At 40.5% G+C, this 277,655-nt stretch overlaps 5 protein-coding genes and 2 pseudogenes across 7 annotated transcripts; 1 reads left to right on the forward strand and 6 right to left on the reverse strand.

Annotated features, from left to right (window-relative positions):
• The window catches only part of LOC127633415 (carbonic anhydrase 6-like), an 8,578-nt pseudogene extending 8,226 nt beyond the window's left edge, over nt 1-352 (reverse strand).
• Nucleotides 353-75,061: 74,709 nt separating this feature from the next.
• LOC127633334 (carbonic anhydrase 4-like) lies at nt 75,062-78,730 on the reverse strand. The gene is made up of 8 exons (XM_052112373.1): nt 78,700-78,730; nt 78,565-78,591; nt 78,238-78,408; nt 77,858-78,009; nt 77,703-77,783; nt 77,547-77,619; nt 76,872-77,035; nt 75,062-75,295 (listed from the first exon to the last, which is right to left on the reverse strand). The coding sequence occupies exons 1-8, from the start codon at nt 78,728-78,730 to the stop codon at nt 75,062-75,064; spliced, it is 933 nt and encodes a 310-aa protein (XP_051968333.1).
• Nucleotides 78,731-87,500: 8,770 nt separating this feature from the next.
• LOC127633335 (carbonic anhydrase 4-like) lies at nt 87,501-95,215 on the reverse strand (annotated as a pseudogene).
• Nucleotides 95,216-99,989: 4,774 nt separating this feature from the next.
• LOC127633337 (uncharacterized) lies at nt 99,990-171,569 on the reverse strand. The gene is made up of 20 exons (XM_052112374.1): nt 171,472-171,569; nt 168,483-168,633; nt 168,219-168,276; nt 167,900-167,920; nt 167,120-167,293; nt 166,871-167,028; nt 166,335-166,421; nt 159,536-159,614; nt 156,832-156,995; nt 155,080-155,191; nt 154,920-154,952; nt 117,372-117,451; nt 117,164-117,236; nt 114,825-114,851; nt 114,478-114,648; nt 112,610-112,761; nt 112,414-112,515; nt 112,250-112,322; nt 102,716-102,882; nt 99,990-102,607 (listed from the first exon to the last, which is right to left on the reverse strand). Exons 1-20 carry the CDS (start codon nt 171,567-171,569, stop codon nt 102,326-102,328), a joined length of 2,262 nt encoding a protein of 753 aa, XP_051968334.1. The 3' UTR covers nt 99,990-102,325.
• Nucleotides 171,570-178,354: 6,785 nt separating this feature from the next.
• Nucleotides 178,355-185,909, reverse strand: LOC127633414 (sarcoplasmic reticulum histidine-rich calcium-binding protein-like). 2 transcript variants are annotated; one of them, XM_052112490.1, is made up of 6 exons: nt 184,990-185,909; nt 182,326-182,423; nt 181,193-181,261; nt 180,613-180,687; nt 178,833-178,869; nt 178,355-178,673 (listed from the first exon to the last, which is right to left on the reverse strand). In XM_052112490.1, exons 1-5 carry the CDS (start codon nt 185,762-185,764, stop codon nt 178,852-178,854), a joined length of 1,035 nt encoding a protein of 344 aa, XP_051968450.1. In that variant the 5' UTR covers nt 185,765-185,909; the 3' UTR covers nt 178,355-178,673; nt 178,833-178,851. The 2 variants fall into 2 exon arrangements, with proteins under 2 accessions (XP_051968450.1, XP_051968448.1); XM_052112488.1 differs by having other exon boundaries at nt 182,326-182,426.
• A 2,994-nt stretch (nt 185,910-188,903) lies between these two features.
• LOC127633407 (transient receptor potential cation channel subfamily M member 4-like) lies at nt 188,904-231,460 on the reverse strand. Of its 2 annotated transcripts, none has more exons than XM_052112479.1 (28): nt 231,292-231,460; nt 227,392-227,453; nt 226,627-226,804; nt 223,845-224,025; nt 221,500-221,666; nt 221,237-221,405; nt 214,230-214,294; nt 213,914-214,147; nt 213,609-213,711; nt 213,300-213,421; nt 211,352-211,588; nt 209,923-210,024; nt 209,134-209,262; nt 208,888-209,017; nt 208,655-208,800; nt 207,462-207,574; nt 206,844-206,954; nt 206,672-206,718; nt 206,103-206,344; nt 202,556-202,671; nt 198,241-198,373; nt 197,177-197,351; nt 196,912-197,077; nt 196,416-196,597; nt 193,295-193,427; nt 192,248-192,320; nt 192,068-192,161; nt 188,904-190,313 (listed from the first exon to the last, which is right to left on the reverse strand). In XM_052112479.1, exons 1-28 carry the CDS (start codon nt 231,346-231,348, stop codon nt 190,285-190,287), a joined length of 3,696 nt encoding a protein of 1,231 aa, XP_051968439.1. In that variant the 5' UTR covers nt 231,349-231,460; the 3' UTR covers nt 188,904-190,284. The 2 variants fall into 2 exon arrangements, with proteins under 2 accessions (XP_051968439.1, XP_051968438.1); XM_052112478.1 differs by having other exon boundaries at nt 206,672-206,721.
• A 17,503-nt stretch (nt 231,461-248,963) lies between these two features.
• Nucleotides 248,964-266,441, forward strand: si:dkey-94f20.4 (synembryn-A). The gene is made up of 14 exons (XM_052112483.1): nt 248,964-249,111; nt 249,569-249,654; nt 249,809-249,856; nt 250,548-250,565; nt 255,583-255,672; nt 255,775-256,388; nt 257,504-257,639; nt 258,373-258,561; nt 258,859-258,953; nt 263,357-263,507; nt 263,684-263,779; nt 264,510-264,654; nt 265,164-265,443; nt 265,743-266,441. Exons 1-14 carry the CDS (start codon nt 249,081-249,083, stop codon nt 265,870-265,872), a joined length of 2,109 nt encoding a protein of 702 aa, XP_051968443.1. The 5' UTR covers nt 248,964-249,080; the 3' UTR covers nt 265,873-266,441.
• The last annotated feature ends 11,214 nt before the right edge of the window (nt 266,442-277,655 follow it).

Genomic DNA, 277,655 nt, shown 5'->3' on the forward strand with positions numbered 1-277,655 from the left:
TGTGACACCATTCCTTAAAAAGTTTTAGAGGCTTTAATATCTACTCGCTATTGCTAAAAAGAATAAATTAAAAGAAAAAGGAAAATAGGTCTATTGAGATTAAGTGATGCTGAGATTTATCTACTCACCCACTGTTGACTCTGCACTGTGAGCAGTGGGGCACAGAATGGCAGCAAGGCACGTTACCAGCAAGACAATCATCTAAATAATAATAATAATAATAAAAAAATCCTTACAATGAAGAACTATACATAATTGGGTACACATTTTGTACCCAAACTAAATTTTAATTTAATTTAATTTGAAATGGATAAATGTCTTACCTTAGTTTTTGAAGAGACTGACCTGTCTGTGTGCAGTAATATTATGATGTGGCACCATTCCCGAATATTAATACTCTTGGCTGCTCACCTGTATGTGGGTGTGTCAACTGCATTTTTGTATGCGTCTGAATCGTTATTAGAGCATTCACATGTCACCACCTCACTAGAAATCTTTTGTTTCAGATTCAGAAGATTACTTTAAAATGTACACTACCTGTCAAAAGTTTTGAAACACTTGCCTGAAAAGTTTCTCATGATCTTAAAAATCTTTTGATCTGAAAGTATGCTTAAATATTTGAAATTAGTTTGTAGACAAAAAATAAAATTGTGCCACCACATTAATTTATTTAATTACAAAACATTTTTATTAAAAAAACAAATTTTCTTTTTTTTTTTAAATGGATGACCATTGGACCGAATAATTAAGAAAAAGCAGCCACTAAGTGCCCAGCATATAGATGGGAACTCCTTCAATACTGTTTAAAAAGCATCCCATGGTGATCCCTCAAGAAATTGGTTGAGAAAATGAGAGAATATTTCTGCAAATTCTAGGCAAAGTGACAGACACACAAACACACAGTTTTTATTTATTTTGGATTTTTTTTTTTAGTCATCAACATAATTCCCTCTTCTTTTTCCTCATTAACTATTTTTCCATCCAAGGATTGTTTGCAAAAAAAGTTTTAGCACATCAAAATAAAGCTGATGGAAACGCAATATTTTTGTAAGCAATATTCAACATAATAATTTTCGTTTAACTCTAGTGCATAAACTCTATGTTGATACTTCAAATGTCACGAAAAAATGGTTTGGAAACACTTTTTGTCAAGAAAATTTGCATTAACACAAAAATGTAGGTGACACATGAAAGAATTTACCTGTAAAATGTAGATGTGTTTTTGTTCATGTTTTGTTTATGTCCTTTATTTTGAAATGTTTTTCATGTTCCATGCCATGTTTTATTCCTGTTTCCTGGTCATGTGATCATCCTGTTTCCCTCCATGTTAATGTATCGTAGTTGGTGTACTTCGTTCCATGTTCAAGTTTATAGCCAAGTCTAGTTCATGTTCTACTTCATGGTCAAGCCAAGTTAAGTTTATGTCTAGTCATAGTTTATAGTCATGTTCATGTTTATGTTTCACGTTTATAGTTAGGGTTGTGGACTTCACTTATATAAATAAACTGCACTTGGGTTCTCGTCAAATCATCATCATCGTCTCTTCGTCATTGTCATTGCCAGCTACAAGCGTTACAGAATACTCGACCACCCATTATGTACAGAACGGATCAGCTTTTGCATCTACGTCAGGGAAATCAACCCCTTCAGGATTACGTGGAGGATTTTTGTGCTCTGGCAGGCCTAGTGGACTTTAACGAAGTTGCCCTCAAATACATTTTTTGTTTTGGACTGATTGAGTCAGTCTGTTCCTTAATGCCTAGCGGGCACAGTCCCCTCGACCTGGCTCAATATATATATCGACCTCGCCCTACAGATCACTGGTTCCATGTTCACTGTGGGGAGGCGGACGTGAGCGCCAGAGTTCCACATCGTGGCGCCGCCCGCCACAGTTCCACGTCATGGCTGCCGCCACGCTATAGTTCCACGTCAAGGCCACCGCCACGCCAGAGTTCCACGTCATGGCGCCGCCAAGCCAGAGTTTCAAGCCAGCGTCCCACGTCATTACCAATGAGCCCATGCCTGCCATGGCCAACGAGCCAACGTTGCCAGCCTCGTCTGTCCCAGAGCCTGTACCACCAACGTCGTCCTCACGGAGGAGGAGAAGGAGGAGGAGGAGGAGAAGGGATTTCATCTCTGAGTCTCAGTCCATGTCTGCGACCACAGAGGTCGCTTCGAGTCTCAGCCCATGCCCACGACCACAAAGGTCACTCCCAAGACTCTGCCCAAGCCCACGACCACAGAGGTCGCTCCCGAGACTCTACCCATATTCACGACCACTGGGACCATCTCCGAGTCTCTGCCCATGTACATGACCATGGAGGTCGTTTCCCAGTTACCCACGGCTCCACCTTCCACGACTTTGCCCACGTCATGGCAGCCAAGCCAGAGTCAGCTCCAGGCCACGTTGCTGCCACGCCTCAGCCTGCTCCATGCCAAGTCACAGTCACGCCTCAGCCTGCGCCATGCCATGTCACAGCCAATCCACAGTCTGCTCCATGCCATGTCACAACTGATCCTCAGTATGTCCCATGCCATGTCTTAGCTGAACCCCGGAATTCTCCTCCCATTGTTTCAGCTGAAACCCGGACGCTCCATATCATGTCACAAGCAAGCCTCTGCTCCACGGTCCAGGCCCGCCTCTGGTCCACGGTCCAGTCCCGCCTCTGCTCCATGGTCCAGGCCTGTCTCTGCTCCACGGTCCAGCCACCCCCCCTCCCCGCAACTCCATCATAGTGAAGTTTGTTATGTTTTGGGGCGTCGTGAGCCGCCCCTAGAGGGGGGGATATGTAACATCTAGATGCGTTTTTGTTCATGTTTTATTTATGTCCTTTATTTTTAAATGTTTTTCATGATCTATGTCATGTTTTGTTCCTGTTTCCTTGTCATGTGATCATCCTGTTTCCTTCCATGTTAATGTATCGTAGTTGGTGTACTTCGTTCCATGTTCAAGTTTATAGCCAAGTCTAGTTCATGTTCTACTTCATGGTCAAGCCAAGTTAATTTTATGTCTAGTCATAGTTTATAGTCATGTTCATGTTTATGTTTCACGTTTATAGTTAGGGTTGTGGACTTCACTTATATAAATAAACTGCACTTGGGTTCTCGTCAAATCATCGTCATCGTCTCTTTGTCATTGCCATTGCCAGCTACAAGCGTTACATTACCCCAATCGTTAGCCTGTGTTTATCATGACGACAAGATATACATCCTTGAAAGCTAATTTATTGTACATGATTATGGATTGATCTTAATGGCATATTGATCAGATGTTGCAAACATGATCTCAAATCATGCACATTGACAAGTGCATGGAGAACAAATTAATGGCCACTGTTTGTGATTAATTTAATCATGGTAGAAATCCATTTATTTATTGAAGTTGCTTTTCCACACCATTCAACATAGACGGCAGTCACGGAATTAGCCCACAATACAAAAAACATGTAATTTCTATGCACAAAAGAAATACACAATACAAGGAGAAAAGCATCAGTGTGCTTTTTTGGAACACTAACATAGCCCAATTCTATAAAATTATTGTTAAAATTCCCTGTAATAAATTAAATAAATTACCAAACAAAAAAAATATATATAAATGCCTTTTCTTTACGGCTTCAGGGCAGATGCGACAAAGAGATTTTTTTAGGCATGATGTCATCACGCAAACAGTTTTTTTTATCGATAAAAGGCCATTTGAATGGAAACAGGCAAAAGACGGCAAATTTCGCAAAATTTGTTTTACGCATTTTCACTTGACGATGACAAAACAGTATGTGTGAACAAAAATGAGTGAATTGCATTTTCTTTCCTGTGTGCATTATTAACACAGCTGATTTCAATATGAAGGCATTTGACAACCTGAGGTCCATTTGAGAATATGACTTTAATTTATTTGTCTGTGTTAACTCTTTAAAAATCATGAATCTTGGATCAGAGAAATTTGAGTGAAGTTAGATTTCAATTTCTTAAGGACAATTATAAAATGTTCAGATGGCCGTGTTAACTGTTTTGAGAGCAGTGACCTGCGTTTGAAGAAATGTGTAAAATCGATTGAGGAAAAAATGTGATTTAAAAAGTATGCAACTACATGATTAGAGATACACATGAAACAAAAATACAAATTGGTACAAACATTTTTGTAGACTTACAAAAAGTAAGTCTTATTTGACACTTTTCATTCTTAACCCAGAAATGTTTTATCAACCTGTTAAGATGTAAAGTACATCCTCATTTCACAGAGTTAAAAATAAACTGTTTATATCAGTCATTGTTATTTTTCTTTAGAGGATGAGGAAAATCAACTTTTAACTGCCTCAGGGAAGACTCACAAATATTCAGATGATAAACCTGTTTGCTTTATTTTCAGATGCACTATTTTCATAGTCATCTTATGCTTCTTTCTTTTTTAACTAATCTAGACACTAAATAGTGGCTTCACATCCTCCGCTTGCTCAAAAACACACTGTAACTTGTGAGGTTAATAAACAAAATTCAGCACTGATTAATTAAATTATTCAAAAGTTTTAATTCCAGAAGGAAGTACTTACATTTGCCACTCATTAGTCATTACATGTACTGAATTATTTATGATCATTTACAGTCATGGGTCTTCTTTGGTATATGAGCTTAGCTCAAAGTCTAGATATTTAAGATAAAATATCTTTAAATAATATCCATAATGCAAATGTTTACCAACTCAACCAAATCAGATTGAGAGCATCAGAGGACAGCAATGTCCAACACAAATTTCAATTGGATTCACGTACGGGCTCTTGTCCGAGTGATCCATATAGACTGCACTAATCTTCAGGAAAATTAAAAATAATGTCATCAATGCATCGATTTCTGGTTGACCAAAACCAGCTCTCATCAAGGATATGATTGCATATGGCTCCATTTTGTCTTTAGTGTATTGTATATAGCCATTTCCAACAATTATTTTTGCATATTTGGTGGATCTCTCTCTCTCAAAAAAAAAAAAAAAAAAAGTCAAAAGAAAATAAAAAAGGAATGAATACTTATCAGTTACAGTAGCTATTATTAAGACATTTTTCTTTATCTAATTCTAAATAATGTTTACCTCTTTCATTTTACCAGCTTTACTCACAATAGTAGAGAGTTCAGGGAATGGCTGAAAGAAGAGAAGGGGACATGATTGAAAAATGATGAGCACCGCAGCTCAATGCGTCAGGTCATGTGCGCTAACTGCTGTGCCACACCTTCGACATTCCTTTCATTTTAAGAGATTGAATTTTTTTTTTTTATTTATACAGGAGTGAAGGTTTCTGAAGGCACATTGTCCTGCTCTATAGACAACAATAAACAATGACTAATAAAACATCAACAACCAAGATGTATTGTTAAGACTTTGCACATCACAAAGATCCTTTTAAAGAATTTCTTTCCTGCACTGTCACAACATGGGGCTTTTTGTTTTTCTTCTTTTTTTTTAAGGTGTAAATCATGATTTCAGATCAGCACCAAGTCATTCGTTTTCTGAGTTACAATATCTATATAGCTGCGATCTAGATCTGCTTCAGTCTCTTGGCCCATGGACAAATGCATTGATGCATTGTCTCATGCATCAGATGACTGACAACATTTCCTGTTAACATCCTTCAATCTTACATAAGATCTTGTAAACATATGTATAATTTTTTAATTATCTTTATTTGAAGGCCTTTCTCAGCAAATATCGATTATGTGCGATTGTGATTAATTTGATCAATTATTCGGCTTGTCATGTAATTAATTAGGCTAGATTAGACACAAAACAAAAACAAAAAGACACACAACACAAACACACACATGGCAGCTGCATGTGGCTCTCTCTCTCTCTCTCCCGAACTGCCATGTCCCGCCGTATTTATCCCTGTCCTCAGCTGATTAGATCAATTGCCGCGTGGGCATGCATTGTCACAGCCCTGCCCTCTTCCTCATAGTTGCACTCACAACCAAAATCGATAAACACAAAATCCCATGACAAAGTGAGTAATGACAACATTTTTACCACTTCTTTTGATGTGATACATTGACAAAATGATCACTCAAGAAGTCGTTATGTTGCTACCAAATGTTCCAGTACCCTGATATCAACCCCATTCTGCCAAGTTACTGACAAGTGCCATGCCCCATAACACATTTTTGTATTAGAATCCAGGGCGTGCTGAGTGACTCCAATCAGACTTCCTAAGCAACCAATTGGCCCGGTTGCTAGGGTAGATAGAGTCACGCTAGGTTAACCTTCTTGTGGTCGCTATACTGTGGTTCTCGCTTTCGGTGGGGCACGTGGTGAGTTGTGCGTGGATGCCACAGAGAATAGCATGACCTACATACGTGTTAGGTCTCCGCTGTAATGCACTCAACAAGCCACGTGATAAGATGCGCAGGCTGACTCTCTCAGACGTGGAGGCAACTGAGATTTTTCCTCCACCATCCAGATTGAAGCAAGTCACTTGTGTATTTGGGCATGCCAAATTGGGGAGAAAAAGGGGAGAGGGAAAAAAAAAGCATTTTAAAGTGCTAATTTAGTACTCAAGAAAATGTTCTTTATTAGAGTAATTGAAAATGGTTGCGTTACCATGCAGTTATCACAATACAGTTAGTTTTCCCCCCATTTGCTGAGGTATTGTGTTCTTAAAGTTGCATTACACTTGCAAGTCAAATTTTGGTTTTAAAAATAGACAAACAATTCTCCTGAAATTCTGTTTAATTCTATATTCTATTTTGTTTTAGAGTGATAAAGGCTATTCCATGCATTACTGTTTTGAAAAAAGTCTAACCATAATAAATTGAACAATGTGCATAGATATTTAGTGCAGTGTGCCTTTTTTTAAACACCTTTGACCACTTGACTTGGTTTACAAGCATTTTATATGAAAGTTATTCCTACATATAATGATGCCCATTTATGATGCCTAAGAAGCCATAACATGCAATTGCATATTTCTTCCCAACATTGTTATAATTAATGTTTTGCTAGTTTTGGTTTATACTAGCGCTGTCAATCGATTCAAATTTTTAATCGAATTAATTACATGGTGTCCCGATAAATTAATCGTGATTAATCGCATTTAATAACATATACAAATATTTGCTGAGAAAGCCCCTTATATAACAATAATTCAATATATAATCATTATACATATTTAGATAATTATATAATTATACATAGATATCTTTAAATATAAAAACATATATATATATATATATATATATATATATAAATAAAATAACAAATATTTAATATTAACATTTAATCATTAAAATGCATTACATTCTTGTGGCAGAAGAGTTAATCATTGATGAGACAATACAAAAAGTGGCTTTAGAATACAATGTATTGATTACTATCATATTATTGATCATAAGTCAATCATTGGAATGCAGTTCACAGCAAAACATTTCACAAGTGAATTTGTCAATCAGTTCGAGATTTATTATGAGGGCTTATTTAAGGACCCATCAGTGTACACCTGCATCAGACATGCTTGCGTAGTGTCTCAGGTGCGTCACATCATATGTTAAGGTCACTGCGTCAAGTTAAATATAGTTTAATACTCAATCTATAAACACATCTTGAGATCCTTTAGTTCGCATTTGCGCTCCTTCAAGTGTTTTGAATGCAATAACGTGACGCATTTTCGTGTTGTTCTGCCTAGTGAAGTGTTTTCTTCACTGTATAAACTGTGCGTTGCTCATAAAGGTGAAATTTCACTTACTGCCCTCTGGAGTAAACAGGTGGGTCTACAAGCTTGCATTTCTCAGGAATCTTCCTTATGGCAATGTGATTAATTGCATTAATTTTTTAACGTGTTATTTTTGGTAAAATTAATCGTACAACGCAGTAAATCGACAGCCCTAGTTTATAAACATTAGGATGTATTAGGTGTTATTTGTTTTTATTTAAAAAGTAATACATAGCTCTCTATTGGGGGTGGGGGGTGGTTTGTTACTGGAGAGTCTCGCCTAGGGTGCAACATGGGGTAGGACCAGCACTGCCCACTAGGACAGTTTATTTTGAACAAGAGGGGCAAACAGTTACAGAATTTAAGGCAGGAGTGCAATACCAAACTGATGTGGATTGATAGAAGCAGAGAGCCCGTCTGTGCACGCGATGGCAGGGGAAAATAATGTACAGTGAAAGGTCTAAAGAAGATCACAATGTATGTAATTTTAACTATATCAGATATTATTAATACAACACGGGAACTCTTTGCGTGGGCATTTTTTGTCCCATGTTTTGACACTATCATTATAAATATCACACAAATATATCACCTGACAAACGTCTGTACCCACATGTGCTCAGTCATGCTCGGTTTAAGCAGTATTTTTTTATTATTTGTCATCTGATAATCATAACATGAGCAGGATCAGTTTTAAGACTGTATGTTTAGTACCAAACACTGTGTATATATCTGAAAGAAACAGTAGTGAGCAAACACTGACAACATATTAGTGGCCAAACAGTTGAACTACATGAATGGAGTAGCAAAACGGTACTGTTATTGGCTCAGATGATAGTCAGTCAGGTAAGCCATTATATATATGCAATGGTAAACAAAACAAAAAAACAAAAAAAATGTAATCACTGTTGGGCCATAATCTTTTGGGCAAGACAAAAAGATACTACTTCCATTATACAACAGGGCAAACAGCTTTATCAAAACAGGAACCAATGGAATAAATAACAGGGCAAACTGCTTTATTACATTAACATTTATGTATTTGGTATGCGATTCTATCGAAAGCTACTTTCATTGCAGTCGAGGTATACATTTTAACAATCTCACGCTTTCCCCTCGCATGCAGACTGAGCTCACTCTACTGACTGAGCTAGAGCAACATAATTATTAAGAACAGGAGCATATGGAACATCAGAACAAACCGTTATATTACAAAAGGAACAATGAGAGAAATAACTGGGCAGGTAGAACAATAAAAAGAATAATAAAACTGGGGAACATTTGGAGCACCATGAGTTAAGAGTGGAGGACTGCAGTTTGGAGACTGCACACCAGCTTCACACACAGGGTTTCTAAAAGAGTGGGCAACAAAACCCCTCATTAAGAATAAATACCATTGATCTCCCAGGGAGGAATAAAAGTATATATTCAATATTTGCTGAAAACACCAAGACTACTTAAAACAGTAGTAGTCAGGGATGGAGTATGCCCATTTTAAGTTCCAAGAGCCTTGGTGAGCAACAGCAACCATGTTCCGCTCCTCCCAAATGGCCAGTCTGCACCTGATCGGCCCCAATGTGCGTCTGCCCACTGGGAAATTGCCCGGTATGCCAGATTACCAATCCAGCCCTGGTCATTGACCATTTCTTGTGGAAAAATTCAAGGCATGCATAAAAAGTAATCACCGAATCTACTTAATAAAATCTTGTAAACCCAACTAATTCTGGCAAATTTGTTGATTTTACTTGATTAAACTGTTAGGTCAACGATCAGCTGAATGCAACAGTTGAACTAAACAACTCAAGTAAACTGTACTGAAGAGCATCAAGTGAGTTGGACTAAAAACCGGTTCACACTGTAGGAAATATTTGGAGCAAAAACTTGCCACAAAGAACATAAGAGGTACACAAAAGGGGTGTCAATGATTAACATTTTTAATCATTATTGATTAAAGACACAGAATGTCAACGTTCATTTAATTCAGTTAGGGTGCACTTAACAAAAAATTATTCACATTAAGTTCATGGTAGCCAGACATGTAATGACATCCCATTGATATTTTACTGCCTTGGAGCCCTGCACAGGATCCATTTGCTTGTCTCATTTGCAGCAGCACCTCAAATTATGAAATGGTGCAATGCCCATACAAAGATTGCAATTTTGAGAGCAATGTCTACTAAACATTTAATGCCATAAATGTAGAGCATACGACACGTAATAAAAGGCAGTTAAAATATGACATTGCCCTGCATGTTTTAACTCCCGGTGTAGATAAAAATGTGCTACAAGAAGAGTGTTTGTGCCATCATCCTATAGATGTACACTTGGAGGAAAATGTTGAATGGAGAATGAAAACCTTGATTTTTTGCAGCATCAGCTAGAGCATAATTTAGCCTTTAACTTCCTCAAAATGCAGGCTATTTGACATTTCTGATTCAACTGCACAGGAAGTAATCTAAAATCAGATGTTACTTCTGTCAGAGCCCCTGATCCATCAAGCAATCCTGCAAATTCTCAATTAACATGGACTCAGTGACTGTTACTGCAGTAGCAATTTTTCTCACTAATGAATCAAAGACAACAACCCAATTTTGAAAACTACCAAAGCTGCCAAGCCTCTTTCCACTATTAGCAGAAGAGAATCATATTTTTAGGACTGAATTTCAGATTGTCATGCCAATTGAATACAAACTTTACAGGACTGAAATTCTAAGTAAATCCTTTTACATTTATTCATTTGGCAGACGCTTTTATCCAAAGTGACATACAAAAGAGGAAAACATAAGCGAATCATCTTAAGGAGACAGTGGTACGAAAAGTGCCATATTACAAAGTTTCACTATTATCAGAATAGTATACAAAACAGATTTAAGTGCAACAAGAAATGATAAAAAATAAATAAAAATGTGACCGGTTAAGTGCTTTTGGAAAAGATGTGTTTTTAGCCGTTTTCTGAAGATAGAGTGCGAGTTAGCTTCCTGGATTGAGTTGGGAAGGTCATTCCACCACCGTGGTATGGTGAAACTGAAAGTCTGGGAAAGTGTTTTGGTGCCTCTTTGTTTTGGTACAACAAGGCGACGTTCCTTAGCCGACCGCAGGCTTCTGGTGGGAACGTAGCTCTGCATAAATGTTTTTAGGTATGCTGGAGCAGACCCAGTGACTGTTTTGTATGCCAGCATCAGGGCCTTGAATTTAGTACGTGCATGAACCGGCAGCCAGTGGAGAGACAAAGAGTGGTGTAACATGTGCTCTCTTAGGTTCGTTAAAGGTCACTGTGGTGTCGTTGGGCTGGAAAGACAAGTAGAGTCATCAGCGTAGCAGTGGTAAGAGAAACCATGTGACTGGATGATGGGTCCCAGTATGGAGAAGAGAAGTGGCCCAAGCACTGATCCCTGAGGTACCCCAGTAAGTAACTGATGTGGCTTGGATACCTCACCTCTCCAGGCTACCTCAAAAAAGGACCTTTCTGAGAGATAAGAGTTAAACCAGTCAAGCACAGTTCCAGTGATGCCCAGTTTAGAGAGGGTGGAGCGTAGGATCGGATGGCTGACTGTGTCAAAGGCAGCAGAAAGGTCCAGCAGAATCAGAATTGATGATCTGGATTCAGCTTTCGCCTGTCTCAGCGACTCCACTTTTAAAGCCTGACTGATTGTCATCCAGCAGCTTATTCTGTGAGAGATAGGCGGAGATCTGATTGAAAACTGCCCTTGCAAGTGTTTTTGTCATGAATGGGATGAGAGAGACTGGTCTGTAGTGTTCTGTGTGGGGTTAAGTGCAGGTTTTTTCAGCAGTGGGGTTACTCAAGCCTGCTTAAATGTAGTGGGAAAAGTGCCTGCAAGAAGGGATGTGTTAATTATGTATAAGTGCGGTAGGATGGATGGAGAGATGGCGTGATGGAATGGGGTCAAGGGAACAGGTTGTGGGGTGGTTGGAGAGGAGGAGTTTAGAGACCTCAGTGTCAGTTAAAGGAGAGAACATAGTTAAAGGAGAGAACAGAGAAAGAGGAGTTGCATACAGGAGCCAGGTGTTTGACAGGGTGTGGTGCAGTGAATGTATTGCTGATGGCTGTAACCTTATTAGTAAAAAATGTGGCGAAGATATCTGCTGTCAGTGATGTGTCAGGTGGTGGAGGGGGAGAGCAGAGAAGTGTGTTGAATGTTCTAAACAAGCTACGAGTGTCTGTGGTGCTGTTGCTCTTGGTCTGGTAATATGAAGTTTTTGCAGTTTCAACGTTATTGGAAAAAGTTGCAAGCAAAAGCTGATATTTACCTAGATCGGCTGGATCTTTAGATTTCCGCTATCTCCCCTCAGCTGCCCTGAGATCAGTCTGATGTTCACGAAGGACGTCAGACAGCCAGAGGCTGGGTGGTGTAGTACGTGCTGGTCTAGAGGAGAGAGGACAGATATTGTCTAGACAGGTTGTTAAAGTAGAGCTAAGTGTCTGTGGCAATGTTTACATCAAGCATGGAAAATACATTTATTGTGGGAAGAGAGGCAGAGACATCAGTGGAAAGGCGAGAGGGTGAGAGGTAACTGAGGTTACGGCGAAAGGAAACCAAAGGTGGAGTCGGTTTTACAATGGATGGGAGAATAAAGTTGAATTGAACAAAGTAGTGATCAGAGACATGTAAAGGTGTAACAAGAATATTTGAGGTGGTACAGTTACGTGTAAAAATGAGGTCCAGCTGGTTGCCCGACCTGTGAGTTGCTGTGGTGTGTAGTCTTTCCAAGTCAAATGAGGCCAGAAAAGTATTCAATTCAATGGCCTGGGGCTTGTCTTGGTGTATGTTGAAATCGCCAAAACCACAAGTGGCCTGCCATCCTCTGGCAAGGAGGACAGCAGGACATCCAACTCCTCAAGAAAGCTTGTCAGCTGACCTGTAATGATCACTATGTTAAAGAATTCAACACTTACAGAGATGGCAGCAACTATCAAGAAAATTACTTTTAAGACGGAGACCTTCAGGATCGTACTTTGAACAAATTAATCAGCATAAAGACAGTCTCCATTGGGTTCTAGCCAATCTTCTCTCAAAAGATCGTTTGTCACTTCAGTCTATACAGCTGCAAAGCTAGAGCAGTCAAAGAACATGGTTACGCCGAAGTCCTACACAAACTTGTTACTCTTTGAAAAGCATGGTGAATACACTGAACAGTTAGGAGATTGTTTGAAAGGAACTGTACTTTGTGTAATCAGATAAACTAGGTGCTCATTATTTTGCTGGATTACAGGAAAATTGAAATGTCCTTGTGCATTAATGATTTGATCTCCAGGAAGTTAATCTCTCTTGAATCACTGAACCAAGCAGTTTCCTTACAAATTCTCAGACAAAACTGATCAGCCTCAGATCATCCCAGCCACCTTTGCCTCTCGAGGTACCATTGGTGATAATGCTCATGAAAACTGGGCACCAATTAGACTTCTGCCACTCACGATTGGTTTTGAAATCCCTGAAAATGATCAAACATGGAAAATGTTGTTGCTTTTGAAAGATATTTTAGAAATGGCAGTTGACTTCAGGTTCAATGAGGATCCTCTTGATTTTCCTGAATGCTAAAAATCTCAGAACACAGATTTAAATTTTAACAGTTTCTCCTCATTTCATATTGCGCACTAAACACCATTACATTCAGCACTATCCGCAGCTCATAAGATTGTATGGACCACTAAGATGTGGACAATGCTCTTTGAAGGAAAGCACAAATTCTTGACCCCAAAAACTTCAAAAATGTTCCACAAGCTCTGGCTGTTCGGCATCAAAGACTGACGGCTTACTAGGTTGCCTTTCAAGCCATCCATCCAGACAGACAAGTTGATTGGTACTTTGATTTTAACTTTACCTGAGATTATTCAGATCTTGCTGAAACAGAGATTCACAGTTCAGAACACTGTCCTCTCAGCATCATCTGTGAGCATTGATGGAATCAAGTATAATCCAGATATGGATTTATCTGTTGGTACTTGTTCAGGCATACCTGATTTTAGACAGATTTTCATAATTCTTCTCATGAACAGTTGTTACATCCAACAGGAGTCTTGGGGTATAAGCAGATGCAACAAAAGGTAAAAGGTTTAAAGAGAATTTGTCCAGAGTCCATGAGCCCTACCATAGCACCACAAGGGGAAGCAATGGCTTCTGGAGAGGACAAGGCAAAAATAAAAGAGCAATCTAACTGAAGTAGTAAACGTCTTATTAAACTACAAAAGAAAAATAACACAACTAAACCATAGTTCCCTTCCTGGCCCAAAAACAGGAGAAAACAAGGGTTAAACAAAAATTGCACCCACCTCCCTACAGCTTCCAAATCAAACAAATAAGCAACCTGTAAGGTAACTAATGAACTTAATTTAACAAAAGCAGTAACTCAAAGAAAAGACTAACTTAATAAAGATGTATAATAACGGTAACCTCCACACTTAAACTTCAAGGATAAATGTTGGAGATACTCACAACAATCAAATAGGGATAGTAATACAATACCACACAGTAGAAAGTTAAGCAGTTATCACATTCAACAACATGATTGTAAGCTGCTGCTGCTGCTGCTGCTGCTGCTGCTGCTGCTGCTGCTGCTGCTGCTGCTGCTGCTGCTGCTGCTGCTGCTGCTGCTGCTGCTGCTGCTGCTGCTGCTGCTAGACAATGCTCTAGAGAAAGCTCTTGTGGGAATGTTTTTCTTTTACTGGCAGTTTATTCTCTGCTTTTATGCTACCTCTATCTGGACTGGTAAGCAGGCACAGCTGAATTCAATCAGCACAGCTGAATTCAATCAGATAGATTGATTAGGAGGAGACAAAGGGAAAACAGAAGAAGAAAAAAGCTAAAAAAAACGAAGATGTCCGACATGTCCGTAATTCTCTCTCTCTCAAACCATCGTCACCGGCCGCCTTTATCCTTCGCTAGCCTCATCAAGCCGATTGGGGACCGGGCGCGTGATATTCCGACCCAGCCCCGCCCCCCTCCGCTCCACACAGTTGCTATGCATTGTTTGAATGGATCATTTTCATAGTAGTGAACAGCCTATGAAACCATTTCTAGGATTGATGTTAAATTCTCGTTCGTACATCTCATTGCAAATTTTTTTGATATTCTCAACTCTCTTGGAGTCAGACAAAATGTAACAGGACCAACTCATCACCATAATCATATGCTAGATTTAATTCTGTCATATGGAGTTGATGTTGTTAATATAGAAATTCTGCAGCAGAGCGAAGACATCTCGGATCATTACCTCATCTCTTGTATGCTGCAATCAGCTAATGTTACTCATTCTACACCACACTATCGTTCAGATAGAACTATTCTTTCGACCACTAAAGATAGCTTCACTAATAATCTTCCAGATCTATCTCATACACTCAATAAACCCTAAAGCCCAGAAGAACTTGATGAAATAACAAAAAATATTAATGCAGTCTTCTCTAGCACTCTTGATATTGCCGTCCCACTTCGATTAAAGAAAATTAAAGAAATAAGCCCTGCGCCATGGTATAATGATCACACTCATGCTCTCAACAGAAAATGGAACGCATGTGGAAAAATATAAAATTAGAAGTATTTCGTGGTGCATGGAAGGATAGTGTCTGTAGCTAATAAAAGCTGCCAGGTCAGCATATTTTAGTAAACTCATAGAAAATAAACACAACAATCCTAGATGTTTGTTCAGTACTGTGGCAAAATTGGTTAGGAATAAAGCCTCAACAGAACCAGATATTACGTTGCAGCACAAGAGTAATGACTTCATGCATTTCTTTACAGATAAAATTGAAACAATCAGAAATAAAATTGGAATTATGCAATCATAGCACCTCAGAAAACAGTGTCTAATAATTTTCCTTACATGCAACTTCAATCCTTCTCTGTCATAGGTCAGTGTAAGGGGGTTAAGATGGGCAAGGAGGAGGCGAGAACCGGCTTGTCAATATAAATCATAATTTAATGAAAACTTAAACGAAAACACACAAACATCAACACACACACACACGACGGACATGTCCGTAATTCTCTCTCTCTCGAACCATCGTCACCGGCCGCCTTTATCCCTCGCGCGCCTCATCAGGCAGATTGGGGACCGGGCACGCGATATTCCAACCCGGCCCCGCCCCCCTCCGCTCCACAGTCAGGAAGAGCTAACAAAACTTATCGAAACATCAAAAGCCACAACATGGAGGAAAAGCAGGGTTTAAATACACAGACACGATAATGACAAAATGACATGCAGGTGAGAACAATAACAAAGTGCTGGCAGTGATGAGGGCCGGGAATTATGGGAATTATAGTTTGTGAAGGTGACACGTTAAATGCAGGGCAGAAAACCGGAGATCGTGACATAACCCCCCCCCCTAAGGAGTGGATTCTAGACGCTTCTAAAAAAGAGAAGAAGAAAAAAAATACCCAAAAAACAAAAAACAAATCGTCCAAGGAGTGTGGGGGGGCAGGCAGTCCAAGGAGAGCACAAGGGGCAACCAGACAGTCCAAGGGGGCACAAGGGGTAGACAGGCAGTCCAAGGAGAGCACAGGGGGCAGGCAGGCAGTCCACGGGGGCACAAGGGGCAGACAGGCAGTCCAAGGAGGCACAGAGGGCAGGCAGGCAGTCCACAGGGGCACAAGGGGCAGACAGGCAGTCCAAGTCGTAGAAGGCTCAGGAGGCAGAGCTGAGGGAGGCTCAGGAGGCAGAGCCATGGGAGGCTCAGGAGTTGGAGCTGAGGGAGGCTCTCGAGGCGGAGCCCTGGGAGGCTCTCGAGGTGGAGCCGTGGGAGGCTCAGGAGTTGGAGCTGAGGGAGGCTCTGGAGGTGGAGCCGAGGGAGGCTCAAGAGGCAGAGCCCTGGAAGGCTTGAGAGGTGGAGCCCTGGGAGGCTAGAGAGGCGGAGCCCTGGGAGGCTAGAGAGGCGGAGCCGTGGGAGGCTCAGGAGTTGGAGCTGAGGGAGGCTCTGGAGGCGGAGCCGAGGGAGGTTCAGGAGGCAGAGCCGTGGAAAGCTCTGGGATTGAAGCCGTGGAAGGCTCGAGGGGTGGAGTCGAGGAAGGCTCGAGAGGCGGAGCTCTGGAAGGCTCGAGAGGCGGAGCCCTGGGAGGCTCGAGAGGCGGAGCCCTGGAGCCGTGGATGGCTCGAGATGCGCTGGCTCTGGGATGGTCGCAGCTACAGGCGCTGGTTCTGGGACGGTCGAGGCTACAGACACTGGCTCACTGACGGTATGGGGCTGCAGGCATTGGCTCACTGACGGTCGGGGCTGCAGGCACTGGCTCACTGACAGTCGGGGCTGCAGGCACTGGCTCTCTGATGGTCGGGGCTACAGGCGCTGATTTGTTGGCCATGGTATGTGTGAGCTCTGGTTCGCTGAACATAGAAGGCAGAGCCATGGGAGGTTCTGGGGATGGAGCCGTGGAAGGCGGAGGCTGGAGAGCAGAAGCCTTTCCTCTTCTCCTTCTCCTACGGGTGGACGAGGCTGACACAGTCAGGAAGAGCTAACAAAACTTATCGAAACATCAAAAGCCACAACATGGAGGAACAGCAGGGTTTAAATACACAGACACGATAATGACAAAATGACATGCAGGTGAGAACAATAACAAAGTGCTGGCAGTGATGAGGGCCGGGAATCATGGGAATTATAGTTTGTGAAGGTGACATGTGAAACGCAGGGCAGACAACCGGGGATCGTGACATAACCCCCCCTCTAAGGAGCGGATTCTAGACGCTCCTAAAAAAGAGAAGAAAAAAAAGGTTGAGGCTACAGGCACTGGTTCTGGGATGGTCGAGGCTACAGTCACTGCCTCACTGACGGTATGGGGGCTGCAGGCACTGGCTCACTGACGGAAGGGCTGCAGGAACTGGCTCACTGACGGTCAGGGCTGCAGGCACTGGGTCTCTGACGGTCGGGGCTACAGGCGCTGATTTGTTGGCTGTGGTATGCGTGAGCTCTGGTTCGCTGAACATAGAAGGCAGAGCCATGGGAGGTTTTGGGGACGGAGCCGTGGAAGGCGGAGGCTGGAGAGCAGAAGCCTTTCCTCTTCTCCTTCTCCTACGGGCGGACGAGGCTGACAACGCTGGGTCGCTGACCGTGGCAGGCGTGGGCTCAGGCTCGCTGAGCGTGGCTGGCGTGGGCTCTGGCTCACTGACTGTGGCTGGCGTTGGGTCTGGCTCGCTGACCGTGGCTGGCGTGGGCTCTGGCTCACTGACCATGGCAGGCGTGAACTGGGGAGCGGAAGCCTTTCCTCTCCTCCTCTGGGCGGACGAAGCTGGCAGTGATGGCTCGTTGGCCAAGGCAGGCGTGGGGGTTGGCTCGCTGGCAGGCGGGGCAGGCGTGAAGGGACGAGCCATGGACGACTGGGGGGTCACCACTGTGGGAGGAGAGGCAGGATCCTCCTCTACTACGCCCACAGTGAACGGCGAGCCGCAGGCCAGCAGAGTCTCCTCCACGAATTCGAGGAGCGTCCAGCCACGCGTCACCGGTGGCAACCGCTCATTGTGTGACCTGTTCAGATTAGCCCTGAAGAAGACCACCAGGGAGTAGCCCAGAAAGTCTGCTACATTCGCCAGCTCGAGAAAATCGAGAGTGTGGTCCTCCACAGGACGGTCCTCTTGCATGAGGCTGAGCAGTCGACAATTTGCTAGAAGCACCGCTAGATCCATATTTGGTCGATCGTTCTGTTATGTTAGCAGGAGGAGGCAGACGAGGAGTGAGGATCTAAACGCAGGTCTTTATTGATCAAAGTGAAAACAAACAAGACAGGAACAAAGGAAATGTCAACAATGGGAAAATGAAACTAAAACATGAAAACATCAAGGGTACACAAACTGGGTAGACAAGGCAAAACATCAACTTCCAACATCCACATACAACGATCGACTAGGAATGGAGGAACAGCAGGGTTTAAATACACAGACACAATAATGACAAAATGACATGCAGGTGAGAACAATAACAAAGTGCTGGCAGTGATGAGGGCCGGGAATCATGGGAATTGTAGTTTGTGACGGTGACACGTGAAACGCGGGGCAGACAACCGGGGATCGTGACAGGTATATACGAAGAATTTCAGTCTTGATTTAGGCCTCATCACAGTACAGAGACTACATTTATCAGAGTTACAAATGACTTGTGTAGCGGCTGACATAAATTATACGGACCAATTGCACATCAGAAAATCACAGGAACGGCTACTGGAGGTAGTGTATATTCACTGAAGAACACAGGAGCCAATAATAGAGTAAGTACTTTACTTTGAATAATATTCCCCAATGAAAAGTAGGCCTTCTTGAAAGAAAAAAAACAATTAAATCAACAATAGGAAAATAAAAAAACAAACAAATCACATTTATCCAATGTAAAATAAATTTACAGTCACCTGTTACCGTCACAGTGTATTAACCCTAGTAACACCAGATTCACTGTTTAAAAGATAACCCTCTTCTCTCAAAGAAGACACTTTGAAAGCTAATCACAGTTCAGTTCAATCAGTCACTGATATCAGATTTCGTTCAGTCACTTATCTCAAATCCAACGATGCATCTGTCAATTCACAGTTCCATTCAAAAAGGGGAAAAACATCCTTCCCGAAGAAATGAATGTAAACAACCCGATTTCAGTCTCTGCTGTCCTCTTGATAACTTCCTTCTCCTCTTCTTCTAGCGTTCGATTGGGTAGCTCGCCATCAACGGAACTTTCCGATGAATTCAAAAAACCTGACCTATTAAAAAGCCAGAGATCGCAACACAATATATATTTATCTGTGTTCAATATCTCTCAGGTAAGTTATTTCCTTATATTACAATAAACATTCACAAAATAAAAGGTTTTTCAATAATTTTACATTAAACTCTCTCTCTTTTTCAGGCTCACGTGTATCACGTCAAAGCCACGTGAACTACAGCTCCGTGTGAGACTAATTAACTCAACGATTTAACTTATATTACAAAATCACATAGCCTACAAATAACACATACATCTTACAGTTTCAATAAACATGTGTATTCACAATTGTCTTGTGCTTATTTCAAAATAAACAGCGATTGAACAATAACTCACCACATCCAGTATTTCCACACGGTAATACCTCAAGATTAACATCCACACGAACATAAAATTAACTGGATTCTTTCAACCTAACTGTCTCTTCATGAAATCCAAAACATTTTAAACAAAATCAACAATTTACACTTATATTTCCTCCCTTTAGAAAATACTTGCTCTAGCTTATTGCTCTCCTGTCGGTAGCTTTGTTAGATCCCGCTGCTTCCTAATGACTCAGCAGGGCGGAGTTTCTCAGTCTTCTCTCATTGGTCAATTCTATTGTACATCTTATTCAAATTATTCCTTTTCCACATTTTATTTATTCCTCCTACATTATATTTCAGTTTAACCATCATATAAGTTATAATTGATTTAAACTATATACAATTATTTTTATAAATCCTGAAATTAAGTCAGGGTTACATCCTCCCCTAACTGTGTACGTCCTCGGAACACAAGCTAAGGTAACATAACCCTCACACAATCTGTGTTTGAGATATTTCAGTCAACTCCCTAGGATTTGCAATATCACTCAAGGCAGTTACAAAGCAGTATTCAATCCTTGGAACAAAGATTGGGCTATTTGGATCAAGGGATTTCCCAGACTTGGATAGGTAAGTATCCTAGGTTTTGTCCTTTCCCTAGTAGAACGTCTGCACTCAATTTCCTCAACAGTGTTTCCTTCATTCAAAGGGCTGTTATCCTCACCGCTCTCTCCTCCAACGTTGTCTCCTCCATTAACATTTTCTGTTTCAGGCGTATGGTTTGACTCAACGGATGCTGCAACATCAGGTGAGTTTTCAGCGGAATCTTTCACAGGTGAGTGTTCTACCATTTCAGGTGATTGAATTTCTTCTGTGTTACCCACAGGTAAAGAACTTCCGGAGTTACAACAGGTAAGACATCCCTTTGTCTAGGAAAGTCATGGTAAGTTATGAACTTTATTCCCTCAACTGGATAATTACGAGATGTAAAATCAGAGATTTCATCGTCCATTTCTGAATTAACAGTCAGCTCCCCTTGTTCTTGCACACCAAGACTCGACCTAGTCCTAGGCTTCGAGACAGGCTGCCGTACAATAGGATCCACAGTTTCAGGAACAGGCAAAAATCCGCAAGGAAGTAGTAAGTCTCTATGCAGAGTACGAACTGGACCATCCTTCAACTCCGGACGAATTGTATAGACAGGTAAATTGTCCGCTCGCTTCATCACTACATAGACTTCAGACTCCCACTTATCAGCAAGTTTATGTTTCCCACGAATCCTAACATTTCTCACCAACACACGGTCTCCCACCTCTAAGGTAGACTCAGTCACACGCTTGTCAAAGCGAACTTTGTTCCTTTCCTCAAGCTTTAGCGCATTGCGTGCAGCAACCTCATAGCTCTCTTTTAAGTGTGATTTCAAGTGTTGCACATACTGGGAATGTGATGTCTGTGAATTTCCTTCTCTAGGCAACCCAAATGCCAAATCAAGTGGCAACCGAGGTTGTCGGCCAAACATTAATTCATACGGAGAAAATCCTGTACTCTCATGCTTAGTACAGTTATACGCATGAACTAAGGGTTTGACAAATTCCTTCCAACGACTCTTATCTTTCTCCTCCAGAGTTCCCAGCATACCCAAGAGTGTGCGATTGAATCGCTCCACGGGATTTCCTCGAGGGTGATAAGGTGTAGTGCGAATTTTCTGAATTCCAGCTATTGCACAAAGCTCTTTGATCGTATGTGACTCGAAGTCTGGTCCTTGATCACTGTGCAAGCGTTCTGGGAAACCATAATGCACGATAAACTGATCCCATAAGCTTTTTGCAACAGTCCTGGCTTTTTGGTTGGGTGTTGGTATAGCAACAGCATATTTAGTGAAAAAATCGGTAATTACAAGGATATCCCGAGTGTTGCTTTTATCAGGCTCGAGGGAAAGAAAATCCATACAGACAAGTTCAAGTGGTCGTGATGCTCGAATATTCACCAAAGTTGCGGCTCTCTGGGGTAAGGCTTTCCTCCGCACACAACGATTACAGGTCTTTATTCTGTGTTCTACCTCAGAACCCATTCTCGGCCAATAAAACCGCGCTCGGACCAAATCCAGGGTCCTTTCTATGCCCATATGACCCATCTGATCATGTAATTGGTTTACGGCATAGGATCTGAGTTCCTCGGGCAACACCAACTGGTACTTGATAGAATCTCCATCCTGTCGCCTTCTGTACAAAACTCCCTCTTTCATCTCTAGACGATCCCACTCTCGCAGGTAAAAAGGAAAATCTGGAATTTCCTTCCTAACAACAGGAGGAGGTTTTTCATCAGATTTCAGATACATTAGCACTTCCCTAATTACTGGATCAGATCTCTGCTTTTCAGCTAGCTCTTCTTTTGTCAAGTGCGGCATAGCTGATGACCCATTTAGAACATTCTCTTGCACATAACAGTCTGGTACTGCATCGGGATGAATAGCAAGAGACATGACCAAGGAATAAGCAGGATTGTTGTTCTGCTGTACAAGGTGTTTTTCACAAATGGCCTTAATCACATCAGAATCAGTGATACAGGAGGCGTTGGCATCAGCCGTATGATACTGAACAAACTTTTCAATCCTTTCAATTTCCTTTGTTGACAGTTGATCATCTGACAACTCCCCGTCGTGGTCGTCTGGACAAGCTGTCTGCATCAACATTTTGCTTACCAGCTCGGTACTGGAGTGTGAATGAGAACGTGGATAAAGCAGCAAGCCATCGGTAGCTGACAGCATCTAACTTGGCAGTCGTCAACAAGTAAGTCAACGGATTGCTGTCAGTAACAACCGTGAATGAACTACCGTAAAGGTAGTCATGGAATTTGTCCGTTACCGCCCACTTGAGCGCTAAGAATTCAAGTTTGTGCGCTGGGTAACGAGATTCACTCCGGGATAGCCCCCTGCTGGCAAAGGCAATGACTCGTTGCTGCCCGTCCTGCTCCTGATACAGCGCAGCCCCCAATCCTGAGGTACTAGCATCTGTATGAAGAATATAAGGAAGCTTAGGATTAGCGAAACCCAAGACAGGAGCAGTAGAGAGCTTGATAATCAAGGTTTCAAACGCTGTTTGACAAGAAGGGGTCCAACGACCACCAAACGGCTCTTTCGGATTGTGATATTGATCTTCTTTACCAAGCTTTTTGACACCTTTTCTCAACGGAGGATATCCAGAGGTCAGTTCATTCAAGGGCTTCACAATCTGGGAATAGTCCTTTATAAATCTCCGGTAGTAACCAGAAAACCCTAAAATGACCTTAACTCTTTAAGGGTTTTAGGACGTGGCCAGGTTTTTATGGCCTCTATCTTCTCCGGATCAGTTTCTACTCCACGCTCGGACACAATGTGACCCAAGTACTTCACAGAAGTTTGGAAAACCGACACTTCTCTGGTGACAGCTTCAATCCGTATTCCCTCAAACGAGTAAGCACTTGTAATAAACGCCTTTCGTGTTCCTCCAGGGTCTTGGAAAATACAATCAAGTCGTCTAGAAACACGAGTACTTCCTTCAAGTTGATATCTCCCATACACTTCTCCATTAACCGTTGGAAGGTACTCTGTGCGTTGGTCACTCCTTGAGGCATCCTGTTGAATTCCCAAAATCCTAAGGGACACACGAAAGCAGTTTTGGGTTTATCGGCTTCCTCTACCTCAATTTGATAGTATCCCGACTTTAAGTCAAGCACGGTGAACCATTTGGAACCATTCAGAGCTGCAAATGTCTCTTCCAAGTTCGGCAAGGCATATGCGTCCTTTATCGTTTGCAGATTTAATTTCCTGTAATCTATACAAAGTCGGACATCACCATTCTTCTTCCTAACCACCACTATGGGTGAAGAAAAAGAAGACTCTGATTCACGAATAATACCGCTCGACAGAAGCTCTTGAAGATGTTTACGCACAGCTTCAAAATCTTGCGGTGAATGGGTCGTGCTCTTTGCTTAAACGGGGTCTCGTTATTCAGCTTGATATGGTGCTTTACTTTCTGAGTCCATCCAAAGTCTAGTTCATGGTGGGCAAAGACCTCAGGCATTTCGTTAAGCTGCTTAGTAATTCGATCTTTCCACTCTTGTGACAATGGTGAATTACCAAAGTCCAAAGTCACCTTTGACTCTTTACTCATCTCAGGTTCAATGTTCTGCGAGTCAGACTCGGTTGGTGCTCTGTTAGATGAAAGCACGGACTCCATCGCATGAATTTCAGCGATGACGCACCGCTGTGGGATAATCACATCATGATCAGCCTCATTAGTGAGGACCACAGGAAGACATCCTGACTTCTCAGGAGGAAGGGTAAGTAAAGCACACTTTACTACAACTCCCCTGGTAAGGACGATACAGTCGGGTGCTCCACCACAACCCATCTGTCAACTGGAGTTTCCAATACATGAACAGCACCCTCCAGGACAACTGTTTGACCAGCGGTCAAGACTTCAGGTGTCCGACTCTTCAGTCTGACATGACCAAGAATACCAGTTTCACAGTGTTTGTGCCGCAGTTCAAGAGTGTATAGGACAGCCCTATAGCCATACAAATCTGGAAGGAAAGGGAAGGATCTTAGTTTCAGATGTTCTTCATACAGAATATCCAGGGTGTTTGTTCCGATTAGAACCAAAGGTTGGGTATGTGACTTAATGTCCGGCACCACCAAAGCAACGGTGGGAACCTCAGTTCTGACGCCGACAAATTCTGCTGGAAAGGTTATGTTCAGGTGCACATACCCAAGGTACGGCACAGAAAGACCATTTGCTCCTTCTACCTCTAGTAGGTCGGAGAGAGGATGAATGGGATGATCCGAAAGATACTGTGCATGAAAGGAAAAGGAACAGTGGTTACTTGCGAACCAGTATCAATCAAGCAGCTGACATTCTTGCCCTGAAATATCAACTAGCGCAATGCACTTAGCACCAACTAAACCTTTGGGGAGTTTAGCTTTCAAGTTTGGATTCTTAGGGCATTGGCTGCAAGTAGAAGCTTTAATCTTGGTGGGACTAGTAAGTATTCCAGTTCCGATTCGCCCCTCAATAGGAACCGGTTCTAGTTTAAAGCTTCTTCCAGGACAGCATTGTGGGACTCCCATTTGGACTGTCTTTCTTTCAGCAACTTGCGTTTCTCTGCCACAAGTTTTGGATTTGGTTCGAGTTGCAAGAGATTGCTATGTGGCCGTCTTCTCCACACTTGAAGCAATACCATGGCCTGGGCTTTTCAACTTGATTCCTCATTTCAATCGGGTAGCTTCAAAATTTGATTTCTGGGGTTTCTTTGCCACTACAGGGGTTTTCCGAGCTTTGACTGGCAGAGTATTTTTCTTGACAGCTCCAGCATTAGTAGTCAGTCTTGCCAGCTGACTTTGAAGACTGGCTATTTGCCTCCTTAGCTCTTTAGTCTCAGATGCGACTGACAGCACATCAGGATTTCCTGATTGATCGGTCTCATCAACCACCCATGTTCTTTGAGTGTGAACTTGAACACGCTGCTTCGGCTCCAGCCAAATGTTGTCTCATGCGCTTTGCTTTGGTCGCATATTTGTCTTCTTCAATTCACAGCATCAGTAACAACTGTGCAAAAGAAGGAGGATTCTCACGTTTTTGTTCCAGACCCAGGTCTGCTATTAGGTTGTTATCCCAGCAGCCCCGACAGAACTGTTTCAACAGATGCTGGTCTGCTTCACTGGGCAAGACACCACCCCTCTTAACAGCTATATTCAACACAGCTTGAAGTCTAGACAAATAAGCTGAAGGTTTTTCACCTGCATTCTGTAAAGTATTCATGAACTTAGCCAAAAGCTCGTCACCGTCCTCTACAGTGCCAAAAGCTGAATCAAGTAATTGCAGATAATCAGATGGAGAGGCTTCAGGGCCCAAATGCTTCACGCATGTCAGCAGCCGGGGTAGAAGGCTGTCTAAAATCTTCCGTGACCCATGAAGGTTAGATATGGCAGGGTCTTGCAGGATGAAATCAACACTTGTGCGCCACGTGTCATATTCTACCTCATTCACAGGCCTGGGAATCCTCCCAGAGAAAGCTCTGAGCCTTGTGGTTGTGAGCGCTTGAGAATTTGCTTCCTCAGTCCGCACCACATGCTCAACAACTAATCTTTGTACATCAGGTGGGTTCAGTACAGTAGGTGAAGTAAGAATTGAGTTACTCACACAAGTAGCAGCAGATGTTGCTTGCTGGCCTCCAGCTGAAAGTGGGTCACCCAATGCTGACATGGTTTTCTCCTGTTGGTCCTGATTAACATTAGTTTCAGGATGTTTGTCAGCAGTGCCTGTCTCAGCACACAAGGGAAAAACTTCAGAGCTGATCTCAGTTAGCATTTCACTTAGCATGGTCTCAAAGTTAACTCCGCTAAGCGTTGCTATTTCTCTCAACCCTTTTAGATAAGACCTGGTGGCATCCCCCCCAAACTGTTTGGTATACACACTGGATAGAGACCTCACTACGTAGCTGATTTCGGGCTTATCAATCAACTTGTGGGTGAAAGGTAATACAGGCTCTAAAGTTTGCATAGCATTCCCACTGCTAAACTCAACAATCAAATTTTGGTGAAATTCAGATTCAGGATCTTCAACCTGAATCATTTTAGCTATAGACCCATATTTCTGCAAGACTTCAAGTAACTCCTCATCATCTTCAGTTCCAGATACTCCACTAACTATCACTGCATTAGGGACCTTGATACCTTCACTTACAATTACTTCCATTTTGTCAACGGCCTTTTTGAATGACTCACACTGTGTCTCTTCAGTAATAGAACACCAACTCCTGGTGTGCTCGCCAAAGTCTATGTAGAGGCTGACATAAATTATACGGACCAATTGCACATCAGAAAATCACAGGAACGGCTACTGGAGGTAGTGTATATTCACTGAAGAACACAGGAGCCAATAATAGAGTAAGTACTTTACTTTGAATAATATTCCCCAATGAAAAGTAGGCCTTCTTGAAAGAAAAAAAAACAATTAAATCAACAATAGGAAAATAAAAAACAAACAAATCACATTTATCCAATGTAAAATAAATTTACAGTCACCTGTTACCGTCACAGTGTATTAACCCTAGTAACACCAGATTCACTGTTTAAAAGATAACCCTCTTCTCTCAAAGAAGACACTTTGAAAGCTAATCACAGTTCAGTTCAATCAGTCACTGATATCAGATTTCGTTCAGTCACTTATCTCAAATCCAACGATGCATCTGTCAATTCACAGTTCCATTCAAAAAGGGGAAAAAACATCCTTCCCGAAGAAATGAATGTAAACAACCCGATTTCAGTCTCTGCTGTCCTCTTGATAACTTCCTTCTCCTCTTCTTCTAGCGTTCGATTGGGTAGCTCGCCATCAACGGAACTTTCCGATGAATTCAAAAACCTGACCTATTAAAAAGCCAGAGATCGCAACACAATATATATTTATCTGTGTTCAATATCTCTCAGGTAAGTTATTTCCTTATATTACAATAAACATTCACAAAATAAAAGGTTTTTCAATAATTTTACATTAAACTCTCTCTCTTTTTTCAGGCTCACGTGTATCACGTCAAAGCCACGTGAACTACAGCTCCGTGTGAGACTAATTAACTCAACGATTTAACTTATATTACAAAATCACATAGCCTACAAATAACACATACATCTTACAGTTTCAATAAACATGTGTATTCACAATTGTCTTGTGCTTATTTCAAAATAAACAGCGATTGAACAATAACTCACCACATTCAGTATTTCCACACGGTAATACCTCAAGATTAACATCCACACGAACATAAAATTAACTGGATTCTTTCAACCTAACTGTCTCTTCATGAAATCCAAAACATTTTAAACAAAATCAACAATTTACACTTATATTTCCTCCCTTTAGAAAATACTTGCTCTAGCTTATTGCTCTCCTGTCGGTAGCTTTGTTAGATCCCGCTGCTTCCTAATGACTCAGCAGGGCGGAGTTTCTCAGTCTTCTCTCATTGGTCAATTCTATTGTACATCTTATTCAAATTATTCCTTTTCCACATTTTATTTATTCCTCCTACATTATATTTCAGTTTAACCATCATATAAGTTATAATTGATTTAAACTATATGCAATTATTTTTATAAATCCTGAAATTAAGTCAGGGTTACACTTGCTCTTATCATCTGATCACGGCTGCATTTCTCTTCTAGTGCTTTTAGATCTTAGTGCTGCATTCGACACGATAGATCACGACATTCTCTTGAATAGGCTATAGAATTATGTTGGCATTTGTGGAGTTGCATTAGCATGGTTCAGGTCATATTTAGCAGACCGCTACCACTTTGTCTATGTAAATGAGGAATTGTCAAACCAAACAAAAGTAAAATATGGAGTGCCACAGGGATCAATTTTATGGCCTCTGCTTTTCTCCTTGTATATGCTTCCCCTGGGAGATACTATCAGGAATCGTGGAATACGTTTCCACTGCTATGCCGACGATACACAACTTTATATTTCTTCAAAACCTGATGAGATTTCACAATTCTCAAAATTAGCAGAGTGCATCAATGAAACAAAAGATTGGATGGCCAGAAATTTCCTTCAACCCAGTTCAGACAAAACAGAGGTACTAATTATTGGACCAAAAAATAAATAAGCCACTACAATATAATTTGACTCTCGATGGATGTACTGTTACATCATCTTCAACAGCGAAGAACTTAGATGTTATATTTGATACCAATCTGTCCTTTGAAAATCAAATTACCAATGTTTGTAGAACAGCATTCTTCCACCTAAGAAATATTGCTAAATTAAGGCACATGCTCTCTGTTACTGATGCTGAAAAAAATTAATGCGTTCATGACCTCATGTAATGCATTACTGAGAGGATGTCCAGCAAGATCAATAAATAAACTTCAATTGGTTCAAAATGCAGCAGCCAGAGTGCTAACGAGAACCAAGAAATCATATTAGCCCCATTTTATCATCATTACATTGGCTACCTGTTAAATTCTGTATTAATTTTAAAATTCTGTTAACTACATACAAAGCTTTGAATGGTCCAGCTCCGCAGTACTCAAGTGACCTTCTACCACGCTATATTCCATCATGTTCATTACGATCGCAAAATTCTGGCCTGTTAATACTTCCTAGAATATCAAAATCCACAAAAGAGCTCAGGACTACCCAAGTGCAGATCTTTAAGAGCCTTGGCCTGGTGGACTTGCAGGAAGCCCATGGCATGCAGGGCGGAAGCGGCCTGTCTGGTGGCGCTGTAGGCTTTGTAAGTCAGTGAAGACGTCATCCTACAGGCCTTGGAGGGGAGCACAGGGCGACCCCACCAGGTGGCAGTGTTCTCGGTGCACAGGTGGATCGCAACCGCTCTGTCCACCTGGGGGACCACCGTGTACCTGTGGGCTGCTCCGCCATCGAGGGTAGTGAGAATGGATGAGCGAGAGGCACAGTGACGTGTGGAGAAGGGTGTCCTACACGAACTCATCAGCTCATCATGCACTTCCGGGAAGAAAGGAACCGGTTGGGCGGCAGTGAGCGGCGCGCAGACCCGAGGAACCAATCATCCAGCCGCAAAGGCAGTGTCTTTTAGAGAAAAATAACACTTTTAGAGAAATAGAAGTTTTTACTGCACTGTCGAAGCACCCAGGGGCAAAGCTGCACTGCCGTGCAGAGAAGCATATACAACCAGTCGGCTCCAAAGAAAATTTCTGAATGAAACAGATGCATTTCCCTCCCTTTATACCCGTATGTCTGGGGTAGGGACATGCAAATTCTGTCTGCCAATATTTCTCATAGATCAAAGATGCGAAAGGCTCTCAAGAGAGAACCCTAGTGTCGCTTCTTCAACACAACTTCTTGTTCCCTCCATCAGGGAACGGAGGTTACATCCGTAACCCAGACGTTTCTCCCAAGGTTATTTTTCTCCATTAATCAACATCTTATGGAGTTTTGTGTTCCTTGCCACAGTCGCCTTCAGCTTTCTCACTGGGGTTATTAATACAATTCTTTTTTAATTATTTGTTTTTAAACACGTTTACAATCGTATTTTATCTAATTACACAATGATGATTCATCGACATTATAGATATTACAGTTTTACAGCCTGATCTTCTGAAAAACTGCTTTGAAATGATGTGTGTTGTGAAAGGCGCAATACAATAAAATTGACTTGGATTGACTTTTTGTATCTATTTTTTTTTTTTATTCTGGCAGAGTTTGGCCGTATATCTGGCAAAAACCTGCAACAGATTCACTCATTGATATTTTCAAGGCCAAAGGGGAAATTGGCAGTAAAGTTAGAAAATGACGTAAGCTTCTCAGACACACGACAATTCATTTTTGTTTTTGTGTGTTTGTGATTTTATTTTGGTAAAGAACCATTCTTTTGCTGTTGTTTGCACTCTGTTGTGTTTGCTACAAGTGCTATTAATATATAGTTTCATGAGTTTACAGAAATTAAATGGAAGAGCAGTGGAAGAAGAACAGCTGTTCTCCATGGCCTTCCTCTTCTTCTTGGAGAGGACCACACAGACTTTTACAAACATGTTTTGTAAGTAGTTTTCCCTGTGATGTTCTGATTTGTCAATGTAATGCAAACAGGTCTTAAACCAACTGTGAGATCTGGCTAGTGAAGTTATGAAGGAAGGAAAAACAGGCATGACACTGAAACAATGTAAGAAAAAAAAGGAATAGAGGAAAGAAAGTAGAAGAGAGAAAATAATTAAGAGAGAAAAAGAGAAAGGACGTGTAAGAATAGAAATGAACAGAGTTAGAAAAAATAAATTAGATAAGACATTGTAACAGACTCAAACATACAGCACACTGAGTTGCTTTTTGGGCTCTCTCTCTCTGTCGACTGGAGGCTCGGAGTCCGCTTTAATGCCGCTCTCCTCGTGCTCACTGGAATTAGAGACAGGTGTCTCTAGGCATAATTTAGCTCAGGTGTAAGCGCCCTTACCGCTTTCCTCTCCCGGACGGCTTGACCACGCCCCCGCTGCCACAGACATCTAGTGAGAAATAATGATGGAAAGACAACAGAAGGGAGTTAGAAAAAAGAAGGTTAGAAAATTAGAGAGGAAGAAAGAACAAGGGAAAGTACGGAGCCCCTAAGGGGACATGGTGGTGCAAAAATTACGAGATGGGAGGACAAATATTTTTCAAATCTTTTGCGTTCTCTCGCAAAACTTTTGAGTTCCCCCGAGAAACATTGCGTTCGCTCACAAAACTTTTGCTTTCTTTTGCAAAGATATTTGTGTTCTCTCGCAAAACGTTTGCATTCTCTCGCAAAGATATTTGCGGTCTCTCGCAAAACCTGTCATGTTCTCTCGTGAAACATCTGTCATCGCGAGAGACTTTTGCGCAGTACTTTACTCCTCTATTTGCACAGCATCACCTGAATGATCATTCCTGTCTGGTGGTTCCCGCACTGGTGAAAGACGTTATCCATCTTTCACGGTAACTCATCTTTGTTTTTAAATCAGAATAGATTTTTCATACTTTAAATACTTTGCTAGTTCTCTAATAATGTTGTCATAATGCAAAATCTAATAAGAGGGGTCATTAAAATTGCATTGGTTTTATTTAGTACAGTCCTGATGAAGCTGTTTTACATTAGATATTACATTTAATTCACAATAACCTAAATGAGACAATGAGCCTGTTTAAAATATTGCATCCTCCTGATTATCGTTATGTTTGGCTTCTTAGATAATCACTATTTTTTGTGATTTTATTCATTTTTTTGTCCTGAGAAGTAAAAATGCTTACTGTTCCTAAGAAAAATCCTCCAGCTTCTTCACTTTGTTTGTTTGGATTTCCAGCATATTCTGCACAGTTTATCTGTTCCCTACACTGTCTATATGATGTTGATAGCCAGCTTTTCACTTGTGCATTACAAACATTAATTGATGCTCAAGAAGGCAGCACAGTATTTTAACAGCCAGGGATACATTTTATATCAGGATATGATCTGTGTAAACCTATTATTTTCTGGGAAATATGAAGGACAGTACTAAATATAATAATTTATCTTTAAAAATATAATGATTTTTGCTTCTCACTTATCACTAGGCAATTGTTATAATCAGTGACACTACTTTTTTACTTTATTTTGACAATGTGTCTCACTTTGATTTTATGCATGTTTATTGATCCTCTAGAATGCAGAGCTGAACCTGAGGCACCATCACCACCCTCAAGTAATAGCAATGCTGTACTGCAGGTAAGAGACAAAAACATGTTTTGCATGTTGAAGCCCTTTAGAAAACGGCTGTTCTTATTGGATAATCAGTCCTAATAGACAATTCAATACACAATTGTATATTTTTGTGTAAGATTCAGCTTTTGTTTGTTTAGAGAAATAAAATGTGTATTTAAAAGAATGCACAGAAAGGAATAAAGGTGGGACAAAGATTGTATAGGTCATATATACAATACATAATACATTTATTATGCTGGGCACTAGGTGGGAATAATTGTTCTAAATTGTTTTTAACCTTACTTTTTCTAGATGGATAGTGGAATGCCTTCACCATCAGAACATTTGCCATCACATTCAGGAAACCACCTGTCTCCTACAATTTCATCTGAAAATTCTGCAAATCCAAAAGATTTGCACACTTTAATACACAGGGTAAAGGTTGTAGAAGATCTTGTGGCTGTGTTCATGGATAGCAGCATAATTCAATCTACATTGACAATGGAATTTGTAAACGAGAGTGCTGTAGATGATACTGGAGTGTCCAGAGAAGTTTACACTGCATTCTGGGATCAGTTCCTTGAACAGTGCGAAGGGGAAGATGAGCGGGCTCCTAGACCAAGACCAGACTTTTCTGAAGCTGAATGGGAAGCAGTAGGTAGGATCTGGGTAAAAGGATTACTTGATCTCGGTTTGCTGCCAGTGAGGCTTTCCAGTGCATTCATTTTAGCGTGCATCCATGGAATTGACTCATGAAATGTTGATGTCCTGATGTCGTCCTTCCAAAACTATCTCTCTTCAACTGAACGATCTGCCGTTGAAAAGGCTCTTCAAGGCACACTGGAGGAATGTGATGAAGAGGACTTGCTTGACCTCTTTACAAGAATGGACTCTCATTGTATCCCTCCAAAAAACACCATGGAGGCTGCCATACAAACAATGGCTCATAAAGCCATTCTTCAAGAGCCCAAGTATATAATAGATTGCTTCTCCAAAACCATGCAATTTGCACTGATGAAAATACCAGACAAAGAAAATCTAGTGGCTCTGTATGACACAAAGAAGGCCACTGGCAAAAAAAGTGGCACTGCTACTTCAAACATCACAGGTGATTCGCTCTCAGAAAGAACAGATGGTATTCAATCATCTGCAACGTTATGTCAGAAATGCTGACCAAAGCAAAGCAGAAAAAATGTTACGCTTCTGCACTGGTTCTTCTGTTATATGTGTTGATCAAATCAAGGTAAGCTTCAATTCAGAATCTGGCCTCAGCAGAAGGCCAGTTGCTCATACTTGTGGAGCTATTCTTGATTTACCATATACTTACAGTTCTTACCCAGACCTCCGCACAGAGTTTGATAACATTCTGTCCAGTGATTATATTGAAATGGACACCCTATAAATTTGATGCTGCTCAGGAATAGGTCATAGTCACTTTTTGGAACTTGACAGTCTGTAGTCATTATGAACTTGTTGGTTAAAATCCACGAGAAGATTTGTATTGAGCGTTCAATGGGGAAAATAACAGCATGCTTCGGATAGCTCTTCCTTTAATGTATTAATTAGTTTACAATTGATTGTTGTAACATTCCATTTACTTTATTCCAAAAGGTTTGGAATTTTCTAATAAGTGGTTCTCTTATATGGTATCATGTGGTTTGTTCTCCTCAAAGCATAGCACTATAACTGTTCTCAAAGTTGAGTATAAAACTTAGTTTTATTGTCACATGTGTTTTGTTTGCACAGAAAAGAAGACATTTTAGTATAATGTTTTGAAATATACTGTGTACCGGTATATTTAATTTAGGCTGCAAATGCAAAGTATTGAAACAGATGGCTATTCTGTTTTTAATCTTATGCAATATCACTTTTGTTGTTAGTAAGGAAAGTACTTTGTAACACAGTTAACGATGGGCAAGGAGGAGGCGAGAACCGGCTTGTCAACATAAATCATAATTTAATGAGAACTTAAACCAAAAGCACAAAAATAAACACACACATGACGGACATGCCCGTAATTCCCTCTCTCTCGAACCATCGTCACCGGCCGCCTTTATCCCTCGCGCGCCTCATCAGGTCGATTGGGGACCGGGCGCGCGATATTCCGACCCGCCCCGCCCCCCCTCCGCTCCACACTCCTCCCGCCATTATCTCAGGCCGGGGTGCCACCGGCATGACGTACACCCCCCCCATCCCTGGGGCGGGGTGTATCTTGCGTCCGGCGTGGTCATCCCCGCCTTCCTCGCCCTGGGAGGAGACAGGAGGGGAAGAAAACAACAACAAAAAAAAAATAGGTGAGGGAAAAGGCCAACACGGTGCGAAAGAGAGAGAGAGAGGACAGAGAGAAAAAGCTCACTCACCGGTTCTCTGATGTACCGTCGCGTGGTCCTCGAACACTCCTCCACACTCAGGCGGACGACAACCGCTCCAACCCCGGGCGAACCGGAGTGAAACCTTCGACCCCCAGCGGGCGGAACGCCCCTCCGCTTTTCTGGCAGCAAATGGGGACACTCCTCCGCCCCTGGCAGCGGCTCTAATGCTCCGGGCAGTCGGAGAGTTTCTTCCCTCCTCCCCTCGCGGACGGCGGTCTCCCTCGACCCCTCCGCGTCTCTGGGGATGGCAGGGCACTCCTCCGCCCCCGGCAGCGGCTCCCTCGCTCGAGGCGGTCGGGGTATCCAGTCCCCACTTGCCCTGCGGGCGGCGGCCGTTTCCCGGATCCGGGCGGTCAGGCTACTCAGTCACCCTGCAGATGGCATCGGCGCTCCCCTGGGTGGACGGCAGTGTCGAGGACTCTGCAACGGGCATCCCTCCTCCTTCCCGGGTTTTGGCACCAATGTAACACAGTTAACGATGGGCAAGGAGGAGGCGAGAACCGGCTTGTCAACATAAATCATAATTTAATGAGAACTTAAACCAAAATCACAAACATAAACACATGGCGGACATAACTGTAATTCTCTCTCTCTCTTGAACCATCATCACCGGCCGCCTTTATCCCCCGATATTTCGACCCGGCCCCGACCCCTCCGCTCCACATACTCCTCTTTAACCTGTTTGTTAAAGGGATAGTTCACCCAAAAATGAAAATTTTGTCATCATTTACTCACTCTCAAAATGTTTCAAACCAGTATGAGTTTCATTCTTCTGTGGAACATGAAGATATTTTGAAGATATTTTGAAGAATGTTGGTGACCAAACAGTTGTTGGTCCCCATTGACTTCCATAGTATGGAAAAAAAATACTATGGAAGTAAATAGGGACCAGCAACTTTTTGATTACCAACATTCTTCAAAATACCTTCTGTGGCAGGGCGGAGGGCGGGGCCGGGTCGTGATCATACACACCCGGTCCCTTATCAGGTTAACCAAGCCTCCGAGAGGGATAAAGGCCGACTGCGGTGGATTGTGCGGGAGAGAGAGAGTTTACGGACATGTCCGTCATGTGTGTGTTTGTGTTTTCTGTTTCAGTTTATTATTAAACTATTATTATTCTCGCCACTACCTTCCACCCCAACGGAGCAGCCGCGGCCATCTGCCGGGGGACGAGGAGCCCGGCTGCCTGGAAGCGGACGATGGCTGCCGACTGTGAGGGGAGAAGGGGCTCGCTGCTGACCGCCTGGAGCGGGAGAACCGCTGTCAGGGGCGGGGGAGACCCCTTCTGTTCCCAAAGAACGTGGCGGGGCGTTCCGTCCGCCAGGGGCTGGAGGTTTGCCTCTGATCCGCCCAGAGAGGCACGGCTGTTGTCCGTTAGAGGGTGGAGGTGTGGCCGAGGAACAAGCTATGGCGTATCGGAGTACTGGCGATTGTGTTTTTTTTTATCTCTCTCTCTCCTCTCTCTCTCTCTCACTGCCACTCCGTGTTGGCCTTTTCCCTCTTGTTTAAATTTTACAGTGTTTTTTGGAGGGGTACTACACTGTTACAGGAAGTACCCCCCTATTTAATTATTTCTGTTACCCTCCCCTTGTCCCCTCCCTCGTCCAGGTAGACTGGGATGACCTGCCAGCAGACAGGGCAAAAAGGCACGCCCCTTCCCAGGGAAGGTTGCTAAGTTCTCAGGATACAGAGTCAATTGGTCTATATACAAAGCTTTGGCTTTGGCAGTATACTGTTCAGAAACTGATTTTCAGCCAGGCTCCTTCCAGTGGCCCAAAAAGGGGATTAAGTATTTGGGCATTTTATTCCAAGCAAATTTGTGTGATTTAGTTCAATTTGACACCTTAATAAAATGTTTTTGAGTGATGTGGGCAGGTGGGCTTCATTACATTTATCTATGATTGGGAAGGTTAATGTTATTAAAATGTATTGTATTCCACAATTCAACTACCTGCTACAATTTCTGCCTGTAGATGTCCCCCTCTCTTATTTCAAACAATTTGGTATCATAGCAAAGTCCTTAATTTGGAATGGTAAGCATCCCAGATTACATTTAAATAAATTGCATAGGCTGATTGGCAAAGGTGGGCTTGGCCTATCCAAGATTTTGTTTTATTATTAGGCATTTGGTGTCAGACATTTTACTCATTGGTCGCTTCCACCTGAGAGAGCCCCTCCCTGGTTTTGTATTAAACAGGAAGTTCTTGCCTCTATTTTGCCGTTGCAAAGCCTTTCTATTAAACCAAGTTAAGTTACACCCCCTTATCTCTCATTTGCATGCGGTATGGACAAAAGTGTCCAGAGTGTTTAATTCAGACATTTATATAAATGTTGCCTCAAGCATAAGGCTGAACCCCAAATTATGTATTAATAAGTCCCCTTTCTGCTGGTATTGTGAGGGAGGTTAATACGCTCGGTTACCTATATGAAAGTGGAGTGTTGAGATCTTTTGAAAATATGGTTCAACATATTAGGATTCTCAGATCTCAGTTCTTTAGGTATTTACAGCTGCACCACCTGCTCTGTACTATTTTTGTGAATAGCATACACCCTAAGGATAGACTTTTATAAATTGTGGGTATTTTATATTCTAAACATACTCCACATATAAGTGTGGGGAGAGTTGTCAGTAAAGCTGGAGAACAGGCAGGAAATATATATATATATATATTAGGGCTGTCAATCGATAAAACATTTTATTCAAATTAATTACATGGTGTCCCGATATATTTATCGCGATTAATCATATTTGCAGAGAAACATATAACAATAATTCAATATATAATGATGAAATAATTATACATAGTTATCTTTAAATATTAAATATATATATATATATATATATATATATATATATATATATATATATATATATATATATATATTTATTTATTGTTTGTGTGTGTGTGTATAATCATGTATGACTCTGGGATGTTGTTGAGGGCCAGGGTTGGGGATTGGGAGGGGTAATAGTGAGGGTTAAATATTGATTCTGTATGTATATGTTTTGTTTTTCTGTGTTTAATATATGAATCAATAAAACATTTTAATAATAAAAAAATAATAAATTGTTCTTTTTTTAAAGACACAATACAAGTCCTGACATTTGTTTATCGTTATCTGCCACTATAGATTATAGACATGATAGTGCTTGTCTTGGCCAGCACCTATTTTATTTTTTTTTTTTTTTGATGGGGCACAAAGGTCAGACATCACAACCCCAATCCAACAGTAGCCACCCCCACCCCTCCCTCCAGTATAGATCACAGGAAACATTATCACTTTTTTTAAAAGAACAATTACATTTGCACTTGTTTGTCGCTAAATGTTTATCAGTAATGGTTGCATTTTATGACGTGGTGCTCATGTCATGTCATCATTTTACATCACTTTTTTGCCATCTTCCTTTTGTGCAGGCATTTTAAATAAACGGCTCGAAAGGTAATGCAAAAGGCACCAGCACAAATGCAAAGATGCCCAGAAAAGCTTCAGCTCAATATGGAGTGAAAAGTTGCAGCCAGGGGTGGACGGCCATAGGGAGAACTGGGAATTTTTCTTGTGGGCTGGCCACATAAAGGGGCAGAATAGCCAAACTTTTGGACAACTATCAGCTAACACCCTACCAACTAAACAAAATGTAAGTACATTCACACAGCAGCAGAATATGGTTGTCAGTCTTCTTTGTGCCAAGTTTTATACAAAGTTTAGTTAGAAAGGAGACTGACTGCATTCAGGGACTACCCTGAATTATCAGGATTCACAACAACATTTTCAGAGGTATTTCTGTTGACGTGTGGTTTCAGTAAAATAGTTGTCAAAAACTAGTTGTATGTCATGTCACAACAAATAGCATGAGGCACATCCTTTACACAGTGTTCTTAGCTGTCAATCACTAATATCAGTGCTGCCGACATATCTCGAAAACAAATGGCAGAAAACAGTGATATTTTCAGAGACAAAGAGCTGCTCAGAGTGTCTAAAGCAATGTGTGTGATCCAAATAGATGCGCAAAGTATGCACCGGACACAGCAACGCTAAGGCTGGGTCTGCCTCCTCCCGGGGCAGCGCTTGCAGGTTCACTACCTGATCCCTGAAAGGGGTTTTAGGAACCTTAGGCACGTAGCCCAGTCGGGGTCTCAGGATGAGAATGTGCCCGACTGAACTCCAGGCAAGTGTCGCTGACAGAGAGGACCATGGAGAGATCTCATGAGGATAACAGGCATGGCCTTGGAGGGTTCAGCCTCTGGGCACCTCTAAGGTACCTCATGATCAGGTTGTGGTGAGCCGCTATGGCAGCTACATAAACCTTCAAGGTGGAGGGGGACAGCCACCCTCCAGCCTCTCCTACAGGAATGAGAGCACTGACCTGACTGCACACCTCTGTGGGTCTTCAGATCGGGACGAACACCAATTTGCGAATAAGCGCCACTTTAGGGCATAAAGCTGCCTGGTAGAGGGAGGTCTGGCTTGAGTGATTGTGTCTACGACTGTTGGTGGTAGACCACTTAGATCTTCTGCATCCCATCCAAGGGCCAGATGGGGAGGATGCAGATGTCTGGGCGCGGAAGCCAGAGGGTGCCCCGTCCCTGAGAAAGAAGGTCCTTCCTCAGGGGAATTTGCCAGGGAGGTGGTGTCGTGAAGAGCGTGAGATCCGAGAACTAAGTCCGAGTGGGCCAGTATGGGGCCACAAGAGTGACTTGTTCCTCGTCCTCCCTGACCTTGCACAGGACTTGTGCAAGTAGGGTCACTGGGGGAAGGAGATTTTTCCCAGTTGACCCGAAGTCCTAAACGGCTGAGGTCCCTGAGCACCAGGTACCTGTGTGCATAGAACAATTAGGATTAGGATTAGCCAATTGTTGAGGTAGTTGAGTATGCGAATGCCTACTTCCCTTAAAGGGGCAAGAGCTGCCTCTGCAACTTTCGTGAAGATGCAAGGGAACAGGGACAGACCGAAGGTGAGGACCTTGTACTGATATGCCTTGCCGTCAAAGGTGAACCGTAGAAAGGGTCTGTGATGGGTTAATATTGAGATGTGAAATTATGCGTCCTTCAGGTCTACTGCCGTGAACCAATCTTGATGCCGGACGCATGTCAGAATATGTTTCTGCGTCAGCATCTTGAACAGGAGTCTGTGTAAGGCCCGGTTCAGAACTCACAGGTCCAAGATTGGCCGCAACCCATCACCTTTCTTGGGTATGATGAAGTAGGGCCTGTAGAACCCCTTCTCCATCTTGGCTGGAGGGACAGGTTCTATCGCGTCCTTGCGCAGAAGGGTTGCGATCGTTTACGACCTGCATGTAGGTGAAGCAGACACTGCTGAAGCGGGGTGGGCACCTGGCGAACTGAATCGCATAGCCGAGTCGGATGGTCCTACCCAACCACCGTGACAGGTTGGAAAGTGTAAGCCATGCATCCAAGCTCTGGGCGAGGAGCACTAAGGGGATGATCATGTGTGACGTAACTGGAGGCAAGGCCTCATGGCGGGGGGGAGGGGGAGCAGACGACGTCACGTCGGGAAGCGTTGCTTCGTCCCTAGGTGGTTGGGCTGAGGAGAGGCTTGAAGCCCTTACATTGCTCCATGTACCCGGCCTGGGGCGGTTAGGTGGCTGAGGAGGAGGTTCTGTAGCGATGACATCTAGACTTGTCACCACCCGCCGGCCTGAGTTGCGAGTGTGGTTCAGTTAGGCACGTGAAAGCGGGAGGTCCGTGGGATCTTGAGTGAAAGGTGCCCTCCATGACTTCATCAGCTCGTCATGCACCTCTGGGAAGAAAGGAACCAGGCGGTGTGGCTGTGAGCGGCACAACAAACCCAGGAACCAATCATCTAGCCATGAGGGCTGAGGGGAAGACGGAGAGTTCCAATCCAACCCCACACTCGTGGCGGACCATGCAAACATAGCGGACAGCTCGCCGTTGGCCTCAGACTGGGCCGGCACACCCAAAGGACACCCAAGAAGCGCTCCGATGCAGGGGCGAAACTCTCATCCAGCTCGGGGGCTCTGAAAGAGACATCAGACTGGCCGTAATACCAGCCGGTCTCATCTCGGGACCTGGCGGGGGCAGACGAGCGTGCTGGGGAACAGGTGGTCCGCAGGTATTTGCCCGGCGAAACCGCGCCCTTTAAATTCCCAAAATCGCCTCCAGTACTAGCCGCACCGGCCCTATACCCATGAGTAGAAGGAACGATGTGGGGGACGGCTAGAGTGGTTTTCCCCCGGAAGAAGGAAAGCAGTGACCTCAACGTTGCCATGGTCATGTTCTTGCAGTGAGTGGCTGTGTCTCAGTTGGTAGAGCAGGTCGCCACTAATCGCAGGGTTGGTGGTTCCCAGCCCACATGACTCCACATGCCGAAGTGTCCTTGGGCAAGACACTGAAACCCAACTTGTTCCAAATTGCAGGCTAGCACCTTGCATGGCAGCTCTGCCATCATTGGTGTGTGAATGGGTGAATGAGTCAGAGTGTAAAGCGCTTTGAATACCGTTAAGGTTAAAAAGGCGCTAAATAAGTACAGACCGTTTACCATGAACCATTCACAAACGCTGCCTTGGTGTGATCTCTGCCCAGACACGTGAAGCAGCGCCCGTCAGAAGCGGAGAAGGACTGCATCCAGGAATGACACAAAGATGGAAGGGGATCTTGAAAAAGATCTTGAAATGTGCTTAGTCTTTTAGAGAAATACATAATCTTTTTTTAGAGGGCTGTCGAAGTGCCCAGAAGTGTAGTCTGCACTGGCGTGCAGAAGAAGAGAAAAGCCGCTGAAATTCGCTGTATCTCCAACAGCGTATGCTCTTTAGAGGTGAGTGGAACAGCAGTGGGTTTTACTCAGCTCGCTAAAACACAACCACTTCCGAAGAAAAAATCTGTCAGATGCATGCTTCCCTCCTTTTATACCCGTATGTCCAGGGGAGGGGCATGCAAATTCTGTTTGCCAATTCTCATTGGCCTTTTCTCAAAGGTACGAGGTAACCGAGGCTCTAAAGAGAGACCCCTAGTGACACTACAACGACACATCGTCGAGTGAGTGACAGAAGGAGAACAACCAATTCCCTTGGAACTTTCAAGAAATGTTTAAATATGCATTTCTTCCATTAGCATGTGACTCAATCCTGATAATTCTTATCACTTTTAAACTATTCTTGAAGTCAGTCACTTTGGATAAAAGCATCTGCTTAATGAATTAATGTAAATGATCTTTATCAAACAATTAGGTAAGAAGAAAAGAGACACTATTGCAAGATGATTGTAAACCAGAAGATGGTCAAACTAAGATTTACTTTTGTGGTGAACGACCAACCCCTCTCTCTTCTTCGTTGCCCTGCCTTATAGGGCCTTCCTTTAGCAAGGCTCAATAGAGGAGTGGACTGGAGAGAGGAGAAATAGAACTTAAAGGTGCTGCAAGTGATTTTAGCATTCTAAAGCTTTCACGTTACTGAGCCGATAAATTAGCCACACCCCCTAATTCCAAAACTCCGACCTCCAAAGATAATTTTGAGCCAAGCAAAAGAGCAGCATTGTTTCTTCCTGAGGCCATCAAATTCAACAGTGACACAATAGTGCCCTCAACAGACAAACATTATGAATAATATCCTCAATGATCCATTTCAAATGAGAAGGAGCTAAATGATTGACATGTGAAAAGCATTTTGTAGACACATTTTTGTTTGCTGTTTACAAAGTCAGCTGTCACAGCTGTCACAGAGACCAGTGAGATATCTCAGGCCATTTATTTCATTAATATCTTTATGGGACTTGGATTTTTTCTTTTTTACTTTTCCATGAAAAAAATAGCTTACAGCACCTTAAATGAGCCTTGTTTGGTCAGTGGATGAGGAGGCACACCTGATGTGAGTGGAGCACACTCTGCAGCCATTGGGAAGACTGCCCCTCACATCCCAGAAGGAGGGGAGCACATGCTGCCATCGGATTTGTTTTGCCAGATCCCCCTTTAGTTTGAACACTTTTTGGACATTATATTCTCTGTGTTTTGACATTATATTCTCTGTGTTTTGACAATGGTTTAAGAATGCAGGCACTTTTTGGGGTAGAGATGGGACACAAGGTCACAAAAAGTGATGTCACTTGACCTCTTGTTCACCGGTTATATTGAAAGCCAGGAGCTGGATGGAGAATCCACAGGAAAGGCCTCTCAACCGCCAAAAGGGTGTGTTGCATTTAATAAGCATTTACCCTGCAGTTGGTTGAGACCATCAGGTCCAATCCTTGTTTTCTCTGTTCCTGCCCGGGAGCAAATGAGGGGGAGTGCTGGCCTGGAGAGGTTTCCCCTATTTGCCCACTTCGACCATTGGGCCTGGTTGAGGATGTAGCATTCCCATGTGGCAAGCTAAAGAGTGGGCACCTCTGACTACGTGTTCGGATAGGGGCATGAGAGGCTGCCTGCACCTCCTCTTCGAGGCACCGCACTGTAATAAAAAATTTTACCAGAATTATAATTAACTAACCACAAATGAGTACAAATGCAACATGTTTAAAAAAACACAGGACCTTTCAGCGATTTAGAATGACTTTGTGTTTTGGTGTTAAGGTATATAATGAAAAGGTCTAAACAGACTTTGTGTAGTCATTATCAACTGTTAAATAAGTGTGTGACGATTTTACTTTGTGTTCCACATAGAAAATATCTGCATGAAGTTTTCATCTTTGGGTGAACTGTTCCCTTAATTAGATATTAATTGAGATTTCAGGTTATAGTTAAGCAAACATTTCATGTTTTTTTTTCCACTTTGTTGTACAACTGATTTATGTTCAACAAATATCACTTATGCCAAGATGCTGGGCAAATATTACATTCGGAAAAATGTCTGTTAATATCAGTTTTGTGGAATAAGCCCATTTAATTTGACATTTTTACATGATTCTGCTTGGCCTTAATGAGATAATTTTGGATGATATGGTGTAGTAGCTAAAGTTCAGGGCCAATAACTGGAGGGCTGTGACTTTGTGCCCACAAAGTGTGAGCAATAAGATATTACTAATGTGCACCTCAGCAAGACCAGGTTGCACAGTAGGATTGTCTCTGTAGTTAGTAAGAATTATTTATTAACTAAAATGTTAACACTGTCCTCTAGTGGTTGTACAATGTGACTTACCATGAAAAAGGCAAACACAGCAAAGCCATCCTGAAATACATTTGCTGTGCTGTCATTGAGATCACTTCTCCTGCTGACAATGTGCATCTGAGTAAAATGTGACAGCACACATAAAGTGACATGGTTTTTAATGTCTGTCACACCTCACTTCTGTCTCTTACACCCTCTCTATCAGGCCTTCTCATACAGTAAAATAAATATATAATTTAAATTATTGTTTTAATGCATTTAAAAATTAATAACCAGGATTATATATTGCTAATATATATTTTACAATATACAGAATTATTGTATTTACTGTATGTCTTTTAAAAATATTTTTGTGATGTTTTCATATAAAAAAATGCTCAACACCAATATATATAATATTGCACTGTATAAAAAGAAACGTTCCTTTTTCAGGATACTGTATTTTAAAGATACGTTTTTATAATCCAAATAAACTCTAGAGATATTTTTTGGAAAGTGTTTAAACAATGTTTTCCATGCTTGTTCAATGAACCATAAAAAATAAATGCACATGCACCAGTGGAGCGGTCATTAAGACACTAACAGTTTACAGATGGTAGGGATTTAAGCTCACAGTTAAATCATTTAAGATACTAAAGAGACCTTTCAACTGACTCTGAAAAATACCAGAAGAAAGATGCCTAGGGTGTCTGCTTACCTGCAGGGAGGCATGAGGACTGCAGATGTGGCCAGGACAATAAACCGCAATGTCCGTAATGTGAGACGGCGCAACAGGGAGACAGGAAGGACAGCTGATTGGGACATTCCCCCCAGACATGTCAGGGAGCTTGGAAATGCCTTGGTGGAAGAGTGGGGTAATATCTCACAGCAAGAACAGGCAAATCTGGTGCAGTCCATGAGGAGGAGATGCACTGCAGTATTTAATGCAACAACAAATTGTTTGTTTGACACATGGTTTACCTCTCACCTCTACAGGAGATGTATTTAAAATATGGCAGTCAAAAACATCTTTAAAATACCTATATTCTTATTCTTTCTGGCAAACAGCCATAAATTATTGTATGTGTGCTACATTTTGAATTTGCAGCATACAGTGTTTATTATAATGGGGCATAGATTTTGCAAATCAGTACTCAATACTCACAACTCATGAGTACTTTTAAATGAGCTACTATTTTACTCTTACTTGAGTAGTATTTATGACAGGTAATGTTACTCTACTCACACTAAATTTTTTGGGAAGTAACAGTACTTTAGCTTGAGTATGATTTTTCTGCACTCTTTCCATCCCTGACAGTAAGATGCGTGAGAAGTGCCCGACAAGACAGCCACATCTATGGCAAGTGCTACAGGAAATGTGGGGTGAAATGTCACCTGAGTATCTGGACAAACAAAAAACTAGAATGCCAAGGGTCTGCAAAGCTGTCATTGCTGCACATGGAGGAATTTTGGATGAGAACTCGTTGAATTTTTCACGTTATTAATGTCCTGACTATACATTGTGATTAGTTGAAAGCCCCTTTGGTGAATAAAAGTACCAATTTATTTCCATAAGAGGAAAATCAGAACATTATTCAAAAATATTGGCACCCTTGGTAAATATGAGCAAAGAAGGCTGTAAAAATATGTCTTTATTGTTTATCCTTTTGATCTTTCATTCAAAATATTCACAAAAATATATCCTCTAATGGATATCAAACTATTGCAAAAACTACAGAATTCTTATAAATATATGTAGGTCACAATTATTGGTACCCTTTAATTCAAATCTATGTGCAACCTCCCTTTGCCGAGATAACAGCTCTGTTTCTTCTCCTATTATGCATAATGAGGTTGGAGAATACATGGCATGGTATCTGTGAAAATTCTTCCATCTCTCTAGATCCTTCAAATTCCACATGGTGGACACTCCTCTTTAATTTACACCACCGGTTTCTAGGCACTGTAAAACATTTTAAGTTAGTTAAACTTAGAAACAAAAGTGTGACATGGAGGAGGACACCCCCGGCCCCAGTCGGTCTAATCAGCCAAGGAGAGGTATAAGTGCAGGATGTGGTAGTTCGAGAGAGAGAGAGAGCCACACGCAGCTGCTTTTGTGTATTTGTGTTTGTCTTTTTGTTTAAATTAAAAATTACTTTGACTGTACAGCCAGTTCCCGCCTCCTACTTTCCTAATTTAACCATGTTACAAAAAGTTCACCTGCTGTCTTAAAAACGTGAGTAATCTCAACTTGAAGATAACCTTTGTTTCATCTCAAATAGTTTTGTTTTAAAAGTTGTTTAACTACTTACTATGTTACTTTATCGATTCAAGAAGTCACTTTATCTTGTCAAACAAACACACAATTCCTCACAATTTCAACTAAATTAAAGTTAAGATAACAAACTATATTCATATCAATTGCCATTTTAAGTTAAGAGCACTAATGTTTTTAAATAGTTTCTTAAATTTATTTCTCATCTTGTCTAATAATGGCAAGTTTGGCAGTTTCCTTATTTACACTGAATGAACTTACAACTTATCTGCTCAAAAATATCAAATTTATTTGAACAAGAACAATGTTACTGTTAGGAATTCCTTGTCTTGTTTCACTGTTGCCCTTTGTCTGCCACCTTTGCATTCCTTAGTTTTCACTTTTGTCTTTTGGTTAGCCTTCGTGTTCACTTGTCCTTGTTTAGAACTACACTTCCCAGAATCCACCTGCCATCTTCACTGCCATTTTGTTCATTGTTTTCACCTGTATCTCATTCAGTCATCACTCACTGTGTATTTAAGCCCTGCTTTTTGTTCACCCCTTGTCGTTCGTTGAATGTTGTTGTTAGCCTGGTATGTGTTCCCTGCCCGTGTTTTCTAGTTTTATGTTTTATTTCCCCATTGAGGGTTTTTCCTTTGTTCCCGTATTTTGTGTTTTGCCTGTTTCTTTACTTAATAAAGTTGAACTGCGATTGGATCCGCATCTCCTCATCTGCTTCGCTGCCTCCATTCATAACAGAACGAACGACCAAACATGGATCCAGCGGTTTGAAAAGCGAGCTGTCAGCTGCTCAGCCTTAGTCAGGGAAATCGTCCGGTGGAGGACCACATCCGCGATTTCCTCGCGATTGCGAGTGCCACCGAATTCCCTGACTCCGACCTGGTGGGGTTTTTCCGGGCGAGCCTGAACAGTGCGCTCAAGGAGTGGTTGCCACAGGCAACGCGCGGCTGGACGCTCCACGCGTTCATGGAGGAGACTCTGCTGGCCTGCGGTTCACCGTTTACTGTGGGCGTCATCGAGGAGAACCCTGCCACTCCTCCCACAGTAGTAACTCTCCCTTCGCCCGTGGTTCGTCCCTTCACGCCTACCACGGCCAACAAGCCAGCGTTGCCAGCTTCGTCTGCCCGGCGGAGGAGGAGAAGAGGAAAGGCTTCTGCTCCCCAGTCTCCGCCTGCCACGGTCAGCGAGCCAGAGCCCTCGCCTGCCCCGGTCTGCGAGCCAGAGCCCTCGTCAGCTACGGTCAGCGAGCCAGAGCCCTCGCCTGCCCCGGTCTGCGAGCCAGAGCCCTCGTCAGCTACGGTCAGCGAGCCAGAACCCTCGCCTGCCCCGGTCTGCGAGCCAGAGCCCTCGTCAGCCATGGTCAGCGAACTCAAGCCAGCGCATACCACAGTCACCCAGCCAGTGCCTGTCGCCTCAGAGGTCAGTGAGCCAGTACCTGTCGCCTCAGAGGTCAGTGAGCCAGTACCTGTCGCCTCAGAGGTCAGTGAGCCAGTACCTGTCGCCTCAGAAGTCAGTGAGCCAGCGCATACCACAGTCAGTGAGCCAGTGCCTGTCACCTCAGAGGTCAGTGAGCCAGTGCCTGTCGCCTCAGAGGTCAGTGAGCCAGTACCTGTCGCCTCAGAGGTCAGTGAGCCAGTACCTGTCGCCTCAGAGGTCAGTGAGCCAGTACCTGTCGCCTCAGAGGTCAGTGAGCCAGCGCATACCACAGTCAGTGAGCCAGTGCCTGTCACCTCAGAGGTCAGTGAGCCAGCGCCTGTCGCCTTGGTCGTCCCTGAGCCAGCGCCTGTAGCCTCGACCGTCCCTGAGCCAGCGCCTGTAGCCTCGACCGTCCCTGAGCCAGCGCCTGTAGCCTCGACCGTCCCTGAGCCAGCGCCTGTAGCCTCGACCGTTCCCGGGCTAATGCCAATAGCCTGGACTGACAAAAAGCCAGCGCCAATGGTCATGCCCGTCCTAGAGCCTGCGCCTCGAGCCTCCGAGCTTCCAGAGCTCCGTCCCGAGCTTTCCAGAGCTCCGCCTCCCGAGCTTTCCAGAGCTCCGCCTCCCGAGCCTCCCGAGCTTTCCAGAGCTCCGCCTTCCGAGCCTCCCGAGCTTTCCAGAGCTCCGCCTCCCGAGCTTTCCAGAGCTCCGCCTCCCGAGCTTCCTAGAGCTCTGCCTTCCGAGCCTCCCGAGCTTCCCAGAGCTCCACCTTCCGAGCCTCCCGAGCTTTCCAGAGCTCCGCCTCCCGAGCTTTCCAGAGCTCCGCCTCCCGAGCTTTCCAGAGCTCCGCCTCTCGAGCGTTCCAGAGCTCCGCCTTCCGAGCCTCCCGAGCTTTCCAGAGCTCCGGCTTCCGAGCCTCCTGAGCTTTCCAGAGCTCCGCCTCCCGAGCTTTCCAGAGCTCCGCCTCCCGAGCTTTCCAGAGCTCCGCCTCTCGAGCCTCCCAGGGCTCCGCCTCTCGAGCCTCCGAGGGCTCCACCTCTCAAGCCTCTCGAGCCTCCCAGGGCTCCGCCTCTCGAGTCTTCCAGGGCTCCTCTTGAGCCTCCCAGGGCTCCGCCTCTCAAGTCTCCCGAGCCTCCCAGGGCTCCTCTCGAACCTCCCAGGGCTCCACCCCTCAAGTCTCTTGAGCCTCCCAGGGCTCCGCCTCTCAAGCCTCTCGAGCCTTCCAGGGCTCCGCCTCTCAAGTCTCCCGAGCCACCCAGGGCTCCTCCTCCCAAGCCTCCTAGGGCTCCGCCTCCCAGGGCTCCATCTCTCAAGTCTCTCGAGTGTGCCAGGGCTCCTCCTCCCGCAATTCCCAGGGCTCCGCCTCTCGATCCTCCCTCTGCTCTGCCTCCTGAGCCTCCCACGGCTCTGCCCCCTGAGCCTCCCGAGCTTTCCATGGTTCCTCCTCCCTCGGCTCTGCCTCCTGAGCCTCCCACGGCTCCGCCCCCTGAGGTCTCTGAGCCTCCCTCAGCTCCGCCTCCAGAGCCTCCCTCAGCTCCGCCTCCAGAGCCTCCCTCAGCTGAGCCTCCCGAGCCTCCTACGGCTCCGCCTCCCGAGCCTCCTACGGCTCCGCCTCCCGAGCCTCCTGCGGCTCCGCCCCCTGAGCCTCCCAAGCTTTCCATGGTTCCTCCTCCCTCGGCTCTGCCTCCTGAGCCTCCCACCCAGACCACCTGAACCTGTCCTTGCCCTTTGTGCCCCCTTGAACTTCCTGCCTGCCCTTTGTGCCCCCTTGGACTTCCTGCCTGCCCTTTGTGCCCCCTTGGACTTCCTGTCTACCCTTCGTTGTCCCCTGGACTGCCTGTCTGCCCGTCGTTGCCCCCCTTGGTCTGTCTGCCCACCACAAGCCCCCCCCCCCAGTCAATGGACATTTTTTGTTTTATGTTGATCGTCTGGAATCCGATCCTTGAGGGGGGGCTATGTTAGGAATTCCTTGTCTTGTTTCACTGTTGCCCTTTGTCTGCCACCTTTGCATTCCTTAGTTTTCACTTTTGTCTTTTGGTTAGCCTTCGTGTTCACTTGTCCTTGTTTAGAACTACACTTCCCAGAATCCACCTGCCATCTTCACTGCCATTTTGTTCATTGTTTTCACCTGTATCTCATTCAGTCATCACTCACTGTGTATTTAAGCCCTGCTTTTTGTTCACCCCTTGTCGTTCATTGAATGTTGTTGTTAGCCTGGTATGTGTTCCCTGCCAGTGTTTTCTAGTTTTATGTTTTATTTCCCCATTGAGGGTTTTTCCTTTGTTCCCGTATTTTGTGTTTTGCCTGTTTCTTTACTTAATAAAGTTGAACTGCGATTGGATCCGCATCTCCTCGTCTGCTTCGCTGCCTCCATTCGTAACAGTTACACAAGATTTAACATTGGCTTGGGGATTTATTCCTACTAGGACAACAGGTTCTAAAAAAGACTGGATGTAAAAGCATCAATTTCATCAAAATAATATCCAGATATCTCCAGTGTTTTGCAGAACTAGTGCAGTCACTTTCGCAGAGCACGGTCAATGTGCTGAACTTTTCACCATGCTTGAAAGTGGCAACGTTATTCAATTTTACCAACACAAGTTAAAAAATACAAGCTCACCTCCTCGCCACCTAAATATTACTCACCAGAAAATCAGTTACTCCATCTTACTCAAAAAGGCGGCAACTTCTCTGTATTTCCTGTCCAGTATCACCCCTCTTCCTCCTCCTCCCCCTTCCCCTTTTTCAACGTATAACTTACAGACATGAGTTAAATGAACATTGAAAACCCAGAAAAAACTCACAAGTAGTCAAGAAAATGGATTACTTTAAGGTACATTTTTTGAAAACTTATAAACTTGAGTTCTATATCCAAAACTTGTCATAATAATTGGAGTTAAAGATAAGAAATAAGTTAACAACTTAATGGGGCTATTATGCTTTACAGTGTAGGGTTCAGGTCAGGAGATTGGGATGCCCATGGCAGAACCTTGATTTTATGGTCAGTGAACCATTTTTGTGTTCATTTTAATGTGTGTTTTGGGTAATTTTCTTGCTAAAAGATCCAACAAGGGCCCATTTTAAGATTTCTGGAAGAGGCGGTCAGGTTTTCATTTTTTATCTGTTGGTATTTGATAGAGTCTATGATGCCATGTATCCAAACAAGATGTCCAGGCCTTTGGCATAAATACAGCCCCACAATATTAAAGATCCACCACCATATTTAACTGTGGTCATGAGGTACTTATCCATATAGTTACGTACCTCTCTGTGTGGCCAAACCCATCTTTGGTGTTCGCTGTCAAAAAGCTATTTTTTTGTTTTATCATAGACCATAGAACCCAGTCCCATTTGAAGTTCCAGTTGTGTCTGGCAAACTGAAGATGCTAGAATTTGTTGTTGGATGAGAGCAGAGGCTTTTTTCTTGAAACCCTCCCAAACAACTTGTTTGACATAGGTGTTGTCTGATTGTAGTTTTGGAGACTTTCTGACACCAAGGCCCAACCAATTTTTGCAATTTTCCAGCTGTGATCCTTGGAGAATTTTTGGCCACTCAAACCGTCCTCCTCACCATGCTTTGAGTCAGCGTTTTTTTTGGGCTGATTACACAAGATTTTATCCACGCTTCTGTAAGTATCCTCTCTGCCATTATGAAGCTGTCTGAGTTTTGCTTTAAACAATGATTTGTCATTTTTGAATGGTAAAAAAGTCCTAGTAGGAATGCATATATCCTCACAGAAACTGGTATATAATGTTAAAATATCTGTGACCTCATCCAGATTGGTGTCTGCAGCTTATAAAAAACAATCCAATCAGTGCAGTCAAAGCAGGCTTGTAGTTCCAGCTCTGCTTCATTGGTCATCTTTTTACAGTATTTAGTACAGGATTAGCTGATTTTAGTTCCCCTTCTGTCACTTACTCTAAGTTGTGTCGATGTAGTGACACTAGAGGTCTCTTTTGAGAGCCTCTGTATCCTCTTTTTTTATTTAGAAAAGTCCAATGAGAATTGGCAAATAGGACATACGGGTATAAAAGGAGGGATGCGTCCGTCTGTTCAGACAGATTTTTGTTCAGACAGAGTGGTTGTGTTTCAGCGAGCTGAGTAAAACCCACTGCTGTTTCACTCACCTCTCCAAGAGCTTACGCTGTTGGAGATACAGTGAATTTTCAGTGGCTTTTCTCTTCTTCAGCTTGCCAGTGCAGACTACGCCCCTAGGCGATTCGACAGTACTTCTAAAAGAGTATATTTCTCTAAAAGATTACACATTGATGTTGAACATCTTTTTAAAGACGCATCTTTCTCAAGAAGCCCTTCCGTCTTCGTGTTATTCGTGGATGCGGCCGTTATTTCTCCGCTTCTGACGGCCATGGGTGCTGCCTCACATGTCTGGCAAGCGATCACGTTGAGGCAGCATTTGTGGATGGTTCATGTTCTCACTGCAAGAACATGACCATGGCAACGTTGCAGTCACGGCTTTCCTTCTTCCGGGGTAAAGCCACTCTACCTGCCCCCCACTTCGTGCATTCTACCCACGGATAAAGGGCTGGCACGTCTGGCACTGGAGGGAATTTCGGGAGATTAACGTGTGCGGTTTCGCCAGGTAAATCCCAACGGACCACCCGTTCCTCAGCACGCTCGTCCGGTTCCGAGAGGAGACCGGCTCGCCTTAGGGCTAGTCTAGTGTCTGTTTCCGAGCCCCCACCACGAGGCCTCACCTCAAGGTATGTCACACGTGATCGTCCCCTTAGTGCCCCTCATCTGGAGCTTGGACATGTGGCTTACGCTTTCCAACCCGTCGCAGTGTCTGGCCAGGACCAACCGACTAGGCTACGTGATTCAGTTCACCAGGTGCACACTCTTGACACTTGCACTGTACACACTGGGACCAGGTACTCAGGCATCTCAGCCATTTAGGGCTTCGGGTCAACTGGGAAAAGAGCAAGCTCTACTTAGTTCAGAGTATCTCTTTTCTCAGCATAGAGTTAAACTCGGTCTCAATGACAGCGCACCTCACAAGCGAGTGCGAGCAGTCAGTGCTGAACTGCCTGAGTATGTTCAGACCAGGCACAGCGGTTTCACTGAAACAATTTCAGAGGCTCCTGGGGCATATGGCATCCTCAGCTGTTGTTGTGCCACTCGGGTTGATGCATATGAAACTGCCATGTGCAACAGGCATGCAGCCGCTGGCTCCTGCATAGGGCTGTGACTGGGTTGGTACATCAATTGCCTAGAGTTGCTTGATGTATTACTTGCCCTGCGCAGATTTACTGCCCTTTTTGCACTCAGACTTGGTTACCGGATCTCACGCTCCTCGCGACAGCACCTCCCTGGCGGATTCCCCTGAGGAAGGACCTTCTTTCTCAGGGACGGGGCACCCTCTGGCATCTGCGTCTGTAACCTCAACGTCTGGCTCTTGGATGGGATGCAGAAGATCTAAGCGGCCTACCACCAGCCGTCGTAGACACGATCACTCAAGCCAGACCTCCCTCTACCAGGTAGCTTTATGCCCTAAAGTGGCACTTATTCGCAAATTGGTGTTCTTCCCAGTCTAAAAACCCACTGAGGTGCTCAGTCAGGTCAGTGCTCTCATTCCTGCAGGAGAGGCTGGAGGGGTAGCTGTCCCCTCCACCTTGAAGGTTTACGTAGCCACCATAGCAGCTCACCACGAAGCAGTGGACGGTAAGTCATTAGGGTAGCACAACCTGATCATCAGGTTCCTTAGAGGCACCCAGAGGCTGAACCCTCCTAGGCCATGCCTGTTCCCCTCATGGGATCTCTCCATACTAGCCGCTGAAATGGCCAGGAACTTACTCTCAGCTCCTCAGCTCAAAATCTGTCTGAACAGCAGCACACTTCCCTCCTTTTATACCCTTTTGTCCTGGGGAGTGGCATGCAAATTCTCATTGGCCTTTTCTCAAAGATAAGAGGTAACCAAGGCTCTCAAGAGAGACCCCCAGTGTCACTACTTCGATACAACATCTCATTCCCTCCATCAGGGAATGGAGGTTACGACAGTAACCAAACCATACATGAATAATACTGGAATTATTAGTTACTTATGCATGAATTCATGATGAGTTAAGGAATGATCTAATCAGGAACTAACGAAGAGCTAACATTAACTACAATGTGAGTCAAATTAATTCATGCATAAATAATGTTCACCTTAATTACATGATAGTACATATTTGTTAGTTAATGCATTAGTTAATGTTAGGAAATAAACTAATCCACAGGCTTTAGAAGAAAGAATATGAAGTACTTCAACCTTGAATTAAACATTCATATTTAATATTGTCATCATTTAAATATTTTATACATTTGGCTGTCTGCAGTTTCTTCACAAACGTAACTGAATGACACAGCATAATTCCACAATTTTTTAAATGGACATAAACAAACGTAGAAAACATACAATTAAAAATGATCACCAATAATTTGATCTGCACCCATTTTACATTATTCACCGACCCTTTAATTTCATACTCACCCCAACACTCAATTCACTCATCATCCAAATGATAGAAATGGGAAAGTTTGTCTTTATGTTGCTGGATCAATGTTTGTTTTTGTTATATATCCTTCTCAATATTTTCATTGCTAATTTGTGAGTTTCATCAGAACTCAAAATTATGATAATGATTGGATCATCATCATCAACATCATTGTTATGATTAAAATCACCAGTCTAGGTTGGGGTAAACCATAACAAAAGTAAAGGAGTCCCTTTATGAATCCTGGAGTCCAGTATCCTGCTCTCAAACACACACTGAAACTGATATCAAAATAATGATATGTTTATTTACAAAACAATGGAAAGGGGAGCAGCAGAAACTTCAGGAGGGAAAAAGGCCAAAACAATAAACAAAACAGATCTAGAAGGAAAAGTCTTACCTGACGTTTAATAAGAAAAAATAAATAAAAAAAGCTTCCCTCGCTGGCCACACACAGGAGAAAAAGTCATTAAAAATGAAATGCATGTACATGGACATTTGTGCATGTAAACATTCAATCGTTTGTTGTGTGAACTAATCTATATGGTATGCTACATTGCTGCCCGGAACTACAGTATGTGGAGAGTTTGTTTCTGGTAGAGCACATATAAGCGGTGCTCTCTAGGTGTTGGCTGGCTACTTGATACTATGGCCCTGTCCCAAATGGCGCACTTCATGCGGACTTTCGGTCTCGTGGACTTAAATTGTGCGTGCTCGCTGAGTCTACGAGTCCGTAGGCCGACCCATTTAGCATTTTAACGCTCTGAAGTGTGCTCAGCAGCGCCCCCTTTGTACCCTTGAAGCGGTCTTCCACGAAGCCCGCATAGATCCAGATCCAGGCTTCACGCACTTCAAGTACCCAGGAATCCTTGCGAAAGGCCAATCAGACAACTGGTGTGAAGAGCACTTTCGCTCACGGACACAGACAATTGATAACATGGCTGTGAAGAAAATATTTAAGTGTAAGTATCATTATGGTTTTTATGACTGTGTACATTTTACCAGTTGTTACCTACAGTTTATACAAACATTATGGTCATCGACCAGTGGTTGATGTCTCAAACATAGTAATAGCGCGCTGAATAATAGGCTGATCGCATAACGATTCATTATATAGAACCGAATGGCAGGGCTTTACTGAGTCATATGTAAGTGAAGTATGGATATTTAAACCTGTAAATTAAAAACGACATAAAAAAAACAAGGTACACATAAAAATATAAAATACATATATATATGTATATATATATATATATGTATATAAAGAAAAAGAAAATTAAACAGTAAATCAAATAATAATGACTTAATGCATTAACGACTTTTGACAAGTTATATGTTTATCTACAAAGTCAATAACATTTACTTGCTTACCCTTTCCTCCGTGCATAACATCAGCATTTGTATGCATGAAAAATAATCTTGTCTTCTACGACGTCGGAGCATATAAATGTGATTTCTCTGCATGGCAAGCCATCTCGCAAACACAATAGTAAAAACAACAACAATAGGCAGCATATTTCCCGAACCGAACCTGCAGCTCCTGTCCAACAATAACCACGCTTCACGATCGAGTCCTATAATTTTGCGCGAGGGGCCCTATAAGTCTGCACTACATGACGTCACCGAAGTGTGGACTCTGAGGAAGTCCACAAGTCCTCTGAGGAAGTCCACATAGGCCCTGTGCCATTTGGGACAGGGCCTATGACTGTGTCTCATTTTGAAGGCTGTGTGCTAGGTAGGGCACGTCCTTTGTAGGCTGTAGTATGCCGAGCATCCTTCTTTTATACAAGTCTCATATAAACGAGACAGCCTTTGTAGGACAAATGAAAATGGAACGTAACATGGTTGCTATGACAGCACGCAACTCTTTAACAAGCGAGAGCACTTCCAGTGGGAAGGTAACAAAGTCCCTTTAGAAGGGAATGTTTGAGGAAAATTTTAGGAGAGTTATAAAGATGTAAAGTGAAAAGAAAATAGATTTAGTAGAACAGGTGTACTTTTAGTCTAATACTTTATTTTAATTATATATTAATATAATAATACATATTATATACTCTGCACCCATCAGCTGAGGTACTTAAACTTGGGAAGTAACATTACTTGAGTTTGAACATCATATTTATGGGCAAATTGGCGTTATTTTTTAGACATTACAGGCTGCATTCAAAGTGTCCTACTCACTTTTCTGAGATGAGACAGCCTCGATGACGTAAGCGGCTGACATATGCAACCTCCGGATGATGCATCCTTTGTTTATAATATCCATTTTGATATGCAGTAATGAGCAGTATTTGAATTAATTTAGTTTTTGAATGTATTAAGTGCTAACATTTGTAGAATTTCCATTATGCAGCACATTGCTTGTTTTTTCTTTTGAGTCTGTATGTTTCAAAAGATATTTAATTAATTTAAAGCATCTTGGTGGAAGATTGACACTTGTCTTTCAGTGTTGTTTTTTTCACATTAAAACATTTATTAAATAAAAACTTTTTCTTTAAATTGTTTTTTTTATGTAATGTATGATGGTGGGTTTGTATATATAAGCAGATCTTTAAAAAAGATTGGTCTTTATTTCACTGATGCCAAAGGTGAAGGATCACCTTAGTGCATGTGTATTAAATTATACGTTAATTCAGTATAATGTTGTGACTTCTTGGTGTGGCAAATCATTATTAACTCATTAACTACTCATGAACTATCATCAAATGATAACTTGTTAATGCAGCATCATGTCATAACTGTACTTGGTGGGCACATCATTATTAACTCATTGTTAACTACTCATGAATTATCATCAACTGATGACTTGTTAATGCAGCATCATTTCATGACTGTCCTTTGGTGGGGCACATTAACTCATTGTTAACTACTCATGTTACACTTTTATTCATTTCAGTTAAATTACGTATTGTCTAGCATCATTTGGTTCGTCATGAGGTAAAAGCTGAGATTGTGGGCATGGTTTGTGCATGGCTGACGAGTGAACTGAGTGGTAGGACACACAGCGGTAGGGTGAGTATGAAGGGAAAGGAATGGAGAAACAACCTCATCCTCATGCTATTCCTGATGTGTTAGACTATTTTTCTCCTGCAGAACTCAAACAAAGATTTTTAGAAGAAGAGCAGAGCATGCGTCAAGCACAATAAAGTGTAATCGATCTTGAAATTATGATTGTGTCTTGAGACTGCAATGGCAAGATTTACAGTTAAAAATTAGTTACAAAAATAGTTACATTTTGGTTTATTTTCACCCAGAACTGACTGGAATACTTCAGAAGACATGGATTAAACCACTTGAGTCATTCAGATTACTTCAGCAATTCAGGTCCTCATTCACTTGCATCATGCTTTCTATGGGCCTACAGATAATCTTTGTTTGTGTTCTGCAGACGAATCAAAGTCATCCATCTGGAATGGCATACGAATGAGTAAATGATGGGAGAACTATTCCTTTAATGTATTCAAATTGATAAGGATGATCCATGTAAATTATCCAGAATAATCTAGCATCATCCAGTGATGTTTGTGGCAAAACTGAAGACATAAGACAAAAGTTATAAACAAATAGTAATTATGACATATTTAATTATTCACATTTTATTCAAGGTTTATGTACTTCATATTCTTCTAAAGCCTGTTTTATTTAGTTTATTTCCTAACGTTTATTAATGCATTAACTAACAAACAGGGTCAGGAGGATTACTTTTAAATGAAATCCGTTACACATACCCATTACCTAGTAAAATGTAATCAGACACACAGCTCATTTACCTTGATAAGAATGTAATGTAATCAGATTTCTTTTTATTACATCAAGATCACATTTGTGAATAAAGTTAAGAGAAAAGCAATATGTTCTAAATGACATTAAATCATACATTCTGAGTGCAAACAAACCATGTTTGAATAATGGTATGACCGATGTAGCTATTTTTATATACAATATAAGAAAAAAACATGAAAAAAGGAACACTGCCTCCTCAATATGAAAAAAAAGAATATGTCCAGATATAGAAGAACAGATAGAGGTGAGTCCTCTATCTGTAACAGAAAATACTTTATTTTCTCATCAAGCAAATACAGTTAGAACAGATGCACTGCATTATGTCTTGGTTAACATTAAACAAAATCTGACAGGATATACCTCAGATTCAAAACACTACCAAGTTGAATTCAGGCATGTATTGCAGTTAGCATGTAAACTAATTGACACTGACCATGTATTAACTTCCAACTGCAATCAGTAGATCACAGGCTATCTTCATCATCGTCATTATTATTATTATTATTATTATTATTATTATTGCCTCCAGTGTCATCTTTTAAAGAAGTTTTAAAAAATATATCAAAATAGATTTAAAGCATTTTAGTGTGTCTTGATTTACTTATTCTTACTTTCTATGAGATTTCAAATGTTACATTTGCTAGTATTTCTCCCTAACTCTTTGTTAATGATACATTTATAATAAGTATCAAAATTAGATAAATTATCCATTGCACTTTTCCCCTAAGAACTTAATAATATTTTCAATTCATTTGGTATTAATGTCTACAATCTTAGCAAAGAAAGAGATATGCTGTCCCAATTACAGTTGTCATAACAACATGAAAGCATTTCAGAGAATAATTGTAGAGTTTCAACTGAAGTTAAGATGGAAATGAGAAGTCAAACTAAAGTTTTGACAGGATCACAAGGGAGGTCGGCATGTTGTTTCGGCGACATTAGTCCAACTGACAGGGACCGCCGTCATCTCCTATCAGATATGTTTGCCTATCTAATAGCCTACAAAAAAAATGTAATAACTTCAACACTGGTAAATTGTAACTATAAATTTATATATGAACCTTTTTTTTTTTTTTTTAAGTAAAGTGCATGAGATGTGTTAGATTAATGACATTAACTGTCAAGGAGAATTTACTTGCAGCTAACCATTTGATAACTTTTAATTTGACATGAAAGAAAACAAAAACTTCAGTAGACAAGAGCTGAGGAAATTACTACAAGTAAAAAGTTCTCCTTGGGAAGCTTGATAAATATCACTTTGGAAAGTATGAGGTGGGTAAATGGGAAAGGGTCTCCATTGTGCCCAACTCCGATAGAGATGTGGATGGGGGTGAAAAAGAAAGTCTCAGCTTTCTAATGTTATAATTATGATTATATGAACTCTAAATATTGCGGAGAGAGCGCTATATCCAGCGCATCCATTAGCATGATTGGTCACCACATTAAGAAGCTTCAAAACAACATTTATTGTTTGAAATTGGTGATAACATTTACATGATTTACAAGCTGAAAATAAAAATATAATTAAACACAAAACATTTCTACCTAACAGCTCACTTCGACTTCAGGATCAACATGAAAAACCCAGTAAATTCATTAAACATCTTAACTTTTAGGATTTAAGAAAACTATGAGTTTATCCTAACTTTAAAATGTTATTTACAACAATATTTAAGAACAAAAATTTAGAGAATTTGAATGCTTCTTAAGGTTTTTCTTAAGAACAATCTTAAGAAAAAGATAAGAGCTTTCTTAAGAAGTTTATTCAGGAATACAAAATATTTTTAACTTTTTTTTAAGTTACAAATTTTGAAGAAAATGGAAGATGAAATTTCTTCTTAAGAGCATTTCAGTGAATCCGGCCGAGTACCTCAGAGTAAACGCGATCAGTGATGAGCATGATTCAGACATTGTATTTTCACATCTACCATTACATTTTTACTCCACAAATGGTTAGGGTTAGGCATAGGTTTGGGTGGTAGACTTTATAAAACAAGCAGCTGAAAACAACTTGCTTCACATCTTGCATTTGGCGCTCCTGTATGGACATTACACCCAGGAAATGGAGCTCACACGTGCCCATACACCCAACAACATTTACTGCTTTGGCCACAGGGGGCAGTGTTGTGAATTTTGGTACATATTCACCATTTTTAGCTAAAGAAATGTTGATCTACTCTTTCCCATCTCATTGTGAGATTAGTCTATTTTAAGAACAAAGACAGGATTTACTATAAGCATGTAATGGATATGTAATCAATTCATCAAACTGTTAATCAGGAAACAAGCAGACTGGTATTTATGAGAGTAAATTGTATTGTTATACATTTCTTTATCTGAAGGCCATCTGAAATACAATCCAGTGGGTTTGTATTTCAGGACTGCTCTTTGTTGAAAGCTTCCACACTGATGCCAAAGGATCAAATTCTATGGCAATATAGGGAAACGGACAAACTGTTCCATAGATGTGGGTGTAAGCTACGATCAGCCTTTTTTTTGCAAGCTATTCATTGTTCAATGGGCTGTATTCATTGTTCAAAAAATGCCTTCATATGTACTTAATCAAATGGTTCTTTCATTGTGTTGTGGGGAGGGTGCAGATTCAGTAATGCGATATTACAACTGGTGCAATTCCATCAATCCTCCAATGAAAAAAGTACTCTCATCACAGAACTTTTATAACTAAACAATGTACAAAAACACAACCAAACAAGACAAAAGATCCTGATATAAAATTAATAGAGCATAATTTGTATTATTATTAATATACATTTTTTAATGATTATTATATTATTTATGATAGTAATTGTGATAATTACAATTATAATGACCATTTGATTTTTATAAAAACACAAACAATTATTTTGCAATAATTTTAAAACATATTTTGTTTTGTTTGTTAAGAAAAACAGATGCCAGCACTTTTAAAGGGGAACTGGTGCAGCCAAGTTCTTTGTTTTAAAATTTAAGCTTGCTGCTGAGATGTGGCACACCAGTAAATAACGCGCTTGAAGCAAATCTGAGTGGCATACTCGTGGGGATGCAGGTTTGAATCTGGTCTATGTCCTGACTCCTGATCTGTCATGTCTACTCTCTTCTGTCCTATACAGTATTAAATGATTAAGATTTTAGCTGGAAAAAAAGCAGCCCTCCTTCTTCAAAGGGCCAAGGAACCTGAATTAATCTTATTGAAATTTAAAATCTTGTGCATAACAAAAAGATTAAATGATACACAGATTAAATGATACACAGTTTATTGTGAAAGATAAAGTCAGATGTTGAGCCATTCATTATGCCATTCTTGGTAAGATCTGTAATGTTGTATTACTGAGTAATCTGGTATACCTTATAATAGAAAATAGAATAGAACATTAGGCCTACTCTGGTTTGAGCTTTTTATTTCAGCATCTTTCTTTTTTCATAGCTCTTTCCACAATACAAGTCCACTGTTGCAACACTATTAACAAAAAGTAGCTAATTACATTGAAGATATTTAAATATTTTTTTTATTAATATTTAGTATTTTTAGATATTTATCTCAGCAATCAGAAGTTCTGAATTCAATATCACCTGATTTATACTGTATATTTAATTAGGGTGAAATTAAACAAATATGGTGGCAATATACATTTATAGTTAATATACACTAATGAAACTATATAGTTTACATAACTTAAAGGGATAGGTCACCCAAAAATAAAAATGATCTCCTCTTTTACTCACCCTCATGCCATCCCAGATGTGTATGTCTTTCTTTCTTCAGCAGAACATAAATGAAGTCCATACAATGCAAGTGGATGGTGATCAGCACTTTGAAGCTCCAAAAAGACACAGACAGTGTTAGTAAATATAATCCATTCAACTCCAGTGGTTATATGAATGTCTTCAAAAGCAATATGATGCTTTGGGTGAGAAACAATATTTAAGTACTATTCACTATAATTGTTTACTTCCAGTTGCTCTCCAATGTGTGTCCATGAGGGTATCCCATTCACACTGCCTCTCACATGACATAAGCACACTGGCATATTCAAATTAAAGCAAAACAAATGAAGCTTGTGAACAGTTTTGTTTTGTAAACAAATTGAGGTGCACTTGGTTACATTGCATCAGTTCTCACATGAACATAACAACAACATGCCTTGCATCATGTGAGAGGCAGCATGAACCGATTCCCCTCATGGTGTCAGGATCCCTAGTTTTTGTTGTCTCGGGAATCCTGTTACCTGACTTTCTGTGTATGTTCCTGTCTTGTGTATCTAGTGTCAGGGTCCTGCCACTTCGGTCAGTCTTGTTTATAGTTTTGTGGATGGATCCTGCCAATAGTGTTGTGTGAATGCACTTGGCTTTGTGTTTTCTCAAGTGAAACCCCACCCCCTCGTTTGCCTGGTTATTAGTTTATCAGTTGCACATGCCTCACCTCATTACCCTCCTCAGTTCCTTCCCTATTTAATCTCCCTGTGTTCTCTGTCTTTTGCCAATTTGTTGTGGATATTTCCCCCTTCAAGGTGTCTAGTCTGTCGGTTCCGGTTTCCTGGATTTTGAGACTCCGCTTGACAGCCCAGCCAAGCTACTTGAATCCCTGCCCTGGTACTGTTTTTGCCCCTCGGAGTACTTTGTGTTTGTTTTATTTTTCAAATAAACTGTATTTAACTCTGCATTTGAGTCCTCGCTCTTTATCCAATCCGGACACATGGAGAGCAACTGGAATTAGGCAATTCTTGATCGTTTCTCACCCAAAGTGATCTTGTCTCTTTAGAAGACATTAAATTAACCACTGTAGTCAAATTGATTGCTTTTACTATGGCTTTCTGTGCTTTTTGGAGCTTTAAAGTGCTGATCACCTTCAACTTGCATTGTATGGACCTACAGAGATGAGATCTTCTTCTGGAATTCTTCATTTGTGTTCTGCTGAAGAAAAAATGTCATACACATCTGGGATGGCATGAGAGTTAGTAAATGATGAGAAAATAAACATTTTTGGGTGAACTAACCCTTTAATTAAAACACAGTAATAGATAACAGGACCTACACTAAATATTTTGCTTTAAAAAGAAGGCAAAGTCCCTTTAAAGCTGTGTGGGGCTCAAATGAATCAGTGAATAATTTAGGTGAATTAGTTGATTTACATGAAGCATCCAAAAGAACAGACAATCAAAGAACAAAAAACCAAAAATATGTGTTCCCAAAGCTAAATATGAAGGAACTGTTCATTTTAACCAGTTAATTTACATCAGGGGTGTGGAACGTCAGGCCTCGGGGGCGTATAAGGCCTTCAAGACCATTTTTTCCTGCCCGCAAGAACATTTAAAGACTAAATTGAAAATCAAAAAAATGGCCTTGATTCACTTAACTGTAATTTTAAATATAATTTTAAACAATAACACAAAATATTGTACAATCGACAGACCTTTTAGTGTTTTTTCTAGGTGTGTGAGCATGCAACGGAATGTGTTCATTATTTCAACCCACAATCAGAAATTGCAAGCAATTGTATGGCAAGCAAATTATTTTGTAAATACTCAAATGGCCCTTAATGGGAAAAAGGTTCCCCACCCCTGAATTACACTAACTGTCCAAAAGAACTGAAAACGATTTAGATTTCTATAGCTACATAAAAGAGAGAGTGGACTGTTTAGTTGAGAAGTTTGATAACTCCTTTGGCTCCTTTGCTATGTGATGCTACAACACTACTCATGGAAAATGTAGATCATTACTGGAAAAGCTACATTGTGAAAATAGCTGAGCTACTGCCACACTACTGAAAAATTAGTAAAAGACACAGATATGTACAGTATAGATGTGCACATGTCATGAAGGAATTGCCAGGTGAAGATTAAAATGTACTGCTTTATCATACTAGCCAGATTACAACTGACAGCATGCTTTTTGTTCTATAACTATTCCATCTCTTTTATCTCCTCCCCCCTACAAACATTTTCCAAACATCCGGCCCCAGGCTGTGTGTGTGTGTGTGAGTCATACACATATTCTACATCTTTCTTTTTTTTTTTTTTTTTTTTTAAAACACATTTATAACATTGCATGTAAACAAGGAAGAGGTATAACATAGTAACCAACAGTTGGAACATATATTGCTGGCCCCCCTCTTTTTAACATACTATGAGAATTTGTGGAATGTCAGTGTGTGGTAAAGTCTTTAAACTTTGGATTAGGTTTGCACACTCTTCCCAATCAAGTGACAACAAGCCTGGTTTGTGCGTCTGAAGCCTCCTGCCTGGAATTGTCAGTGTCTCGTAGTAGTGGTGTGCTACACACATTTGTGGAAATGCCATCTGTTACCATTGTACATGGTCTTGCTTGGGGTTCTGAGAAGATCAAGGGCAACGAGGCAGTGGTAGTACAGTTTGACTCTGCCTGGGATTTTCAGTGTCTCATAGTAGTGGTGTGCTACACACATTTGTGGAAGTGCCATCTGTTACCATTGTACATGGTCTTGCTTGGAGTTCTGAGAAGATCATGGGCAACATTGAGGCAGTGGTAGTACAGTTTGACTCTGCTACCTTTAGGATGTGACAGCAGTTCCTTGCATAGGTCTTTCCATCAGACAGGATGACATAACGGTTGGGTTAGCGGGCCTTTCCACAAACTGTGGCAAGTTTGTCAAACCCACGAGTGGTTTCCATCCTTACCACCAGCCCAGGCTCCAAAGGAAAGAGGCATCTGGCAGATTTGTCATGACTTATTTTTCCTTTTAGTCTGACCTGAAAGAGAGCAGCCTGAATATTAGTTTCAACCCTTGGCATGAGCTAGGATGGTACAAAGGGGATCAGAGTCCTGGTGCGTAATGAAAGCAAACGTCTCTAGGTATGTTGTTTCAAGAGCAGAGCCACATATGTGACAGAACCATCACGTGCACACTTCTCTAGGAGATGCTTGGCCAATCTGACAGCACACTCTGCTAGACTGTTGGATCTAATCAGTGGTTCTCAACCCTGTTCCTGTACACCCTGTTTGAGTGTATCCATGGCAGCAGCGTGTTACTCAGTCCAACACCACTCAGCATCTTGGTGCAGGAGATGACAGAGGGGAGAAGTGGTCTCACAATAGCGATGAATGAACTTTGAGAGATAATTGGTCATACCAAGAAACCTCTGCAATCTGTGTTTGTTCTCTGAGGCAGGCATTTGGTGAATAGCCTTGGTTTTATCTGGATCAGGCTTGACACCTTTGTCTGTGAGGTGGTGACCTACATATGGCACCTCAGAGACCCTGAAGGGACATTTTGTCAGGTTGAGCTGCAGATTGATGTCTCTGATGCCGTCAAGTACACATTTGAGCTATTTGTCATGTTCCTCAACAGAAGAGCCTTTCAGATTTTGCATGGCTGTCCAGCAAAGAGCTGTTCCATCTCTGAAAGACTCCACTGCCTTCATAATGACTTCATGATGATTCCTCATCAAGGGGGATTTGCCAGAATCCAAAATTTTCATCTAAAATGCTGAAGATCTTTGCCTGTGGCATGACAGCAATAATTTGCTCTAATGTCTTTAATGGGTGATGAGGCCTCAGGAGTGCATGTTAAGGTGCACGTGGTCAACGCATATGTGTACCGTGACATCCTTCTTGACTGCAGCAGCCATAGCAGACACCCAAGGGGTTGCCTCCTCCATGGGTGAGATGATGCCCAGTCTAGTCATTCTTTCCAACTCTTGGGCTACTTTGTCTTTCATAGCTGGCGGGATCCTTCTAGGGCACACACAGTGAGATGCACAGATTCATCCAGCCGCATGTGATACACGACTGGAAGCTGACCAACAATGTCAGTATGAAACAGGTCCTCATAATCAGTTATCTCATGAGGCTATTGTTGTACAGTATGTACCTCTTGGCCGAGTTGGATGAGATTTAACCTCATACTCTCTGGTAGGCTAAACAGGCTTTTGACATTTCTGTCCACTATGTGGAATAGCAACATACCACCTGAAAAAGCCAGGGTGACCTCAGGTTTGCTTATTTTTGACTGATCAATCTGGGCATTGGGGTCAATGCATTGCAATGTGGAGGTGGACATGACGTTGCATTTAGCACCAGTGCCTATTTTCAGTTTGACCTGCTTATGACAGATTGTTGAGTGTGTGGTGAATATTTTTCCTTAATTTACAACAATGTAAAGTTTCACAATGAAACAATCTTTGTGGTCCTCTCTTTCCACTTAATTTATCCTGTGCATGTATTTTTCTACAAGTTCCACTAGGTAGCGCTATTGTTACACTCCGCATGCTCACCACCACAGTTGCTGCGTTGACATTTGTTGTGCTGTACCACAAACACTTCTGCCTCTCTTCTGAGTTCCTTAGTGCCCCTTTCAGACTGCTCAAAAAACATACATGTTCTAATGGCTGATTCCAGTGTCATGTCGCTTTCCCTTAATAACAGAGCATGAATGCAAAAGACAATTCTGTCACATATTAGTTCATCTGTTAGCGCACCAAAATTTTATCCAGCAGTCTCCATGTGGCCACATATAATTGAATGCCCTCATCAGGTTTTTGAACCGTCGTGTTAAATGCATGTCTGTCCATTATTACGTTCCATACTGGCAAGCAGATCTCATAAAATTTCTCACCGGATCAACACAACATGATCTTCTTTGTCCTCACCCTCATGAAAGTCAAATGAGTCATACATAGAGTTATCAAAGGCATCCGAATCAGCCAAATTGGGGAGTGGAAGCTTGCACATTTTTGGATTTGTCCAAATGTCCTGCTTTGCTGTACACTTCCCATTCCCGCTTGAATTTCAGCCAGTTGTCAGCGCTGTTGTCATCAAAGAGTGTGTCATAGATTTTGAGCTATAGTCCATTAACGTCTGACACCATGTAGATGTGCACAAGTAATGAAGGAATCAGCAGGTGAAGATTATTATGAACTGCTTTATTATATTGCTAGCCAGATTACAACTGACATCATTTGATATCTACTGCCGACTCTTTTATCTCCTCCCCCCACATACATTTTCCAAACATCCGGCCCCAGGGGTTGTGGGGGTGTCATACACATTCTATAACAGATTAGACATAATTGAAAACAAAAATAGCAGTCGTTGTTTATCGTTAAGGGTAAAGTGGTTATTTTTTTCTCTTTTTTGCCATTTCATTGGTAACACTTTAAAATAACAGTACACGAATAATTAATCATGAATGAATATTAATTCATGTGGAAATAACTATTAATTGAGTTAAGGAATGGATTAGTCAGGAACCAATGAAGATCTAACATGAACTACAAAATGAGTCACATGAATCAATGCATTAAAAATGGTCACCTTAATTACATGTTATTACATGTTTGTTAGCAGGCTCGGGGCGTAACGGAATACTTGTAACTGTTTTACGTAATCGGAGTACAATTTTTTTTTAAATCTGTAATCCGTTTAATTTACATAACTCAACGTATTCAGATTACAGTTAAATTTGAAGAAAAATTGTATTACTAGCAGGAATATAATTTTCAATATATATAAAAAATAAACAAAAGATCCCCCTGACATAAAATGATAAAGACCGCTGCTTGCTTTATAGTGGTACAGATATGATCAGATCACGCTGGAGATCTCTTCTGGTTCTCTCTCGTGACTCACGTTAATCTGGCACCATTTACTGTTGCATGTGTAAATTACACCTGTCTCACATCAACACTGTGCTCTTGAGGCAAATGTGGTCAAACCATTAAAAGTGCTGTTTCATACCAATGTCCTCTCGATGTCTATTATAATTTCTGTAGAAGTTCTGACATTCTTGTCTCTTCACTGGAGAAAAGGGAAACAACATTACAGTTCAGTGCAATATACATTCCAGCTGTGAAGATGCAGTGATTTTCCAAGGACCCGCCAAATAATTTAAAAGAATCATTTAAAGGTAAGACCCATGCAAAAATCACATTAGCAAGGATAGCTAAAATTAGTCAGAATTAGTAGAGTTGAGGTACTCGAGTTATGTGTCCAATTTTAATGGACTTGTCACTGATTCGGATGCATTTTTGACTCATACTCGAGCCTTTAGGACTCTGGATTTTTATCCATCCAGCCGAGTCCATGGTATTTGTGATACAGTGACAAACACGCAAAAAATAACGTAACTAAGGGTGACCATACATCCTCTTTTTCCAGGACATGTCCTCTTTTTGAGACCTGAAAAAAAGCATCTGGCCATTTTAAAATTGCCTATAAATTTCCAGGATTTGGCTTTGTCTTCATAATGATGTGCTCTCTACCATTAGTACTATCATACATTTTGTGTATTTGATATTGCGCAACACTTTCACAGGTATATGTCCTTACAGGTGATTATTCTGGCTGAGAGCAGCAATGCGCACTTTTTCAAAGCATTTTCTCTCTCTCGCCCACGTGCCCTTTTCTGTTTTTATTTTCAGTTTAATTTTATGGGCATTATTAAATGTTTTAATATTACCATTTATATTATGTTATTTATATTATGTATTTAATAAATGCATTACATGTATTTCACCCATAATTTTAGATAAAATTAAATCAAATTGAATAGTTCATTTTCAAAGTCCAAAGTAAAATTAAAAAATATAATAACTCTGGTTGTAATGACTAATGTAGCTTTCGATTTCTTTAGTCCAAGTTTGAGTATATGGGAAATAATCAATAAATAATTGAAAAATTCAACAGAACACAATAAGAAGTGTGTTAATAGGACAGTTTTGTCTTCATACACCTACAGCCCTAAAGCATATGCTTTCATTCTGAAACCAATTTGAAGTTTGTTCAGCAGGACCAATCATAAAATGTGAAAATGAAATGCAACAGAGGTGTGTTGCATTTATATTGACAAATCGGTTTTTTTTTTAGTTTTTAGAAGGTTAAAATATTGATGTTGAGTTCACGGTTACAATTTTAATTCAGAATCATTCGGACAGACTCAGCCTGTTATGGACTCTGTCTTGGACTCGATTAAGGTCGACTCAAACCCAACACTAATAATTAGTAATGTTCCCTATTTTTGTCTGTCTATCATTTTGGCAGGAGCAGGAATAGAAGCTGAGAAACGGCCACTCCACCAGGCGAACAACCAGTATTCCGGTACAGACCGATCACGCAGTGAGATCGGAAACAGTAGATAAAATTTTCTTGAGCAAAAATCTGTGTATACTTACCAAAATTCATAACACTGCCCCACGTGGCCAAAGCGGTAAGTGTTGTTGGGTGTATGGGCACATGCAAACTCCATATTCTGGGTATAATGTCCACGTAGTGGTGTCAAAAGTGAGATGTAAAGCTGTAGTTGTTTTCAGCTGTACAGGCATTAATACAGTGTAGAAAAATGCCTGTTTACCACCCAACCCAAACCTATGACTAACCCTAACCATCAGTGCAGTAAAAATGTAATGTAAAATGTGAAAACCCAAGTCACGCTCATTATGCAATCGCAGTTACTCCATGGTCTTGATGGGAACCGAACCCTGTCTCACCGCTGCTGACGCGACACGCTTCCAGATGTAAAGTGCTTCCGAGTAAGCAATCAGGGGTAAGCAATCAAATTGGAGCCGATGCAAACATATCAGATAGGAGATGATGGTGGTCCTCGAGTCAGCATAATAGCGCTGTTCCTAGTGTATCGAAACTATCAGAAGCGTTTTGTTCCTGATGGAGGGAACGAGACATTGTGTCGATGTAGTGACAATAGGGGGTCGCACTTGAGAGCCCCAAACACCTCTATTCTTTTGAGAAAAGGCCAATGAGAATTGGCAAGTGGAATTTGCATGCCACTCCCCCGGACATACGGGTATAAAGGAGAAGGAATTCCCACTTTGTCTCCCGGCTTCTTCAGTGGCTAGAACAACCTTGTGGCAAGAGGGACAAGAGTAGCAAAGAAGTTCCCCTTCTTTCACTCACTCGACGTTGTGTCAAAGTAGTGACACTAGGGGTCCCTATAGAAAAACTCCACAACAGCTGAACTGTGTTACGTGAACTGCTGATGCAAGTGCAAGCAAGCTGTTACATGCGTAATAGCAGGTGCATCAGTCTGCACGTAACTTCCCCAAATGCCACAAAAAACGTCATGTTGTTCCCAACATCCCTGAGGGGGGGAAACAACGTAACTAGCATGGGAGCAGGCCACGCAAGCCGCTGCCTTTTCTCTCCATGTTTTCTCTCCACAGAGTATTAGATCCGGCTGGGCCATCTAACACCGTTATATGCATCCTATTCTTTCAGGGAGAAAAGACCCCGCGTAGACCACATCCTGCCCAAAGAGGAGGTCAACCTGTGGCAATACTAAATACAAAATGTGTGCTCACCAGTCGCACATGGAAGGGGTGTGGTGGTAGGTCCTGCCTCGAAGGGGAGGAGCTCTACAAACACGGCGGCTGGGGGCAGAGGGGGCTCTGCCCAAGGGAGACCCATGTCTGCCACAGGGAGACTGTACCGTGGATATTACATCACATGGAGTTACCTGAGTAATCGGCACCTGTGGAGCACCTATCCCAGTACAGGGCATAATAGTACCTGTAGTGGGTCCTCTGCAGAATTTGCGAGCCCCAGGGCTAGGGAGGAAGGACATCCAGGGTCCATGATATGGTGAACTCGATTGGGGAAAAGGCAATTTACGCAATCGATACACTCGTTCCAGTTGTTCCGTATTACCAAAAACTAACTGTTCGTACCTGACAAAACACGGGACGAAACCGGCTCAACCCAGAGAGATTGTAAAATCTATTAAAAAATTGGGTATAGCCCAGCCCGCTGCTCTGCAGATGTCTGCTCGAGTGGTGCAGTGGGCCAGTGCCCACGAGGATGCCACACTCCTAGTAGAGTGTGCTCGTACTCCCAAAGGGGCAGGCACGGTGTGAGTGATGGCATCCATGATCCAGTGGGAAAGCCTCTGTTTGGAGACAGCGTTCCCTTTCCTCTGTCCACCGAAGCAGACAAAGAGCCGCTTAGAGCATCTCAAGCTCTGCGTGCAATCCAAGTAGGTGCGCAAAGCATGCACCAGACACAGCAATGACAGGGTTGGGTCTGCCTCCTCCCGGGACAGCGCTTGCAGGCTCTCCACCTGATCCCTGAAGGGGGTCATATGAACCTTGGGCACATAACCCGGCCTTGGTTTAAGGATCACGTGTGAATCTGCTGGACCAAATTCCAGGCAAGTGTCTGACAGAAAACGCTTTGAGGTTCCCCCCTCTTGATGGAGGTGAGTGCAATCAGGAGGGCTGTCTTCAAGGAGAGGGCTTTCAGCTCTAGTGGCTCAAAGGAGGCTCCCGAAGGCCCAGGAGAACCGTGGAGAGATCCCATGAGGGAAAGAGGCGTGGCCTGGGAGGATTCAACATCTGGCCACATCTGAGGAGCCTGATGATCAGTTTGTGCTTCCCTAAGTACTTACCATCCACTGCATCATGGTGGGCTGCTATAGCAGCTACATATACCTTCAAGGTGGAGGGAGACAACTTCCTATCAAGCTTCTGCAGGAAGGAAAGCACTGATCCGACTGTGCATCTCTGGGGTCTTCGGCTCGGGAAGAACACCAATTCACGAACAAGCGCCACTTCAGGGCATAAAGCTGCCTCGTAGAGGGAGCTCTGGCCCAAGTGATCGTGTCTACCACTGCTGGTGGTAGGCCACTTAGGTCTCTTAGGAATGTGGAGGTTCCAGAGGTTTGGGCGCGGGTGCAAGATGTTGCCCCGTCCCTGAGAAAGAAGGTCCTTCCTCAGGTGAATCTGCCAGGTAGGTGCTGTCGGGAGGAGTGTGAGGTCTGAGAACAAAGTATGGGTGGGCCAATTTGGGGCCACGAATGTGACTTGTTCCTCATTATTATCTGACCCAAGGAGTGAGGAAACCGCTCTTTGTTGACAATTTGGGCACCGCAGTCCATTCGGTGAACAGAAAAGAGAAGGAAACAAAAGATTTACCTCCTGGCCCTCCACCGGGGATGGAGTGGTCTGGATACAAGCTCCGTAGTGGATGTCTTACTCCCTGGGTTGTCCATCTCAGGGGAGCTTATGAGCCTTCCGGGTCCTCGTGCTGGCCCGTGATACATGAGGATGAGTCAATGACAACAGAATTAAACTTTTGGGTGAACTATCCCTGTAATATTTCAGAAATATTTCCTGACAAATTCACACAAGTAGTCAAGAAGATCTGATGGAAATTGATGTACAGTAACACTATGTGAAGACATGTTCTTTTTCAGGTCTCAAAGAATGTGTATTAAGTTATATTCCAATGGGGGCTTTATCCTTAGAGTTATGTGCCACTGACTGACATGTGAATGGGTGGCCATTTGTACAGTACTTACCTAACAGTTTGATGTCATGTTCAGGTATTACATAATTTAACCGATGTTCATTCTATTAAAGTTTTGAGCACTGAATTAATCTCTTTTGGAATGTTCTGATATTTCACTGATTCTTGACATAAGTGACAAAACATGTCTTAAATACAAAAGTCATCTTTATGTTAAAGATCAAGAAATTCATAATAAAAATACCAGAAAAGTTAAATATAAAGGAAATATGTATAATCAGGGAATTTGTTACTTATATTTTAAATAATTTCATTAGAGTTTGTTAAAAAGCATGCTCTACTATACTTGAAAGCATTCGTAACAACCTGTCCTTAGCAAGAGGTCACAATGCTAAACTGCCAAAGAAAGCATTTAAAAATGCAACAAATTCATATAAATATTAGAGGAACGGTAGGGATCTGTAAGATATCAATAAATACATAAAGTAATCTTTAGATTGTATTTTCTATAAAAAAAAAAAAACTGTATCCTCACTTTGCAATAACTGTCGGATTTGCTTATAATCCTGAACAAATCACACAATGTCATGGTCAGCTGTAACTGAGGACATCTTTCCCACTTCCTACTCATGTTGAAATCAACAGGACACGTGGTCTTGTAAGATTTATATTTTTTCATATTTTAAAAAGTTTCTTTCCACTAAGTTTCTGCGGTTACAGCTTGAAAATGTCAACATCATCTTACCATTTTGATAATTTCTGTTAGAATTGTGGGATCAATTTGGGCATTTTAGTTTAGGTCATCGAAGCAGATTTAACTGAGGATAAAAACAAAATTGCTCCAGTGTACAACACATGCTTAAGATGGGAAAATATTAAATTTGTCAACTCTGTCAGAGTTTTCAGAATAGTGTGAAAACATGAAAAAAAAAAATTATAATTTGAATGTATTTTATCACTTAACTGTTTTATTGAACACCATTATTAGATATTTAAGACTTTACAGTCTTGTTGGATGGATACAATTATTATAGCATGCTGAAATTATTTATAAACATTAAAAAGGTATGTGAAAAGGTTTTGGATACTAAAAACAACTTTGTATGGCAGAAACTTTTGATGGTAATGAACTTGAAATGTCTATTTTTTTGCCGCAAATATTTTTTTTGACTTGTTGAATTTCTTTGAATGACAAATTCCATAAATTCATCTCCCTATCATTACAGTCAGATCGATTACAATGTGAATTCAGAAACAGCAGGTTGAAGATTTTGCTACAGAAATCGGTCTGTGCTCAAGGAAATTCAAATCACTGACCAAAGTGGCCGAAGCTGGAAGTGTTGTTATATTCTTAAGTTTACCCACCCCTCCTACATTTCCAAAAGGATTTTAATTTTTTTTTTTAAGGCTGATTATATAAATCTCTAAATAATTCAACCTCGCTGGTCCACTTCTTTCAGCATTCTTTATTGCAAACCAGAAATCAAATCGGTATTCTGTGTAACCACTATCACTGTTATAAAGCGTACAAAAGACTGATCACTGATGTTATTGTGTGGTTAAATCATGTGCCCGCATAGAACAATGCATTTACAATAATTTTCCTCTCGCAGGTATTTATTGTTGTGTTTAGACCTACAGGGATGGACTGGCTATAGGGATATTCCCATTGGGCTGTTTATCTTGTGGGCTGGTAAAGCTGTCATACAGGGCTGTATGTTTTAACAAGGAAAAAAAAAAAAGTCATCAAGCTGGCCCATTTGAGCCAAAGGGTGGCTAGTTTAATATTTCAACTGATCTACTCTTCTCATTTACATCCCTACACTTCCACATATCTCCTGGCACTGCTGTTCACCTCCTCACAGCCACATCTTAACAACTTGATATAGTCTGTCATGTTTTTTCCCCATTAGATTAGGCTCAACAATTTACACAAAAATCTCTGCCGCTTCGGTTTAATTTAGAAGCCTATTGTTGTTTCGCAATTTTAAGGAGGCCCCATCATCAACAACAGAACACAGCAGCTGCATCTACTACAACAACAACATTATACAGCAAGTCGTCATGTTGCTTTCGAATATTCCAGTACTCTGGCATCGGCCCCATCATGCAGAGTTACTGACAAGTGGCATCTTCCATCAGACAGATGGAACAGAGGTCTTACCCCACGCTGAAACCAGGAAGTGATTGCGTTCACATAAGTGACAACCATGAATTGGAGATTCCATTTTACCTCTATGATAACACTTTTACTCCAGTGATGGTTAGGTTTAAGGTTCAGGTGTAGAGTTAATAAATGATGCATTCCTCTTCACTGTACTGTCCCCTTTTAAAGCTAAAAACTCACTTTTTGCACACCTGTGTGTAATTCATCTTTAAACAGGAGCTCAAACAATATGTTCAAATCCCCTTCCAGCTTTGGCCACTGCTTCATATTTTAATAAGCACAGAGTGCTTATTGACTTTAAGAAAGTCAACCTTCGGTTTCCAAATTTCCTGTAAGATCAGTCTGACTGTGAATGATCTGCAAAATCATTTATTTTGTGAATACTGGCAGCTGTCAACCAGAGATCAGATTTTCTTTTTGTCTGACAGCAGTGACCATAAATAGATGGAGCTGACAATCAATTTGAAATCAAGTATGGCATGACAGAACACAATTTTGCTTCTGACAGTGTTGAGTGATTAACACAATGTGATAGTTGTGAAGTTGAATTTTATTTTATCTTTAGGGGGAAAAAAAAAAAAATTGGATCATTAAAAACTGAATTGTACAAAATTACATTAAAATGTTTGGTCACTGGTTAAACCCTTTGAAAGCTTGGCTGAAGCCACAAGTGTTTTGACAGAGACAAACTTGTTTCCCCATGTTGGTGCCACATACAAAATATAGATATCATTTTTCAAAGGCAAAACATTTCTCTTCAGATATTAATTCAGGACAAACTAATCTCAAACAGCTCCTATGACAGGAGCTGTTTTTTTTTTTTGCAATTTATTGTTTTGTTAAATCAGTGACTTCCATGACCCTCAGTCTAGTACCAGCATTTGGTCAAAGCCTAAAACAGCAATTTGGTCTATTCCAAATTCCAAAGCTGATAATGTATTAAGAACTTAAACAGTGCACCTTTGGTGAGGAGAGGAAAAAAAAAAAAAAAAAAAAAGCGCCTTAAAGTAATTTTCCATATAAAATACAACCTTAAAAATACAGCAAATGCACATTAACCCATGCACTTTTGCAAATATGGCACACAGCTGATCTGAAAGACATGCATCAATACAGATGCGTTAACAAGCGGAGGGCAAGGAAATTGAGTGTGAAACTTGACAAGTACTTGACAACATTTGAGAACACCCAGTAGAAAAAATTTAATTTGTAAATACTCATGAAATATTTATTTTACAAGACTGACATAAATCTGACTGAAAGGTTTAGATTTTCATAATATATTAATAACGTCTATTCTTCTCACAATCTATTATAATTAAAAAAGAAATTTTACATTAACAGTGAAAAAGCTATTCCACTCAGGGAAAATGTTCACCTTAATCCTAAATCAGATGGAGGATAAGGTACATGAGTATTGCACTTAGAGGAGAGGTCACGAGAGACTTGAATGGTTTTGTTGCGGTCGATGTTGGCGTTTTATGACCAGTAATTCTGGAACCTGCCACATGTGATGTTACAAACCTGCTATTGATTGGCTGAACACGTCTGAAGGTGTAGGTCATTAGGGGGGAGTTTGACGATGTGTTGATGTAGACAGTTGCACTGAAGAGGTCGATCTAGCATTTGGAGAAAAGTACATAATTTAATATAGTCCCACCTGAAGCCATGGGTGTAACACTGATCATAAAATGTACTAAATGTCTAAAAGTATGTGTACATGCCCTTGGCCTAGTCAGCTACACAAAAGCGAGGCCCATAATGGAATCATTTACAGAGTATGGTATGAAAAGACCTTCACATGCCGGCACAAAGCCCAGCAACCGGTTGCAAGAAGCCACTTAGGTTAAGAAAACCCTTAGCGACAATCAGTGTTGGGTCAATTTCTTCCATAAAAGTAATCCACAACTAATTAACGATTGCTTCTCTATAATTAAAATGCAACTGATTCACGTATAAAGTAACAGGTTACTAATTACTTTTAAGTTACTTTCTAAAGCCAATCATACAAACATGACACTAACAGCTCTATTAGTACTTTAATTGTATAGTTTTCAGTCAATGTTAAAGCGACAGACAGCAACTTGGCTCAACTTAACTTCTCAAATATGCAGTAGTAGTATCTTCAGGTGTGCGTGTCTGCGATCTACAACCTTCTTAGCTGTGTGTGGCATGTATGTGTACAATATGCTTGTTTACCTGTGTGTGTTGGTGTGGAAGACAAAAAGAATGCTAATGAACTGAAAACATATTTGCAAACAGCTTTGATAGTAAAACCATTGAGTGTTTGAAAGCTTGTTTCTTTTCGGTGTGCATTTATGCACAGCATGTTTGTTTGTGTACAACATATCCCTATGTCAGACATGAACGGTTTTCCATATACACCCGAAGCCGATACCCCTCTCCTCCCGTGGCAGCTGCAGAGGGACACACGACGGAGGCACAAGAGGATGGGACAGAGCTTTGAGAATTTTGTTGCTGGCCCGGCCTTGCATGCCTCTTCTCCCCCATTTTTGAAAAGAAAACACTCTGCTGCATCCATAGGAACGCCGCTCACTCATCTGCCGTGGTGGTTTCTTAGAACGCATGCTCATTAACTGACACAGCAATACACATAAAAGCACCAACATAGGAACATAATACATTAAAAAGGCATTCTATTTAATATTGTCTTAGCAATAAATATGTAATCCAAGTAATGTAATTTTATTCATGCCTTTAACTGTATAATCACATTACTTAAGTGACGTTATATTACGGCGTTAAAGCAGTAATTAGATTACAGTAACGCGTTAAACTCACCACTGGTGACAATACGCTTTATGATTTTCAGAACCTTTCCCCCCCCCCCCCCCCAATTTGGAATGCCTAATTACCAGTGCTCTCCAAGTCCTTGTGGTGGTGTATTGATTCACCTCAATCCCTGTGACGGAGGATGAATCACAGTTTCCGAGACATCAATCCACGCATCTCATCACATGGCTTGTTGAGCGAGTTACCGCGGAGACTTAGCGTGTGTGGAGGCTTCACGCTATTCTTATTATATCTTCGTTATATCTTCTATTAATGCTTAAAGTTTTGAAACACGATAATTAACATATTTAAGGATGTATGGATGTGGTGTTAAAGTGTCCAAATACTTGTTGCCATAGTGTACAATACTGTTAAAATTGGAGTAGTCTAGATTAGACTTACCAAATCCTGGCTGACTTTGATGGGGTTTTTGAAGACTGTCCACACTACCCCTTCCTTGCAGTTGGGTGTGGTCAAAGAACCAAGATAACGGTAATATTTTGACCGGTCCACTCCAGGAAGCAGATCATCCATGGAGATAGAATGGTTGATGTGCATTTTAGCACCTGAGAAGCAAAGAGTTTACAAATATTTTCCTCTCTTGGAAAATTGTGGACATTTGTATGCAAATGCTAATGTGTGCTGTTCTCATTTCTTATTGTACATTATGTGGCCCATTTTCAAAAAACAAGGTTGGAATGTAACTGCAACAGTTCTCATTGTGATTCACATGAAGAGTGTTTCTTTTGTGAAACTGCACTTCAATTTTGAAAATGCCATGAGTTCTGGGTTTCCATATTGATTATTTACTTTGATAACCCCCATATTATAAAATGGTTCTTGGGAGTGGGCAATTTAGAATTATAACAAACTTGATTTTCATTCAAACTAATTTATATGAAGGGGGATCACATTTACATCCAACTGATAATATGCACAAAATGAAACCCAAACTCTAAAGTATGTATTTTACACAATGCCACACAACTTAAAGAGCTCAGTTTATATGCTGTATCCTATTAATATGAGTGCCAAAATATGGTTGCATGAGCAATATGTGACTGATACCGTACTTACCTGCGTTGGCAATTTTTGCTAGATAGGATGTTAATGTCTTCCAGCTTTTTGGTTTCAGAGTTGCATTCGAGGCCTGTGGGTGAAATTATACTGCAACACCTGGAAATATTCACCTACCAATAAACAATGTGTGAGATGCAAGAGAAACTTTCCTACCTCAATGAAGAAACCAAAGGCAGCTAATACAGAATCACTCGACACATTGCCAGTCCGACCAGCCTTATTCACTATGTGCAACTGAGACAGAAAAGCCTTTATTAGACACGTAATAAGAGACCAATCAAAATCTTCACATCTTATTATATTCATACCTCCATAGGATATCGTTTGCCATCTACAGTGTGTTCAGATCCAGGCATGGCACTGCCATTACCCCAGTGAAGATGAAACTCCATACTGGTAAACAAGCCTGGCAGACCACCTCCTTCTACATACATTTTCTTATCATCAAGAGTAACCTTAACTTAATAGACCAAAACACAAGGCACAGAGAGGCTATTTTCTCAAAAATCGATGAGCACATCACAGCCAATTTACTAGAAGTATGTTTACTGTGTTTAGCATGAAGTAGTGAGAGAACATAATTTAGGTACTGCAACTCTCTAAAAGAAATCCAGAAATTGCATGTCATCATGCGTTGCACAAATGCAATCATGAAACTGTATGGCACAATAAAGAGAGCCTTACTCACTTGTCTTGCCAGTATTTTCAATCTCAGTTAAGGTAGTGTTGTCATCATAGCCAATGAAGTTGAAAGAGGTTAAACTGGCATCAGCTTGAACATTGGCAGTTACAATGTCTATTGGAGACTGTTGAGTGCCATTACACGAGTTTCTTGCAATTGTGTCCCAAGTGAAATCACCTGAGACACAGAGAGGGTTATTAAGGTCAAAACTTTTTTATTTTGACAATTTCTACCCTATCTGAAGAAAAGAGTGAATAGTAAAGTGGTTGTGTTCTGATTTAGCATATGAATGTATTGCTTAATTTAGATTGAAAGAATGACAGACAAGCTTACTACATGATGGCATGTGATAGCACCAAGCTGGGAAAAGACAAATTAAAGGCAGAGATTAAAATTGGACATCATAACATTAATGGCAATGGGCTTGATCCAAATTGTAGGTGATCAAATCACATGAACCTCACTTACACTCTGAAGTTGGCGGTGCATTGTACACCATGGACAACAGACCAGCTGCGAGGCAGGTCACGAACAATGTATTCTTTTACAAAGGAAAAAAAGGGAGGGGGACATGCTTTGTAAACTCTATTCCCACCCAGTACTGTTATACAGGTGCTGCCGTTTTCAGCCGAATCTTTCACAATATTTGGAAACTCTTCTTTTTTACACTTTCTTAACTTAAATCACAAATTAAAGATTTTAGATAAGGTACAATGATTTAAGTAAATCAGAAAATATCAGCACTCTTCATATACCTCCTATGAGACTGTGTCATTATGCACATGTATGACAAACTGTCTCAATTGGATCTGATTGGATCTTTTAAAAACCTAAACAAAACACTTTAGAAATGTGCTGACTTTGGTTTTCATAAAATACGGGTTATGCTTTACAATAATTGTCCATTTGTTAACATTAGTTAATGCATTAGGTATCATGAACTAACAAAGAGCAATACTTTTACAGCATTAATGTTAATTTAAAAATCTAACATTTTTTTAAATCAAAAGTTGTATTTGTTATAATTTGTTAATGCAATATGACCTAACATGAACTAATAGTAAAACAATTTTATATTAACTAACATTAATTTATTCTGAAAAAAAAAATACAAAAAAAAAAAATTATATTATATATATATATATGATAGAAAATAGAAAAACAAAACCCTTTTTTGGGGGGTAATCCAGACACATAAACCATCATGTTACATTGCTTTGTTAGTTTCAAGATCATTTTAGATATTGCACAGTGATTTAACAAACCTCAACATTGTTAAATGTTGTGAAAGGTTTTTTTTTTTTTTGCTTGCTAGTTTCAATCCTAACAAAAGATTTAACCAACTGCTTGAATCATCTTACCATTTTAGTCAAATTTATGAATTTGACAAGTCCTTAATTTTGGCACTTTTTCCAAGTTTTCTCTCTTCTTATAAACAGTAAAAACTCTACTTTGAAAACAATTATAAACTTGGAAGATTTACATTCAAAGGCTTTAACTCTTCAGAAATGTGCAACAACATATAGACCAACCTTCAAAATGTTCAATTTGAGACAGGTGTTGCCCTGAAGATCATCAGGTGATTAAAGTCAGTTTGGTTCAGGTGTGTTTGACACCAATGGGTCAAAGTTTGCCTGGTTCCAGTAATACCATTTAGAGAACTACACCATTATGCAGAGAAGCGTGTTTCTCCATTGACCAACATTCAAAAGAGTATTCTGACTAAACGTTTTTATTTTATTATTTTTATTTTATTTGCAAAGAACATATAAATCACCAAAACTTCATTATATTATAGTTAATCTTTCACTGATGCCTTTATATTGTATTACTCTTTGCAGCGGAGTTTTGGAGAGCTTCTGTTTTTCCTTCTCTGCTGGAAGGATTTGTAATAGAGAATGGTCTGTCATATGATATTTACAGTGATTGGCTCCAAAAAAAAAAAAAAAAAGCAGATGGAGCATGAGCGCTTATGAAGCAAAGGTGGTAGTGTTCTGGTCATTTATAGCAGCATGCTCTAGCTGATGAGTATGAATGCAAAAAAATAGCACTCCACAGGCATATTAGAATTCCTTGGATGGTATGTTGTCTTAAACACACTGTAAACCCCAATCCACAAGATAAGTAATTGTTTTGAGTAGGGAACATCATACAAATTATTTCAAATAAATTAACCTGAGTATTTAGAACTTCATGAAACTTACACCTTTTGAGTAACCTGAATAGTTTAATGTATATCATGTGTCTTTGTGTAAGATGAATGTAAAGGGATATACTTGTTAGTGTTTAACGTTTTGTGTTGTTTAGAAGAGTTTGTCATGTTAAAGTTTTATTTGGGGGAGGGGGGGGTGAATAGTGGAGCTTGACATTAAGTTGAGGACAGGTAAATTAATAGATTGTTCTTCAGTAGATTGATACTTGAGCTATTGAGTTAATCAAAGCATGAGTAATCCAATTAGCATGCATTCAGCATGCAAACATTCACTGTACTATCTTGTACTAGCTAAATCTAGATATGTGCCCTCTACTTAAAGGAGACCTATTATGCCCCTTTGTACAAGATGTAATATAATTCTTAGGTGTCCCCAGAATGTGTCTGAAGTTTCAGCTCAAAATACCCCACGGATCATTTATTATACCATGTTGTAAATGCCTCTTTGGGTGGAATCAAAAACACGCTGTTTCAGTGTGTGTCTCCGCCCCTGACATAGCTCTGGTCTCCGTGAAGACAATCAGAGACAATTGTAACTGTAGCTGCATTAGCTGTGGAATAAGCTAATAATCACGTTCAGAAAGGCAATTTGCAAACATTCACAAAATATAAAATGCGATACTTACATCTTCAGGATGTAAAGCTGGAACATGAACAGGTGGTACTGATCCATGCTTGAAAATAAAACAAATTGAAAATCTTGTTTTATATTGACACCCATTCGCAAAGCAGTCCAGTGTAAAATTATTTGCACAAACATACAGACATTTTTGTATGTTTTGGGGCACATTTCCTTCAAAAACTAAACTTGTCCTCTGCATCTTCAGTGGCTCTGACGCCGGGAGTACATGAAGACTCTAATGTTCACTTTTACAGCCAACAACAGAACACTTATGAAGCTTACGAAGCTGAGACATTATTCTTCTCACTGTATCTGGAAACAAATGGCGGACTGTGTGTAGATCACTCAGGGGAGGATCTATGATAATAAGGTAGAGTCCGTCAGAGTCGTGGGTGAGGCGTGCGCTAACGTGACGTCACTTTAGAGCAGAAACATGCTGTTTTTGAATAGAAATGTAAGAAAGAGTGGGTGGACTTTTAATATTGTAGGGTGGTTGTGTACACACACTGCTGACTCACATTTATATATAAACACCATGTAAAAGTGAATTTTGCATAATAGGTCCCCTATAACACATTTAAGTTGAGCCTACATGCTAATTTATGTCCGGCCAAAGAGTTAATTTAAAATCAAGTATCATAAAAATTTAGGGCTGTCAATTTAACACATTAATTGTGCAATTCATTATATAAAATAATGCGATTAATCATGCGCCCTGACCGTAATCAGGAATATTCCTTCCGTTTGAGCAATTAAAGCATGGAGTACCACCCGTTTTCTCCAGGTGGCAGTAAGCAAATGTTGCTGCTTATGTGATGCTTTTGTTCTACCCACTCCGTACGGGACTCGAACCTAGGACTCCGGCGTGGGAGGCGGGTGCTCTAACAAGGAGGCTAAAGGCTACAGCCTCTAGCGTCAGTCGCTAGAGCACCTCTTGAGGTCAGGAGAGTGAGGTTTACACACTGCACAGCTACCTACCAGCATGCTCCCATTACACTTATACAGACAGAGAACAAATCACACTTACCGAGAGCAGACAACACAAGATGAGAACATGTTCGTGTACAAACACAGCTTGGAGCACAAATCCAAAGGCGGGATCTTAAGACGTAAACTTCATTTAACTTGACACGGTGACCTAAAAATGGAATGTTTGAGGCGACGCAACCACTCCAAAATGTGTACACAGTTACGTCCATAGACAAGCTCTCACAATAAATCTGATTGATGAATAACTGTAGGCCAATATAATGGTTAGGCCTATGTTCAATAATAAGGAAATAAATATACTGCATTCTAAACCTACTTTGAATACTCACTAAAATCATTTGGGTTAAAAATGACCCAACACATGGGTTGATATTGCACTGACCCATTGTTGGGTTATTTTAACCCAATGCATTGGGTAGCAAGTTTTACCCAATAAATTGGGTTATAAAATAACTAATATGTTGGGTTTTATTTTTTGGGGGGTCCAAAATGTTGCTTTAACCATCCTAGTATTATTAGTACTATTATTATTGTTGACATTATTATTATTGTTGTGTAAATAAATGATAATGCACAAGTTACAAATATCTTGAAAATGCTTTATTTCCATTAAATTAAAAGTTGCAAACATTTTCATTAATTTAGTAAATGGTTACATAGCCTACTTATTACAAATAAATAAGTAGGCAATGGTGTAACGTTGCTGGCAAGGATGAAGACGATGACGATGGAGAGACGAACACAAGTGCAGTGTAGTAAACAAAAGTGAGATTCAAAAACCCAAACTAGAAACATGAACATGACTAAACTAGACTTGACACAAACAAAACATGACTTGACTAAATCTTGGCTTGGCTTGACTTGATTTAAGCAAAACAACAACAAAGTTACAAAGTTAACAATACTCCACAAAGGACAATGGCAAACATGAGGGCTAAAATACATTGACATGGGTAACAAGTTAACAAGACCACCAATGAAAATACAAGACTGAAAACAATATAACAAGACAATGAAACATGAACCAATAAATAACAAGACAAGACTAATAAACAAAGGAACCAATAAGAAAAAAAACACATGAAACATGGCGGGAACCGAATAATCACACGACTAGACAAGGAAGTGAACAAATTTCAAAATGAAGGACCTGAAGACATGAACAGGACTAACTTTTCAAAATAAACACCCCAACACATGAACAAATACAGAACAAACATGACATAAGTCCTGTGTTCTGTAGGGAGCTGGGGGGGGGGGTGTCTTGAGGGGGGCGTGGCGAGATAGGGCATGGGACATGGGATCAAGGCAGAGTCTGGGGGGGGGGGCAATGAGAGGCTCGAGAGGTGGAGAAAAGGTGGAGTCGTAGGGATGGAAGTGGACCTGGACCGTGGAGCAGAGGCGGGCCTGGACCATTGAGTAGTGGCGGGCTGTGACATGGCCTGGAGCTGACTCTGGTGTGGCTGTGACATGGCCTGGAGCTGACTCTGGCGTGGCTGTGACATTGCCTGGAGCTGACTCTGGCGTGGCTGTGACATGGCCTGTGGTCAGCAACCTATGGCACGGGTGCCAGCATTGACACGTGGAGGGGTAATCATTGGCAAGCCAGCAACGGTGAGAGAGGGGTAGACTATATTTATATAAATTCCGCACCTGCATTCCAATCTACATCTTGATGTTAATCCTTCCTCATGAATCACATTCAAATCCAGAACCATTTACTGAATGAGCACTGTGCCACTGTGTCTGACTGTTTGTACTGTATTTTATTTTATTTTTTATTCTAAACTGTTTCAATTATTCTTATTTTAATCTCTTCTATGTAAAGCACTTTGAATTACCATTGTGCATGAAATGTGCTATATAAATAAACTTGCCTTGCCTTGATGAAAACACGCTGCGTTGTAGGAGCACATCTGATCTCTTCTGGAAGCTGGTTCCAGCTGCGGCTGGCATAATAGCTAAAAGCAGACTCTCCCTGCTTAGAGTGAACCATTGGTATTTCTAGCTGATGTGATCCTAATGATCTGAGTGATCTGTTGGGTTTATATTCAGTGAGCATATCTGCAATATATTGAGGTCCTAGCCCATTGAGTGATTTATATACCAGTAATAATACTTGACATGTAACTGGGAGCCAGTGTAAAGACCTGAGGACTGGTGTGATATGTTCATATTTTCTGGTTCTGCTCAGAATCCTGGCAGCAGCGTTCTGTATGAGCTGCAACTGTTTTATGGTCTTTTTGGGAAGGCCAGTGAGGAGTCCATTACAATAATCCACCCTGCTGGTGATGAAAGCATGCACAAGTTTCTCTAATTCTTGCAATATTTTTCAGATGATAGTATGCTGATTTAGTTATTGCTTTGACATGACTACTGAAACTAAGATCTGACTCTAGAGACACACCAAGATTCCTAACTTGATTTTAGTTGTTTGACCCCTAGCGTCAAGGTATGCATTCACCTTGAGAACTTCATCTTTGTTTCCAAACGCAAAGACTTCAGTTTTGTCTTCGTTTAACTGAAGAAAGTTTTGGCACATCCAACTGTTTACTTCATCAATGCATTTGCACAGTCAATGGGGCTGTAATCGTTAGGTGATAAGGCTAAGTAGATCTGTGTGTCGTCTGCATAGCTGTGGTAAGCAATTTGGTTCTTTTTCATTATTTGGCTCATTGGGAGCATATACAGGTTGAACAGGAGTGGCGCAAGAATTGAGCCTTGAGGGACTCCGCATGTCATGGACGTCCACTCAGACTTATGGTCTCCTATACTCACATAATAACCTCTCCCTTCTAAGTATGACCTGAACCATTTTAGGACCATCCCAGAAAGCCCCACCCAGTTTTCCAGCCTGTCAAGAAGTATGTTGTGATCAACAGTGTCAAATGCAGCACTGAGGTCGAGTAGTACCAGTACTGCTAATTTACCTGTATCAGTATTTAAGCGAATATCATTTATTATCTTTATGAGCGCTGTCTCTGTGCTGTGATGCAATCGGAAACCAGATTGAAAATTGTCAAAGTATCCATTCGAGTTCAAGAATTTGTTCAGCTGATTGAAGACAACTTTTTCAATGATTTTGCCTATGAAAGGAAGATTTGAGATCGGTCTATAGTTGCTTAATATGGTCTTATCCAGATTGCTCTTTTTCAAGAGGGGCTTGACAACTGCAGTTTTCAGGGAGTTTGGAAAACTCCCAGAGAGAAGTGAGGATATTATCACCTCTAGGAGATCTGCTTCTAAACAGTTGAACACACTTTTGAAAAAAGATGTGGGAAGTGCATCAAGGGCGCAGTCGAATGGGAAGCTAAACACTATTGAAGTGTGATGAGACTTGCGCTGCATGCAAGCCATTCGCACATCACGAGCCAGCAGCACTTCTCTTTCGATTAATCGCAGGAGTAAATGCACCCACTTTGCTTCAGTCAGCCATAATTCAGTGTTTCATTTGTTTCTTTGTTTTCAGAACAACACATCGTGTAATAAGGAAAACACTATTAATCCTTCTTCGGCACAGCCATTAACTAGGAAAATAAAAACAAATTGCATTCCACGTCAATAAGGTTGCCGATCCCTGGTGTAATATCTTGAGTCCAATTGGTTTATTATATAAAGTAGTGCCTTACAGATATAACTTTCTAGATAAAATGTTTCAATCTTCCGCTTTGAAGTATTTTAATGTTACACTATAAAAGTGACAATATACTTTTCTTTCAGTTGATGAAAAACTGCCGTGTCTGCAACACTGGATAATGAGTCTTAAACCGAGGCTTCTTACGGTTTCTTCACTCGTAGGCCAAATATATGAAATATGTATGATTTCCCCAAAAAAAAGTGTCAGGACGAACAAAGTGAGGGGGAGCATCCCAATTAATAGTTTCTACGCCACGGTTTAAAATAGGCTGGCTTTATAACAAGTGTTATGTCGGTAGCCAAGTAAGCAGCAATACAGCAGACCCAAAATTAAGGGGAAATTATTTAATCTGCTATTATTGTATGTTGATAAAGAAAACTAAAAGCGTTCTTATAACGTGACATTAACTTAACCCTATCTTCTGTTGGTAGTGGCACTAGTCAACCGTTTAAATTTAAAATGTCCTCGTGAGACCAATTTTAATCCAACTGGTTGCGTTATTATATAAACAACCCAATAAACATTAGGAATAACCCAACATGTTTAACCCAGCTATTGGGTAAATTAAATAACCCAACATTTTGGAGTGTAGCCTTTAATGCTTCACTTGTGTGCCAGAAGAATGTAATGCATTTTAATTATCTGTACTATACATCATTATAGTGTATATATATTTAATCATATTGAATTAATGTTGAGAGTCTCTCAGCAAATATTAATTAATTGGATTTAAAGTTTAATCAATTGACAGCCCTAATTTAAATGCATGAGTTAATTTACCATTTCAGGTTAAGATGAACAATACAAAATCTGTCAATTCTGCTTGCTTGGGGTACATTTACACAACAACGATATACTAAAAACTGAGAAGTTTTTCCTTTGCGTTTCGCGTACAGACAACGTTGGTCAAAACTATCCCAGTTCACACAGATCCATGAAAACGACTAAGGCTGCATTATGCATGCCAGGCCAGTAGCTGGCCATGTCACTTCGTAAAGAAACACTACGCGCCTGCGCACATAAGCATTCTTCCACAGAGCGGTGAATACAAACAATTTAGATGGCAAAAGCATAGAGCAATTTTGTCTGTGGAGACGAGGAGGTTGCTTTATGATGACAATTAACTTTGCTGGAGAAGCTTCAATAAACTCCATTGTGAGCAGCGCGCACACACACACACACACACACACACACACACACACACACACACACACACACACACACACACAGTCAGCCATTGTAGTTTTGAATGGCTCACACATTGTTTTGAAGTAATCGTGCATGCCTATACATAGACTGAACACGTAATACGGGTGTATATGACAGTTTACAAATTCGCATCAAATCTTTGAAGACTTGGAAACCATTGTGTTTTTACAGATAATTTTTCCTTGTATCTGCATTAACAGTGCATTTATACATGGTAAATTATATTGGTCTAAAAAAGGTCTTCAGCATGACATGGAATGCTTCATCCACAATGTGCATTAAATGCATAAAGAAATGGCAGCAGTTTCCTTCAGAATTAAAATCACAGGCTTCTGTTCGAGTAACCTCATTTTTCAATAGAAAGGGGTGCAATTTCAAAAATGTACGATTACAAAACTCTTAGACTCTGGTGGTCTCTTATCAGAAAGTAAATTCACAATTTTAACAGATTAGTATGAATGACATAATTTGATTCAATAAAAGTGGTTTACACAAGTATAGTGGATGAGTAAAAAACTTGAGCTTTATTTTTTCCTTCAACTGTGTAATACATGCATTAAAAAAGGAGAAATAATGAAATTCTGTGATCGGTTCATACAGAACATCAACTAATGGCACAAGTGGCAAGCATTTCACATATTGGGGTAAAGACAAAATGAGGTAGAAGCAAGCAAATAGTTCATGCACATTAACGGCCAAACAAAAAGCAATTATCCAAAGTGGCAATTAATGTGAAACCTACAGACATAGTGACACATGGTCATTGAGAATAAACATTAATCATTAGGCTTTAAATTTCCCAAAAAAAAAAATACAAATATACATCATAACATTGAACCAGAGAAATTGATATGATCAAAACCTTCAGAATTGTAACAGCACAGGGCTGACCCGAAACGTCACAGGTTGTTTAAAACACAGTACTTGCAATCAATAAGTTAAAGGGGAGGAAAATGTTACTGAAGCCACACATTGCCCCTAAACTTTGCTTTCATTACTTGTCAGTTATACCATTCCAGGCACAAAACAAAACCACATCATCTAGTAGTCCCTCCAGTATACAACAGTTTCATAATCATATGTAATACAAGTTACAGGAGTATCAGGAGAGAGGTTTGAAATGCCAGCTGTTGGTGTTATAGGACTTGCAATTCTGGTACTTGCCATTTGTGAAGTCACAATCCTGCTGTTGATTGGCTGAATGCCCCTGAAATTGTTGGTGATTAGGGGAGAATTGTTTGCTTTTTTGATGTGGACAGTTGTACTGAAAAGGTCGATCTGATATAAGGAGAGAGAAGGAATCAAATGTATGCAGTCATACAATAGACATCAAATGGGTTCTTGTAGCTCAACTGGTAGAGAATGGCAATTATAAGGAGAAAGTATAGCTTTGATTCCCAGATCACGTAAAATGTCTTAGTGTTTAGGACATTGCCCCTATAAAAAGGAACACCAAAGCATAAACAGTTCAATGTATAAATATTCACCAGTTACTTTCACTTAAAAATCCTGTGCATGCCTGTTTATATTGACATCAAAAGCAGAGAATTGGATATACATTTAAAAAGAAAAAAAACCTCTGGTTGGATTTTCCCAAAAGACTGTTAAAGATCAGCTAAACAACAAGAACATTTGAACAAGCTTTTGCAAAAAATAGCAACCTTCAGGGCATGACCATACTGAGACTTACCAAATCCTGCCTGACTTTGATGGGGTCTTTAAAGATAGTCCACACTACACCTTCAATGCAGTTGGGTGTGGTCAAAGAACCAAGATAGCGGTAATATTTAGTCCGGTCCACCCCAGGAAGCAGATCATCCATGGAAATAAATTGGGTGATGCATGCACGTTCACCTAAGCGGAGAGGGCATTTACCTGGGTAAATAAAAGTGTTTTTAAAATTACATGTAGATTAGCAGATAATCTACTAAAGATTATATTAACTTCATTGGCAATTTTTGTCAAATAAGAGGTTAAGGTCTTCCAGCTTCCTGGTTTTCCAATGTCACTAGTGGCCTGCAAGTTGAACCATACTTGAAACACTAAAACTGAACTATGGTCTCAAACGTCATTGATAGGCAATAAAATGAAACCTACCTCAATAAAGAAACCAAAGGCAGCCAATACATTTGAATCAGCTACTGCTTCATTCACTATGTGCAGCTGAAACCAATGGGCAAGACAAGTAAGCAACAAAGCAATACTAGTGGTAAAGTTGTACTTTCAGTACATTTTTCATACCTCCACGGGGTATTGTTTGCCATCTACAGTGTGTTCAGATCCTGGCATGGCACTGCCAATACCCCAGTGAAAATGAAACTCTATGCTGGTAAACACACCTGGCAGATCACCTCCTTCCACATATTTTCTTGTGGTCAAGTTGAACCTTTACTAAAGTGTAAAGCAAAATACAAATAACATGAGCAAGTATATACATTCTGAAATTATAATCACACAAGATGACTCCTGATCAGCATACTGAAGATAATGGGGAAGAGGTAAATGTGGATTGTGGAAATGAGACATATGCTGCATTCATGTGCTATCGACATTCATATGCACTTCTGAAGTGGTAATTACAACTATGTTATGTTCACGTGCCTTGTCGAAAAAACGATTTCTTGAGGAATTTTGACACCATAATGCATAGCACTCAGTTAGCTTGATGACAATGGAATTTGCCAAAATAAAAGCTTTTCACGGTGTAAAACTGTACAACATGCATAGAAAGATTGCTGATATACATACATGGACGGGACCAAAACAGTAAGCACTAACATTTAGCTGCATTTAAAAAAAAAACAAAAATGTACCTGTCATTCACCATGTTAAAAGTTTAGGACTCTTCAGCTTCCTAGTGGGAAACTCGTATTTACAATAGCATGTGAAAGCAGCATTAAACTGGAGGGGAAGAGAAACGTACTTGTCTCGCCAGTATTTTCAATCTCAGTTAAAGTGGTGTCATCATCATAGCCAATGAAGTTGAAAGAGGTTAAACAGGCATCAGCTTGGACATCGGCGGTTACGATGTCTATAGGAGACTGTTGTTTGCCATTACACGAGTTTCTTGCAATTATGGGCCATGTGACATCACCGGAGACACAAAACGACTGCTAAAAACAACCTTCATAGAAAAACGAAGCATATGGCATACTTTGAGATTCATCTAGTGGGTTTTAAAATGAAGTCATTGAGTGATTAACTACTGCATTAAACTCCAAATTATTTTAAGGTTAACTTTTAGGCTATGATGGATATTATATGTGTATTCTACTAAAAGGAGAAATAAACTTACTACAAAATGGCATGTGATAGCACAAAGCTGGGAAAAAGCCAAAAAGTGAGATTACCAATTGAGATGTTTGAAACATTTAGCAAAAGTACTTTCTGATAAACACAAAGAGTGACACAATGTCTCAATGACAGTCAATTAATGTGATCATCTTCACTTACACACATGGATTGGTGCACTGTGGAACAGGGGTAGACAAACTGTAAGGCAGGCCATCACTAAAGCATTCATCTATCAAAAATAAGAACATAAATCTTACCATCAAATGAGCACCACATGGGTTAAATTACTTAAAAGCAAAGGGAAAACTTCAACCCTAACAAAAGACTCAATCGGCTGCAAGTCATTCCACTGCCACAGTGTCTCACCATTTTAATAAATTAAATTAATTTAACTGGTCCCTCTTTACCAGTCTGCTGGCTTCCTCTCTTCCTAACAATAATCCAAATCTGGTTACAGTACTAAATCTGTAAAACCCTACTGTATAACAACTACTTCCTTAGAAAACTTTTCAGTCAAAGGCTTTAAAAGTCCTTCAGAGGTACATGCAAAAGTAGAGTGAATTCAACATCTTCTTCTTCTTCTTCTTCTTCTTCTTCTTCTTCTTCTGTTTAAATGGCGGTTGGCAAACCAACTTAAAGGTGCATTGTCCGCCACCTACTGGATTGGAGTATGCAGCACTACTTGGTAGAATACACTTGTTTATATATTAAAAAAAAATAATAAATAAAAAATAAATAAATAATAATAGTAATAAGAATTATATCTTTTTAACCAGATCAGTATCTTTTAAAAATTGTAATACTTTCTCATGTATTATATAATCTGTTCCTTCTCCTAATATTTCCTTAAGTGAGTAATTGTTTACACCCCTGTCCTTTAGTGACTGGATTAATTCAAGTCTTTCTCTATTGTATGCTATACATTCTAGTAATATATGATTTACTGTTTCTGGATCTCCACATTTATCGCAATTACCACTTTCATGTTTACCTATTTTATGTAAACTTAGATTTAATGTTGTATGTCCAATACGTAATCTTGTCAATATCATATCCTTTTTCCTATTATTAACAGTTGTTCTTTCCACCCCCACATTTCTTTGAATACTATACAGATGTCTTCCTCTTGTTTCATTGTCCCATATCCTCTGCCACCTCTTTTTTACTTCAGTCCCAATCAGCCCCTTAATTTCCACTTTACTCATCTTTACTCTAATATTGATCTCAGGATCTTTCAATGACTTCTTTGCCAGTTTATCAACTTCCTCATTCCCCTTTACTCCGACATGGGCTGGCACCCACAAAAAACTCACCCTTACACCTAAGTGCTTTATGCTATATAATTTCTGTAATATTTCATTTAAAATATCTTGTCTTGCTAAAGATGTACCACTTTCTAAACTTTGCAAAGCTGATTGTGAGTCTGTACATATCACACTACTATTAGGCTGCTTTTCTTCTATCCATTGTAAGGCTAATGATATGGCTATCAGTTCTGTTGTAAAAACAAATATATGATCGGTTACTCTTTTTGATATTTTAATATTGTACTGAGGAATATATACTGCAGCAGCTGCTCTACCTGTTTTTGGATCTTTTGATCCATCTGTGAATATTTGAGTCATGTTGTTGTATGTTTGATTTATGTATTGTTGAACGATTACTTTTAATGGCAAATTATGTTCTTTCTTGTGTATGAATAAGTCTATTTCTGGCATTGGATATATCCAAGGGGGTATAGATGAAATTATAACAGAAGGAGAAACTTCTATCTCGGTTATACCCATTTCCTGTGCCTCCTTATTTGCTACCCAGCCAAAACTATTTATTCTCCCATACTCATACTCCCAACAGTTTCCCAGTACCTTTTTAACTGGGTGTCTTTCATCATGTCCTTTTAATCCAGTATCTCATTCTTAGCTTTCTCCTACGAACTTCTAGTGGCATTTCTCCCATCTCTACTTGGATTGATGGTACTGGAGATGTTCTAAATGCTCCACAGCTGATCCTTAAAGCTTGAGTCTGAATTACCTCGATCTTTTTGAGCCATGTTTCTGATGCAGAACAGTATATCAAACTACCATAATCTATTGCCGGTCTTATTAATGAGCTATATATTCTTCTTAAAGACTGTCTACTTGCTCCCCACTCAACCCCAACCAAGCACCTCATTACATTTATTCCTTTTTTACATTTGTCTACAAGCTTTTGAATGTGAATACCAAATGTTAATTTAGAGTCCATCCACATACCTAAAAATCTTAATATTTTAACTTGTTCTAATTCCTGACCATACATTTTTATACTTACTTTAATGTTTTTTCTCCTTTTTGTGAAACAAATTACCTGTGTTTTTGCAATTGAGAACCGGAAACCCCACTCATTTGCCCAGTTTTCTACTTTATTTACTGCCCCCTGCAGACTTTTAACTACAAATATTTCATTTCTTCCCCTTTTCCATATTGCGCCATCATCTGCATACAGTGATCTCCCTATTCCTGTGTCAATTTGTGTGTAAATATCATTAATCATTATGTTAAAAAGTATTGGACTACATACACTACCTTGGGGAGTTCCATTTTCCACACTCCATCCGAGTATGTTTGAGAATATGTTGTCCCAATTCTTACTTGTATTGTCCTATTAAATAAGAAATCCTTGATCCAATCATACATCTTTCCTGTAATTCCCATTTTATCAAGTTTCATTAATAAACCCTCTTTCCACAACATATCGTAAGCCTTCTCTATATCGAAGAACACTCCAACTACTACATCTTTATTTACTTGAGCCTTCCTTATTGCTGCTTCCAGACTTACTACTGAATCCATAGTACTGCGCCCCTTCCTAAAACCACTCTGGTATTGTGAAAATAAGACCTTTTTCTCAATAAAATATACTAACCTTGACATTACCATTCTCTCCATAAGCTTACATAAGTTTGATGTCAATGCTATTGGCCTATAGCTGCTTGGTTGAGCTTTGTCTTTCCCTGGCTTAGCAATTGGCACTATGACCCCATGTTTCCACTCAGAAGGAAGTTTCCCTGTTTCCCATACTTTAGTAAACAATCCTAGAATTATTTTTAATGATGTTTCTGATAAATTTTTTATCAACTCTACACAAATTTCATCCTTTCCTGGAGAAGTTTTTCTTACCCCTGAGAGTGCTCTCTTCATTTCATACATTGTAAACTCAGCCTCTATTACACTACCCGAATGCCCTCTTTTTTCTAACATTTTAGGGTTTTCTCTAATGCGTTGTCTCCTATATTTTCTCATTTCCTCAGGAATATTATCATTACTATGCACCTTCATAAATGTTTCTGCTAATACTTCTACTTTTTCTTCATCTGAAACTGCTGATTTCCCTTTATCTGTTAAAACTGGTATGCTACTATATCTCTGAATTCCACTCATCTTTCTAATCATCCCCCATATTTCGTTTATTTCAATATCTTCACCAATACTTTCACAAAATTCCCTCCAATATTTCCTCTTTGCTATTCTTATTACACGCCTCACTTTTGCTTGTGCCTTTTTATAGTTTATTAAATCATTAAAATTAATACTTCTTACTTTCCTGAGCGCTTTATTTCTTATATAAACTGCCTCACTACATTCCTCATTCCACCAAGGAACTACCTTTTTTCTATTCCCTGATATCTTTTTTCCTATTGCTTCTACTGCTGCTCTCCGTATTGCATTACAGATATTTTTATTCAACTCATCTACATCCTCTATTACACCCAAAAACCCCTCCAAATATTCATCACAAATCTCCTTAAATTGCTCCCAATTTGCCTTTTTAAATGCCCATCTTTGTATTCTCTCTACCTTTTCATTTTTGAATATCTATTCCTATTTTACATAATATTGGAAAATGGTCGCTTCCTATGTTATTGTGAGTTATTACTTTCCAAGTACTTTTCCTTGCTAAATTATCTGATACCAAAGTTAAATCGATAGCTGACATCTTTCCACTTCCTATATCAATTCTGGTGCCTGACCCATCATTTATACACACTAATCCTCTTAAATCTAACATGTCTTCCACTACCAATCCATTATGATCTGTATGTTCACTCCCCCACAATGTATTATGAGAATTAAAATCTCCACACCATACCATCTTTTGTTTACCATTCTCATCTATTTTTTCCAAATCTCCTATATTTAGTTTCTTACATGGATTATAAAGATTTACTATTTTTATACTTTCTGCTCCTTCCCATATTTCAATTACCATTACCTCATGTTCCTGATCAATCTCAACTATCCTGTACCCTATATCTTGTTTTATGAAAGTTACTATCCCCCCTCCATTTCCACCTGGTCTGTCTCTACGTATTGCAATATATCCTTGTAATGTAAAATTAAGACATGGTTTCAACCAAGACTCCTGAACACATATTATATCTGGGCATCTTTCTTGTTTTAATATAAAGTTCTTAAATTCCTGTCCATTTGCAATCAAACTTCTGGCGTTCCATTGCAATATTAATAACACCATTATGGACCACCACATGTTGTCTGGGTGTTTCCTACCTGTACTTTTAGTTTTTCATTTATCATCTCCACATTGATTCCCTCTATTTCCAAATACTTTTCTGCTGCTCTCACTATGATTTTAATTCTCTCTGTCTGACTTTCCGTTTGTGCTGAGCAATTTACCACTTCAACTATAAATGCTACAAAAGACACTTTATCAATCTCCAGTGTATCCTTCTCAGTCTCTTCTATGACTTTATTCATTCGCTGAGGTACAATTCTCTCAATTTCTTTTGTTTTTGTTTCCTGTTCCACTCTCTTCAGGGCCTCAGCATATGTTAACCCATCTTCCACTCTAACATTTTGTACTTTCAAGACTTTTTGTCTCGCTTGGCATCCTCCGTACCCTGCGCTGTGCTCTCCCCCACAGTTACAACATTTGGGATTTACTCCTTGTTCACATTTACCGTAATCATGCTCTCCTCCACATCTTGCACATCTTTGCTTCCCTCTACAAACTGCTGCAACATGTCCAAATCTTTGACATTTAAAACATCTTAACGGGGGAGGTACATAGGGTCTAACCATATAGCTCATGTATCCTAAATATACTCTTTCAGGTAATTTATCCTCATCAAAATGTATCATCACAGATAGACTATCCTTCCTTTCTTTGTCTTTGACATACTGAAGTCTTCTCACTTCCTTCACTTCTGCTCCCGAAATATTCTTTTTGATTCTTTCTGTTGTCATGTCAATCGGAATTCCTGTTATTACCCCTCTTACCCATTTCTTCTCTTCTGGAATTGAACTTACTTTTTTCCCCAGTAACATCTTCATTCCTAGTGCCTTTTTCTGAATTCAACATCTAGACTGGTGTTGCCTTTTAGGATTGAGGCCAATTTGTTTCAGGTGTTGCCTTTCAGTTGACAGTCACATGATCACATAATGGCTGTATACAGGTAGAAAGGCCTCACATCTGAATCCAGTTTTTGCATGCAATCCTGTCTACTGTGGTGCCATTTTTTGAAGGTGGCGTAAATGTATCCTTTACTTCCAATGATTTCCCATCGTCTTTGTGTATGGTTTCGCACTTGGTTGAACGAATCAAAAACATTTTCCCTTATGGTTCAATTCCTAGCATAAACAATTGCAACAATAAGCAATGCACATCAACGATAAGCTGATGATTGATAAATTATTACAATAAAGATTGGCTACTTTTACATGTACACCAATACTCTGATTATTGCAATAATTACAGTATAAGGAATAATTAGATTAAGGTGTTTACATGATTTGGATAAACTTCTTCAATCCTGTTTACATGCTACTTGCCAATATTCTGATTATTCGCTGACAAATGTGATGTTTTAATGCTTTTTTATGCATAAATATTTATTGCAAAAAAACATCTTGTTGGAAATATGTATATTTAAATACAGCTTGAGATAAGGAAATTGTGTCAGTCTGTTTGAGTCTTTTTGAATAATTTATTAAAAGAACCGGTTCATCAGAGTAATTTTCGACTGCACTGGATGATGCGCAGTCTGTTTTGTTTCACTGACAATAATCGGTTTATACGAGTCATTTTGTTTGTGAATCAGAATACATGTGCCGAATGTTATCGTGTTCTGCCCGTGAGGATGAACTCATTTGAAAGGCGTACTTGCCATTATTTTGCACATCTTTTTATCGCAACACCATTTAACCTTGTCTGAAACAATTCCTTTAGATGGTAACTTCTTGCTGAAATTCTGTGTGTTATATCAATGACATCTTTGCCAAGAAAGTTGCCTTCAGACAGCCTTCTCCATCGCTAAAAGACAGATAGCTTGATGGCCAAGATACCTCCCAAGTTCCAGATTTAGATTAATGATATCATATGCTTTTTCTCCCATTTGTGTATGTGTATGTTGTATATATAGTACTGTGCAAAAGGGTTAGGCACTTGGGAAAAATGTTTCATTGTGAGGATGTGATCGAAAATAATACCATAGTTTTCATTTATCAATTTACATCATATAATATTTGATGTGACAACCTTTGCCTTTAAAACAACACCAGTTCTCCTTGCAGGGTTCTACAAGTTGCTTGAAGTGCTTGAATTTGGCTTTTTCAAATTTAAGTCCTGGGAACCCCTTGAAAATAGCCATTTTGTGATTAAAAAGAGCTTAAATTATATGAAATCGTAAAATATGTTGCTTAAATTATTTAATAAATGAAATGTATTTATTTTCTGAAAAACACGTCGACAGACCACTAGACCAGTGCTGAAGCAGGCAGCGCATAGATGACACCTGTTACTTTTGGTAGCACTGTTCAGAATGAGCCAATCACAATCAATTGTTACTGGAGAATTATAAAATATATTTATATTTTATAGATACTGCTGTGGCAGATTTAACAAGTATGAATCCTTGCAGCTATCAGTTTTAATGAAAAATTACTCTTCAGAGTGAGAAAATGAGATGTAAAATATTCTGAGATTTGAATGCAGATCAATGGAGGATTCAGTTTTGTGACATTATTTCTGACAACATTTCAGTCAATATCAAAATATGTTGACAAACATGTCCCTTGACTTTTTAGTCATGAAAAAGCTATCAAATATGGGAAAATAAATAAATAAAACGTATCATTCTATAACCTCTGTTATGACAAGCAGGCGGAGGCAGAAGAGGGCAGACGGGGAGTGAGGATCTAAATGCGGGTTTATTATAAATCAGAGTGAATACAAACAAACTGGAACAAATGAAACATCCACAGGGGGGACAACAGAAACTAAAACATGGAAACATCGAAGGAACACGGACTGGATGAACACGGCAAGACAGGAAACAGAGCAAACATCAGAACCTTCCGAAACATCAAAACAACAATCGACAAGGGAATGGAGTAAATACACAGAGACATGATGATAACAAACGACAATCAGGTGAGAACAATGACACAGTGATGAAGGTCGGGATTCATGGTGACGGCGACATGGAAAACACGGGGCAGACAACCAGGGATCGTAAAAACCTCACCTTTAACTCTTTCCCCGCCAAACACGGAATTTTCCGTGTTTTATGAAAAAACGCTTCCCCGCCAAACACGGAATTTTCCGGGTTTCCGTGTTTTAGGTGTTATACGGTAAGGATGACCCCTCCGCATGTTTTGAAAGAGTATGCAACTCTTTGATCAAAGAAACAGACTGCGATCTTCTCAAACATGAAGAAGTGGAGTATGAGAAGCTCAAAATATCAGACATAAACATGCCTTTTTATCAGCTTTTTGTCTGAAATGTTGTTTTTGACAAAACCTACCTCTGTTCAAGTCGCAATAAAAAAAGAACAAATGAAGATAAAATAAAATAGTTTTTTTGCCTAAAAGCAGAGGCTCAGATCTTTATTGTGATATATAGCATCTTCATATATTCATGGAAGAAAATATTCTGCGGGCCATTAAAATTTAGCGAAAATCATCAAAAACCCTGGCGGTGGCTGGCAACTTTTTTTTAAAAACGCTGGCGGGGAAAGAGTTAATGATATGAAATGGTTGGACCCTGTTATTCAAATGTTTTAGAAAATATATTTGAAATTGTCTGAAAGAAATCCTTGTCCCCTTCATCTGGTACACCACTTCTATGACATGTAAAGTTATGTATGTATTTATTTTTTACTTGTTTTTAATAAAAGCATTAGAGCAAGGCCAAAAAAAAGTGTGCAAAAAAGATAAACAAAATGATTATTATAATTTAAAAAGAATGTTTGTCCCTTGATTTCATGGCATTGGTGTTATCAATTATGTTTTAAATGTTTTTTAATACAAAACGTTGTGGAAAATATTTTTTAAGGTCAAAGTTCAGAGGCTGCTTAAATATTCATATAGTGATTTTCCCAGCATGTTAAAAAGTTATTAATTAACATTTTAACTAATATTTTCACACATAAATATTTGTTGTTGTATCCCATTGAACACTCAAAATGTGTTGTAACCCATTTAACTCATTAGTGTTAACTTGCTTTGTTTGTGAAACAAAATTAAATAAAAAAAGAAAGAACAACCAAATTGTCCTTTATGAATAACAATTTATGTCAACATGTTACAAAATATTTACCCTCAGCGTTTATATGCAAAAACTGAACTGAACAAAAAATGTCAATATTTTGTAAGTTGGAAAGTCAAAATATTTTGAGAATAACTCATTTGCAATTTGGGTCAGTTCCCCTCATAAATCTGTTGTGTGACTTTAGAAAACACGAGTCACATGGACTACTGTTTGCAGACCCAGTTATTCACTTTTGTTGGAATATGAATTGTGTTTTAAGGGAGCTCAATACAATTGCACATTAATTTAATCATGAATGAACCAAGAATTGTTACTGAGAGAAAATTTAGTAAAAGAGATATGTTGCACTTGTAATAAGTGGTGTACTATACAAATAGGTTAACTGAATAAATAAAATATTTTTATTATATGAACAAATAATGAATTTGTTGTAATGGTATCTCGAGCATAGTCCTTGAAAACAAATGAAAATGTGCATGAAAAGTCCTTGAATTTAACTTTGAAGCATCTGTAGGAACCCTCTCCTAGGTTAACCTGGACACAGTTTTTCTTTGTTGTTGACAGATAGGATGATCCAAGACTCTTGGAGAACTTGCCACAATTCTTCAATTTATTTGGGCTGTCTCAATTGCTTCTGTCTCTTCATGTAATCCCAGACTGACTCGATGTTGAGATCTGGGCTCTGTGGGGGCCATACCATGCTCTAGCTCCTTGTTCTTCCATTCAATTCTGTTTGCAATGGGAATGTAGACATCTAAAATTTATATTTTTTACTGACACACTTCAAGCTGAATATATAAAATAACCATTTAAGACAAATGTTTTTTGAGGAAAATATAATGTGCCTAAGATTTTGCACTGTGTGTGTGAGAGTGAGAGAGAGAGGGAGAGAGAGAGAGATTTATTTTTGAAAAAACTTAATTTAATTTAACATAGAATAGAACGCTTTGAAATTACAAAGAAAAAACAAATCACCTTCACATACTGCACACAAAGCCCCATGACTGCACCATATCAAATCAAATCAAAAGTACAAAGATATCCCATAGTTTTATAAAACCGAAAATCAATCAACACTCTAGATTTGACGTTAACATCATCACTAGGCCTTTGTTCTATTTAGTTTTTTCTGCTGATATAAATATACATTTTTGCTTGGCTTAAAATAAAATTGAACGGTTGACAGATAAACCGTTTTTTTTTTCTGAAAATACTTAAAACCCAAAATGAAAGTCTCGATACAAAAAGTTTAATTAAACCTACAAAACAATTCTTTTAACTTCATAAATAAAGGTTCCAGTCTAAAACAATGCATGAAAAACAGTTTCTCTTTGAAGACAAACAGGCATGCAGAACTGACTTCTGGATTTAACACGGAAATAAAAGAATTGACAGCAATGGCACCATGAAGAATTCTCCATTGAATGTCACCTACCCTCTTAGATAATGGTGACTTATACAAGGATCTCCATTCAGGCTTTACATCATTACTCAGTTTCAGAACAGAACGCCATGGTGTATCAATTTTTTGATCAAACACCTTCTTATTAAAAACCAAAACAAAGGATCTATACACTTTTTTGCCTTCACTTGACAAAAAATCTAAAAACAAAAATTCACATGGTTTAAGCAAAAAACCTAAACACTCATCAAGATTGGGTTGAACAACTAAACATGGAAAGGGATCTTCAATATGAGGAGTACTATCCCCTGTAAAAAGGTATTTCAGTAAGTGGTCCTCTTCAATTGTAAAACATGATTTTAGTTTTGTCAAGAACTGAGTAAATACACGAGCAGATCTGATTCCCAGATGTTTAGATGCTGCCTCCACATTCTCAAAGTGAGGTCCAATTAAAGTCAATAAATGTCCCAAATTGAAGACCCTGGATTCTTGAAATAAGGTAATGAACCCTGATAAATTACAGTGCGTATTAATGTCCAGACGGGCCCCAAGTATCAAAGGTTCTTGTAATAGCCAGGGGAGAGAATATGAGTTCTTATGAACATGGAAAAAAACACACTTTGAAAAGATTCCGATAAAAAAGAGGCATTCCTGATAAATCCAATTTTGTTGGATCCGTTAAAAAGAGGGGTCTATCCAGTCCAAAACTTCCAAAAAAATCTTTGTTAAATCTTTAAACGACAAGCAGCAACCCTGCTTTGTAAATTAATCAAACCTTGCCCACCTTCTTCTTTGGGGAGGTATAAAACACTTTGTGGGACCCAGTGAAGTTTGTCCCAAAAAAAGGGCAGCTTGAACTTCAGCTAAAAACTGTGGTGAAGGGTCTACACATGCCAATCTATGCCAAAGTGAGGATGCCACTAAATTGTTAACAATGAGAGTTTGACCCCTATAGGACATATTTGGTTATAACCATTTCCATTTTTCCAAGTGTCCTTTAACTTTTTCCAAAACCCCCTCCCAATTTTTTTGTAACACACTGTCATCTCCTAAATAAACTCCTAAGTACCCCCTCTACCCCAACACAACCCATCAGGAAGGCAAGGTTTCCCATCAGTCCATTGTCCCAACATTAAAGCATCCCTTTTTTCCAGTTAAACTTTGCAGAAGACAACACTCTAAAATCTTCAATTAAATTAAGTAAAATCTGCACAGCGCTATGTCTGTTGATCATTACTGCAATATCATCAGCATAAGCTGACAAACAAAAACTATTATTACAATTTAGTAAAACCAAGCCACTTAAATTACTACTTATTTGTTGAAGCAAAGGTTCAATAGCTATGGAATACAACATTCCAGACAAGGAACAGCCTTGTCTGATACCTCTAAAAACCTGAAATGGAGCACATAAGCCAAAATTAATTTTCAGTGTACTCTCAACATCATAATAGAGTACTCTCTGACCATGTCAACAAACTTTTTGCAAAAGCCAAAAGCTTTTAAAATACTCCACAAATAAGAATGCTCAACACGGTCAGTTTTAATGACTTCAAACTAATTGTATGTAAACTTATGACATATGAGTTGGTAAGTCAATGCAACTCTATGATTAACATTAGAAAATAATAATTTATTATTTTTATTTGAGAGAGAGAGAGAGAGAGAGAGAGAGAGAGAGAGAGAGAGAGAGAGAGAGAGAGAGAGATATGAAAGGGACTCATGCCGTTATTACCCAGCAAACATTTATTATTCCAGTTGGAATAACTTCTGTATGCCATGTCTGCCATAGCTTGTGAGAGTATTCAGCAGTCATATTATGTCAAATTGAGAGAGAAAAAACTACAAAGGAATGTTCTCTGATATTCAATATTACACATATTATGTTTACAGTAACAACTTAAGCTTCATACACATAATCATACTGTCAAAACTACAGGGCTATGTTATGCTCACAGATAGATGTCTGTGCATTTGCAAAATGTAGAACAGTTAAGTATCATCAACTAATAACAGAACTTGTATAAAACCTTGCAAATTATTTACTAAATGAATAATGTGAATAATGAGATATCAATTAAATCAGATTATAATGCTGTTAAAAGAACTAATTCTTTTTAGTTTTGGGTGAACTATTCTTTAAAGAGTGGACTTTATTATTCTAATTTCAAACACTACTTTTTATATCCAGCACAAACTGGAAAAGAGAAATATTGTGGTAATACAGAAAGAAGTCGTAGTCGCTGATGAAGGTAATTTAGTCACAGTTCCTGCAGTCGCAGTTCCTGCAGTCGCAGTTCCAGCAGTCGCAGTTCCTGCAGTCGCAGTTCCTGCAGTCACAGTTCCTGCCACCTGTGATGTCACAACTCTGCTATTCAGAGACTGAACACCTCTGAAGTTGTTAGTAATCAGCATCTGTGGGCTTGTGTTACTTAAATAGACAGTTGAGCTAAAGAGGCTGATCTGTTTGGAGAGAAATTAAAATAATCTTAGAATGTGAAGAATGTACCATTCTCACCCTAATATAAATTATTATTTTCTAATGTTAATTATAGAGTTGCATTGACTTACCAACTCATGGCTGACTTTGATGGTGTCTTTAAACACAGTCCAGATCACAACTTCATTACAGCTGGGTGTGGTAAGGGAGCCTTGGTAACGGTAATATTTTGTTCTGTCCACATTTTCAAGCAGACTGTCCATTGTAATTTGGTACATGATGTCTGATGTTGCTTGACCTAAATATATACCAAAGGGTGTAAGGAAACAACCCATCTCTCTTAATTTAATTTGAGGATGTTTGCAAAATTATGCAGGTGAAGGGATTATACATTAGTATACAATGAGCCAAAAAGTAATTGGATACTTAAGCCACACTTATAAATCTATGAATGCCTTTGCATAATATTATAAAAGCTCTAGCATCATTTGTTTACAGATGCCAGTTAGAATAGTTTATCTAATGCAATAACATTCATACATTAAATGTGGCTTAAAGGTGCACTCAGAAATGTTTTGGCAGATGATAAAATTAGGTGCCATTTACACCCCAGTGCAAATAATGGTAAATACTACTTGCACCCCTATTTAATAATTAACATACAGTATAGGGGCATCACTGCAGCTGTAACGTTGGGTAGTTGGAGAGGAAGAGAGGACACAGTAGTAGATACTTTCAAACTTTTAATAAACGCTGGAGAGCAACAAGCTATAAAGCTAAACGGCACAAAATAACACTTCAAGGACTGACAAAGGAATGTACAAAACAGGAGGGTATTTATACAAAAGGAGCTAAATGAGGGAATGGAAGACAGGTGGGGATGATAAGAAACAGATGGAAGTGATGAGGGCAGTGAATTCTGGGAAATGTAGTCAGGAGGATAACTTCAAAATAAGAGTTCTTGAAAACATGAGGGAGACAGACTGTGACAGCAGCATGTTTATTGTGTTTAATTATACTGTTACAGACAGCATACACCAACCCCTTCACCTAGAAATAACCCTAACCCAGGTAGCATACGCACATGTCCAAGATGTATATTTTCATCTGGAGAGCATCACATTTTAAGTAACATCTGCTAAAAATCCTTAAAGATCAGATTATATAGGCCTGTATGTCTCAAAAGACAATTTTTTTTTGCACCTTACGAGGTCAACTGTAGGTTTTGCAGTGCCTAGAATGACTTAGTAGGCCAAATCTTGAGTGACAATCCTTGCCACAGTAATTGCAAGTGAATGCGGTTACAGCTCCAGTGCGTCGCTCCCTCTTGGTCTGCCAGACGGAGTGTCTTTTCTCCTCACCTCTCCTGAGACCTATTTTCACAGCCTGCTGCCAGTTGAGTCTGTCGTCGGCAGTTTGCTCCCAGTCACCAGGGTTGATATCACAGCTCTTCATGTCCCGTTTACAGACATCTTTAAAGCGCAGGACTGGGCGACCAGTGGCTCGTGTGCCTGATGCCAGCTCACCATACAAGACATCCTTGGGTATTCTGACATATTGCATGCGACGCACGTGTTCAAGCCATCTCAGGAGCCTTTGACTGAGTAGAGAGTACATGCTAGGAATGTTGGCCATGTTGAGGACTGAGGTGTTGTGAATACGATCTTGCCATCTGATATCGAGGATGCGCCTGAGACAGCGGAGGTGGAATGTGTTTAGATGGTGTTCTTGATGGGCGTATGTTGCCAAAGACCCATAGAGGAGGGTGCTAATGACACAAGCAAAGTATACCTGAACTTTTGTGTTGAGTGTTAATGGTTTGTTCTCCCATACTCTTTTGGTCAGCCTGAACATAGCTGTAGATGCCTTCCCAATGCACTTTTCAATCTCTGTGACAAGGAACAAATTGCAGGTGATGGTGGAACCCAAGTAGGTGAAGTCCTGAATGGCTTCCAGGGTGTAGCTGCCAATGTTTATGGAAGGGGTGTCTCTGACATCCTGGCACATAACACTGGTCTTTTTCAGATTGATTTTTAGGCCGAAGTTGTTGCAGGCATTGACCAAGTGGTCGATGAGTGTTTGCAGGCCATGTTCTGTATGAGCTGTCAGTGTGACATAATTTACAAATAGAAGTTCTCTGATGAGGACTTTGCAGACTTTTGTTTTGGATCTGAGCCGGCCAAGATTGAAGAGTTTGCATTAGATCTTGTAAAAAAAGACTAGTCTTGTGTGAAAGACCTCTTCTGCTGTCCCAAGGGCATGTGTGAGCACAAGTGAGAAATAAATGCCAAACAGTGTTGGGGCAAGCACACACCCCTGCTTTACACCACTGAGTATAGGAAATGCCTTTGAGGTGGTGCCGCTGTGCTGTATTGTTCCTTTCGTGTTGTCATGGAAAGAGGAGATGACTGCCAGCAGCTTTGGTGGGCAGCCGATCAATTTAAGCATTTTAAAAAGGCCTCCCCTACTGATGAGGTCAAAGGCCTTTGTAAGAGCAATGAATGCCAAGCACAGGGGCATTCTCTGTTCTCGACATTTCTCCTATAGCTGATGCAAGGAGAAGAGCATGTCAATTGTGGACCTTCCTGCTCTGAAGCCACACTGAGCCTCAGGATACATCCTCTCTGCTATTGACTGTAACCTGGTGAGGGCCACATGGGCAAAGGTTTTCCCCACGATGCTCGGCAGGGAGATGCCGCGGTAGTTATTGCAGTCCCCATGATCACCCATATTTTTGTATAGGGTGATGATGTTGGAGTCTCTCATGTCCTGAGGCACTGCTCCTTCTTCCCAGCACTGGCAGAGAAGTTCATGGAGTTTTGTGAGGATGGCAGGTTTCACACATTTCAGTACCTCAGGTGTAATGCCGTCCTGTCCCGGGGACTTGCCACTGGCTATTGAATATATGGCGTTGTCAAGTTCCTTCAAGGTTGGAACATTGTCCAGTTCGTATATCGTTGGCACGGGCTTTACTGCAGAAAGGGCAGCTTCTGACACACCGTTGTCTTGTGAGTAGAGCTCTGTGTAGTGTTCTACCCCCCTGGCCATTTGCTCTTGTTTATCAGTGATGATGGCCTCCGTGTCCTCCTGATGTTTGGACCAAAGGCTGTCTTAATGCCTTCATACATGGTATGGATATTACCAGTGTTAGAGCCGAGCTGTATCCTACTGCTGAGGTTTAGCCAGTAATTGTTTGCGCAACGTCTGCCGGTCATTTGAGCTGCACTGCGGGCAGCTTTCAGAACCCTTAATAATCCTATACTTGGGACTTGCTTTTACTTCAGGAGCGCCATGCGCTTGGCTTGGAGGATGGGTTCCAATATAGCCAGGTGTTCCTCAAACCAGCCTGTGTTCTGCCTTGTCTGGTTACCAAATTTATTGATGGCTGCATTGAAGATGGTGTCTCTGATGTACGCCCACTTTGTCTCCACACTTCCAGTCTGTTGTGTCGTGTAGAGACTGCTCAAGTCTGTGTTGGAATGATTTTGTTTGAGGCGGTGTATCTTTTTGGGGCGTAGTCTGACCTTGCTGGATACCAGTGAGTGATCGGTGTCACAGATTGCACTGTGATAGCTGGTGTGATAAGTACTGTGTTGAGGAGTGCTCGTCGTGTGATGACTAGGTCGAGTTGGTGCCAATTAAGAGACCTTGGATGTCTCCATGACACTTTATGGCAAGGTTTTGTGAGAAAGAATAAGTTTGTGATTCAGAGATTGTTGTATGAGCAGAGCTCCAGAAGTCTTTGGCCACTGTCATTCATCTTTCCGATGCCATGATAGCCAAGGCATACGACCCACATGTCGTGGTCAGCTCCAACCCTTGCATTGAAGTCTCCCAACAGAAACATGTGCTCAGAGCTAGGAATTTTGCCAATAATATTTTTAAGCTCTTCATTCTTTCCTTTTGTTTGTTGCAAATATTTCAGCCCACTTGTCTGGCGATGAGCCATAAGCTCCAAGCACCCATTGGAGCAGGTGAGCCGTGGTGGGAAAGCACCTTATTTGCCGGTGACTGCCCAGCTTGAGGCAGGCGGTAGCTATCCATTGGGGTGCGATGACCCCTCCCACCAACAATGGCAACCTGTTGCACCCATTTGTTATGCCAATCCAAAATGAGCTTATAACCCGTGACTGCTGCCATCCATGTTCCTTGTCCACAATTAGGTGACAGAGGAGTGTCCTCTCCCCATTTTTGCACCTCTTGTTGGCGCAAAGCTTGGGCAAGTAACTCTGGAAATCCTGGGTTTCCAGTGCATCAGGGTCCCACCCTCGGCCTTGCTGGTAGGGTCCAAAGGAGTGCATAGCATGACGTTTGGTACCAGTTTGGCTGCAGGAGCTGCCGGGAATGTGTCGCTCTGCTTCACAAAACCACCTAAGGGGCACACCTCCTGATTTTCTGTAGGGGTTTACTCAGCCACTTTACTTAGCCACTGACTCTCCCGAGACACTCACAAGGCAGTAAGAAAGCTGCGTAACCCTGGGAGGGTCCCCTACCAGGTACTGACAGCTGGGCCATCTGTGCCTGGGACTCGCGTAAGGCAGGGCCGTCACGCCCTGAGGTAGTTTATCGCAAACTACCCACTACCATGAAAGATCAGATTAACAAACATTCTAAATCATAAATATCTCAAAGACATCTGCTGAATGTCTTCTTGACATCCGAGAGGAAATGTATTGCAGATTAGCATACAACTTTAAAAAAAAAACGTCTTCCAGATGTAAAGCCAAATACTACTTATTTTATCTCAGTAGCCGATCTGTAATTGCACACTTTTACTCATGGATAAAATGAATCATGGTTTACTGAGAATTGTGAATTTCTACAATGATATAAGTAACTGAAAACTATTGTGTTTGAACAAGTGGCACTCTAAGTGGCAGTGGCAGTGCAAGTACAAGACGACATAATCAAAATATTACTGAGTGCACCTTTAACCCTCTGGAGTCTGAGGGTGTTTTGAGTTCTGGAGAAGTTTTGACATGCTTTGACATTTGTGCTTTTTTCAATTGCTTAAAAACATATTAATGGCTAAAGTCTGATTACACTGTATTCAGCACAAACTGGGCTATAATAATATGTGAGTATGTACAGGTTTGTATTTTTGAGAAAATAACATTTATGCATGGTTTTTGAAAAAACTAAATTTTTAAGTAATTGAAATAAGGCCATATAACACATCATAAAGTCCACAAGACTTTTGAGAACTGGATCTTGTAGCCTAGATTTTTTGCTACAAAATGACGTGAAAATCATCCTGATCACTCATTCATACAAAACAATGTAGTAATTGAACTTTTGTAAGACAATTTTAGTGTTGAAAGGTAATATGCGAGGAGGTGTGAACGATCATGAATATTAAGGTATTTACACCCTCCTGGGCCTATCAATGAGGGATAGAGAATGAATGTGAGGAGACTCAATGATCAAAATCAAGATTTAAGTTAAAAGAAGTAATCTGACTATACATTTTCTTTACATAAAGGCTTTACTTAATTTTAGACCTACACTACCGTTAAAATAAGTCTCTTCTGCTCACCAAGGCTGCATTTATTTGATACAGTAAAACAGTTTTTACAGGAAAAACATTGATATTCTGAACTCTTTTTACATTTTAAAAGAACAGTTTTCTATTTGAATATATTGTAAAATTCAATTAGTGATCAAAGCTGAATTTTCAGCACCATTACTGCAGTCTTCAGTGTCACATGATACTTCAGAAATCATTATAATATGCTGATTTTATAATATGGGTATATTTAAAGTGCATTTTACTAATTTACACCTGAACACATATTTGTAAGCACAAGCTTTGTTGATGATAATGAGGCTGTTACGATCCCTGGTTGTCTTCCCCGTGTTTCTTGTGTCGCCATCACAGATTCCAATTATCAAGATTCCCGGCCCTCTTCACTGTGTTATTGTGCTCACCTGATTGTCGTTTTGTCATCATAATGTCTGTGTACTTAAACCCCGCTGTTCCTCCATTCCCTTGTCGTTCGTTGGTCTGATGTTTTGCTGATGTTTGCTCTCGTGCCTGTCTTGCCGTGTTCATCCTGCCGTGTTAACCCAGTTCCTGTACCTCTGATGTTTTCATGTTTTAGTTTCAGTTTCCCCCCGTGGATGTTTCATTTGTTCCTGTTTGTCGTGTTTTCACTGTTGTTTAATAAACCCGTGTTTAGATCCTCACTCCTCGTCTGCCTCCTCCTGCTTAACGTTACAGAACGATCGACCAATAATGGATCTAGCGGTGTTACGAGCCAACTGTCAACTGCTCAGCTTGATGCAAGAAAACCGTCCAGTGGAGGACCACGTCCACGATTTTCTCGAGCTAGCGAGTGCCACGGACTTCCCAGACTCCTCCCTGGTGGTTTTCTTCCGGGCCAACCTGAAAAGTTCGCTCAAGGAGTGGTTGCCACCGGCGACACGTGGCTGGACGCTCCGCAAATTTATTGAGGAGACGCTGCTGGCCTGCGGCTCGCCGTTCACTGTGGGCGTCATCGAGGAGGACCCTGCCTCTCCTCCCACAGTGGTGACCCCCCAGTCATCCATGGCTCATCCCTTCACGCCTGCCCCGCCTGCCAGTGCCCCAACCCCCACACCTGCCTTGGTCAACGAGCCAGCGCTGCCAGTCTCGTCCGCCCGGAGGAGGAAGAGGAGAGGAAAGGCTTCCGCTCCCCAGTTCATGCCTGCCACAGTCAGCGAGCCAGAGCCAACGCCAGCCACAGTCAGCGAGCCTGAGCCCACGCCAGCCACGGTCAGCAAGCCTGAGCCCACGCCAGCCACAGTCAGCGAGCCTGAGCCCACGCCAGCCACGGTCAGTGAGCCTGAGCCCACGCCAGCCACGGTCAGCGAGCCTGAGCCCATGCCTGCCACGGTCAGCGACCCAGCATTGTCAGCCTCATCCGCCCGGAGGAGGAGGAGAAGAGGAAAGGCTTCTGCTCTCCAACCTCCGCCTTCCACGGCTCCGTCCCCAGAACCTCCCATGGCTCAGCCTTCTATGTTCAACAAACCTGAGCTCACGCACACCACGGCCAACAAGTCAATGCCTGCAGCCCTGACCGTCAGTGAGCCAGTGCCTGCAGCACCGACCGTCAGTGAGCCAGTGCCTGCAGCCTCGAACGTCAGTGAGCCAGTGCCTGTAGCCTCGAATGTCAGTGAGCCAGCGCCTGTAGCCTCGAACGTCAGTGAGCCAGCGCCTGAAGCCTCGAACGTCAGTGAGCCAGCGCCAGTAGCCTCCACCGTCCCAGAGCCAGCGCCAGTCGCCTCGACCGTCCCAGAGCCAGCGCCAGTAGCCTCGACCGTCCCAGAGCCAGCGCATCTTGATCCTCCCAGGGCTCCGCCCCTCGAGCCTTCCATGGCTACAATCCCAGAGCTTTCCTCGGCTCTGCCTCCAGAGCCTCCCTCAGCTCCGCCTCCTGAGCCTTCTACGAGGTCGCCTCCAGAGCTTCCCTCGGCTCTGCCTCCTGAGCCTCTCTCGGTTCTGCCTCCAGTGCCTCCCATTGCTCCACCTTCCACGGCTTCGCCTCCAGAGCCTCCCTTAGCTCCGCCTCCTGAGCCTTCTACGATGTCGCCTCCTGAGCCTCCCTCGGCTCCGCCTCCTGAGCGTCCCTCGGATCCGCCCCCTGGACCTTCCATGGCTCCGCCTCCCACGGCTCTGCCTACCATGGGTCCGTCTCCAGAGCCCTCTACGGTTCCGCCTCCTGAGCCACCCATGGCTCTGCCACCAGAAACTTCCACGGCTCCGCCTACCACGGCTCTGCCCTCGGAGTTCCCCATGGCTGTGGTCTTGAGGCCGACTCCCAGACCTCCCAAACCTGTCCTGTGGCCGACTCCCAGGTCTCCAGACCCTGTCCTTGCCCTGTGGCCAGCTCCCAGGCCTCCAGACCCTGTCCTTGCCCTGTGGCCAGCTCCCAGGCCTCCTGAACCTGTCCTTGCCCTGTGGCCAGCTCCCAGGCCTTCTGAACCTGTCCTTGCCCTGTGGCCAGCTCCCAGGCCACCTGACCCAGTCCCCGTCTTGTGCTCCCCGTGGACTGCCTGCTTGCCCTTGTGCTCCCGTGGACTGCCTGCCTGCCCCTTGTGCCCCCTTGGACTGTCTGGTTGCCCCTTGTGCCCCCTTGGACTGTCTGGTTTCCCGTGTGCTCTCCTTGGTCTGCCTGCCCCCCCCCCCACTCCTTGGACAATTTTGTTTTGTTTTTTGTGTATTGTTTTGTGTTCTCTTTCAGGAGCATCTGGAATCCGCTCCTCAGAGGGGGGGTTATGTTACGATCCCTGGTTGTCTGCCCCGTGTTTCTTGTGTCGCCGTCACGGATTCCAATTATCATGATTCCCGGCCCTCATCACTGTGTTATTGTGCACACCTGATTGTCGTTTTGTCATCATCATGTCTGTGTACTTAAACCCCGCTGTTCCTCCATTCCCTTGTCGTTCATTGTTCTGATGTTTTGCTGATGTTTGCTCTCGTGCCTATCTTGCCATGTTCATCCTGCCGTGTTAACCCAGTTCGTGTACCTCCGATGTTTTCATGTTTTAGTTTCAGTTTTCCCCCCGTGGATGTTTCATTTGTTCCTGTTTTTCGTGTTTTCACTGTTGTTTAATAAACCCGTGTTTAGATCCTCACTCCTCGTCTGCCTCCTCCTTCTTAACGTTACAGAGGCGGCATAAACGCTGGTTAAAATATAATCTAAAAATTCATATTATTTTTATATCATATTTATATCATACAGCCTACAATTTAAATATCTGCTTTAGCCGAAACAGCATTTAATGTAACTAAAACTTGCTTATTAGGAGTCATATTTAAAATGTCAATACTCTGAATCCTGTCTGGCAAGTCTGGAAACAGTCCCACTAGTAAAATATGAACATGTTTATATAAAATAACATGTCAGCTAAAGAAAACTAAAGGACTTACTCATCTGAAATTGTATCCTCGGCTGGATAAAGTCTCTCTTCAAAATACAAACGTTCATCGTAGTCCCGCTCTTCTTCTGAGGAAAATGTTAACTCTTTCTTAATATCTAGGAGTTTGATCGCATGTGTATCGGTACAAACACGCAGAAAAGTTGAGCTGTGTTGTGTTTACATTAAACCTCTGAACACCTTCGGGGCGTGCACCATTTGCATTGATCGTCTCAGCACATTAGCGTATGAATGGCGCGCTCTGCTGGTGGGTGTGATCACATTACAGATAATGAATTGAGCCAGAAGAAAATGTACATCGCTTTGTTTCATACAGATTACATTGCAGGAGAATATTTGTTTTACATTTGAATTGTTTTATTTAAAAGTAGAAATCTTAAGTTTTATTTAGACATATGCTTCATGTTTGTGTGATAAGTATTTGCGGAGTTTCAGTTCATTTTTGTGACGTGTTTCAGAAATATGCTCGTGAACACAGAGACTGCTGAAAGCTCACCCTTTTTATTTTCTTTATTTTACAAAAGCACAAGATTTTGTTGTTATTGTGAGTGTACACAAATAAAAGTAGACCCTTTATAGTTTCTAATGATGTCTTAAACTTATCTGTATACCCAAATATGATGGAGTATTTTAAGTTGTTCCACTGTAATGACGAAAATATCCAGCAGGACGCGCCGGCGCGTCCGTCGACCCCAGAGGGTTAAGCATTCAAACTGTATGGGCAGTTGACAAAACCATTTCCTTACCTGCATTGGTGATGTTTGACAAGTAAGATGTTAAGATTTTCCAGCTTTTTGTTTTGCTTGTGTCATTGGTTCCCTAATGGTTAAATAAAGATACATTTATAATATATATTTACTTAAGGGTTGCATTTCCCATCTCTGAATGTCATAAAGATGGCATTGCTTACCTCGATGAAGAAACCAAGAACAGCTAATCCTGTTGCGTCATTAGCATCTAAAGCCGCTTTAACACTCCCGTTGTACTTTGAATGAACGTTCACGATGTGCAGCTGAGAGACAGAATTAAAGTGACACAGTGAATGATTGATCACATACACATAAATTAATTATTAATTAATAAATTATTTCCTAACTTATTTATACCTCCATTGGGTATTGTTTGCCATCCACAGTGTGCTCAGAGCCAGGTCCGGAGCTGCCGTTACCCCAGTGGAGATGGAAACTTACAGAGTTATAAAGACCAGGAAGATCACCTCCCTCCACTGCCATTGTATCACCATCCAGGTTGACCACCACTAAGAAGACCAATAATATTTTACTTGCAAGTTCAACCACATACTATATCAACACTGAGGTTGGGCATCAGGCACTGTGTATTGCCAACATTTCTGAACTAGCGTCTACTTTTGTACTTTTCTGAGCATTTCTTTAAAGCTATATTTTGTGGCACTTCTTTTATTACTGTGTTCCAAGGATTAAATGCTTTTGTTCAGTATTCCTCACAGTTCTCTTTGAAAAATAAATAAATAAAGCATTAACTAAATAAATTTATGTAAATGTTGTGATAGCTTTATCACAGGCAGGGATGTAGTGGAGGCTAAACGCACGTAAACGCCATTTACGCACCTCCCAAAATTCGGAAATAGCGTTTACCCACCTCCAAAGTGGGTTTATCCACCTCTAAATTGTGTTTATCCACCTCTAAATAGATAGTTCCTAAGCCATTTTAAATTAAGCTTATGTCGTTTTAGTTTCATATTGTTCATTATTAGTTTCATAGGTTGTTAAACTTAAGACGAAGTCTTTCATAATGCGCTGCTGCCAGTGTTTCCCATGCTTGTGCATCGATATTGACTACTACCAGCTATATACAGCGTGCTGACCTCAAAAATACAGCTGTATTCTAACAATAACTTAGCTCTCCTTATTAGCTAGGCTCCTTGCATGCTGGCTAATAAGTAATAACTGACAGTGCTGTGTTGGACAGATTTATGCAGCGGTGTTCCATGACGGAGAGAGAGCGCGAGAGGTACGGGTGAGAGAGAGAGAGAGAGAGAGAGAGAGAGAGAGAGACGAGCGAGAGGTAGCCTAGTGCTGCGCTGAATGCGCTACTGCTCTCTGCAATCAAATACGATTTTAAATAGGCTTAGTAAAAAATAAAAAATAAATCGAAAATCAATGTGTGGCGGTCAGCGTTGATATTGTGGCGGCCAAAAATTCTTTGATTCATTCCAGCTTGTTAAATGTGAATATGTTCTAGTGTCTTCTCTCCTCTGTGACAGTAAACTGAATATCTTTGAATTGTGGACAAAACGAGACATTTGAGGACGTCATCCTCCTGGGCTTTTGGGAAACACTGATCCACATTGTTCTGACATATTATAGACCAAACAACTAATTGATTAATCAAGAAAATATTCAACAGATTAATCGACTATGAAAATAATCCCAAATCCCTAATCATTATGTACAAGTGCATTGTATTGGAAGCCCTGGATATAAGCCTCCCTCTCTATCTCTCTTAAATATTTTTGTTCTCTCTGTTTTGTCATTTAGTAAACTTTATAGATTTCAACCATATTATTCCTTCTTGGGTCTCTTTAACAAGAACTTAGATTAATGTATGAATTGAATAGTGATTGTGTGACCTATGTTGAGGGAACAACCAGTGATACCCTTGGTAGTACCATCAAATGATAGCCTATAGCGATGTCATCAGGATACACATACACTGGTAGGCAGTGGCCCACCTTACCGGGTGACCACGTCGTGGTCCACCAGAATTTATAGTTTACCCACCTCTTTTTTTACCACTACACCTCTGATCACAGGTATGATCAATTAATTAATCTTTAACAAGACATTAACAACACGATAAGACAAATATAGTCACTTGTAATTAACATTTTGTAAGAAATAGCAAACCCTAAAAAAACTGCATTTGATCAGTGTGTAAAATAACTGTAGAAAACATCAACAAATTAAATTTCCTGTTGGGCAGCACCCCTTACCAGAATTGGCACTGTTTGCAATTGTCAAAAAGGTTGAGTTGTCATCAAAACCAGTAAAGTTGAATGTGGTCAGTTTGGGATTTGCCTGAACATTTGCAGTCACAATATCAATGGGAGATTGCCTTGATCCATTGCAGAATTGTGAGACAATTTTGGGCCAATTGGTAAAATCTATTACAAATGAACATAAAACCAGAAAATGTACTTTTGCTCATGAAATTATACATAAGAGCATGCTGATACACTCAAACACCCATAATGTGGAATTCTAAAAGTAACTTGAGCAATAATTTGTTAAATTTGATTTCTATGTGTATTTTAGGGTGCAAAAAATAAATCATACTTACCGCAGGCTGGCTCGTGATAGCACCATTCTGTTTAGGATAAAACTACAGTATTAAATGAATAGCTCACACACACACACACACAAAAAGATTCTCAACAGTTACTCATATCTTTTTTTATTTAAAGATAAAATAGTGCCTAAATGATCTGCACACACAGCGTAAAATTTGTTAAAGCTTAAATCAAACTGCAAGCGTAAATTTTTGCACAGAACGTTTTGTACAGGGTGTAAATCAAATTGCAAGTGTCACCATTCCTACTCAACCTACCCAGAGTGGCATTCGAACCCCGGCATGGGGCCAGATGTGCTAGAAAGGAGGCTATAAAAGCCATGGACCAAGCCTCAGTTGCTAGTGCATCTCTTAAGGCCAGGAGAGTGAAGTTTACACACTGCACAGCTTATCGTGAACCAGCTGGCTACCATTACAAAAGCATAATTAAAAATATTATGTGCAATATTTCAATGAACAAATTGAAAATATTCATGTGTTGTGAATCTATAACTTCACATTAGCACAAAGAACATTTGGTCTGTATTCTTCAGACTTGCTTTTTTCAACATACAATTTTGACACTGTTCTTGTGCCTAAACATGGCCCAAAACATTGCAAAGCTGCAATCAAGTTTATGCAAGCAAAGAAAGGGTGAACAACAAATGGAAGTGACAGTGTAGAATCAGTCTGTGTGTGTAAAATAAACTACTGCAAACGTGTAAATGACTTGTGTTTGTGGCAAAAATATTTTCCAAAAATAATCCGATATGCACTGTTCTGTCTTCCCATTTTTTGTGCTCACACCTTTGGCACAACTTTCTCACTCAAAAGAGTTTTGCAAGCATGTGGGGAAGGCGGATCTACCTTCATCATGTAACCATTCAAACGAAGCTTTTGTTGACCAGTTAACCATGATCTGATTGGTTTAATATGGATGGATGGATGGATGGATGGATGGATGGATGGATAGATAGATAGTTTACCTATATGATTTCCGTTTGTCCATCCATCCATCCATCAATGCCATCCCAATGATGATCAAAAGTAACTAAAATATAATTAAAATAATGAACAGCTACAAAAAGAAACATATGAACACCAGATTGAGATTAATATTTATATCAATAAATGGTGTTGGCTCAACTTTACACACACAATAAAAGAACTGGGTGTGTATTAATATGTAAGTATAAGAAATAAGTATAAGTAGAGAGAGCCTACCATTCTGCCAGAGGAATTACACTGAGCCATATGAAGAAGAAGCGGTCAGTCAAGTTATTTCACTAATTAGATCAGAGTAAACTGGGCAACAAAAAATTGTAATGGGTATTTGAAGCAGGCACACCCGCCTTCCTCATTCGCTTGCAAAAGTCTTTTGAGTGAGAAAGTTGTGACAAAAATGTGAGTGCAACAAAATGGAAGACTTTTTTCATTTGCACTTTTGCAATAGTTTATTTTTATGCATATAGACTAATTCTGCGTGGTCATTCCATTTGGATGATTATGATACCCTTTCTTTGCTTGCATATTGCTGATTGCAGGTTGCATGTTTAGGCACAAAAACATTGCCAAAAGTGTAAGAATACAGATCATATTTACTTTGTGTTAATTTGAAGTTACAGATTCACAAAACATGAATTACACTTATGCAAAGCATTTAAGTATTGCTAAGATTTTTTCTTACACTTGCATCTTGATTTCCACATTCACAAAATGTTCTGTGCTTGCAATTTGAATTACGCTTTCACAAATCTTGCACAAAAGCTTGTAAGTTAATTTATGCTTTTACCAATCTTACTCTACACATGCAAATCTTTAAGGCACTATTTTAACTTAATTTTACATATTTTTACAATACATTCTCTTCCCTGCCTAGTAGCAGGTGATATGCACGAATAATGCAAATCGCCAACACATTCATAAACATTGATTAAACAGTTTAAACATTGATCTGTTTCTCAAACACACCTATCATATTTCTCCTGAACACATGTATTTAACCACTGGTGCTGAATGCATTACTTTTGTGCTGCATGTATGTGCTTTTTGCTGCTTCAAAGGTCTGGCAACTATTAAATTGCATAGAATTGACCTACAGAGCTGAGATATTCTTCTAAAACATTTTGTTTGTTTTTAGCAGAAGAAAGAAATAATTTTCCTTTTTTTTTTTTTTTTGTAGCCTGTCTCTTTAACAAATAATCAAAGAAAAGACCGCTAGAATGTGACACCATTCCTTAAAAAGTTTTAGAGGCTTTAATATCTACTCGCTATTGCTAAAAATAATAAATTAAAAGAAAAAGGAAAATAGGTCTATTGAGATTAAGTGATGCTGAGATTTATCTACTCACCCACTGTTGACTCTGCACTGTGAGCAGTGGGGCACAGAATGGCAGCAAGGAACGTTACCAGCAAGACAATCATCTAAATAATAATAATAATAATAATAATAATAATAATAAATAATAATAATACAAAAATAGTTAAGATTCATCATTTTGTACCCAAACAAAATTTTAATGTAGGCCTAATTGAATTTGAAACGGATAAATGTCTTACCTTAGTTTTTGAAGAGACTGACCTGTCTGTGTGTAGTAATATTATGACGTGGCACCATTCCCGAATATTAATACTCATAGCTGCTCACCTGTATGTGGGTGTGTCAACTGCATTTTTGTCTGCTGACAAAAAAACGTCCGATCGAATCATTATTAGAGTGTTGCAAGGTGCGCCTTCACATGCCACCACCTCGCTAGAAATATTTCGTTTCTGATTTAAAAGATAACTTTCAAATGTATATAATATATCGCATTTGAATCATCTTTGGTGTTCGGTGATCTGCGCTCGTGTACCTCAGCATCAGCTGGATTGCAATTTCTCATACATGTCTCTTTCATCAAATCCAGCACTAAAACCTGGTTTCTCATTTCCAACCATTAAAATGCATTTGTATGCAATGATATTCCGGACATTATTCAAATGGAATTGCAAATTGTATTTGCAATTGCGTTTTCAATTTGTGGACGCATAAAATGTGACATAATCCAAACGCAATTGCAAATCGCGCATTACCGTTTGCATTTTCGTTTAAGCGAACGCACAGTGACTGCCAGATTTCAAATGGAAAAGCAAAGTCCGTTTGCAACTGTGTTTCCCATATCTTACGAGTTTTGGCCCTGTCATATTTAAACAGCAATTTCAATTACCACGTCTGCTTTTTCACTTTCTCAGCGTCGCGTATGTAGCAAGCCAAAACTCAAATGGAATACTAATTATTTTTTTTTTTTTTTTTTTATTGCAATATTAACAAACAGAACAAGACCATACATACAAGAAATATAAACAATCTTTCAAAACAAAAGAGAAATTATGGTTCAGAATACATTAAGAGAGGAAATGTGAAAGAAATTTAAATATATTCAACAATAGTCTAAAAAGAAAAGAGAGTAAGAGAAGAAAGAAAAAAAAGAAGAAGAGGGCACAAAAGAAAAAAACATTAAGAGAGAATATTAAACATGGCACTAATTCTGGATGTTTTCATTGCTTTCTTGTTAACAGAAGTTGAAATTGTATTTAAATACATCTTCAATTCTTCTTTGAAAAAGCTAAAGTGGGGTTTACTTTTCATATATTTACATTTATGGATATGAAACTTTCCAATATATAAAAGAAGGTTTATACAAAAACATGCATTAATTAGATTCTTGTCTTTAACATAAAATCCAAAAAGAATGTGTCTATATGATAAAGAAAAGTTACATAAAACCTTTTGGACAATCAGAGCATCAATATTGTTCCAGAAAGACCGAGTAAAAAGACATTCCCAAAACAAATGATCAACAGTTTCAGAGGAGGCTTCACAAAAGAGCAGGAAGTATCAATATCATTTCTAAATTTCTTTAAAAAGTATTTAACTGGATAAAATCTATGAATAATTTTATAGGATATTTCTTTAACTTTATTAGTTAGAAAGAATTTCTGAGGAAGTGACCAAACATATGACCATTTAATATCATCAAAAGGTTATTCCAATAAGAAATGGAGGAAGGAATTGAAGTAACAGGGTCCAAAAATAATGACCTAATTTTATAATTGGATTTATGTATTGAAAAACAAATAGAACCAACCACAGTAGATTCAGGGCTAGGGGAGAAACAGAAGTCACTGTAGCACTATTATTGTTTCTAAACAGCATACAGATTTCCAAAGAGATGGCCTTGAAAACTATATTAAATTCTTTACTAGATACTGGGAATTGTTATCCTGAAACAAAATCAGAATAATTAAATAAATTACCTTCACTATCAAATAGCTGGTTTACTAATATCACCCCATTATTGAACCAGTTTTCAAGAAATAAAGATTTCCTCTTATGAAGAATATTACAGTTGTTACAAATTTAAAAAATGTGTGGCGAGAAATTATGCTTGTAAATAAGTTTCCAAGCCATAAGCATCTGCTGATGATAATTGGAAAGTTTGACAGGAAGTTTACTAATTGAATAATTGCACATTAAAAGAAAATGTATACCTCCTAATTGAGAAAAAAATATATCTTGGGATTATACTCCAAATAAAAGATTGATTGTGAAGGAAACGTTTAAGCCAATTAATTTTCAAGGTATTGTTAAGAGAATCAAAATCAATGAAATTTAAGCCACCTTTATTATAAGAATTCAAAATAACTGATTTTCTAATACTCAAATGGAATACTAATTCCCTTAGTATTTCCATTTCCGATGCCTTACACAGAAACCTGTCAATCAGGGTCAAGGGTGGGATTATGCTATGGGGCGTGTTTGTCTTGGGAAGTGATGTCACTTACAGTCGACGGTCAAGAGGTGATGCCCTGAACAGATGCCGGTTTATCAAATCAAATCACTTTATTGTCACACTACCATGTACACAAGTGCAACAGTAGGTGAAATTCTTGTGTGCAGTTCCGAGCAACATAGCAGTCATAATTACAGTAAACAACATACTTACACAACACAATTTACATATCAAATGTACACATACTTACACAACACAATAATTATATACAATATACAGTAAACAATACACACAATATACAATACAAACAAGTAGGAGTATATGAAATATATATATATCTATGAAGTAGTATATTGAGGAGAATATGTTGACAGTCCAGTGTGAGATTATAGATGAATAAAGTGCAGTGCTAATTATTGATCCTGATAGACTGTGAGTGATGTCACTTCCCAAGACAAACACGCCCCATAGCATAATCCCACCCTTGACCCTGATTGACAGGTTTCCGTGTAAGGCAGCGGAAATGGAAATACTAAGGGAATTAGTATTCCATTTGAGTTTTGGCTGGTACGCGATGCTGAGAAAGTGAAAAAGCAGACGTGGTAATTGAAATTGCTATTTAAATATGACAGGGCCAAAACTCGTAAGATATGGGAAACACAGTTGCAAACGGACTTTGCTTTTCCATTTGAAATTTGGCAGTCACTGTGCGTTCGCTTAAATGAAAATGCAAACCGTAATGCGCGATTTGCAATTGCGTTTGGATTATGTCACATTTTATGCGTCCACAAATTGAAAAACGCAATTGCAAATACAATTTGCTATTCCTTTTGAATAATGTCCGGAATATCATTCCATACATTTGCGTTTTTGTCGCCGAATAGCAAACACTTAATGTAGCATACATCATAGGAGATACTATGCATACTTTTACAGCACTTCTCAGTGTTGGTTTATTTGTCTTATAACAGTAGCAGGACCCTTTTGCGTGCTAAAGTCTTTTTTAGGGAAAACTGTAGGCCTACTTCGAAAGTGTTGGGGTATATAGAACCTTAAAAAGGTGTTGGGATCCGGGGGGAAACACATTTAAGAGGCTGGGGAGAGGAGAGTGAGTTGATAAAAAAACGTTTTTTTAAAAGGGGTCCTTTTCATCAAATGATGACATGATATTTAAAACGTCTGGCATCAACATGACATGGCAGCATTTCTGAGAAGGCAGCTGACCTCTAAGAAAATGTTCCAATCTTTTCAATGTTATTTTCATATGATTCAAATCTTTATACAACATTTAAGGGGCCCTGCTTTAAATTATTAATAATAACAACACTGCAGTGCATAATGAAGCACTGTATTCCTTTTTAATCATGCATTTGTTAAAACTAAATACTAGCATCAAAACTATTGATGTGTTCATAGAAATCATAATATATTCAGTTGTAGACACACAACTCTACTATTGAAATAACACATTTGTTGTAAAAATCCACAATAAAGACACTTTTCCGTGTGCTTCGTAAAATGTATCTCAATTCCTAGTTGTTCTTGCTTTTCCTCTTGAAAGAGGATGAGAAAGTTTACTGGAAAAAAAGAAGACATCTAGCTGTATTGATTGAACCTAAGGGGACTTTCACACTGGGATGTTTGCTGCGGTCCAATTCCGAGTGCGATTGTTCCCGGTGCCCCCCGCAGCATTGGTCTGGTTTCACATTCACTTGATTCTATCGAACCTCCGTTCATCTTACGTCATCACAAACATGCATGGTGAACACAAAGCGACTCATCATATTTGTATTTATTTTTTTATCCAGGGGAAGCAGTTTGGGAGAGAGAGAGCCACATGCAGCTGCAGTGTGTGCGTTTGTGTTTATGTTTTAATTTCTCATTAAACATTATTTTGATTATTTGTCCGGTTCCCGCCTCCTCCTTTACATTTTAACTTTGTAACATTGGTGCCGAAACCCGGGAAGGGGGAGGAATGTGCTGTAGAGTCCTCGCCACTGCCATCAAACCAATCCTCTTTTTTTGTTTTGTTTAGTTTTTTATTCCCCCTCCCCAGCCCTAGAGAGGTGGGGAATAACCTGCTGGCAGGCGCAGCCAGAAGGGCAACTTCTACGAAGGACTATGCACGCCTGGCCCCCAATTGGGCTAATCAGCTGAGGAGAGGGATAAATGTGGCGGAACGTGGTAGTTCGGGGGAGAGAGAGCCACATGCAGCTGCCATGTGTGTGTTTGTGTTTTTTGTTTAAGTAAATATTATCTTGACTGTTCAGCCGGTTCCCACCTTCTCCTTTCCCATCCTTACCCTTTGTTACATTGGTGCCGAAGCCAGAGAAGGGGGAGGGATACGCTGTCGAGTACTCGTCACTACAAACCAACCCAGGAGCAGTCGCGGCCATCCACCTGGGAACGGAGAGGTCACTGCCGGCCACCAAGGATCTGAGGCATGCTTCCATTTCCTCCCCATACAAAAAAGAATAGAGGTAAAAAAAAAAGAAAAGGGGGGAGGAGCGTGACCGTCTGCCCGGGGCTGGAGGACCCATTACAGTCCACCAGGAGAGGAGTGAGCTGTATTCCACCAGAGGTCGGGGAGTGTCCGGGCAACAGCGTATCTGGGTGCCGGTGAACCAGGTATTTCCTCTCTCTCCTCACTTTCTCTTGGTTTCGCTCCACTTAGCCCTTTCTCTCTCCTCTTTTTTTTTGTATTTCCCTCCCCTCATCCCCCACCCCAGCTCTAGAGGAGGGGCTTTAGGGGCCCACTCTAAATCTTCTCAGTTTGCACCTCTTCTTTGTCTTGTTCTTCCTCTTCTTCTTCCTCATTGTTTGTTTGCTTTGAATTTTCATATTTGACCCCTTTACTGTAATAGATAGCAAAGTCATGATAGATGTGTGAAAAATGTCTTTCCTGTGTGCATAACACAGCAGATTTCAATATAAAGGCATTTGACAACCTGATGTGATTTGAGAATATGACTTTAATTTAGTTGTGAAATTTCAATCTCTTAAGGACAATTAAAAAGTGTTCAGATGGCTGTGTTAACTGTTTTGAGAGCAGTAAATATGCAAAATCGATTGAGAATTTAATTTAAAAAGTATGAAACTACATGATTTAGAGATAAACATGAAACGAAAACACAAATTGTTACAACCATTTTTGTAGACTTATGGTATGTAAGGATCATTTACAGTCATGGATCTTCTTTGGTATATGAGCTTTGCTCAAAGTCTAGATATTTAAGATAAAATATCTTTAAATAATATCCATAATGCAAATGAGCACCAACTCAACCAAATCAGATTGAGAGCATCAGAGGAATGTCCAACACAAAGTGATCCATGTAAACTGCACTAATCTTTAGGAAAATTAAACATAATGTCATCAATGCCGATTTCTGGTTGACCAAAACCAGCTCTCATCAAGTATATGATTGCATATGGCTCCATTTTACCTTTAGTGTATTGTATATAGCCATTTTCCCCAATTATTTTAGCATATTTGGTGGATCTCTCTCTCTCTCAAAAAAAGAAAAAAGGAGCAAATACTTATCAGTTACAGTAGCTAGTGTTCAGACATTTTTCTTTATCTAATTCTGAATAAAGTTTACCTCTTTCATTTTACCAGATTTCCTCACAATAGTAGAGAGCACAGGGAAAGAAGAGAAGGGGACATGGTTGAAAAATGATGAGCACCGCAGCTCAATGCGTCAGGTCAGAACTTTGACATTCCTTTCATTTTAAGAGAAAGGAAACATTTATTTATACAGGAGTGAAGGTTTCTGAAGGCACATTGTCCTGCTATATAGACAACAATAAACAATGACTAATAAAATATCAACAACAAAGAAGTCTTGTTAAGACACACTAGTTCATGACACCTAATGCATATACTAATGTTAACAAAAATAAACTTTTTGTAAAATGTTATTGTTTGTTTTTACCAAATGCCAGTTCACAATATGAAATAATGAAAATTGAATTGAAAATTGAAATGAAACAACCAAAAATATTACCTCATTGTGTTTTTACACAATGAGGTAATATTTTTGGTTGTTTCATTTCCCACAAGAATCTTACAGTTCTAAACATGAATTTTGCTTTCACGGAAACACCCCAATTAATATAGTCATTGAGGTTTGTCTTAATTTGGGTGTTACGAATGAGCACATATGAAACATTCATTCACACTGCTTTCGTCAAAGCTCTCACTTCTGCCCTATGACATGTGTAGGGCACAGTGATGCTCACTTTTACATGGAATTCACCCTAGTTAAAGACACACCTGCGAGCAATTAACATGCTGAAAATGAAATTAAATAGAAGATAAGGATATAAGAAAAAAGATTACCAAATAATATAGGCAAAACCAAAGACAAAGCAGAAAATCCCCAAAACAGTTACAGAGCCCCACCCATCTGGATAGCTCTTGACACCCATAAAACAACAAAAACAAAACAAAAAAAAAGAATCAAAGGTTCTGAGTCATGTGAAGGCATGGACCTCTGGGGAAGTCAAAGGTGGGGATCATGAGTAAGCCTTTGACTCATGAGTTCATGATAGGAGTAGGAATAAGCGGAGGCAAAGACGTGAAGGTTAAGGAAGCAGAATTTTAAAATACAAGAAAAAGTTTACAAAAAGAAAGCATGGCATACTGCAGGCAAATCCAAAGACATGAAAAACAAAACAAAAAAACTATTAATTTTACTTTCACTGATTACTAGATCAAACTGTTACTAGTTCACTTGAAATTTTTACCACAGTTGCACTCACAACCTTAATCACCTGACACAGTGAGTAATTGCTAAATTTGTACTACTTTTTTGATGTAAGAAAGGTGTTCTTGACTGAGATTGTGACAGAACTACCAATGGTAAATTAAATGAAATCAATGCGTTACATTGACAACATGATCACTCAAGAAGTCGTCATGTTGCTACCGAATGTTCCAGCACCCTGACATCAAACCCATTCTGCCAAGTTACTGACAAATGCCGTGCCCTGTCACACATTTTTGCATTAGTTCGTGCCAAAGTGAGACGCAAAGATGGACCGTACTGCGGAAAATACATCACAGGGAGTTTGCCAGAAGCGGGAACTATGCCTGTGGAGCCCAAGCCCAACACGGAGCACTCAACTCGTGGTGGGTCTGGTGGGGAATTCCTCCGGTGAATCCGCGGCCAGAGGGCTAGGGAGGAAGAGCATCCAGGAAGCGAGAGCTTACTGGCTAACCTGGGAGAGAAGGCTCACTGGATCAGCTTGGTGAAGGGCGCAAAGCGCAAGTGGAACACCTGGCCGGCTATTCCGTATTACTGAGTTCTACCGGCTCGGACCTGACAAAACACGGGACGAGACCGACTCAACCCTGAGGTTGTAGAACCTAGCAAAGGTGTTGGGTGTTGTCCAGCAGATTTCTGCTAAGGAGATGCCATGGGCCAGTGCCCACGAGGATGCCACACTTCTTGTAGAGTGTGCTTGAACCCGCAAGGTGTAGAGTGTGCTTGAACCCGCAAGGTGGATGGTCCTGGCCACAAAACGCGATGGGCTGGGAAGCGCAAGCCATGCGTTTAAGCTCCGTATGAGGGGCACTAACGGGATGATCGTTTTGTATGTACCGGGTAGGGCCTCGCGGTGGGGGGGAGCAGGTAATAGTGTGTCGGGAGGCAAACACGTGTCCCGAGGCTTGGTGGTGAGAAAAAACTCAAAGCACTTACCTTGCTCTGCGCACCCTGCAGGGGGCGGATTGTAGACAAAGGAGGGGGTCCTGTAGGGACGTCCTCGAGACTCGTCAGCGCTGGCCTGCCTGGGCTGGTCAGTCGTGGGTCAAGGTGAGATGGCTGCGTCCGGGGAAACGGGACTGCAAGGTTTTGGTGCCGGGGTGCTGTAAGAACAGCGCCCGTCGGTCTGATGACCCAGGAAGTGAGGAAATTGCTCTTTTATTGAAAATTTGGGTACCTCAGCCAAAGGAGGTGCGGCGAAAGAAAAAGGGAGAACTGAGGATTCTCCTCCCGGCCCTCCACCGGGGGATGGAGTGGTCTTGCTACCATCTCCAGAGCAAAGGTCTGGCTTCCTGATTGCACTGTCTCAGAAGCATTTAGGGGTGTATGGGCCCTAGAAGAGGTCCTGGAGCCTGTGGGGCGCTCGACACTGGGGCTGAGAGCTGGGCCCAGGTTGAGACGGAGCTGCCAGTGGTTTATTGGCAGGGGGGGGCCACGCCGAGCAGACGAGGGGGCAGCCTGCGCAGCGACGGCACGGCATGATGTGTGAGATGGCCTCCGTCTGTTTCCTCACTGCCGAAATCTGCTGGGCTTTGTCAACATCACGCATCTCGACCAAGTTCGGCCACAGGTGCCGTTCCAGGACCATGAGGGTGGCCATCGCCCACCGGAGTGCCTGCGCTGTGACCTTCGTAGCCCTGAGAGCGAGGTTGGTGGCAGAGCGCAGTTTCTGCAGCACGTCGGGTTCGGGACTACACTGGTGCAGTACTTTGAGTGCCCTGGCTTGGTGTTCCTGCAGGAGGGCCATGGCATGCAAGGCGAAGGCGGTCTCAGTCAGCAACGACGTTGTGCTACAGGCCTGGGTAGTGAGAGCAGATGAGCGTGGAGGTCGGTTCCGGGCAGTTAAAGGTGCCCTCCAGGAACTCGTCAGCTCGTCATGCACTTAGGTACCGGGGGGGGGGGGGGACGGGACGTTTAACGCCCGCTTGTGTATGTTGCTTTTTTACCATAAAACAAACTCTTTTAGAGGAAAATAAAACTCTTTCAGGAGAGAAGCGCTGTCGAAGCACCAAGGGGCAGAGTCTGCACAGCGTGCAGAGAGGAGAAAGCCGCTGGAATGCACCGTCAGATCCAACAGAAGCTCTCTTGCAAAGGTGGGTGAAGCAGTCGTGACACACAGCTCGCTGATCACACAACCACTCGGCTCCGAAGAAAAAATCTGTCTGACATTCGCTCCCCCGCTCACCTTTATACCCGTATGTCCGGGGGGCGGGGCATGCAAATTCTGTCTGCCAACTTGACATTGGCCTTTTCTTAAGTTCAAGTTTAGAGGTATGCGAGGCTCTTAGAAGAGACCCCTTGTATCACTACAATCGACACAATGTCGAGTGAGTGACAGAAGGGGAACTATGGACATGTTCCACTAATGTAGTTTGAGAACCTGCAAGTATCTAAATGCTTTTTGTCTAAATTTTTAATAAAATATAATTTTCAAAAAGCTAGGTTGTAATTTGTAATTTGTAATTTTGTTCATGACAAACAATCTAAACAATATTTGTTCCTATCACAGCCATTAGGTTTTACAAAAAAACACACAAAAAAAACAACACTTTTGTAAACTAAAGGTATGCAAGATGTTATCAAACTAACAGGTTTTGCTGGTCTTTTTCATAATTATTTTAATCTTTTCTTTCTTTTCATCTCTCTCTCTCTCTCTGTGTGTGTGTGTGTGTGTGTGTGTGTGTGTGTGTACAAAGGAAAAAGAGGTCATGTGGTTTAACTAAGTTTTTTTTGTACAGTTGAGAGCAGGTTTAATGTGACCCATAAATGTGTTTGTGGGTGTGTGATTAAACCCTTGCTCATTCAACTTGTCTTGATTTTGCTTGCTTGCATGTACCTGGATTTCTGCATAAGTTGGTCATGAAATGTATCTGATCTCCAATTAAGTCACAGCAAAGACACAGTCAGCTTAAATAACACACAAACAAATATGCATTTTCATGTCTTTATTGAGCTGTGTAAACATTTACATTGCAGGGTAGAAAAATTATGTGAATTTCTTGGCCAATCACTTCTCCAAATGCTACCTGAAGTCAAAGGTCAGCCTACCTGAGCTTAGTCCAATCAATGAGATGAAATTGGACAAAAAGAAATTGGGTTTTCTATTCACAAGAGACATTACCTGATGTGCATACCTTTAGAAAAAAAAGCTCTTCCTTGGGGTGGTGACCATGAAACCCTAAACCATCAGGTCAATTTGATTGGCTGGTGACACTTGGTACTTGGCCCTATGCTTATGTCACCGCGGGCATATAATTGGGAGCCTAGCACCACACCATAAAAATGTTTCTTATTCAGGGTCACATCAACATCTCTCATGCTCTGGATCCCTAAATCAATACTTTGCTGTTCTAATCTGCACCCAGTCAGCAAATAGACTCCTTCTTCTCCCTGCATTCTATAGAAAAGTAGCATATACTTTAAACACTTTCTTGTAATGTTATAGTATCTTTCTTGTATTATTTGTTATTGTGTTGTTTGCATTGGGTGTTTTCTTTCAGTGAAACTGTTTTGGCCATTTTGGGTTAGGCCTGTATGTGTTTCATACATGTCTATGGTTTTTACTATGCATTGAAATACACATTGGTGATGTTTTTATAAGCTATTGTATCCTAAGATTTGTTTTTATTTTACAAAGAAAATAATAGAATATAAATAATCAAATTTGTATCTCTAATTAGCTACAATGGCAGGTTCTGTGGTTGTTGATGAACTAATACATTTTCACATTCATTAGAATTTTAATTTTGTGTCCTGGTGTTTATTATTAATATAACAGATTAAGTTATTCATGGATTTTGATTCCAGTGGTGGCTGCATAGGATTGTTTCCGATCCGTGTTGTCCAAACATTTCCAATAACTCCAGAGCGTTGTAAAGTCCAAAAGTCAACATGTTTTGAAAAAAGATAGATGTAATAATTTCCAAAATTCACAACATGTTTTTATCTAATTAAATATTCTGCCTCAATCTATGTTTGTTGGCGTTTAGACTTTCAAAAATATTTTCACTGTGGTGAAAAATCTTGCTGGACACAAAGCGAGGCACGCACCTTCCGGGGCAGTCTAGCAGCTTATATATATATATATATACACTCACCTAAAGGATTATTAGGAACACCTGTTCAATTTCTCATTAATGCAATTATCTAATCAACCAATCACATGGCAGTTGCTTCAATGCATTTAGGGGTGTGGTCCTGGTCAAGACAATCTCCTGAACTCCAAACTGAATGTCACAATGGGAAAGAAAGGTGATTTAAGCAATTTTGAGCGTGGCATGGTTGTTGGCGCCAGACGGGCCGGTCTGAGTATTTCACAATCTGCTCAGTTACTGGGATTTTCACGCACAACCATTTCTAGGGTTTACAAAGAGTGCTGTGAAAAGGGAAAAACATCCAGTATGCGGCAGTCCTGTGGGCGAAAATGCCTTGTTGATGCTAGAGGTCAGAGGAGAATGGGCCGACTGATTCAAGCTGATAGAAGAGCAACTTTGCCTGAAATAACCACTCGTTACAACCGAGGTATGCAGCAAAGCATTTGTGAAGCCACAACACGCACAACCTTGAGGCAGATGGGCTACAACAGCAGAAGACCCCACCGGGTACCCATCCTCTGATGGCTACTTCCAGCAGGATAATGCACCATGTCACAAAGCTCGAATCATTTCAAATTGGTTTCTTGAACATGACAATATATATATTTGTATAGTCTAGCACTATTATTATTCTATTTTATTCAAATTGAGGATTTTGTTCGATTTTTGAGGATTTTTACATTTTTTAGGGTGATGACGTAATAAAATATGACGACAGACATTGGAAGCATCATTCTAAAACGTCAATAGAAGCTTCGAATGTAAATATGACATGAAAAAAATGACATTTGGTACAGTCTAGTATGAACGGTCAGAATGACCGCTATGGCCATTCTAGTAGTTATAGAATTCCGGTAGTTCTAGTGTTAAGCATTTTCCACAAGCACATAAAAACTTACGGTATATTGTTCTTTCTGATGGGCACAAGTGCTATTTTCTACTTGAAACTTATTGTATTCAATTTGAGCACATGAAACTCATGAGGCGTGGCTCTCGACTCGGTTTTGTTCTGAAAGCCGAAGCCACTACCCACTCCTCTGTGGCTACAGGGGGACCATTTGAGTGAGATGAGAGAGAATGCAATATCGAGTGCAGAACTTTTGGGAGGATTGTTGCAGGCTTAAGCCTTCCATATCAAGCGGTTTGCCCGTTTAGTGCAAGTACTGTACATAGCCTGTACTCGCTGACAAAGAGCTTGCTGTAATTATGTTCATTGTGAATTAACTCTTTCCCCGCCAGCGTTTTTATATGAAGATGCTATATATCACAATAAAGATCTGAGCCTCTGCTTTTAGGCAAAAAAAACGATTTTATTTTATCTTCATTTGTTCTTTTTTTATTGCGACTTGAACAGAGGTAGGTTTTGTCAAAAAACAACATTTCAGACAAAAAGCTGAGAAAAAGGCATGTTTATGTCTGATATTTTGAGCTTCTCATACTCCACTTCTTCATGTTTGAGACGATCGCAGTCTGTTTCTTTGATCAAAGAGTTGCGTACTCTTTCAAAACATGCGGAGGGGTCTTCCTTACCGTATAACACCTAAAACACGGAAACCCGGAAAATTCCGTGTTTGGCGGGGAAGCGTTTTTTCATAAAACACGGAAAATTCCGTGTTTGGCGGGGAAAGAGTTAATGAAACGCCCCTCTCCTCCCACTAACACACCTCTGCGGCTCACGAGGGACTGCATGAGTGAGATGCGAGAAGACTTGAAATGTAGAGTGTAGAGATTTTTGCATGCCTCCTTTTTCCCATATCAAGCGGCTCTGTCAGGACATGACGATCTGCAGCCAACAATTTCACACATGATACAATCACATTTGGTGGAAATTATTGGGATGCTAAGCTTTCATTAGTCAGATGTGTATGCACTCAGGTGAGGCACTTACCAGTGGGAAATGGGACAAAGCGACCTCTAAGACTGAGTGGCTTGAGGGAAAAGTTGCTCACCGTGTGGCGTGCCTTCGAGCTTCGCCGCCAGTACAGTTCTATCCAGATCTGCACATTCTTCCTGATCAGTGAGAGTTCAGATCTCTGGTGCAACCATCTTTGTGGCGTTTGTTAAAAGCACCATGCCACAAATTGACACTCTGGACACCGAGATCTCTTTCCAGGAAATTGGCAGGTCTATGGGTGACCTGGTGTCTGTGGTGTGACACCCCTGGCTAAAAATTGTCAGGAATTCACTTTTCCCTTTCTCCACCATTGTGAGCCAGGAACAAGAATGTGACATCAGGATGGATTCGCCCCCAGCTTTTTCTGTTAATGATGCCATGCCAGAAGACAGTCATGTCGCAACATGGAGGTTTAAGGCAGCTCCTTGTGGCCTAGTTGGTGGTGTGACACAGGTCACTTTCATGCCTGTTTTTACTGTTGTTGGTTATGTGCCTCAACTCAATGGCATTCTGTCCACCACCGTATGTGGGGGACGTGCTGATTTTAAACACAGAAGTACAATGCATCTTCGTTAAAGAAGAGATTACAGGAATTACCGGCGTGCAAGGCATAAAACGGCTTCTACAGCTGCTATGTTCTGGTCACCATATAGGATGGAGGGCTGTAGCCCATACTGAACTTGCACTTGAATTGGATATTTATAAGGCTCAATTCAAGGTGGTTTATCAGAGACAGATTTTATATCATATTCATCTGCTGGACTGGTTTATGTCAATCAATTTGGAAGACGTACATGTGCAGATAACCCCTTGCTACAGGCCATTTTTAAGATTCTCCTTCAAGGGGACTGCATACCAGTTCCAACCCTTCGGGTTGTCTCTGGTCCCACACATATGTGTAGTTCCCATGGTCATTCTGCTGAGGCTGTGAGACAGGTGTTACCACTGCTTCCTGCAAAAGAATGTGGATGCAGGACTCACTTCATCTGTGCTTAAGGTTTACGTCGCTATCATAACTACCACTCGTAAACTCCGAGGGCTTGTCTGTAGGCAAACAGCAAATTTATTCATAGTGTGAGATTGCCAAGACACTTTCGCCCAGCTACTATTCCAGTACGGGACTTAGTGCTGGTGTTAAACGTGCTTAAGGGTTCACCATCTCAGCCACTAGATGTGGTAAGCTAATGCATTCTCTCTTTGAAGACTATGCTACTGCTTGCTACTAAGTGCTGGCAAAGTACTGAGCAAACGGTTCAGGTTGTAACCCTGCTGGCGTTATCTCCTCCCTTTGAGTGAGACAAGGCTAAAAGACTGCACATGCTCCAACCTGTAAAGGGCATTACGCATTTACATTCATTGAATTTGTCAATTCAGGGTGTGTGAGCAATTCTATGTTTTCTTTGGCGACTGTCCGTATAACACTTATATACTGAACCGTTCACAGGTTTAGTTTTTCACAGTTGAAAAAAAAACAGAGCACCAGTGGATACAGTTTAAAACTTAAGGTTTTAATTAAATCTTTAACGTTCAATACAACTGTATTATAAATGTTAATACTACATACTAAGTAATATGTAATCACAATCATGCATACAATCTTAACTGAATATATTGTGTGTTTTCTGTGTTTCTCTCTGTGTACATGGCTAAACTCACTCCCTGCACCAGTGGAGATTATAGTGGACTCGCACCCCCACCTTCGGTCGAGGAGGCTAGAGTCACAAGGGTGGGGGCGGCTAAACCCAAAGAGAAATAAATTATTACTGTTTGTCTGTCTGTTATCAGGAATGCTGAATGATGGAACCCAGCTGCCTCCTGAGAGTTTACGCTGGAGAGTTTTGGGGTTGCTTCGCTCATTACCTGAGAATGAATCCACTTGCAAGTGTGTTTATTAAATATTTATTAGAAAGGCACCTCAGTCTTTGAGTCTTTATTACACAATTTCCACCACAAAATGGTGTTCACGAAAGGATGGTCATCTGACTCAACAACAGACTCAGTGCTGAAGGATAAAGCTGTGCACAGTCAGGGTTAGTGTCCCTGAGAAACCTGAACCTCCCCTACAAATGATGGTGAGAAGCGGGAACCTGAAAGCAGAGTATGGGGTTGGATCAGCACGCCATCCGAAGAACAAAGGAAAACCCACAGACTCGGACAAAGGTAACTTTTCTGGTAATAAAATTATGTGATGTTAATTTAATTAAATGTTGTGATTCTCAATAGATGATCATTTTAATAATTGCTATTTAGTTGAGGAAAGATCAACGCTAGAATAGAATACGAGGGGGGTTAGAGTCTCAGCCTGACGAATACCAGGGGTTAGAGTCCCAGCCCGATTAAGCGATGTGAAGGTGTGTGAATGTGAGTGTGCTAAAGCTAAACTTGAAAAAAAGAAAATACATGATATATGTATATATATATATATATATATATATATATATATATATATATATATATATATATATATATATCATGATATATATATATATATATATATATATATATATATATATATATATATATATATATATATATATATATATATATATATATAAGGTAAGGCATGAAACAAAGGGATTCTAAATAATTGCTGAAATTATTTGAACTGACAGGTTATTAGGGCAGGTTTGGAACCACTAGAGAATCACCTAACTGCAGTAAAAAGGGAACAAGGAATCGAATTTGATTAAAAATAATGACATCAGTAGAGATTCAAACCTCTGTCCAGATATGGCTGCTCCAAATTGTACATGCATGTTAGCTAATTATGGACCAAGCAGATGTGATCAATTAGAGATCTGGGTAGCTGAATGTGGTTTTCCAAAGATTAGAAGTTTTAGCACAAGACAGATGAAACAGATAATGGAGAAACTGATAGAGAATCAAAAAGCAAGTAAAGAAAAATATGAGAAAATGGCTAAGAAAGAGCAGAAAAAACATGATTTGTTTAAGGTTGATTGGAAAGCATTTTTTGATTGGTTAACTGAAACAAACTTGAGGGACAGAAAAACGCACCAGGGAGGGACAGGGCCCACTAACAAAATCTCTCAGTGTCTGAAATATGTAGATGACCCAGACCTGGACCTGACTCCTCCTGGATAATGTCCAAATCAAGCAGAAAACGATGCAGGAGAGGAGAAGCTGCCGCAAGCCACCAGCCTGAAGTGCCACGACTGTCATGGAAGAGCACTCATAAAGCGAAGAAGATTTCAGCATATATGTGCGGATGGTAACAGGACTGTTGAACAGAATTGGAATGACAAAAATAATGGATTTACGAATGATCACCTCCTGCAAACAGGGTCTTACAGAACCAGAGACTGAGTATTTAGTGTGCCTGACTAAGGTGCACACTGTACACTGTTGTATCGATAAACCAGCAGACACCAATAGCAGATTGTCTTGGGAAGCGCATTTGCGCAACCGTTTCCTAGAAGGGCTGGGATCTGAGATAAGAGAACATGTGAAAAATCATTGCGTAAACTGTGAAATGGGAATGTTGCTGTTCAAGATTTACAAGCTGTGGATGCAACTGTACACGCGCGTGCCCAAATATGCCCAACCCACACACCATTCTGTTCCAGGCCCCATCAAACAGCAAGTGGTTCTCTATTGATACCGGTCGATAAAGAATCACAACATTGGTTTGCGTGTTCCTTCGAGGGGAAAATATATACCTGGACATGATTGGCACAGGGTTATTGTGAAAGCCCTGCAATTTACAATGCGGCCCTGAAAGATAACTTAGTAGGCCTTGAGCTCTCACAAATAGTCCACTGCTTCAGTATGTTGATGATTTACTTATCTGCTCTCTCACAGTGGAGGCATGTAAAGCTCTCACTCTGACCATTTTGAAACACTTGGCTGAGAATGGCCACAATATAAGCAAAACAAAATTGCAATGGGTAAGGCCTCAAGTTACATTCCTGGGCCAGGTGATCACAGCTGAGGGTAATTCCCTCTCACCCAAAAGAATTTCACTAAAAAACAGGTTATGAGTTTTTTAGGAATGACGTTATTTTGCAGGCAGTGGATCCCTAATTATGTAGAAATAGATGCTCCACTGTCTGCAATGATGCATGTTAAAGGACTGAAACCACATGACACAGTAGTTTGGACTGAATTCGGACATGATGCTTTTTCTTATCTGAAGGTGGCTTTACAATCTGCACCCATATTGGGACTACCTGACATGACTAAGCCTTTTGTACAGACTGTGGATGAAAAAGGAGAAACATGACTTCTGTTCTGTCACAAGACCTTGGGGGAAAATTAAGGCCAGTAGCTTATTTCTCTTCTAAATTAGACATAGTGGCAGCTGTGCCTCCAAAATGCCTTAGAGCTGTTGCTTCTGCAGAAAAAGCAGAGATTTAAGAGATCTGGTGGGTTATCGACATTTGAACTTATTGGTCCCATGTGCAGCATCAATCATACTGTTAGAACAAAAAACATCTCACCTGTCTGCAGCACAATGGTTAAGATATAATGCTGTATTATTGGAAATTCCAAACATTACTGTTAAAATATGTAGAATTCTTAACCCTGCTACTCTTTTACCCACAGCAGATGATGGAGATCCACACGACTGTGTGGCTTCAATAACAGCCATTTGCACCCCTAGGCCTGACCTCAAGGATACACCATTGTCCAATGCTGAGTTGGGACTGTTTGTTGATGGTTCTGCCTCAAGGGACCCTATCATGGAAAAAACTAGGGCTGGGTTCGCTGTAGTTACTGCATTTTATACTATCATTGCACACTCCTTACCCGGATCCACATCCGCACAAGCAGAGGAATTGATTGCCTTAACTGAAGCATGCAAACACTCGGCTGTTAAGTCTGTTAGCATTTACACTGACAGTAGATATGCATTCGGAGTGGTGCCTGATTTTGGGGCAGTTTGGACGCAAAGAGACTTCCTTACATCTACAGGCAAACCCATCTATAACAGACTCCTGGTGGTGGCCTTGTTGGAGGCCATACCTTGACCGTCCTCTGTCACTGTGTGTAAATGTGAGGCACACACAAACTCGCTTGGTCCATACTTTGTAGGAAATTCACTCGCAAATGCTGCAGCAAAGAAAGCTGCCCAACAAGAAGTTCAAAACAACAGTTTTGTTTCTGTTCCTCAACCTAACACACTAACACCAAATGCTGATTTAATTGATTTACACAGCAGAGCCACAGCAGAGGAGAAAGCAGCCTGGATTAATTTTTCTAAGCGAGATGGTATTTGGGTCGGTCCAAACGGTAAACCATGCTTGCCACGTCATTTATTTACACATTACGCAAAATTGACAGTGCTCACCCGTTTAGTCACAGCTGCGTTCAAAGAGCTGAGCAGTGTTTTTGGTGGTAATGACAGAAAAACAGCATCTGGAGTTATTCACACCAAGAAATGAAAAACCTAGAAATTACATGTATTATAATGGACTTGTGTGACCATTATTTAAATTTAGAGGAGCTAAAATATTGATCATTATCTTTAATCCTTGTTAATAATGTCATATATTCCCTGTTTTTGTCTAGACTTTTTTGTTGAAATTCTTGTTTAGTTCCTTGTTCCTGTTTCCTGTGTTAGTTTTGTAGTACTCTGTAGTTTTATTTCATATTGATTCTCCCTGATTGTTTCCCCAGGTGTTCCTCATTCCCTGATTGTTTCCCCAGGTGTTCCATGTTTTCCTTTGTGTATTTAGCCCTTGTTTCCCTTGGTTAGTTTGTCAGCCTTTGCATGTATTGTATTTTGCTCTGTGCTGGGGGTCACTGTGTTTTGGTTTGCATTTTATTCGGAGTTAGTTTGTTTATTCTTTTGTTAATAAAGCTGCATTTAGATCCTCATTCTTCACCTGCCTCATCACAGAAAGACTGAACACCGAAATGGATCTAGCAGAGGTCTTCATCCGATTGAGTCGAGCGAACCTCCCTATTATAGAATACTCTCGTCTGTTCAGCATTGCCAGATGCACAGGATTTGCTGATGCCCACTAGTCCTTGTACCAGATCGGCCTCCTTTTGAATTGCTGGAGACCGGTGAGGATCCAAGATGGCGGCACGGTAGCACGCATCGGCCACTCCGGATCCAAAATGGTGCTATTTTTGTTAAAAAAGCCCGACTTTTGCAGCACATGGACATCGGAGCAACCGGTGTTCATGTCTACCATCGCCAAACACTACTTAAATATAAGACTCATGCAAAAACCAAGCTGCATGATGACCTGCAGGAGGCGCTACGCGTACTCTGCTTGCTGCGGAGACCAGGCCTCCAGTCCTCGGCGTCGCCTGATGCCGGTGGCTGGGGGAGAGGACGTCGTAAGCGGTGTGCGAGAAAACGGAAGCGTGGCAAGAGGGCGGGGGTCCATGCTAGGCTAAAAACAAACCCTAGCCGGCCAGCTCTCCCGTCTATACTGCTCTCAAATGTTTGCTCCCTGGACAATAAACTGGACTATATCCGACTCCAGCAGGCTACGCAGCGTGAGTTTAGAGACTGCTGCGTCTTTGTTTTCATGGAGACGTGGCTCAGCGACAGAGTTCCCGATGCCGCCATTCAGCTAGACAGGCTCGCCTCGTTTCGTGCCGACAGAAATACAGCTCTCTGCGGTAAGACTCGCGGTGGTGGCTTCTGTGTTTACATCAACACGGAATGGTGCAAGAACTCTATGCTAGTCTCTAGTTAATGTTCATCGCTGTTGGAGCTTGTGACTGTTTGATGCAGACCTTTTTATGAGCGAACTGCAGAATGCTCACCCCGGCTGTTTATTGTCACCGGAGATTTCAACCATGCGAATCTCAAGACAGTGCTCCCTAAATTCCATTAGTATGTGGACTTTGCAACGAGAGGGGCGGACACACTTCATCTTGTTTACACAAACATCCCAGGCGCGTACCGGGCGGAGCCCCGCCCCCACCTCGGCTACTCAGACCACATCTCTGTTATGTTAATTCCAGCATACAGACCGTTTGTAAGACGCACAAAACGGCTTCAGAAGCAGGTGAAAACCTGGCCAGCAGGAGCCATCTCTGCTCTTCAGGACTGTTTTTAGTGTACTGACTGGCATATGTTCAGGGAGGCTGCAACATATGGTGATTCTACCAACTTGGGAGGAATACACAGCATCAGTGACCAGCTACATCAGCAAGTGCATTGATGATGTCACTTTCTCCAAGACTATCACCACACGCTCCAACCAGAAGCCGTGGATGACTGCGGAGGTGTGCACGCTGCTGAGGACCCGAGACTCCGCCTTCAGAGCAGGCGATAAGGCAGCCCTAAGAACAGCTAGGGCCAAACTGTCCCGGGCAATCAGAGAGGCAAAGCGCGCACACGCCAAGAGAATCCACAGTCACTTCCAGGACAGCGGTGAAAGGCAGTGCATGTGGCAGGGCATCCAGGCCATCACCAACTACAGGACAACATCAGTTGCCTGTGACAAAGATGCCTCCCTTCCAGATGTGCTGAACGACTTCTACACTCGGTTTGAAGTGCAGAACGACGTGGTGGCGAGGAAGACCACACTTCCTCCCAACGACAAGGTGCTCTGTCTTACCACGGCAGATGTGAGGAAAACTCTACGTAGAGTCAACCCACGGAAGGCTGCTGGACCAGACAACATTCCTGGCAGAGTGCTCAGAGGATGTGCAGACCAGCTAGCAGATGTTCTTACCGACATCTTCAACATCTCTCTGAGCAGCACCGTCGTTCCAACGTGCTTCAAGGCCACCACCATCATCCCCATGCCAAAGAAGTCTTCAGTGTCCTGCCTCAACGACTACCGTCCCGTCGCACTTACACTCATCATCATGAAGTGCTTCGAGAGGCTCGTCATGAGGCACATTAAGACCCAGCTGCCCCCCTCACTAGACCCACTGCAGTTTGCGTATTGTCCAAACCGTTCAACGGACGACGCCATTGCCACAACCCTCCATCTGGCCCTCACCCACCTAGACAATAAGGACTCATACGTTCGAATGCTGTTCATAGATTTCAGCTCAGCATTCAACACAATCATTCCCCAGCACCTGATTGGAAAGCTAAACCTGCTGGGCCTGGACACCTCCCTCTGCAACTGGATCCTGGACTTCCTGACTGGGAGACCTCAGTCAGTCCGGATCGGGAACAGCATCTCCACCACCACCACACTGAGCACTGGGGCCCCCCAGGGCTGTGTGCTCAGTCCACTGCTGTTCACTCTGCTGACTCATGACTGTGCAGCAATGTACAGCTCGAACCACATCGTCAAGTTCGCCAATGACACGATCATGGTGGGTCTCATCAGCAAGAACGACGAGTCAACATACAGAGAGTAGGTGCAGTGGCTAACGGACTGGTGTAGAGCCAACAACCTGTCCCTGAATGTCGACAAAACAAAAGAGATGGTTGTTGACTTTAGGAGAGCACAAGGTGAACACTCTCCACTGAACATCGACGGCTCCTCTGTGGAGATCGTCAAGAGCACCAAATTCCTTGGTGTTCATCTGGCAGAGAACCTCACCTGGTCCCTCAACACCAGCTCTATCACCAAGAAAGCAGAGCAGCGTCTCTACTTTCTTCGAAGGCTGGGGAAAGCACATCTCCCACCCCCCATCCTCACTACATTCTATAGAGGGACTATTGAGAGCATCCTGAGCAGCTGCATCACTGCCTGGTTTGGGACTTGCACCGTTTCGGACTGTAAAGCCCTGCAGAGGATAGTGAGGACAGCTGAGAAGATCGTCGGGGTCTCTCTTCCCTCCATCAAAGACATTTACAAAAAATACTGTATCCGCAAAGCAACCAGCATTGTGGACGACCCCACACACCCCTCACACAAACTCTTTACCCTCCTGCCGTCTGGCAAGAGGTACCGAAGCATTCGGGCCCTCACGGCCAGACTGTGTAACAGCTTCTTCCCCCAAACCATCAGACTCCTCAATACTCAGAGACTGGTTTGACACACACACACAAATGTCCTGAGTTGCACTTTAATTACTGTCACTTTATAACTGGCTGCTACCTCAATAACTGCTATGTGCATAGAACACTATCTCATAGTATGTTATGTTTACGTTTTTATAAACTGTCATCTTTTTGCACTACTGTGTACTGGTTGGCGCTGCATTGTCTCTCACTGTGCCTATTGTTCTGTTCATTGTCCGAAAGTTCTTGTACTGTCCCGTACTTTTTGCACATTGTTTGCACGTACACTTTATATAGGTATATATATAGGTATTTTATTTAGTTTTGTAGTCTCACGTGGTCCTGTGTTTGTCCTATTTTGTTTTTATGTAGCACCATGGTCCTGGAGGAACGTTGTCTCGTTTTGCTGTGTACTGTACAAACTGTATATGGTTGAAATGACAATAAAAACCACTTGACTTGACTACATGTGGGAAGAATATGTAGAGTTAGTTTTAGAGATTTTCGCTTCAGAGAAACTTCATAAAGAGCTGACGCCCACGCCTGCCACGGCCAACGAGCCAAGGCCCACGCCTGCCACAGCCAACGAGCCTAAGCCTCGTCCATCCCAGAGCCTGCCCACTTTTCATCCTGAAACTCCTCCTCTGACTACTCTGCCCACTCCATCTTTGGACCCATCTCCAGCTTTGCCATTGGGATCTCAAGTCCCTACCCCTGTTGCTATGCCTTTGGATCTGCCTATGGCTCTGCCTCCTAAGTTTCCACCTCCTGCGGCCAAACTGCTTGACCCCATTCCCTTCTACTTCCAGGACTCACTTCATCTGTGCTTAAGGTTTACGTCGCTATCATAACTACCACTCGTAAACTCTGAGGGCTTGTCTGTAGGCAAACAGCAAATTTATTCATAGTGTGAGATTGCCAAGAAACTTTCGCCCAGCTACTATTCCAGTACGGGACTTAGTGCTGGTGTTAAACGTGCTTAAGGGTTCACCATCTCAGCCACTAGATGTGGTAAGCTAATGCATTCTCTCTTTGAAGACTATGCTACTACTTGCTACTAAGTGCTGGCAAAGTACTGAGCAAACGGTTCAGGTTGTAACCCTGCTGGCGTTATCTCCTCCCTTTGAGTGAGACAAGGCTAAAAGACTGCACATGCTCCAACCTGTAAAGGGCATTACGCATTTACATTCATTGAATTTGTCAATTCAGGGTGTGTGAGCAATTCTATGTTTGCTTTGGCGACTGTCCGTATAACACTTATATACTGAACCATTCACAGGTTTAGTTTTTCACAGCTGAAAAAAAAACAGAGCACCAGTGGATACAGTTTAAAACTTAAGGTTTTAATTAAATCTTTAACGTTCAATACAACTGTATTATAAATGTTAATACTACATACTAAGTAATATGTAATCACAATCATGCATACAATCTTAACTGAATATATTGTGTGTTTTCTGTGTTTCTCTCTGTGTACATGGCTAAACTCACTCCCTGCACCAGTGGAGATTATAGTGGACTCGCACCCCCACCTTCGGTCGAGGAGGCTAGAGTCACAAGGGTGGGGGCGGCTAAACCCAAAGAGAAATAAATTATTACTGTTTGTCTGTCTGTTATCAGGAATGCTGAATGATGGAACCCAGCTGCCTCCTGAGAGTTTACGCTGGAGAGTTTTGGGGTTGCTTCGCTCATTACCTGAGAATGAATCAACTTGCAAGTGTGTTTATTAAATACTTATTAGAAAGGCACCTCAGTCTTTGAGTCTTTATTACACAATTTCCACCACAAAATGGTGTTCACGAAAGGATGGTCATCTGACTCAACAACAGACTCAGTGCTGAAGGATAAAGCTGTGCACAGTCAGGGTTAGTGTCCCTGAGAAACCTGAACCTCCCCTACAAATGATGGTGAGAAGCGGGAACCTGAAAGCTGAGTATGGGGTTGGATCAGCACGCCATACGAAGAACAAAGGAAAACCCACAGACTCGGACAAAGGTAACTTTTCTGATAATAAAATTATGTGATGTTAATTTAATTAAATGTTGTGATTCTCAATAGATGATCATTTTAATAATTGCTATTTAGTTGAGGAAAGATCAACGCTAGAATAGAATACGAGGGGGGTTAGAGTCTCAGCCTGACGAATACCAGGGGTTAGAGTCCCAGCCCGATTAAGCGATGTGAAGGTGTGTGAATGTGAGTGTGCTAAAGCTAAACTTGAAAAAAAAGAAAATACATGATATATGTATATATATATATATATATATATATATATATATATATATATATATATATATATATATATATATATATAAGGTAAGACATGAAACAAAGGGATTCTAAATAATTGCTTTGAAATTATTTGAACTGACAGGTTACTAGGGCAGGTTTGGAACCACTAGAGAATCACCTAACTGCAGTAAAAAGGGAACAAGGAATCGAATTTGATTAAAAATAAAGACATCAGTAGAGATTCAAACCTCTGTCCAGATATGGCTGCTCCAAATTGTACATGCATGTTAGCTAATTATGGACCAAGCAGATGTGATCAATTAGAGATCTGGGTAGCTGAATGTGGTTTTCCAAAGATTAGAAGTTTTAGCACAAGACAGATGAAACAGATAATGGAGAGACTGATACAGAAGCAAAAAGCAAGTAAAGAAAAATATGAGAAAATGGCTAAGAAAGAGCAGAAAAAACGTGATTTGTTTAAGGTTGATTGGAAAGCATTTTTTGATTGGTTAACTGAAACAAACTTGAGGGACAGAAAAACGCACCAGGGAGGGACAGGGCCCACTAACAAAATCTCTCAGTGTCTGAAATATGTAGATGACCCAGACCTGGACCTGACTCCTCCTGGATAATGTCCAAATCAAGCAGAAAATGATGCAGGAGAGGAGAAGCTGCCGCAAGCCACCAGCCTGAAGTGCCACGACTGTCATGGAAGAGCACTCATAAAGCGAAGAAGATTTCAGCATATATGTGCGGATGGTAACAGGACTGTTGAACAGAATTGGAATGACAAAAATAATGGATTTACGAATGATCACCTCCTGCAAACAGGGTCTTACAGAACCAGAGACTGAGTATTTAGTGTGCCTGACTAAGGTGCACACTGTACACTGTTGTATCGATAAACCAGCAGACACCAATAGCAGATTGTCTTGGGAAGCGCATTTGCGCAACCGTTTCCTAGAAGGGCTGGGATCTGAGATAAGAGAACATGTGAAAAATCATTGCGTAAACTGTGAAATGGGAATGTTGCTGTTCAAGATTTACAAGCTGTGGATGCAGCTGTACATGCGCGTGCCCAAATGTGCCCAACCCACACACCATTCTGTCCCAGGCCCCATCAAACAGCAAGTGGTTCTCTATCGATACCGGTCGATAAAGAATCACAGCATTGGTTTGCGTGTTCCTTCGAGGGGAAAATATATACCTGGACATGATTGGCACAGGGTTATTGTGAAAGCCCTGCAATTTACAATGCGGCCCTGAAAGATAACTTAGTAGGCCTTGAGCTCTCACAAATAGTCCACTGCTTCAGTATGTTGATGATTTACTTATCTGCTCTCTCACAGTGGAGGCATGCAAAGCTCTCACTCTGACCATTTTGAAACACTTGGCTGAGAATGGCCACAATATAAGCAAAACAAAATTGCAATGGGTAAGGCCTCAAGTTACATTCCTGGGCCAGGTGATCACAGCTGAGGGTAATTCCCTCTCACCCAAAAGAATTTCACTAAAAAACAGGTTATGAGTTTTTAGGAATGACGTTATTTTGCAGGCAGTGGATCCCTAATTATGTAGAAATAGATGCTCCACTGTCTGCAATGATGCATGGTAAAGGACTGAAACCACATGACACAGTAGTTTGGACTGAATTCGGACATGATGCTTTTTCTTATCTGAAGGTGGCTTTACAATCTGCACCCATATTGGGACTACCTGACATGACTAAGCCTTTTGTACAGACTGTGGATGAAAAAGGAGAAACATGACTTCTGTTCTGTCACAAGACCTTGGGGGAAAATTAAGGCCAGTAGCTTATTTCTCTTCTAAATTAGACACAGTGGCAGCTGTGCCTCCCAAATGCCTTAGAGCTGTTGCTTCTGCAGAAAAAGCAGAGATTTAAGAGATTTGGTGGGTTATCGACATTTGAACTTATTGGTCCCATGTGCAGCATCAATCATACTGTTAGAACAAAAAACATCTCACCTGTCTGCAGCACAATGGTTAAGATATAATGCTGTATTATTGGAAATTCCAAACATTACTGTTAAAATATGTAGAATTCTTAACCCTGCTACTCTTTTACCCACAGCAGATGATGGAGATCCACACGACTGTGTGGCTTCAATAACAGCCATTTGCACCCCTAGGCCTGACCTCAAGGATACACCATTGTCCAATGCTGAGTTGGGACTGTTTGTTGATGGTTCTGCCTCAAGGGACCCTATCATGGAAAAAACTAGGGCTGGGTTCGCTGTAGTTACTGCATTTTATACTATCATTGCACACTCCTTACCCGGATCCACATCCGCACAAGCAGAGGAATTGATTGCCTTAACTGAAGCATGCAAACACTCGGCTGTTAAGTCTGTTAGCATTTACACTGACAGTAGATATGCATTCGGAGTGGTGCATGATTTTGGGGCAGTTTGGAAGCAAAGAGACTTCCTTACATCTACAGGCAAACCCATCTATAACAGACTCCTGGTGGTGGCCTTGTTGGAGGCCATACCTTGACCGTCCTCTGTCACTGTGTGTAAATGTGAGGCACACACAAACTCGCTTGGTCCATACTCTGTAGGAAATTCACTCGCAAATGCTGCAGCAAAGAAAGCTGCCCAACAAGAAGTTCAAAACAACAGTTTTGTTTCTGTTCCTCAACCTAACACACTAACACCAAATGCTGATTTAATTGATTTACACAGCAGAGCCACAGCAGAGGAGAAAGCAGCCTGGATTAATTTTTCTAAGCGAGATGGTATTTGGGTCGGTCCAAACGGTAAACCATGCTTGCCACGTCATTTATTTACACATTACGCAAAATTGACAGTGCTCACCCGTTTAGTCACAGCGCTCGTTCAAAGAGCGAGCAGTGTTTTTTGGTGGTAATGACAGAAAAACAGCATCTGGAGTTATTCACACCAAGAAATGAAAAACCTAGAAATTACATGTATTATAATGGACTTGTGTGACCATTATTTAAATTTAGAGGTGCTAAAATATTGATCATTATCTTTAATCCTTGTTAATAATGTCATATATTCCCTGTTTTTGTCTAGACTTTTTTGTTGAACTTCTTGTTTAGTTCCTTGTTCCTGTTTCCTGTGTTAGTTTTGTAGTACTCTGTAGTTTTATTTCATATTGATTCTCCCTGATTGTTTCCCCAGGTGTTCCTCATTCCCTGATTGTTTCCCCAGGTGTTCCATGTTTTCCTTTGTGTATTTAGCCCTTGTTTCCCTTGGTTAGTTTGTCAGCCTTTGCATGTATTGTATTTTGCTCTGTGCTGGGGGTCACTGTGTTTTGGTTTGCATTTTATTCTGAGTTAGTTTGTTTAATCTTTTGTTAATAAAGCTGCATTTAGATCCTCATTCTTCACCTGCCTCATCACAGAAAGACTGAACACCGAAATGGATCTAGCAGAGGTCTTCATCCGATTGAGTCGAGCGAACCTCCCTATTATAGAATACTCTCGTCTGTTCAGCATTGCCAGATGCACAGGATTTGCTGATGCCCACTAGTCCTTGTACCAGATCGGCCTCCTTTTGAATTGCTGGAGACCGGTGAGGATCCAAGATGGCGGCGCGGTAGCACGCATCGGCCACTCCGGATCCAAAATGGTGCTATTTTTGTTAAAAAAGCCCGACGTTTGCAGCACGTGGACATCGGAGCAACCGGTGTTCATGTCTACCATCGCCAAACACTACTTAAATATAAGACTCATGCAAAAACCAAGCTGCATGATGATCTGCAGGAGGCGCTACGCGTACTCTGCTTGCTGCGGAGACCAGGCCTCCAGTCCTCGGCGTCGCCTGATGCCGGTGGCTGGGGGAGAGGACGTCGTAAGCGGTGTGCGAGAAAACGGAAGCGTGGCAAGAGGGCGGGGGTCCATGCTAGGCTAAAAACAAACCCTAGCCGGCCAGCTCTCCCGTCTATACTGCTCTCAAATGTTTGCTCCCTGGACAATAAACTGGACTATATCCGACTCCAGCAGGCTACGCAGCGTGAGTTTAGAGACTGCTGCGTCTTTGTTTTCATGGAGACGTGGCTCAGCGACAGAGTTCCCGATGCCGCCATTCAGCTAGACAGGCTCGCCTCGTTTCGTGCCGACAGAAATACAGCTCTCTGCGGTAAGACTCACGGTGGTGGCTTCTGTGTTTACATCAACACGGAATGGTGCAAGAACTCTATGCTAGTCTCTAGTTAATGTTCATCGCTGTTGGAGCTTGTGATTGTTTGATGCAGACCTTTTTATGAGCGAACTGCAGAATGCTCACCCCGACTGTTTATTGTCACCGGAGATTTCAACCATGCGAATCTCAAGACAGTGCTCCCTAAATTCCATTAGTATGTGGACTTTGCAACGAGAGGGGCGAACACACTTCATCTTGTTTACACAAACATCCCAGGCGCGTACCGGGCGGAGCCCCGCCCCCACCTCGGCTACTCAGACCACATCTCTGTTATGTTAATTCCAGCATACAGACCGTTCGTAAGACGCACAAAACGGCTTCAGAAGCAGGTGAAAACCTGGCCAGCAGGAGCCATCTCTGCTCTTCAGGACTGTTTTTAGTGTACTGACTGGCATATGTTCAGGGAGGCTGCAACATATGGTGATTCTACCAACTTGGGAGGAATACACAGCATCAGTGACCAGCTACATCAGCAAGTGCATTGATGATGTCACTTTCTCCAAGACTATCACCACACGCTGCAACCAGAAGCCGTGGATGACTGCGGAGGTGCGCACGCTGCTGAGGACCCGAGACTCCGCCTTCAGAGCAGGCGATAAGGCAGCCCTAAGAGCAGCTAGGGCCAAACTGTCCCGGGCAATCAGAGAGGCAAAGCGCGCACACGCCAAGAGAATCCACAGTCACTTCCAGGACAGCGGTGAAAGGCAGTGCATGTGGCAGGGCATCCAGGCCATCACCAACTACAGGACAACATCAGTTGCCTGTGACAAAGATGCCTCCCTTCCAGATGCGCTGAAAGACTTCTACACTCGGTTTGAAGTGCAGAACGACGTGGTGGCGAGGAAGACCACACTTCCTCCCAACGACAAGGTGCTCTGTCTTACCACGGCAGATGTGAGGAAAACTCTACGTAGAGTCAACCCACGGAAGGCTGCTGGACCAGACAACATTCCTGGCAGAGTGCTCAGAGGATGTGCAGACCAGCTAGCAGATGTTCTTACCGACATCTTCAACATCTCTCTGAGCAGCACCGTCGTTCCAACGTGCTTCAAGGCCACCACCATCATCCCCATGCCAAAGAAGTCTTCAGTGTCCTGCCTCAACGACTACCGTCCCGTCGCACTTACACCCATCATCATGAAGTGCTTCGATAGGCTCGTCATGAGGCACATTAAGACCCAGCTGCCCCCCTCACTAGACCCACTGCAGTTTGCATATTGTCCAAACCGTTCAACGGACGACGCCATTGCCACAACCCTCCATCTGGCCCTCACCCACCTAGACAATAAGGACTCATACGTTCGAATGCTGTTCATAGATTTCAGCTCAGCATTCAACACAATCATTCCCCAGCACCTGATTGGAAAGCTAAACCTGCTGGGCCTGGACACCTCCCTCTGCAACTGGATCCTGGACTTCCTGACTGGGAGACCTCAGTCAGTCCGGATCGGGAACAGCATCTCCACCACCACCACACTGAGCACTGGGGCCCCCCAGGGCTGTGTGCTCAGTCCACTGCTGTTCACTCTGCTGACTCATGACTGTGCAGCAATGTACAGCTCGAACCACATCGTCAAGTTCGCCAATGACACGATCATGGTGGGTCTCATCAGCAAGAATGACGAGTCAACATACAGAGAGTAGGTTCAGCGGCTAACGGACTGGTGTAGAGCCAACAACCTGTCCCTGAATGTCGACAAAACAAAAGAGATGGTTGTTGACTTTAGGAGAGCACAAGGTGAACACTCTCCACTGAACATCGACGGCTCCTCTGTGGAGATCGTCAAGAGCACCAAATTCCTTGGTGTTCATCTGGCAGAGAACCTCACCTGGTCCCTCAACACCAGCTCTATCACCAAGAAAGCAGAGCAGCGTCTCTACTTTCTTCAAAGGCTGGGGAAAGCACATCTCCCACCCCCCATCCTCACTACATTCTATAGAGGGACTATTGAGAGCATCCTGAGCAGCTGCATCACTGCCTGGTTTGGGACTTGCACCGTTTCGGACCGTAAAGCCCTGCAGAGGATAGTGAGGACAGCTGAGAAGATTGTCGGGGTTTTTATAAACTGTCATCTTTTTGCACTACTGTGTACTGGTTGGCGCTGCATTGTCTCTCACTGTGCCTATTGTTCTGTTCATTGTCCGAAAGTTCTTTTACTGTCCCGTACTTTTTGCACATTGTTTGCACGTGCACTTTATATAGGTATATATATAGGTATTTTATTTAGTTTTGTAGTCTCACGTGGTCCTGTGTTTGTCCTATTTTGTTTTTATGTAGCACCATGGTCCTGGAGGAACGTTGTCTCGTTTTGCTGTGTACTGTACAAACTGTATATGGTTGAAATGACAATAAAAACCACTTGACTTGACTACATGTGGGAAGAATATGTAGAGTTAGTTTTAGAGATTTTCGCTTCAGAGAAACTTCATAAAGAGCTGACGCCCACGCCTGCCACGGCCAACAAGCCAAGGCCCACGCCTGCCACAGCCAACGAGCCTAAGTCTCGTCCATCCCAGAGCCTGCCCACTTTTCATCCTGAAACTCCTCCTCTGACTACTCTGCCCACTCCATCTTTGGACCCATCTCCAGCTTTGCCATTGGGATCTCAAGTCCCTACCCCTGTTGCTATGCCTTTGGATCTGCCTATGGCTCTGCCTCCTAAGTTTCCACCTCCTGCGGCCAAACTGCTGGACCCCATTCCCTTCTTAGAACTACCTCCCAGGCCTCCTGACCTTGTTCATGCTCTGTGGCCGCCTCCTGACCCTGTCCCTTCTCTGTGGCTGCCTCCCAGGCCTCCTGACCCTGTCCATGCTCTGTGGTTGTCTCTCAGGCCTCCTGTCTCAGCTCTGTGGCCACCTTCCAGGCCTTCTGACCCTGTCTCTCCTCTGTGTCCACCACCCAGGCCTCCTGACCCTGCCTCGGCCCTGTGGCTGCCTCCCAGGCCTCCTGAACCTGCCTCGGCCCTGTGGCCACCACCCAGGCCTCCTGACCCTGTCCCTGCTCTGTGGCCGCCTCCCAGGCCTCCTGACCCTGTCCCTGCTCTGTGGCCACCTTCCAGACCTTCTGACCCTGTCCCTCCTCTGTGTCCACCACCCAGGCCTCCTGACCCTGCCTCGGCTCTGTGGCTGCCTCCCAGTCCTCCTGACCCTGTCCCTGCTCTGTGGCCACCTTCCAAGCCTTCTGACCCTGTCCCTGCTCTGCAGCCACCACCCAGGCCTCCCGACCCTGCCTTGGCCCTGTGGCCACCGCACGGGCCTCCTGACCCTGTCCATGCTCTGTGGCCACATCACAGGTCTCCTGACCCTGTCTTGGCCCTGCAGCTGCCTCTCAGACCTCCTGACCAGGTCCCCACCTTGAGGTTATCCCCTTGGTCTCCTGGCCACCCACCTGATCTACTCTGGTTTCCTTGGTCTCCTGGCTGTCCGCCTGTTCTGCTCTGGACCCCTTTGTCTCCTGGCAGTCCGCTTGATCTGCTCTGGTCCCCATGGTCTCCTGGCCCTCTGGCGGATCTGCTCTGGTCTCCTTGGTCCTCACTCCCTCTGTATCCACCTCGGTCTCAAACCTCCCTGTCCTTACTATATTCCTCTGCTCTCCATGCCCCCTTGATCTGCCTGTTTGCCCCTTGTGCCCCCTGAACCACCTGTTTTCCCCTACACTCCATGGACAATTAGCTTTTTTTTTCTTTTCTGGAGCATCAGGAATCTGCTCCTTAAATCTCTGTCATATATTTCCTGTCTTTGTCTAGACTTTTATGATGAAATACTTGTTTAGTTCCCTGTTCCTGTGTTAGTTTTGTAGTCCTCTGTATTTTTATTTCATGATTGATTCTCCCTGATTGTTTCCCCAGGTGTTCCTCATTCCCAGATTTTTTTTTCCCCCCCAGTTATTCCATGTTTTCCTTTGTGTATTTAGTCTTTGTTTCCCTTGGTTAGTTTGTCAGTCTTTGCATGTATTGTATTATGCTCTGTGCCTGGTTCCCCGTGTTTGGGTTTGCATAATTCTTTTGTTAATAAAGCTGCATTTAGATCCTCGTTCTTAACCTGCCTCATCATAAATAAATGATACCCTTATGAAAACTACCCATGGATTTTTTTTTGTCAGTAACCTAGGTTTTGATACAATTAACCATGGTTTTGCTACAGCATTACTGTAGTATCCATAATGTAACTTGGTTTTAGCAATAGTAGCCATTTAATAATATCTATGGTTAATTTTGAGGTTTTATATGTTGCTTATACTTACTAATTTTTAAAAGGTAAAAAAGCAGCCTAATAATTTTCTGCATCCTCATGGAATGCTGGTACCCAATCTGGAATTTGGTTCAAATCAGGCTGCTTTACAAGATCATATGGATCATAAGCAGGCATCTTTGTATATTGACCTTTAGTAGCATATAATTCTCACAGGAAGGATTGTAAATTATTTCTGTATGTCAGTCTGTTTTCAGGAATGCTGAATGATGGAATCTCTTTGCCTCCTAGGGCCTATATACGCTGGAGAGTTTAGGGGTTGCTTCGCTCATTACCTGAGAATGAGTCCACTTGCAAGTGTGTTTAAACACAATTCACAATTGTATTTTATCAAACTACACAATGATGACTAAGACATGAGACCGCTGCGTTGAAAGACTGAGGGCTCACAGAGTTTGTGCCCGTGCAAGATCCTGCTCAAATCCAATCGGCTCAACCTCGCGGCCCCGCTGTGCCACCTTCATGTGGTCCCTCTGGATCTAACACAGAGGAGGTGGGTGGGATGGTGCAATAGGTGAAATCATCCCTCAGAATTAGGGGGATCCTTGAGCAAAGCATCCTGACACTCACGCCCATCTGACATCGGGATGTACCACTCGCATACAGAATAGTCCCAGAACGTCATCTTTAAAAAGACGCATTGTTTTTTGTGAGAAAGCCTGTAAATATATATATATATATATATATATATATATATATATATATATATATATATATATATATATATGATTTAATTGTATCCTTTCATAAACAGTATATATGTATATATTGTGCACAGCAATGTTGAATGAACTAAATCCAAAGGGAACCAAAGATACTTTTAAACAAATTAACATCTATTGTTGAGGAATTTTCTATGGAAAAATTAAATTGTTGTTAAATTTGATTCTCACACATTTATAGAATACAGATAGATGCAATAAATATAGAGTTTCCAGAGACCCATAATTTGCCTTTACGCTGTTTTCTTTTTAATGCCGATTATATGAAGGCAAAATTGAGAATATAACAATTTTCTCTAAAAGACATGTAAGGTTTAAAACCTAGTTAAGGTGAAAATAGCAGACTGTAACATCAAACCTCACAGGCCAGTGATATTAGCTAAAAAACAACATGAAGCGCAAATGCACTGTAACAGAACTTTCACCAAAATATTTGCTTTTTTTCAGCTTTTAACATTAAGTGATATTATTCTTGGTTTGAAATGAGAGAAAATTAGACAACTCTTATATCACAGTTGCATTTTTCTGCTGATCTCATCCGCTTGTTTTGAAGTTAGTGGGCATCATGGTGCATGTTAACTGTGCATGGTCCTTGACCTTGCGAGTAAGCCACACCCCACATGCTGTCGTCAGACACGTAACTCTGCCTCATGTCAAAACAGTTCCACATAGTGAAGTGCAGTGAGAAATTAAGTGCAAAGGAAAAGAGGTACTGCAAACATTAAAAGAAAAAATACTTTCCGCAAAGTGAAACTCAGAGAAAAATTTATGACAAAAGTCTGTTGCAGATTTAAAAAAGTATATAAATTCTTGCGTTTTGTTTACAACATACATTGTCTTTTGCAATACTTTACTTTATTGTATTTTTATTTTTTTTTTATTTTTTTTTATAGGATAGCCTTCCTGCAACTCAGGGTTTTGTTTATTTTTTAAAAGAAAAGGAGGGATGAGTTTAAATTGATCTTTGTGTTACTGAGTGAGAAAATGATTCAGTCTGTGAGTTGGCTGTTAAGTTGAATCAGACTCATTTGCAAATTGATTCAGGTTTATTTTCACCCCCGTTTGGCCAATTAAGAAGAGAATTTAAATCTTCAAAAAGTGCAAATGTTTATCAGGTTGTGATGTACAGCAGCAGGTGCCACTGACAGTAAGAGAGGAGACTGGAAATTAAAAAAATAAGGGGATGGGATCAGGCAATGTCCCAAGTTTGTCTGCATAAGCACCACTAAACGATGTTTAATACCTGCTACAGGTCAATAGAGTTGACTAGTGATAAAAATTGATAAAACATTATCACTTTTTTTAAAAGGCTATCTTGCTTTTGTGCAGGCATTTTCCACAAACGCCTCGAAAGGTGTTGCAAAAAGCGGCAGCACAAATGCACCGACGGCCAGAACTGCTTCAGCTCAATATAGAGAGAAATTAATGCAGCCAGGGGCGGACTGACCATAGGGAGAACCGGGAATTTTCCCGGTGGGCTGGCCGCAAAAAGGGGCAGAACGGGCGAATTGCTCACTAATGCACTATCCTCTATAGTGTGTGCAACACGCACTACAAAATAGGAGTGATTAGATCAGGCTGTGCTTAAGGGAACTGAATAAGTAAAAGCTATATGCCGGCTGATTAAAGTTATATCTGTGAGATGGTCAAGGACATGCAGCAGCTGCAAAAAATATTTAATAATTATAAAATGTAAAAAATTGTGCAGTGTGTGCTGTAAAGCACAGTGGCTGATGTCTTCTGAATGCAAGCGCTGCTGCTTTGATCCGTTCAGGCAAACGCGTCACCTTTCTCCCATTGAAAATACGGAATATGCGGCTACCGAGGAACCATGTAAAACCACCTTTTCTATATTTAAAGTGTTTAAAATGATTGAAAAGGAGAGGATTCGCCCTGGAATAACATAATAAGCCACTGCTTTCTTTAAACATGAAGAATAGAGAGAAAAACCTGTTGATTTCATTTTAGCACGTAAATGAAATGAACAGAGACTGATCAAACAAAAACAAACATAATCGATTTTGGACTATAAAAAATAATTCACTGTCCGATACCGCACTCATGTACTGCTCCGATAACCAAAAACTGATACTATCTGATGTATGAATGTCAATATGTAAACATTCAACCCACAAATTAAAATGAATACTTGATGTCCTAGTGAGATTATTTAACCACAAAAGCTGTGATTTAATGAGATAAATATATAGTTTGTATGTAATACAAATGTGAGTGCTTGTGAATGTGTGGAGACAGTGTTGTGTCGACATCGGCTGCTCATACCTGTTAGAGCTCTTCATTGGCTCATACAGGGAAAACACCGTCATGAGCCTCAAGCGCTCTGTTTGTAGCAGATGGCAGTAAACAGAGTGCAAATTCACATTGTAGCACGAGACACATACACATACGGTACATAATTATATAATTAAATAGCAGTCTTTTGTAGTTTAATCGTCACAATGACCGGCTTTTCCAGAGTGGGAAGCTGCCGTCATAACGTCCATGCTCCATGGTCAAAACAACATAGAATCACTTCAAAATAAAAGTATACATTTATAGAAAAAAGTATGACAGAAATATATCACTATTGTGAAGTTATGTAATATTTACTGTAATACTACTACTTAATAATAATAATTATTATTATTATTATTAATCAGTAGTAATTTTATTTTACTTAAGTAGTATCTAACATATGTGATGTTCTTTTATATAGCAAAAATATGAATCTAATGTTGTATTTTGAATTGTGCTGTGAGGTTCTGTATAAAATCACTAATTTTAAGATATATTTTCATTTGATTCAAGTTTTAATTCATTTATTTATTTAAACATAATTTTGATGATAAAATTGAAGTAAACTGTTGATATGGAGTTCAGAAAAAAAAAATAGGTATCAGAGTCTGTATCGGCGAGTACCAAAAATAAAGTATCGTACTCATACTCGTTCTCAAAAAATGGTATCAGGACATCCCTAAATACTGCCATTTTATTTTTGATATAAATAAGGCTAAACATTTCACAACACAACTTTGTAAACTGTGATCAGCAGGGTAACTTAAAGGGGTTCACACCAGCTGCATCTGGCGGAGGACATCTGGCGCATTCTTAAATTAGAAACAATTATTTTATATGAAGTTCACTGTGGAGCGGAGGGGGGCGGGGCCGGGTCGGAATATCACGCGCCCCGTCCCCAATCGGCCTGATGAGGCGCGTGAGGAATAAAGGCAGCCGGTGACGATGGTTCGAGAGAGAGAGAATTAGTTTAATTAAATATCATTTATGTTGACAAGCCGGTTCTCGCCTCCTCCTTGCCCATCCTCAGTAGTTCCTTAAAACCCAAGTGGATGGTGATCAGACCTTTGAAGCTCCAAACTCATAGAAAGTCAGCATAAATGTCATCCATACTTCAGCAGTTAAATTGGTTTATACTTAAAAATTACTTAAATATTTATCAATGATGCTTATGCTGACAGTCTGTGATTTTTGGACCTTCAAAGGTCTGATCACCATCCACTTGCATTTTAAGGACCTGCTGAGCTAAGATATTTTCTATATTTCTTCTGCTGAAGAAAGTAAGTCTTGGGATAGCATGAGGGTGAGTAAATGATGAGAGAATTTTCATTCAAGTGTTAAATACATTAAATGTTATATCATCCCCTTGGTGTCTAAGACTATTATGCTAGACTACATTAAAGCAAACAGGAGTTGGAAAGCACACAACTTAGGCTTCATATTTAAATATTGGCCAATGTTAATATATCGATGCCTTTAAAAATAAAGAAAATAATGTGCCAATCAATAATCAATGTATTGATATTTTATGTAATTCCTATAAGTTATCGTTAAAAATCAATTCGGCCATGGAAATAATAAATGTGATTTTTACTTCCGAAACCTGTTTTTGCGACTGTTGCGCTCTATTTTGAGCTTGAGGAGAGGACTGACATTGGTGACTTATTCATACAGACATTATTGAATCTGTTCCTGCCTGCTATTGTATATGTACAGGACAATTTCAGAGGCACACCTGTTACTTAATCCATTTGTCAATGCCAAACTCTGACTGTGTGAATGCAGCCATTTTAAATACGATATAAATAAGTGTGCTACTTAGGAATTTAACAAATACATAAAACATATATAACACAATACTATATCTCAAATTATAAAAATAAATACAGAGGAATCAATAACAGGGGCATATTTTTATTTTCATGTTGGCTATTGCCAAACAACTTTTATAACTGTACTGCAGGTATATGCATGATTTCTGCTATGGATTATGACCCCCATGTACCCGGATGTGCCCAGTTGAGTGACCTGAACATAGTATGGAGAGAAAAACAGGAAACAGGTATAAATTGCAACTGTATATGAATAAAATCCATTAAGCATAGTCATTTTGGTTTTGTATAATATATACATTATAATTGAAAAAGATTATTACCAGCAAGTGAATCAGCAGTGAGAGCAGCTGACGCAAAGACCACACGGTTATTCAGAAACTGCTGTGGGCGATGCACGTTGTTGAAGGAAAGTTGTGCCGGGAACCTGAATAACTTTAGAAAAAGAAAAGAGTCACAAGGGAAGGGGCTGGAATGGAAAAGGCATGACATCTTGCATAATGTACTGATTCCATTGTGTCAGAAGAGGCGCGTGTATATGTGGTCACATGATCAGATCACATGCTCACTGCACCTGCTGCCGAAAGGAATTTTGTTAAGCAAAGATACCAATAGCAGAGAAGATAGAACAGGTTATATACACCACCTGAATAGAATATAAAATAATTTGTAGAATGCAGAAAGAAATGCAGAGTTGACAACAGGGATATTTAAAACATGTTTGTTCTGGACATATTTTCCTATTTGCAAGTAAAGAATCCTATTATCCTAATAATATGATTAAGGTCAAACAAATTATACATTTTTATACTTTAAATAAAATTATAATTTTAGCATTAAATCAGGTTAATTATTAACCAAAATAATAAAAAAACATACAAATAAAATGTTATGTACTGTGTGTTTGGTTAGTTTTAAATGGAATTTTACAGACATTATCCAAACATATGTTTAACTGGTGTTCCAGGAGCAGTTTAAACAAGAATATGAAAAAACACTCCAGATGCACTCACTTGAAGGTTGAATCAGAGATTTGGGCCATTAATGTGCAAACTCGTCTACTCCGAGAGGTGTGGGACAAAGGACAATGTGCATTATTATGGGATATAAAGAGGTCTACATTGGCCACATCAGGGAGAAAATGCCATTTTATGACATGTGGTATATCCTTGTGTTCAGGTGACCTGGGACATGTGACTCTCTGAGTGATAGCAGATGTTTGCTGCATCACGTCAGAAGTGAGTGTAACAGCCACAACAGATTTAGGTACTTATGTAAGACATGACCGTTGTGCTGCCTGCTCTGATCTGAATATGCTGGCCTCTCAGCATAGAATGGAAATATTTATGGGCTTGGCAAATCAGCAGTAATTCTAGCTAGTTGATGTGGGATCTCACCTGTGTGGCAGACCACGCTACTATTATTGAAAATCCTGATCACAGGTCTCCTGTACCTAGTGATGGCATGTCTGACATTACACATACAGCTGGACACGCCAGACCTCAAAAGCTCAGATCACCAAGTGGCCTAATTTGAATATCACTGACATAAGCTGGGTTTTCCATCCACATATTGTTTTGGGAATTTGGGATATTGCTTACAAATTCTGGATGGAACCACCAAGATGCAAATAAAATTTCCAAAGTGTGCATGTGACAGGTGGGGCCGGCCGGGAGGGGGATAAAGACTAGCCAGTGCCAGTCGAGAGAGAGTGACCCACGCGCCCACGTTGCACTTGTCCTTATGCTTTATGTTGTTTTAAGTTCATTTATGTCATTGAAGTTCATGTTTACTGTTCAGCTGGTTCCCACCTCCTCCTTGCCAGTCCTTTAACTGTTACAGTGCATTAAAAACCTTGTGGTCTCTTGAGATGAATTAACTTTTTATTTAATATTTTATCATTTTTTTATCCTCAACTTTTTATTCAGATGTTGCGATTGTGATACTGCACATGAGGTTTCCAGAAAGTTTCCACACTATATGGAAATTAATGGGAACAAGGGGAACCTTTGAAATAATAGAAAGGTGTAAAATTGTTTTACATATGCAAATGGAATTTAATTATTTGCCTGTACCAGATCTCTGCTGATCCGAATTGGGTCCTTGAAGATGGTCCATACCACAGCTTCATCACAGGGAGGGGTGGTCAGAGAGCCAGTGTAGCGATAGTACTTGGTAAGATCAACACCCTTTAAGAGCTGATCCATAGAAAAGGGCTCCATAATTCGAACTTTGTTTCCTAGCACAGAAATAAAGAAAGTAATTAAACAATTTGTTTTGTGAATAAATACTCAATGACACCCGGGTCAGGCCAGATGTAAGGTCGGTAACAATACCAGACAAATATTTCAAATTTCAATACCAATTACGAAATCACCAAAAAATAGGTAAAATGCTATTGATCACACAAACCTTTAGCCTGTTTAACAGTTACATTTATTAATGTAAATAATAAAGGAAAACAATTTTGTGTTTCCTTGAAATGTTTCTCAATTAATGTAAGTAAACTTTGCTTACATTTTTTTTTAAGTAGGACCATTTGAAGTGAGTTCCATTCAGGTAGTATCAGACCTCCGGAAGTTGGTTATATTGCTCATTGTGATTAATAAAATTGCAAAATTCTGCGATTTAATTGTATAAATATATAGTTTGCAGGCACTTTGTGCTTCACAGTGAAATTGCACTCTTGAGTTATCTACTACAACTGGCAGTCCGTGATGCTCAAAAAATTTGGTGTTTTCACATATTTACTTTGAAGCATGCAGCACATGCAAACTGTACATTTATTTAATTATATCACATCCTAATAAACACACTAGGACATATCATGATTAAAATGTTATTAATTGTCTATTTAAAGGTAAAGGTTTAAAAGAGCATGCGCTTAAATATGAGTGTGAGCTTTTAAAAGCAGTTGTTTGTTAGTGCGCTGGGACCAAATTGAATTTAGTTGTGCTCTATACTACCAGTAGGCTACTGCAGAAATGTTAAATTCAACATTTATTAAATACATTGGTAACATGGGAATTTACAAAACTTTAGCTAAAAATGCCATCACTGAGCACTGCGGTCCCACTGTAGCAATTTCAGAGGCTTCTGGGGCATATGGCATCCTCGGTGGCAGTCATGCCACTTGTGTTGATGCATATGAGACCGCTTCATCACTGGCTTCAGACTCGAGTTCCGAGATGAGCATGGTGCCGTGGCACACATCGCATGGTCGTCACGCCGATCTGCCGCCGTTTGTTCAGCCCTTGGACGGACCTTGTATTTCTGCATGCAGGGGTTCCCTTACTGCATGTGTCCAGGTGCGTTGTGGTTACAACAGACACCTCCAAGCATGTCTGGGGCGTCATATGCAACGGGCGTGCAGCCACAAGCTCCTGGACAGGGCCACGACTGTTTTGGCACATCAATTGCCTCGAGTTGCTGCCAGTATTTCTAACCCTACGGAGGCTTCGGCCGTTGATCGAGGGCAAGCATGTCTTAGTCTGAACAGTCAAAGTCACGGTAGCGTATATAAATCAGCAAGGCGGTAGCATCTTCATATATTCATGGAAGAAAATATTCTGCGGGCCATTAAAGTTTAGCAAAAATCGTCAAAAACCCTGGCGGTGGCTGGCAACTTTTTTTTAAAAACGCTGGCGGGGAAAGAGTTAACAGTTATGTGCTTTAGCCCACTACGCCACCACCACACAGCACAACTTTACACTGGTGTCGAAACCCGGGAAGGAGGAGGGAAACGCCGTGAGTGGAGTTCTCACTACTACCATCCACCCCAGTGGAGCAGCCGTGGCCATCTTCCAGGGGACAGAGCTTGGCCACCTGGAAGCGGAGGAATTGGCCACCGACCACGAGGGGAGAAGGGGCTCCTAGCCACCTATCAGACTCTAGCCAGACTCCTATCAGCCGCTGAAATGCTGCGGGTTCTGAAACCGCCGACCACGAGTGGGGAGGGGCTCACTGCTGACCGCCTGGAGTGGGAGAACCACTGCCAGGGGCGGGGGAGACCCCTTCGGTTTCCTGAGAATGCGGCGGGGCGTTCTGTCCACCAGGGGCTGTCGTCCATTAGAGGGTAGAAGAGCTGCACTGTTACAGGGAGTACCGCCCTATTTTTCATTATTGTTTCCGTCCCCCTGTCCCCTCCCAGATTCAGGAAGGCGGGGATGACCTGCCGGCAGACGGGGCATAAAGGCACGCCCTCCCCCAGGGAAGGGGGGTACATCAAGCCGGGGGCTCCCCGGCCTGAGAGAACGAGGGAGGAATGTGAAAGGGTGAAGGGCAGGGCTGGGTTGTGATTTTACACACCCGGACCCTTATCAAGCTAATCAAGCCTCCGAGAGGGATAAAGGCCAACTGTGGACAGTGGTGCGACAAAGAGAGAACGTTTATGTCCTGTCCGTCCTGTGTGTTTGTGTCTTTTGGTTTATTTCTTCATTAAACTATTATTTATATTGTCAAGCCAGTTCTCACCTCCTCCTTTCAATTGAACTGCTTTTCAGTAATATAGCTCTGTACTCACATTCTTGTAGTTTGGGGTGACAGATTAGCTTCTCACATGCTAGGTGGTGCTTGAGTGGTTTAATTAATTAACAGTTTGACAACCATAAGCTACTCTGACTGCACTAACACATTATGATGTATTCTCAGGGGTCCCAAATATAGTCTAATTGTTAAATACATCATTAAAAAGTTCCCATAATAACAGTACACACTGATGACCCAAAAGAAACACTTTTGTATGTTCATGCACCATTTGGTCAGGCTTCAATGTTTTACCCTGTACTGGTATTTTCTGAAGATAATCTGTAAAGTTTTTCCAGATATGTGGCTTTTCCTTTTGCTTGTCTTCCACAACCTGAAGTAAGAACAGAGTGGTAAATATTATTCAGTTCATATGTGTTATTTCTTTCTAACCCTTCTCTCTCTCTCTCTCTCTCTCTCTCTCTCTCTCACTTCCGGTGTGATTGTTGAGCGTGGTGCGAGTGTACGTTTGGAGCTTGTGAGTGTTTTTCTATACTTTTTTCTATACTTTTCTTTTCTTTCTTTCTTAGTTTATTGTTAGCGGGTTTTGGGTTTTTTGTTTGTTTGGGCCGCGTGCTACCGTCCTTTCTTTTGCGGACAGCATGTCGGCCCCAGGTGTGCAGGATTTGGGCAAACTCACGCGCGCCATGGGGTGAAGGTGGCGTCCGCGGTGAGCATTGAGGATTGTTGTTTGGCTGTAGGTGAGGTTGTGGGGCATGAGCACATCATGTCAGCCTCAAGAATGAACAGTGCCACTGTTATTTTTCTAAGCACTGTGGAAAAGCGAATGAACTTGTTGAGACCGGAATAGTTATCGATGATGTGTTTTCTCCTGTTCTTCCACTTTCAATGCCATCGAGAAAAGTTTTACTATCTAATGTACCACCTTTCATTAGTAATGCAACCTTAGCGGGAGTTTTATCCCGTTACGGTAAAATAGTGTCTCCGATAAAAATGATCTCAATTAGATGTAAATCTCCTCTGCTGAAACATGTTGTTTCTTTTAGGAGGTTTGTTTATATGACCATTAAAGATGACGCCGATCTTGATCTGTCACTGCGTTTCAAAATCGATGATTTTGATTATGTCATCTATGCAACGACAGACAAGATGAAATGTTTTAATTGTGGGGAGGTGGGTCATTTAATTCGTGCATGTCCTGGGAATAGTAAAAACAACAGCTCCGCGGCTGCTGATGTTAATGTTGATCCGGGTGAGGCTGGACCATCAAACGCGGCTCCGCCTGCGGCAGAGACCGGTGCAGGTGCGGGTGCAGCGGGGGACGGTGATGCTCCGGTTCCACCCGCGAGTGAAGGTAATATGTTTCATGAAACTGCCCCCGAAAAAGTGATTGTGGAGAATAAAACTGATGATGCAGAGTTAAATACTCTTTCTCATAAACCTGCCACTAACACGAGCATGCAACCCAGTGAAAGTGCGTCTAATGTAGTCCAGCCCAATCTGTTGTGTGATGGTGTTGACATGGAAACGGAACAGAGTTATTTTAAAGTCCCAGCGAAGAGGAAGAAGTCAAGTGTTGTTTCAGCTGTTCGAGCTAAGAAAGCAGATGAGGAGTTCTCTGATGAGAGTGGCAATGAGTCTTCTGACTCCAACATCAGTCTCTCTCAGTGTGACTTCTCCAACTGCTCTTATGAGCTGGACGACATCAAACTCTTCCTCAGAGCTACAAAAAACAAGAGAGGGGTGTGTGTACAGGACTACTTTCCAGACACAGCACAGTTTGTTGAGAAAACAAGGCTTTTTAGGTCAGAAGGTCTGTTCACAGACAGAGAAGTGTACCGTTTAAAAATCATGTGGACAAAAATCACCTCTGAGAACTCTAATGGAGGCAGTAAGAAACCCTGATAGTCTGTCTGCTGATGTGATGTGTGTGTGTGCAGTGCTGCTGTGCTTTTTACTCTCTTTCTCTTCTCCAAACATGGGAGACATGAACATTGCGACTTTGAATGTCAATGGAGCAAGAGAAATGAGAAAAAGAGCAGAGATGTTTGAACTGATCAAAAAAAGAAAAATTGATGTTGTAATGTTACAGGAAACACACAGTGATTTGAAGAATGCTGCTGATTGGGCAGTGGAGTGGGACGGGCTCTCTGTCCTGAGTCACAACACCTCACTCAGTGGAGGGGTCGCTATTCTTTTTAATAAGGGTTTTAGTCCACACTCCTATCAGGTGGAGGAGGTGGTTAAAGGCAGACTTTTAAAAGTAAGAGCTACTTTTGGACATTTTATTTGTGTTTTTATTTGTGTGTACGTCCCAACATCCACAACAGAAAGAATGTTGTTTTTAAACACATTATTATCTGTTTTAGAGAAATGCTGTTTGGAAGAATATTTATTCTTGGGTGGTGATTTTAACTGTGCAGAGTCAAACATGGACAGAAATCATGTTGAACCACACATGCCCTCTCGTAACCGTCTGATCCAGCTGGTCAAGCGGCATGAGTTATGTGATGTATGGAGACAGTTTCATGGCACACAAAAGCAGTACACCTGGTCTCATGTTCGGGACAGTGTGATCTCTCTGGCAAGACTGGACCGGTTTTATGTTTTTAAGCATCACTGTAATATTTTAAAAAGATGTTTTATTACCCCTCTTAGTTTCTCTGATCACAGTATGGTGCAGTGTTCTGTGCTTTTTAACTCTTTTAAACCAAGAAGTGCGTACTGGCAGCTAAACACGTCCTTGTTAAGTGACAGTTTTTTTAAGAGCACTTTTAAATTGTTCTGGGATGATTTCCGAGATACAAAGAGTTCTTTTAGATCCCTACGACAGTGGTGGGATTTTGGGAAAGCCCAAATAAAACAGTTTTGCTTGCAATACACTCAAAACGTCACTACAGAGACAACTCTTTTTATGAACACCTTGGAGACTGACATTTTAAAGCTTCAAGAACTGGCTGAGTCAACTGGTGTGCAGGGTCATTTTGACTCTCTTTTAAATAAAAGGACACAGTTGGCTGACCTACTGGGTATCAAAGCACAGGGGGCTCTGGTCAGGTCGAGGTTCCAGAGTGTGGACCAGATGGATGCTTCATCCAGTTTCTTCTTCAGTCTTGAGAAGAAGAATGGTCAAAGCAGAGTCATCCATGCTCTACGATCCGACTCTGGAAGTTTATTGACTGACCCTGCAGAGATTCGTAAGAGAGCAGTGGGTTTCTATGAGAGCTTGTACAAGAGTGAAGTTGGGGCAGGATACAGGGGTGAAAGTGTTTTCTTAGATGACTTACCCCAGGTATCAGAGGAAGCCAATGGCAAGATCTCTGGTGCTTTGAGTATGGGGGAACTGCATAAGGCCCTCCAAGGAATGGAGTCCGGGAAGGTGTCAGGCATCGACGGTCTACCAGTTGACTTTTATTTTGATGGCCAGCTGCCACAGAGCTGCCGCAGAGCAGTTTTAACCCTCTTGCCCAAAAAAGGTGACCTCACTGACATCAAGTGCTGGCGGCCTGTTTCACTACTCTGCACCGATTACAAGCTGCTCTCAAAAACCCTATCTAACAGATTGGCAGGAGTGATGGATGGTGTCATTCATCCTGACCAGACCTACTGTGTTCCTGGTAGGTCTATATTTGATAATATTTCTTTGATTCGTGATGTTTTAGAAGTCTCCAAGATGCTGAATTTAGACTGTGGTTTTATCTCTTTAGATCAAGAGAAAGCTTTTGACCGGGTTGAACATTGTTATTTGTGGAGAGTTTTAGAGGCCTTTGGTTTTAGTCAAAATTTTATTAACCTTATTAAAGTTCTTTATAGTGGCGTTGAGAGTATTTTAAAAGTGAACGGTGGTTTATGTGCTCCTTTTAAAGCTCTCAGAGGTATCAGGCAGGGGTGCTCTTTGTCTGGTATGCTCTACTCCTTAGCAATTGAGCCACTCTTACAGCAGATAAGGGGTAAAATCCAAGGTTTACACTTGCCGAACTGTGAAAGCAATCTTGTACTGTCAGCATACGCAGATGATGTCATAGTCATGATTAGCAAGCAAAGTGACATAAAGGTTTTAACAAGTTTACTTAAAGATTTTAAAAGTTTATCCTCTGCAAGTGTAAACTGGAATAAAAGTGAAACCTTGCTTTTAGGTAAATGGACAGGTGGGAAACCAGAACTTCCCCAAGGTTTAGTGTGGGGGAAATCCGGTTTTAAATATTTAGGTGTGTATCTGGGTGACGATCAGATAGTTCAAAAAAATTGGGAAGGAGTCATTGATAAAGTCAAAAGTCGTCTGGACAGATGGAGATGTTTAACACCGAAGATGTCATTCAGAGGACGCATTTTAATCATAAATAACCTAATTGCTTCCTCTTTATGGCACAGGCTGGCATGTGTTGACCCTCCCGCACATCTGCTAGCTAAAGTCCAGGCGATTTTAGTGGATTTCTTTTGGGATAAGCTACATTGGGTCCCACAGAGTGTGCTCTTCTTGCCTAAGGAGGAGGGCGGACAAGGTTTAATACATCTACAAAGCAGAGTAGCAACTTTTAGGTTGCAGTTTGTACAAAGACTTTTAATGGGTTCAGTTGATTTTAAATGGTGTGCAGTTGCTTATGTGATTTTAAATCATCTTGAGAGTCTGGGACTGGACAAAACTCTGTTTTTAATGGACCCTGTAAAATTGAACACTTCTGGTCTTCCAGTCTTTTATAAGAACATTTTTAAGGTTTGGAGTCTTTTTATTGTTGAGAAGGTGGAGAGTTCAGAGTCCCTTCATTGGCTTCTGGAGGAGCCGTTGGTTCGTGGTGCACGACTGGATGTGTCTGCCGATGGTCTGTTCCGGGACTGAACAAGACACTTATTGGCAGTAAGATCACTACTCTGGGCCGACTACTGGAAATATCAGGAGCTGATTTCCAGAATGAGGCGATAACGGCTGAACGTTTAGGCATCAGATCAACCCGTGTAGTAGCACAGCTTTTAATGAAATGGCAGACGGCTCTGAAAGACTCAGAAAGAGCTTTACTGATGGACTATAGCAATGATGTCTGCACTCCAAACCCTGAGGACTCTTTCCCTTGCTTGCTGCTTTCTCTGAACCTGGAGGAATTCTCTGGGTTTTTTTAAAAAACTGTTGAATCCTTGTGTAGAGACTTCTTTTTAAGCACTGGAAAAGTTTTGTACAAATATTGTGTTATAAATATCAACACAAGGATGTTAAATAAGAAAGTTGATACTCCATGGCGTGACTTTTTTAAATTGTGTGATGACAGTAAACCTGAGTGGAGAGCACTTTATAAACCACCGTTACACAAAAAAACATGTGATCTGCAATGGCGAATCCTTCATGGCGCTGTTGCTGTCAATGCTTTTATTTCAGTTTTAAACCCTGAGGTTGGTGATGCTTGTCCTTTCTGCACTGAGAGAGAAACCATCTTTCATGTTTTCTACTGTTTTATTTATTTTTGGTTTTAAATATGTGATGAAAAGGAGAAATGTATGCCAGTTGCTCAACTTTGTTTTAGGCCAAGCGAAACTGGCCATTTATTTAAGTAGAAAGAAGAAAGTTGAGCGGGATGTAGAGCAGAATGTAGCTACTGTGTTTTTACATCTGTTACAAGCAAGAGTTCTGATTGATTTTAACTACTACAAACATGTGGACGATCTTCTCACTTTTGAAAATATTTGGTGTCACAATGAGGCTTTGTGTTCTGTATTTGAAGGTAATTTGGTTTTCACACGCTTATGATTTGTTTTTGTGCTTAAATTTATTTATTTTATTATTTTATTTTTTGTTTTTTTGTAATTTAAGTGTACTCTGAATTTTTTTGTAATAAAAGTTTGTAAAAATTCAAATTCTCTCTCTCTCTCTCTCTCTCTCTCTCTCTCTCTCTCTCTCTCTCTCTCTCTCTCTCTCTCTCTCTCTCTCTCTCTCTTTCTCTCTCACTCTCTCTCTCTCTCTCTCTCTCTCTCACTCTCTCTCGCTCTTTCGAACTTTATGTTCCTTCAAGAAGCTTGCAACTGTTGAGTGAGTGGTGTCTTGTGATACCAACAAAAAAAGACAAAATAACATTCCCGAACTTTCACTGTTCACTGTTCACAAACAACCAATTCCCTTGCAACTTTCAAGAAATGGCTAAATATGCATTTCTTCCACGAGCATGTGACTCAATCCTGATAATTATTATTACTTTTAAACTATTCTTGAAGTCAGTCACTTTGGATAAAAGCATCTGCTTAATGAATAAATGTAAATTATCTTTATCAAACAATTAGGCAAAAGAAAAGAGACACTATGGCAAGCTGAAAATAAACCAGAATTAGGTCAAACTAGGATTTTCTGTTGTGGCCTGCACCTCCTCTTCGAGGCACCGCACTGGAATGAAACATTTTACCAGAATTATAATTAGCTAACCGCAAATGTGTGTACAATTATGCAAATTAGAGTACAATTTGCCACATGCAACATGTTTAAAAAAAAACACAGGACCTTTCAGTGATTTAGAATGACTTTGTGTTTTGGTGTTAAGGTATATAATGAAAAGGTCTAAACAGAATTTGTGTAGTCATTATCAACTGTTAATGTATGGAAAAATAAGTGTGTGACGATTTTACTTTGTGTTCCACATAGAAAATAACAGCATGAAGTTTTCATCTTTGGGTGAACTGTTCCCTTAATTTGGTATAAATTGAGATTTCAGGTTATATAGTTATGCAAACATTTTATGTTTTTTCCACTATGTTGTACAACTGATTTATGTTCAACAAATATCACTTATGCCAAGATGCTGGGCAAAATGACAATCTGTAAAATTTCTGTTAATATCAGTTTTGTGGGATAAGCCCATTTAATTTGACATTTTTACATGATTCTGCTTGGCCTTAATGAGATAAATTTTGGATGATATGGTGTAGTAGCTAAAGTTCAGGGCCAATAACTGAAAGGCTGTGACTTTGTGCCCACAAAGTGTGAGCAATAAGATATTACTAATGTGCACTTGAGCAAGACCAGGTTGCACAGTAGGATTGTCTCTGCAGTTAGTAAGAATTATTTGTTAACTAAAATGTTAACACTGTCCTCTAGTGGTTGTACAATGTGACTTACCATGAAAAAGGCAAACACAGCAAAGCCATCCTGAAATACATTTGCTGTGCTGTCATTGAGATCACTTCTCCTGCTTACAATGTGCATCTGAGTAAAATGTGACAGCACACATAAAGTGACATGGTTTTTAATGTCTGTCACACCTCACTTCTGTCTCTTACACCCTCTCTATCAGGCCTTCTCATACAGTAAAATAAATGTATAATTTAAAGTATTGTTTTAATGCATTTAAAATATAATTAACCAGATAAATATTGTGAATATATATATATTTTAAAATGTATATACGTATTTATCGAATTTTTTTTATATATTGTCTTTTAAAAATATTTTAGTGACGTTTTCATTAAAGAAAAAATGCTTAACCCCAATATATATAATACAGCACTGTATATGTATACTGTATATAAAATCTAAATTCTTTTCATATAAAAGATACATTTCAGTCAACCATGCAGTTTTAACATTCAATATGTTTTAAATGTATTTTGGCCCAACAGCAAATTTGTTTGTTTGACACATGGTTTATCTCTCACCTCTATAGGAGATCTGCGTCCATCTAGCGAGTGTTCGGATCCTGGGTGGTGTATCAAGTCCCTTCCTCCCCAGTGGAAATGGAACTGCAGGACGATGTATTTGTGCCTCAGACATCCTCCTTGAACTGCTACTACACCTTCCTGTAGCTCACATTCAACTGTAGTGCAAGCAGAACATGAGGGGAGGATGCAGAATAAGAACAGCACAAAGCATATATGTCCATGCATAATATATCAATGATTCCACACCTGTGTGTCCGGTATTCTTCAGCCTCTTCATAGTGTATGGAAGAGTGAAGTTAATTAGGTCAAATGGTCCAAGCTTATGGTTTTTCATGACCTTCTGAGTGTCAATGTTGACTGGAGACTGCTTACCGCCATTACATTTGGGATAGTGTTTACCCCAATGGGAGGGAGAGTTTTCTAAAAGAGAGAGGGTGCAGTACACTAATATGATAATATAAATAATAATAAACAATAACTCAAGGCAAGTTTATTTATACAGCACATTTTATACACAATTAATAATCATTTATAATCCTTTACATTCATGATAAAGTGGAAAAAGACAAAATGAAAGAACATAAAAACATTATTTAAAAATCTATTTAAATGAATGAAAAGCGAATGAATTCAAGCACACATATATAAATAAATGATGCATTGCAATCAGTAAAGTAAAGAAATGCACTTTTTGTCTTACGGAAGGACCCAGGTTTGATTTTCCCTTTTGATGCAGTTTTTCTCATCCTGTTTCCTGTCTCCACTCTTTAAATTTATTTTAATACTTCTTACAAAAATAACTTATAAAAAAGAATTATATTAAGTTTGATTGCCTCACATTGATTTGGTCACAGTGATGGTCAGGGAGTTGAGAGAAAGGTCTGATCCAGGTAAAATGAACCATGGTTTTACTATAGTAATATTGTATTAACCATGTGTTTTGGCAAATGGCAAGTACAAATAGAAACTTCAATATTTAAAACTATTTGACTTTATAATTATGAATGAAAATGTAATATTGCTCACCACAGCCAAAGTAGCACCAATCTAAATTGAATGAGAAAGAAAAATAAACCAGGGTCATGCTACAGTACAGTATAAATTGTGTTAGGCAACGCTTTTCTACACTTGAGTTGTGCTTAACATGAGAAGCACTTCCATTTAATAACCCTTATGTTTGAGTCAAAGGTCAAGCTGAATCACACTGGATTTAAATGTTAACTCATGTTTAATTAAAAAAAGAATTATAATAATTTGGTACGTGCATGATTCTATTTTTCTATTCAGTAACAATCAAAGTAAAGAACAACTGACCAAAACAAAAAGAAAGAGACAAAATACTCACCTTTGGCAAAGCTGAAGTCAATCAATACAATGAAAAGCACATGCATCATAAGAAACATCTGCAAAATGTGAAATATGCATATTAGCAGTCCTCTGCATTTAACAGAATACCTTACAGTAGATTATTTGTCAGACTCTAGAATTAAAAATATTGAAAATCAACAAATTAAAAAGGATCCTATGCTACACAAAATTAAATTCACAAAACATTGATTTTAGTTATTAAAAAGTGTTTTAAAAAAAATTCAAGATATCCAGAACTTACCTTTCTGTCAAGTATGTTTTTATTTTTGTACAGCAACTTTGTTTGTACAGATTGGCTTGCAATGCTATCCAGAGATATGACTGTGTTTTGATGTAGCCAACAGAGTGAGAAGTAGGGTAAATGTGAGATGTTAGTGGTCAGAGCTGCATATCTGCAAAAAATTAAAAGACCAAATCATCAACTAGGGCAAAGAGAAACGCCAACAAGTGAAAACGCTCTCACAAAAACACTAATAAATAAAAAAGAAAAAAATCATCAGTTTATTCATTCCAAAGGTTTATCATTGCAAAGCCTACCTCTTCTGAATGACACAACATACTCACCTAACATACATACATCCTGTTCACACTAAAAAGTATATTTCCTGTGTAGGTAGATGCATTCACATATACCATGTTTTCATGATCAATAACAAAGGTCATCAAAGGGTGATCAAATAAAAAAAAAAACTTACTGACTCAGTTTTCAGTTAAATATAAAATCAATTATGTTGACAAACACAGCTTTTTCAAAGACTAGAGCTGAGTAGTACCCTTTATGGCTTCCACACCTTGACCAAGTTTTCACACCTAAAGGCAGAAGTTTTGTGTTTGTTGTTTCATACTATGTCAGCAGAGCAGGGGTGTCGGACTGCAGGAAATGTTGGACCTGAGTAACAGGTCCAACATGGGCCTGGAGGGAGGCCCACGAAAAAGGCTAAATTGATGTTCCACGATATTATCATGAAAAGTTACATATAGTAATAACATGCTATGGGTAGGGATAAAACGTTGCAAAACCCATTTTCTATTCTTAAAAATAGGGAGTTCACCTCATCTGCTTTGTCTCTTATGGATCCCCATCTCCACCCCAAATTAAATCAAAAGTGGTATAAACATTGTTCACAGCAGCGCCATCTTTGGCGTTGTGGAAAATCAGATGCGATCAAGGAGCTTTTTACAGGTTTATAACGTGCCATTGAAGAGATTGTAAGTTTATCCTTCACAGCCTCGTTGTCATTCCCATTAAAAAACAAGATGGCGCTACCGTGAATGAGGTCAAAGTCTTTCTAGCAAATCAGTCCACTGTTGGCCATCTTTGGAACACTCTCAGGATTTCCAATCATGCCAATGCAGCTCCTACTACTTGAATGGGCAATGACCGAAATCTCAAAAACGGTTGGTAAAGATTATGATCAAAGAACATATTTCAACAATAAATTGTGATAATATTGGAATCATAAATTGTGTTTCTTTACTTCATATTATGCTAAAATACCCAATTTTCCTAGCTTGACAGGTGATTGGCTCTTTTAACTGTAAGGTGGGTGTAAGTGTAAGGGACCCGTCTCTACTAAATAGTATCTTATGAGGTCTATGGTCCTCAAGTTCAGTCAGCCACAATGCAAATTGTGAGCATGTCATGTCAGACTATTTAGCAGAGATGTGCCACTTCATTTAAAATGAATGAGAGAAATTAGAATGCCCAACTGTCAACGGATGTAGAAAGGAAGTACCGCCTTACAGGTAAAAGAGTCAATCACCTTTTAGATACAGACATCCCCTTTCAATCATCTCGCTAACGCACATTAGCTATCCAAGCTGGGAAAATATAATTTTTTTAGCGTAATCTGATGTAAAAATGTTGATCGTTATATTGACTGTAACAGGGTGAGCACAGTGGGTGTGATGTCATGCCTCGGAGAGGCATTTATTGGAAATAATAATAAACATAAAATGTCCACAAAAGGGGAAAATAATGTGTCAAGGAGGAATTGTGTTCATAACCAAAGGGGAATCTGGCATTCTTATGGTGAGACGGGGCTCCGTGAAGGGTGGGGAAGTGTCTATGAATGGCCTAGGCATGAGCTGAGTCCGTCGCCGCACACGCTCCCCTCCAGGGTCTATGTAAGCAGAGTGACATCACTCCCGAGTGTGGTGAAATTGCGTATCAACAGGTTAAAGACAGCGGTGATAAAGCATTATACACATCAGGTGTGCTTCATTCACCGCTTATTATTTATGCAACTCTTCTCACTCTCCTGCCCAACTCCCATCATGAGCCTGGCTGAAGAGCGGCCCTAAGAGGTGGGGCGACAATGACGAGCCGAAGTGGCGGATCATTCCGCCACACGAACAACCGTTTTGGATGTTTCAGTTCTTCCCCATTCAAGTAGATAGTGTGATGTCCTTACATTAATACACCACTAGATGGCAATCAGTTCCTGGTGGTAGTTATCTAATGAGGGAGGAGAAGAGAAGAGTGAGAATGCTGCACATGTGGATGTTTAGTTGTCCTGTTGGTACTGAGCATTTTTTATTAAAGTTTCCTGAAGGAATATCTTTTTAGTCTTTCTTGTCTACATGAAGACATAACAAATTGGCTACGAGGACGTTTTTTTACTGAGGATGGCATCTGTAAGTGCTCCGTTTCCAAGCCCTTTTTTGCTTTGTCCCGGTGAGCCCACAATACCACTAGTCACATGGATGAAAATGTTTCAGAACTATATGTTAGTGATAAATGCAACTGGAGATTCCTGGCCAGAAGCCAGAAAACGGGCTTTGCTTCTTCACTGCCTCGGAACGGAAGGTCAGAGACTATTTTATACTTTGACCAATACCGGTGACAATCTGGCAGATGCTGTTAAATCTCTGGAAGAGCATTTCACTCCAAAAAGAAATGTGGTAGTTGAAAGACATGCATTCAGAAAAAAAAGCACAGCGAACAGATGAAACAATTGTGCAATACATTGCTGCATTGAGAGATTTGGCTACTACTTGTGAATTTGCTGATAATTTAGATGATATGCTGCATGACCAGCTAGTTGAAAACATTGCTAACCCTCGCATTCGTGAAAGATTATTAGTGGAATGTAAATCGCCACACAGCTAGAGGCTGCTGATGCTCAGGTGAAATCAATGATTACAAGCAATTCTGCCTCAGTACAAGCCGTACATGCTACTCCTGCATTCGGACGACAGCGTCCAAAGGCCAAATTCAAAGTATGTACCTCATCAAAAACCTCTGCTTCAGCCCCTTCAGCTCAGATATGCTTCCTCTGTGGCTCAGCTGGACATCTTGCAAACGCACAGAACTGCCCTGCTGCATCTAAATGTAAGAATTGCAATAAGACTGGACATTTTGCACGAGTCTGTCGTTCCGCTCCTACTCGTTCAGTACATTCAGTTGAATTACCAGAGGTCTGTATTCTTAATCTGCCTGGAGCAACTGACCGTTTGATGTGCGATGTGACCATAAATGCTACACCTGCTGCTACACCCGTGTCTCTTAAACTCACAGTTGACTCTGGTTCATCTGTGTCCATCCTGCCGAAAAATAATTGTATGAACAGCATTTCCACTCTGTGCCGTTACAAGCTCCTACTGCCCGTTAAGTTACTTATTCACAAGAGCCAATTTCAGTACTAGGCTGTTTACTTGCAAGGGTAACTAAATATGGCCTTACCTGTCCTGCGCACTTCTTCATTGTCGACAATGGCACAGCTTTGCTAGGCATGGATCTGATTAAAGGACTCCAGCTCTGATTTGATGGACACACTGTGTTGCCGCCACCACAATCTGCATCAGTTTGTGCCCTCTCCACTCCTTCATCACAGCATTCTGCATTTGGCTGTGTAAAGAATTTTACACACAAGGTTAACATTTCTGACTCTGTACCTCCTGTCAGACACAAATTACGTTGCTTACCATTCTCTGTGAGAGATGCTGTTTCCACAGAGCTAGATCGACTCTTGAATACAGGTGTAATCGAAAGAATTGACTTATCTCCACGGGTTTCTCAGATTGTTGTGGTCCAAATGAAAACAGGGGGGATCCGCATGTGAGTGGATCTGCGAGGACCCAACAAGGCAGTTATAGTAGACAGCTACGCATTGCCACATATGGAAGAGATGATGACATTACTGCAAGGTGCAACTGTGTTTTCGACTATAGATTTTGAAAGTGCATATCATCAAGTACCTCTTCATGAAGACATTAGGGACCTGACAGCATTCATTACACATGAGGGCCTCTTCAGATTCCGTAGGGTACCTTATGGCTTGGCGTCTGCTCCATCTGCTTTTCAGAAAAGGATGGTTGTCATTCTAAAAGGAATTAAGAATGTTGCAAATTACCTAGATGACATCCTCGTCTGGGGACATTCACTACAGGAGCATGATCAAGCGCTAAAAGATGTGCTGCAACGTCTCAAAGATGCTAGATTGATGCTAAATTAGTCCAAGTGTCAATTCAGAAAGCAGAGCTTGAAATTTTTAGGACACATAGTGACTGCAAAAGGTAATCAGCTGGATCAGGAACATCTCTCCGCAATAGTCAATGCACCTGCACCATCAGATGCTGTTCAGTTACGTTCTCTGCTGGGAATCCTCTCATGGTACAATAAGTTTATTCCAAATTTCGCTACAGTAGTGGCGCTTCTGCGTGCATGCCTGAGGGACGACAGTGGATTTTACTGGTCTGATGAAGCTCAACAAAGCTTAGCTGAAGTCAAAGTGCTACTTGTACACAGTCCTGCTCTTGCACTATTTGACCCGGGGCTGCCAGTGGTCATTTCTACTGATGCGTCTGATTACGGATTAGGTGCTGTCTTTTCACAAATATACACTGATGTTCAAGAACATACTGTCACTTTCGCATCCAGAACGCTCACCCCAGCTGAACAGAAATACTCCACTGTTGAGAAGGAGGCTATGGCATGTGTTTGGGCAGTAGAAAAGTCACAGATTTACTTTGCCGACTGACCATCAAGCATTAACTACGCTGCTGACCACAAAAGGGAATGATAGAGCTGGTATACGCATAGCTCGGTTGGCTGCTCGTTTGCTCTGTTTTAACTACACAGTTCATTACCGTGTTGGATCTGAAAACCACACTGCTGATTGTTTGTCTCGCCTTCCCCTACCTCTTACTTCAGATGCAAAGTCGGATACAGAACCTGAGTTTGTTGCTTTACTGTCCACCAGTCCAACTGCCATATCTCTGGATGAATTTGCTGCTGCCTCTGCTCATTGTCCTGAACTCTCTGCACTGCATACACAAATTGTGCGTGGTTGGCAATCCATCTCCTGCTGCTTTGTATCATGTTCTATGTCCGTACTACACACTAAGACACGAGTTCAGTGTGCAAACTGATTTTGTGTTCAGAGGCTCTCGGCTGGTGGTACCTGGTGAATTGCTTGAGTCACTGGTTCGCATTGCACATGAGGGTCATCAGGGAATTATAAGAACGAAACAACGCCTACGTGAAATGTATTGGTGGCCCAAAATGGACACACTTGTGGCAGACAAAATCAGTGCCTGTCAGTTATGCCTTTCTTTGGATAGGACTGCCAAACCTTCTGTTGTGCCACTCCAGCCTGTTCCTTTGCCCTCTGCACCCTGGGAAAAACTGTCGATAGACATTGTGGGCCCTTTCGAAACTGCTGTCTGGGACTGTCGATATGCTCTGTCACTCATTGACTATTATAGTAAATGGCCCGAGGTAGCCTTTACTGCATCTGTGGCAACAAAACTAGTGATTTCATTTCTTACCTCTGTCTTCAGTAGACACGGCAATCCGACAACTCTAGTAAGTGACAATGGGCCTCAGTTCACTTTGCCAGAGTTTGATGCATTCCTGAATGAGAGAAACATTAAACACATTCGTACTTCGTTATATCACCCTGTTGCAAATGGAGCTATTGAACATTTCCACAGAGTGCTTAAAAGTACAATTCAATCAGCCATTCTACAATCAGCACCATGGAAAGTAACAGTGACTGACTTCCTGCAAATTTACCGGTACACTTCATGCTGTGACAGGTGTTTCCCCTTTTGAATTACTCCATGGAAGGAAAACGCGCACCCGCCTCAATGTTCTGAGACCTCCACCTTCTTGTCATGAGCATACACAAATGCAGAAGCGTGTTTCAGCATGGCAGGATGTCATGAAATCGCTCTTTGATCATAAGTATCGAGTATGTCATTCTTTCCGATAAGGGGATAAAGTGCGCATAAAGAAGCCACTACACGTACAAAAAGCTCATCCAAAATTCACTCCTCCAGTTGAAATTAAGGAAAAAATTGGCCCTTACACTTACATCTTGGAGGATAGAAAGAAGTGTCATGCATCATGTCTCGCGCCCGTGCCGACTAATGCACTGGATAATGGACTGACCACCAATGCTGAAAACGTGCTTCCGTCTCATGCTCCATTGTCCAAAAATGCAGTGGCTTCAGATGCTCGTGCGCTAGTGAAACGTCAAAGATGTGAGACAGTTTGGTTAAAAGACTATGTCTATTAGTCACAGAAATTGACATGGACTTTAAAAAAAATAAAAAATACTTTCATGAACATTGAAGTACTGTTATAATGTCCATATTGTTTATTGTTGGTGTTTCTTTGCATTCATTTAATGTGCTGTTTAGTGATTCACATACATGTGTAATTGTTGACACGTAACACATTTGATTTGTGTTTCATGCCCATTGTTGACTACAGAAAGAATTAATTTAAGTAATAGGAGAATATGTGATGTCCTTACATTAATACACCACTAGATGGCAATCAGTTCCTGGTGGTAGTTATGTAATGAGGGCGGAGAAGAGAAGAGTGAGAATGCTGCACATGTGCATGTTTAGTTGTCCTGTTGGTTCTGAGCATTTTTGATTAAAGTTTCCTGAAGGAATATCTTTTTAGTCTTTCTTGTCTACATGAAGACATAACAGATAGGAGCTGCACTGTCATGCCGCTTGTTTACATAGAAAAACAGCTTCCAGGGGCAGGGATGGATTACCGACTGGGCCAATGGGGACAGTGCCAGGGGCCCTTGAATGCCCTGCTGTAAATGCATTTCAGGGTGCTTATCATTTATGCCTGAATACAATAAAGGCAGAAACATTATTAAATCCCATTCAACCAGCCACAGTAGTAGAGGCGCAGAGGCCCCCCTTTCGCAGTGCCGCTGGTTGTGTTGCCAAAAGTAAGCCATGCACACCATCTAGTGGTTACATGTCACACTTCAGTCTAGAGATATAAATTAATTCCTCTATCTGCCTATCTGTATGCAGTTCTGCAGAGACTTCAGGTGGATCGGGTTCGGCTTCTGTTAGTGGCGCTGTATTTGCCATCTCAAGTATGGTTTTCGACTCAGTCAGAATAAACATCTGCTCTTTTGAATGATGGGTTATCCCCCGCTGTGGTTGATACCAATCTAAATGCTAGCGCTCCTTCAACGAGGAGGTTATAAAAGTTTAAGTGCCATATATTTGCTTCTTGGTGTACAGCGCAAAGTGAAAATCCCTGTTGGTACAGTGCTGGAATTTTTGCTGGAGTCTTAAATCTATGTTGCAGCTATAGCGGCTGAGCATGCGCTTATTAATGGAGTCTCATTTGTCATTCTCTTCTCTCTCGCTTTATTCCTGGTGGAAGACACGCCGTCAGGGGGGTCAAGGGACAGGGGGGCCCATGCAAAGGTCTATAATTGACACTTAATGGGATCAAGCACAACAATTTACTTACTGACTTACAGTATATCACCGAAAATAGAATGCATATGTATTTACATGATAAATACTTTCATTTTTATCATTAAAACACATTTCAACTTGTCATCTGATTCTGATACCCCATCCCCCCGCTGTTATTGTGAAAATGGTTCGGTTGAAACACCTGGCTAATCAGATGTGCGTAACACACACGATGTGCATTGTGCCAAGCGGGGACTGACTAGAGAGTCAAAATGCCTCATCAAAGGCTAAAATCAGGGGCACAAAAAAGACAAGAGAGCAAACAGAGAGCAAAAGATAACGAAAGAAGCAGAGATGCGATGGCCAAATTTCTTGCCAAGCATGAAGCACTAGGTATGACTAGGTATAGCGTGGCAAAAGCGAGGAGCTAGTGTAGACTAGCAAATAAAACTGCAGCTAGCTAGCTTAACCTTTAAATAACGTTAGCATGTTCACTTAACTAGATAAGATATCAATATAATAGATAAATATAAATGCCTTTATAAGTAGGGATGGGTACCAAAACCCAGTATTAAACGGGCCTCGGTGCTAAATTATTAAAGACTGTAGTATTGATAAGCTCCGACATTACTGTTCTTTTGAATGCTTTGGTGTAAATTATAATAATGCTGCTGCAGCCTCTCTACTATGTATCAGAGCTGTGCTCCACACACACACACACACACACTAGGGGTGACCAGATCCCAACAAACCAAATGTGGGACAAAGAGTATCTATGTTAATGTGGGACACGTTACCAATGCTGATTTTCCCCGGGGCTATGTAGGCAGCAAAGATGGTGAAAGGTCCACCTGCACTTGACCCACATGTGCACAGTTTGATTGATATCAAACACAGCCCCTTGATGACTTCCCTGCTTTCTTCACAGTCGTTGGATACAATTATTTTATTGACATTTTAGATTTGTTTCCAGTGAGATGTTGAGTTTATATAGTGTTGTAAACATTACTGTTGCTACTCTAGAAACAACATTATTTAAAAAAATAATATATTTTTATAAATTATTTAACAATTGATAACCAATAAGGAGTATCAATCAGAGTAATAATATTGATAAAATCCTAACTATACCCATCCATACTTATAAGGCAATTATATTGCAACCTGCTGGAATTAATAAAGCTTGCAATTAGCTCATTTTTACGCCTGAAGTCAGCAAGAAAATAATCAGACCCTTCCTATGATATCACACTCTATCAGCAACTGAGGGAGAGACGAGCATCCCCACCATGCAGAACAGGTCCACTGAGGGAGAGACTAGCATCCCTAAACAGTGAGTGAGTGAGTAACACAAGGATGGGTGGGTAGTTGTGGACGGTGTGGAGTGGGTGTGGATGAGGGTAGTGCCTCATCCAAGTAAGTTTTTCTTATTCAAGTTGGCAATAAGCATGTACAAGCAGCATACAAGCACTCCGTACAGTCAAAGTTTGTTGCACCCCCAATTTGGAAAATGTTGTCCCCCTGTCCTTAAATCCTGATGGCAGCCCTGGCTTGGGGTATGCATACATTTGTTAGATTTTTTAATATGGACAAAATTTTGACTCCTGCTTCCCAAGTTCTCTCTGTTGAACAGGAGTAAATTCATAATTCCTTTTATTCAGATGCTTTAGCTCACATGTGCGCCTCTATATTCTTTCCACGTGGGTTAGACAGTTGGCAGTTATTGTTCGCATGGTTTGAATGTATTTCGTTCCCATAGCGATCATACACAGCTTGAGTTCCACGAAAGGGAACGTCTCAGTTACATACGTAACCTTGGTTTCCTGAGGTTAACGAGACCATACTCTCTAGCAGCTGTATAGGCTCGAGCCTTGTGCAGAAATTATGACTCGATGGCACAAAAGCGAGCACCTTTATGGAGCCATTGACGTAGCTCCATTGGGGGCGTTGTTTAAGTGGCATTAGCCAATAAATTGGTGTGATTGTATAAGGGCTTCAGATCATGTGACACTCGGACATTGTCCCATAGCGATCATACGCAGTGTCTCATTTCCCTCAGGGAACCAATATGGTGACACTGTGATATAAATACTTCAAAAAAGAGTTTAAGTCTACACTTTATTTAAAAATGCATACTTTATTAAATTAAATTTGAATATGTGGAATTTAGGAAAAGTGCTTGTCTAACTATCCAAACCAGCAAAAATTTTCTAAATGTATCAAGTTGCATTGTTACAAATGGAGGCTTTCTTTATTGTATATATAATATAAAGTATGTATTTATTCAGATTGACACACACTCCCAAATTATACCCATTTATTTAGATAAGAATAGCTTAATCTGAAACCAGTAACCAGAATGACATTATATGATTTGAAGTACAGTTACATACAGTACATACACCATTGACATAAATTCTTGGAAATTGAGACTGAACTGAACATTTTTGTAAACGCAGATCTCTATTATAAATGACAATAATTAAACTGAATATTCATATTTCGTTTTTATTCATTCAGTCTGTAAAGTCATCATTAAAGTGCTTTTAAATGGTAAACAGAAAGTTTCCCAGTTATCTATCTAGGATTAGGTTGTCCAAGTTCACTCCCAATGTTGGACACAAAGCTAAAGTTCCAAGATCTTCCCTACCGAACTTCCTATACGACTACAAATGAATGGTTTGACTTCTAGTCTGTAGTTCGCTGTTCTGTGAAGAGTATTCAGAGTAATATACTCACAGTCCTGTGAGGTGACGTGGAGGCCAAGCACAGAGGTGAGAAGAACAAAAAGAGAGGGAATGAGTCAACAGTATGAACTTACACTGATAAAGTTATAAATATAAATTATAACATGATCGTTCGGCAAAGAAATGAGGGTGTTGGGTGGATGTTTCATGCTTACTGGTAGAGAGAACCGCTCACTATGTCAAGAATTCCACCTAGAACCAAACAAATGTCAAATCATTGTTCCAGAAAATCATTTAAAAAGATGAAAAGCAATCTTATAAAATATATAGGAGTGAAAAATTAGGTACTTGGATCAGTTTGAAGTGTATTATATTATGTATTATTATTATGTTTTATTATTGCGTATATAATTTTCCAAATCTTTGAAACCGGTTGACATTTCAGCTAAGCAGGAGAGTGAGTATTAAAAAAAAAACAGTTTTAATTCACTACTTGGAAAGTGATTGAATTAATGTTATGAGATGCACACATTTTATTTCTGTCTTTCAATATATAAAGTCTTCTATGTAAAATGGGTAATAGTTCATAAATATGCAGTACGTTTTGGAGGCCGAGCTATATTGTGAATATAATTATGGCTAAAAGCAACCAGGATTTTATTCACAATATAGACTTGTACAGCCTTATTGCTTTCAAAAGCAAATTTCCATTAAGATATGAATATATTTCATAAAATATTTTCTCACGGTGCTGTGTTTTCACACTTGGTGTGTTTCAGCTGTCCTAAATGCAAAAGCATATGGCGAGGAACAGACTCGTACATCCAAGAGCTCTGTTCTTTCAGTGTGTTGTAACATGAGAGTTTATGAAATAAACTGGTGTGAAGTAACGCAATTACTGTGTTTTTATTATTGATCATTGCTATGGGTCATTGACAGATCTGTCTGACTTTATTAAAATGAGAAATCATTTAACATTTTTGTTTAAAACAAAGTATGAACTATGTAATTTAAAAATCTCAAATTCATAGAAATGTAATCTTTCTGTCTAATTTGGTTTGATCATGTTTTGAAAAACATAAAAATAAATGTATGTAATAAAAATTGTATGACTTTAAAAATGTAATATGGTGTAACCATCAAGTAAAAGATATTAAAACACTTTAATTGCACCTTGAAGACATGAAAATGTACACAACTTGATCTTTAATTTTCAAAATTTCAAATTTTTTTAACTTGAAAAGTATTTATAAATAATTGTGTGTATATATATATATATATATACAAATGTCATTGTTTATAGTTTTTTTTGGGGGGGGGTCAAAAATATCAAGAAGGTTTTTTAGGGTTACTTCATATGACCTGAAAGATGTAACTTTTTATTAAAATGTCAAATTATCTGATATATATACATGTCAAACCTTACTCCCAGTCTTGACCGTCTAAAGGGGTCCTCTGTATTATTTCGATTTTTTTCTTTGATTTTTTCTCTTTTTTTTTTTGTCACATGACAACACATTACCACATTGACTGGATGTCTGGATGTTTGCACCAGATTACATTTTTTACTTAAAGCCCCAGAAAAAAATAGCAAAACTCAGTAATTGAGAACTTGTTTATCATAGAACGGGTGTTTTCAAGTAATTGTTTTGTGTGAATCACATTTTTATGTATTTTTGAATACCTTAATAGATTCTGTCAATAAAATTACCATTATGCTATGTCATTCACTCTGGACACGTCATGCCTGGTTTTAAATTCCACACTTGACATTTGCATTTGTGTCCAGTTCAGTTTTAATGAACATTGGTGTCTTTTATTATGTTGTTGTTTCTGTCATTTTATAAAGACAATAACAGTCTCAAAGCTGAGCATTAGCGTCCCCACAGTCACAAATATCTTATTGTGTTATTTTACTGTATTTGAGTGGGTATACTATTTTAGTCATTTAGGGTGTGGTTAATATTAGTGCAGTTGTTCAAAAATTTGTCTCACTGATGTTTGAAGCATCCTTCCTGGCTGGCAGACTGTCTCACAGATCAAAGGACAAATGTAGCAGTACGAACAATTCTGTCGAAGCAGAAACAAAACTGTAAGATCGCATCTGTTGCTCAGTTCAGTTGGTACTTTATATTTTCATAATTCAAAATGCATATTTATGTCTTAACCATACCTAATCTGTTTAAGTGGTTTGGCTGGGTCGTACATAACAACGCTGGATTAACCAATGATCTGAGTTTAGGGAGGGCCGACTTTTTTGGCATTATTTTAGCCAATAAAGGGAGTTTCTGTGCCACTATTGGCACCAAATGGAATTGCAAATATAATAATTGTTTTTTATTTTATTTGTATTTTTTTAAATCCCAGACTTCTACCACTCCTTTCTATTGCCCCATGTCCTGCATTCGTTCGGTCTAACAATTCATCCCACAACAAAATCATGCCATTGGTTGTCACATTGGACCACTCAAACATACAAACCGTGTTTTGAAACTTGTGTTTACTTTATATGGAAAGTCGACCTTTAAATTGGCTTTCTTACAGTAATTCTCTCTACAAATTGTACTGCACTTACTTCACACTGTTGGCAGTGTGCTGATGTGTCTCCCTCCTCACAGGGGCATTTGTCACAGCTACCACAGTGCTGAGAGGAGAAAAGGAGAGGCAAACAAAGATAGAGTCAGACTGTAGTAAGTAACACTTCATCTCTTTATTGGGAAAGCTCAGAAAGGGAACGCAACAAATGTATATTTCAGCAAGTACATGGGGTTATGCTAGTGAGTTAATAATGGGCGACAATAATACCTCATGCACTGATCATGGTCATGGTGACATGTCATGGTGGTTTCATGAACGTGCATTTGTGTGAAAGTTTTTAACATACACTTTTTTTTTAACAGCCACAACATTAAAACCACCTGCCTAATATTGTGTAGGCTCCCATCGTGCCACCAAAACAGTCCCAACCCGCATTTCAGAATAGCATTCTGAGATTACATTCTTCTCACCACAATTGTACAGAGCGGTTATCTGAGTTACCGAAGACTTTGTCAGTTCGAACCAGTCTGGCCATTCTCTGATGACCTCTCTCATCAACAAGGCATTTCCATTCACAGAACTGCCGATCACTGGATGTTTTTTTTGTTTTGTTTTCTGCAGCATTCAGAGTAAATTCTAGAGACTGTTGTTCCTGAAATTCCAGGAGATTAGCAGTTACAGAAACACTCAAACCAGCCCATCTGGCACCAACAATCATGCCACGGTCCAAATCACTGAGGTCAAATTTTTTTCACCATTCTGATGGTTGAAGTGAACATTAACTGAACCCGTATCTGCATGATTTTATGCACTGCACTGCTGCCACACGATTGGCTGATAAGATAATTGCACGGATGATTGTTGGTGCCAGATGGGCTGGTTTGAGTATTTCTGTACAGACTTTGAAAACCGCATCTAGAGATTCCTGCCTTCTGTTGCACTTTGCCAAGGTGTCTTTGAGCACAAGAATGTGTCATCTGTGGAGAAAGTGTTGCCTGCTCTCACTGATTTGACCAGGCATGTTGCCTGAACAGCTGGAGTTGCAATGACTGGCCCATACTGCCACAAATTCACACAAAACTGTCATACACACATTACTCATTACTCAAACAGAGGACCTTCAAATGTATGTCAATTCTCATGTTAGTAACGTAAGCGTTAGTGGTTTACCTCACAGACCGAGCAAAGTTTACAGAAAGAGCCTGAGCGGTACTCTGCATCTTCTGTGGAGGGTACTTCTTCCTCCTCTACATTTATCTCCTCAGAATCTACTGCAGAGCGAGGGAAAGATGAGGATAAACAAATGATCTTCATTAGTAATGGGTAAGGATAGAACATGCACAAAGGGTGACTTGTGTTCATTTTACAAGTGTGCATTTACAATCATTGTTTGAGAAAACAAGTGAACACAAATTAAATGTAAATAGCAATATTCTGATTAGTCTATTATTAAAGACCCCATTAAATCACATAATGAGCACAGTTTTCTTTGCTGTGTTGACATATTTTCTATTGAAACAGTAATTTGGGGCGGGACATAACAACAGAGCAAACAGAGGTGGACTAAAATTCACAAAACACATATTTTGCTTTCATGGGGTCTTTGAATCATCTTATGAGTCTCTATAAATTATATAAAAATTATATAACAATTATAGATCTATAATTAGCCTATAGCTTTATGATATGGGAATGACCTCAACATTATGATCAACAGCAAATAATATTTTTTTTTAGAATAAATTCCCTTGACAATTTAATGGCTATTACGTTTGGTAATAAACATCTAAAGGTCATTTCTCATCTGACAGTAGTAAGAGAAAAGCTAGAAGGCGGTTGAGAGTGTGTCACTGAGATATTGTTGCTTTGTTCAATGTGATGGCAGCTACAACTGAATTGCACTCAGCCCGTAACTTTATCATGGTGATTTGGATATAATGTATATTAAGATTCACCAGGGGCCATCCTGACATGCAATATCCTGTGACATATATGCTGTGTGGTATGTTCATGTCAACAGCATTCAACTAGAAAGGACTTAAAGCAGTTGGAATATTTCAATATAACAGCATTTAGCTGTTCAGATATAGCAAGCTATTTTAGGGCTGAGATTTGCCTTCACAGACCCACTGTGGGGTGTACACAGGACTTTCCACAGCTGACAGTGGCTCTGTTACATAGCCTAGTGAGCTGCCTATGTAGGCATCAAAAGGTGCAATCCAGACGCGAAGCCTGTTCTAAAAGATTTAAAGTCTTTTGGACAGATTCTAGATAGAATAGGAGACAGTAACACTGAATATGGTAGCTGTATGAATGGAAGTCCCGTTTTTCAGTTAAAAGAACCAATCAGCTTATTGATAGAGAAATCACGTGTCAGTTTATTTAAGAACGCAAATGTGCATTAGTTGGGGCAGACTGTTTTGGAATGGTCTGAGCTATAGAAGCACAATTTGTATACAATTTTTGTCATATTATACTGCTGATTTGAAAAGTGTTCAATCGTAATCTTTACCAACCGTTTTGGAGATTTTGGTCTTTTCCCATTAAAATAGATAGGAGCTGTACTTGTATCCATAGAAAATAGTATCACACAGGCTGTCCGGGTCATTACAAACATCCGCCAAGTGGCATGACTAGACTTAAAGGTTCACCACTACCTGTGAAGAGCTGCAAACTTAGGAAAAAATAAGTGGCAAATCTGCGGCAAGTTTGCGGCTAGTTTTCCAGAACTCAAGATGTTTTTGTAATGGACTTCGATTGAAAGTATCAATTAAAATGTAATATAATTTAAAATGTACCATTTTAACAAATACTGTGTGATTCTTACTAGAGTATTAATAAATTATCATGTTGTTAGCTTAGCAACATGCTAACACTAAACTCTATTGAAATAAATTGTAAGTCGTGTCTCGTGTACTTCACCTGAGGAGCTATTTGTATGATGCACAGACATGCTTTTTACATGATGCTGGATTACTCTACACAACTTTTAACATCTGAATACATTCTAAAATACTCTGTATCACACATTTACAGACCACATCAGATGTAAAAAATAAACCATGAAGCAGTGCTGTTATGGTTGCTGCAACTCTGTGTTCCGAATTGCAAAAGACACAGGCCAAACGTATTTGGGTGCGATCATGGGTGGGAAGATGTGGCCAGTATGGCCTCTAAAGACTGCTAAGTCAGTTGGGGGGTGAATGGTGTTAAGAGTTAAACTTCAGTTTAACTGCCTGTTTGCCATCTCTATTTCTTCATCATATGATTTCAGATTGGAGTCGTGGAGCATCGTATACCATGAGATATATATATAGTCAGCTCAAATATGTCAAACATCTTTGATATCCTCCGACTGGATGGAATCATAGTCTAAGGGAAAGAAATCAGTCTGTAGCCATGATAAACTATGCAACTTTCAGTCAAATCTGTCAAGTCCGACTGGTCCAAAATCTGCAGACTGGAGGCGACTCGGCCTGACTGCAAATCGGTGCTAAAACCAGTTTTAGTTGTGCTTTGTAATCCATCCTTTAGAAAATAAGCTTTATATGTATGCAATAGACAGCAAGGCAACTCACTAGGTTTTGAAACAGAGCCAGTGATTATTGCAAATAATTAAACACAAAAAAGAGAAGTTTTGTTTTGAATACTCTAGAATGCGCACTGCTGAACCTTAATCTCTGGTTTAAACTGCTTGTAGTAATTGAAAGTATTTGTAAGTTAAAGAAAATGACTTACAGTATGGATTGTGTGAATGGTAATGATAATCTGGCTAGAGATAAAGAGGGTGTTGTTTCTATATGTGGGCTATTGAAAGATTAATGTAGTCATTACCTTCAGTGTCATCCCCAGCGGTACCCTCTACGGACTCTTCAGCTTCCTCATTCTCACTGGCCTCCTCTTTTTCCTCAACCAGTTCAAGATCCTCTGATTGTTCATCTGCTTCCTTTTCTTCTTCATCAGTGTCCTCATTATCTTCATTCTCATCAGCAGCTACCACTTCCTCATTTACCTCTTCCTCTTCTTGCTCAGCCGGTGCTTCCTCCTCCACCTCCTTTGCTGCTTCTTCCTCCTCTATCTGTTGTGCTGCTTCCTCTTCCTCTGTTGTTGCTTCCTGCCCTTCTTCCTCCACCTCCTCTGCTGCTGCTTCTTTCTGCTCCTCCTCATCATTTGTTTCCTCCTCCTCTGCTTCTACCTCCTCCTCTTCTACTTCTTCCTCACTCTCGTCATCTGTGGCTTCTTCTGTTTCCTCCTCCTCTGCTGCTCCTTCCTCGTTCTCAATCTTTTCCTCCACCACTTCCTCTTTCTCAGACACTCCCTCCTCTGCCCCACTACCAGGAGCTGCCCCTTCCTCTCCATCATCCCCTTCATCTGCTTTCACATCTCCTTCTTCATCCTCTCCGGTGTCATCAGCCACCTCCTCAGATGAGTTTCCACCCTCTTCATCATCAGATGCATCCTCTTCCTCACCTCCAGTAATATCCAGACCCCCCTGCTCCTCTGCCTTCTCAGTTTGCTGCCCCTCTTCAGCCTGTACAATATCCTTAAACGTTCCAGTGCTGAGCAAAACTATGAAAAGCCCAAGAAACCAGCCGCGTGACGCTTCCATTTTGCAGTCACTCACTCACACAATTATGGCAGGGAAAACCAGAAAGTCCAGTCTACAAAAATGTGCTTGTATCCACCCTAGAGGTTTTTAATGAGTTGAACTGCACCCAAAATCACATAAAGGCCAAGGCAACCCTTTAAACTAACTTATCTATCCTCCAGATAGAATTAGAGAGAGTTAGTGAAGTGACAGAGAGGGGCTGGCTTCTGTTGTTTGCCCACATGTACTTTGACACCATTCAGAGGACAGTGTGTGGAACTGAGGAACATACTGAGGTGATTGACAGGGCCACATGCTTCTAATGTCCTTTATTACATCATTGTCTATGTGAGTATTTGAGTTGGAGAGAGAGAGAAAGTGAGATAAACAAGAACTGACCAGATATGTTGAAAACAGATGATTAGGGCAGGGGTTGGAAGGTACAAATAAGCTTTAGCACCAACACCAGACAAATGCAGTGAAGTCTGCACCATTTTGACACATCTCATTCATGGCTGGGTCTGGCAGGTAGGTGTGAAGCTATATAAAGAGGCTCTCAATAGCAGCAGTACATTACATTATCTGGCGTTCAATAGATATTTCAGCTGCTGAAACTCCATCCCACTCAATCAAGTCAAGTCAACATTTATATATAAAGCACATTTAAAACAACAGAGGTTGACTCAAAGTTCTGTACAATCCTGATACACAATGGAAACACATAAAAGTGCAACAATCAGGAAAATTCAACCTGATATTTAAACATGATCAAAAGCTAGAGAATAAATCTCACTCCTGGCCCGGCCACACCCTCCTCCTCGTCATAGGAGATTATTCCAAAGTTTGAGCACAGCTACAGAAAAGGCCCGATCGCCTTTAGATTTACAGTGACAATGGGGCACACACAAAAGAAGTTGATCAGAGGACCAGAGGGGGGAGAAGGAAGAAAGAAAGAGGTCACTGATGTATTGAGGTGTGAATCCACTGAGTGCCATATGCACAAAGAGAAGGATTTTAAACACAACCCTGAACTTCAGAGGAATCCAGTGAAGAAATGCTAAAACAGGGGGTATATGATCCCTCTTTTTCTACCATTAACAGCCTGGCTGCATTTTGAACTAGTTGTAAATGTGATAAATCCGATTCAGGGAGGCCAATATACAACGAGTTACAATAATCTAGCCGTGATGTAATTAAAGAATGGATGACGATTTCCAGATCTTTACTTGAAAGAAAATGTTTGATTTATGCAATAGATCTGAGGTGAAAGAAGTTTCTTTTAATTACAGCACTAATCTGTTTATTAAGAAGTAGTAAAGTGTCTAAAGTCACTCCGAGGCTTTTGACATGCTTTTTGTACATTTAAGGAAAGAGATCCAACATTTAATATCTTCAATGTACTTCAAGGGATTTGATGTATTTCTTAAAAAATAGAGGAAGCATGTAGAGGAAAAAGAGTAAGGGGCCTAGAATGGACCCTTGAGGAACACCACACCATAGTGGGGTGGATGACAATGAAAATGTCCCTATGTTTACAGAAAATGTCCTATTTTTTCAAATAGGAGGCAAACCACTGCAGAGCCAATACCTGGATGCTGACCATAGGTAGAGATTGATGTTAAGGTCTTGCACAGCATTAAGATCTTAGTGTTGAGCACCGCATTAAGATCTAGTACTAAAACAGCGCATGAGCCTGAATCCAAGAAGAGATACCAGGGCATACACATTCGAGACACATTTTTTCAAGTTTCAATCTACATTTAATATGACACGGCATCCCAAAAATGTGCACTGTAAAAATGAGAGGAGAGAGTAAAAATGTCTGTAATTTTAACAGTAAAAGAATGTAAAATCACTACAGTAAAAAAACATTAATTGGTTAATAGGCAGTTATCTTAACATATATGGTAAATAAATATTTAAGACAATACATTACATTTTACATTCAGTTATTTTGAAAATGATGTTTTTAAATGTAAAAAGTATGATTTTACTGTATAATTAAAAATAAATTTTTATGGTAAACTATTGTTAAAATAATGGTTAAAAAACAAACAAACTTTTGTTTTTAAAAATAAAAACAATAATCTAGCATTTCCAGAAGTCCCTGCGTGACCATCACACATCATTATTATATTGTATTTTATTTGTTTTATTTTTTTTGTATTATTTTAGTCTCACATGTGTTACTCTGAAGGTGTTTGTGTGAGTGACTCTCTGCAAAGTCTCTACATGTGTAATAATTATTGCTCCTGGAAGGGCCACTCTTGCTTGAGTCATTATGTGGCATTTTGTAGTTACTACAGTGACTTAGAATACATTTTAAAGTGAAAAGTAGACTTTTATAGTAAATCATAAATATAGTATATAGCACATAATGATTCATCCATTGATGAACTCAATTGTAAAATAGATCCCTGTGGACAGTAGGCCACTGAAAATCTTATGTTTAATGGAAAAATCCAAAAAATACTGTATATATGACCTATACAGTCACCTTTTGTATTTTCTTATCAATGTTTTGTCTGCCAAAATAATGTCATGTCTTTTAATTATCTGATATTTTTATACTACTATAACTGAATATTATTTATTATATATTGGTAATTATTTTGATGATTATATAATGAATTATATGTATTTGGGGATGTTTGTTTAGAAAATGTTGATAAATGATTAATTGCAATTCATTTGATATATTAATCTGCATATTTAATTCAATGAAACATTTAATCGATTGACAGCCCTAATTATATTATATTGGTTATCTTTTATCATAGTGTTCCTCAAACCTTCTTAATTTTAGAGAGTTTGTTCCAATTGACTCATTCTGGACATAATTAAACACAATCATTAATATCATTGAAGGGATGGTTCACCCAAAAGTGAAAATTCTGCCATCATTTTCTCACCCTTATATTGTTCAAAACGTATATGATATTCTTTCAGACTCAGTGACTATTTACTTTCATAGTATGAATAAAAGAGGGCATTTCAGAATTCATTGAAATCTCTCATGATTGATACAACTTGAGGGTAAGGAAATTACAAAATAATTTTCAGTTTCAGTTGAACTAACCCTTTAAAGTTGCCATTATTGCAATGATTAACTATTTAACAATCGATATAGTGGGTGAAAAGAAGACTCATCAAGCAAGTACCTGAGCTTGTTTAATGTTCTAATGTTATGACAGTTCTATGGGCAATTATGGAGAATTTTGCTCTTGAGAAAATCTAACAGAGAATTTACAATTTAACAAAGACTTTGAGTATACACAAATCAAAAAGTACCATATGGAACATGATTAAGTACCACATATTGCATGTACTGCATGTACTTCTAGCTTTCAAATTCGTTTTTGAGGGGAGAGGTTTGGGGTGGAGGAAAGAGATCGAAGGACCGTCATTGTCCCTGAAGTAGAATTGCAATGCAGTACATGCACTGTTATGGTGAGGTTGCCAAAAATTATAGTCCTTTCAATAACGACCACATGTTATGGTGTCAGAAATTCTATTAACAATCACAATGTTGTCCAATATAAAAACAATAAGCAAAATGATTAACCACACACACACACACACACACACACACACACACACACACACACACAAAATGTAATGTGATATAAATACTCAAAGACCCAAAATCCAAGAACAGTTAACAGTATGCAATTACAGTTGTAGTGGATGCGACTAGAGTCGAATTTACGAAAAGGTTTGAAAAATATCATGACATAAAACACATTTGTTCTACATCTAAATGTAAACATGCAATGCCGTACTTAAGGTGCGATACAAAGTTTGCTTAGTTTTTGTCCATATTTGAGTGCAAGAAACACATTAGATATTTAATTCATTTGGTATGTTAAATAATATTCTCTGTAAACATAAACAGAACATAATAAACTGTGTTGAATATTAAGCTTATTGCATGTACCGTAACATTATTTCAAGAATTACATAATACATATAAATCGCTTAGAGGTCTTTTGTTCACAAACAATAGTTGACATAAGATGAACAATGGTGTGAATGTATGGTACAAGAGGACAAGAACAATATGTTTGTTCCCACTGTAGTTTATGAGCCATGCCACTTTGTATTTTTTGAAAGACATGAATCAAAATACAGGACAAAATATTTCTTATTGTTTTGTAATTATAACTGTATTAAATCAGATTCTATGAGCGCAATACATAATAATACTCTGACTTTAAAAAGATGTAAACCTACTAACAATATGCTTTTAAGAACATGTTCATTTGATCTATGACTGTAACGTGGCATTGTTGACCTTTGAGTGTGCAGTATGTCCTCTTAATTCTGTGCACTTCCCCATTCACATGGAAAAGAGGACAGGTCACCTGGGTGTACTAAACTGTCAAGAGCAGGATGAACCATTAAAAAGGCCAGGATGACCGATTTAAAAATGGAAAGCAGAACAATAAATTCAACACCTTCACTGGCTCTCTGTGCCTTCTTGGTTTATGTGTCCGTGAGAGCAGGGGACAGCAGATGAATACAGGAAAGAAGGCTATTTCTTATTTCTCAAGGGAGGCTGAAATTACGGCTGAGGAAAAGATGATAAATCACAACCACATCAGTTTATGTTGGAAATGAAACACAATCTTCAAACTGTCAGTGAATGTCAAATACATTCACTACTGTATGCATTTAAGACTTATAGACTAATGCCCCATTCACACCTACAGCAATTGTAGAAGAGGTTGCTGGACTGTTGGCCGCTAGCAGGTGTTTCTAATGCTGGATGCCCTGATATTATTGGTGGGCTGCGCAATTGGCCATAGCTTTATAAGGATCAGATCAGAAATGTGATGCATTGCTGGTAAAAATAAGATGTCATTCTACTTTGATAACAATTAACTTTCGCGCTACTCAAAATTAACATTCTGAAGGACAAAATGTTTGTATATGTTGCAGCTGAAAAGTCTATGATGCATCATTTCATAAAGAAGATGAATGACTATCAATGCATTAGTCAAACTAACTTGGAAGGTAAGTGGTTCCTGACAAGGTTTTCCATGTGTGGTTTTATTAATGTGGGTATATAAAATGGATAGTTCGCCCAAAAATAAATGAATTTCATTTACTCACCCTGTTGTTTCAAACCCGTATGACTTCTGCGAAGCTCAAAAGGATGAATTTTGAAGAATGTCTCGTTCGCTGATTTCAATACAATGGCAGTTTGTAGTGACTTAACTTAAAGTTTAAAAAGGGCCCAAGAGGGTTATGAAAGTAGTCCATGCGACTAGTGCGTCATCTTCCATGTTTTCTAAAGGCATATGATACACCGATCAGCCATAACATTAAAACCACCTGCCTAATATTGTGAAGGTCCCCCTCGTGCTGCCAAAACAGCGCCGACCCGAATCACCGAATAACATTCTGAGATGATATTTTTCTCACCACAATTGAACAGAGCTGTTATCTGAGTTACCGTAGACTTTGTCAGTTCGAACCAGTCTGGCCATTCTCTGTTGACCTCTCTCATCAACAAGACATTTCCATCTGAAGATGATTCCAACAATCATGCGACGGTCCAAATCACTGAGATAAAACAATTTCCCCATTCTGATTGTTCATGTGAACATTAACTGAAGCTCCTGACCCGTATCTGCATGATTTTATCCACTGCACTGCTTCCACATGATTGGCTAATTAGATAATCACATGGATCACTATTGGTGTCAGATGGGCTGGTATGAGTATGAGCTATGGCAGAAGTCACCATTAAATAACTAAAATTTTGTGTTGTTTTTAAAAAAACCTATCATATGCCTTCAGAAAATGTAGAATATGAAGCCTGAGTCGCATGGACTAATTTTAAGATAATTTTCTTATATTTTTTAAGTGGTAGAGTCACTATCAACTGCTATTGTACTGAATTCAGCAAACAGGACTTCCTTTAAAATGCCTCTTGTGCTCCAAAGAAAAAAGAAAGTTATATGGGTTTGGAACAATATGGGGGTGAGTAAATGATGATGCATTTAACATTTTTGGGTGACCTATTCCTTTTACGTCTCCATCTTGTCTAAACTCAACTACAGTAACAGATCAGATGAGCTCCAGTGTGTTCCCTCCCATTTGTAGTCCCTACATCATGTCACCGCACACTTTAATAAACTCTTCTCAACTAACTTTGTACATAACTGGACATCCTTGCATCGTAAACAGTCCCTGAATCTCATGTTGACGGAAATCATCAACTCTCATTGAAATTGTATGGCTTCCAGATGCTTTTCTCAGTAGATTGTTGTAGGTGTGAACACCACTCAAGAATTTTGATATAAAAAGCAGGTGTACCTTTGCGAGAAGGGTGCACTTTGCTGGGCTTCACTACACTGCTTTGAGACAGAGATTCCATTATCCACAGAAGAGAAGATGTACAGAACTCCATCTGCATATAGGTGAATATTAAGCTTTGAACAGCAGATTTACATAAAGCATACAGTGTAATGTAAGCATCACAACATGTGCTCTTACATCTGATTCTAGTGTTCTCAGTCTGCGATCAACATCTCTGATCTCTGCAACCTTTTTGAGAACACCATCCATTCTGCAACATGCACAAAGAGAGACACATTCAGCATTATCTTGAAGAAACAACAAGGTTTACTATTTTTAATCTGTTAAAAGGAGTTATATACATCTTTAACATTTTATTTTTATCCCTGTGGGCCAAATTAGTCAAGGTTTTTTTTTTTTTGTTTTTTTTGTTTTTTTTTTTGTTTTTTAAGCAAAAACATAATATTCAAGATTTAATTTTTTCATAACCATTACCACACACTCCCTTTATAATTAAAGGGCCATTTTGATATTGTACCCATATGTAAACACCCTATTCGAATGTGAAATATGTAACAATGCTTAATAACAGGTTGTGAGTTTGCGGTCTTGGTCAATATTGAGATATTCAACTTTTGGTTGTTTAGGAATACTAGTATCTATCCTAATTCCTTCTTATATACACATTGAGCAGGCTAAGTTGCTAAATATTTAATTGATGTTGTTGATTGGTAAATGTATTAATGTATCTATCTGATGTCAAAGTTGTGGAATTTCAAACTCTCAAATTTCAAATTTTTGGTTTAAAACATATGAAATTCTGATTTTCATAATAAGATCTCTACAAAAGTTTGCATTGCTGGTGTACCAGAGACTATTTAGCAGAGATGGGTCACTTCTATTAAAATGAATGGGTGAAATTGGAACACTCAACCAAAGTGCCCAACAGTCAACAGATGTAGAAAGGAAGTCACACCTTACAGGTAAAAGAGCAAATCACCTTTTAGACACAGACATCGCCTGTCAATCAACTTGAGAATGCGCAGGCACATTAGCTATACATTATAGTGCCAGGAAAATTGTGTTTTTCTTTTGCAATGTTTTAGTAATATGATTTGTATTGTCAAATTTTATTACTGATAAACTATTACTGAGCTTCACTGTCACGACTGGAAATAGCCTCTTGATAGCGTTCCAAAGACGACCAGTGGACTGACTTGCTAGAAAGACTTTGGGTGTACTCACTTGGCAGTAATCTGTTTTAGCCTCTCGGTGTCTGTCCCTCTTTGTTTTTTGTACTCGACAGCCAGGAAACTTTCCTTCTGGAGGTTCTCCCATTTCACCAATTGGTTTGCTTCTTTACCCTTCAAATCCAAGGCTGTTCAAAAAGGAAAATGAAAGACACACAAACTTAACATCAATATACATATTTCTAAAATACTTTTTGAGGAATTGGATAGTTCCCTAAAACTAGAGATAGACTGATTATCAGTTTGACCAATATTTGTTTTAACAGATAGTCAAATGTTTTTACTTAAATGGTTAAAGGTACTGCCATATAAAAATAAGTGCTGCCATTCGTTGGGTCTCGTATCCAAGATTAATGTGATGGGCAACTGTAAATAAGCTGTTTGTAGTTTTATTTCACCTAAAAGTGTAATACTGTGGCACTATCAAAGCATTCCCCTGTTTATCCAGCCTGACACAGCCACATTGCCTCGACTGATGGTTTGAGTTTGCAGGACTATCCGTTTGTACAACCAATGGATTTTTTAAAAAATCTGAAAACAGTGATTGTTTGCAATTCCGTTTTGTGACACTAGTGACTCTGAAATTACACACGTCAGCTTTATAAGATTTGTTCTCCAACAAATGAAAATTTTCTGATCATTTACTCATCCTCATACCATCTCAGATGTATTTGACTTTCTTTCTTCAGCAGACAACAAAGCAAGTTCAAGGTCAGTTATTTATTTTCAATTTCCTTTCTTTTGAAACGACGGTAACATCATTATAAATAAATGTAAACACCAATATGTATCTATATATAAGGTAGCTGTACTCTCCGTTCTCTCTGACTATGATGCTGTGGCGTGGCTCTTAAGTCTCCCTCCGCCATCACCATAATGAGAGACAGGTTTTAAAGACCGTTGTGAACCACGTGACGAGCCTTACCACTCTCTCTCTCCCACAGACCGACACATGACCACACCCCCCATGCCACATGCACCCACTGCTGACACAGGCCAGGGAAACATCCGGCCATCAGATATCTGACATCAGAGTAGCTAGGCACAAACTTTCGGTAGTAGCCAGCCAGCCAGCCAGCCAAAAGTACTGCATTACCCCCTTTTGGTCTTGGGCGCCGGGCAGGTTGCGATCGCCGCTGTTTTGTCAACCTGTGTATGCACCTACCCGTGCCCCAAGTGGAACCCCAGATACCTAACTTACACCCGCCCAATTGCGCACTTTTTCGGGTTGGCTGTGAGCCCCACCTCTCTCAGCACTCTCAGGACAGCCCTCAGATGTTGCATATGCTGCTTCCAATCATTGCTGTAAATTATGATATCATCTAGGTATGCGGCGGCATATGTCATGTGTGGTCTGAGGACCTTGTCCATAAGGCACAGAAACGTGGCCAGGTCTCTGAACAAACCGAACGGAAGAGTCATGATTTGGTGTAATCCGAACGGTGTGGAAAAAGCCGTCTTTTCTCGGGATATTGGAGTTAAAGGGACCCATTGTTAAAGGGACCGATCGGGTCCTGAACAATCTTTTTCTTGTGTTCAGGAAGACGATAGGGGCGACTACAATCCACCACCCCCGGGGTGGTCTCGATATGGTGCTCTATGAGGTTTGTGCGACAGGGTAAGGGTGAAAACACAACTGCGAATTCCACTTGCAACCTGGCAATATCTGTAAGCTGCGACAGCGAGATGTGGTCTCCGCAAGGGACCGGGGTGAATTAACTTGATTTGGAAAATACCTTGAACTACTGTCGCCAAGGCTAAAGGTACTGCCTCCCTCCATTGTTTGAGGAGGTTGAGGTGGTAGATTTGACATGCCCCTCATCTATCCGTTTGCCTAACCTCATAATCAAGATCTTCGACTCGTCATGTGACCTAGAAGGGTCCTTGCTACTTGCAGAGTAATTTGGACTTGAAGTGGGCAGTAACACAAGCACTTTATCTCCCTGTGTGAATCCTCCACAATCACTTTAATGAGAGACAGGTCCTAAAGACCGTTGTGAACCAGGTGACGAGCCTTACCACTCTCTCTCTCCCGCAGACTGACACATGACCACCCCCCCCCCCATGCCACAATATCTTAGCTCAGTTGGTCCTTAAAATGCAAGTGGATGGTGATCAGACCTTTAAAGCTTCAAACAGAACAGACAGTCAGCATAAACGTAATCGATACGACTCCAGCAGTTAAATGAATGTCTTCTAAGCGATACGATCACTTTTTGTGTAAAAAAGATCAATATTTAAGTACTTTTTAACTAAATCATCACTTTAATCAGCAGCAGTATGTGTGTTTGAGGTAGTCAAGTTGGCATGTTTATGCGAGAACTGACGCATGCGTGACACACAAGAGCAGTGCTGTTTACAACCGGGTAGGAGGAAAGCTGTTGGTTTTGTTTTAGATCTGTATTCACAATGGTGTATTTGTATGCTTATTCTGGATGTTTCAACCGAGAAAAAAAAACTGAGATTATGTCCTTAACATGCCAACGTGAATATGTCACACGAGAGACCACATGATCTCAACACTCTCATGAATGCGTATACTGCAGCTGTCTGGAAGCAATGATTTATAGTTAAAAAGTACTTAAATATTTATCTTTTTTTCACCACTTGCAGTTTAAGGACCTACTGAGCTGATTTTCTATTTTTCTTCATTTGTGTTCTGCTGTACAAAGAAAGTCATACACATCTGGTGTAAATGATGAGACAGTTTTCAATTTTTGGGTGAACTATCCCTTTAATGTATTGTTTGCATGAATTACTCTATTTACAAAATAGCCATACATTGTCAAGAGTGAAACATGTATCTTGACAGTAATTCAGAGCCCATAACAAATAAAACTAATTTTCTATATTCATAATGCATGTTTTTGTTTTTATTTTTATATTTCTAATACATAATTGTTATGTACTAGTAACTATTTATACAAATATTTATCATTGTGTGAAAAATCTCATATAAAACAATCATTAAAAATAGATTCTGCATAGCGGTTATCGCACACTTCGCACACTATCGCAAACATAAAAACAATCTGTATAGTAATGGCTGTAAAACCTAATCTCTACCTATACTAAGCAAGTTTCACTGCTTGTTTGCAATGATTTTATAACTTTACCAAAATGGTGGATTTTGGTGGATGGCACTTTGCGGAAGTTTCTTTTGATGAAGAGATTGATGTGGGACAGGATGATGAAGGGTGGAGCGAGAGTTGGACGAGAATGGTACTCCACTATCAGATTATAACGCTGAGACTTCCAGTATGTGTCACTGCGCTCCTGAACCTTAGAAAAGGTGTAGCTGCAAAAACAGACAAAAAGAGAACAGTTTTCCTTTTCCAAATACAAAGGTGGATAAATGGATGGATGCAAAAAATAGTAATAATAATAATCATTTCAACACAGTATGTTAGACTTATTTAAGCATAAATCTAACAAAATTTCCAACAGGGTAAGCAAAATTAACTTACTTCAAGATTTATTCTCTGACAACAAGTCTATAACTCACACATATTTAATGCAAGCAAATGTATTTTAAACACACTAATTAAGAAAATGCATTTTGCTGTGTAGATCACTTGCTAAACATAAGGATGGATACAGATAGATGAATACCTGAATGTGGCAATGAGCAGGTTGACAAGTAAGATGTTGGTGACCAGTAGAAAGATAACCAGCAAAACGACCACAAGCCAGTTGTGACTGGTATCTCTACATGGCTCTTGTCCTTCATTAACCAATGTCAGATTATCTGTGCAGTGTCTATTCCAAGATTTACCAGCTTAACACACACACACACACACACACACACAGATAAACAATTAAGGCAGTGTATCCAACAACAACACTGCAAAATATTCATGGACAGAAGTAAACATACTGTCTATTTCCTCCACAGGAATCTGTCCAAATATATGCAAATATGGTCTATACAACACTCGTCGAAACACCCTAGAAGGGCTTGCATCGTATGTGTACAGTAGAGCCTGATTGGCCACTCCATATGCACACAGCCACACTGCCAGAAAGAATAAGAAGAAGAATGCATCCTTCATCTGTGGTTCAAGAGAGTTGAACACAAAATAGAAAGAGAAGTGAAAAGTTACTTAAAATCGTTTTCAATTATTAGTGTAATATGTATTTTTGTCTTATTTTATGTACTGATATTTTGCTGATTTCAACAGTAATTTTATTTATGTTTTTATTTATTGAACACAAGTACATGGGAAGATGTATGGGGGATGGGGGTTGCTGGTGAAAATCATATTCTCCAATGCCTTAATAAAGTGTTCCTTTGAAATGACAATTGAGTCGCATACCTAATAAATGTAGAAATTATTTTGCTGTTATCAGAATCATTTAAGTATAAATATTTTACGTTAGTTTGAGGTGGAATTACTTTGTGTAAGTTTCTGTTATTTGTTGTTTGAACACTAGGAGGTGCTCTATACTTGATTTCTTTCAGTGGCTTGTTAAAATAGTGCCATACCTGATTGCCATTTGTTGTGTAATGATGCTAAAAATTGAAAGTAAAGTGACAAGTGTTCAGCTGGAAACAGCAAAAGCCACCATTATTGCAATAATATATGAAGGAATCATATAAAACACAACTCAAAATGCAAGCATGTTTATTGAAACGTTGTCCAAAAAATAAGCTTACAATATATTTTGATTTGGCAATTATTTTTCTTTTCACATAACAGAAAGATTAAAATTTATTGTTTTTGCTTATAAAACATTTTGTGTTGCATTTTCAATCCTGTGAAAACAGCACCCACACTTCCCATGCTCCTGCCCCAGTAAAATGTTATCATTCAGACCTCTTCAATTTAAATTAATGTTCTCGGTTCAAAACAAGTTAAGCTCCAACATAATTTCTTCTTGTAGATATTTAAATCTACTAGTCAACTAATCTTTCAGTTCACTGGAGATTGGTTACCTCACCATTTTGCCCAGTATGATGATTTTGGGGCCCAGCTGTCTGTGAATGGCAAAAATTTGAATGAGTCGGAGTGTGAAGACCATGTAGTCAATGCACAATATGCCACGTCCCACGTTGAACGACCAACTGAACATCCTAAGACAGACACATGTACACATACAACCATGAATACAGCCACAAAAATGCAGAAGAATGCTCCCACTGAGGTTTGATAATAACTGCTAAATTTTGACACTTGCACTACATATTTTTGAGAAGACTGAATCACATGTTTTTAATTAACTAAAAAATGTATTGTTCATGACTGTACAAATATACCCCCTACAATGTTTGAGTCAAGTGGATTTTTAATATAACTTCCAAAAAAAATAAAAAATCCTCCTTGATGATTAAGTTACTTGATTATTGTAAGTAAAAACAAAAAGCATAAAACTGTCAGTGTTCAACAGTGTATAAACCTCCTCGGTTACTGTCGTAACCTCTGTTCCCCGATGGAGGGAACGGGACATTGTGTCGATGAAGTGACACTAGGGGGTCACTCGTGGGAGCCTGATTCACCTTCAGATCTTTGAGAAAAGGCCAATGAGAATTGGCGAGTTGAAATGCCACTCCCCCCGACAAACGGGTATAAAGGGAGGCCAGCAGGCAAGTTCATTCAGGTTTTGCACTGAGGAGCCAAGACAAGGTCCAGGCCATTACAGCGGTAAAGTTCTATCTGTGGCAAGAGGGACACAACGTCTCGTTCCCTCCATAAGGGAAAGGAGGTTGCGACAGTAACCGAGATGTTCCCCTTCTGTCACTCACTCGACGTTGTGTCGATGAAGTGACACTAGGGGTCCCATATATGAAACGCCACATTGGCTGAACTGGTCACGTGAAATGCTGATGCAGGTGTAGGCAAGCTACTATGAGCATAGGAACAGATGCACTCAGACTGCACGGAGCCTCCCCAGACACCCCAAGACATCATGTGCTTCCCCATAACCGTGGGTTTCTCTAAGTTTTTCTCTCCATAGAAAATGCATTCAGCCGGGGCCTAAAAAATTAGCATAAACGAGCCAGGGAAGGCATCCTTTTCCATTCTTATTCTTTCAGAGGGAAAAGGCTCCACGGAGGAAACACCCTGCCCTGGAGGGGAGGGCAAAAAGTGGCAAAAGCACCATATGGGCTGGACATAGGACATAGGAGAGGCACGGTTGTAAGTCCTGCCCTTCATAGGGGGGGAGATTCTACAAACACAGCTACCGGGACATAGAGGGCTCTGCCGAGGGAGATGCGGGTCAACCACAAGGAAGGGGAGACTGTGCTGTGGAAGATACATCACAGGAGGTTAACAAGGAACCGAAAACCTGTGGAGCACTTACCCCGGTACAGGGCATGTAGCACAAGTACAGGTCTGACCACAAATTCCTCAGCAGAATATGAATATAAGAATATGCGCGTCAGAGAGCTAGGAGGAAGAACATCCAAGGTTCACCAGTCATGAACACGCATGGGAGTGAAGAGTGCACAGCTTCACCTTCTTGGAGGGCAAAGGCGCTATGCACAAGCAGTACACCCAGCCAGCTGTACGTGTAATGAAACTTACTTACCTGTTCGCACCTGAAAGAACACGAGATGAGACAGGCTCAACCCGTAGATAGTAAAACCTTGTAACGGTATTGGGTGTTGCCCAGCCCACTGCCCTATATATGTCTGCTAGAGAGGTGTCGTTGGCCAGTGCCCACGAGGACACCGCACTCCTCGTGGAGTGCGCTCAAACCCGCAAGGGGGTGGGCACTGACTGGACCTGGCATGCCAACACAATGGCTGAGAAGACCACGGAGAGGTCCCATGAGGGAAAGAGGCACAGTCGGGACAGTGCCTCTCGGGATCCTGATGATCAGGTCGTGCTTATCGAGGGACTTACCTTGAACCACATCGTGGTGTGCTGCTGTAGCAGCTACATAAACATTGAGAGTGGAGGGGTATAGCTACCCATCTAACTTCTCTTGCAGGAAGGAAAGCAATGACCCGACTGCGCAGCTCTGGGGGTCTTCACTCCGGGAAGAACACCACTTACGCCACTTCAGGGAGTAAAGCTGCCTTGTATAAGGGGCTCTGGCCTGAGTGATCGTGTTAACCACAGCAGGCAGTATACCAGTTAGGTCCGCCACGTCCTGTCCAGGGACCAGACATGTAGAATCCAGAGGTGTGTGCATGGGTGCCATAGGGTACCCCATCCCTGAGAAAGAAGGTCCTTCCTCAGGGCAATTCGCCAGGGAGGAGCTGTTGCGAGGAGTGTGAGGCCCGAGAACCAGGTCTGAGTGGGCAAGTACGGAGGCACAAAGGTGATCTGCTCCTCGTCCTCCCTGAACTTGCACGCAGCCCTCATGGCCAGCCATGTGCCAGCGCATCTGTGCCAAGGGGAGCTCCCGTCAAGGCATACCAGAGCGGGCAGTGGGAGGATTCTTGTGAGGCGAGCAGGTCTACCTGTGCCTTGTCAAATCGACTCCAAATCAGCTGGACCACCTGAGGGTGGAGTCTCCACTATCCCCTGAGCGAACCTGCCATGACAGAGCATCTGCTGTGACGTTGAGTTTGCCCGGGATATGAGTGGCGCGCAGTGACCTGAGCCGCCGCTGACTCCAGAGGAGAAGACAACAGGTTGTCACACGAGACGGGAAAGTAAACATTCATCTCGCCTGGAGTGATAGGCTCTATCACGTCCTTCTGTAGACGGCAATCTTTGCATGCAGACTGATGTGAAGAGAACGCCGTGGAACCGGGGCAGGCACCTGGCGAATTGAATCGCATAGCCGAGTCGGACGGTTCTGGCACGCCAGCGTGACGGGTTTGGGAAGCGATAACCATGTGTCCAAACTACGAGCAAGGGGCACTAAGGGAAGGATCGCATCCGACGTTCCTGGGGGTGGAGCCTTGCAGCGGGGGGAAACTGGGAGAGCCACGTCGGGGAGTGGGGCTCAGAGCCAAGAGCACTGAGGAGACCCTCCAAGCACATACCTTGCTTTGTGCACCCAGCACAAGGTGGGCTGGCAACTGAGGAGGAGGGTATGAGAAGGCGGGGGGCGTTTTCGTGATGCTGAGGCTGGAATCGCCCAGTGTGGCCACGGGGGCGGCAAACGAGTATGCAGGCGATCTAATCTGAGGTGATGTGGGTACCGCAAACCATACGGGGTGCAGTGAACAGAAAAAAAACATTTACCTCCCGGCCCTTCACTGGGGAGGGAGTGGTCTGTATACCAGCTCCTGGATTCCTGCAGTCAGCTCCTTCCTCAGGTGGCCCGTCTCAGGGTGGTTTGGGAGCCCTTTTAGGGGTCTTGGCGGCCGGCCGAGAAATGGGGGGCTTCACTCTCCTGTTGGGGGCTCTACGCTGTGGCAGGCAGCGCTGTAGGGTTTTTGTCGTCAAGGACGACGCTGCCCTACAGGCTCGGGAAGGGAGTGCCGGGCGAGTCTGCAAGATGGTAGCACTCAGCGGGCACAGGTGTGCCGCTATCGCTTTGTCCACTTGGGGTATCACGGCATAACCCACGGCCGCCCCCCTCATCGAGGGTAGTGAGAGCGGACGAGCCAAATGACCGGGTTCGGACAGTAAAAAGGTGCCCTCCGCGATCGCATCAGCTTGTCATACACTTCCGGGAAGAAAGAGACGCTCTAAACCCAAAACCCAACCAGGCAAGCGTGACTGTCAGCACCGCATGGGTCTCAGACTGGGCTGAAAAACCCAAAGTTGGCAGCCCGGTCGAGTCCTCGGCGTCTGACATCACCAAGGCACTCACCGATGCAGCGATCGACATCTCATCTGGCTCACGAGCTCCAGAAGAGACATAAGGCTGGTGGTGAGACAAGCCTGTCTCATCCCAGTGCTGGACAGAAACAAATGAGCATACCAGGGAGTGGGCAGTCCGTGGGGAATTCACCTGGCGGAACCGTACCCACTGAAGCCCCCGAATCGCCTCCAGCATCAACCAAAGTGGTCTCGTACCTGTGGGTAAGGGGAGCCGCAAGGGGGACAGAGAAAGTTGTTTTCCCTCGAAAGAAGAAAAGCTGCAACCGGAACGTTGCATTGTTACGCTCTCACAGTGAGAACATAAACCATCCACGAACGCTTCCTCAACACGCTTATAGTCAGGAACGTGAGGGAGTGATCGTGACCATCAGAGGCGGTAAGAAGAACTGTGCCTGCTCTAATAGAAGAAACACACTCTCTTTTAGAGGAAAAGCGCTGTCAAAGTGGGGTTAGGTTGCCCCCTAGTGGATGAACATGATCTCCTTATTCCATTCACAGATGCAGGACTAACTGTAAAGGGCCATTACCTGCAGAACAAACCAGCAATGAAGAGGGAGATGGCAAGGACATCAAACTTGTTCCACACATCCTGAGTATACAGCATCAACCTCTGGCCAATAGTCTTAGTGCCCACAATGAATATCTGAGAAAATAAAAGAAAACACTTATCAGGTGATGACTTTACACCTCTACCACAAGCGTTGAATTACCCTAATCTTTCTTTGATTGAAAACTGTTGATTAAGAGATTTACACTCCTGCATTAATCATTAAACTCTAATGCAAATGTCTGATAATGAAATTATTTATTGCCAGTTATTTGCTTAACACGGTGGTGCAGCGGTTAGCACTGTCGCCTCACAGCAAGAAGGTCGTGGGTTCAAACCCTGGTTGCCCCGGCCTTTCTGTGTGGAGTTTGCATGTTCTCCCTGTGTCTGCGTGGGTTCTCTCCGGGTACTCCGGCTTCCTCCCACCATCCAAAAGACATGCAGGCTAGGTTAATTGGTGTCTCCAAAAAAAAAAATTGCCCTAAGTGTGGATGTGGATGTGGATGTGGAGGTGGAGTGTGAGTGTATGTCTGTCTATGTGTGGCCCTGCGATGGACTGGCGACCTGTCCAGGGTGTCCCCCGCCTTTCGCCCAATGTTAGCTGGGATAGGCTCCAGCCCCCCGCGACCCTGTACACAGGATAAGCGGTTGACGATGGATGGATGGATGGTGTGTGTAAATGATGACAATTTTTCATATAGGGTTGCACTTTTCCTTTAACAATCTGAAGCATGAATCACAAAGAGAAAAAAATTATGTTTCTTTTTCAGAACAAGATAAAATATTATCATTCCCGACTGAAATAAGTTACCAAAATGATTTATTTTGAGAGTTACACATCTGTCCATTGCATACACATTGTGTCTCTTTTTGTTGAAGACTGTTTGGTTTCATTGGTACAATAGTGACTCGTTCAACTGTTTCTGGTTGCTTTGAAAGAAATATTAAGTGAATGTCAATATGGCCATTTTTGGCTTTCCGGGCCTAAGCAGTTATTCACATGGCTGTATGAATTTTGTATTATTATTTTTTTATTATTATTATTTGTTTGTTTTGTGTTAGTGGGTTGTTCAAATGTATTTATTTATTTTTCTGAGTTAATGTAAAGTACATTTTGGCCTGTTGACTTAATTATACATGTTTTTGTTATTTAATGTTTTATGCTTTTTTTTATTTTATTTTAATTTTTTTCTGAGTAAACAAATCAAATATTTTGCATGAGCCACTTAGTTGTGCTTTGTATTGTGGTTAATTGTTTTTGTTTTATATTTGCAGGTGCTGAGGGCCAAGAGCAGGTGGGCTAGCTTCCTTGTGCTGTATTGGTGGTGTTTTGTCACATACAGTGGGTACGGAAATTATTCAGACCCCCTTAAATTTTTCACTCTTTGTTATATTGCAGCCATTTGCTAAATTCATTTAAGTTCCTTTTTTTTCCTCATTATTGTACACACAGCACCCCATATTGACAGAAAAACACAGAATTGTTGACATTTTTGCACATTTATTAAAAACGAAAAACTGAAATATCACATGGTCCTAAGTATTCAGACCCTTTGCTGTGACACTCATATATTTAACTCAGGTGCTGTCCATTTCTTCTGATCATCCTAGAGATGGTTCTACACCTTCAATTGAGTCCAGCTGTGTTTGATTAAACTGATTGGACTTGATTAGGAAAGCCACACACCTGTCTATATAAGACCTTACAGCTCACAGTGCATGTCAGAGCAAATGAGAATCATGAGGTCAAAGGAACTGCCTGAAGAGCTCAGAGACAGAGTTGTGGCAAGGGACAGATCTGGCCAAGGTTACAAAAAAATTTCTGCTGCCCTTAAGGTTCGTAAGAGCACAGTGGCCTCCATAATCCTTAAATGGAAGACGTTTGGGACGACCAGAACCCTTCCTAGAGCTGGCCGTCCAGCCAAACTGAGCTATCGGGGAGAAGAGCCTTGGTGAGAGAGGTAAAGAAGAACCCAAAGATCACTGTGGCTGAGCTCCAGAGATGCAGTCGGGAGATGGGAGAAAGTTGTAGTAAGTCAACCATCACTGCAGCCATCCACCAGTCGGGGCTTTATGGCAGAGTGGCCCGACGGAAGCCTCTCCTCAGTGCAAGACACATGAAAGCCTGCATGGAGTTTGCTAAAAAACACCTGAAGGACTCCAAGATGGTGATAAATAAGATTCTCTGGTCTGATGAGACCAAGATATAACTTTTTGGCCTTAATTCTAAGCGGTATGTGTGGAGAAAATCAGGCACTGCTCATCACCTGTCCAATACAGTCTCAACAGTGAAGCATGGTGGTGGCAGCATCATGCTGTGGGGGTGTTTTTCAGCTGCAGGGACAGGACGACTGGTTGCAATCGAGGGAAAGATGAATGCGGCCAAGTACAGGGATATCCTGGACGAAAACCTTCTCCAGAGTGCTCTGGACCTCAGACTGGGCCGAAGGTTCACCTTCCAACAAGACAATGACCCTAAGCACACCGCTCACCGTTGTTGAGTGGCTTCACAACAACTCTGTGACTGTTCTTGAATGGCCCAGCCACAGCCCTGACTTAAACCCAATTGAGCATCTCTGGAGAGACCTGAAAATGGCTGTCCACCAACGTTTACCATCCAACCTGACAGAACTGGAGAGGATCTGCAAGGAGGAATGGCAGAGGATACCCAAATCCAGATGTGAAAAACTTGTTGCATCTTTCCCAAAAAGACTCATGGCTGTATTAGATCAAAAGGGTGCTTCTACTAAATACTGAACAAAGGGTCTGAATTCTTAGGACCATGTGATATTTCAGTTTTTCTTTTTTAATAAATGTGCAAAAATGTCAACAATTCTGTGTTTTTCTGTCAATATGGGGTGCTGTGTGTACAATAATGAGGAAAAAAATGAACTTAAATGATTTTAGCAAATGGCTGCAATATAACAAAGAGTGAAAAATTTAAGGGGGTCTGAATACTTTCCGTACCCACTGACATTCAACTTTATGGTGTGTAGAGTCTGTAAGAACTGCATGTACACTTGAGTGATGTTGGTTTCTTTTCTTTAGCCCATTCTCATAATAGCTAGCCTGCTTCTCCCTGATTGGGAAGCCTCAGTATTTGTTGTTTTGTTTATTTCTCTTTGTTTTCTTGTATACTGTATATGAAATTTTGTTTTCTTAGACAATTGACCATTTGATGCTGCAGCTTGCAGAATGTGTTTTAGCCTATTCTGTCTGACTATATTGGAACCCACATATCTAGCCTTCATTTATTTGTAGAACAAACCTGTGTGGCCTTTTGGGTTAATGTGTGATCAGTAATTTATCCCTGGGTGCAATTCTCAGGGAGGCGTAATCGACTTATATATCCATCTAGCACTTTAATACTGGTATTTTGCCATAAACACTTCTCTAGCTTTGCCACATATAAATCACACCCAAAGTTGTTCAAAATGGCTTTTAAAGGTCTGTACATTGTAGTGGACACCATGGATCAGAGGGTTAATGAAAGCGCTCCTTATTAATGGGTCTATCAGAACACCAACCTCTCGAATCTCCTCGCATACGAGAGTGAACATCCAAAAGTACAGCACATATTCTGAGGCGGCAGGGCCATCAGGGGGAGGTGGCTTGAAGTCAACCAATAGCACGTAGGCGTACAGAAACAGGAAGAGGAAGTACATCACAACATTGCCGAGGAATGAGGTAACGGGGGCATACCAGAACTGCTTCCAGCGGGAAACCCAAAAGGGTTGCTTCTTTTTATGGAATGCTGCAAAATTAGTGCCTGATTACAAGGGAAAAAATAACAAAAATAAGGAAAAATCTCTCCAATTCTTATACTGTAAAGGTATAAGACAATTGGCTTATCTATGAAAAAATGCATTTATCTTCTGAATCATTCTTTTGTAATGTGTACTAATTGAATGTGACGATTTAAATAAGAATGGCGTTACGATTGATTTACACAAACACACACAACGTTCCGCTCGTATTTCATGAATGACTCCCAATTGTATAATTAGAAGAGAGATGCATAAATACTGGTGGTAATAAGATTTGAATAAAAGTGCAGAATGTAAAAGAACTTAGGTTTCAAAATCTACAGTCAAACCTTTTGTTGGATATCTGATAATATTTGAGTCCTCTTGCTCAAATTCACTGCTAAATAAAGAAAGAAGGTAACAGATGAAGACATGTGTATCTACCAATTTATATTAGCAATATTACAAATACAGATTTATATTATATTTATGCTTGATGTATCCAATAAAAGGTAAAGGTACAGGTTTTTGATGTCGGCAAGGGAGAAGACAGTCTCTGAGTAGTGGCAGTCTGTTTCTGAGGTTGGATGTAGCGGCAGTGCTGATTTTTCCTCTTCCACACTGTCTAATTTCCTGTGAGAAATACACAACAGACCAGATTTGATCATGCTACAAACAAAAAATATGCTGATTCAGAAATAGCTGATCATCACAAATTGCACATAAAACATCACTGACACACCACATCTAACAAAAAACACAGAACATAATTTATGAGAAAATAATGTGCAAACTTTAAGCCTTCCTACCATTAATTGCCTGAACATCATTTCAGGATCTGCTGTTGACAAATGCAACCATTTGTTCTTACTTGTCTTCCATATCGCCAACTTCGCTGTACCATTCAAATAATTCAGTAAAACTACTTTCCTTCTAATTGCAAATCTAAACTTCAGACCTCCTATAAACACTTTCATTACACCAAACACCATAAAACCTCATTACATTTCTGAAACCAACTTCTAAGAAGTTTAAAAAGACAAATTAATCTTGCATATTTAAAAATAAAATGCTCCAAATCTTCTCCCTTACCACAGAAACTACACAAAGAAAATGGGAGGATTTTGGTGGTTTGCTTACCTGAAATTGATGATGTTGGTGAAGCAGATTGGAGGAATTAACAAAGTCAGGATGACTTTCCACACCTCAGTGCCTCTATCCATTTCACCCCACCAGATCTGAGACAACAGGGACTACAAAATGACACTTTTGTGAATACACCTTGTGTATAAAAAACTATGAATGATTGTTTGTATGCTGATAGGGATGAGCAAAACTACTTATTTTCAAAATCGACTAATCGTCTTAAAGGGACAGTTCACCCAATAAAGAAAATTCTCTCATTATTTACTTGCCCTCATGCCATCCCATATGTGTATGAATATTTCAGCTCTTTTGGTCCTGACAATGCAAGTGAATGTGATCAAAACTTTGAAGCTCTAAAACGCATATCAAGGAAGCATAAAGGTAATCCATAAGATTCCAGTGATTAAATTCATGTTTTCAGAAGCCATATGATAGGTGTGAGTGAGATCTGAGACAGATCAATATTTAAGTCCTTTTTTTTACCATAATTCTCCACTTTTACTTTCACTTTCAAAAATGGAAAGAATTTGACATGTTCTTGATTTCTAAAAAACGGCAGGACAAATTACAGCAGAATGAAACGTCGGTGTAGTATTAACCCTTACCCAGAATTGCAACATTTATTATTAAAGTCAATGAATAATACCTATTTTTTTATGGGAAAATATGTTAAAAAAAACTACACATAACAGTTGCTGTCACTTTGTACCAGTTGTTTCTGTAGCCGTTTGGCAATTTGCAAAAATTGCACATTGAATGTTACATTTTGCCAGTCACACAAAATTCTACCCCAAACCAAATATGCATCTTTGGCTGCTGCACTGGTGTCAGGTCTCATTGTTGTTCCACTATCTTGCAAATTCATTATTACTGGTTGTTACAAAAAGTACAAAAATTGGCATAATGTAAATATAATATCTCTGGCTAACTCAATGAAAGAATGCTCAGAAAGTGCATCCCTATGTCCATACTTCAGGGACTGCATGCACCATAACCATCGTGTTTTTAACAAACCATTTTAAATCTCAAAATTAAAAATAAGGCCCCTTTTTGACAAACTTGTGTATAGTGTATAGTTGTGTAAGATTTTGCGTAAAGTCACGTAACGCATGATCATTATTGATCACAATCACTGATGTCACTTCTGAGTACTCGAGTACTTGTGCCCATCCCTAATGCAGACTGACCTGCACTCCATCATGGCTGAAGAATAGACGAGCATCAGCCCCCATAGCCATCTTCAGACAGGTAGCATTACCCCACATCTGAGACTTCCGGATCAAAAGCTTGAAGGATCGGCATGCTTTGGTTTGGTAGCACATACTGAACACATCTGTAAATAATGACAGTGGGAAGAAAAAGGGTTTATCACAGGTTTTAGTAGGCATGTCACAAAAAAAGGCTCTGGCGTGCTTCTTACCATTGGCCATATACTCGAACTTCAGGGCCAAATCTTTCATGGAAATCTTAGTCTCTGTCTCAATCTCCAGTTTAGACAGCTCCCTCAGCAGTTTACAACCTCCAAGTGCAGTCAGAACAGACTCACCACACTAAGAGATTGAGAGGGTACAGGTGAGTATGGCACTTTCGTTATGTTTCAATCTCAGAACTGACAGGCTAAAAACAGTATCATAAGTTTATCATAGTATCATAATCAAAAGGGTACCATTTCCCAGAAGTAGACAGCCATCTCACTGCGGTTCTGTAGCACTGCCCAGATGAAGAGACATAACCAAGGGTGGTTACAGGCATCCCCACGATATGAGCAATTCTCCTTTAGGACCTTACTTGTTTTCTAAAGGAAAGTATTTCAAGAGAAAATGGTACTTTAAGCTCCAATGTCATTACATTTGCAGATAGTGAGCTGATATTGTGAAAACAAATGGAAGCATGCAACCAAAAGTATGTGGACACCCTCATCTATTTTACAGGTTTGGATATTTCTCATACATCCATTACAAGCAAGTGCATACAATTTTGCATACTGTCATGCAATCTCCTTAGACCAACATTTTTAGTAGAATGGGTCTGTTCTAGAACGTCTATGTGCTGTGCGCAAAGCAAGGTCTATTAAGAAATGGGTTACAGTGATGTGAAAGAAATTCACTGGCCTGCACAATGCCTAGTCTTGAATCCCACTGAACATGGATTAACACCAACTGTGAGCCAAGCCCCATCACCCAACATTTCTGTTGGGCCTGACTACACTGATGCTCTTGTGTCTGAAATGAATTGGAGCAAATAACTGCAACCATGTTCCAACATTTCATTGAAAGCTGAACCAGAAGAGTGGAAGCTATTAGGGTGGAGGAACTCCCGATTAATGCAAATTGTTTATATTAAACGCTTAACAAGCATTTATGGGTGTGGTGTTTGAGTGTACACATACATTGCTATAAGGTGCACAAACTATTATTGTTTTAAACCAGATAGGTCTAAAAGTGATGTCTGGTACCTTTAAAAATGTTCTTTTGGAGGAGTTTGTGCCCAGCTTGAATACAGAGGTGTAGAAGGGCAGACATACATCCCCTAACAGATTCTCCAAAAGTTGAGACACCTGAGGAGAGAAATAAAAGACACGTATAGCAGTCAGGCTTCCCACACTTTTTGACCAATTAATTGTCATGATATTTTCTTTTCAGTGGTTTGTTCTAACTGGATAAGAAATGTTACTGCAATTGCTCTGCTAATGAATGATTTAGACCAATCTGTAAACCAGTTTGATTGATTTATTAAAAAGAACAGACTTAAAAGAGAAATGTTTTAGAGTAATGTTAACCAAAAATAATGTATAATGACTATTTCCATGACTTTTTCAGGCCTGAAAAAATAAATGAAAAATTCCCTAATATTTCCATGGTTTCCTTAACCATGTGAACCCTGAACAGTGGCCAAAAGAGATGGTTTTTTTTTGTGTGATGGTGATAACAATATCAAGAAAGCTGGGAGCTGATGCATAATGGCAACATATTCTGTATAAATGATATAGGCTAAAACTGAAACGAACAAATTTGATAAACAAACTGAATTATCGATTGGCAGTTCTGTTGGTACATTTTTGGAATTAATACAAGGAACACTTCTGTTACTAGGCCAAACTGATCATCTCAAAATGGCCAAATAATTGATGATTTATCAACCTTGCTGTTATTTTTATTTTACAATTTTGTTGTTGTGTGTGAGCGCAACAGTAATCGCCTACTTTTTCAGTGGTCTTAGCTGCTGCAAAATAATTTTCTCTATAGGGATTTCAAAAAACAACATAAAAATATCTACACCATAAACCAAACAACTAGCTCAGAAATCTATTTGAAATTATTTGAAAATCTGAGAAAACACAAAAGGTACAAGACTGTGTATTTTAATTATTTTATAAGTGAATTACCAGTAACTACACTTCCCACGTAGCATTGCAAATTAATCAAATCATAAATGAGAATACAACAATGTAAAAATTATTGACAAAGCAACTGATAGAATTATAAAATCCAATACATATAAAGATCATTGTAAAATATTCAAATATATACAAATATAAACGTTGTTTCAGAGTGCAGGAAGACTATTCAATTATGTAATTCACTGCTACTGAGCTCGTTATTCTTATTTCCATGGAAACAGCAACTTCTCTGATTGGTGGATCTCTCTTCAGGATCACAGGCAGTGTCGACAGGAATTCAGCAAATAAACATTATTTTTTTGGGCAAATGAAATTCAAATCACACTGACTTCTATTGGTTTAAGACAAGACTAGGGAAGATAAGACTAGGGAAGGAAGCTGACAGAATAATACATTTTCTCTTTTTCACAAGTTTGGTACAAAAAATTAAGTGTTGGTTATAAGAAAAATAAATACTTTGTAAAATCTCATCTTTAATCCTCACCTCATAGAGACTGACATTGTTTTGTTGATCAGTGCTGGACTCATTCAAGCGGACACTTAGGAAATTCTTAAGCAGTGAGTGGGCCAGACAGTTTTCAGAGATGGATTTGTAAAGTTTCTCCAGTCGGCCGTAAGTCAGGTAGTCCAAAATGTTCAGACCATTTTCAATGAAGAGACGAATAAACTGGGGTTTATTGTTCTCCAGTGCATCGGTCATACAATCTTCCAGGTCCTCATACTGCAAGTGCCAGTTTAAAAGTACCAGAATATCACCACATTTCTAATGAAGTTACACCTTACTTTTATTATTTTCATTTATTACAGTTATTAAAGACTAAGCCTGTTTACATGCACACCAATATGCTGACTCAGCTTATTTAGAAATATGACAAAGCAAGGAATTTTATTTTTACATGACATTTGAAATAATCATGTTATTCTCCAAGAAAACATGACATTTGAAATAATTGTGTTATTCTCTGCTATGGACATCATACAGTGAAGGCATGCACAATTGGATAGGCTGGTAAGAACACCGGATATGGTGTTTACATGCAACGTGAAATAGGTATAATGGTTGTCCGGTTTATTCTTACGCCGATTATGACATTACACTGATAAAGGAACGCTGTTTAATGCTTTTATATAAATATACATGTTGTCAGCTTATTAAGCATTATTGGTGTAAGAACGTGCATGTAAAAATGCTCACTGAAAAACATTATAATATGACTAAAGAAGCCTTACCATCAAATGTTATTATTACATTAATTCAACTTACAACCCCAATTCCGAAACAGTTGGGACAGTATGAAAAATGCCAGTAAAAACAAAAAGGAGTGATTTGTAAATTATTTTCACCCTTCGCTATAATGAAAGCACTACAACTATACTGTATATTATATGATGTTTTACCTTGTGAATTTCATTGTTTTTTTTAAATGTCCAGTAATTTCAAATCAGATGATTGCTGAAAATGCCGGGAAATCCCTGGAAAAGACTTTGCTGGATGGCAGTATATGCTGCTCCAAAATTTGCTGCAACAAATTGTCTGCATTAATGGTGCCCTCACAGATGTGCAAGTTACCCATGCCTTGGGCACTGACACACCCCTGGCCCATACAGACACTGGCTTTTGGACCAGATACTCATAGCAGCATGGATGGCCCTTTCCTTTTTGGCCCAGAGAACAAGACAGCTGTGTTTTTCATCGGATCAAAAAACATGGTTCCACTGTTCAACTTTCCATATCAGATGAGACCGAGCCAGAAGAATTCAGCAGCACTTCTGGACAGTGTTGATGTTGGGCTTCTGCTTTGCATAGTAAAGTCTTATCTTGCATCTGTGGATGCAGCGGCAAATGGTGTTGCGTAACAAAGGTTACTAAAGTAATCCCAAACCCATGTTCATGATATCCATTACACTTGAATGATGTTTAAGACCACACGCATTCAGAAGTGGTTTTCGTCTTGCCCTTTACGCGCCGAGATTTGACTAGATTCCTTGAATCTTTTAACTATATTGTTCACTTTAGATGGTGAAATGGCGAAAAAATCATTCTAATTTGTCTTTGGGGAACATTGTTCTCAGGATTATTTGCTGAAGCATCTGTTGGCTCTCTAATGATCCTTGCACTTGAAGGACTAGGCTGTTTTTGGAGGCTCCCTATATACTATAACAAGATTGCCTCACCTCATGTTTAACATCTCCTGTTTCACATCGCCATGTTATTTCAACTCGTCAAATTGTTATTAGTCTTGAATTTCCCGTCTCAACTTTTTTGGAGCATGTTGCAAATTTATGTAAAAAATCATAAATTTCAATATAGCAAAGGGTGAATATAATTTTCAAATCACTCCTTGGTTTTATTACAGCATTTTCCATACTGCCCCAACTTTTCACAATTGGGGTTGTATAATATTATAGTTTACTGATCCACATTGCTCTACCTTCCATTGGATGTTTCCATTAAAGAGTTCGCTCTTGGCAATGTCCACTCTGTTCCAAGTTACAGCCAGCCTCAACTCATCAGCGTAAGGATTAGTACTCACAGCAACACGGTGTTTACTCGCTAACACACAGCAGAAATGACATACATCAAAAGAGAATGTATAAATACCAAAATCCAATGTAGGATTTTCAAATTATATGGGGATAGCAGTTATTAGCAATAACTAATGTATCGTGACATCAAATCACAGCACACTGAGCATGTGCATCTCAATCGTTAACTGCATACCGTGGATGAGTGAGTTTACCTTGAACAAGAGTTTTAAGCAACACAGTGTCAAAATCATCCGCCCCCTCTTGCTCTGCGTGATAAATGAAGATGAGGTCTTTGTTCTGGTAGATGCTTAAAACCTATAAGGTTTAAAGAACAATGATTTGTTTTAAAGATCAAAGAAGGAATAAATTAAGTGCATTAAGAGAAGTTCTTGTCAACATTGTTTATTAAACAAAACTCTTTGATAAGTTTTGCAACAAGTTTTTACCCCCTTTTGGTTTTGATGCCGTAGTTGATTGATATGATCAACTGAAAGAGAATCTTCACTGTGACATTTACCTTATCAACGAGTTTGTCTGTCTCATTCACTGCAGGAAAATGTTTCTTTAATTTTTCTGCTAGTCGCTCTTTGAGGTCCATGTTAGCAGTCCCATCTTCTTTCTCTGCACCTCCAGCCGGAGGCATCGAAGCAGACTGCACGTTCTCCACAATGTCAGTCACAAAATCGGCAAGCCCCCCCGAACCAGCCAAGACCAACCAGGGCATAGCAGTCTTAAGAGAGGCATCTAATCCCTGAGATGAATAAACATGGGAAGCAAAATATTAAGATGTAGGAGAGGGAAACGTGTGTTTTGTAAAACTATAACCTGCTCACCTCTAGCATGGCAGCTTCTCCAGAGATCAGCATACAAAGAACAGGAATGTCAATGGTTGCACTGCCTGCACATAAGAATACAAGTTTCCAGTAATCAATCGGCATATCAGTCAGTCCTCATAGCTTTTTTTAAACAATTACAACACAGGATTGTGTGCCATTCAGAAATTGATTGAAATGCCTTTAAATTCCAATTCAATGTCTGATTTTGAATTGAGGTAGCAAACAGAATACATAATTGCAAGTCGATTGTGAATTTAAGAATGTAGAACTAAAATGGAATGAAGAAGGTGTTAATCATTTTATTTTTCAGAAGGGATTATCCATTAACACGTTATCATACACACAACATACAGGATAAGCCCATAAACATTAGGTGATATTAATAATTGCCCCTTTGAATGCATTTATAATTGAATCATCAATTTACACATCACAATTTTATCAATATACTTTATAAGCACACAACATGGTTGGTGGTAATAAGTAATAGAGGTTGACCAATATATAGCTTTTATTGGAGCAGGTGTTTAATCGGATCCAAATTTGCTTTTAGGAACTGTCAACAAGAATCAAATCAACACAGATAGTTGCCTTTTTTGTATATATTAGCTCACATGACAATGTTTATTTTATAGTGTTTCTATTGTAAAACATTGCAGATGATTGTAAGAGTGCATGTTTTGTTTCCCATGTGTGTTGGTATGAGCAGAAAGCAAAGACAGTTCAAAAATATAGCTGCAAGCAACGATACTGCCAATTATCGGAACCATGATAATATTTGACCACAAGGTGGCACTGTCCCGAAACTTTTGGAGTCCCTTCAGAGCATGGTGACAACAACACAAACCAAGTCATTCGTAAAATTTAAAATGGCCGACATCCAAAATGGCCGACATAGGAAAATGTGGTATCTTGCGTATGTAGCACTTGATCTAAAGAGACAATATTCATAATTTTTTGGTAAAAGTTTTAAAAAGTTATAAGCCAAAAAAATCTGTTTTTGCAAAACGCTGCAGGTACACCCAAGGGCCTAATGGTGATGACACGAACCAAGTTTCGTCCTAATCCCTCAAAGCATTGCAGAGATACAGCCTCAAATTAAATTTTGCCTGCTCTTCATCCAATTTGTTGAAGCGCAATTCGAAAATGGTATGGATTATCAAAATTCTGTGAATAACGTTTTTTGTGAGTGCCTCTAGATCAGGGGTTCTCAACCTTTTGCAAGCTGGGCCCCCCCAAAGCTGGTTCATTGCAGTTGGGGCCCCAGTGCCCCCGCCCCGCCCCGCCCCATGCTTTATTGTTGTTATTATTATTATTATTATTATTATTATTATATTGGCAGTAGCACCAGACTTCTAATGTGAGCTTGCAGGCATTATTATTATTATTGAGTAGTAGTAGGCCTATCATCATTACTAGGCTATTGCTATATAATTATATGAGGTTACATGCTTTATTGTTGTTATTATTATTATTATTATTATTATTATTATCATCATCATCAGTAGGCCTATCATCATTACTAGGCTATTGCTATATAATTATATGAGGTTACATGCTTTATTGTTGTTGTTGTTATTATTATTATTATTATTATTATTATTATTATTATCATCATCAGTAGGCCTATTATCATTACTAGGCTATTGCTATAATTGGGAATTGGCACCAGACCTCTGATATTAATTTATGCTTTATTATTGTTATTATTACTAGGCCTAATAGTAGGCATCATCTGCATTTTTACAGAAGCTTGCTGGTAGGTGATGTTAATGTGAGACCTGAGCCTGCTTTGCCTTGCAAAGATCCTCAATTCTTGGCTCAATGTTTGATAAACATAGCCTCAAATCATCCTCGATTTGTGCACGATTGCAGTATTTCGTTTTGAGTGCAGTCATTTTTGAGAATCCTGCCTCACACAAATATGTCGACACGAAAGGAAGGAGAATCTTCAAGGCGACATCACAGAGTTCAGGGTATTCCTGCATCAATGCTGCCCAGAATGACGAAAGAGGGCAGGAGCTAAAGAGTTCCTTCAGTCTACTGTCACTCCTCAGCTCAATAAGCTGTTCCTGTATATCAATTGATAGCTCGTTTGCTGTGCACACAAACGGATCTCGAACCCACGCAAAAGAGCGATAATCTTCTTTAAAGTACGTCGCAAATTGTTTTCTCATTGCTGACAGGTGCTCAGACGCTGATTGAAATAGGGAGGAGAAATCGTGTGACGTGCCTGCATCAGTGATAAAGTCTGCAAGGCTGGGGAACATGTCGCAGTTCCCTCGACTGATGTGGCCATGCCAGAGGTCTAGTTTTTGTGTGAAGGCATGTACTTTGTCTGCAAGGAGCAAAATATGAGTTTCGCGGCCTTGCAAAGACAGGTTGAGGCCATTCAAGCGGTCAAATATATCGACCAAATAGGACAGAGACGCAAGCCACATAGTGTCATCCAGATGCTTCGCCAGATCTGATTTGATTTCTGTCAAAAACCACTTCACCTCCTCTCGCAGCTCATACAACCGCTGTAACACCCGCCCCCTGGAGAGCCAGCGAACTTCAGTGTCCAGAAGCAGCTGTTCGTGCCCTGACCCCATCTCCTGGCAGAGGACCCCAAACAAGCGAGAGTTTAGCGGCCGTGATTTGATGAGATTTATTATTTTCACGGATTGGTTCAGCACGGAGTCAAAGAGAACCGGCATTTTTTTAGCAGCTAGTGCTTCGCGATGGACCATGCAATGTGTCCATTTCACAAGTGGAGCTACTTGCTGAACGCGAGCAGCTAGGCCACGCTCACGCCCCGTCATTGCCTGCGCACCATCCGTGCATAGGCCAATGCATCGGTCCCAAGCCAAACCCTTTTCACGGATAAAAATATCAAGGACATTGAAAATGGCTTCTCCTGTAGTGTGCGACTGAAGAGGCCGGCAAAACAGGACATCCTCCTCAATCGCCTTGTCCCGCAACTGATAGAGTTCGTAAAAAAGAGTCCTTACTACGCACTGCAGCTGGACGAATCCACTGATATTGCTGGGCAGGCACAGCTCCTCACCTATGTCAGGTATCTGCGGGACAAGGCGATTGAAGAGGATGTCCTGTTTTGAAATGGTTGCCTGTTGCTGATGGAGGCCATCAAGCTTTCTTTTAAAATATTCAGCTGGTTTATTTTTAATGCCAGCATGCTTTGTTTCGAGGTGCCTTTTTAATTTGCAGGGCTTCATACTGTCGTTTGCCAGCACCTCGGCACACACGACACACTGAGGTCTCAGATCAGCCGTGACTGTAAACCCAAATTGCAGGTATGCTTCATCGTACCTTCGAAGCTTTTTTGCAGCTGGTGGTGCGTCGGTTGGCTTGTTGGTCCTCAGAAGAATTTCTCCATTTTGATGTGTTTTCAATAAAGCTTAGGCAATATGTAACTGTGTGTGGTGTATGTTGAGAGATGTATCAGGGGCTAATCAGTCGGGACTTAGGCACAATCTTTAATTAAACGAACAAAATAATTATTTTGCAGACAATTCAGATTTTATTTTAATACTTAACGATTGTAGTCCTCGTCAGTGTGTGTGTGTGTGTGTGTGTGTGTGTGTGTGTGTGTGTGTGTGTGTGTGTGTGTGTGTGTGTCTTAGTCGTGTGGGTAGTTTTAGCTAAGTGTAGCTACTGCCCAGCAGTTAAAAAAAAATACTGGCTAGGGCTGAGATTTGATCTAATCTTAAAAAAGAATGTTTGTGGGTTTAGTCTTTAAAAAGACTGTTGGGGTTTTGTAGTAAAGGCCTATGTAAATCAAGATTGATAAGACTAGCGGAGCTGGCACAAGCGAACTTGGCAAGAGACTAGACTAGAGTGAATGGAAAGCTATGTCGTGAGTCAATTTAAATGCAGTGATTTATTTTTGAGTGAGAGTGAGTGAACATTTACATTTATAACACGCTCTGTAAGCCAGGGCGGGAACGGCGGCGGCCATGCGCATGCGCGATTCATTTGCAGCCTGGACGCGGAGGGGTGTGTGTCTCCTCTCTGCTCTGACTGCTGCACGAGGCTACTGAGAGACTGACCGCCTGTGAGTCCTTTTGGACGGGAGAGGGGCTCACGGCAGCACCCGCTGTTCGTTGAGCACAGTAGGCCTAACTGCAGAGTGATTCGTGCTTTTGAGTCTCCAAACACCACAAAAGTCTCCAAAAACACCAGTAAAAGTCGCTGGATTTGTCGCTTTTGACAACAAAAAAAAGCCGCCAGGAGGATGATTTGTTTGTGTTATAATCAGTGCTTGAAGTGGGGGGAAAAGGTGGCGGCACTCTCTTTGCATTGGCAAATCATGACATTTTTACAGTGAAAAACAAAACTTGGAGATATTGCTGTTACAACAATGTATTGTTATTTATATATTAACGACATAAATGTATTTAAACATGTTTGTGTGTGCGTGGCTGCGTGCGTGATTTTCTGCATTTTTCGCATCCGTAGCAAATATTTTGAGGGGTTTTGACAATTGAGAGCCACCAAATGACGAATATGAAAAAACGAATACGACAGTTTCGGAGTCAGTCAGGGTGCAAGGACCTTAAACTTTTGAGGCTTGCGCAGCTTCTCGAGGAGAAATCAAACAAATGAGCGCCGTTTTCTAAAGTCTATGAGCGCAGCACACACAAATAAACTAAATTGACATACTGCAGTTCAATTTCAAAATGTGGTGTTTTTATATTTATAACATTTGAATACAGTTCAGCAACATACATCACACGACCTGACGACCAAGAGAGCTGACAATTGACCATCACTTAATTTACCATCACCTCACGATTGAAAATGTGACACTGATTTCATATGACAGTTCAACAAACAAGTTAATAATATTAAGTCACTTACATTTTAGACGAAATAATGACTGTTTTGGTCTATTTTAGCAGCGAAAATAGATCCGATGAATCCAAACAAAGATCACAGCATATAGCGCATCTCACAGCAATACTCAATCGTGTTTTGAATGATTCAGTGTTGTGAACGAATCGGTTGAGTCAAAGATTCAATGACCCATTCACAAACATCTGTCTCATTCTTGATGAATCGGCCGTTTGAACGAATCGTTTGAATGAACGACTCAATGACTTGCTTAATGAAACCGCTTATGCTTATCACCTGCATTTGCGCTCACTATCGACAAACCAATCAAATTTGTTCAAAACCTTTTTTTTTAAATCAGTCCAAACACATTTAAATTTTTATTCAGGAGTTATGTATATACAAAACTATAACTTTTTATGACAGTAGTTTAGTGATAAAAAAAATGTGCCCAAAAATCTTTTTTTTCCAGTTTTTTTCCCTTCCATCGTAGCCTACTCGCGCCCCCCCGGGAGAGTGTCCGCGCCACCGGTTGAGAACCACTGCTCTAGATGATGAAGGCCAATTTTTGTGCAAATCAGACACACGGCCTAGGGCGAGTAAAAAAAGTAGGTTTTCAAAACATTTAAAAATGGTGGACAGGAAGTTTGCTCGATCATGGCATAATTCGTATCATTGTTTTCGGCATGAACCACGGAGTCAATAGCTTCAGCCTTTTCAGAAATAGCATTATAACCACAAACTTTTTGAGTCCCTTCAGAGCATGGTGCCAAAGACACATACCAAGTTTCGTAATGATATGCCAAATACAGCATCTTATGACTAAATTCAACATGACTGATGTTCAGAATCGCCGACATAGGAATTTTTCATATCGTTGGACTCGCTATACCCCACTAATGAGACCAATCTGATGATTTAATGACAAATTGTTCAGAAGTTATAAGCAAAAAGTAGCTTTTTTCTGTCAGTTTACTTTTGACTCACAGTTCAAAAGTTATTAACATAAACGTTGAGTGCAAATTTGGGCAGTTGGTGGCGCTAGAGGGTTTGAGGTAGAGACACCAAATTTGTTGTGGTAACAGATCAAACTGTTCTCTATCAGTGTGCCAAATTTCATAACTTTCCCGCAAGCGGCTCTACGGCTGCCATAGACTCAAGAGCGGAATAATAATAATAATAATAATAGGAACACTAACGAAAACAATCTTTCGCCCCTTTGATGCCTGACCCCAAATAAGAGTCCCTCGTGAATTTTGAGCTTATTAATAGTTTAAAGTCCCACATAATGCACCAAATCTTCATTTTTTTTCTTCTAGTTATTATTGCAATTTTGGTTGCACCTGGAATTTTAGACTAAAATTTTTTTTTTTTTTACATTTAATAAATACATTTTAAAACTATCGGCTGATTAACTTGTAATCTGTTATCAAAAAATGTGTTAATTGTATCTGCAAAATCCACTAAACATTAGTTATTGGTATCTGCAAAATCCACTATCAGCTGACCTCAAATGATTTATATTTCAAAAGTAATCATATTAAAAGTCTATGAAATCCAACCTATAGAATGTGCATTTAATTCACAAATTTGTGGTGTAATATGGCAAAATTTCTGTTTTAATGTTAATTTTGGCAGTTCTGAATTTAGTTCAGGAAATCTAATCAGTTAAAAATCATATTTTGTTGCAAAACTTTTGTTGGACCAATGAAATTCCAATGCAACTGATTTTGCCTCGTTTACTGAAGTTACAGTACTTTGAAGGATACCTTAATATTATTAGTGTTGTCATTTGATTATTAAAAATTAAAAAGGATGTCTTCAAGATTGGTAGTCACAAAACACATTCTCTGAATCTTTGACCTCTTACTAACTAAATCACTGTCCGACTTCATCAAATTGTCTCATAGTTGTGTTGTCCATTTCTCAATATCTGTCATCTTCTTACAGATGACCTTCTTTGTTGTCTTTTATACAACAAACTCCTTTTTTTTCCAATAGCTCCAAATGACCATTAGGTGGCCAAATAATCTAAACATTCTCAGACCATATAACTATAATAATCTGGCTGTAGAATGGCAATTAGAATGAATCTGGGACTGAGCATGGTTTTCATCAATGCTATATTTTATAACTGTTCTTAAAACTCACTCTAACCCTCACTGTACCTGGCCGTTGACGTGAAATGAAGTCCTCCAGACGCACTCTAAAGTTGACCTCACCACCTCTACGGCCCACGGTCCCATCATCCACCAGGAGGAAGGCCTTGTAGTTATTATCCAGAATACAAGTCTCACGAGATGTGTTTGTGACATAATATTTTGCTGGGAAACTTCCCTAACAGAATCAGTGAAAAAGAGCAAAACTTAGTTTAATGGCTTTGAAAGGCTTTGAATTCCACATGGCATTAGCCAGCATATTGCGGTGTTACCTCAGGTTTGACGAGCTGTTGGCGATTCTGTACGAGACCCCACGGAGCAATGCCTATTAGAACTACTTTATTGAGGGAGACAGAATACGTTGAGACGTGATCCCTCACAGCCTCTCCTACACACCTGCCAATGCCTTCCTTCAGCCCTCCTGTTATGATCCATGCTCCTGTGTACAGTATACATACATCACATGGATGGATGGACGGATGGATACGTTAAAAAACAAAATCCTAAATAATTAATGTCTATGTGAAATTGGGACTTTAATGGTTGTAATTAGAATAGAAATGAATGAATAGTCCATCTAACTGCTTGGATTCTGTCAGTTGACAACACCAGGGGCACTGTAACGGCTGGGGTTTGCTTAAGTCACTGTGATAACACACTTCTCATTTCAGTGTAATTCAGTACATTTATATGGAATGATTTTCTGGACATTATTCAAAAGGAATTGCAAATTGTATTTGCAATTGCGTTTTCAATTTGTGGACGCATAAAATGTGACAAAATCCAAACGCAATTGCAAATCGCGCATTACCGTTTGCATTTTCGTTTAAGCGAACGCACAGTGACTGCCAGATTTCAAATGGAAAAGCAAAGTCCGTTTGCAACTGTGTTTCCCATATCTTACGAGTTTTGGCCCTGTCATATTTAAACAGCAATTTCAATTACCACGTCTGCTTTTTCACTTTCTCAGCGTTGCGTATGTAGCCAGCCAAAACTCAAATGGAATACTAATTCCCTTAGTATTTCCATTGATGCCTTACATGGAAACCTGTCAATCAGGGTCAAGGGTGGGATTATGCTATGGGGCGTGTTTGTCTAGGGAAGTGACGTCACTCACAGTCGACGGTCAAGAGTCATTATATAAACAAGCATTAAAAGTAATGGACCAGAAATTTGTAAGATGGCATCACTGCATCATTCTAAGGAAGCATAATATCTTGAGTTTTGACAGTTTTGTAAATTTTTCTTTTTTAAAACTAATTTTTAAGTGTGTGAACAACGTTGCACCAGAAATAATCTGTCAACTAGTACATAAACAAAAGAGCGGAATAAGAACTAGAGGCACAATAAGTGGAAAATATAGCCATAAAGCGTAGAACAACATTTGGTCAGACATCATTTTCAGTAAGAGGCATACATTTGTGGAATGCATCTGAAATTAAAACATTGACAGACTTCAAGGTTTTTAATACACATTTAAAGCAATAGCTGAAACTGAAATAATTTTGTGAACACTGACTGTACAGGACATAACACAATGCATACAAACATAATGTTGCATATGTGAGCACGCACAGACATATGCACACTTTTGTGTTCTTGTATTGTTAAATGTGTCTAGACTTTGTTTTATAGTGACTTCCACATCTACTTAAGCCCATATCTTATTTCATATATGGGATGTATTTGTTGTATGTATTTTATTAATTATAAATCTTAAACTCAATACTCTGTAATTTTTGTTTTAAATTTATAAGCCTAACCAGGGACAGGGGTTGCAAATTAGTCATGGCTAGAAACATGTATGCGTGGCATCTACTTTGTATTCTTTATAAAGCAATGTTCTATGCATTTGTCCCTGTCAAATAAACATTAAAATAAATACAAAATAAATAAAGAGGTGATGCCCTGAACAGGCGCCGGTTTATTTGATCTTGACCGTCGACTGTGAGTGGCGTCACTTCCCAAGACAAACACGCCCCATAGCATAATCCCACCCTTGACCCTGATTGACAGGTTTCCGTGTAAGGCATCAATGGAAATACTAAGGGAATTAGTATTCCATTTGAGTTTTGGCTGGCTACATACGCGACGCTGAGAAAGTGAAAAAGCAGACGTGGTAATTGAAATTGCTATTTAAATATGACAGGGCCAAAACTCGTAAGATATGGGAAACACAGTTGCAAGCGGACTTTGCTTTTCCATTTGAAATCTGGCAGTCACTGTGCGTTAAGCTAAGCGAAAATGCAAGCGGTATCGCGCGATTTGCAATTGCGTTTGGATTATGTCACATTTTATGCGTCCACAAATTGAAAACGCAATTGCAAATACAATTTGCAATTCCTTTTGAATAATGTCCGGAATATCATTCCATACATTTAGGTGACATATATGAACAGGAAATAAGTCACATGGAATCTGCAAATTTTCACAAACAAAGAGGCAAAACAAATAGCAGATTTTTAAACTAGCCTAACTTTTAGTCTCTAAAAACACTAATAATAAATTTAAAACTTCTACCCAGATATGACCACATTTATACCTATGACCGCACAGGAGACAGAAGAATTAAACAATGAGAACATGAATATAATGTGTGGTGAGAAAGAGAGGGCACCTGTACTCTGTGCAGCTTTAACCAGTCCCTTCCTTAGCAGGTCTCGCACCCAGCCTTTGATCTTTTTCTTCCCCTCACCACCAACCACTGATACCACCAGATTGGGCTGTTTTAGTTTCCAGTGTCCTTTCAGGATTTCAAAGACCCCGGAAGGGTTTGTGCTACTGGAGAGACGCAAAAACTGCAGGGAACAAAATTAAGATTGAGTCAAATCAAAACAGGAATGGTAGCCATCTCCAAGAAGAGTGGGCCTCATTCACTAAGGATTATTATATAGGATTTTTTGACCACATCATTATATTGATTACATTTTGTGTGTGTGTGTGTGTGTGTGTATGTGTGTTTCATTTTTAAAGCAAAATCGAAGAAAAGAGCCAGCAAATATCCACAATACAACTCAATTCAAATGATGTACAAAACATGGTTGCCGTAAGTGTATTATGACAGGATATATTTGCTTCTTTTTATGGAGTTTTGACAGACATAATCTTTCCAGGAGCACAGTGGAATTAAATAAACCTGGTCGTGTAAATATTTGCACCACTCATGCAAAAAATTATGCACTGTCATTTACAATTGACACTATGTGCAAAATACATTAAAAACTCCTTTTAGCGCCCGGTCACAATTGTAACCGGTGGGATTAAATGACAGTGTAGATTACCTGCAGGGTTCCAGCAATGTCTCCAATTTATGCATTGGCTAGTGCACTAGAAAACAGAGACAGAACAGCTGTGACAGAACCTTGGAGACAGCAGCAGGGTTTCCGTTAGCCGGTAATCAGTACCGCCGCTCCCTTTAAGAATATAACGCAGTCTGCGTATGGCATCAACTCTCTAGGGGGGCACCAGAAACTCCACCGGCTGCCTTTACTTGCATGTTATATGTTATACAAGGACCCAGTAGCAGTCACGGAACATAGACAATCACCTCAAGCTCACAATTTGACTTGCGCTCGCACCGCGCCTCGCAGTGCAAGGCAGGTGTTCAAATAGCAGCTGTCTTGCTGCTGCTAACATGTTACAAAGTTCCAAGCTCTATCTGTGCTTTGTGGGCATGTTATACTGCTGTGCTACATTGATCAAATGCTTGGCATAAGTACACAATAAGCAGTTATTTGTGAATATGACGCAGTATCTGTAAATTACAACAACAGACTTGAATCTCTATTTGTGACATTGTGACAAGTTTTAAGCTATGTAACTCCTTTCAATGAGGTCTCAGACTCAGACAACAGTTTGTTGCTAAAGCCTGAGTCCTGAGTAAAAATCTGGAATTCAAAATCTAATTTAACGAGTTCACAAGTTGGGCAAGGAGGAAGCTGGGACTCTTTCTGTCTGTCTGCCACCGTCTCCTCTCCAAAATACTCCCGACGCCCCGCCGTGGAACACATTCACCACTTATCTTTCCAGCCCCGCTCTGCCGAGACACCGCTTGGTCCTGCCCTGCTAGTCACATACCCCATCACCAAACTCATGCCGGGAAATTCTCTTTCTAGGGAACCCCATTTCAAGGGAGGGAGTGTTGGCGCATCAGGATGGTCTCGGGATCTGACCCGAACGTGCCTGGGAGTGTGAACAGAATGAAAGCGAGAGAAGCAGAGAGAAGAAAAAGAGAAGAGAGAGAGACGGTCTTGCCGGCCCCAGACATGTGGTCGACTGGTCCTCAGCCACTCCTCCATCCCCTGGCAGGCAGCAGCGGTTCCTCCGACTCCTGGCGAACAGCACAGAGTTCTCCATCCCCTGGCGGATGGTAACGGCTCTTCCGCTTCCCGCTGGATGGCACCGATTCCTCCTGCTCCTGGTGGACGGCAGCGACTCCTCCATCCTCTGGTGGACGGCAACGGCTCGCTCCTTTTACTGGCGGATGGCAGAGGCGAGGACTCCACAACAGCGTATCCTCCTCGGTTCCGGGTTTCGGCACCAATGTAACGAGTCCACAAGATGGGCAAGGTGAAAGCTGGGACCGGCTTGACAACATGTTGACATATATTTTACACTTAAACATAGCTTAAAACAGCTCCACGTGCTGATTCCCAGCAGACACGTCGAACACACAAACACATCTTCATGCATCTCTCTCTCCCTGTCTGCCACTTTCTCCTCTCTTTAACTACTCCAGCCACATCGCACTGGATTGCAAGACCGGTGTGACACACAGGTGGAACTCATTCACCACTTCCGGCCTCACTCTGCCCAGACACCACTCGGCCCGCCCTGCTTGCCACACATGTAAATGACAAATGTTTTATATTCTGCACAATTCAAATGTGATAAATTTGTAACATTCACCATGACATTTGGTACTCTTGTGTTCAAAAGGTGCTTCTATTAAAGCACACACATTGCTACAGTATTTGGAATGTCAGGTTTTGCATGTCCATGTCAACAAGTGCATGTTGTCAATAATACAAATTCTGAAAGTGATGTTGATTATTTAGTTAAATTGTAATGATCACAATATAATTTGTCATGAAATAAACGTTATTAATGTAGAATAATGAACAATAGAAGCATTGTCAATGGTGGTCTTAGGCCTTTGGGCACAATTGTACCTATATAAATAGGTACCTTTATTAGATTTCATGCATACAACATATTACATATCAGCAAAAAAGCTGATCACAATTTAGTTCCATAGTCCATGTGGTCCAGTTCACTATGACATAAAAGATCACCACTCCAGGAAGGTTTATATAAACGGCCCTTGATTCATAAAGGCTCATTATAGCAAAAATGACATCCATTTGAACAGATCTTTATCCCATTTAATTGGAACTCACATAGCTGTGTCTCTTGCCGGCTCCGGCAAACTCCAGCTCTCCAAAGGCGTCCGTGGGCTGCTCAGAGGAGTGCTGTGCACTGTCCCAGTGACTGACAATAGCCGCGCTGAAGCAATCGCCCAGTGCCACGGAGTGGTGGGTGTCCCGTGCATACCCACACTGACACAGACGTCCATTGCTACAATATACAGAAGGTGACATGAAGCTGAGATGTTCTGATGTGTATAATGATGGACACAGGGCAGTCTTAGAAGTTAACATCACTATAGCCACTTTTTCCTGCACCAAGGAAACGTCACAGTTACAATATTCTCGCCTCAGTTCGGAAGATTCCATCAAAAGCTCGGCAATCTTCAAATATTATTGTGTGCATTGAATCGCAATATATTTTATTACAGTATACTTAGTGTCACATCATAAATATATTAGTATTGTTAGTAATATAGATATTTTTGGGCACCTAACCCCATGCCTACCCCTCAACCGAACCACTTCTCAACTATATAAAACACATATCCGGCAGATAAAAGTAAAGTCACAGTATTTATTTTCCAAAATTTGACAAACATTCTCAAAAACTAGTGAACATCTACAGTTACATCTAAAATATGGACCAAGGGTGACATTTTGGTGGTGCAGCCAAAAAGTCGCTATAGTGATGTTTCTTTATGAGAATGTGTTTGGTTGGAAATACACTCTTCCACTGTGTACAGTGGTTGCCCCATAGCAGGAATGAATGCAACTTAAAAATTAAGACAACCTCACCTGAAAGTGTCCTCCACAAATGTTGTGCACACTCTCTTATTAAAGATATCTGTAATCCAGCTCTAAATAGAAAAACATAATTTCAATGCACTGGAAAACATGTACTTTGAAAATAAAAAATATTGATACTTATGCAAGTGTTTGTGGGATTTTTGTTAAAGGATAGCTTTATAAAATACATTAGTAATTCAATGATCCAATGCATTCAATGATCACAATATCAGTTTCAATGTCAATGTGAAATCAAAATGAATCTATTTACTTTCTCAATGCAGATTCTTGGTCTTATTATTCCAAATAAATGTTTGTCCTTCAGAATATTATATAAAGATAAAATAACTTGCTTTACCTCTGAAACAGTGTTCCTTTTTGGCTGACATCAACAAGCCCTCTTACTCTTTAACCACTCCCCACCAATCCCCTGTCTACATGCTGTCGTGTAACACACACTTTTCCTGATGCACTCAATTCCCAGTGAATGAAATGAAGTACTGCATTGTCTCAATGAAAAATCCTGTTTTACTCGGAAATGCTTAAGGTGCATTATGGTAAATTTGGTTGTGAGTAGCATTTCATTTGGATGCTTAAGCTTATAATACTCAAATCAATGAAATGTAATTGCAAAAGAAATTTCAGAATGAGCATCTAAATATACAGTAATCTCATCATCACAAAGCTTAGGTGAATAAACAGCTCAACCAAACTCCACCTTTCATTTTATAATAATAGGTCCTGAGTCACTTGAACCCACTCCATCAGAAAAACAAGCCAAACCTGTTTACCCTTCACCTCATCACTTATTTAGATTGTATAAAACTTGTGAGCTATGTGTTCAACGCCTCCTAACAGTGGCTGTAAATTGTAAAAGAAAAAAAGGGTTGTACTGCAATTTTAACCTTAGATTTAAATTATGATCATTTAATGATCATTTAGATTATACATGTGTTTGTATAATTATATATATATATATATATATATATATATATATATATATATATATATATATATATATATATATATATATATATCACACACACACACACACATACACACACAGACCATTAAAACCACCTGCCTAATTTTATGTAGGTCCCCTGCGTGTAGCCAAAACAGCGCCAATAACATTCTGAGATTAAATTCTTCTCACTACAATTGTACAGAGCGGTTATCTGAGTTACTGTAGACTTTGTCAGTTTGAACCAGTCTGGCCATCCTCTGTTGACATCTCTCATCAACAAGACATTTTCGTCCACAGAACTGCCACTCACTGGATGTTTTTTGTTTTTGACACCATTCGGAGTAAATTTTAGAGTCTGTTGTGCATGAAAATCCCAGGAGATCAGCAGTTACAGAAATACTGAAACCAGCCTGTCTGGCACCAAACAATAAATTATAAATAAATTAAATGTCCTACATAACCGGTGCAGAGTCCTGATACTAATAACTCTGTAATCATGAGCCAAAAGACCAAGGATTTCTTTACTGCTAAATGCTAAACTAAAGTAGGCCTATGATTAAACTTCATCCTCCATATCCAACTCTTGCATTAATGAAGCTTTTGGCTCGGTGTCCGTTCTATCATTGTTATAATGACTCTCTGTTTAGCCTAATATTAAGATTTTTTTTCCTCTAATATACAACTTTATTCACACAATGCAACAACTTTATTCTAATAATTTTAGGAGATTGACATCCATTGTCATTCTTCCACTTCTGAACCCACATGGCTATTTACTCTATTTACCCTTCTTTTCTAGATCATGAGATAACATTTGTACTATAATTTGTTCCATTAATTTACATATGTTTGAAGTTAATGCTATTGGTCGATAGCTTCCCTGTTTTGCTTGAGCTTCCCCTGGTTTTACAATCGGAACTACTGCTGCCTGTTTCCAAATCTTTGGGATGACTCCTTCTTTCCAGATCTTACTATATAATTTAAATATCAATGCTAATACTTTATCAGATAAATGTTTAAACAATATGTAATGTTGTCTATTCTCTCCGGGAGCAGAATTGGCACAGTTTTGTAATGAAACTCTTAGTTCTGTAATTGTAAATTCCATATCTTAACAACCGCTGATATCTGTTCTTCTTCATAATATCTGGATTATTTCCTAAAATAATTATTCTACTTAGTTCATATTCTTCTCCCAATTATATACTATGAAATCTTCCTAACGCCTTTCCTAATACATTTGCTTTATCTATACTTGTTACTACAACTATATCATGTTCTACTAAAACTGGTATTTGAAATATCTTTTTACCTTTTCCACTTATACTCCATACCATAATCCAATTTTGGCCATAGGTGAATCTTTTACAACTGTTGAGCAAAAATTCCTCCATCCTTTTTTTTTTTACATTCTTTATAATTCTTCTTGCATTTGCCCAAGCTTTCTTGTATTCCAACAAATTATTCATATTCATGTTTTTCCTAAGTTGTTTGAATGTCATGTTTCTTTCCTTAATTGCTCTATTACACTCCTCTCACCATTGTATATTCCTAATTTTCTGACCTGCTTTCCTTTGAGGTCTATACTACAATACTGCTGCTTCTAATATCATAGGAAGAAAGAGATCTGCACAATGTTTCGACATGACTCTTCGTTCACTTTATTTATATTTCTTTCACAATAATTACTAAAGGTGTCCCAGTCTGCTTATTCATACATCCATTATCTTAGCAAATAACAGTCTGTGCAGTACAACTGTTAACTTTTAATTTGCAAATTATTGGGAAGTCATCCCTCCCAATGATGGCATCACTGATCACGTCCCATTCGCGATCATTGTTAAATCTATACTTGATGTTGAATTCCCTGTTACATTAAATCTAGTGCCTTCCCCTGTGTTTAAACAAAGCCTACTAGAGATCTATCTTCCATAAATTGTTTTTCTAACCTTTTCTTTAACATCTTTTTGCATTGGGGTTCATGATTCTAGATTGTTTTTAACAAAGCACAAAAGTTCAATGTAATTTGATTTTAAACCATGTAAAAATAAAGGCACCCCAAAGATGCTATTTAAACGCAGCAGTTTAAATCCACTCACATGACATGGAACCAGCACGGGCAGAGCGCATATACAAGCAATGACAGTTTGATAACTTTTGTTTGACCTTAACGTGAGATTTTATCATTTTAAAACCTTTATATTTGTATTGTGCTATTTAGGCATATATCTCACTGTTCTGCTATTTTGAGTTGAGTTTGAGGAAATTCCATTGCAACAAGCATTCTTTATTCCAGCGTAGCCAATTGACTCCTGACTAAACCCGAATAACCAAACAAGTTGACTGGTGCATGCAATAAAATCTATTTGGTGTGTGGATTGTGAGCAAATGAAGATTAGAAATGAGGCTTGTAGATTATTTATTTAGAAATAAGGCTTGCATAATAAAACCTCAGTGCCTCTGATGCAGAAAAGCTGCGCCCCTGTGAAAAAAAAATAGAAAGCTCCCACTGGAGGCGTTCATAACCATGAACTTTACTACGGAAATAAGGTCAAAATGCGAACAGTCAATTAATGAAAGTTGTGCTCACTGCTCAGAATTAATTAATTTACATTTGAAGCCAGAATTGCAGCCTGTCTTGTTGCTTTTTTTACACTGATGTAATGACAATAAGCCTTACTCTCTGAAAAACATTCAGGGCTATTAACAAAAAATCCGGGGCTTCAGCCCTATTAGCCAGGGTCTAGCTACGCCCCTGTGTTCATGCATCAACCCCTTGGTATGTTGTTTTTAGAAACTCCCTGCAGACCTGCTAATAGCCTGTATTTACGATGTTGTGCTATGCAGGCTAGTGCGTGTAAAGTGCATTCATCACCAGCAGCATGCTCATAGAAGTGCTCCTCCTGTTACACAGCAGCTATTCAACTTCCTGACAGACCTACCACATCAGTTTTTGACCTTGCGCCCCCTCCGCCTTTTTCGGTGTCCTTCTCATTCATCTTCGTTTGGTTTTATAAAATAACAAGCGTTTTTCGTAAATTTCACCTCAAAGCGCTTTGCAGGTGCGCCTGACGTCCATGTCGTTCTTGAATGAGGAAGTCTGTCAGTTTACCTGTGAATTCAGGTGTAACAACCGCTGACAGGGTGTGGTTAGCGAAGGGAGGGCTGGAAGAGGCTTGTTCTCGGTCTAGTTATTTTTGTGTGAACAAAAAAAAGCTGTGAGAAGAGTCACGAGAGCCAGAGTTGCTCGCAAACTCATATTGTCATTAAGCGTGAAAGACTGATCTAATGTCAAAATATAAAACACACGTATCATGCAAAACAATCCACGCATGCGTGTTGTCCATTTGTGCCAAACGCTTCAACGAATTTCAGGTTATTTATATAAACTCTCATTCTGAACAATTGTGGATGTTGCCTAGACATATGGAGTGGACTCTTAAAGGGATAGTTCACCCAAAAATGAAAATTCTCTAATCATTTACTGACCCTCATGCCATTCCAGATGTGGATGACTTTCTTTCTTCACCAAAACACAAATAAAGATTTTCAGCTCTGTGCAACTGAATGGTGGCCAGAACTTTGAAGCTCCAAAAAGCACATAAAGTCAGCATAAAAGATCCATATGACTCCAGTTGTTAAATCTGTCTTTAGAAGCAACAAATATTTAAGTCCTCTTTTTACTAAAAAATCTCAACTTTCACTTCCAAATCATTAATTTAAATTTTTTTTGTTTTCTCGCATTCTTCATGCATATTGCCATCTACTGGTCAGTGCTGGTAAAAGGTGGAGATTTATAGTGAAAAAGGACTTAAATATTGATCTGATTCTCACCCACACATACAGTATCATATCGCTTCTGAAGACATTCATTAATCGCTCGAGTCGTATAGATTACTTTTATGCTGCCTTTATGTGCTTTTTGGAGCTTCAAAGTTCTGGCCACCATTCACTTGCATTGTATGGACCTACAGAGCTGAGATATTCTTCTAAAAATCTTTGTTTGTGTTTAGTAAAAGAAAGGAAGTCACATATTTGGCCTGAGGGTGAGTAAATTAGAGAATTGAATTTTTTTAGTGAACTATTAATTTAAAGAGACGATTCTTCGACTCGGAGGTGACTCTATAAAAGGAATGGATTCTTTTGGTGTAACGACTATTTTTAAACATGATGTTGTGATTGGGTCAAATCAGTGAAATAGGGTTTTAACTTAAGAACCAATCCACTAGTGAATGAGGTTCTTATTGGTCATTTTAAGGTAAGGTTGTAAAAAATGTAATTGATCTGACAGTTATACTAAAGTGTGCAGTAGTTTATGTCGTTGTATTATGCTTTTTAAAATCTCTTGAAGAGAAAAATAATTATATTTAATATTTGATAATGACTGGAATTGTTTTAAATAAATTAAGACGAGGAGTCGATTCTGTCGAGAGTCAGGACAAATGTGGAATCTGAATCACACATTGTTTTGTTGCCTATAAAAAATCAAATCAACATTACATACAAAAGTAGCAGTAAATAATGCACATAAACACAACACAATAAACACTCTGCTAGAAAATATTTTAAATAATTGCCACTATATTAGATTATACAGCTCTTTTTTAAGTTTGTGTTTCTTCGCATTCAGTGTTTTTAGAGCTGATTTGAGATTTTTCTTATGAAAAAACATTAATACTGTATTAGCTACACATACAACAACAATCACTCTTGTGACAGCAAATACAAATATCTACAGGTCACTTCATTGAGTGATGATGCAGTAAACCCATAACTAGATAGAATATCTAGTAATATTGAATGTTAAAAAAAAATTTTTACTGTTTGCTCCAAGCCTTAATTAATTTAAGACAAGGTAATTTTTGACCCTGAACTGAATTATGCATATGAGGTAATTTTACATTGGACTCCATAAACTGTTACCCATAAAATCTTTTAAAGTCTGCATGTTATTGATTTTAGTACTTTTGTCATCTTTATGTACAATCTTTACATACAATTCAAGAGCAGCATAAAGAAAGCCTATCAAAGACATGTAAAATGTTAGTTAATTAGTTAATACAATATTCAATAGTTAACTTCATTTGTGCATTATAGCCTGAGTAGTACAAGTCAAACACAGTCTGTCTCTTTGAGCAAGATCTCCAAGATGGCCTGTTATCTTAACGTCCATATCCCTTTGGATCATTCGCATTTTTGGAATCGTCTTTTCCGTTGCTCTGTCCCATACGGTATAACTTGTTCGCCAGGTTGTGTACCTGACATGTCCCAAGCTGACAGCCTTTTTGAGCTGCCCGCCTTCTGCCAAAAGAGAAGTCAGACATGAATCCGTGTAGTATTTCTACATTTCTACTAATCTGTGATTAGACACGTGTATAGGGGAGAGCAGGGATAATTGTAACACTTTTGCGGATTTATTCAAAAACTTGTGGCCTAAAGCTTTGAATTTGTACATTAAGCATCGACATGTCAGCAGTCATTGCTCTGTATAACTGTAATGTATGTGATGATTGTAACAGTCAATGTAAAAGCTCCATAATGTCATAATGTTTTTATTTGTATTTTACAGAATGTGTGCCTGTAATGTTAGTCAATTCACAACACTTCAATAATAACAGTTATGTGTGCCACCTATTTTTTTTAAAAACAGATAAATAAATATCTTAAATCGAAAAGTTTGATTTTAAATCCCCACACCGGTCTAAAAAGAGAGGAGAGTAGGGGTGAATATTAAATTCCCTTTTTCTCGTACAAGTTATATCTCATCTTTTATCTTCCTCATTTATTCTTATTAAATTAATCAATATTCTATTTTCCTTTTACAATAAGGTGCAAGTAACATGTATGTCATCTGAGGGGTGACTGAGGGTCTGGCCCATGCCAGGAATGCATTAACAGCGATTATTCATTTAGTCTAGCTCCTGGAGAACTTTTAGTAAAAAAAGGACTTAAATGTTGATCTTTTTCTCACCCACACCTGTCATATCACCTTATAAGACATTAATTAAACCACTGGAGTCTTATGGGTTACTATTTGCAGCTTCAAAGTTCTGTTTACCATTCACTTGTATTGTATGGGCCTACAGAGCTGAGATATTCTTCTAAAAATCTTAATTTGTGTTCAGCAGAAAAAAGAAAGTCATACACATCTGGGATGGCATGAGGGTGCGTAAATGATGAGAGAATTTTCATTTTTGGGTGAACTATTCCTTTAACTCTCTTTTTTAAATGCTAGTGTTGTTGTTACTGAATATAATCTAGCATATCCAATATCCAAACACACAACTGAGATTTAAATGGTGCACTTACTCTCTGGCTTTTTTAAGGATGGCTTGTAGAAGCAGAGTAGATGCAGCATCTGGATCTGGTTTGCCGGTCATTTTGGTATCTGTGTTAGTTACTACATTCTCTCTGTCAATCCCAACCAAGGTTTCAGCCCTTGACCTCTGTATGCTCTTTACTTGTAAGAGGGTGTCTGTCTGTGTTCTGTTGAAAGAACATATAGTATAGCTGTGAATATATATATATTGTGTGTGTGTGCGTGCATGCGTGCGTGTGTGTGTGTGTAATGAAAATGCACACACCTCTGTGTCTGTCTCACTGGTGAGGCTGTGCTCAAAGATATGGTCAGCAACAGCACAACATTCAATTCCATAATTGTCAAACCTGTTAAGAAGTTATCATGTAAAATGCACTGTAACAACTGTAACAAAGTTTCCTAAACATAAATCATCATCATCATCATCATCATCAATGTCATCCCAATCATTTTTCAATCAGTGTTCAAATTGTGTCAGGGCATTTGGGGATCCTGAAATTGCCCCTATGCCCCACCCCAGCCCCAAATTCAGATCTCTGAATCAGATTGGATGGACGGAAAACAATCATGTTAGGTCAGGGGAATAATTTAAATGATTTTTTTGTTTTGTTTGTTTTTTAATTCAAGAAAGCATATTCATAGGGCATCTCTTAAATCTTATGGGGGCCTGTGACCCCCCAGCTCCCCACAATTCAAACACAGTTTTTTAAATGATATAACAGGCAGAGAGCAGAGGTACAGAACATCTCTTTTTGCTCAATGAAATGTAACCAATAAAATCTTCAAATAAATTTGAAAATATGATATTTTGTAGATATTTCTACATTTATTAATGCTAATTCACCAACCCATCAAACCACACAAACCAAGCTCGAAGGATAACAATAGCCAAAATGAACTCACTTCCCACTTTTTGTCCTGACCAACAATCCTTAGAAACAGTGTCGTACTGATGAAATGAACAAATTAAGTTCCACCTGGTCTTTGGTTTTGCTTTGACTAGTGCATGTAAGTTATAAGATCTCCTCTACATTCACTCTATATTTAACTGATAAGTGTAGGGCGGGGTTAAGTAAGCGGGTGTGGCCTCAGTGTCTTATCCCTCTTCATTTTAAATAATAATATATTAGTGGATGTAATGTATGTGTACCTCCAATTGGACAATTCTCCATTAAACTGGTGCAGATGTGACACCTAGATGATAATACGTCTTATAATGTATGTGTTTCTTTCCCAAACCTTCAATGTGGTCACACTTTCTACACAACCTCCCTCTTCTTTACCCTCACATGCCCTGTATGTCTCAATTCACAGTTTGTTCCTGCAAAATTTCACTTTTTGTTCCCCGACTTGAGTTGAATATTTTTGTCTCTTTCCGTTTTTGCATGCCCTTGGCATTCCAGATCCTCTCCAGGTCTGTTAACCCTCAGAATTCCCATTGGTATTCCCAAGCAAGATATTCCCAAAGCGAGTGCTTGTTTCAGAAGCAGTTTTCAACACAGTCACCAAATAAACTCCTTTCAGACTCCTTTCAATAATTTGGATGTTTCATTTGATTTTAGCTATAAAAAGAAGATGAATGTTTGTTGAGCTGAATGCTCTTCGAACCCCTTCCCCTATTCTCGAACCCCTATCTTCCTCTCTTGGCCACCAGTTTTCCCAACTTAGGCCTACTTGTTCACTGTTTCCCTCCTAGATTCTATTGTGTACTTTTCCTGCTTTGGACATCTGGGGTTGTTTTCCCTGTCAAAATAACATACTGAGTCACTGCTGGGATACTTAAAGCATTGCCACCTAACTAAGTGCCACCTGCAAACATTTATGTTTACACATATACAAACATGTAACATGTACTGTAGTGATCCGTTGGTATAGGAAACAGAAACACATAATTCACCTTACTCAGTTTACATAATTAATTTAGTGCTTTAGTTTACTTTGCTGTGTTGTCCGGAGACTATGACATTGATATGTAACAGGATATGAAAAGAATTTCTTGGTGTATTGAAATTATAGCATACAGCAGCTTAAGTGGTTCATGACTTACAGCCAAATGTGTTCTGGTACACTTTTCAGTAGACACAATATTTTTGACAGCCTACAGAATAATAGTAGTCCTTTGTGGTTAAAACTGTTTGAATGGAACTCAAAGGCAGCTGTTTTATATTCTAAAGCTAGTTTGTACATAAATAGAAGCTAGAGAATATTTTTTTCTTTAGAATTGTCGGGCCCTATTTTAAGCACAGAGCTACATGTCAAGTCATATACCCAAAGTAAGTGGGCATGGCCATTAAGGTTAGGTATTGTTGTATTTTTGCACAAGCATGTACTAAGCCAAAGTGCAAATGTGCAATTTAATTCTGAGGTCATATATAATATAATATTCAAGTTTACAGGGTTTCAAAACAATTATGAAGAAAAGTGAGCTGTTCACAAACTGGACAAAAACAAAGACAGATGCAATGTGATTGTGATGTTTATTTCCTCTGTTTTGTTTATTTATTTATTTTGGTTCTTTTTTAGGAGGACTGTGTGAATACCCATTCTAGAACAGTGTTTCTGATGGGGAGTAGAGCATGGGCAAAACATGCTTTAAGTTTGGTTATGTTAATTATATTGCAGTTGATAGAAAATGAGAAATTACAATAAGGTTCCATTTGTTAACATTAGCTAATGCATTAGGTATCATGAACAAACAATTAACATATTTGTTTACAACATTTATTAATCTTTGTTAATGTTAGTTAATAAAAATACTATTGATCATTATTAGTTCATGTTAGTTAATTAACTAATGTTAACAAGTACAACTGTTGATTTTAAACACATATTACTATATGTTGTAATTAACATTAACTAAGATTAATAAATGCTTTTTAAAAAAAGTCAAGTGTCAAGTCAAATGGTATTGTCACTTGACAAGTGTTCAATGTTAGTTCATGTTAACTAATGTTTAAATAATGTGAACAAATGGAACCTTATTGTAAAGTATTACAGATGATTAGTTTGTTTGACCTGATGAAGACCTAATTTGTGTCAAAATGCTGTCAATAAATTGGAACGGTTACCAATGTACCAGCATACATTAACCAGCACAGCTACATTAACTTGTTGCTGTGCACCTGCATTTTTTCAAGATATGCATAAACTAATTTTAAACACATAATCATTTTGCAATTGAAATCGCAACAAATATATTTTTCCAAAAAAATGCTATTACAAATTTCATCCAAATTGTTCATCCCAAGCTCTTGGTTAAACAAGCAAACAAACATAATAAAATTACAATGGCATTGTTACGATCCCTGGTTGTCTGCCCCGTGTTTTCCATGTCCCCGTCACCATGATTCCCGACCTTCATCACTGTGTCATTGTTCTCACCTGTTTGTCGTTTGTTATCATCATGTCTCTGTGTATTTAATATAGTATATAATACTATATTAAAAAATTATTATAGCTCACCCACACCTTTCTTCTTGTCGTTCGTTGTTTTGATGTTTCTGAAGGTTCTGATGTTCTGATGTTCCATTCATGTTCTGATGTTTGCTCTGTTACCTGTCTTGCCATGTTCATCCTGCCGTGTTCATCCAGTCCGTGTACCTTCGATGTTTTCATGTTTTAGTTTCAGTTTTCCCCCGTGGATGTTTCATTTGATCCAGTTTTGTTTGTTTTCACTTTGACTAATAATAAACCCGCATTTAGATCCTCACTCCTCGTCTGCCTCTGCCTGCTTGTCATAACAGGCATACATTCAGGAATGAGTCAACTATATTTTTAAAGTAGATTTTTATCAAATGGTTTAAATGTGTCCTTAGGACAAAGGTGATTTTTTTTTATATATAAAAGTCAGGTCACATTTTTTTTGAAAGTCACATTTTTATATACCCACCCAATGTTCATATGAAACCAACACCAATGGCTTTTTGCATTGTGACAAACTACCCCATAAAGTTTGACAACATGTCAAAGGCTAAAAGTCTAAAATGTGTTCAAATAACTGTTTCTTGTTTCCGGGCCAATATCAGTGAAAATACACAATAGTTTTCTTGTTGCCAAGACTTCAAGGATTGTGGCTATATAGAAATTAACTTTTGAAAATAAACCTACCCTGAAAAATATTCACTGGAGTAAAAAGAGTGACAACTAGCCCCAGTGTCAACTATATATCTACTCATCTTACTGGTCAGTAGACATTCTAATAGAACAATAAGTTGTCACATTACACAATTATCCCCATTTTATGACACATTAGTGTGGTGACATCTGTGGAGAGCGAGGCCAGGAGAATGAGTACGTTAAGGATTGACACGTCTGGGAAATCACCTCTAACAGCTGTTTTGTGTTTGCAGTGAGAGCAGAGAAGGATTGAAAGGGCAATCCAGACTGCCGCAGGGGAGAGAGATTGCTGAGCTTGAAGCTGTGCATATGTGCTGAAACGCAAATATTAGAGTTGGTGCTTATAGCTGAAAAGTGATCTTTTCTGTTAATAAAAGTTTGATGTTGGAGTGTTCACCCGGCCCTCATTTCCTCTTTACATGACCGAACAAACCTGTTACGCTGGTGCTGAAACCCGGAAAGAGGAGGGATACACTACAATGACATCCTTGCTGCTGGAAGAAGTCTTCAAGTCCCTCACCAGCATCCACCAGGCAAAACACCAGGCCCTCATGGTGCTGCGGAAGGAGCAGGAGAAGTGTTTTGAGATGCTCCTCCAGGCCCAAGTGAGGACCGGCTAGTGTTGCGGAGCTTGCTGCCCCAGGAGGGTGCTCCAGCTGCAACCCCAGCAGCAGGATTCCACGTGACTCTCACTAAGATGGCACCACAGGATGATACAAAGACCTTCCTGGAGCTCTTTGAGCACACGGCCAGAGCCCTGAAGTGGCCACACTCACAGTGGGTTGTCCAACTGCTACCGCTGCTGTTGGGGGAGGCCCAACTCACGGCACAACAACTCCCAGTTGTCAGCCTCCTGGTTTATTCTGATTTGAAGACAGCCATCCTGCCATGGGTTGGCCGCAACCCAGAACAACACTGCCAGCAATTCTGCACACTGATGCCAAGCAAGGTCAGCCACCTGTTTGCTTTTGTACAACAGCTCTGCGGTGGTTGTGGACTGAAGAGGAGGACAATACTGACGACGTCATCAACATTGTGGTGCTGGATCAGTTAACCTCCTGGCTGCCGAAGGGGATGGTGGAGTGGGTCCAGTGCCACCATCTGGCGTCGCTGGAGGAAGCAATTCAGTTGGCTGAGGACCTTATAGCGGCATATACGGGGGCCGGCGAGCCCTTTCTCTCTCTCTCTCTCTCTCTCTCTCTCTCTCTCTCTCTCTCTTGGGTTTGAAGTCTGGGCCGGTCTGTTGGAGCTGCAAGAAACCTGGGAATTTCCAGGACCGATGCCCCACGATCGAGGTGGAGACATTGGTCTGGGTCCCCCACACACCACAGGCCACCCCTAGATCGAGCAGGAGCATACTGCATACCTGTGAGTATAAAGGGGTATATTTCAAGTCTTGGTGGATTCAGGATGTAATCAAACATCCACTCACCAAAGCTTTGTTCAATCCAAGGCTTTGGATACAAGCCAGTTGGTGCAGGTAAGGTGTGTGCATGGGGATATTCATGATTGCCTGTTAGTGATGGTCATCATGCAGTTTCGGGGACAAAAGCATAGTGTCGAGGGTGCGTTAGTACCGCCTCTCCCATCCACTAATCTTGGGTCAAATTGGCTGGCATTTACCACTTTATTGAGGGAAATTTGTGTGCAAGGGTCCTGTAAGAAAGTGTCGCGGTGTGTGGTTTGCTATTCACTGGCTGGGGACGGCTCCGGGTCAAGATGACGTAAGGGACGGGGAAGTCTCAGCTTCCCCAGCCCTTAGAGGATTCCCTTCAGGGGATTTCCCTCTGGATCAGATGCGAGACATGACCCTTATGCACACCTTTGTTGAAGTGAAAGTGATTGATGGTCAATGCCTCCAGCCAGATATTGCACTTGCATATCCGTATTTTTTAATTATCTAGGATAAGTTGTATTGAGTGACACAGGATGCTCAGACAAAGGAAGATACAACCCAATTATTCCAGAAGGATCCTCATAATCTGATGGCGCTCCATTTAGGGCAGGAAAAGTCACTGAACCATCTAATGGCCCGTTCCTAATGGCCAGGCTTTCACAGGGATGTTCGCAGATAGTGTGCAGCATGCCGTAAATGCCAGCTTGTGAGTCCTTCAGCCACCCCAAGAACACCATTGCTTCCCCTTCTGTTGGTCAAGGTTCCCTTTGAACGAATTGGTTTGGACCTCATTGGGCCATTAGAGCAGACGGCACGAGGACATTGCTTTGTGTTGGTTCTGGTGGACTACGTAATGTGATATCCAGAAGCAGTGCCTCTGTGCAACATCTCTGTACATAGTGTTGTGGAGGCACTCTTCAGTATAATCTCCCGAGTGGGGATTCCGAAAGAAATCTTCACTTACCAAGGCACTATGTTTATGTCATGCACACTGCATGAATTGTACAAATTATTGGGCATTAAATAGATCCGGACCAGCGTTTATCACCCCCAAATGGATGACCTAAGACGGCTAAAAATATGTTTTTAAAAGATAAATAAGATGGTCAAAATTGGGACAAGCTCCTATTACTTTACTAGTTTGAAAGGTCCCGCAAGCCTCCATGGGGATTTCCCCATTTGAATTATTGTATGGGCGTTGACCATTGGCGTGCTCGATGTTCTATGGGACAATTGGGAGGAGGGAACTTCATAAAGCAAAAACTAATTTCAATACATTCTTGACCTAAGAGCAAAACTCTACACACTGGGGAAATTAACACAGAAGAATTTTCTACAGGCTCAAGAATGTCAAAGCTGGCTATATAATACAGGTACTCAGCTATGGGAATTTGGAGAAAAAGTTCTTGTATAACTCCCCACATCGAACTCTAAATTACTCGCCAAGTGGCAAAAGGCCCTTTGAGATCACAAGGCGAAAAATCGATTATGAGGATAAAGGAATGGATAGAGGTGGAGCACATCAGATTTACCACCTCGATCTCCTGAAACCATGGAGAGAGGCGATCCCTGTGACTGTGGTTCCGGAGAGGGAGGAGCTCGGACCAGAGGTGAACTTAAAAGTCAGGAACGACTTACCCCGTTCACTTGCGGATACCACCTCTTACAATCACAAGTCACAGAGGTTGCCAGGTTGCAAGAGTTCTCTGACATGTTCTCGCCTTTTCCCAGGGTACGAATGTCATAGAGCACCATATTAAAATGACCCCAGGGGTAGTGGTACGCATTAGTCCCTACTGATTACCCGAACAAAAAACAGGTGTGGCCCCAAATTGATAAGACCACTGACTGATCTTACTAAAAAGGGGGCACCAGATTCAACAAGCATTCACGCAAGTAAAAGCTGCACTTTACAGATGCTGTTATTGCACTCTCTTGACTTCTCTCTCCCTTTTATCTTGCAGATGGATGCAGTGCACAGGGGGTTGGGAGTGCTGCTGTCCCAGATTGTGGAAGGGGAGGAACAACCTGTGCGTACATTAGTTGAAAGCTCTCGATAAGAGAGACTAAGTACAGCACAATCGAGAAGGAGTTTTTGGCCATCAAGTGGGCGGTCCTCACCCTCTGGTACTATTTGTTGGGACGTGCTTTAACCCTCTGTTCGGACCACACTCCGCTGCAGTGGCACCATCGCATGAAGGATACCAACACATGGATCACCTGTGGTATCTAGCTCTCCAGCCTTTTAGGTTTGAGGTAGTCCACAGGCCAGGGGGCAGATGTCTGTTGTGAATTTCCTCTCCAGGAATGGGGGGGAGTAAGGGATGGCTCCCAGGCCTGAGTCAGGCGATGGGCGTATATGGTGCTGGGGGCATGGCCAAGCGACGTCTGTGGAGAGCGAGGCCGGGAGAGTGAGTATGGTAAGGACTGGCACCTGTGGGAAATCACCTCTAACATCTGATTTGTGTTTGCAGTGAAAGCGGAGAGGGATTTAAAGAGCAATCCAGACCACCAGAGGGGAGAGAGAGAGCCGAGCTGTAAGCTATACATGTGTGCTAAATAGAATATTTTTGAGGGTGTGTTTATAGCTGAAATCCGTTTCCTCTTTAAATGACTGAACAAACCTGTTACATACCTCATTTCTACCCATGTCAGTGGTATTCAGGTCAGCATTAGTCAGACAGCAAAGCAACCAGGTATAATTGAAGTTGTGATCCCTATATGATATTTTATCAACATTGTCTCTGAAGCCAATAACAGCATTCTTATTGGTCCTGGATGCCCCAGAGATTTTCGTGAGAACTGTTCTATGACACAGACATTGTAAACAGCCTTATTGGCCACACAGCAGACCTCTAAAACCCCTAAAACCTCAGGCAACCCCCCAGCTGCCCATTCACCAAGTATCTGTAAATGATCTTATCTTTAAATTACTCATATTATTTTGTATTTATTTTACGATGTGGGCTTCCTTTATCACCTCTGGAATCTTACATTTATTTATTACATTTGTTCATTTATTTAAAAATATATTAATCAGAATCAGAATCAGAATCAGAGCTGTTAACCAGGTTCATTTTAAATGTAAAAAATAAAAAGAGAAAAGTGTATGCAAGATGAGAAAACAAAAACTTCAATGTCTTTAAAATTAAAATTATTTTATATATAAATAATATCTTAATATACAAGTATTACTTGAGTTGTGTTCCAGGTTGCCTTTAACAATGATGTATGTGATGTTTGTTTTTTTTTTCACTCTTAATCAGATTCACCTTTATTAAGCTTAACTCACTGGCCAAGACATAATCACTTCTCTGTACAAAGGAGCTTGTCAACAGGATGCGAATGGCAGGTGTGAACACAGGATTTAGTGTAACACACTTGATTAAGCTCAAGTCTCAGGTGTAGAGTCTCCAAAAGTGGCCCTGTTGTTTGAGCACTTATTTTGATCTATGTCAGTCATTTTGTGGATAGAGAGGGGACAGGGAACGCTGACGGGGGTTTATGCTCATGTGAATTTCTCTGTATATCTTTTACATTTTTATTTCCCTATCTTTAACAGGCATATCCTGTTGTTGATTGCCAACCAGTGCCACTGGGAGCAGTGTGTTTGTGTGTGTCTGTATGGATGTTTGTGTTTACTCTTTTGCCCACTAGGCACTGGTGTGCATCCTGTCAGGAAACACATTGACTCATTTGCATGACAGATTCACAAACTCTTGCTACTATTCAACACACACACCATACATAACATATATAATGTTATGTTACAAACATTCATTTTGAAAACTTCGATACATACCCAAAAAGCACTTACCCATCCAAGTTGGTGCTGGTTTTGTAGTTCTTTGGTCAGGGTTTTTATTTACAAGAAGACAACACAATATATTGCACAGGTGTCAAAATACATTTTATAAAATCAAACATGTAATAAAATTGCATGTACATAGCAAATCAATTCAAATTGATTTGTATAGCTCTTTTCACAACAGGCATTGTTTCAAAGCAGCTGTACATTAAATTATGCTATAACAGAAAATTAATGAATATAATGCAAATATTAGTTATTTATGTTTAGAACTATTAGTGGTTAAAATTAATAAACTTAGTAAGTGTTGTGGGTTAATGGTCAAACAAATACATTTTGTATGAACTACACGTTTTAGTATTAAACTCCTTGAAGTCATCCCGAATTAACTGAGGATATACACATAGATGCATTTTCTTTTGATTTTTGCAAATGAAGGCTTTTGTTAGTGGTTCATTCATTTTGTATGTAGTTCATTATTTTATGTTTTATTTTTAAGAGAGTGTTGTCCCTCCTTTGACCAAGCTGATATAGGTATGATTCAGTGAGGAGCATTGCAGTCCAGCTGGAAGCACATGGCAGGTGGTTTTGGTGAACTCCATCCTGGCCCATGCTTCAGACAGTGACTCATGAAGAATCCCATGTTTTTTGTAGTTTGCATCTATTAATCCTCTGTGAAGTCGATCTTAGTAGACTGAAATGAAGTCTGGCTGGCACATGCTGCAGTTGGTCATTATCACTCAACAACACAGTGGGAGTCAGACATTAGGCAGGACCGGAGATGGATCTGGCAGGTACAAAAATCTTGTGAGACAGTGATTAATCACATCCCACTCAAGTGACAACTAGTCTCTGATAGGCCATCCAAAATTCTATAGAGCTTGCAACACTCTAATTGGCCACCAAGAAGAACTTCAGCTTTTGGGTTCTATTCCTAGTCAGTCATTCATTGCTAGACTAGAAATAAACCATTGGAGAAATGCGATGTAACTTACAAATTGAAATACAAACAAATGTTCAATATCCAACCTTGCTTTATTATTTATAATATAGCAACATCTTATTTTGGTATCAAAATACATGTAAGGAAATCAAACATTCACTGGTTTGAAGTTCACAGGTTGGTGACTACACAAAACATGAATAGTTACAGCCCTCAAGTGAGGGCTTGTCTTTAATTGGTTGTGGCTCACATCATTTAAAATTCTAAGGGGCTTGCGACACTCTGATTCTCCACTTTTTAGGCAGACATAACAAGGACCTCTGGGACAGACTATAGTATTAATTTTTGGGGCAACCCATTGAAGAGACCTCAGGGGCAGCACTGGCAGGAAGCTCAAGGGTGACACTGGCCGGAACCTCTGGGCAGTCCTGGGTGAGAATCTCTGTCGATCTATGGCAGGTACTTCTGGGGCAGCACTGGCAGGAGCCTCTGGGGCAGCCCTTGGCAGGGACCTCTGGGCTGGCTGTGGCAAGCACTTCTGGAGTAGCATTGGCAGAAACCTCTCGGACGGCCGTAGTAGGAACTTTTGGACAGCCCGTGTCAGGGACCTTTGAGGCAGCAATGGCAAAAAACCTTTGGTGCTACCGTGGCCAGAACGTCTGGGGTGGCCTATGGCAGGGACCTCTGGAGCTGCTGTGACAAGGACTCTTGGGTAAGTCATGGCCAAAACCTCTGGAGCGGCCTGTGGCAGGGACCTTTGGGATAGCATAAGCTAAATCATCTGAGGTGGCCCATGGCAGGGATCTCTAGGTGGCCCGTGGCAGGGACCATTGGGTCAGCTGTGGAAAGTGCATCTGGGGCAGCACTGGCAGGACCCTCTGGGTGACCTATGGTTTGGACATTTGGGGCTACAGTTGCAGGAACCTCTCTGGGAGCCATTGCAAAAACAACTCTGGGGAGACAGTGGCTATGGCCTATGTTGCTGCACTGGCTGGAATTTCTGGTGCGGCCCATGGCAGAGGCCTCCGGGGTGGCACGGGCAGAAACTTCTGAGGCAGCCCTTGGCAGGGATCTCTGGTATGGCTGTGTAAGGAACCTTTGTGGCAGTCCATGGGGAGCAGTGCCAGAGAGCTCAAGGGCACACTTGGCTCAAGCCTCTGGAGTGGCCTGTTGAAGAGACCACTTCAACAGCTATGACTATTGATCTATGGGGTGTCACTGTCTGGAATTCCTTGGTGCGGCCCATATTAGTGATCTCTGGGGCAGCCCTTGCCAGGAACCTCTGTGGCTCCACTCACAGGAAACTGTAGCCCATAGTAAGGACCTATGGGGTGGCCCATAGTAGGGATCTATTGGGCAGCCTATTGGAGAGACCTCTGGGGCGACAGTGACAAGGAGCTCAAAGGCAGCAGTGGCCGGAATCTCCGGGGCGATCCTTGGCAGGTACCTTGGGATTGACACTCTGGGGTGATACTGGCTGGAACATCTGGGGTGGCCCATGTCAGCAACTTCTGGAGTGGCCCTTGGCAAATATTCTGGGGTGAACATGAGAAGGCCCTTTTGGGGCAATCAATAGTAGAGATCTTTTTTGTAAATAACATTTGTATTGATTCCTACAGTAAATAAAGAAAAGAAAAACATATATACATAGAATCTTTTAAAATTTAAACCCCACAATTACCCCACCCCTCCCAATCCCCAACCTGCCCTGACCCTCAACAAACATTTCTGTGGTCAGACATGAGTATACAAAAAAAAAAAAAACAGTATATATATATATATATATAATCACACACATTAACAAATCAAACAAATCTAAGTTACCCAGTCTTCTAAATGACACTTCCTCAAAAGCCACCACCCTCCCCATCTCCGTGCACCACTCCTGAAATGGGGGCGCCCCAGCCGACCTCCATCCACCATGTACCATCGCCCAAAACACAGTGTAAACTAAATCTGAGTGCCCAATACATCACATATAAAACAATGAACTTTCAACCAAAATTCTTGAACCTTAACACACCACCAAAAAACATGGGTTGTGTCTCCATCTTCTGATTGGCATCGCCAGAAGGTGGATGTGTCTTTAAGACCAAGCCTATACAATCAACAGGGGGACCAATAGAATCAATGTAAAATCTTGAATTGCATAAGGTGCACCCTTGCATCCCTAGATGCAGACTTGACGTTTTTTAGAATACTAGCCCACACTCCCTCCTCCAATACTAAGAGTAGAGATCTTTAGGGCAGGGGCCTGAAGGGCAGCAGCTACAGGAAACTCTAGGGTGGCCCATGGCAGAGACTTCTGGTGCAGCCTGTGGCAGGGACCTCTGCAGCAGTAGGTTGGGCAGCTGTGGCAAGGACTTTGGTGGTGGAAATGGCAGGAGCCTCTGTGGCCGCCAATATGAAAGACCTCTCCAGTAGACAATGACAGGGACCTCTGGGGCGGCACATGCCTGAACATCTGGGGTGGCCAATGGCAGGGACCTCTAGGGTTGCCAATGGCACTGGCCTCTAGGGCGGCCTGAACCTCTGTGGTGGTCATTGGCAGGGACCTCTGGGGCCGCACTGGTCATAATCTTGGGGCGGCCCGTGGCAAGCACCCCTTATGGTGCTCTTGGCCATGGTAGGGTCCTTTAAGGGACGTGTGGCAGGGATATCTGGGGAGGCCATGGCATTTACAAATCCCTAGGCAAGTAATTCAGCAAGACACAAATATTGCTGCCTGAAGCCAAGGTACCAAATATTACCAGTGCTTGCCAGCTTTTCAAGATGCAGAATCTGGAGGGATGTAGATCATGATAGCTTGCCAGATGCAAAGTATCCTCCCTTGGCTGCTGCAACAGGGAGCTCTTTTTTCCTCATCTCAGCAGTGACCTAAAAATAAACACAGATTTAAATCAGATTAAAGGCATTTTCACAACCAAACACGAACCTTCGATGAGATTTCTCGCTGCAATAAAACAAATTACAGTAAAAATGGATTCCTATCGTGCCCTTCACAATACAGATTTGGTGCTGCGAGCCACGAAAGATACCGCTATTTGGCTAACTCTCACGGAGATGCATGATGCAGAGAAAGCCACCCTCCTCGACACCCAGCCGACGGCCTCTTTGGCGACACTCAGTACTCTTTTCAAGCAAAACGATTCACAAAATTAAGTTAAGATGAATATTCTGGGTTTAATACAATTTAAACTCATAAATAACATGTAGTTGTGAAACAACATGAGGGTGAGTAAATTACAGAATACTGAACTTTAAAGTAATAGTTCATCCTATAATTTTCTCATCATTTACTTACAGTCTCAGACTCATTTGTCTTTCCTTCTTCTGCAGAACACAAACAAAGATTTTTTTTATAGAGATATGATGTGTAAGTCAATTGGATTCAGACTGATTTGCAAATCTGTTTGACCAATTGACTGAAAATAACTGATTCAAAAGAACTCATTCATGAATCAAGAATTGCTAGTTTTGATTCTAAATCTTCTTGAATGGAAAAAGACCGAAATCTCCAAAAGGGTTTGTCAATATTTAGATTAAAGAACATATTGCAAATCAGCAGTTACTGATTTGCAATGGTATCAAATAATCGTGCTTCTTTAGCTCAGATCATGCTAAAAAAAACTCTATTTTTCAGACTGGTCCAGCTATTGCACATGAGGGTTCTCTAGTTTATTGACTGACAGGCGATGTCTGTATTTTAAAGGTGTTTGGATCTTATACCTTTTCTACATTCGCCATATTGTCTGTTACAATTTGTCCCATTCATTTTAATACCAGTGCTTCATCCAGGATAAATAGTCTCTGCCTCAACTGAACTATCCCCTTGTGGCTATTGTGCACAACTGCACCATCAACTGGCTCTATGGTTATTAAAGGGTCAGTAGTGATGAAGTGAAAAGACATTAAAGGATTAGAGCATAACTAATGCCCTGCAGGATTACAGATGCCAAGGGGGTAGGGACAGAGGGAAAGGTAAAGACAGAAAGAGAGAAGCACATAAAAATAGGGAAACAGAGTAAAAGGCCTGGTGGTTTGAAGAGAGAGAGAATCGCAGATATACTATTTTCTAGTTTGGGATTCAAATCCTTTTAAAGATTAACGGTAACATTTCATCAAAGCCTCCAGGAGTTTAGATCTTGCATGGCGCACTCAGGAGGAGACAAACTTACAGGTAAGAGGATAAACTCTTAGGAACCATTAGAACCTTTTAGTTCCCCCAAAAATGTCATTTACACACCCAAACCTGTTTGACTGTCTTTCTTCTCTGGAACACAAAAGGAGATGTTAGGCAGTATGTTATTCTCAGTCACTCTTTACTTTCACTGCGTCTTTTTACCATACAATGAAAGTAAAAGGCTATAATTCAAAATGTTCATTTTGGGGTGAACTACCCCTTTAAGAAACCATAATTACCATGGACCAGTATATATTATTTGGAGAAGATGGAAATAATACAATTACTTTATAAGGGGACTTAAATAGTGGTATGACATGACAATATCATATCCATTCCTTTTTTATGAGAATTAGATAGCAGTAGCCTCAGTAGTTTACTTGTTTGTTTTTACATCGCCGTTTTTGTGGCTAATTCATTGTGCATTTATTTGTGTTTTTGTGTTTTTGTGCAGCGATGAATGTAGAGAGGATTATCGAATGCATCAGAAAGGGCGATCACAAAGGAGTGAAGGCAGAGCTACAGCAATTTAATAGAGAGGTACTTACAATTAACTAAAGATTGTGATTATATTCAGTTCAATGCATCTGCATTAAGGCATTGCTGAGTGTGTCCTTGCAGAAACTCATTACTCAAAATTCACATTTTATCTAATGGCACCTCTCTAATTCCACACTGACTCTCTTTCACCTAGTATGCACAGTGTTTCTTCTATGACCTGGATGAGAAGGAGAGGAGAAAAGTAAGAAACATTTGAGTGTCGCAACACATTCACCGGAAGTACTTCTTGCATGTCCTCAGGCGTTTGCTGATACTACAGTGGATTTGATCCCTATAGCTCTTTAATATTCAGAACATAAACCCCAAACTAATTCCTTATTATTTCAACCTGCCCGGTCCTATAGTTTGGTAAACACTCACAGCGAGTCTACAACAGACGTGAGCAGCACATCAAAAGCAAATTGCTTTAGAGCTGTAGAGCTATTCCAGCCACTTTATTATCCCGTAACTTTATTGTTTGTCTCTGGTCTACTAATTTAAATAATGTTTTGTTTCTAACCACATGTATACACACTTTTAACAGCAATAACCTTAAAATGAGAATTATATATTAAGTAAATGTTTATTCCAGTGGATTTTCATTGAAAATAATGAAGGATACAGGCTATTCACCCATTTAACCATTGCTGAAGTTTACTTGAGCACACGGCTGAATAATCGTTGCTATGCATCTAGTATAGTTAATCACAAACGCACACACTTAGAATAGTTAGGACATTCTAAGCTATGCATTGGATACCATGTTATACGTACTGTAGGTATACTGGCATATACAGTACAAGTAATGTAGGTTGTCCTTGATCAGTATCATTTGTAATGTTTTATAATGTTTATATTTCTTTATTATTTGGCTGCTTGTTCAAAATGAATAGAGGCAGGAGCTGGAAGAGGTAAGATTAATTTTTTTTAAGGTTACATTCTTGAATTTCCTCAAGGTAACCAATCAAGCTGTGAAGTGTGTCATTTCTGCACTCTAGCAGCACCAAAGTGAATTTTATAGTTTCATAAAATGGAACATTCCATGTTTGAAGGTGTCATAAAATGCCATTAAATGCACACCTGTGATCACACATTCCATATTTGTTGCAACATTGCTTAGCAACCTATAGTTATTCTATAAACGTTCAGTGATGAAACTCTGCATGTTGCAATCTAATAGATTCTTTGAACTTGTTATTTGTTAGCCATTAAGCTCACACACATGTGATGTATCAAGCCATTTGGCTCACATGGTGTAAGCCCATAGGTCCTTTGATACTCTCCACTACTCTCTCTTCCCTTACAAAAATGTTTTAACTTGCCGCAAATTTGCCACGTGTTATTTTCACAAGCAAATGAGCTTGTGATTCGCCACAAATGTTTGCTAGAAGTTTGCAGCTCTTTACCGGTAGTGGTGAAACTCCAGCAAACCTTTGGCAACAATGAACAATTTGCTGCAAGTTTGCTGCAAAGCTCATTTGCATGTTAAAATTATACGTGGCGAATTTGCGGCAAGTTTCACTCTACATTTTTTTAAGGGTTTGCCTAACATTTAAATTTGCTCAGTTTGCAAGTAAGCTGGTTTCAAAATAGCGAGCTGCGAGAGTTATCCATAATGCTATTTGCTCAGGCTGTTGCTGGGGCAACATCTTTCACGATAAGGTCTGCTTTTGGCCATGACACATAGAAGCACGTCTTTATCAATGTAGCCTAATCAGGCTCTGGCACACAACACTATCTTAGGTCATTAGTTTAAATTAATCCACACATAGATAATCTAAGTCACTAGTTAAATAAGATCTTGGCTTTCCTTGTCCAGATACACATTATGAGTCAGGTATTTCGACCAAGCAAGCCCACAGACACTTAGAGGTATATATCATTAGTATTGTCCAAGGCACACCTAGCTAGTAACTATTCGGTGTGCATGGCTCTTCGGAGCAGCAGCAGTACACAAGTCTTGGCGATAGATCTGCTTGTTTTGGGAAGGGAGGTGTTTTATGTTATGCGTCTTTGCAGCTTCCTGCTTTGCTGGGGCATTGTATTGATGTCTAATTGTGGAGCAGCATGCCATAAATACTTGAATCAGCATGCTTTGTGTTTTCTAATTGCACAGCAGCATGTCGACATGTTAGCATTAGCACGTCTCCGTACTTGCTCTGCAGAAGCATAACAGATGTGTTGTCATGACTGAACTCTATTTAGAATTGTACATTCCAATTATTATTATTAATGTCGATTTAACATGTTAATTCAGTGCGATTCATTTTTATAAAAATTAACGCTTAAAAAAAATTAATGCAATTAATCCCATGCCCCCGTATAAGGAAGATTCCTGAGAAATGCAACCTTGTAGTACGACCCGTTTACTCCAGAGGGCAGTAAGTGAAACTTCAAGTGTGTGAAAATGCACAGTTTATACAGTGAAGAAAACAACCTTCAGCAGCAACAACACAGACGTGCGTTACGTTCTTGCGTTCAAAACACTTGATGGAGCACAAATCCGAACTAAGTGATCACAAGATGTGTTTAAAGATTGAGTATTAAACTATATTATCATGACACCGTGACCTAAAAATGTTATGTTTATGATGCGACACACCCGAGATGCAACACAAGCATGTCTGACGCAGGTGTGATGGGTCCTTAAACAAGCCCTCATAATAAATCTCCAACTGATTGACAAATTCACTTGTGAAATGGATTGCTGTGAACTGTGTGCCAATGATTGACTTATGATCAATAATATGGTAGTAAACAATACATTGTATTCTAAAGCCGCATTTTGTATTGTCTTATCAATGATTAACTGTTCTGCCACAGGAATGTAACGCATTTAAATTATCTGAATATTTTATATTTATATTTATATATATATATATATATATATATATATTTAACAATTATCTATTATATATATAATTGTTAAATATTTAAAGATAACTATGTATAATTTTTTCATCATTATATATCGAATTATTGTTATATGAGGGTCTTTCTCGCCAAATATTTGTATATGTGATCAAATGCAATTAATCGTGATTAATTAATCAGGACACCATGTAATTAATTCAATAAAAAATTTTAATCGATTGACAGCCCTATTAATAAACTCAACTAGAGTTTCAGAGAATATCAGTGTCTGTGGTTTAGTAAGAATAATCATTACCTCTGGAAAAGTCACTCTATTGCACAACTTAAAGTCAAAAACTTATCCTGTTATTCTGTTGGTATTGCTAACAATGACACAAAAATGTAAATCTTTATAGATTAAAGAAATAGTTCATTATTTATTCACCCTCATGTCGCTTCAAATCCTGATGACTTTATTTCTTCTGTGGAAAACAAAAGGAAAAATGTTTAAGATCATCACAAGGCTTTTTACCATAAAGTGTAATGAAAGTGAATAGTAACTCTGGGCTGTTAAGCTAAAAAACAACAACAACAACAACAACAAAAGAAAGAAAAAAGATCACAGTCACTGCGATGTCGCCATATTGATTTGTTTATAGTTGTGCTGCACGCTGAAAGTGAATAACTTTGGTCTGTTCATCACACAAAGTGATCATATGGTTTCAGAATATGGATTCACTTGGAATACAGTGAACAAGGTGTATTGATGACATTTATTGATGGTTTTGTGTCCTTAACAACTCATAGTGTATATTCATTTAAATTATTTAACAAAAAGCACTGTGAAGACTTTTAAAATGTGTTCCACAAAAGAACAAATATCTTACAGGTTCAGCCCGTCATTAGGGTGAAAAAAAATGACAGAATATAAATTTTTGGGTGAACTATTCCCAGGGGTGGAAAGAGTTGTAAAAGTACTGTTACATCTTAAAAAATGTAGTATGAGTAGAGTAAAAGTACCTAAAATCTACTCAAGTAAGAGTAAAAGAGTAGCTCATTTAAAAGCACTCATGAGTTCCGAGTACTGAGTTGTGAAATCTATGCCCCTTTAAAATAAAACTCTATGCTGCAATTTAAAAATTTAGCATTAATAAACATTCCCTTTTATGTATGTTTGCTGGAAAGAATAAAAAACAAAAATAGGTATTTTATAGGTGTTTGTGATTGACAACTTTTAAAATACATCACTTATCTATGATACTGTAAACACTACATGAATCTGATTTTAAAAAATAAATAAAAGGGCTACATGATTAAAGAAATGACAAGATGAAAGTTATTTTCAATATCATAATATATGAAACAATTACATTAAAATCAGTTGTGCAGAGCAAAAATTGTCCTTAATGTCAAAAAGAGAGAGTTACTGTTGCGCATAAAACATGTTCAAAACAATGCAAGGAATGCCAAAAACATTTCAATATTAAATTGATGAAAACGCACTAAAAAAGCAGGGTCACTTGGTGCATTATGTTCCGCACAATACGGGTACTTTTTGGAGCGTCATAATTTTGGCACCCATTCACTTGTATTGTGTGGACCTACAGAGCTGAGATCTTCTAAAAATCTTAATTTGCGTTCTGTAGAAGAAAGAAGGTCATACACATCTGGGATGGCATGAGTGTGAGTAAATGATGAGAGAATTTTCATTTTTGAGTGAAATATTTCTTTAAGTAGCACATGGGGGGCCACATTGTCCTCCTTTTGAGATACAATGTTCCACACTGATTTAGTTCTTGTATCTTTTAAGCCCAGAAATAGTTGTGTTCTCATTCTACTGCATGATGCACAATTTTCTGAAGTGACTGGTTGAATGTTCTGCCTGAAATATTGCTCTACAAATGTTGATAATTTTCTATCAGGCATTATAAAAACACGATAAAAGCTAAGCATAATTATACATAATTTTATCATCTCTACTTTCCTGGTAATTTATTATATTTATTAACACACTCTCTACATCAGGAGTCAGTATTATTAAAAAAACGAACAATATTATAAAGAAATATCACTGTTTTATTCTATTACGTTAATACTTTTAAAGCTACTCAAGTTATTCGGTCAAAAGTAATGAATGGATTTCTCGTTTCCTTGTTAATGTTTTTTTTATTAATATACTTTATATGACATAGCCTACTAGACAGTGTTCAATTCGGTTACATGTACACTTTAAGTTCAACATTTTGAGACAAATACGATTTTTGTCCCACTGTTTATGCTCACTGTAGTCCAAAACAACTGCGTTTACTGTACATTAATGCCTCATCAAGACGGGCATTGGTGGAATTATAAAGTGTATTTGATCATTTAGGTGCGGACCCGCAATAGCGCTCAAACATTAGCTGCCTGTCAATGAAACAGCACGCAGCTGTTTATTTATCAACCAACCAGTGGTGCTCTTGCTATCGCGATCGATGTAATCAATGCCCCTGTTCTAGATGTAAAACATAGGCTAAGTATAGAAAATTACTCAAAAGTTTATCATCGATATCGATCTCTATTTTTTGGATAAATGTCAAAATTGATTTATCGCCCAGCCCTATTGATAACATTGCCTTAATCTGTCACATCAACCCAATAATCTCAGTGATACATAGCTAATTTACAGGCTACATTATAGACACACATGATCTAGTAAGCAGAAATATGAAATTTACCTTGATATGCTTATTCAAATTAGAGGCAGGATTAATGCTGATATCTGGCTTGAGCAAGATAAACTCACAAAATTTTAAACTACTTAAAAAAGTACAATACCTGGAAAAAACGACTTAATTACAGTAAAGTGAGTATTTGTAATTTGTTACTTTACACCCCTGACTATTCTTTTAAGAGGCAGTTTAAGAGGTTTGTCTTTGCAATTGTCTTCTGTTCGACATTCAGCTGTTAAGTTCTGTTGGCCTGTCATGAAACCCCATTATACAATCAAACCATGAAACACACTGGCATTATGGTGCATGCACAGGAAATGTTTCAAATAACAGTTTATTTATTTATTTTTTTTGGCAATCACAGTTCAGAAAGAATAAATTGAGAGAGTATGTGTCAGACTCTGATTCAGACTACGACGATGAGTCCGGTAACCCAGATGCTCTTTTAAGACAGGTAACCTTGACTCTTATAAACAAACACTCACAAATATCCTAAAAAAAACAACTTTGGGCTTTGTTTCATTCACAAGCTTCTCTCTTTCTCTCTCACCCTCAGGCTCTAGCTACAGTTTTGATCAGGTTCCTCCAGACTCAACCACAAGGGCGTGTCCTGAAAGTATGCCTGCGATCCTTAAGAATTCTCTCTAGGGACAAAAAGGTTTTGGGGCCTCTTATCACTGACAGAGCACTCCTCACTCTAGCCAAACTGGGTGGCATCAGCAACGCACCCATTCCCGGAGAAGACCTCGATAATGATGTTGACCCTTATAGCGATGTCATCATAGTTATTTCTGAAGATCAGTCAAGTCGTCCAGATGATGATGATGATGATGATGATGATGACAGCAGTGGTGATGAAGATGATGGTTCTGGTGCTGTAACTAGTGAACTCCAGAGTGATGCAAACTACATAAGCGATTGGCGTAGTGAGCGTAAGGTGAGCACATTTTCTAACATGAGCCTTGGAGCTCCTCGGAGGAGGAGCAGCGTTTTCAAAGCTCTCACACCTGGTAAGAGGGACAGCAGAGGAAGTGTGGGAGAAGGGGAGGAAGAGGAGGAGGAGAAGGGTGGAAAAGATGACGAAGAAGTAAACAGGAAGGAGATCATGAAAATCTTCTGTAATATTGTTTACAATAGTGCTTGGGCACAGGAGAGAGCCAGCGAACTCAGGTACAAGCAATTTTGATTTAAAACAACATATATAAAGCAGAATTCTTAATTTAAAGGTGCACTCAGTCATCAAAAAAAAATTAGTAGTACTTTGAAGAAAATATGTTTAAAATAATATACTAATAATGTGCACTCACATGAAATGAAAACTCTTTTCATATCAGCGACCTTAAAAACTGTTTTAGTCCACATAGAGTGGGTCGCCTCTTGGAGGTCCATATGTTGAGATCACATGACAATCCAAATACTACGCACTTTAGACCGGTGACCCCCTATAGAGTGCCTATAAAGTATAAATCTTTAAAGACAGACCTACTGTGAACACAGAGGTTGTCATTTAATGGTATTTGCTCCTGTGGAAGCCATCAGTCTGTTATTTCAACTTCAATCTGTTTTTAAATCTTGTTTAATTCCTGGTGAAGAACTACAGTTACCATGATCCTGAAGAGAAAGATCAGCCAATCAGATAATTGCAGCCCACAAAGCGAGCCAAAAGTGCTCTGCAGACTCTTGCCTCCATGATGCACTGTGAATGAAGCAATCAAGTCTCCCAACAGTCTTAAAATACTTATACATTGTTGTATATCTGAATATTTTACAAAACACTTTAAATATTTGTTTTCTTTATTTATAATTAACAATTTTAAATCAATAGTTTTAAATATTTGCATGGTTGTTTATTTAATTTTGTCATTTGCAATGCTTCATTCCCTCATTAAAGACATTACAGGTTTTGTACCTGTATTTTTGTCCCATTTTCAAATACTTTTTTGCTTAAAATCAAATCTTGTAATGCTGTGATTTACCTCAGAGCTGGTTGGTTTGGCTTAACCAGCTTAAAACTAATGAAGGATTTTATGAAATCCCTAAGGAAAAAAACACTTCTGGAGCTAAGACTTGGTTGACTGTGAATAAGTGCATCTCTAGGGCATTGGTAACCAAAATATTGCATTTGTGTGCTGCTGCATTCACACCTCTAGATGTCAGTATATGTTCAAGGTAGCTGCCATATTGGCCAGCACATTATAAACAAAGAATATGAGTGCACCTTTAAAACTCCACATATGAAGCTTTACTATATGCATAATGTCTTTTCTCTGCACTCTTTTCTTCAGTCTCCTATGTGGTCTAACAGAAAAACTGAATAAGGAGTTTGAAACTGCATCTTCTCCATGTGGCCAATTTTACGAACTGCGGTTCATGTTTTTACTGACGGCACTGAGACCTGAACTCAGAGCACAGCTCAAACAAGTATCTCTATTTCTTCTGCTTTTACTTTCTTATTTTTCCCTCGGACATCTCACAATCTATATTTTTTACCAATGTATTGTCCAGGGCGATTAGTAGGCTGATATTTGACCAGATTGAGAACTGAGCCTGAATTGGTCATTCCGCCTAATGTCACTTCCAAAATCTAACCAGAACCAAATTATATTTATTGATTTTTTTGTGAGAATTTTGAGTTAATGTTGTTAAAGATATAACTGAAATTCAGCAATGATGTGTTCATCTTAACTACTACTGTATATTATTTGATATTGTATTTAGTAGTTGGCCAATAGGGTGTTTTTAACAACCAGAGCAGGGTTGCCGATGCTCAATATATATGTATGTAAAACAATTTAATAGCATATGCACAAAATTACTTAAATTAACTTATTTCACAATATTGCCTCAAAATCCACTCAACAGAAAATCTGCAATATCCTTATTAAGGCTGAAAGTAGATTTGGAGGCAAGTACAAGGAGGTCCATCGCTAATAGCGCTGTTCAGTCGTCATGTCAATTTGTAGGCGAACGTGGAAGGCTAATTCGCCACAGGTTCCCTCTGGATTTTCCTATATATTTTTATAATGGCAGTTTTGCATTTATGATAACATAAGGTCTGGTTTTAGTACTACAACCTAAACAGCTCTATTTTATTACATACTGTATATATTGGCATCACATCATTCAACTGCCACCTTGTTCTCTAAAAAACTAGGAGGGTGGAGTGTCTCTGTTGACCACAGTGCTGGAGCAATGTTTATCAGTACAGTGGAAGGAAAAGTACGAGGTTGTGCTGGATACTACAGCACCACCTATAAGTGTGGAGGACTCACAGAAAGCTCAGGAGGCCCTCAAAATCCTTTTTAATATCACACACAGCACACACACACAAAAACCTGAGGAGGTGGGTGCATGCACACATAAACACACTCACAGACATAAAGTTCCTTTGCAAAATATACATATATACAGTGGTAGTATCAAGGTAGAGTGATGGTACCACTTGGTAATACCATGGTACTTTGATATATAGCAAGGTACTGAATGATTTCCACATTTATGTACCATGGTGTTTTCATAGTTTACCAGAATCCTTAAAAAAATACTATGGTATTACCATAGTGTTTGTCCAAAAAAACCTTGGCAAGACCACAAGAAACACAAAATCCAGTGTTACTAAGCCTGAGTTTGTGTCTAACAGGGAGATGCTTCTCTCTATCGCCACCTGGCTGCAGTTCTGCAACACTGCCTGATGGTGTGCTGTGAGGAAGAGGAAGCTTCAGACGAGCTCAAGGGGTTTGTGTTAAAAAAATATTTTGCTCAGCTTGTAGTTCTTAAAGGAATATTCTGAGTTAAATGCAACTTAATCTACCACAGAAAATATTTTTTGATTTGTCTCTCAGTTTGAAATGTAAAAAGATATGCAACTAATTTTTCAGTTTCGAAATTAAAGCCATAACACTTCAAGATTATACTGTATCAGTTATAATTAGACTAGTGTGATAGAATCGATACCAATTTAGTTTAATTTAGACTTATCTCCATGTGAACACAGTGACCAATTTTCTAACCACTGCCCCCAGTGGCCGGACCTGGAAATGTTGAATGTGGCACATGAACTCCAGTTTCTGGGTGAAAACCTCCTAACTCAAACTCCAACCCTAAACTGAACTAAAAATGTATATGCTCATCATTGATTATATGAACATGATAACTTTCTGGTTTCCCTGGGACCAGAATACATTTCTTTTTAGGCTGCTCGTGTAACGCGCTACAGTACCATCCCAGGAAATGTTAAACATGCTTGAATTGATGCAAAGATGTCTCCTGTAAGTGGCGATCATCAGTGTACCAAAACATTTGATAGCAACATGTCGAGTGCCTGTGTGATCATGTTGGTTAAATTATTTTCCAATCTTTTGGCAACTGACATACCCATTTCAACCCACATAAACCTGGAAGCTATTTGCTTGATGAGTGCAAGTACACAGAAAGTGCCATGATGTAACACTCACATACTCAGAAGTTCATCCACCTAGAAAAGTAGTTCCACCTCAAAAGGCCAATTTTGACCAGAGTTGTCAACTGTCTCATATCAGCCAGAATGTCCGTATTTTGGGCCAAAATTTAGACGTCCCATATGGGACGGCCTTTTGTTGTGAATTTGAATGACGAGATGCTCGAGAGGTACCCCGTCCTGTACTGAAGAGCTCAAAATGCTCAAGCGCCCTTTTTCATGTGAAAAAAGTTGGCATCTCTAATTTAGACAGCTTTACAGATCAAATTTGTTGTGTGTGTTATTTAATAAAAAAAATGTTAAAAAAATAGTTTGTTTTTATAAACTGGAGGACAAGTCTACATTAGTTTCTGTGGTAATCAGCAGCATGCTACAGATGTTGTGGACAGAGTTTAAGTTGTATTAAACACTAAACATTCCTTTAAAATAGGACAGATCATACCAACCTCAACATATACCACATGACCTCAACTAAAATGTAATTTAAAATTTTAAATGTAGTTTTATTAGCAAGGTTCAGGAGGAGCCAGTTCATTTAATCTGACCAAATAAAACTGCCAGAGTAAGAATACACAGATGCTTACCTCTACGTAGCACTGAGAGATTTCGATATTCGGCCACACCCATTGCCCACAAACAGACCCATGCAAGTGACTCCGATCATCAGATGCAACTTCGCTGCAAAGCAATCACCTTCATCAGAGCAGCTCTTCCATATAAATCATCCCATTTTTCAACAGAAGCTACCGCAGCAGCTCATTTGTTTCACAGCTGAGATAGCTACCACTTTAAGTGTTATTTTTACTCTGTCTTTCTTCCTAATCTCTATTCACTGAAGCAGATTATTGTGAGAAGCTGGCCCTTCAGGGACAAGTCGACTGCCCAAAAAATAGGGGCAGGTTAGCCCTGGGACCACCAGTGACCACGTCGGGGGGTGTCACTCCCAAGGGGATGACACCGCGGAGACCATACCCCACCCAGAAAGAGGGGGGCATTTTAAGTGGAGATACATCACATGGTTTTGCCGAGCATAGCCGGAAGTATGTCATGTGGAGAAGTCCCATGGTAGGCCCAAGGAAGACGCAGTTTACCAACAGGGAAACGTTTCAGCATAAGATATACGTCGCAAAGGGTTACCTACGGGGAACCAGCACCTGCGGTGCACCTACACCAGTACAGGGCATAGATAGCATGTGCACTGAGCCGGCAGCAAGTCTCCGTAAACTTGTCTGCCACAGGGCTAGGAGGAAGTCGTCCAGCATTTTGTGAACACTACTGGGAGTCAAGTGCGCAAGTCTTAAGCTCAGTGGAGGTGAAAGGCACTATATGCAAGCGATACACCTGGCCGACTGTCCCGGACTTACCTGGTTATTCCTGCTTAGACACGGGATGAAACCGGCTCAACCCGGAGATTGTAGAACCTCGCAAAGGTGTTGGTTGTTGCCCAGCCCACTGCTGCAAATGTCTGTTAGAGAGGCGCCACTGGTCAGGGCCCAGGAGGCCACCAGATAGAATGGGCTCGTAGCCTGGCAGGAGGAGGCACCTGCTGAGCATGGTATGCCATAGCTATGGCGTCAATGATCCAGTGGGTGATCCTCTGCTTGGAGGCAGCGCTTCCTTTCCGCTGTCCTCCAAAGCAGACAAAGAGCTGCTCCGAGGCTCTGAAGCTCTGCGTGCAGTCCATATAGATGTGTAAAGCGCGCACCGGACACAGCAACATAAGGGCTGGGTCTGCCTCCTCCTTGGGCAGCACTTGCAGGTTCACCACCTGATCCCTGAATGGGGTTGTGGGAACCTTGGGCACATAGCCCAGTCGGCGTCCGCTGTAGTGTTGAGGTTGCCCAGGATGTGAGTGGCTCGCAGCGACATGAGGTGCTGCTGACTCCAGAGGAGTCCACTTTTTGTAGACGGCAAAACCATGCAGTTCCCTGATTCTAGTTCCCAAAATACCTCAAATCCAGTATCCCTAAAAATCTATACTCAAACCATTCCTTTCGCATCTACGCCGCAACCACAGCAGCTCAAAAAGGAAATATGTTTACAAGGCCATTGGTCATTTGATGCTTACCTCAGCTACATCCGTTCTAACTATCTCCATATCAGAAACGCACAACAAGCCCTCATCAGCTAACCACAAGGCGTTCATGGCCAGGGCTGGGGAGGACGCTTGTTTATCCCTGTCAACCAGGCTGTCCTCACTGTTTGCATGCTGCAGGGTCTCTCTTGCCAGTCCGGGGGCCCCCCTTCTCAAAATGCTGGACAGGCTTGCCACTACGCTCAAGGGCCCTCCCGTTCGAATCGCAGCATGGGGTTCTCCCGTTCGAAAGCGTGCTAGCTAACTCATGTTTATTTGTATTGTGGACTTGCCATTCAAAGAGCAAGGAGGAGTCCCCCTTTAGAATGCTATGAGGACCCCTCCATTGTGTCTGAAGGGGGAGCCAGTACAGTTTTGAGTAGCTAGGATTCACGCCTCCACTCAGGCCGATCCTGCCAGCTCATGGGGGAGGCCCTCGTGAGAGGTTGTTGCAGACCCCTCCAGCAAAATCTATTCTAAGGCTCTCCTGTTCGGTCAGCAGCGGGATCTCCCGCCCGAACGTAGTGCGAGCTATTCATATTTATTTGTATTGTGGCCTCTCCGTTTGTGGCCGTCCACCATTGAATGCTGTGTGCGCCTTTCCTGTTCGAAAGCTATTTGGGCTTGCTATCTTAAGCAGCCACGGTGTCTCCCTCGGGGCTTGCACCATTTGCCGCATGAGCCCATCCGTCGAACCAAGCCAGGAGGGAGAATTAAGGTCAACCTGAGTGGTCAGGGTTCACACCTCCGTCTAAGGCGACCATGCCCTTTCACTGGGATGCCCCCCGTGTTAGGGCTCAATGATCTCTCCTGCGCTCAACAGCTCTCTGCAAGCAAATTTCTTTGTGACCGATACCACCAATGTCCCTTCAGTGTTTCAACTTGCATTCCCTCTCCAAACTCTTCCTATCCTACACCTCCCAGTTCCTAATCCCCCCACATGGACCCTAGTGCGAAGCTGCCTCAGCTAGCAGCCCAGCTTGATTCTATATTTTTTGGCACACCAGCCCATCATTTAGATTAGGCAAGCGACACCAACCGCGTCCTGTTAGTTTTTGGTTCATCTTTTGGGAGGTAAGAGATTCCATATAAATCACATCTCCTTCTAAATTCAAGGCTCCATAGCTAAAGACTCACTGGCCTGCTTATAAGCTTCTTTTTGGGGGTATTCAAGCTCGGGTCGAGCCTCAAGCCCTTCCCCCGGACAGCGAGCCACGTGTTTACACTATCTTAAATACAGGATTACATTAACTGCAAACTACTGATAGTTTAATTAACAAGGTTCTGGTGGATCAAGTTCATTTAATCCGACCAATCACACAGCCAGAGAAAGAGTATATAAACAGCTGCTTACCTCTACGTAGCATTAAGAGTTTCCAGCATCCCACCTCTTCCCCATCTCCTCCTATCTATTCCATCAATACATATATATTCTGGGGGGGGGGGGTGGGTATTGGTGACAGCGAGCCACAAATGTAACACTATCCTTAATACAAGATTACATTAACTGCAAACCACTGAAATTATATTCTTAGGTGCAGGTGGCCAAAGCATTGCAGAAGGCAAAAGAAAACTACATAATAATTCTCTCTCAACTCTCTCTTTCAGGCATGCAGCTAATATGCTCTCTGCTCTTCCACTGAGTTGTCTGGATGTTCTAGTGTCTGTGTCTATAGGTCCAAACTCACATCAGATGAATGGAGTCAATATGGACTGTGTGCACAACTTACTCATGTACATGGAGAGAAAACTGGAGCAGGTACTGTAAGAGACAGAGACAATGACAGCAGTGAAGAAGACAAGAGTGATTCAAAACAATATAAACAATATGTATTTAATTTAAACCCAGAACTCATTCTCAATAATTATTTTCACAGGCTGTTGCATGCAAATTGTGACAGTGGCTTTTCTAACACAGTGGCATTTTACATGCAGGGTGAAAAGGTCAAAGAGAGACTGACCCCTGTGCTGAACTTGCTGACTGAATGCTCAAGAGCTCACAGAGAAACAAGACGCTACCTTAGACAACAGGTATGACATAATTTATAGATATATTACACATAGATAGGCTCAAACAGAATCTGCCTGCCAAACTCTGTAGAAAGCACTGCACTGCAGCAACCGGCATATGTTTTTAGTGAATAATATGATGTTTAGTAGCATATTAAATTAGTAAAACATGCAAAAAGAAGTGTGTCTTTTGCAAGTTGCGATGACTATGTTTTGACTGTTTTTCACCAATCAAATTTGGAGTGGCTAGATGACATGAAGCGATGGCCCGATGTAGTTACGTTGATGTTATTGACTACTTGGAGTTGTGATGACAGCCTACAACTGCCCAAGTTGATCCTAAATTTATTTTTACACCAACTAACTGTTAAACTTGTTGTTGTTCTCCAACTGGATTGCACATTTTGGTAGATTTTACATTGCTTCTTTTGGTGACTGTAAGCAGAAAACAGTTCAGTGGCAATCATGCCACTTGATCATGCCCTTGCCCAGTGGTTGGTCTGAAAAATTGTAGGTAATAAGACTAATTTACAGTACATAAATGAGGCGTTTTTGTCTCAAAATGCATGACGACTTAATTTAAATATTTCACAGCAATATTTCAGTGCATTTAGCATTAATTCAACTGTATTGTGGGTGGTTTCTGAAGAAGACAAAAAAGAGGCAGAACTGTTCTGTGAATTAGCCCCAGATTGTCTAAAATTCTGCAATTTTTGTTTTGTTTTGAATTGTGTTTTTCCATCCTGTGAAGATTCTGCCTCCATTGAGAGATGCCCGCACTAGACCTGAAGAGGGCAGCACTATAAGGAATCGTCTGGTTAGACTGATGACCCACCTGGATACTGAGCTCAAACACTGCGCTGCTGATCTGCTCTTCGTGCTGTGCAAAGAGAATGGTACAGATGGCAAAACTGCACAGCTACCACTGTCTAAATGATTATTAAATGTTTGCTAAGGCATTAGTTTTGTTTGTTCAAACTTAGGCTTTGGAATTAGAATAAACTTCTAATCATAAATATAAATTCTACCCATAACTCCATTTATACCTCAAATTGTGTGGCTTGTTGAAAATAGGTGTGCTATTACATTTCCAAGTGGCCAGACTTACTATTTTCACCAAGCAGATAAAAACAGCTGCAAATATCCCATAGACTTACACTGAATGAGGGACCTGAGACATATCTAGGGACCAAAATATCATAGAGACTTGGGGTTGGGTCTTCTGTCAGCAATCACCTAGACACATCTTAGCAACCGCCTGGAATGCTCTGGCAACCATACACAACACCCTAGCCTGAGCAGCGATATTTGCACATCAAGCACCACTTCAGAATCTACATAAATTTAGTTTATAAAATATTGCCTTGTATTTATAGCTAACGATTTTATTTCTCGGTTGTTCCAGTCAGCCGTTTTGTGAAGTACACTGGTTATGGGAATGCTGCTGGGCTGCTGGCCACAAGGGGTCTTCTGGGAGGTCAAAGGTCACAGGCCACGTCATCAGGCACACAGTACTCCAGTGACTCCGACTCCGACACTGAGGAATATCAGCAGATTAAAAATCAGGTGAACCCAGTGACAGGACAAGTGGAAGTAGAGCAGCCTGACCCGATGGAGGGGATGACGGAGAAGGAGAAAGAAGAAGAGGCTCACCTCCTCATGAGGCTGTTTAACAAGCTCTCAAAGTAAGGAACATAAACCACTCAGCTTATCGACAAGAGACTCGCAGACCATATTTACACCTGAAAAAAGGCGTTCAGATGTTTTGAAAATTTTTTGGATCAGATCACTCAAAAACACATTCAGTCAGAAATGCAGGATGGGCGGTGGAAGGAGGGCGGGAGGGGGTTAAACGTTGTTGGTTACTTGCAGCTTTAAAAGAAAATAACCATCACCGGAGAACCATCTTATTAACAAGTGTAAACAGGGCTATAATTATGGCATGTTTTCTGTCTCTAACACTCTTGCCCACTTTCCCAACCAGGGACAATGTGATTCAACCAATGGGACTGAACAAAGAGGGTCAGCTGGTGCCGCTCTCCACGCTCAGGGACCTCTCAATGGAGGAGAAGGATTCGGAAGAAGAAAATGATGACCTGGAGAATGTGGAGTAGAATCAGCATAGATGTGGCAATCAAAACTGACAGGATCAACATATCTGTTTTTAAATAAGAATATATAGTCTATCTATCTGTCTGTCTGTCTATCTATCAAAAATTAGGTTTATGATAATGTTGTAATAGTTATTTCTGGTATGTATGAAATTTCTTCTTTTCTTTTTTTTTTTTTTAAAAGGCTCCCTCACTTGGGGTAAAAGTCCCCCAGGGGTGTTATATTGATATAGTGTAGATACTGGGGCAATAGTTATAGTGCACCATTTGTCAACTTATGCAAATACTTTTGAGACCGCAAGCTGCTTTTTTGAGTAACAAATTAACATTATGCTTATTCAAAATAACCACTTCACAAAAGAGTGTGGCATTTCTTTTTAGTTTATTTTAATAACATTTGACATTTCATTGCATCTCAAGTATTTTATAAACAAACGAATCTCCATTGTGATTGGATCAGTCAATGTAAGCCCACTTTGAAAGTTCTTCACATTAAATCTATTTCCCCCACTTAAGAAAAACACTGTGTTTTATAGGGGCCTTTAGCCCCTGCAACAGGGGGACTTTTTTTTTTACCTCAAATACTATCCTTTCACTTCTATAAGGAAGACTTGCAGACTTGAGTGAAATTTAAGATGACATTTATTTGATGACTATAAAACAGAAAAGTAATGCCTCTCTTTGGCGTAGGCCCCGTCTGGCGGTCCGGAGAAGTTGTGCTCGGAACCGTCATATCCTGCTGGAGATAGGAGGCACGGGCAAGGAGCTTACCCCCTGTGCAGGACAGGACTCAACTGGTGGTGGTGGGGTGGTGGAGGTTGCCGTGTTAGCACACTGAAACAGTAATGTGATAGATTGTGAGCAGACTTATAAAGCAACAGCTTACATGTGATTGGCTGGGAATTACCCCACTAATGGTGCGATGATGTACGGCTGCTAGTCTTCCCGCTAGAACTACGCTGCGCTTACATTTCTTGGACAGTTGTTGAATTTTGTATATATATATATATATATTCACCTTGAACAAAATAGAAAATGACAAATGAGTATTTTGTCCCCAAATAAATGTGATAATTTCCAGGATACAGACATTTGCAATATTTAAAAAAGTCTTCAATATTAGATCATATTGCCTCAAAATCGACATTACATACAATGATCTCATGAAAAAGGAAAATTTTGCTGTGTATAGTGACAAACAGGTGTTTAGCAAAGTCCTGTGGGAGTTTTTGTTGCTATTTAGTGTTTTGGGAGAAAATAAATTCAAAGGAGCCTTTTACCCCAGGGAGCATTTAGCCCTGTTATACCCTATCTATAATTTTTTTGTTTAGTCCATGATTATAAAAGGTGTTATGAAAGATAAATGTTAATTTAAATTCTTTATTTTCTGAGAATGTAGATATCAGTGTTACAAACACAGTGCAGCAGTTTAATGAGATGGTTCCATTAACAATGTTTCCTAACTAGTTGTGACCGCAACCAGACATTTTGTTAGGCAATTGGTTTCTATTTGTTGTGTTCCTGTAGGTAGCCTCGCACACAGTGAAATCTCATTGGTCCAGAATTTATTAAATATGTCAAAATATGTTTATGCTCAAAATGAGTGGATGTGATTTTGTCATTTCGCTGTATTTTGGTTTCAGAGAGGACAGAAAAATGAGTCGGGTGGAATTCAGGACTTGACGTTTCATTTTTGGCTCACTGGCCACTGCATTTTATCTAGCCAAAATCCCCAAACCCATATAAAGTGCAAAAAAGTCAATGGAGACTTTTCAATGGAGACACACAACACATATGAAATCCTTAAATTGAAAACAACTTTTCGTGTATTTTTTTTCCTGCTCATTGATTATTCCTTGCATTCTATTATTGAAGAACTGCCTCATAATTTGATTATCCTGCTAAAAAAAACAGCTTAATCAGCATGCAATTCCCATGCTGGTCTATGCTGGTTTGGTGCTGGTCTAGCTGATGGATCAACATAGCCATGTTGTTCACCAGCAAAACTTAGTGGAGACAAACAGGGCCTATCATTAATAAATGTACAACAATAGTCACATAAACAGTTAGGCCTATTAATGGAATAGTTGAACCAACAAAAATTGGTGTCCATTCACTTGAATTGGATGAAGCTAAAAACCTAGGATGCTTTCCAAAAATCTTAAGTCCAGTTCTGATGAAGAAAGAAGGTCATATACATCATTGATGGCCTGAGGGTGAGTAAATTACCAGCACATTTTCATTTTTGGGTGAACTATTCTTTTAAGTTCAGTCGATCTTTTCACTCGGTCACAGATGATTAGTCTAACACAGCTCCATCATTTGCTCCAGAGAGACTTGCAGCTCCATTGACTGCATTGAGGAAGCCACACACTCAATTGCCATCTTCTTCAAAAACTCCAGTGAAGTCAGAACAGCCTGTGTGAGAATGAGTGAAGCCAAAAAAAGTCAATTTCTGAATTTAGAAATAAGCTTTTTTTCCTAGAGTGCAAATAGCATCTGCCACAAAGTGCAGCTATTTGCACCCCAATTGTCTGGTGGAACCATAGAAATATACAACAAACTATACAATAGGTATTGCTGCATTGGCATGGGGTGTAAAGACGGTGTGTGAATGTGTAGTGTTGTCCTAGCGACTGCGGTTTCCACTCTTAATATTTCCTTTAATACTACTTAAATTAATAGATACAAATTTATGTAAATGTTAATTTCATCGCAGTGATTTGGTCACGTGAATGTCGAGGAGTGCAGAGAAGGGTTTGATCCGTGGGTGGGGTCTGTTGATCGCACTCGTTCCCGTAGCTCAGCTTGTGTGTAGATTGCATCACGGTATTACTATAGTAATATTGTAGAAACCATAGTTTTAATGCAATTAACCAGGGTTTTACTTCAGGAATAAGGTGTTAATATAGTAACCATGGTTAATTTTTTGGCTACTGTAAATTTACAAAAAATACCATTGTGAAACCATGGTTACTGTAGTAAAACCAAGATAATTTTTTCTAAGGTAAGGTTAAGGTTAAGTTAATGGGTAGGGGTTAGTGTAATGTGTCTGTGTACAGCTGTCCTTATAATTAGTACACAACTACAAGTATGATATTGCTTTTGTACAACCCAGAAAGTTCATATCAAGAAACTTCTGATTATTTTTGCTCAGCCAAGGTACAAACAGTCAAATGTTCTAATGCTATTACACTAAATATCAGAACGGCACTTGTCCAGTCAAATTAGTGGACTAGAACTAATTATGGCCACATCCACACTAGTATGTTTTCGGAAGAAAACGCATTCCTTACTAAGTTTACAGCTCTCATCCACACTGGACCTGCACTGAAAACGGAGACTTACGAAAATTTTCTCCATAACTGCATACTTTAAAAAACAATGATGTTAAATGGATTAGCGTAGACGTGTCTTGTTATACTGTATAACAAACATATACAATAGTAAGGCTTGTAATACTTAATGAATAAAAATGCAAATGTACAACTTTACAAATATAACTGAATGCAAAATCAGTCTCAACCTTTACACAAAAACAGTATTCTTTTTTCATATGTCACTAACATGACAAAAGTAGAAAACAGGAAGTTTTATCCAAACCTTAGTCATGACAAGTTTCTTCTCCCACTGCTTCATATTGGGGTCTGGCTATTTCTCTCCCAAACAGAAGTAGAGCGAATAAGGAGATGGTCAACCATTTTTCTGAACAAACTCCATCATACTTAATGGGATGACGCCATCACTAATCCGGCACATTTTGTGATTTCTGTGACCAATCTTATATAAGAGGCTGCACAATTTGGTAACAACTCATACATTTGATGAAATGTGCTCAATAATGTCATACAATGGCAGTGATCACCTCTTCAAGCATCAAAAGCATGCAAAAGTATAATTCAGCAGTCTTCTAAATTATTGCATATGAATGTTCTGAATGCATACAATAAGGTTAGGTAAGAAACAAATCAAAATCGAATGTATTATTTCAAGAAAATCTTCACCGACCATTGTTCTCCTGTCCACGAGAACTTGCTTTGTTTGCCACTGCCAGAACATCACAGAAATATTTAAAACTGAGGACACAACACAGCTTCACAGAAACCAGACAACCAAACTTGAAGAAGTGGAGCGGGAATGTGTGGCAGAAGGACCCGCTCCTCTCACTCATCATCATCGCCCCACCTCTGAGGGCACCTTCTGCCAGACTCACAATCGGAGTGTTGCCATTTCTCCTATAACTCCGGCTTCTGGGACACAACACCACACGCAAGGCTTCACATGCCCAGTGTAAAGACTGTAACCTGAAGACACAGTTTGTGTAAAACAGCCTTAAGGAAATTGAAGCTCAATCCTGGCATCCTCCACCGGTGTTGTTCATTTTGTTGTTGCTATTGAATCGCGCATCAGAATAAAAGTACAAATGCAAGTAGGAAAAGTCTCTTCAGGTGTACCATTCCTCTTAAGAGTTATAATCTATAAAGTTACTAAGAGGAATGTACCGGGAATGTATGTGGGAAATGTAGAGTGTGGGTCCATCTCCAAGTGCATGCACATTGGTGTCCTCGCAGGTCCAGGAGGAGATCGGGAAGGGTCCCAGCCCCTGGGAAGTTGAGCTGCATAGGAGAAGCTGCCACCCCTCACTCCCCGGACCAAGGAGGGGAGCGCGTGCGACACCGGACCCTGCCCATTTCATGGACCATTTCTTTGGACATTCCCCGACCTCCACAGAGAACACAATATTCTGTGTTGTTTGCTGTCTGGTTAGGACACGGTGTAACTGTTGCTGCTCTCTCTCAGTTTGATTTCAAGGTACGCTTATTAATACAATTAAGGCTGGCTAAGGAAATTTCCTCTCATTTTGACTTCAAACTCTTCAGACATGTTTTATAAGTTCAGTTCTCTGGTTTCTGTGTTGCTGTGTAGTGTTCTGTTGTTAATATCGCTGTGGCGGTCCAGTTTTAGATAAACAATGTTTTTTACTTGAATGCCCCATCTTGCTTTCAATGAAATACATAAGATTTTGGTTTGTTTCTCACCAAATCTTACAATGACATCACTGAATAAATGTTTTTTTCACAATTTCTCCCTTTGTGTTAAGAAAAAGAGTCAAATGGTGTTATAACAACACAGACTGAATTTTAATTGATACATAACAACAATTTATGCCATTATTCCTCACTATGCTAAAGACTTTTGCACAGTAATGTATGTATAAACACTGGCGGACAAAAGTTTGGAATAATGTACAGATTTTGCTGTTTCAGAAGGAAATCGGCATTCAACTGATCACAAAGTATAGTCAGGACATTATTGATGTAATGAAGTAATTTTTGATCAAATCTAGACAGGCCCCATTTCCAGTAGCCATCACTCCAATACCTTATCCTTGAGTAATCATGATAAATTGCTAATTTGTATTTATAAAATCACTTGCCTTTATATCAAACACAGATTGACGCTATTTGGCATGTCTTAAAGTCAATATTAGGTCAAAAATGGCAACAAAAAAAAACAACAAAAAAACAGCTTTCTCTAGAAACTCATCAGTCAATCTTTGGGGTGGCTGTGGCTTAGGTGGTAGTGTGGGTCGGCTGCCAATCGCAGGGTTGGCGGTTCGATTCATGGCCTACACGATACATGCCGAAGTGTCCTTGGGCAAGACACTGAACCCCAAGTTGCTCCCAATGGCAGGCTAGCATCTTGCATGGCAGCTCTGCAGCCATTGGTGTGTGAATGTGAGTGAGAATGTGTGTGTGAATGGGTGATTGGGACACGGTGTAAAGCGCTTTGGTAACATCTAAGGTTAAAAAAAGCGCTATATAAGTGCAGACCATTTACCATCATTGTTTTGAGTAATGAAGGCAATACAATGCTTGAAATTGCCAAAAAAAAACTGAAGATTTCATAAAAAGGTGTAGACTACAGTTTTAAAAGACAAAGGACAACTGGCTCTAAGAGATGTGGAAAGCCCAGATACAACTAAACAAGAGGATAAGTACATCAGAGTCTCTAGTTTGAGAAATAGATGCCTCACATGTCCTCAGCTGATGACTTCATTGAATTCTACCCGCTCAACACCAGTTTCATGAACAACAGTAAAAAGAATCTGTACATAATTCCAAACTGTTTGCCGCTAGTGGGTATATATCAGGGCTGGACTGATAATCTGGCATGCCAGGCATTTTCCCAGTGGGCTGACGCATTTTTGGGCCATTCAGGGGAGGACTGGCCATCGGGAGAACCGAGCGGGCCGGTGGGTCGGCCGCGAAACGGGCCAAATGGGCCGCGATAAGATAAAATAAGCCGCCGCGTTACATATAGCTGTCCATACGGTGTGATTCATGCCATTAAGAAAACACAGTTTCACAATGAATAAGACACCCTATACCTTTGGGCATCATACATTATGTCTCAGCTAACTAATGATATCAACTGACATTTTAAAAACATGTCCACGCACGAATGCCAAAACTTAAAATGACATTTAATGCTCAAGCAAGCATAATTTTAACTGCAGCATGACTGTTTGTGAAATTAACGTCTCCCGAACAGACATTCTAAAATCATAATATTTCATATGAATCTATCATGGATATAATATCTGGAAAAATCGATCAAATAATACTTGCAATTTATTGCAATAATTGAATACAATGAATAAGACACCCTATGCCTTTGGGCATCATACATTATGTCTTAGCTAAATAATAATACCAACTGACATTTTAAAAACATGCCCATGCATGAAAGCCAGAACTTAAAATGACACTTAATGACACCAGTGGGTAATCCTCTGTTTGGAGACAGCCCTCCCTTTCCGCTGTCCTCCAAAGCAGACAAAGAGCTGCTCAGAGCATCCAAAACTTTGCGTGAGGTCTCCCTCAGGGGAACTTGCCAGGGAGGGGCTGTCGCAAGGACCGTGAGCTCCGAGAACCAAGTATGGGTGGGCCAGTAGGGTGCCACCAGGATGACCTGTTTCTCATCCTCAATAACCTTGCACAATGTCTGTGCAAGCAGGCTCACTGGGGGAAACACATACTTGCGCAGACCCCGGGGGCCAGCTGTGTGCCAGCGCTTCTGTGCAGAGGGGAGCTTCGCCCAGATGAGTACCAGAGCGGGCAATGGGAGGATTCACGGGAAGCAAACATGTCTACCTGTGCTTTGCCGAATAGACTCCAAATCAGCTGGACCACCTGGGGGTGGATTCTCCACTCTCTCCTGAGCATGACCTGCTGTGACAGCACGTCTGCTGCACGGTTGAGGTCGCCCGGGATGTGAGTGGCCAGAAATGACTTCAGTCACTGCTGACTCCAGAGGAAGAGATGGCGGGCAAGTTGCAAAATGCAACACGGGCGTAAGCCGCCTTGGTGGTTTATATACGCTACCGTTGCCATGTTGTCCATCTGGAGCAACAGTGCTTGCCCTGGATCAACGGCCGAAGCCTATGCAGGGCCAGCAATACCGCCAGCAACTCAAGGCAGTTGATACACCAACACAGTCGCGGCCCTGTCAAGGAGCATACGGCGCCCAAGCCTAATTTGGAGGAGTCTGTCATAACAACAACAACACACCTGGACACTTGCTCTAAGGGGACCCCTGCCTGCAGAAATGCAAGGTCCGTTCAAGGGCTGAACATGCTCGGCAGATTGGTGTGATGGACACGCAGCCCCTCGGGCATGCAGCAAAATTACATTCAAAGGGAACAAAAGATTCTCTTCCCAGCTCTCCACCGGGGGATGGAGTGGTCGCTCCACCACCTGCAAATTTACACCGGGTCTCCACATCCCTTGGTTGCCCATCTCAGAGGCACTTCGAAGTCTTCCTATGGTTCTTGGCACCGGATCGTGGGACGGGGTGTCAGCATCCTTTGGGTGGCACTACGTCTGGGCTGGGCCATCGGCCCAAGCTGTGTTGGAGCCGGTGGGGATGCTCTTGGCGATGAGCAGACGGGGTGCGGGACCTTGAGCCACGCCGGGGCAGGATGTGTTCGAGAGTCTCCATCTGTTTCTTGACTGCCAAGAACTGCTGGGCAAAGTCCTCGATGTTGTTGCCGAATAGGCCAGCCTGGGAGATGGTGGCATCAAGGAAGCGTACCTTGTCGGCATCCTTCATCTCAACCAGGTTAAGCCACAGGTGGTGCTCCTGGACCACAAAGGTGGACATCGCGTGCCCGAGAGTTGGTCACCGAGTGCAGCTCCTGCATCACTCCTGGGTCAGGACTACCCTCGTGCAGCTCTTTCAGCGCCTTGGCCTGGTGCACTTGCAGGAGGGCAATGACGTGCAGGGCAGAGGCGGCCTGTCCAGTGGCACTGTAAGCCTTGTTCATCAAGGACAATGTGGACTTACAGGCCTTGGAAGGGTGTCTCGAGTGATTCCGCCAGGTGGTGGCGTTTTGCGGGCACAGGTACACTGCAATCACCTTGTCCACCTGGGGAATCCCTGTGTACCCCCTGGCCATCCCACTGTCGAGGGTAGTGAGAGCAGAGAAGCTCAGGCAGTAAAAGGTGCCTGCACTTCGTGAGCTCCTCGTGCACCTCCAGGAAGAATGGGGCGGGGCGTGTCTGTGAGCGGCGCTCTTAGCCCAGGAACTAATCATCAAGCCGTGAGGGCTCAGGGCAAGGTGTTCCACTCAAACCCGACGCTCGGGGCAGCCTGGGCAAGCATGGCTGCAAGCTCCGCGTAGGCCTCAGGCTGAGCAACCACACTCAAAGGTGGGAACCCAGTCGAGTCCTCCACGTCCAACTGGATCAGCCCGCTCGCCGATGCTGCAATCGAGAGCTCATCCTGCTCTCGAGCCCCGAATGAGACATTAAACTCACCCTGGGGAGAGCCGCCTGTCTCATCCCAGAACTCGACTGGGGTAAATGAGTGTACTGGGGAATGGGAGGTCCATGGGGGATTATCCGGCGGAACCACTCCCAATAAAAACCACTTGACTTGACTTGACTTGACAATGGGGTCCCCAAATCACCCCTGCGCCAACCGGCGTGGCCTTGTGCCTGTAAGTAGAAGGACAAGGGTGGGGAGCAGCTGGAGTGGCTTTGTCACAGTGAGAGCATGAGCCATCCACAAACTATGTCTCAGCGTGGCTGCGGCCCATGCAGGTGAGACAGCGACCGTAACCAGGAACTATACACAAATGGAAAGGCATCTTTTAAAAGACACTCTCCATAAGTGTCACTCTTTTAGAGTGGCACTTATAGGATGCTACACAGTGTAAACATGGCCCTGTCCCAACTTTTTTGTTTGTGTTGCTGTCATCAAATTCAAAATTACCTTATTTGTTCCTTGAAATGGTACATTTCCTCAGTTTAAACATTTTATATATTCTATTGTGAATAAAATATGGGTTTATGAGATTTGCAAATCATTGCATTACATTTTTATTTACAATAAAAACCTTACGATCAACCTTCCCTGCACAAATACACAACCATACCATTAATCTCAATAACTGAACTACATGGAGTTGTGTATAAACTTGACTGTGAGAAAGCTAACATCTTATATTATCATGTGATTGTATGTGATTAATTCACCTGATAAATAGTTTTTAAATAAGTAGATTTCTTCAGTTGTGTTTTTGGTGAGTTCCCTGGGTGTTTGGCTCTTTTCATGTAGGAACCGGATCAGTCTGAGAAAATCAGGTGAGTAAATGATGACAGAATTTTCATTTTTGGTGAACTATTCCTTTAATCCTAAAATCAGTCATTTAAGTACAAAAGACTAACATGCTTCCCCGATACATCAGTCTGAAACCAGTGTCATTCTCCACCAACATATTTAACACCATGTGCCCTTTGCAATAAACATTAACCTGAAAATGTGTCTCTGTGGAGAAAATGAATCAACAATAATATAAATAAAGTTATGACCAAAGACCAGAAATATGAGTGAATATGTATTGGTCTTGCTGCTGCCCCCTCAGGAGGAGACATATGCCCCAAATCACCAACAGCAACTCCAGCTATAGAAAAAGGTTCACAAGTCTTCTGTATTGGAAAATGGACAATCCTAGTAGAACTAGCGGAGGTAAATTGTGCTTCAGGACTTGAACTGGTAACAACTGATAGCTTCTCTGGATTCCAAACTACATTGACTGAAACAAAAAGAGGTAACAATTAACAATAAGGTTGTATTTGTTAACATTAGTTAACATGAACTAACAATGAACAATACTTTTATTGCACTTATTAACTTTGGGTAATATTAATTTTAACATATACTAATCAATTTTAAAAATGAAAATGTGTATGTTATCATTAGTTAATCCACTATGAAATACCATGAACTAACAATGAATTAAAATTAACCAACGTTAATAAATACTTTAACATTGTTCATTGATAGATCATGATGCCTAATGCATTTATTCATGTTAACAAATATAAACTTATTGTATAATGCTACCCAAAAAGCAAGCATAACTCATAAGCCTAACTACAATTAAGGAACTTTAGATTACATTTTAGAACTGTCAATGTCAAAACATAATAATGATTCAAAGTCATTAGGGCTTTGGATTGAATTACATTATTAAAATAAGCATTCAATCAGGACAAAATATGGCATAAACTTAAAAAAAATATGTTTAATATTATCCTGGTTAAAAAAAAATAATAATCAAAATTCAGAAATGAAATGAAATAAATGGAAAAACATTATTGATTTTTTGCAGTCAACCTTGTGCGGGACTTCCCTGAAGGTTTAGTTCAACAAAACACTGCTCCACATTTTGGTGTTGGAGAGCTAAGAACAGTGAGAGTAAACAAAGGATATATGGTAAAACAAAATACAATTGTCACCATGAAGAAAAAGCTTAGTTCACAAATACATTACATGCAAGCAGGTTTGAAAATACAGATTACATTTTTATTTATTTATTTATTTTATTCTGGAACCAATAGAATTTTATGACGTTTGGTCAACGGTTCTGCAAAGTCTGCATTTTTTTTTCAGAATTTTGTTCGCAGATATGGACGGAACAGCATAATAAATATACTGTATATATGCATATAAATATTAAATATCCATCAGAGTCCCCTTTGCTGTTGTAATTATGATCAGAGTGCATCTTTGTTTCTGCCAGCTGTGCACAGGAATGAACAATCTACTTGCAAGTGTGACTTGTGTCATGTGATTCAAAATTTAATATTTTATAAAAAATATATTAAAAAAAAAATAAATTTGCAGTGATGGTTTCACATGCCTCACATACAAAATAATATCTATGGGTTTTTGGGTTTTTTAGATAACAAAGACAGCAAAGTTGTTTAATGCAATATATGTGAAAACATGGATGGTTATGAACTGTTTATTAAAAAAAAAAAACATTCTGAATAGTTATTGTTCTGTTGAAATCATTTTATAACAGGCAGCTGAAGGCATGGAATGCAATAACAATAACAATAGATTTCTAAACATTGTCCATTTAAAAAAAAAAAAAAAAAATCCTAGCTAAATGTTAATGGAATCATACATTCCCATCCCTATGTGCTCGACTGAGAATAATCTTACTTGAAAAGAATTCTAAAAATGGAAAAAATATTTGGATCCCAAAGTCAGAATGCATGTCATATTTGATACCTCAGGTTGTCTACAAGAGTGTGCTTTAGCGGCACTAGATGAAAAATTAATAAGGGTAAAAACATAAAATAGATAAAAAGGATGAAACAGATACTCATGGGATCCCTCAGATTCTTAATGAGGGGAAGACAGAGCACAAAATATGATCTGTAACACTTCTAACATTCAATAAACAGCATAACCAATGCAGATTTCTT

This window comes from Xyrauchen texanus, chromosome 40 (genome assembly GCF_025860055.1).
Source record: "Xyrauchen texanus isolate HMW12.3.18 chromosome 40, RBS_HiC_50CHRs, whole genome shotgun sequence".
Taxonomy (NCBI): Eukaryota; Metazoa; Chordata; class Actinopteri; order Cypriniformes; family Catostomidae; genus Xyrauchen; species Xyrauchen texanus.

Excerpts from the sequence above, each read along its gene's own strand:
- LOC127633414 (XM_052112488.1), bottom strand. The coding sequence starts at position 185,764 with ATGGAAGCGTCACGCGGCTGGTTTCTTGGGCTTTTCATAGTTTTGCTC. Across the intron at positions 182,427-184,989 it reads CGCTGGGGATGACACTGAAG|TAGATTCTGAGGAGATAAAT; the intron begins GTAATGACTACA and ends CTCGCTCTGCAG. Across the intron at positions 180,688-181,192 it reads CACACTGCCAACAGTGTGAA|AATTGTTCGTACTGCTACAT; the intron begins GTAAGTGCAGTA and ends CTGCTTCGACAG.
- LOC127633337 (XM_052112374.1), bottom strand. The coding sequence starts at position 171,569 with ATGCAGCAGGGCAGTTCTGTGCGTTTGCAAGATGTCCAGCTGAGCCAC. Across the intron at positions 167,029-167,119 it reads GAAGAATACCGGACACACAG|TTGAATGTGAGCTACAGGAA; the intron begins GTGTGGAATCAT and ends CTTGCACTACAG. Across the intron at positions 112,323-112,413 it reads TTCTTGGTTTCTTCATCGAG|GGAACCAATGACACAAGCAA; the intron begins GTAAGCAATGCC and ends TTTAACCATTAG.
- LOC127633407 (XM_052112478.1), bottom strand. The coding sequence starts at position 231,348 with ATGAATGAGAAGGACACCGAAAAAGGCGGAGGGGGCGCAAGGTCAAAA. Across the intron at positions 197,352-198,240 it reads TCATCATACTGGGCAAAATG|ATGAAGGATGCATTCTTCTT; the intron begins GTGAGGTAACCA and ends CTTGAACCACAG. Across the intron at positions 192,162-192,247 it reads TGAGAACACTAGAATCAGAT|ATGGAGTTCTGTACATCTTC; the intron begins GTAAGAGCACAT and ends ACCTATATGCAG.
- si:dkey-94f20.4 (XM_052112483.1), top strand. The coding sequence starts at position 249,081 with ATGGCGCACTCAGGAGGAGACAAACTTACAG. Across the intron at positions 257,640-258,372 it reads TCAGAGCACAGCTCAAACAA|GAGGGTGGAGTGTCTCTGTT; the intron begins GTATCTCTATTT and ends CTAAAAAACTAG. Across the intron at positions 258,954-263,356 it reads GCTTCAGACGAGCTCAAGGG|GCATGCAGCTAATATGCTCT; the intron begins GTTTGTGTTAAA and ends TCTCTCTTTCAG.
- LOC127633334 (XM_052112373.1), bottom strand. The coding sequence starts at position 78,730 with ATGGTGTACAATGCACCGCCAACTTCAGAGT. Across the intron at positions 77,784-77,857 it reads GCAAACGATATCCTATGGAG|TTGCACATAGTGAATAAGGC; the intron begins GTATGAATATAA and ends TTTCTGTCTCAG. Across the intron at positions 75,296-76,871 it reads TCAAAGTCAGCCAGGATTTG|ATCGACCTCTTCAGTGCAAC; the intron begins GTAAGTCTAATC and ends TCCAAATGCTAG.